This window comes from Dendrobates tinctorius, unplaced genomic scaffold, assembly GCF_039654945.1.
Source record: "Dendrobates tinctorius isolate UK_male_01 unplaced genomic scaffold, ASM3965494v1 ptg000151l, whole genome shotgun sequence".
Classification (NCBI taxonomy): domain Eukaryota; kingdom Metazoa; phylum Chordata; class Amphibia; order Anura; family Dendrobatidae; genus Dendrobates; species Dendrobates tinctorius.
This window is the reverse complement of record NW_027361818.1, coordinates 19,211,762-19,422,500: the sequence shown is the minus strand read 5'-3', so window position 1 is coordinate 19,422,500 and position 210,739 is coordinate 19,211,762. Positions and strand designations below refer to the sequence as shown.

Here is a 210,739-nt window from a genome sequence, read left to right as displayed (position 1 = left end):
CTATGCAGTACCACGCTATGACCTACCCAGTCGCCACTTCTTCTCTCGCAAAGCCATCCCAGCCCTCCACCATCATGTGAAAGACCGCATTGTCCATGCACTCAAGCAGTCAGTGAGTGAAAAGGTGCACCTCACAACTGATGCATGGTCCAGTAGGCATGGCCTGGGCCGTTACGTGTCCATCACTGCGTACTTGGTTAATGTGGTGGATGCAGGGTCCACAGGGGACAGCAGTGGTGGGACAGTGCTGCCTAGCCCACGGTATAGGAAACAGTTGGCTGTAGGCGTTCGACCCTCCTCCTCCAGAAGCGAAAGCTCGTCCACAGAGCGCAGTCGTACGAGCACTCCATCTGCAGCTGCCACTGTTGCACACGAGGTGTCCCCCTATCGAGCAGCTAGTGGAAAGCGTCAGCAGGCTCTGTTGCAGATAATGTATTTGGGCGACAGACACATCTCCGAGGTGCTGGCCGAGTACTTTCAGCGACAAACTGAGTCATGGCTGGGCAATGTACATCTTTAGGCAGGCAAGGTAGTTAGTGATAACGTCCGTAATTTTGTGGCAGCCATAGCCCTTTCAAAACTCAGCCACATACCTTGCTTGGCTCACACCTTGAACCTGGTGGTGCAGTGCTTCCTCAATAATTATCCAGAGTTAACAGCCCTGCTCCAGAAGGTGCGAAGACTGTGCGCGCACATCCGCCGGTCGCCTGTACACTCCATTCGTATGCAGAAGCTGCAGCGATTGCTTCACCTTCCTAACCACCGCCTCATTATCGACATTGCAACAAGGTGGAACTCCACCCTGCACATGGTTGAGCGGCTGTGTGAGCAGAGGCAGGCCATAATGCATTTGTGGAAGGATACACGGCCAGGCACTTTGAGAGCAGACATGGAGTTGACAGGTGTGCAGTGGTCGAAGCTGAAAGACCTCTGTAAAGTCCTTCAGTGTTTTGAGGAATGCACACGGCTGGTAAGCGCAGACGACGCCATCCTAAGCATGAGCATCCCACTTATGCGTCTGCTCATGCAAACTTTGATGCACCTTAAGGAGCAGGCGTCTGCAGCCAATGTTGACGAGGAGGAAGAGGTGGAGGGAATCCTTGATGACATTCAGCCATTGTCTGCTCAGGGACCTCTCCTGGATGAGGTGGAGGAAGAAGAGGAGGAGGAGGATGAAGATGGGGATGATTACTTAGGGGAGGAGGATGCATCTCGTGGGGCAAGTGAAAATGTTGGCGTGGCAAGGTCTGGTACAGGGTTTGTGCGTGACTGGAGGGATGTGGATTTGCCAGAAAGTGCTCCTCCAACCAGCACTCGCAGTGTATCATTGACACCGGGAACATTGGCCCACATGTCAGATTATGCCTTGCAGATCCTAAAAAGGGACCCACGCATTGCCAAAATGATGAACGATGACGACTACTGGTTGGCCAGCATCCTGGATCCACGCTATAAAGGCAAATTCCAAAACATCATGCCACAGGAGAACCTTGACCTAATATTGGCTACTAAACAAGCAACTCTGGTTAACCGGTTGGTTGAGGCATTCCCAGCACACAGCAGCGGTGATGGTTCTCACACAAGCCGTACGGGCCGGGGGCAGCTTGGCAGAGGTGTTCGTGGTGCACACAGCAGAAGTGGCGTTGGAGACAGGGGTTTCATGACAATGTTGTGGACTGATTTTTCACGGACCGCTCACACAACTGGTAATACTGCATCGATGGAAAGTGACTGGAGACAGCAGTTGTCAACTATGGTTAACAACTACTTTTCCTCCCATATCGATGTTCTCCCGCACAGGTCATTCCCCTTTTACTATTGGGCTGCTAAACAGGACACCTGACCAGAGTTGGCACAATATGCCTTACAGGAGCTCGCTTGCCCAGCTGCAAGTGTGCTATCGGAAAGAGTCTTCAGTGCAGCTGGATCAATCCTGACAGAAAAAAGGACCCGTCTGTCAACCCAAAATGTGGATGATCTAACCTTCATTAAAATGAACCATGCATGGGTTTCCAAGGATTTTGTCCCACCTTCCCATGATGACACATAGGTTGCCAGAAAAATGGCTTGCTTTGGTCCTCCTCCTATTCCGCGAACTTGACCTATTTCGCCTTTTGCAGCAGCTGAATGACCCCATTCTACATATGCCACTTTGTAAACCTCCCTAAGTGGGCGGTCCCCCATGGCCGGGGTCACCACCTAGCGCACAAAACCGTGCGAGTGCCCGTTGCCCTGGACAGGTGGGTAGGCCGACTCTTGGGCGCGGGCACTGGCATAGGGTCCCTCATAGTGCAATCAAGTGTCTCTGACAGTGGTGGTGCACACCCGCTGTCAGACACACCTCCGTACTATGAGGGGCCCAGTGACAGTACCGACGCCCACGAGTGTGCCCCCCATGCTTGGGCAGGGCCCCAGCATTTACAATGTTTACCTCTCCCTGCTCCTCCGCTGTGTAGTCTGGGCTGTCAAATCCTTCACTGGGACTGCCACTACAAATTGATTGAACTGAAAGATGAAAGTTAAGATATAGCTATGCCCTGTCCTGCTGGCCGGGCTCTAGCTCCAGATGATCAATGGCTTCCATTTCTTATGGACGTCGACTCACAATGACATGCAGTGGTGGTTTATCATCAGCTTTCACAGTTTTCCTTCTCACAAACGTGTGACATTCCGGCGCACATTTCAAAGTGCCCTCTCATGCCAATCAAATAGAATCGCCTACGGCCTGTGGCTTCTGTCTTTTGCACTCCAAAGTTACATGACAGATCATGATAGCCAGTGAGCACCATGTTTACATCGCTCCCTGTGATAAAAATTGGATTGAGATGAGTAACAGTGATGGAATCAAGGGAAGTGCGATACAGCAAGACTTTATTCACAAAAAAATGTTTGCACTGTCTCCACACACAAATTAATTGAGGGTCAGCATCGCCTATGAGAATTGTGACGGAAGTTTTTCCCGTGAATAATAATTCCTAGATTTCTGCAATCAATAGCCTTTATGTCACTAATTGTATGCATCTCATTTCCTATTGCGGAGAGGCTGGACTGTATTACTGAGACAGAAATATATATGAAGATTTAAAAATAACACCAAAAGTGTATACTGGTGTACGCATCAAATGCATTTCCTTTTTTCCACTTTTTAGATTGCTGTGTAATCCATACTGAGAACAAGGAGATTTTACATGTTTAAACTATGCTATATATACCTGCTATCCAGTGATAAAGTACCCTTTCTCAACTTTGTACAATCTGGTCAAATCCATACTCGGCCTGAGAACATCTGAGTCTGCCTCCTGATCTATAGACATATATTTTTAATGTGTAAACTAGGCTACATATATACGTGTTATCCGGTGAAACTGTACCCTTTATCAACTTTCTACAATGTTGTTGAATCCATACTGGGCCTGAGAACGGCTGCCAAGCTGTTAAGCAAGCTACAGCACCTGTGGTTTGGACACGTAATTTTTTCAGGAATGACGGTTAGGCCTAACTCCGGAATTGCGGTTGACCTGAGCTTACTGGGAAATCATCTTTCGCGGGGAATAATCTGAATCCCAGATCCCCATCACTAACGGAGTTCAGCAGGTTATCTGCACCTGTAAGCGACAAAAGCTGGTCCTTTCAGTGTAGCGTGCATGCAGCCCCGGACATGTACTGGAATGCTAGACCTGTTATTGCTCGATCTCACGTGCCACAGCCTCGCGTATTCCTCTAGTAAGCTTGACGCGTACTGCGGGGCCATGCCGGAGTCTCGGTCGTTAACGGAATAAAGCTGAGAAATCGCTAGCACAACTACAAAAGGACATACCACACCACACACAGAATCGACAAAGCTTGCAATCTGTCCATCTTTTCTGTAGCTTGTATGGTAGTGGTTTCCCGGGTGCAGTCCAAGTAAGCCACAGGCTCCACTCCTGGTGGTGGCCTTTTGGACATTCCTTTAAGGTTCAGCTTTGCAATCATACTGCCCCCGGAAACCAAAAACTTTGCCTTCAGGGACGCTGTTTGGAGGTTCGTGGGAATAACGCCACCCGATCAGCAGTCGGCATATGGGTCGCCCTCCCAGGGCTGTGGGGTACTCGGTACCGGGCCGGTGTCAGTGGGATGTGTCACAGCAGCGGTGACCCGGACGGTGGCCCTGGGCGCCCATGTAAATGGCGTGGTATAATGGTAAAGAGTTTATATAGATAGTTTGACGCCACCTGTGGTGTTCGGCAACATAGATGTTAGGCCGACGCTGCATGCAGATCCTCTGGGACTGATGGTGTTGTGCAGCAAAGATGGTGAAGCTCCCCACAGGTGAAGCTGGAGTCCCAGGGAAGTGTAGATGTAGTGATGGGGGAAAGGCACAGGCGGTGTAGGTGCTGGTACCCAGATGTAGCGGTGCTGGAATAACTGTAGGACACCAGAGAGTGCAGTTCCAAAGCTTTACTCACAGTCTGCAGGTTACACAGATGCCTGCCTCCGCGCTGTGTCCTCCGGGTCAGGACCTCTGCCAACCTCCGGGACCAGAATGGAAAGCTCCCTTCCAACACTCTGCCAACATGTACCTTCCTGAACGTCTCCTTTCTAGTGCTTGTGGGGGAAGCACTCACAGGACCGTGGTTCACTGAAACGCCTCCTGTCTAACAGATGTTCCTCAGACTTTACTTGTATGGCAGACAGCTGTAGCCTTTTCCTTCTGCCTCGCACACGTCGATGCTGGGTCCTCCGAGCCTTAGTTGGGTACAGAGCATTTATAGCTGCTACTTCCCCCGGTTTCGCTGCAGGAACGTCAGTGTCCCTACAAACTCGGAGGCCGGAATCCGGACCATGCGCTCCAGCTAGGAGTGAGCCTTAACTCTGCTCATCCTCCAGCTCCCCTTCTCACGTCCACACACTTCCCCTTCCCTGCACAGAGTGCTCTAAATTACCTCCTCCCGACCACAGAGAGCAGCTCCTCAGCAGTCAGATTCAGAGGTCTCCCTGCTAGCCTGGAGTGGGAAATGTGTTGTGTGTTGGTTTCACTGCTAGAGAGATCCTTTGTTGCTCCCAAGCTTGACAACACACTCCCTAGGAGGAAGGCAATGCCACAGTGGTGACCGTACTCTTGGGGACACCACAAGTGCACTGAGGCCCAGCCACTGCTGGATGATGCTGCTGGTACATTGACCCAGACCACTACATTCCCCTCGCACTCTACACAGCCGGAATCTGACCCAGAGGAAACTCAGGTTCCCCTTCCCGCATACTATACCACCTTACACAGTGACAAAGAGGAAGGTGCAGATGAAAGTGCAGGTTCCTTGAGCAGGTGGGGGGGCATACTCATGGGCGATGGCACTGGCACAGGGCACCACATAGTACGCAAAAGTGTCTCTGCCGGTGGGAGGGCCTAACAGCCAAGTGCAGTAAGATGGAAGATGGGGGTGACAAGGAGTTCAGAGTAGTGCAGGGATTCCCTAGCAAGGAGACTTATGTAATTGTTTTCAATGTTGGGACAGCAATTTTTGGGGAGCACTATACTCTGGTGAATGATATATGGGGCCCACCATACACTGGAGCATTCCAAAGGTGGACATCAGACACTGGAGCAGCATTTACAGGGCCCATTATACACTAGAGCAGTAGAAATGGGGCCCATTATATATGGAGCACTATTTGGGCCCATAAGACAGTGGAGCTTCATCCATTGGGACCAACATATACTGTAGCATTATGTGGAGCTCATCATATACGGAAACATTATATGGGAATAATGATTCCGTATGGAGAAATATATGGGCCTCATTACTCTGTATAGCGCACTAAGCGCTGGCCATAATACTGTATGGAGTAATATACTGTCCGTTTTTGGAGGTATTGGAGAATTTAAAATGGATATCAGTCATGAAATGTAAGAAGTGAAGTATTTTTAATTGTACTATACCGCTATTTCTCTGCCGTATCGAAGCATCATGAGTTGTGGTATGTGTTAAAGGGGCGCTCTTTGGCCCTGGGCCCACGAAAACCTGGAGCCAGCCCTCCCCCCCCACAACTGTAGCCAAATAACCCCCAGTTTTCAGTGCGTAACTAGTATTATGAAGTTAATTAAGGTTGACAAGCTTCAGTAACAAGAATTTATGCTTTTGGCATTCAAATGGGCACTGTAGGTGTGTTTCCTGTCCTCCTCTCACTGCCGACTTTAATTCTCCATTGACTTACATTGGATTTCGTGTTTCGGGACGACCCCGACTTTTCCCTATAGTCGGCAGATTTTGCTCGACCCGACTTTTGGAAAAGTCGGGTTTCATGAAACGAAACTCACCTATTTGATTTCTCCTTCGTTTTAAGCCCCCGTTACACACTGCGATATCGCTAGCAATATTGCTGTAAAGTCAACGATTTTGTGACGTAGCAGCGATATTGCTAGCGATATCGCTACATGTGATACTTGCCTCCTACCAGCTCCCCCGCTGGCTATCGCTGGTCGCGCGAGAAGGTCCTGTATCATTTCTCGTCGTCAGCTTCCTGCGGCGCTTCCTGCTGTGATGACGAGCGACGCGTGGACGCGGGCGGGAGGACGTCAGGATCGCCTCGTCTGACAGGTAAGTAGTGACCCCCGACCCCTGCGATGTCGCTGGTGAGATCTGCCTGTGTGGCAGCTCACTAGTGACCACTTAGCGATGCACCAGTGATCCATATCGTTGTTGGGATCGCTGGTGCATCGCTATGTGTAACGGTACCCTTACTCTCATATGTTTCACTCTGTTGCTTGGTGAGTATATTTTGCATGACTGATATTATCATTTATCCCTGTCAGCCTTCCCTTGTTTGCTTAGTGTTATCCCATACACTTCAGCTTCCCAGCTCCTTGGGTGGGGGAGGGGACAGATTAGAGTGATTAGGAGAATAGCAAGGCACGTGAACCTGGCATCTCCACCTTCAGGAGTAATCCGGGGGTGAGGGACAGATAGGACGTCCATAGTTCTAGTGACTTCATTAGAGTCCCAAGGCACTGCGTGACAGTTATTTTACCTGGGAGGTTCATTTACACATACTTTCTTAAACCATCTGGGGAAAAAAGGAACGTTTGCTTATTTATTGTCTTAAGGGCTAGTACTGTGATGTGAATGATACACTATATATGGGTGTAAATAAATGTCATTTTTTCAGGATCTCCGTGGCTGTGTGGTGAGAATCTGTAAATTCTTAGGACAGGATTTAGATGATGCCCAGATTGACTTGGTTGTCGAACATTCATCCTTCAAAGCCATGAAGGAAAATGCAATGTCAAATTGGACTCAGTCTGAATTGGTAGACCATTCCAAAGGATCGTTCTTGCGTAAAGGTAACTTTTATTCTTCAAACACATTGCAGTCAATGAGGGCCATTATTGTAAGTGTTTTTTCAGAAAACTGGTGTAAAAGACTTGGAAAAGCTGCAATGTAATATGCAATGAAGACTTATGCAAAAATGTTGTAAATTTTGAAATTTTCACAGCAGATTGAAGCTGCTCTGCCCAAATTGGCAGATCCGAGCTGGGATGGGGAGTGGCTATGCCCATCAAATTTTGCAAAAGTGCTTGTGTTTCTTATGCCAGAAATGCTGTTCCAGTTCCTGGCAGAAATAGCATTTTTCCTGAGGCGCACAACACTGAGGTGTGCCGAATTAATAAAGGGATGTACACCTCTTGCTGAATTTGGTGCATTGTTTTCCAGTGCGCCTTTCATTAATACCAGCCTACACTTTACCAGTCTTAAAGAATCAGCCCCAATGACTTTGTAGCTAATAGCAGAGAAAGTTAAGTGGACTGCATTTGTGGTGCCCCCAGGAGTATGGTCGCCACAGTGGCATTATCTCCCTCTTAGGGAGTGTGATGTCATGCTTGGAAGCAATGAAAGGGTCTCTCTATCAGGTAATTCCAGCATACAGCACAGTTCCTACTCCAGGTCAGCAGAGGGATCTCTGAACCTAACTGCTGGGGAACTGCTCTTTGTGGTCGGGAGAAAGGAAGTTAGTTGGTTGGTACAGAGAGAGGCAAAAGTGTGGACGTGTGGAGATGAGCTGGGGATTGAGCTGGAGTAAAGCTCACCCCTAAGCTAAAGCACAATGACCGGAACCCGACGTCCTAGGCTGTGTGGATATTAAAGGTCTCACAGCAGAAACCCGGAGGAACAAGAGGCTGTAAATGCTCTGTTCCCAACTGAGACTCGATGACACAGCAGCAAAGTGTGTGAGCCAGAGACATAGTGCTACAACTACCTGCCAAGCGAGTGGAGTTCTAAGTGAGAGCAAGAAAGAGGAACTTGAGTGTAATCCATAACTACAAGTACTTCAGATTAGCGCTAGAAAGGAGACTACACAACCCATGTGCATAGAGAGATTCCTAAGTTTCTTCCAGGCCGACCAACTCCTGTACCATCTGTGATCTGAATCCTGGACTGTACCTACAAAGCACAGTAAAAGGTAAAAGAAACTGCACTCTGTCAAGTTCTTTGAATCCTTCCTGCAACCCCTTCAGTACCGCTACATCTCTGTGTCTAAACACTACATCCTCTACCTTAACATCTACTACTACTGCCCTGGGACTACAGCTCTGCCTGTGGGGAGCTTTACTAACTCTGCTGCATCATACCATCTGTCCCAGGGGATCTGCACTGCAGCGCTGGTCCCCCTTCTGATCAGATACCACAGGTGGCATCACAAACTATCTACCAATAACTTTATTCAGCTTCATTCCACCTATTTTACATGGACACCCAGGGCCACTAACCGGGTCACTGCCACAGCGACACGTCCCCTTTAAGACACCGGCCCCGTACCAAGTAATCCCACAGCACTGGGGGTGATCCATTTTGGCATCACGAACAGGATTCTGAAGCCCGGTGCCACCAGGTCCTGTGTGCCAGAGACTGTATTGTGTACCATAGACTGATTGTGCAATTGCTGCCATTACCCCCGCCACCCGGCGCGTGCGGGAAGCCGAAGGGGTGTGCCATCGTGGGTGGAGCCTGCAAGAGAGAGCGAAAAGTGAAGTGCTGCGTGCGAAGATATCAGCGGGTGGGAAGTTAGGAGCTGAGGCCTGCAGCCCCGGTGTGCCCTGATCATCCAGCCAGCGGAGCTGCAACCTGGTAAACCAGTGGAACATGGAGCCTGGCCCATGTTAACTAGGGGGGAGGAGAATGTCTGAGGCAAGAGAAGATGTAGCGGTGGATGCCACCGTACCGTACCCCCACTGCGCCACAAGATGCAGGGGCAAGTGCAGCTGCGGCTTCAATAGCACCGCATAATCTAGTGGCCAGCGCCGCCTCCAGAGTGCAACAAGATCAAGCGACCGCCGCCGCAGTCCCCATATTGCCGCTATCCATGCCATATATACCAGGAGCGGCCTGGCTACCGCAGTACTCAGGGGAGTCATATACCCTGAGCGATTTTAAAAAGAGACTGTGCAGTTTATTTGACGTACATCCTCTGTCTGAAAGCCAAAAGGTAAACATCCTTATTGGGCAGCTAACTGGTACAGCACAAAGAGAAGTAAAGTCCTGGCAGGACACTGATAAAGAGACTGTTAAGCAAGTTCTGGCTAAGCTGAGGAGCACCTTTGACACTCGAACTACAGCAGAAATAAAAATGAGATTGTTTGGATGTAAACAAAGGGGGGCAGGACAATATATGGGACTATGCTCTTAACCTTCAGGAGGTGCTGGGGGCCATAAAGCTGATTGACCCAGACAATGTGAAAGATGGAGACAGATTGTTGAAGGAACAATTTATTGAGGGACTTCTATCTAGCACCCACAGGACACAGCTGCATATCATTTCCCTCCAAAACCCTGATCTGGGCTTTGCAGACTTTAAAGACTGGGGTATTTGGATGCTGCATGAACCAAATGTCAGCCACCCAGCGCCCACTAGGTGCCCAGCAATTACATACCACCAAGAGGCAGCATTGTTCCCTCAGATCCCTGTGGAGGCTGATGCACAGACTCTAGATAGTGATCCATCTGCAGAACTATGCCTTCAGGTCCAAGACCTGACCAAAATATGGCTGCACTTGCCAAAACTGTGCAGTCCATGCAAGTGTCTTCAAAGAAAAAGATCCAGCTGGCCTCCAGTCCAAAGGACGTTCCGTGGCTACGGAAGAAAATGATCCCACCGCTCAGAGGGAGACACGATTGCTATGACCAGAATGGACGTCCCATCTGCCGCCATTGCAGCAAAATAGGCCACATTGCAAGATTCTGTTATTTAAATTGGCAACCCCTGGGGCAGAGGGCCAACCCCCAGGAGTAGGACAACAAGGCCCAAAGAACTGGCGAGCCAAGTACGTCGGAGGGCGACCGGTCCTCCCAGTGGTGATTGACGGCATTCTCATGAAAGCTTTGCTGGACACCGGCTCTCAGGTGACAACTATGCCATATATTCTTTACAAACGGTATTGGGCTGACTCTGAACTTACCTGCGGTCCAAGTGATGAGCTGACAATAGTTGCCAGCAATGGTCAGTCTTTGCCACAAGTGGGATGTAAAGAGATTACCATTAAGATGGGGCGAGTAGAGTTAAAAAACCAAGGTCTGATAGTTATAGACATTTATCGATGAGAATGTAACCCAATAATGACCTTAAGTACTAATGTGATTGAAAATTGTCTTGCCGAGGTTATTGTTTTGTTGCAACAGGTAGCTGAGACTGCTGGTTCCAGTGAGCAACGGGTCCTGCAGAAGGAAATCAAGGCCCTGATGCAAAGACAGCAGGTAGAACTATCTGTCGGAGAAATTGGCAGCATCAGAGTGAGTGATTCCTTCCCCATTGCAATACCCCCCAGGGGTAAAGTTTTAATATGGTGTCAGGCAGCCATAGGCCTCAGGGGAAAGGATTACTAAACCTTAGTGAAGCCAGTGTACTCTGATAGCTGGCCCACTGTCCTGACAGCCAGAGGGGTAGTTGATGTCCACAAGGGGAGAGTACCTGTATGCATCTTGAATTGTGGGGATGAGGAGGCCACAATACCTCGGTATGCCACAGTTGCTAAGCTGTTTACTGTCAGTAACAATGCAATACAGGCAGCAGAGCCCTTGGTCTCATCCGACCAGGCGGAGGACAATGGCTCTGCAAAGCAGCTGGAGGAGTGGTGGCAGCAGCTGCATGTGGGAACTGACTCCACCCCTTCATACCAAAAGAATGGCGTTTACCGAGTGGCTCAGGACTATGAGCGGGTAGTCAACAAGCATCCTCTAGACTTTGGAAAGGCAAAAGGGGTTCAACACCATATCCCCACTGGAGATCATCTACCTATTAAAGAGAGGTACCGGCCTATACCCCTATACCCCCAACACAATATCAATGTGCCAAAAGTATGTTGCAGGAAATGAAGGAAGCTGGGGTGATCAGAAATAGTTGCAGCCCCTGGGAAGCTCCAATAGTCTTTGTGAAAAAGAAAGATGGTACCATGAGAATGTGTGTTGATTACAGAAAAATTTTACAGCATTACACATAAGGATGCCTACCCATTACCCAGAATTGAAGAGTCATTAGCTGCACTGAAATCTGGTAACTATTTTTCTACCTTAGATCTCACTAGTGGGTATTGGCAGGTTCCCGTGGCAGAGGCAGACAAGGAGAAATCAGCGTTTACTACACCAGTGGGTGTCTTTGAGTTTAACTAAATGCCGTTCGGGCTCAGCACAGCCCCAGGGACATTTCAATAGCTAATGAAGTGCTGTCTTGGACACAAGAACTTTGAAACAGTTCTGTTGTATCTTGATGACATAATTGTCTTCTCCAAGACTTATGAAGAACATTTGGAACACCTGGCTGAGGTGTTCAAAGCCCTGTCCAACTTTGGCTTGAAAGTGAAGCCATCTAAATGCCACCTCGTGAAGCCCAAGGTGCAGTACCTTGGTCATGTAGTGAGCGCAGAAGGTGTGACACCGGATCCTGACAAAGTCACTGTCATCTGGGATTGGCAGCAGCCCAGCAACCTCCATGAGGTACGTCAATTCCTTGGGTTGGTAGGCTACTACCAAAGGTTCATCAAAGGCTTCACTGAGATAGCCACACCCATTCAAAATCTTCTAGTGGGCCAGCCCAAGAAAGCCAGAAAGAAGAGTCCTACATTTGAATGGAATGACTAACTGGAAAGGTCTTTCACTCGATTGAAGATGGCTCTCACACGAGATGAAGTTCTGGCCTACCCAGATTATGACCAACCATTTGTTCTTTATACTGATGCCAGCAACGTGGAACTGGGAGCGGTACTGTCACAGGTACAGAATGGCAAAGAAAGAGTGATCTCCTACGCCAGCAGGAAGCTTCGTCCCACTGAAAGGAACCCTGACAACTACAGTTCCTTTAAACTGGAGTTCCTCGCCATAGTCTGAGCTGTGACTGAACGATTCAAACACTACCTAGCTGCAGCCAAGTTTACCATCTTCAGGGACAACAACCCACTGACTCACTTGGAAACCACAAAACTAGGTGCGCTGGAGCAGCGATGGATGGCCCGGCTGTCTAACTATGAGTTTACCATCAAGTACCGAGCTGGGCACAAGAACACCAATGATGATGCACTGTCCAGAATGCCCAATCTGCCAGATGGGGGAGAAGATCCCGAAGCACTCGAAAAAATTGGGTTACCTGCCTTTCACCGGCCAATTGCGGCCTAACAAGCCCAAGGAGTGAAAAACAAACGCTATATCATGAAGGAGGTCACCCTAAATCCATTGCCTCATCATAAGTGGGCAGAAACGCAGGATGGCGACCCCACAGTCTGCTTGGTAAAAGAGTTACTGACACAAGCTGACTCACGCCCTGGTCCAGATGCTCCTGAAGAAACCCAGCAGTTGTGGAAGGAAAGAGTCAGGCTGTTCATCTATGAGGGAAAACTGTGTCGGAGGAGTATCAATGCCTGCACTCACGAGCTGGTCTGGCAGGTGGTAGTCCCAAAGAGGGAGGCGTCAATGGTCTTGGAAGTGTACCACAATGGGGCAGGACACTTCAGATGGAAGAAGTTGGAGGCTTTGCGCCGGTAGAGATTTTACTGGGCTGGTGTGAGGAAGGCCATTGAAAATTGGTGCCGGGAGTGTGAACAATGCAACCTGCGCAGGAAGGACCGAAACAGCCAGTGAGCTCCATTACAGCCAATAATAACCAAACAGCTGCTTGAGTTGGTAGCCTTAGACCATGTGAAGCTGGTCTCAAGCCGTTTAGGCTATGTCTACGCTCTCACCATCATTGACCACTACTCAAGGTTCCTGGTAGTCATGCATGTCAAGGATCAAACAGCCAGGACAGCAGCCAGAGCATTCTAAGAGCACTTTTGTCTACCACGCGGTTACCCTGAGCGAGTGCTTACAGATCAAGGCCCAGCCTTTGAGGCAGAAGTATTCCAGGAATTCTGTAACTTGTACGGCTACAAGAAGATCAGAACAACTCCATATCATCCGCAGACCAAAGGCATGTGTGAAAAGATGAATCAAGTGGTGATCGACCTATTGAAGACCTTGCCCTTGAAAGAAAGAAATCTGTGGCCAGAGAAGTTGCTGGATTTGGTAGATCTCTACAATCACATTCCTGTAAATTCCACCAACCGAACTCCAGCCTACTTAATGAGAGTGAGGCCTGGCAAGTTGCCTATTGATTTGGATATGGAAGTCCTGACACCTGAGGTGACATCACCAGATGCTGACTGGGATACAGAGCAGCAGCAGCAGTACCGTAAAGTGCAAGAGAGCGTAGAAAAGAGTCTAGCTCAGGCAAGACAAAAGCAGGAAAAGAACTACAATCAACATGCACCTGCATTTCCCTTGTCACCAGGAGAACAGGTCCTAAAGAGAAAAAGGAGGATGTACAAATTACATGACCAATGGGAGGCTGAACCCTACACTGTCCTACCATCAAACTTTGACAACACCAAGGTGTGCCTTATCTGTAAGGATGGAGGAGAAACCTCATCAGCAGTATCGAGGGATCATCTGAAGCTGTGAACTGACCAACTAAAGGAAAGGATGGAAGAGCAAAACAATCTTCAGCCCATAGAAGAAGAAAAGGTCAGCACTGTACTTGGAGAATTCCCTGCAAATTGGACAAGAATGGACAAAGCCATCATAGTCTCTGTCCTAATTTTTCCCCAGCCTAAAGCCCCTGCAGTAGCAGAGACACAACACAACCCTGAAAATCAGATGAATTACACCCCAGAGTACTGAAGGAGATAGCAGAAGAAATTTTTGAACCCCTCTCCATAATCTTTGAAAATTCTTGGAGAATAGGAGAAGTGCCAGAAGACTGGAGAAGAGCAAATGTTGTTCCTATCTTCAAAAAGGGGAAGAAGGTGGACCCAGGCAACTATAGGCCGGTGAGTCTGACTTCTATACCAGGAAAGATCTTTGAACAAATTATTAAACAACATGTATGTCAATACCTGGATAAGAATGAAGTGATTAAACAGAGTCAGCATGGGTTTGTAACTAATAAGTCATGTCAGACTAACATAATTTCCTTCTATGACGGTATCACTGATTGGGTGGATCAAGGAAATGCTGTAGATATAGTATATCTTGACTTCAGCAAAGCATTTGACAAAGTCTCTCATACAATCCTTATTGAAAAAATGACTAAGTATGGAATGGACAAGGCAACTGTTAGGTGGATTCATAACTGGCTTAGTGATCGGACCCAAAGAGTGGTCGTAAATGGCTGCACATCCAGTTGGAAGAATGTCTCAAGTGGGGTACCACAGGGCTCTGTCCTGGGCCCTGTATTGTTCAACATCTTTATCAACGATTTAGATGAAGGAATTGAGGGTAAACTGATTAAATTTGCTGATGACACAAAGCTAGGAGGGATAGCTAATACTAGAGAAGAGAGAGAGAGGATTCAAAAAGATTTAAATAAACTGGAGAAGTGGGCAGCAACTAACAGAATGGTTTTTAACAGGGAGAAATGCAAAGTACTACATCTGGGCAATAAAAATGTAAAAAGCATATACAGAATGGGAGGAATAGGGCTAAGCAACAGCACATGTGAAAAAGACTTGGGTATACTAATAGATCACAGACTGAATATGAGTCAACAGTGTGATGCAGCAGCAAAAAAGGCAAATGCAATTCTAGGATGTATTAACAGAAGCATACAGTCTAGATCACGTGAAGTCATTATTTCCCTCTACTCCTCTTTGGTCAGACCTCATCTGGAATATTGTGTCCAGTTTTGGGCACCACATTTTAAAAAAGACATCAACAAACTGGAGCAAGTTCAGAAAAGAGCGACCAGAATGGTGACCGGTCTGCAAACCCTGTCTTATGAGGAAAGGTTGCAGGATTTGGGAATGTTTAGTTTGCAAAAGAGAAGACTGAGAGGAGACTTAATAGCTGTCTACAAATATCTAAAGGGCTGTCACATTGTAGAAGGATCAACTTTATTCTCATTTGCACAAGGAAAGACTAGAAGCAATGGGATGAAACTGAATGGGAGGAGACACAGATTAGATATTAGAAAAAACTTTTTGACAGTTAGAGTGATCAATGAGTGGAACAGGCTGCCATGAGAAGTGGTGAGTTCTCCTTCAATGGAAGTCTTCAAACAGAGGCTGGACAGACATCTGACTGGGATGATTTAGTGAATCCTGCTTTGAGCAGGGGGTTGGACCAGATGGCCCAGGAGGTCCCTTCCAACTGTATGATTCTATGATTCTATGATTCTAATCAGCAAGTTCAGGCAGCGGATGCCACACCAGCAGTGGAGCAAGAGAACCCTCGCCTGCCAGTTGTAAATCTGTCGTACCCACAGTGAGTCTAAGGCTGGAGTCACACACAACCATTAAAAAATCGGTCCCATTTTAACGATACAAAATCACACAAAGAATTCTTGGCCAGATATCCGTCTGTCATCCCATTTTCCGGCAAGGAACCAATTTTAATCGCATCTAAGCATCAAATTGACATCCAATGCCAATGCCTGATGCCCTATCCTGTAGACCTGGAGAAGTTGTGCGATTTAATCGCAAGTCACACGTTTGGTGCGTTTTCCATGCGTTTTTTTATCGCATCCATAGACTTGCATTGGGGAATCCGATCCGAAAATCGGTGGCAATCGCAGCATGCTGCGATTGTCTCGGTCCGAGGATCGGATGCGATAAAAAAATCGCATGATGTGAGCTGCCCCATAGAATAACATGGGTTCGAATGCAATGCGATTTTTTTATTGCATTGCATTTGACCGTTTTAATCTCTAGTGTGACCCCGGCCTTAGAGTTCGTAGAGGACTACTACCCAGTTTACCAACAGCAGTAACAGACCCACTAAACCTAAATAGGCCATTAGAAGTACCCATGCTGCGCAGATCTACCCGCAGTACAAAAGGTGAGATCCCAGCTAGGTATAGAGATTAAAGTGAAAATAGGAAATGCAAATATGCAACTTTTCAAGTATATGTGCCTACAGAGACTGCAAGAATCTTATGAAAAATCCTATTTTGTTTTTGATGGACAATTGGGCTCCAGGACTATGTGTGGCCAAAACTATTCTTGCATATAGTTACGAACTGCTCCGGAGTGGACCATGGACTACACAACCCATCTGCATAGAGAGATTCCTAACTTTCTTCCAGGCCGACCAACTCCTGTACCATCTGTGATCTGAATCCTGGACTGTACCTACAAGCACAGTAAAAGCTACAAGAAACTGCACTCTGTCGTGTTCTTTGAATCCTTCCTGCAACCCCTTCAGCACTGCTACATCTCTGTGTCTAAACACTACATCCTCTACCTTAACATCTACTACTACTGCCCTGAGACTACAACTCTGCCTGTGGAGAGCCTTACTAACTCTGCTGCATCATACCATCTTTTCCAGAGGATCTGCACTGCAGCGCTGGTCACCTCCCTTCTGACCAGAAACCACAGGTGGCGTCACGAACTATCTACCTATAAACTTTATTCAGCTTCATTCCACCTATTTTACATGGACACTCAGGGCCACGGACCGGGTCACTGCCACCGCGACACGTCCTCTTTAAGACACCGGCCCGGTATTGAGTAATCCCACAGCCCTGGGAGTGATCCACATTTATCACCTTTGATAACCCTTGTTTATGTAGAAATTAAATTAATATTTATCCCTTCTTGATGTTCTGGTTTTTTTTTTGCTTTTTTTCCCCTTTTGATTTCAACCCAATTTTTGTTCTTCACTTTTTTCACCAACAATATGTAGACAGTGTTTTTGAAGGGCAAGTTGACGTTTTTAATGTTCATTTACAAAATATTGCATTAAAAAAGCAATTGTGTCATTGACATATTAGGTCACACACAAAACAAAAAAACGACATTATAACTTTATCCTGTCACCAGCGTGCGACACATACATTTTTTTTTTATTTCTCCGCCAATGGAGCTGTGTAACGTCTGATTTTTTTTCAAGCCCAAACTTATTATTATTGTTGTTATTATTGGTAGTGTTTTGTGTGCAACTATCTGATCACTTTTTATTCTATTGGGAGGCAATGTGACCAAATACAGCAAATCTAGCAGTTTTTTTTACAGAGTTCACTGTGCTGGATAAATAAAATTACACCATTTTTTTCGTTATTATTTACAGAATGGGAAGGAAAGGCCGATTTTTTTACTGTAGTTTGCTACCTTTTGAGGACTTGAACTTGTGTATTCCTTTGATTTTTAAGCATTAACCGTGGTATCAAAACTTTTAATCTAGGCCATGTTGGGACAGAAATTCAGCCCTGGCATTTGAGAACACACAGATTAATAGACTTCTGGGGTGGTGAAAGTGCAAAATATTTGAGCATTCATGGAGAAGTGGTGAGTTCTCCTTCAATGCAAGTCTTCAAACAGAGGCTGGACAGACATCTGACTGGGATGATTTATTGAATCCTGCTTTGAGCAGGGGGTTGGACCAGATGGCCCAGGAGGTCCCTTCCAACTCTACCATTCTATGATTCTATTGTTGATTGAGGTGTACCGCATATCACATTTACAGAATGCAAACTGTGTAAAGCAAGAGCTACACTCTGTGAATTCAGGTCCCCTCTAGAATATCTATCTTGATGTTATAGGGAATCAAGATACTGTATACTGTAAGTAAAGTGTAATTCCACATTACATATGAGACGCTAGTCACTACTCATGACCAAGCTGTGAGGCTGGGTTAATTAACAGGTCTTGGGTCAGATATCAAGAAGGCTTGTTATAAACAAAGAAGTAAGGCAATGGTCACAGTCTGAGGAATTCCAGGAAGGTAGCGGATCAAGACAAAAGGGCAAATCAAACGGATGGTCAAACGCAAGGTCCATTGTGAGGCAATAAAGATCAAATACAGTGAACACAGAGCAAAGCTACAACTAGGACTAATTGCAGGCAGAGAGTCGGCTAAATAGCCAGGTAGTCACTTGAAAAGCAGACACAACTGTTCCCTGTTCGAAAGACAAAATGATTCAAGGTATAACTCTGAAACAATAATATTTCAAAATCCCCCACTGGAAAAAATACTCACTCTGTGCTCTGTGAAATTAATTATACAATTATCTCTGCCCACTAAAAAAAAAAAAAAATTGGCGGAAGATAATGACCAGACATCTCTGATGTCTAATGGTATGCAGAGACCATCATACAGACATCAAAAGGACACTCTTTTGGCATTAGTCTAACTAATAGACCCCTATAAACACTTTCACTGCGTACATCAGGAACTTTTCTGGTTTACATGCTAGATATAAGGCAAAAACACATTGTGAATGCTGCCCTAAAGTATCATTATTAGTGGATATTGCTGACCGTTGGGGCTTGCTTGCTCCCTTACACTATTTTATATCTTCAGCTTAGTATTGTATTCCTCATATGAAAATAAACAGTCGTTGATGTTATCCAGAGGCTGCTTGAGTCTGCCAAAATTGGGGCTGCTCATACGGGGTGGTCAGTGGTGTAACTACAAAGTTATAGGCCCCCGTGCGAACTTTAAAATGAGGCCCCCCCATGCCAAAATACATGCACATCTCCACTCCGTACACCTCGTACACACGCGGCTCTGCTCCGTACACCTCGTACACACATGGCTCCGCTCCGTACACCTCGTACACACGCGGCTCTGCTCCGTACACCTCGTACCCACTCGAATCCGCTCCGCACACCTCGTACCCACTCGACTCCGCTCCGCTCACCTCGTACCCACGCGGCTCTGCTCCGTACACCTTTTACCCATGCAGCTCCACTCCATACACCTCGTACCCACGCGGCTCTGCTCTATGCACCTCGTACCCACTCGACTCCGCTCCGCACACCTCGTACCCACGCGGCTCTGCTCCGTACACCTTTTACCCATGCAGCTCCACTCCGTACACCTCGTACCCACGCGGCTCTGCTCCATACACCTCGTACCCACTCGACTCCGCTCCGCACACCTCGTACCCACTCGACTCCGCTCCGCTCACCTCGTACCCACGCGGCTCTGCTCCGTACACCTTTTACCCATGCAGCTCCACTCCGTACACCTCGTACCCACGCGGCTCTGCTCTATGCACCTCGTACCCACTCGACTCCGCTCCGCACACCTCGTACCCACGCGGCTCTGCTCCGTACACCTTTTACCCATGCAGCTCCACTCCGTACACCTCGTACCCACGCGGCTCTGCTCCATACACCTCGTACCCACTCGACTCCGCTCCGCACACCTCGTACCCACGCGGCTCTACTCCGTACACCTTTTAGCCATGCAGCTCCGCTCCGTACACCTCGTACCCACGTGGCTCCGCTTCGTACACCTCTTACCCATGCGACTTCGCTCCGTACACCTCGTACCCCGCGGCTCCACTCCATACACCTGGCGCACATGCAGCTCCGCTCCATACACCTGGCGTACACGCGACTCCGCGCCGTACACCTGGCCTACACGCGACTCCGCTCCGTACACTTCGTACACACATGGCTCTGCTCCGCACACCTCGTACACACAGCTCTGCTCTGCACACCCCATACACATACATCTCCGCTCCGTACACCTTGAACACACGCAGCTCCGCTTCATACACCTGGCGTACACGCGACTCCGCTCCGTACACCTGGCGTACACACAGCTCCGCTCTGCACACCCCATACACATACATCTTCGCTCCGCACACCTCGAACACACGCAGCTCCACTCCATACACCTCGTACACTCACATCTTAGCTCTGTACACCTCGTACACAAATGGCTCCGCTCTGTACACCTCATAGACACACATCTCCGCTCCATACACCTTGTACACACACGGCTCCGCTCCGTACACCTCGCACACCCCATACACACACGGCTCCGCTCTGCACACCCCATACATCTTCGCTCCGTACACCTCGTACACACAAAGCTCTGCTACATCCACTCTGTAAACCCCTCCTGACCCCACACAGAAACTTCACCTCATCCAGCACCATGACAACCAGCACAGCAGAGTCCTGCAGACAAGGAGGCTCATGATCATGTGACCCCTGACTCCTCCCCTCCTGTGACCTCATAACATGACTTGTGCGCACAGAAAAGGACTTCATTGCAGGCTGTGGGGTGCTGCGGTGGGTCTATATGGGAGAGTGAGGCTGGGGTGCATGGGGGGGGTGGCGGCTCAGTGCAGGATGCAGGGGGGGGGGGCAAAAACAGGACTATCCCGTGCGAATCAGCACGGTTGGGAGATATCACGGTCTGACCTGCCGGGCCACTGACTCCCCCCGGGCCCAGTCGCAGTTGCGACCGCTGCGACCATGGTATTTACCCCCCTGAGAGTGGCTCATAGAGTGTGTTACTGAGTGGTGGACCTCTCTAGATGTCATAATTCAGCGATTGGTCTAAATGAATGGTCTGCTTAAAGGTTATATAATGTAAAATACATAAAGACTCAGATTAGCCATCCCGAGCACTCCAAGTGTTTTCTATGAGGGAAGAGGAGAAAGCCAAAGCAGGAGTCTTGAGGAGAAGTAGGACCTTGATGTTCTGGTAGACAGCACTGCTGTGAAGAAGGTGTCGCGCCACTTGTGGTAATTCTTCAAGTTGCCTTTATTAACGCATTTCAGGATCGTACCGAACCCTTTCCAAAAACTGGTCTATATAGGAAGATCAGCAAAAGAGAGGGTTAAATGCACAAAAGGGGAGAGAATGTTCAAAGAACTGCAGACCTGGGTGTGAGCAAAAAAAAGCCGGTAATAACATAAAATATAATAACAGATGAGACTGGAGAGTGTGAGGTCATTACTGGCCTGTATAAGACATCACAGAAAAAATACCTTTAAAATGAATGAATAGACAAAGCATAAAATATATGTAACACAGGCGTAATTATTCATTGCTGTCCGGAAGAAAATGAAGAGGTACTGGAACTCTGTGTCTATGGCATAAATGATAAAGACTGCATCAAGCCATACAGCTAATGGGACGACTGCATTTAAAGAGAACCTGACAGGGATTTTTCCGAGTAAACTGCCGGCATTGTTGTGTTGATTCTGTTATACTGATTACAATGATACCTGCAGTGAAAAATCCGTTTTGTGGTTCTTGTGTGATAAGGTTTGAAGTTTTCATTTAAACAGAACTGTCAGGTCCCTCGGGACCCCCGAACCACCAGCAGTTGGGTCTCCATATGTAAATCCCCGGCCTCACAGTCCCAGTATTACATTACACACATAAACAGAACATTACAAAAAGTATTTCTAAGGCCCGCTTATGATATGCAGAGGAGGCCGTTAACTAGTTGATGGGCTGTTAGGCTGTGTGCACACGCTGCGGATTTTGCTGCGGTTCCGCAGCGGTTTTGGCCGCTGCGGACCCGCAGCAGTTTCTGCTGCGGTGTACAGTACCATGATTCCCTATGGGAATCAAAAACCGCAGTGCAGACGGTGCGGAATTTTCTGCGCGGATTATCTGCGGTTTTCAATCCGCAGAAAGAATTGACATGTCAATTCTTTCTGCGGATTCCCCTGCGGTTTGCCATCTCCTCCATTGAGGAGATGAAAAACCGCAGGGCAAAACCGCAGAGCAATCCGCAGGTAAAACCGCAGGTCTTTTGACCTGCGGTTTCACCTGCGGATTTTACAAAATCCGCGCGGATGAATCCGCACCTAATCCGCAGCGTGTGCACACAGCCTAAGTGTTCCCAGACTCGTCGGTCCACTTAGATGTTATCACGCCCCTGTGGACATGATATTACAAGCGCTGGCATCATTGCAAGCAGTATACTTACCTGGGCATGTGCGCAGCTTCTTCACCTCACATCATTGATTATTTGAAGGCGGGTGTACTCGTACTGGCTTCAGAGAGGCTCACTGAGCATGACCAGAAGGGCAGAACACTTACGATCATGCTCAGTGTGCCTCTCTGAAGCTGGTGGTTCTGAGAAATGGGGGACCTGACAGCAGATATGGACTGGGACGGAAATTCAGCCCTGGCATTTGAAATCATACAGGCCCATGCTGTCATGGTCCCCAAGCACCAGATGTGGTATATTACTAATGGGTCGCCCTCCCAGGGCTGTGGGGTACTCGGTACCGGGCTGGTAACTCGGGGGGAAGGTGTCACAGCAGCGGTGACCCGGTCCATGGCCCTGGGCGCCCAAGTAAAAAGGGGAATTGAATGATGGAATAAAGTTGAATGATTCGTGACGCCACCTGTGGTGTTCTGCAAGGGAGATGTTAAGCCGACGCTGCATGCAGATCCACTGGGACTGATGGTGTGGCGCAGCAAAGATGTTATAGCTCCCCACAGGTGTAGCTGTAGTCCCAGGGCAGTGTAGATAAGCATTGCAGGAATGGTGCAGTGTAGGCACAGGGATGTAGCGGAGCCAGGTGTGTGGCGCAGGAATGAGTGGAGGACACCAGGGCATGTAGTTCCAAAGCTTTACTCACAGTCTGTTGTACAAACAGGTGCCCGCATCCGTGCCGTGTCCTCCAGGTCTGGGACTCAGTCAACCTCCAGGCCAGATGGAATGCTCCCTTCCAACACTCCGCCAACTTGTGCCTTTCTGAATGTCTCCTCTTATAGCGCCTTTAAATGAAGTACTCCTAGTACTGAGTTACACTGGAGTTCCTCCTGTCCGATGTTCTTATGAACCCTACTTGTACGGCAGACAGCTGTAGTCTGCTTCGGGGACTCCTTGCTACTAAGTCTCTGATCACTATCCAGTTGCTGTTGTGCCCCCAAGTCTTGTGTGGGAATAAAGCGGTCACTACTTCTATTCCTCCGGTGTCTGCTGCAGGACCATTAGTATCCGTACAACCTCGGGGACCGGGCCCCGGCCTTGCGCTTAGAACTTCTAGGAAGGGTTCTCTTCTAACCCACATCCTCTGTTCTCTTTTACTCCTCACGTTCCGTACCAATCTTTCTTTCTATGGAAGATCAGGCTTTCAGTCTATGTCGCTCTCTCTCTTCCTTTCCTGTGCCAGCAGGCCCAGGTCACTGGGATCTGCTGCAGCACTTCCATCCATCTATCCCTCTCTCTGGGGATCTTCTGTACTTCTCTCACTCCTTACTGACTGACCACTGAACAACTCACTGACCGACTGACTACCCACCTAAAGTCTTCCCACTCTCTTTAATGTAAACAAAGCTCCACCCACCACCCAGCACATTTCGTGTTCCAAGCAGGGAGCCACCAATGGGTGCTTTGCTACACTCCAAGCAGGGAGCCACCAATGGGTGCTTTGCTACACTCCAAGCAGGGAGCCGCCGAAGGTGCTTTGCTACACTACTTTGTGGTGTGGAATGCAGGTTTTGGAGTGTGGTCAGGAGTCTCCACCTTACCTGGATGGTGGGGTACCACAACTCAGGAGGAGGTGCAGTACCTCTGTGGCGACTGAGCCTCAGGGGCGCCACACTAATATTACCATGTATGGAGGAAATCAAGATTTCTAATGACATCGATGACCTGCTGGGGCAAGTGAAGGACTTTGCACTTTGTTACAACTCTTTAACAGTATGGGTGTTTTGAGAACTCCGATATAGCAGACAAGGCAGCCCATGACCAGACAGGCCCTTCTGGCATTTGCCAGAATTTCCAGATGGCCAGTCCAGCCCTGCCTGACAGGTTCCCTTTAATGATATGCTTGTGCTTCGGGTGGGCCTATGAGCAGTTCTTTTCTAGGTGCTCTGGCACCAGCACCAAAAAAAAGCCCTGTCCGAAGGCTCACCCGAAGCACGAGCATATTCCTCATCATAGAAAAAGAGAGAGACAGGCAGAGAAAGACAGATTGACAGAAAGAGTCATACACAGAGACAGAGAGAGAGAGACTGAGAGTGAGAGATAGAGAAAAAGAAAGATAGACAGAAAGAGTCATACACAGACAGAGAGACAAGACAGAGACAGACAGAGAGAGACAGAAAAAGACAGACAGAAATAGTCATACACAGCGACAGACATAGTGACAGAGAGTGAGAAAGAGAGACAGGCAGTGAGAGACAGAGAGAGACAGACTGACAGAGAGAGAGGCAGTATGAGACAGACAGATTGACAGAACCATGCAGAGACAGAGAGACATACAGAGAGAGAGACAGAGTGAGGCAGAGAGATAGGCAGTGAGAGACAGAGATAGATAGACAGACAGAATGTCATACACAGAGACAAAGAGAGAGACAGACAGAGTGTGGCAGAGAGTGACATACAGAGATAGGCAGTGAAAGACAGAGAGAGACACAGGAAGAATAATACAGAGACAGACAGACAAACAGACACAGACAGAGAGACAGGTTGTGAGAGACAGAGACAGACAGTGAGTGAGAGAGAAAGGCAGAGATAGACTGTGCATGACAGAGACAGAAACAGTCATACAGAGACAGACAGATTCTGAGAGACAGCATAATGCAGAGAGGAACAGATATACAGAGACAGACAGTAAGAGAGACAGAGACACAGAGAGACACACAGCGAGACAGACAAATACAGAGTGAGAGAGACAGGCAGAATTACAGAGAGAAACAAAAAAAGAGTGAGAGACAGAGCGTGAGACAGAGAGTCTGGCAGACAGAAAGAGTTATACTCAGAGACAGACAGACAGTGACAGACAGAAAGTGAGAAATAAAGACAGACAGTGAAAGGCAGAGAGACAGACAGAGTGACGGACAGAGAGAGACATAGAAAGAGGCAGTGAGAGACAGAGAGAGACAGACAGAGACAAAAAGAGAGAGAGAGGCAGTGAGAGACAGAGAGAGACAGAGACAAATAGAGAGAGAGGCAGCAAGAGACAAATTGACAGGAAGAGTCATACAGATGTAAGATGATGAGCCGAGACAGAGTCAGCGGTTTCCGGTGCCCTTTAAGGCCGGAACTATCGGGACTTTCATCACTGTTGCCAGGGGAGGTTTTTCCTATGGGGAAGGACATTCACACTGGACAGCAGGGGGCATGGGGAATATAAAAGGGACTGAGCGTGGGAACGGGTCAGACTTGGCACGAAAATGACAAGAGAAGGTTGACTCCCTCTCCACTGCTCTGACTGACAACTTCACGCCATTCATCCCTCAGTGTACTGACTCTAAGGCTGTGTTCACGCACAGTGATTTTTTTCACATTTTTCCCGTGGATTTACCCAAAAATTCGCTCAAAAAACGCTTAAAAGAAGCTTCCCATTCATTTTAATGCATTTTGCACTTTTTGTGCATAATGCTTCGCGGTAAAAAAACGCAGCATGCTCATTAATTTCACTGTAAATTTCGCATTTCTGGCTATTTTCTATGTGTCTGGGGATGCTCTGGAAAAAATCGTGGCAAAAACGCGTGGGAAAAAACGCGCGTTTTCTTTGAAGGAGTCTGGTTTTCATGCAGAATTTTTCTGCATACGTGTGCACATAGCCTAAGATTGACTGTGATGCTACTGAGTTACAGCCTGACCCTGTTTTTCCAGAAGACTGCCCGCTGCCGTGGTCTGTGAGCTTGCCCATGGTTCTTGTTCTGCACCATTCCAGAGGAATCTACACAAAGGACAGTTTCCACATTCAATCGCACTGAAGCCAAGCCAAATCGGATACATCAGCACCGTCGGGAGACAGTGCTTCTCGCTCCTCCGTAACAGAGCCAGAGACATTAACCATGATTTGCGACGTCGTCGGAAGATTTTCCAGCATTTCCCCTGCAAGAACTGCAAGCGATAAGTTACCTTGTTTTTTGGTATATCTTTCTCCTGCATTGGGTTTGTGCTTGATTCCCATCTTTGCTGTTACTAGTCTTGTCTTCCTGGGTGGACAATTCCATGTTCAATTGCCTGTTCAGTAAATCCCATTAACCCGTTCTCTTTCTCCGGCTCTTCACTGCATCCAACAAACATCTCTCCTTTACACAGACAGACAGAGAGACAGAAAGAGAGACAGACATTGAGAGACAGACTGACAGAGAGAGACAGACAGAGACAAAGGGGAACAGATAGACAGAGAGAGACAGAAAGGAACAGATAGACAGAGAGAGACAGACCGTAAGAGAGACAGATACACAGATAGACAGACAGCGAGACAGACAGACAAATACAAAGTGAGAGAGACAGACAGCATGAGACAGCGAGAAACAAATAGAGAGTGAGTCAGAGAGAGACAGAGAGACAGTCAGTGAGGGACAGGGACAGATAGAGATAGGCAGTGAAAGACAGAGAGACAGGCAAGAATAGTAATACTGAGAGAGACAGGCATTGAGAGACAGACTCACAGAAAGAGACAGATATAGAGACAGAGACAGACAGTGAGTGAGAGAGTCAGGCAGAGATAGACAGTATGTGACAATGACAGGAAAAGACAGACAGAAACAGTCATACTGAGAGACAGCCAGACAGAGAGACAGACAGTGAGAGATAGAGAGACAGACAGAGAGAGACAGGCATTGAGAGACAGAGAGAGACAGAGAAAGACAGAGAGAGAGGCAGTGAGGGACAGATACACAGATTGACAGGAAGAGTCACACAGAGACAGACAGAGAGAGACAGAAACAGAGTGAGGCAGAGAGACAGGCAGTGAGAGACAGACAGAGAAAGAGTCATACACAGAGACAGGTAGAGAGACAGACAGAGTGAGGGAGAGAGTGACAGATAGAGATAGGCAGTGAAAGACAGAGAGACAGACAAGAATAGTAATACAGAGACAGAAAGAGAGAGACAGAGAGATACAGAGACAGGCATTGAGAGACAGACATACAGAGACAGATAGAGAGACAGGCAGAGACAGACAGTGCGTGTGAGAGAGACAGGCAGACAGATAAACTGAGAGACAGCATGAGGCAGAGAGGAACACATAGACAGAGACAGACAGTAAGAGAGACAGAGACACACAGACAAATACAGAGTGAGAGAGAAAGAGAATGAGACACACTGAAACAAATAGAGAGCTAGACAGAGACAGACAAAGAGACAGATAACGAGAGAGTCAGACATAGAGAAAGACAGGCAGACAGAGAGAGATAATGACAGCCAGACAGATACAGAGAGTCAGAGACACACAGATACAAACAGAAAGAGACAGACAGACTGAAAGAGAGAAAGATATAGACAAATGTGACACCCACAGGGCAGGGGGGGTGACTCAGTACCGGGCCAGTTGTCTTAAGGGGATGTGTCACGGTGGCAGTGACTCGGTCCATGGCCCTGAGTGTCCATGTAAAATGAGGAGATCGATGTTTAATAAAGTTTATGTATAGATGAGTCATGACGCGACCCGTGGTGTCTGGTCAGAAGGGGACCAGCGCTGCAATGCAGATCTTCTGGGACAAATGGTGAGATGTTGCAGCTGAGATGTAATAGCTCTCCACAGGCAGAGCTGTAGTCCCATTGCTGTTGAGAGAAGTTTGGAGATGGTGATGTAGGGTGGAGTAAAGGATGTAGCAGTGCTGGGTGGAAGGCGCAGAAAGAAGGTAGGTGACACAGTTGCATGCAGTTCTAAGGCTTTACTTACAGTTTTGTCTGCAGTAAAGATGCCCACTTCAGTGCTGTGTTCTCCAGATGAGAGGTCCAGCCAACTTCCAGGTAAAATGAAGTACCCCCTTCCAGCAATCCCTATCAGTATTGTGATAATCGTGGGAATAGTGGATGAGGGCAGGTATATCTCGCCCAGATTCCTTTCCTATGTGGCCTAGTCTGGTCAGTATCGCACCTGGTTACTAATGAATAATGGGAGGTGGATATAAAAGGATGCCAAGTGGTTGTGTGAGTGTCTCAGCCTGGGAACACAGAGAGCCTGTCTGTGTGAGAGACACACGTGAGTGGAAGCAGTGCCCACTGCAACTGTGGTTTGGCTGGACGGGAGAAGCCCGCCAGTTGGTAGTTAGGTTGTACCTTGTTTAGTTAGTGCCGGACAGGCAAGGATTTGTTTTATGTTTTATTTCCTTTATGCATTGCTTTCACCGTTAATAAACCTGACCCAGGGTCAGTTATACCCGAACCCCAGCTCTGCGCCTGAGTTTCATGCTGAACGCACGTGGCCTTTGACCCCAGCAAAGGTGATCCCGGAGTGTTTTATCACAGTATGTACCTTCCCTGGCCGTCTCCACAATGCTGCTTTCCACTTGCCAGCACCTCACAGTTAGCGTCCCAGGCCAGCAGCTGCGAATCCTGTCAGACAACGTGCACAATCCGTTTCTTTGATCCTATATAGCTGCCTTTCTGGTGGGAATAACTGTGGTAAGTTGCTGTGGCCCGTAAAGTGACCACAGCTGTCAGCTTGCTAGTTGAGTTCGGTGTCCTCTCCACTAGGCTGTACTCTCTACCTCTTGCAAAGTGTATTGTGATATCCTCATCACGGCATCTTTCTGCTGGTCTGAGAGAGACCCCTTGGCTAATTTTTGGAAACCTTTGCACATTGTGCAATGGTGAAACTTGTACTCTCTATCTCTACCACTTGTAATAACTGCTAAATGTATTGTGAGCTCCCTTTATGGGGTCTTTCAGCGTGTATTATACAGACCCCTTGGGGTAATTTTTGGAAACTTTTGTACATTATCCAATGGACAAATTTCTACTCTCGATTTCTATATATTCTATTATTATAATTTTTATTACTGTGTTGCCCTTCTCACGGTCTCTTTAAGATTGTATCTGGTAGCCTAATGTGTTTTTTGGGTCTGCACTTGGACATTTTGGAACGTAAATGCATTAATGTGCTCCACACACTTCTTCATGTTTCAGCCTTACACTGAATAATAATATAAGTAATGAAACATGCGCTCTCTCTCTCTCTCTCTATATATATATATATATCTATATATATGCTACTATTTCAAAAATCTTACCCACATCCCTTTATAAATGGAAATTCGACATAATACTTTTGTTAGCATATGCCATACCCTGCACATTTACGCAGCACCCCAGTAGTTGGGCGGAAAGTTTGGGTGCAAAATCTGTATCTGAGGGTGAAACCACTGGCCCGTCCTGTCTTACATCCTTCCCAATCAGCTGTGCGCTGAGGCCTCCAGTCCACAACCTGCAGTTGCACAGACACAACATTCAGCAATCACGTCCAGTTCGTTGTCCCAGCGCAGCGTTCAGTTGTCCCTTGCCAGCATATATGTCTGTTCACAAATTGTTAGTTAGATAGGGCGTACATATTCATTAGCAATTTACATTGTCCGATGCTGGACAAAGACCATTGTTGGCTTTTCCAGGCTCCTAAATGAGACTTGTATCCCTTTAATAAACTGTCGCTTCACTTACATTTTCTAAATTTGGGTCTTTACAAAAAATGGTGGTGGGGTATTGGCCAGTTTCTAGCATGTCTAAGTGTCTTGGTTAATACTCTCCACAGATTTATTCAGGCCATAGCCTTACACAAATTGGAAAATGGTGAATGCCATGCTAAGGCCTTTATCTGAGCTCTGTAGCATTGCCTGCCACCTGAGTAATACATTCCACAGACCTCAACACTCTCTGGGACAGATCCTGTAGTTACTCCATTGTTGCTCAACACCATGCAAAATACACATTCTGCCTGGTTGGGTAGTTTCCAGAAGAAGTGCTTGGTCTTGTGCAGATTGGGTAATGGCGCTCCTGTCTCTTTCCCTTAAGGAGGCTGATTTCAAGTAACATGAGGCTTGTCCATGTTCCTGTAATGTTTTTCAGGCCTGACAGACTGAGCACAATACCGGCCCTCGCTTGTTACACTGGATTCAGAATTTAATTCTAATTCTTTTGGTGTCCTGTAGAATCCGATTTCCTGACATTGATCATACAGCTCCCCCAACTCCTGTATTATATTCACCTTACAGCGGATTCACCCGCTAGGAAAGTGGTTCCTTTGGGATCCGGTGGCAAAAATGATCTGTAGCCCTTATAAAGCACAGGTTTCCCAGCATCTGCTGGCCCTCTCAAAATTCAAAGTGAGGGCCGCATAATGACATTGTGGTGGATGTGGTGATGGTGGCGCGCGGAGCACAAAAAATTCAAATGGGCATGTTTTATCCGGCATTGTAAAGTGATAAAGAATATGTATTCCACTATCTTGCTAACTAATTGGAATGAGGGAGAGACCTCCCAAATGTAGGAGTGAGGGTCCTCACAAATATAAAAGGAAAAACCATAGCCAAAATGCTCTGTGTGAACATATGCTAAAGGGGAGGCATCATTTATTTATTTTTTTATTATTTTTTAATATTGCCTTACATACATGTAATTATGTTAGCTGATACACAAACAATCAATACAGCTACACACATAATTATATCCAATCTCATAGTTGTTCTAAGGAAAATCTCATTTAACAATAGATAAGAAGAAACTCCATATTATGTGATATCAAAAGCCAAAAAAGGAGTGCTGACTTCATAATATGTTCAATTAAAAGATATTTTATTAATAAACATTACAAATGACACGAATGGGCAAGGCAGGATTCCAAAAAATCTCTCTCCTGGGGATAGTTATAGTTGGGACGCTAAACACAAATGGATATGGAATGCAATCGCTCACCTATCGAAACATAGTGAGGAGACTGACTTCAGGTAAAAGACATAAAATGCACAGTGCATCTCAGTATACCCTAAACCATTTAAGAAAGCTTACCCTTAATCAATTGCAGGTGTAAAATCCCCAGGAGAGCCCCTGGACGCGCGTTTCGCATGCTGCTTTATCAACCTGTATAGGCTGAGGGATTGTGGCTTTTTACATTCCATATCCATTTGTGTTTAGTGGATCACCCACAGGGCAGGTGTGGGGTTACTCGGTACCGGGCCGGTGTCTTATAGGGATAGGTCACGCGGTGGCGGTGACCCTGTCCGTGGCCCAGGGTCCATGTAAAATAGGTGGAATTGAAATAGAGTTTATGACGCCACCTGTGGTGCTCGGCAACGAAGGTGTTAAGCCGACACTGCAGTGCCGATCCTCTGGGACAGATGGTATAAGGCAGTAAAGATGTAATAGCTCTCCACAGGTAGAGCTGTAGTCCCAGGGCAGTAGTAGTATAGTTGTTGAGGTAGATGGTGTAGTGTTAGGCACAGAGATGTAGCAGTGCTGAGTAGGTTGGCGTAGGAAGAAGGCAAAGACACAGCTGAGTGCAGTTCCAATTCTTTTACTCACGTTTCTGGCACAGACAGGTGCCCGCTTCAGTGCTGCAGCCTTCAGGTCAGGGGCTCAGCCAACTCCCAGGCAGATGGATTAACCCTTCCAGCACTCCCTTCCTTATGTGCCTTTTCTGAATGTCTCCTTTCTAGGGCTAATCTGAAGTACTTGTAGTTCTGAATTACACTCAAGTTCCTCCTTATTGATGTTACTTCACTCGTATGACCAGCAGCTGTAGCCTGCTTCGGGGACTCCATACAATCATGTCCCAGCTCCCGCACATGTTGCCGCTGAGTCTTAGGTGGGAATAAAGTAGTCACAACTTCTATTCCTCCTCCTTGGATACCAGCACCCGGCCTTGGCGCATTAAACTTAGGGAAGGGCTCTGCACTAGCCCTAATCCCCAGTCTCTCCTCCTCAAGTTCCATTCTTATCTATCTTCCTTCTGAACAACTGATCCTTCTTTCTTCCTCTTTCCTTGCTAACAGCTCCAGCTCACAGGAGGCTGCTGCATCTACGTCCTTTCCCTCCTTCCCCCATAGGGGAGTCTGACCTACCTTCCTGTCAGCTTTCCCATCTAGTGTTTCTAAGCTCCACCCACCACCCAGCACCCTTCATGAACCAAAGCAACTGCCATAAAGGTTGCTCTGCTGTTCTAAGGTGTCTGTTCTGGTTGTAGGTGCTGGAGTCTGGTTAGGTGTTACCATCTTACCTGGGGGAGTGGAATACTACACTTCAGGAGGAGGTGCAGTACCTCTGTTGTGACTGAACCCTCAGGGGCGCCACATTTAGTGTCCCAACTATAACTATCCCCAGGAGAGAGATTTTTTGGAATCCTGCCTTGCCCATTCGTTTTATTACTTTTTGCTTTATTTTGCGTAATTTGTATTAATAAAGTACCTTTTATTGAACATCTTATGAAGTCAGCACTCCTTTTTTGCCTTTTGATATCATACATGTAATTATGAAGCAAATAATGTTTCTTAGCTTTTTTCCTTTGAAAACATTTTTTTGGTTTGTTTGGTCTTTTTAAAAATCTGTAAAAGCGGCACAATAGTCTGTCAACATTATTCACAGGCCACCTCAACACCATCGGAGCTACAGCAGCCCCCGACATACTGTCTCCTTCCCCATCATCCTGTAGAATGTAAGCCCCCAAGGGCAGGGTCCTCTCCCCTCTGTACCAGTCTGACATTGTTAGTTTACTGTAAGTGATATTTGTATTTTGATGTAACCCCTTCTCATGTACAGCACCATGAAGTTAATGGTGCAATGTAAATACATAATAATAATATTAATAAAAATACCATATGTGAGTGAGAGAGGCATGCCCGGCATCTTCTCCATGGTGTTCCCATTTAGTTTTAGCTCTTTCCCATCCATTTCAGCTTTTTTCCCAGGCCCCCAGACCTGTTTGTTCAGTCCAGCAGAAAACTATACGGCTTTCCCTTTGACTTGCATTGGATTCGTTTTCCGGTACAAATATACGGATATTAGAAATATTTGTGCCGATTTTTCTGAAGTTGAATGTTTCACTCTTCGATCAGCACTACAGGTAAAACTTTGGTGATGGAGTGACTGTCACGGTTTGGCTTCCCATAGTGAATCACTAGTAGAATGGAGATATTTATGGTTTTCGGCGCTACTATACACTATTACAGGCGGTAAGGCAGAAAATTTGTGGTGTGGAAGTCATGTTGAACTGGTTCCTGCCCTTGTTCAGCCTTATTTCTCCTGACTGCGCGAAGCATCCCATGTCTAGTGGAGGCGACTATGCAAAAAACATTTCCCCTCAGCATGGTTGGAATAGAGGTTCAGGGAGTGGTAGTGAGTCCTTCCTCTCCCTTTACTAGTCTAGACAGGATTAAACTGGTACCAGGTCACGGGAAGTGTGTGCACTGAGCTGGAAGGTTCCTTCCGGACGCTTCTTTGGCAGCATGCTGTGAGAAAATTGAATAACGAACTTTCATGCGCCAACATTGACCAGTAGAATACATGTCTCAATCCTCTGTGTACGACATTACAACATCTCCTAACTCACAGAGTCCAACGTTATTCTGGCACGATGGAACAGATTTACCGGCACACGACAAGTGTTTCATGCAGGAGTAGTAGAACGGGTTAAAAAAAAAGAAGCCATGAGAGACAAAGTTTTAATCTGCAACTGAGAACAATTACTACTATGATTTCAATTAATGTGATGTTCCCATTATTCTGTTTTGCTACAGGTATAGCCGGTGATTGGAAGAACCATTTTACAGTAGCTCAGAGTGAATATTTCGATAAAATCTACAAAGAGAAGATGAAGGATGTCAATGTGAAATTTTTCTGGGAGGAATCTTCATAAAGTCATCACCTCACTCTGCATATGAAGCAAGAAGTGTTTGCAGGATCGAGCGATGTGCCTTACTCAGGGTTGCCAATGTCCATAAAGTCTAAAGTCACAGTGTATAAAAGTAATGGGCCATTGTAATAGCCAATAAATGTATCTTGGGTTTTTCTTTAGTTGCCTGGAGGTCGTTCGTGGGGTTATCGCGATTTTTATTATTGCCTTACGTGTAGACATTTGCCACTTATAGTCTTTAGGTTTCTAAATCTAACTCTAGGCCATTATGGGGAAAATTGGCCAAAAAATAAATTAAAAGGAAGGGAGATTAATACTTAAAGTGATTTAGAGTTTTATTTTGATTAAATGCAGGATATTTTACAGAACAAAAGAGTTAATGACATAGATGAGAACTAGTGATGAGCAAGCAATAAAATAATTGGAATACTCGGGTACTCAGACAGAACACCGAGCCCAACGTAAGTCTATGGAAGACCCGAGCGTTTTTACAGCGATACCTCTGGGGGTCCTTTTAAGGTCTAAAAACGTCTAAAAATGATGGAAACATTGCTTAAATGACACGGGGACATCATTGGGATCGCCCCTGGAAGCATTCCTGATGCCTAGTTCATAGCTTTAAACAATTTTTTCAGAGTTTCATGCTGTTTACTGGTGCACCAAAAAACATACCAAAACGAAACCAAAACAGATTTTGCTGGAAAACATGTAAGGCCTCTTTCACACATCAGGTTTTCGCCGTCAGGCGCGATCCGGCGCTTTTGACAGAAACCGGATCCGGCGAAATGCAATGCCGGATCCGGTTTCCCCCCCCATTGACTTGCATTTGCGCCGGATCGCGCCGGATGGCCATGCGTTTCATCCGGTTTTCGCTGGATCCGGCAATGTGTCGCGATCCGGCGTCTGGAAAAAACGGCTACTGTAACGTTTTTTGTCTCCGGCGTAAAAGCCGGACACGCCGGATCCGGCGCGTCCGACTTTTTCACACAATGAAAGCCTATGAGCGCCGCAATGCGCCGGATCCGGCGAAAGCCGGATCCGGTGGCCAGATCCGGTTTTTTTGGTCTGAGCATGCTCAGTAGCTCTGCCCACAAGACATATATAAAAGCAAGACAGTGGGACCCACAGCCACACCCAACATGCCACCCAAGAAAGCAACCAAGCGCAGCAGGAGAAGGCAGGAGACCACTGCAGCACCATCAGCACCACCACCACCCCAAATGGAGCAGCAAATGGAACATGCTGAGGAGGGGAGGCCAGCAGCAGATGAGAGACGGTAATTATCAAATCCCCCATTCCTCCAAACTAGGGCTATTGAATATCAAGATATTCATTGGCCCTTTGTTTCTCTTTATTCAACAGCCGCCCAATAGATGCAGCAGCACCAGCAATGGCAGCAGCTGGAACACCACCCACAGGCATGGAGTGTGGCCACCAGGAAGACAGCACATCATCTTCTGGGAGCCCTCCCTCGCATCGTCAGCGTTTGACGGTAAGTTTTTATTTCCAAAATCCATCATCTCTGTAATATATGTCTATTCATTGCCTTTTATTTCAAAACAGGAATCACAAGATGAAGAGGAGCTCCCAGAAGAAGAAGGAAGGGGTGGACAGACACTTGGAGTGGGCTCACAATTGGTAAGTTTTTTGCATCAAACGCAGAAACACAACATCACACTACACACAACACATAGAAAACAATGTTCTGCAGACCACACACAGCAAACAAATGCCTACATCCAAAGACATAACATTTTTTGTTTTCTTCTCTAGTCTTCCCAATCTGGTGCTCGGCCAAGAGGTCCTCGCAGTGCCTCCCAGGGTCGTCGGCGACAGCAACGCGGCGGTCACCAGCGTGTAAGTATAAATATTTTTGCTTTGTTTTTTTGCACTTTTTATTTAATTTCTTTTGTGTAGGCTAATTATGTTATTTTTGTCTTTTTCTTTAACAGCCTTCACAGCGTGCTCCCGACTCTGACGGTGAGGATGGAGGACTCGATGTGGACCACCTCATCGATCTCGTCAGAGAAAGGGAGCCGCTCTGGAATATGGCTGACCGCCGCCACGCTGACCTTATCGTTACCCGACGACTCTGGGAGGAAATCTGTTCGCTCCTTGTGGGCCGCTGGGAGGACCTCGATGTTCGGGCCCAGATTAAAGAGCGTAAGTATATACAGTACCGGTTGCTTGATGTAAACCAGTGTTTCCCGAACTCCAGTCCTCGTGGTCCCCACGGATCATGTGTTCAGGATTTCTATTTACTATGGAAATCCTGAAAACATGACCCCTGGGGACCATGAGGACTGGAGTTTGTGAAACACTGATGTTGTATACTAACCACTCCTTTCTCGTTTCAGGGAACAGAATTGTGAATCGGTGGCGGTCTGTGAGGGATCGTTTCAAGAAGGAGTTCAATAAAGAGATGCGGGCCCCGAGTGGATCTGGAGGACGCAGGAGCAAGTACAAGTACACACAAGCCCTGTCGTTCCTCCGGGAAACAATGGTCACTTGAAGGTAAATATTACACACCACATGTGAAAAAAAATGTTAGATGTAACTTTTTTTTTTTTCAGCCAGGGCCATACCATGTCAGTATTTTAATTGTTTTTTTTTTCTCTTTATTCCACAGCACGGTGAGCAGCACTCAGGAGCCTGCACGATTGGACCCTTCTGAGGCGATCCCTGAGGAGACCGGCACCGAGGGACACTTCGACCGCCCCGGTACATCTGCACCTTCCCAGCCTTCCCACACATTCGACCCATCTGTCCCATCCACCAGCACAGGAGCATCGTGGCCGCCTACATTACATGAAGCTGCTGGTGAGGAGATCGCTTTCCCTTTACCCCACCCTTCTGCCCCTGCCACCTCTAGTACACCTGCGGGTACTGGGCGGCAGCGGCAGAGGGGTCAGGAAAAGAGTTATGCGCCAGAGTTCTTGCATCTGAATGCATCTTTCCAGAACTGTCTAAAAGTCTTGTCAGAGCAAATCTCCGCAGACTTTCAGCAGATCAACTCCAGCATTCTGGAGGTGAAGACACTTCTGCAAACCATGCATTCAGAAGCAAGATCTTCGCCAAACCACACCTTTTTCAGGTCTGTTGTGGAGCGCATGGCAACACTATCTCCTACCCAGCAGATGCATGTAATGCATTCGTGCCACGGTGCTCTACAGCAGGTTACCTCCCAACCTCCACCTCCCACCACTGTAGTTCCTCCACCTGCACCCCCTCCAGCCACTTTCCATCCTCCCCCTCCAGCCACTTTCCATCCTCCCCCTCCTATTACATCTGCACCCCCTCCAGCCACTTTCCATCCTCCCCCTCCTATTACATACCAGCAACCTCACCAGTACCAGCAACCTTCCCAGTACCAGCAACCTCCCCAGTACCAGACATCTCCCCACTTCCAGCAACCTACCCCATACCAAACTCCTTCCCCGTACCAAACTCCTTCCCCGTACCAAACTCCTTCCCCATACAACTTCCCATCAACATCATCTGCTCCTACAGTCCCTGCCCAACCCTCCACTCCACCGCCCACCACCTCTTCTGCCTCCCACATGTCCACCCATTCTGTAGCTTTTTCCACACCATCACCTCTAACTGTTCCTTCCCCACCACGATCCCAATCCTCTCTCCACACTCCCATTGTCGAAGTGTCCCGCAGCCCCTCCAGCAGTATTTCCACCCCACACTACACCGAGTTATAATGTTTTTTTTGTAATAAAAATGCCCATTTGGTTGGTTTCAAACCTTTATTAAAAAAGTTTTTTTAACTTTAAAAACAGTTTACACACAAAAAAAAAATTTTAAATAAAAGTTAAATTATTGTTTACACTGGTTGTCTGTCATTTCTTTCTGCGGCGAAATATGTTTAAAAAAAAGGTTTAAATACAGGGTATTTAAAAGGTAAAAAGGTATTCAAAACCAGGTATATAACTGTGGGTAAATTTTAGCTTTTTGCCACAGTTGTGTTCCTGGTTGTGTTTGAAGCAAAGTATTTCACCTGAAAAGTTGTGTTTATTGTTGGTGATTTCCTAACAATGTACACAACTTTTGTTAAAAGGTGAAATACTTTGCATAAAACACAACCAGGTACACACCTGTGGCCTAAAGGTAAAAATAGTGAGACCATGACAAGATAGCCAACTTTGGTTGGCAAAGGTATATACTGTTGGTACAGAAGGTACACAAGTTTGGTTAGGGCACAAATCTTTCACACTCTGTCATCCTGCCAGTGTACTCTGCCTTGAGGTGACATAAAGTATAGTGCAAAATTGTCCCTCATTACTGAAACCGTCACAGAACTTCTAGTGGTAATATTTCCAATGACAACATCCATCTTCGCCAGTAACTTGCTCTTCTCTCCAACCTGCACTTTCTCCTCTACAACCTGTCAAAGAAGGGCTGTAGGAACATGCTATATATAGTTTTCCAGTAGCCAATCCCGTTCGGAAGGCCACAAGGGTCAATTTTAAAAACCAGATCCGGCGTAATCCGTCGAAAAACGGAGAGAAAAACGGATGAACCGGATGAGACGGATCCGGTTTTGTCTGTCAAGAACAAGACGGATCCGGCAGAAAACCGGATCCGGCACATCAGGTTTTACAAAACATTTGCCGGATCCGGCATTCCGGCACGACGCCGGATCGCGCCTGACGCCGAAAACCTGATGTGTGAAAGTAGCCTTAAGGTGCATCCTTTCCAGGTTACTGACTTGTATATAAGGCAAAATAATTAACCCTAGACCAAAATGTTTCTCCACCACTTGGACTATGTTCAGACGCAGTGCTTTTGAAGCGTTTTTCAACTTTAACATTGTAAAATTGCTTTCAATCAAAACAAATGCATTCACTGGGAAATGTCATTGTAACATTTACCAACACTAGCTGGCCATGTGGTGTGTGACACAGACACATCTTGTTTCATTTAGGAAGGAGGGACTCTTAAGGTACTGTCACACTTAGCGATGTACCAGCGATCCCGACCAGCGATATGACGCGGTCAGGATCGCTGGTGCATCACTAGGTGGTCACTAGTGAGCTGCCACACAGGCAGATCTCACCAGCGACATAGCACAGGTCTGGGGTCGCTGCTTGCGTGTCAGACGAGGCGATCCTGACGTCCTCCCGCCCGTGTCCACGCGTCGCTCATCGGTGCCACTGGAAGCCCCAGCAGGAAGCTGACGACGAGAAACGGCCCAGGACGTTCTCGCACTACCAGCGATAACCAGCGGGGAGCGGTCGGAGGTAAGTATCAGACATAGCAATATCGCTAGCAATATCGCTAGAACGTCACAAAAACCACAAAAACCAGTGACGTTATAGCGATATTGCTAGCGCTATCGCTTAGTGTGACAGGCCCTTTAAAGTCACCGAGCCTATTTTTACAGGGGCATCAGGCGGCATTAATCTGCTGAATGGGCCATTAATAAACAGTGGGTCTCCTAAACTGTTATAGCCTATGCAGTGAGTGGATGGGTTGCCAAGAATTACAGCGTACTCCAATACCCCTTTCACGAGATGTCCAGGAGGGCTTCCATAAAAAGTGTTGCATTGAATGCAAGGTCTGCCCTGCTGCCAAGTCATATACACCCCAATATAAGCCTTATAACCCAAGTACTGGATGGGCCCAGGAAAATTCACTTCACCTTATTCATTTTGTACTCCCAAGCTTTTTTCTTATTCATTGACTGCAAGGACTGTCCTGCTGCCAAGTCATATGTGCTATGAATGGGTCACCGAGGAGGATGGCAGGACAGGCTAAGCCACCAGAAGACCAGACAGGTTGGAAACTAAGTGGATTGCAGACCTCTGATCCTATCCGCACAGCTAACAGTAGCCGTGGAACATTCCTACGATGCTCTAGACGCTTCGTCACAGCTGGAGGACTAACTAAGCCTAAAGACAGAACGATGAAATCTAAACTGCTCCGGAGCAGATCCCCAAAGGAATAGACAGCCCCCAAACATATATTGTCGGTGAGACAAGATGAGACACAAACACAGGCAGAGAACAGACTGAGCAAACGATGGGGCCAAAGCTGTCTAGAAAGGACAGGACAGAAAAGATACTGTCTGCAATCACGCACAAAACCCTGAAAAAGTCCAACACTTCTGATATACCAAAAACCTGAGGTCACACGATCTCACCCCTGCTAGATCTTCACTCTGGTATAAACTGGCAGCAAAGCAAAAAGACACTAACATAACAGGAGACTGAACAAGCTGCAACATATGAAGCAGGGCCCAGCGCTGCCCCCAGCAGGGAGCACGTTGAACCCTAGCAGCAAAACAGAAAGGGAAAAAAAGACACAAGCAGATTAGATGCAAAGGATTAGCGAAAGAATCACTTAGCTGAACCATGCAGATCAGGCAGGGGACAAAAGAGCTCCAAATGCACACTGAGGAAATCACCAGCAACCTCCAAGATCAGCAGGCTCAATTATATGCTCCCAGCCAGTAATCCCAGGTTTCCAATTATCGTCGTCAGGTGGGGAACTTCCATCCACCTGGCCAGCTCCACTACTCTCAGCAACCACCAGAGGGAGCAGAGGGAACTTCGGCTCAGAAATCCGAGCAAGAGAATTCACAAAACATGTGCACCCCAATAACCACAATCCCTCTTGGAAGAAACATGTAGGACGGCCTCTTAACAAAAAATGTTCCATTGAAAAGGAGCAAGTCTCCTTGACTTGTAATGCCCATACACTAATTGCATGGGCTGACAAACATTTCCCCCTGGGGGAGTAAAATTGTTAAAAAATATTTTATGGACATCATAGACACACTTACCAAAATTTTAACTGGCTGTAGCAGCACAGAACACATTAACCCTGGTGATCTAGTGGTGGAGAATGAGGAGACAATGATAAATCATACTGAAATCAAACAAATAGCTAAAAAATGTGAATTCATCTATGAAAGAAAATAACAAAAGGGTGGGGCGAACACAGGTTCATAGATATGAAGCCAGAATGTGTTCAACAAGATATGTTTGTCCCGAGCAACAGCTCAGACAGGGATATAAATAAAAATATAATATAATAGGATTTCACTAATTTTATATTGGAGAGGTATACACTAGGTCATAAGAGGATGTTCCACAGGTTGGAAAAATGGAATATATAAGAATAAATGGGAAGAATATATGTACATCTCATTTTTATGAGATTTCCCCCTGGGAGAGTAACATTTGCTTTGGTTTAAAACTAGTAACGGGCATCATAAAAACACCCTTGTCAAAAATAGGACTGCATGTAGCATCACAGAAAACGCTAACCCTCGTCATCTAGTGGCGGATAAGGAGGAGACATTGATGAAGGCCTCAGTAAAACCTAGGCCCAATGTAAAGGAGCGGGTCTGTAGCAGCCAAGAACACGTTATCCCTGGTGATCTAGTGGTGGAGAGCGAGGACACATAATGAGAAATCAGACTGAAATCAAACAAATAAATAAATAATGTGAATCCACCTATGAAAGAAAATAACAAAAGGGAGGGGAGCACACAGGTTCATAGATATGAAGCCAGAATGTGTTCAGCGAGATATGTTTGTCCCTAGCAACAGCTCAGACAGTGATATAAATAAAATATAGTGCCTTTTGCATCATGGAATACTTTGTCCCGGGTTTCTACTGGTTGTGGATGATGAGGATGAGGATAAGGAGGAGGATAACACCAAACAGACCCCATCAGGAAGCGGATAATTATGTGTGATTGTGAAGTGGTGCATGAGAATACACCTCCGCAACCAAGCAAAAAATTAATTTGAGGTTATGTTTCGATGTTTTCATTCGGTGGTGTACAGAAGTCTTGAGCAATCCATCCCTTTTTCATTTTTATAAGAGTCGGCCTGTCAGTATAGTCAGTTGACAGGCAGATGCGCTTATCTGTTATAATTCCTCAAGCGGCACTAAAAACCCGCTCTGACAGAACACTAGCAGCAGGGCAGGCCAGGACCTCCAAGGCCTAGAGAGCCAGTTCATGCCACCTGTCCAGCTTGGATACCCAATAATTAAAATGCACAGAGGAGTCCTGGAGGACATTTGTACGATCTTGTGACAACACCCCTTGCCTCTGTGGCGGCACGATGTGAGGGTCTGAGAAAACTGTCCCAGAACTTTGCCATTGTTCCTCTGCCTGAGCTGGATTGGACTTCTGTCTTTCTCGCTTGGACTCATTGGCTGTTCAACAAACTCTGACATTTGCTGCCAGCGTGCTCACATGTGAATTTTTTCAGTAATTCCACTACAAGTCCCCTATGGAACAGCAACATTTTTATACACCTCTCTGCCTCTGGAATAAGAGATTGAAAGTTTTCCTTGTAGCATGGGTCTAGAAGTGTCATCAACCAGTAATGAGTGTCCCCGAACATTTTAATAATGCGAGGGTCACAGGAAACGCAGCGCAACATAAAGTCAGCCATGCATGCCAGACTACTAACAGGCAAGACTTCCATGTCCTCACCAACAGGACCACTGACCATGGTGTCCTCCTCATACTCATCCTCCTCTTCCCTGTCCTCAGGCCATCCCCGCTGAACAGACGGTATGACAACTGTGCTTGTAGTACCGTCTATAGCGCATGAAATTAGCTCATGTTCTTCCTCCTCCTCCTCCACATTGTCTACCAATGCACGTTGCAACAACATGAGGCTGGGCTGAGTGTAATCACCCTGTATGGGTTCTTGCTCCATGTCTTCATGCTCTGCCTGCAATGCATCTTCTTTAATTGTGAATCAGAGAGGTTTTCAGAATGTTAAGATGTGCTATGGTCATGATAATGATGGCTTCTCACCATCTTGGTGCAGTCCTCAAAGTTCTGGAGGATGGTACATATGTCTGACATCCATGTCCACTCCTGAGGTCTTATGTGTGGAGTCACAACTGAATATCGGCCTTGTTGCTGCTGGTAGTCAACAACTGCCCTCTTCTGCTCACAAATCCTTTCCAACATATGCAGTGTAGAGTTCCTACGCATGGGGATACAGGTAACAATTGTACTGGCATCTATACAGACGCCAGTACAATTGAAGCTCTGACTGCCGGGTCAGATCGACGTCAGCAGCATGATCAGGTCATGTGATCACGCTGCTGACATCACTCCCTGGCGCCCAGAGCAAATGCTGGTGATAAGTGTGCTCCAATGTGGAGCTGAAGAACCACCGAAGATGGGAGATGGGGGGGTACTAATGAGTGGGGAAGGGGGTTAATGTGGGGAAGGGGGTTAATGAGTGGGAAAGGTGGTTAATGAGCAGGGATGGAGGTTAATGTGTGGGGGGTTAATGAGTGGGGATGAGGGTTAATGTGTGGGGGGGGGATTTGGAGTGGGGGTGCATAATGTGTTGGGGGATTTGGGAGTAGTGACGGGGGGGTTATTGAGTGGGGATGTGGGGTTATGTAACGTGTGCGGGGGAATTGGAGTGGGGATGGGGGTTATTTAATGTGTGAGGGATTTGGAGTGGGAATGGGGGTTATTTAATGTGTGAGGGATCTGGGGTTATTTTATGTGTGGGCGGATTTGGAGTGGGGATGGGGGGCTATTTAATGTTTGAGGGATTTGGAGTGGGGATGGGGGGGTTATTCAATGTGTGAGGGATTTGGAGTGGGGATGGGGGTTATTTAATGTGTGAGGTATTTGAAGTGGGGATGGGGGTTATTTAATGTGTGTGAGGGATTGGTGATGGGGGGATTTAATGTGTGTGGGGAGATTTGAGGACACAAAATGAAGAGTATGTATGAGGAAACAGTATGGGGGATGGGTGCAGACAGTATGGGGAGCAAATGGGTTAATGTATGTGGACACAGTATGGGGAGTGAGGGTGATGGGATGTGAGCAGACACAGTATGGGGAGTTGGGGGTATGTGTGAGCAGACAGTATAGAGAGTGAGGGGGTAAATATATGAAGAGACAGTATGGTGAACAGAGGGATGTTAGAGGAGGGAGGGGAATAGTGCAAATATTTTTATTTAGGAGCATTATAATGACACTTCTATCTTTAAGGGCATCGTGTGGAGATTTGCTGCAGAAGACCGGAGAAGATGGAAGTCCGCAGAGACTGCTGTGGATGAGAAAACTCATCATGGGGTCTGGACAAGAAGAAAAGAAGGAGAACGACTCCAGAGACGACATCATCTATAAGGTACCTGGATGTAAATGTTATTTGTGATACTGACTAATTCTCATGTTTTTATTTGTTAGGAACAATAAAGGGGTTTCCAGGTTTGCGCTGAGTCTGCAGTCATTCTATGTGACTGCAGACTTCTGTATTCTCACAATTCTCACTGAACGCTGTTAGGATTCTCTCGTGCCGGTAATTTACATACATGCGGTCACATGCTGACTAGACATGTGTGGCCTCACTCAATGAAAATGAACAGGGCGAGGCCGGGCACGTCTAGTCGGAATGTGGCCAGAAGTATACAAATCACATACTTGTGCTGACATGACTGTATATCGGCAAGGGAGAATCCTAAATGTGTGCAGTGCACTTGTTGTGAGAATTCAGAAGCTGCAATGTCAGGATTCAGCTCTGCAGGTTCCAGCAGTCATCACATAGACACTTCACTCATATGCGATTTTCATAGTTATAGTCCTGTGACAACGAGCTTCTCTTCCTGCTTTCAGTTTTTCACTGAACATTGAGAGCATTAGGGAGAGCAGATCATGGGTACATGACTAACTGTGCAAGTCACATATGTACTTGGGGGGTGCCGAACCAAATTCTTGCCCCTGGTGCCAGAAAGCCTAGATACGCCTCTGGATATACGGTCCGCAATCCTCGGTGTGGGGAGGATGTGTTCCATCCCAAGGTCCAACAGGGTCCCACCTTCAACTATATTAATACAGTGTGCAGTCAGTGAGATGTACCATCCCTGCCCACAGGCACTTGTCCGTTTGTCTGTGGTTAGGTGGACTTTCCCAGTAACAGCATTGTTGCGGGTTGAGGGCACGGGTAATGTTGTGGGACACATGCTGGTGTAATGCAGGTACGGCACAACGGGAGAAATAGTGACAAATGGGGACCGAGTACCTTGGTACGACTGCCACCATCAGGTTGCGAAAAGCTTCCGTCTCAACGAGCCTAAAAGGCAACATTTCTAGCGCAAGAAGGCGAGAAATGTGTGAATTAAGTACTGTGGCCTGTGGGGCATTGGCTGCGTATTTCCGCTTGTATTCCAATGACTGGGGTATAGACAACTGAAGGCTGGGCTGGGACAAGGACGTGGATGGGATTGATGATGGTGCTGGTTGACTGTGGGCAGCAACAGGTGCAGGGCCCGAGGCATCTTCACAGGCACGGCGAACTGGGGATTGGCTTGAACGTGAAACAGTGGAAGAATCAGTGTTGTCACCTGCAGACAGTGTTCCTGGAACCTGGGGTTCGGCCCTCAAAGTCGGGTGCTTTCCTGCCATGTGCCTAATCATGCTGGTAGTGGTCAGGCTGGCAGTTTTGCTACCCCTGCAGATGCAGGCATGGCTAGTGCTGCAAATGGCCTGTTTGGGGTTATCAGCAGAGTCTTTAAAAAAATAACCTGACTCGGGAAGATCTAACAGAAGGAATGGCCACTTCCGTCCTGTTGGTGTTACGGGGAATGGATGCACACCTTCTGTCTGCGGCCACCACACTGCTTCTTCCTGCCTGTTGGGGTGATATGCCTCCTTCACCATGAGCGCTGATTTCCTCGCTCTGCATGTCCTCCTGCCAGGTTGGGTCAGTCACTATGTCATACACCAATACTGCTTTATTGAAGCAAAACTAACAGTCAGGCACAAAAGAGAAAAAAGCCATAAACTGGCCAAAATTTCACCACGCACAGATATGATGTTAGGAATGGCGGAACGCACTAAATAAAAATAATAAAGTGTGTTCGCCGTTCGGGGTCCACCGTGCAGTAGGTGTTACAGCCGCTGCTGAGTAATGGCAGACGAGCAATATGGTGATATAATGCGCACGTGTTCAACTTCACCCGAAGTGCGCAGAGCAGGTTCTGTTCACACACAGAGGCACTGCAACAAACACATACCAAATTCTGAACCTGTTAGAGTCACAGGCCTCAGGTAAATGCACACACGGTATAAGGTCACAGGAGCAGGAACTAAGACAGAGGGGCTGCGTCCGTCTAGACCTACCGTGTATGCGGCGTCGCTACTGCGAAAGCCAAGAAGGGCTGCAACTGCAGCGTGGCACAGGACACTGCCGCTGGACGACACAGCTACAAAGCAGGCGCTATGATGGACGCTAGCGCAGAGGTGAAGTGTGCACAGTGGCCTAAGGCTTGCCACAGACTGGCGCAGACTACTGAACTAATTCCCTAACCACATGCGTAATAACAGAGGGAAGGGGTTTCATAATAAGTCAGTCACCAGAATCATACATCCGTCACCATTCACACATAGCAGTATAGTCTATACTAGCGCATGGCGGAATGGCCATGCGTGCTTTTTATAGCAGCCGGGACCTTCCGGAAGCTTCCAGATCTCCGAGATGGACCAATGAGATATGGAGCAGGACCTGAGCACATGACTCCCGATCTCCAATGGGAAACCGTCTCATGAGCATGCTCAGTAGGAGGACAGAGGGACTTAGCCCCTGGAGAGATTTGCTGCAAGGCAATCTCCTCTGCGGTAGATAAAGAGCAAGAGACCGCAGAATGTAAGGGTCTGGATTTCTGCAGAGCAGACGCAGGAACCTGACTCCTAACATATGATATGTGCAATGCTCCATATACACACATACAGTGCCTGCAGGCCTTGCACTGATGTTTATACAGCAACGTACACTCCTCTGCCGGCTTAACACCGGAACCTATGTGTAACGTCCATCTGCGGTTCTGGGCTGCAGCCAGGCAACACCCCGAGAAACACTAATACCCTTTACCCCTATACAGGGATCTGGATTTACAACAGAGCCCAGGAGGCGCTGTCTGAATATGAGCAGCGGCCAGAGCAGGACGGTCGTCAGAGGGAAGTACAAAAACGGCAGGCAATAGCAGAGTCAAATTCAGGCCAAGGTCAGAGTCAAAAACCAGGAGGGCGGCAGAGGTACAGAATCGTTAGGAAGTAGCAGAGTCAGAATATCCAGGCAAAGGTCACAAACCAGAAGAGTAGCAGAAGTACAGAATCGTCAGGCAAAAGAGGGGCCAGAAATCCAGGCTGAGGTCAGAGTCAAACAGAAATCAATCACTAAGTAGCACACAGGGGAACCAAGAATATATCTGGCGGCTTGCAAGACCAGTCCCAAGGTATTTGAGGGATCAGGTCATCCATCACAGGTTCCTGTACTGGTGATGTCATTAGGGCCGCCCCCAGGACCAGGCTAGATGGTGATGCAGTAACCCCCTGACGACTGACAGAGGGGCGGAGCCTGCACCCACCAGATGCCTGCGCAGGAGCCACTTCTCTGTCACCACCATAACTCACGGGTGAACCACGGCACCTCCCAGTGGCCGAGGCAGGAACAGCCATCCCCGAGTCTGACGGCGAAGTGGCGGTCCGGCGCCTCCTAGTGGCCGGGACCGGAACAGCAGGCCCCGAATCTGACGGAGACGTGACACTATGTACTTCAGAATTAGTCCTTACAAAGATTGTTGGTTTAGCTGGATGTGCGTATTTAGAATGGTAGACCCCACACTAACTGAGAAATGCCCAATTCTGACCCAATCAAGGCAGCCGCTCTCCCTACACTCTCTCAATCCGGAGCTGAATGCGCCGAGCAGGGCGGCGTCCCTTATACCCCTGATGATGCTGTGTGGCCAGCCAATCACTGCATGACCACAAGAAAGATGGCTGTGGCATTTCATGGCCTGGCACACAATCCCTGCACCATGATTGGGTCTCTAAAGTCCGCCAAAGTTGCTGGGTGGAGACCCCGAGATCCCGCCGAGTAATCCTGGAAATACTCGGTGCTCACTGAGTACCCTGAGTACTGTGATACTCGGGTGAGTACCGAGTAGTGGCGAGCATGTTCGCTCATCACTACTCGTTAGGTCTGCACACAGATTCATATCACTGCCACAACATGACAATGGGAGATATGGCAGGCTGTATCACTTTCAGCAACAGAAAAAATTTGATTTTTCTTTTAATGCGCATTAGGTCTGCAGACAGGTTCATATCACCACTTCAACATGAGAACTTGGGATACGGCAAGCTGTTTCACATTTAGCAACAGAAAAATGTATACTTTTTTAATGTGCCTTAGGTCTGTAGACAGTTTCATATCACCACAGCACTAAGGCTAGTTTCACACTAGCGTTTACTCTACACAGCGCACAGCACCGCTAAGCTCCGCCCCCTGCCGGCTCCCTGCCCGCCCCATCCAGTCATCGCCGCCTACTATCGCATATGGACGCTTGCGATCTGTGCACCCTATCTTTAGCATAGGGTGCGCAGATCATGCACTGGCCGTGAGCTAGTAGGATTTTGGCGTGCGCTGCGCACTTTTGAAGGTGCGCCCGTGTGCGCCGAACGCAACATGTTGCATTTCGGCACACCTTCAAAAGTGCGCAGCGCGTGCCAAAATCCTACTAGCGCACGGCCAGCGCGCGATCTGCGCACCCTATGCTAAAGATAGGGTGCGCAGATCGCAAGCGTCCATGTGCGATAGTAGATGGCGATGACTGGATGGGGCGGGCAGGGAGTTGGCAGGGGGCGGGGCTTAGTGGCACCGTGCGCTGCGTGGAATAAACGCTAGTGTGAAACTAGCCTAAATGACAAGGTGGGATACAGCAGGCTGTTTCACATTTAGCTATTGAAAAAATATTGTTTAGAATGCTGTACCTGTGCATGGAGCAGAATAGAAGCTGCGCACAACACACTTGTTAGACATGTACCCTGCTGGCTTTGTCTGTGGACCTCAGTATACTGTCCCCCCAAAAAAAAAATTCTGGAAGGTAAATTTTACAGCCAAATTGGACACTATCTAGCTACAATATCTGACTGATATACAACCACCTATCTATCTTGGCAAAATCATGCTGCTAACAGTGTCAGCGTCAGGAGCAGCCTCTCTGTGCTGTTACAGTGTCAAAATAGAGCTAAAACAAGATGTCTGCTATTTATATGGAGAGGGTCATGTGATTTCAGCAGCCAATGACAAGTCGTTGTGTCAGGACACAGTGGGTATTTCCTGATTGGCTAGCGGCAATGTGCACACATAAATATAAGCACAACTTGATAAGTATTGTTTCCAATACTCACTGTTATGATTTATTAATATGCAATATATTCGTATTTATTATTATGTATTATTTACTTTTTCACTTTATATTCATTCATATTCACATTTGTAATGTTTAAAATATATTTACTGCGCATGCGTTAGAAATTGTATTGCACCTGATGTGCAGCGCTGTTCATTGGATATCTGCTCCATATATCCTTAATCCGGAGCTTGATTGAGCAACGTCTCCTGAAGAAGCTGCGGCGTAACGCGCGTAGGGGCGGCAGGCTGGGGCAGCACTCTTTCATACTCCATGTAAAGGCCCCTTTACATTTAGCGATGCACCAGCGATCCCGACCATGATACGACCCGGTCAGGATCACTGGTGCATCGCTAAATGGTCGCTAGTGAGCTGCCACACAGACAGATCTCACAGTGACATAGTGACGCAGCAGCGGTCGTTACTTACCTTTCAGACGCGGCGATCCTGACATCCTCCCGCCCCCGTCCACGCGTCGCTCGTCGGCATCAGCAGGAAGCCCAGCAGGAAGTGCCCGACGAGAAAAGGACCTGCACGATCTCGCGCGATCAGCGACAGACAGCGGGGGAGCCGGTCGGAGGTAAGTATCACACATAGCGATATCGGTAGCAAATCGGTGAAGCTTTAGCGATATTGCTCGCGATATTGCTATGTGTAAAGCCCCCTTAAGTGTCATTACAGCACCTTATATTGTTTATACCTTTTTGTGCACTTAATGCTTATGATAATAGGCTAATCCCTACTATTGTGTGCACTCTGTACTTATGCTAATAGGCTAATTTTATATGGAGTATAGCACTAGTGCACTTTTTCTAGCACTGGACACTTTACCCTATGTTTCCCCACTTGAGGAAAAATGGCCTATAGTAGGTTATAAATTCAAACGGGGTTTATTTGTTACTAATTTTCTGTGCTTCAGCTGATTTATTACAGACTGTTTTCATGTGTAAGGTGCAATTGCTGGTATTTATGCCCTTTTATGCCTGCATTAGCAGTAATGCAATGTTTATCAATTTTATGGTAATAAAATTTATTTGGGGTGCAAAAACTCTTTTTATCCCTAAATCTTGCATAATTGTCTTGACAAGGGGATTTTGGTGTATTACACATAAGTTTAGGGAAAAGAAATGACTGCTGTGCTGTGCCTACAAGAACGCCACGCCTCTGGGCTCTGAAAACCCCATCCCATCATCAAACTTGTGCCAAATGCTCATGATACACCACAATTGTCGTTGCTAAAGTGCTGAAAATGTTTTTGCGGCAAAGCAAATATTTTCCCACACTTTTACCGAAAGTTACCGATTTTTACCGTTTTTATAAAATTTTGCTCGGGTTTCCGATCACGAATCCAAATGTGCCATGTTCGTGCAGAATTTATGTTTGGTGATGGTTTTCCAAACAAATTCGCTCAACATTAGTGCTGAACTTCTACTCCAAGTAGGACATTCCTCAGTTGAGCATCGTAGTGAATGCTTTGGGGCAAAATTGTTCTCGGCACGTATTACTCTACCATGCCAACATTACATGCTAATTAGTGATGGGCGAGTAGCATTGTTGTTTGGGTCTCCTCGAGCATCCTCGAGTGACCTCCTAGTATTTTGGCGTGCTTGGAGATTTAGTTTTCGTCTTCTCAGCTGCTTGATTTGTGACTTGTTGACAGGCGGAATACATGTGGGAATTCGCTAACAAACAGGCATTCCACACGTATTTAGCCTGTCTAGCAGTCACAAATCATGCAGATAAGGCAACGAAAACTAAATCTCCGAGCACGCCAAAGTACTCAGAGGACACCCGAGCATGCTAGGAAAAACCCGAGTATCGAGTATATTCACTCATCACTAATTAGCATTAGTGATGAGTGAGTATACTCGTTGCTCGGGTGTCCTCCGAGTATTTTGGCATTCTTTGAGATTTAGTTTTCATATTGTCAGCTGCATGATTTGCAACTTGTAGACAGGTTGAATACATGTGGGTATTCCCTAACAAACAGGCTTTCCACACATGTATTCAAGCTGTCTTGCAGTCGCAAATCATGCAGCTGAGGATATGAAAACTATAGCTCCGAGCACGCCAAAATACTCGATCACCTGATCATGCTTGGGGAGACCAGAGCAATGAGTATACTCGTCCATCACTAATGCTAATGGGTCGCCCTCCCAGGGCTTTGGGGTACTCGGTACCGGGCCGGTCCTTCAGAGGGGAATGTCACAGCAGCGGTGACCCGGTCCGTGGCCCTGGGCGCCCATGTAAAAGGGGCTTTGAGTGGTGGAATAAAGTTTATGAGTGATTCGTGACGCCACCTGTGGTGTTCGTCAATGAAGGTGTTAAGCCGACGCTGCAGACAGATCCTCTGGGACAGATGGTGTGGTGCAGCAGTGATGGTGTAGCCCTCCACAGGCAGGGCTGTTAGTCCCAGGGCAGTGTAGATAGGTGTTGGGGAAGAGGGTGCAGTGTCTGGCACAGAGATGTAGCAGTGCTGAAGAAGTTGTAGGAAGAAGGCAAGGACACAGCGGAATGTAGTTTCTTTACCTTTACTTGTAAGTGCAGTCCAGGGTCCAGATTACAGATGGCACAGGAGATGATTAGCCTGGAAGCAACTTAGGAATCTCTCTGTCAGATGGGTTGTGTAGTCTCATCTCTAGCGCTTACTGGAGGTACATGCAGTACAGTGTTACACTGACGTTCCTCCTTCTTCCCTTTTGGATCTACCTCGTATGGCAGACAGCTGTAGCCTTCTATCTCTCTTGGCTCACCCTTCGCTGTTGTGCCTCTGAGTCTTAGTTGGGAATAGAGCATTTACAGCTTCCTATCCTCTGGTTTCTGTTGCAGGACCTTCAGTATCCATACAACCGTGGTGACCAGCCTCCAGATCATGTGGTATCACTGGAAGGGAGCTCTCTATCCTCAGCTCAACCTCCAGCTTCTCTCCGCACGTCTACCCTCTTTGCCCTCCTCACACTAACTAACTAATTTCCCTTCCTGGCCCTCAGAAAGCACTCCTCCCCCTATTCTGGTTCAGAGCTCCCTCTGCTGGCCTGGAGTGGGATCTGTGTTGCATGACATGGTTAACTGCTAGAGAGACCCTTCATCGCTTCCAAGCCTGACATCACCCTCCCTGAAGGAAGGCAATGCCAGTGTGGCGACCATACTCCTGGGGGCAACACATTCCCCTCTAGTGCAATTCAGCACTCCTGGGCTGATGAAAAACATACACAACATATAAACAAATAACAAATATAATTGTACAAGATTTAGAAAAATGAAAAAATACAAAAACCAAAAGCTTCAAAAATAGTCCTGTGATGATAAGTCCATGCATCAACGTCCATGGTCCATTCCTGGGAAAATGGTGAACTATATACAAAAGTAGGGACCACACCTAGTCCAGTGGCCAAAATGTCCATAACACAAATGGGAAAACACAAAAAGGAAATTTCTTACAGAATATCTGTAGGCACAAAATTTGAACAGTTACATATATACATGTTAACACTTACATTGCTTTAACTTATTCATATGCGGAATCTAATGGGTCGTATACCTTGAGTAGTATGCGTAGATGTACGTAACACTGGCGTGGTTGAGGATCTTACTGGTTGCCTGATGCTAACTACTGGTGTAGTGTGTGATGTACTGGATACACTACTGGTGGTTCTGCGTAGCACAGGGATACTAGATTTCCTAGGACCACTTCTACTCACTGTGGGCATGACAGATTCATCACTGGCAGGGCGAGGGTTCTCTGGCTCCACTGCTGGTGTGGCATCTGCTGCCTGATTTTCCTGATTTTCAGGATTTTCTTGAGTCACTGTTTCTTGTACTACCAGTTGGGGAAATGTCAACACTGGCACCACTATGGCATCATTCACTTTAGTCCAGTTTGCAGGGAATTCTCCCAGTATAGTGCTGACCTTTTCTTCTTCAGTGGGTTGGATGTTACTTTGTTCTTCCATTGTTTCCTTTAACTGGTCAGGGCATAATTTCAAATGATCCCTTGATATTGCTGCTGAGGTTTCTCCTCCATCTTTACTAATAAGGCACACCTTGGTATTGTCAAAGTTTGAGGGTAGAATGGTGTAGGGTTCAGCTTCCCATTGGTCATCCAATTTATGCATCCTTCTTTTCCTCTTCAGGACTTGTTCTCCCGGTGACAATGGAACTGCAGGAGCATGCTGATTGTAGTTTCTCTCTTGTTTTTGTCTTGCCTGAGCTAGACTCTTTTCCACACAGTCTTGTACTCTTCTGTACTGTTGCTGCCTCTCTGTATCCCAGTCAGCATCTGGTGATGTCACTTCAGGTGTCAGGACTCCCATATCCAAATCAATAGGCAACTTACCAGGCCTCGCTCTCATTAGGTAGGCTGGAGTGGAGTTGGTAGAATTCACACGAATGTGGTTGTAGAGGTCTACCAGATCTGGCAACTTTTCTGGCCACAGATTCCTCTCTTCCAAGGGCAAGGTCTTCAGTAGGTCGATCACCGCCTGGTTCATCTTTTCATGCATGCCATTGGTCTGTGGATGGTACGGTGTTGTCCTGATCTTCTTACAACCGTACAAGTTACAGAATTCCTGGAACACTTCCGCCTCAAAGGCTGGACCTTGATCTGTAAGCACTCGCTCGGGGTATCCGTGTTGTCTACAAAGTGCTGTTGGAATGCTCTGGCTGCTGTCCTGGCTGTTTGATCCTTGACAGGCACAGCTACCAAGAATCTTGAGTAGTGGTCATTGATGGTAAGAGCATAAATGTAGCCTGAACGGCTTGGAACCAGCTTCACATGGTACAGGGCTACCAACTCAAGTGGTTGTTTGGTTATTATTGGCTGCAAAGGAGCTCACTGGCTGTTACAGTCCTTTCTGCGCAGGTTGCATTGTCCACACTCCCGGCACCAATTTTCAATGGCTTTCCTCATACCAGCCCAGTAAAATCTCTCCCGGAGCAAGGCTTCCAACTTCTTCCATCCGAAGTGTCCAGCTCGATTGTGGTATGCTTCCAGGACCACTGATGCCTCTCTCCTTGGGACTACCACCTGCCAGACCAACTCATGAGTGCGGGCATTGATACTCCTCCGACACAGCTTTCCTTCATAGGTGAACAGTCAGCCTCTTTCCTTCCACAACTGCTGAGTTTCTTCAGGAGCATCTGAATCCGGGCGTGAGTCAGCTTGTAACAGTAGCTCCTTCACCAGGCGGACTGCAGGGTCGCTATCCTGGGTTTCTGCCCAGTCATGGTGAGGTAATGGATTTAGGGTAGCCTCTTTCAGGATAGACCGTCCGTTTCTCACTCCCTGGGCACGTTGGGCCGCAATTGGCTGGTGGATGGGAGGTAACCAGTGGCGTAGCGTAGGGGGGGTCCGCCCCAGGCAGCACATATGTGGGGGCGGCGCGGCAGCAGCAGCAATTCCACCCTGTGGGAGAAGCGCGGAGGCACAATGCAGTGCAGCGGCGGGCAGGGAGCGATCACAGCAGCTTCGCTGCCTGCAAGAGGGAATAGCAGGAGCGGAGCTGCAAGGACCCGTCCTGCTTCCTGCCCGGAGGCCGCGCTTCCTGTTTGACACAGAGGAGCGCCGCTGAATGACATCATCATTCAGCGGCCGCTGCTGTGTGAGCGAGGAAGCGCGGGCGATGCTGCGGACAGGTGAGAGGAGAGAGCTGGTGTCTGTGTGTATGTATGTCTGTGTGTGTATGTATATGTATGTGTGTATGTCTGTCTGTGTGTGTGTATGTCTGTGTGTGTATGTAGTATGTCTGTCTGTGTGTATGTCTGTCTGTGTGTGTGTGTATGTCTGTGTGTATGTCTGTGTGTGTATGTATGTCTGTGTGTGTGTATGTCTGTCTGTGTGTGTATGTCTGTCTGTGTGTGTATGTATGGATGTGTGTGTGTGTATGTCTGTGTGTATGTCTGTGTGTGAGTCTGTAGGTTAGTCTGGCCCTGGAGGAGATGGGGACATGAGAAGATCGTGATGGTGAGAGAAGGCCATGATGCCTGGGGTGACCGGAGAAGGCCATGAGGGGGTAATGGGAGAAGGCCATGATGGGGGTAATGGGAGAAGGGAATGATGGGGGTAATGGGAGAAGGCCATGATGGGGGTAATGGGATAAGGCCATGATGGGGGTAATGGGAGAAGGCCATGATGGGGGTAATGGGAGAAGGCCTTGAGGGGGTAATGGGAGAAGGTCATGTGAGGGTAATGGGAGAAGGCCATGTGAGGGTAATGGGAGAAGGCTATGTGGGGGTAATGGGAGAAGGCCATGTGGGGGTAATGGGAGAAGGCCATGTGGGGGTAATGGGAGAAGGCCATGTGGGGGTAATGGGAGAAGGTCATGATGGGGGTGATGCAGAGAAGGCAATGATGGGAGTGATGGGGTGATGGAGCAGACAATGATGGGGGTGATGGAGCACACAATGATGGGAGTGATGGGATGATAGAGCAGGCAATGATGGGAGTGATGGGGAGAAGGCAGTGATGGGGTGATGGAGAAGGCAATGATGGGAGTAATGGGGAGAAGACAATGATGGGGTGATGGAGCAGGCAATGATGGGAGTGATGGTCTAGAAGGCAGTGATGGGGTGAAGGAGAAGGTAATGATGGGGGTTATGAAGAGGGCAATGATGGGGTGGTGGGGGAGAATACAATGATGGTGGTGGTGGAAAGGGCAATAAATGGGGGTGGTGGAGGAGGAGGAAATGATGGAGGTGGTGGAATGGGCAATGATGGGAGTGGTGGGGGAGAAAGCAAAGATAGTGGTGGAGGAGAAGAAAATGATGGAGTTGGTGAAGAGGGCAATGATGGGGTGGGGGAGAGGACAATAATGGGATGCGAGGGGAGGAGGACAATGAGGGGTGTGGGGGATTGGGATGGGAGGAAGGGGGACTTATAATGGCCTTAGGAACAGGGGGAGGTGGAGGAAGACATTATCGCTTATTATGTCTAACACAGTCCCTTAGTATATAGTGTACCCACTATGTCTAACACAGTCCCTTAGTATATAGTGTACTCACTAATTCTGTATAACACCATCCTTAGTTGCATAGTTTCCTCTTTTATTATGTATAACACCATCCCTTATTACGTATCATCCTCTCTAGTTATATATGATGCCGTCCCTTATTATATAGCTTCCTCTGCTGTTATGTATAGTGCTGTCTCTTACATAGTGTATTCTTGTTAATTTTGTTATTTACAGTGCCCTCTTTTATCACATAGTCCCTTCTCTTTTTAGATATAAAATGACTGCTGATCGAGGAGCCGGTGACCAAACTACCAGTCCATCAGCTCCTCCATTAGAAAGGAAGCTTTCCCATGCTCCATCAGCCATCATTGCATTATACAGCCAACAAGACAGGACGGTATGTAATAAATAACAGGGCTCTATATAATCCAATATGTAAGGGACGGTACTGTACATAACAAGAGAGGGCACTGTGTAAGGGACAGCAATATACATAATAAAGGAGACTATGTAATATATATACCTGTATGTGTGTGTGTGGCTATATAATATCAATATCTATCTATCTATCTATCTATCTATCTATGTATATGTATATATATATACACACACACACACACGTAGCTTTGACGCCATAAAAGGAGGGGGGGCCTTGACACATTTCTTGCACAGGGGCCCCAAGCTGTCAGTGTCCGCCCCCCGTCCGCCAAAATAATTTGTACTTTCTGTTTTTTTTCTGTCACATTATTAAAAATTATTATTAAAAAAGCCATTAGGTCTTCATCCAGCATCATCAAGCTAATACATACATATATATAGAGAACTGTAAGAAGAAGAAAGTCTAGAAATTTAGAAATAATAGCAGAGTTAGTAGCAGACTAAAAATTAGATCTTTGAGTGTAGTGTGGGCTCTTCGGATGCTTCCAAATTATCAACGACCAAAGGGGCGGCAAATTTTTCGACCGCCCCGGGTGCCACAAACAGTTGCTACGCCACTGGATGTAACTCTACTTATTCAAGTGCTTCAGGGTCTTCTCCTGCGTCTGGCAGATTAGGCATCTTGGACAGCGTATCAGCATTGGCATTCTTTTGCCCTGCTCGGTACTTGATGGTAAATTCATAGTTAGACAGCCGAGCCATCCATCGCTGCTCCAGTGCACCTAGTTTTGCAGTTTCCAAGTGAGTCAACAGGTTGTTATCCGTGAAGATGGTAAACTTGGCTGAAGCTAGGTAATGCTTGAATCGTTCAGTCACAGCCCAGACTATGGCGAGGAACTCCAGCTTGAAGGAACTGTAGTTGTCAGGGTTCTTTTCAGTGGGGCGAAGCTTCCTGCTGGCGTAGGAGATCACTCTTTCTTTGCCATTCTGTACCTGTGACAGTACTGCTCCAAGTCCCATGTTGCTGGCATCAGTATACAACACAAAGGGTTGGTCATAATCTGGATAGGCCAGAACTTCATCACCTGTGAGAGCCATCTTCAGTCGGGTGAAGGACCTCTCCAACTTCTCAGTCCATTCAAATGTGGAACTTTTCTGTTTGCCTTTCTTGGACTGCCCCACCAGAAGATTTTGCATAGGAGTGGATATTTCAGTGAAGCCCTTGATCAACCTTCGGTAGTAGCCTACCAACCCGAGGAATTGGCGTACCTCATGGAGGTTGCTGGGCTTCGGCTAGTCCCGGATGACCGTGACTTTGTCAGGATCTGGTGCCATACCTTCTGCGCTCACTACATGACCGAGGTACTGAACCTTGGGCTTCAGGAGGTGGCATTTGGAAGGCTTCACCTTCAGGCCAAAGTTGGACAAGGCTTCAAACACCTCAGCCAGGTGCTTCAGATGGTCTTCATAAGTCTTGGAGAAAACAATGACATCATACAACAGGACCGTCTCAAAGTTCTTGTGTCCCAGGCAGCACTCCATCAGCCGTTGAAATGTTCCTGGGGCGGTGCAGAGCCCGAATGGCATATAGTTGAACTCACAGAGACCCATTGGGGTGGTAAATGCTGCTTTCTCCTTGTCTGCCTCTGCCACGGGAATCTGCCAATACCCACTAGTGAGATCTAAGGTGGAAAAATAGTTAGCAGTTTTAAGTGCAGCTAATGACTCCTCAATTCTGGGTAATGGGTAGGCATCCTTATGTGTAATGCTGTTAATTTTCCAGTAATCAACACACATTCTCATGGTACCATCCTTTTTCTTTACAAAAACTATTAGAGCTGCCCAGGGGCTACAACTGTCTCTGATCACCCCTGCTTCCTTCATCTCTCTCAAGAAACCTTTGGCACATTGGTATTGTGTTGGGGGTATAGACCGGTAACTTTCCTTTATGGGTGGATGATCTCCAGTGGGGATATGATGTTGAACCTCTTTTGCCTTCCCAAAATCTAGAGGGTGTTTACTGAATACCCGCTCATACTCCTTGGTCACTCTGTAAACCCCACTCTTTTGGTATGAAGGGGTGGAGTCAGTTCCCACCTGCAGTTGCTGACACCACTCCTCCGGCTGCTTTACAGAGCCATTGTCCTCCACCTGGTCGGATGAGTCCAAGGGCTCTGATGCCTGCATTGCATTATTACTGACAGTGAGCAGCTTAGCAACTGTGGCGTACCGAGGTATTGTGGCTTCCTCCTCCCCACAATTCAAAAGGCGTACAGGTACTCTCCCTTTACGTACATCAACTACCCCTCTGACTGTCAGGACAGTGGGCCTGTTATCAGAGTATACTGGCTCTACCAATGCCTGGTAATCTTTTCCTCTGAGGCCCATGGCTGCCTGACACCAAATCAACATTTCACATCTGGGGGGTATTGCAATGGGGAAAGCATCCCTCACTCTGACGCTGCCAATTTCTCCGCCAGAGATTTCTACTTGCTGTCTTTGCATCAGGGCCATGATCTCCTTCTGCAGGACTCGTTGTTCACTGGAACCAGCAGTCTCAGCCACCTGTGGCAACAAGACAATAACCTCAGAAAGACAATTTTCAATTACATTTGTACCAAGAGTCATCATAGGATTACATGCTCGTTGATCAATATCCACAACTATCAGACCTTGAGATTTTAACTCTACTCTTCCCACTTTAACAGTAATTTCTTTACATCCTACTTGCGGTAAAGACTGACCATTACTGGCAACTACTGTCAGTTCATCACTTGGGCCACGGGTAAGTTCAGATTCAGCCCAATACCGCTTGTAGAGGATATAGTGCATAGTGGTCACTTCAGATCCAGTGTCCAGCAAAGCATTCATGGGGATGCCGTCAATCACGACTGGAAGGATCGGTCTCCCTCCAACATACTTGGCTCGCCAGTTCCTTGGGCCTTGTGGTCCTACTCTTGGGGGTTGGCCCCCTGCCCTGGGGTTGCTCGTTTAAATAACAGAATCTTGCAAGGTGACCTGCCTTGCGGCAGTGACGATAGATGGGACGTCCGTCCTGTTCATAGCGATCGTTGTTCCTCCCTTGCAGTGGTGGGGTCCTCCTCTTCCGGAGCCACGGGACATCCTCTGGACTGGAAGCAAGCTGGATCTTCTCCTTGGAGGACACCTGCAGGGACTGCACGGTTTTAGTAAGTGCAGCCATCCCTTTGGTCACCTCCTGGACCTGAAGACGCAGCTCTTCTGTCGGATCTGTATCCAGAGTCTGTGCATCAGCCTCCACAGGGATGGAAGGGAAAGATGTTGCTTCCTGGGGGTAGGTGATCGCTTGTTGCCTAGGGGGTGCTGGACATCTGACAGCTGGTTCCTGCAGCACCCGGATAGCCCTGTCCTTGAAATCAGCAAAGTCTAGATCAGGGTTCTGTAGGGCTATGATGCACAGCTGTGCTCTGTGGGTGCTGGATAAGAGTCCTTCAATAAATTGCCCCTTTAGCAGTCCGTCTCCATCTTTCACACTGTCAGGGTCAATCTGCTTGATGGCTCGCAGCGCCTCCTGCAGGTTAAGAGCATAGTCCCTTATATTGTCCTGTGCTTTCTGTTTACATCCAAAGAACTTCATCTTGATTTCAGCTGCAGGGCAGGTGTCAAAGGTGCTTCTTAGCTTGGCCAAAATCTTTTTAACTGTCTCTTTGTCAGTGTCCTGCCAGGCTTTTACTTCTTTCTGTGCTGCACCTGTTAGCTGCCCAATCAGGATGTTCACCTTCTGGCTTTCAGATAGAGGATACACCTCAAACAAACTGCACAGTCTCTCTTTAAATTCACTCAGGGTATGTGACTCCCCTGAATACTGCGGTAGCCATGCTGCTCCCGGTATGTAAGCAAAAAGCAAAAAACACAAATATCCTGAACTAAAAAGTAAAAAATGTACTGCAAATAATGCATAAAGGTAATAATAATAATAATAATAATATTAATAAGGGCATTTAGTAAACATAATTTTGATCAAAATGATGTACAAGCCATCCCGCCACGTCACGGCAACCCTTGTGGGACAGTCCCTACTCTAGTATTTAAAACCTTTTCACTTGCCAAGTGACGTGAATGTGAATGTTTTACTAAAACCTGCAAAAGACAAAGTGAGCAAAAACCCTGCTGTAACTAAATAAGTAAAAGCAAAAGTGCATCTAAATAATACAGAGTTTTTAGTAATACTGTTTTTGATCAAAAGTAGCGTGAAAGCCATCCCTTATTATTATTATTATTATTATTATTATTACCTTTATGCATTATTTGCAGTACATTTTTTACTTTTTAGTTCAGGATATTTGTGTTTTTTGCTTTTTGTTTTCTCTGGTTAATGGTCATGTGTTAATATGCGCTTACATTGTGCATACACATTAACTTACTTTTCTCAGTTCAGATTTGTTTGTTATTCATTTCATTGTGCATTCAGTGCATATATGGGTGTGACCGCCTTTTTTCTGAGCTGGGAAAGCCATCCAGTCTGGCCTAAGCTGTTACTAGTGGTTCAGTCGCTCGACCCTTATTCACATTCACGCCACTTGGCAAGTGAAAAGGTTTTAAATACTAGAGTAGGGACTGTCCCACAAGGGTTGCCGTGACGTGGCGGGTTGCCTTGTACATTATTTTGATCAAAGTTATGTTTACTAAATACCCTTATTATTATTATTATTATTATTATTATTATTATTATTACTACCTTTATGCATTATTTGCAGTACATTTTTTACTTTTTAGTTCAGGATATTTGTGTTTTTTGCTTTTTGTTTTCTCTGGTTAATGGTCATGTGTTAATATGCACTTACATTGTGCATACACATTAACTTACTTTTCTCAGTTCAGATTTGTTTTTTATTTGTTTTTTATCCCGGTATGTAAGGCATAGACAGCAGCATTATGGGGACCGCTGTGGTGGGTGCTATTGGAGCCGCAGCCGCGTTGGGCACTGCATCTTGCTGCGCTGAGGGGCTGGCGGGGGCGTCCGATGCTGCATCGGCGCGTGCCTCGGACATTCTCCTTCCCCCCTAGTTAACGGTTGCCAGGCCCCGGGGTTGAGCGGCTTACCGGCTGTAGGCCTCAGCTCCTCCCCTTCTCATGCGCTGTCCTCTCTTCCTGCGCGGCACTTCACTTCCTTGCGCTCTTTGGCAGGCTCCGCCCCCGACGGCCCACCTCTCTGGTTTCCCGCACGCGCTAAGCAGCAGGATAATGGCGGCAATGGCGCCAACAGTCCACAGTACACAAAACAGTCTCCGGCACACAGGACCAGGGGATACCGGGCTCCGTAATCCTGTTTGTGATGCCAAAATGGGTCACCCTCCCAGGGCTGTGGGGTACTCGGTACCAGGCCGATCCTTCATAGGGGAATGTCACAGCAGCGGTGACCCGGTCCGTGGCCCTGGGTGCCCATGTAAAAGGGGGTTTGAGCGGTGGAATAAAGTTTATGAGTGATTTGTGACGCCACCTGTGGTGTTCGTCAATGAAGCTGCAGACAGATCCTCTGGGACAGATGGTGTGGTGCAGCAATGATGGTGTTGCCCTCCACAGGCAGGGCTGTTGGTCCCAGGGCAGTGTAGATAGGTGTGGCGGAAGAGAGTGCAGTGTCTGGCACAGAGATGTAGCAGTGCTGAAGAAGTTGTAGGAAGAAGGCAAGGACACAGCGGAATGTAGTTTCTTTACATTTACTTGTAAGAGCAGTCCAGGGTCCAGATTACAGATGGCACAGGAGATGATTAGCCTGGAAGCAACTTAGGAATCTCTCTGTCAGATGGGTTGTGTAGTCTCCTCTCTAGCGCTTACTTTAGGTACATGCAGTTCAGTGTTACACTGACGTTCCTCCTTCTTCTTCCCTTTTGGATCTACAGTTGTGGCCAAAAGTATTGACACCCCTGCAATTCTGTCAGATAATACTCAGTTTCTTCCTGAAAATGATTGCAAACACAAATTCTTTGGTATTATTATCTTCATTTAATTTGTCTTTAATAAAAAAACACAAAAAGAATTGTCCTAAAGCCAAATTGGATATAATTCCACACCAAACATAAAAAAGAGGGTGGACAAAAGTATTGGCACTGTTCGAAAAATCATGTGATGCTTCTCTAATTTGTGTAATTAACAGCACCTGTAACTTACCTGTGGCACCTAACAGGTGTTGGTAATAACTAAATCACACTTGCAGCCAGTTGACATGGATTAAAGTTGGCTCAACCTCTGTCCTGTGTCCTTGTGTGTACCACATTGAGCACGGAGAAAAGCAAGAAGACCAAAGGGCTATCTGAGGACTTGAGAAACCAAATTGTGAGGAAGCATGAGCAATCTCAAGGCTACAAGTCCATCTCCAAAGACCTGAATGTTCCTGTGTCTACCGTGCGCAGTGTCATCAAGAAGTTTAAAGCCCATGGCACTGTGGCTAACCTCCCTAGATGTGGACTGAAAAGAATAATTGACAAGAGATTTCAACGCAAGATTGTGCGGATGTTGGATAAAGAACCTCGACTAACATCCAAACAAGTTCAAGCTGCCCTGTAGTCATAGGGTACAACAGTGTAAACCCGTACTATCCGTCGGCGTCTGAATGAAAAGGGACCGTATGGTAGGAGACCCAGGAAGACCCCACTTCTTACCCCGAGACATAAAAAAGCCAGGCTGGAGTTTGCCAAAACTTACCTGAAAAAGCGTAAAACGTTTTGGAAGAATGTTCTCTGGTCAGATGAGACAAATGTCAAGCTTTTTGGGCAAAGGCATCAACATAGATTTTACAGGAGAAAAAAACACTGTTCCTACAGTCAAACATGGTGGAGGTTCCCTGAAGTTTTGGGGTTGCTTTGCTGCCTGTGGCACTGGACTGCTTGACCGTGTGCATGGCATTATGAAGTCTGAAGACTACCAACAAATTTTGCAGCATAATGTAGGGCCCAGTGTGAGAAAGCTGGGTCTCCCTCAGAGGTCATGGGTGTTCCAGCAAAACAATAACCCAAAACACACTTCAAAAAGCACTAGAAAATGGTTTGAGAGAAAGCACTGGAGACTTCTAAGGTGGCCAGCAATGAGTCCAGACCTGAAACCCATAGAACACCTGTGGAGAGATCTAAAAATGGCAGTTTGGAGAAGGCACCCTTCAAATATCGGGGGCCTGGAGCAGTTTGCCAAAGAAGAATGGTCTAAAATTCCAGCAGAGCATTGTAAGAAACTCATTGATGGTTACCGGAAGCGGTTGGTCGCAGTTATTTTGGCTAAAGGTTGTGCAACCAAGTATTAGGCTAAGGGTGCCAATACTTTTGTCTGGCCCATTTTTGGAGTTTTGTGTGAAATGATCAATGTTTTACTTTTTGCTTCATTCTCTTTTGTGTTATTTAATTTAAGACAAATTAAATGAAGATAATAATACCAAAGAATTTGTGTTTGCAATCATTTTCAGGAAGAAACTGATTATTATCTGACAGAATTTCTAGGGTGTCAATACTTTTGGCCACAACTGTACCTCGTATGGCAGACAGCTGTAGCCTTCTATCTCTCTTGGCTCACCCTTCGCTGTTGTGCCTCCGAGTCTTAGTTGGGAATAGAGCATTTACAGCTTCCTATTCCTCTGGTTTCTGTTGCAGGACCTTCAGTATCCATACAACCGTGGAGACCAAGCTACAGATCATGCGCTATCACAGGGAGGGAGCTCTCTATCCTCAGCTCAACCTCCAGCTTCTCTCCGCACGTCTACCCTCTTTGCCCTCCTCACACTAACTAACTAATTTCCCTTCCTGGCCTTCAGAGAGCACTCCTCCCCCAATTCTGGTTCAGAGCTCCCTCTGCTGGCCTGGAGTGGGAACTGTGTTGCATGACATGGTTAAATGCTAGAGAGACCCTTCGTCGCTTCCAAGCCTGACGTCACCCTCCCTGAAGGAAGGCAATGCCAGTGTGGCGACCATACTCCTGGTGGCGCCACACTAATGTCTTTTTCTATTTATCATTTGTCCTCTTCCCCTTTTTCTCTAGCTTTTTTCCTTTTTTTTTTTTCTTGTCATGCCTGCCCTCCAACTCTTTCAGCTCTTTTCATTTTGCCTCTTTACCGCTCTTTGTATTAACTATGCATTGCTATTTTATGGTTATTGACAACTCCAGAAGTGACCATGATTGATCATGTTATTCTGTGACTACACTTAGAAGCATCTTGGCCACATGTCTCCTTCTCCTTTTACTCTGAAGCATAAGATTATTTTTTTCTCCAGGCATTCCAGCTTGAGAGGGTGGAAAATAAAACCCTCCTTTCTTTCTCAATCTATACTCTGAGCTCCCTCCGAGTTTCCATTTCCTTCTTGCATAAATTAGTGAGATCATATAGGTTGAATTACAACCTTCTTCGAAACTCGCTATTGGCAGGAAAATAAAGCAGGAGGCGCTACAATAGAAACGACACACCTCACAGCCATAAGTATCAAGTTCCTACTGAATGGAAGCCTGAAATAGGAAGCTGTTTCTTAAGAAAAAACTTGAATTAGGTTTGTCCTGGCTCACGTTCTGCAGTCCACAAGTAGGACTTCCGTAAATTTCTTTGATCAAACCACTGATGGTAGCCGTAATATTTCTGTGAGTGTGCATTAACTGAGGATGACCAACTGCAATTATTACCTGGAAACTATTAGGTAGAAGAACAATTAACAGCTCCTCTATATTCCCACTTTCCAGAAGACTCTTTTAGTGCAAAGAGATCATTAAAGGGACCTTCTCAAGCAGTAGGAGAAACACCTTCACAGCTCAATTCAGGTGAGTGGAGGCTCAGAGTTAATAGTATTTTTTATTCTCGTTTACTGAAGATTAATAATTACATATGCTTGTCTACAGGACAGATTTCTGACTCAATCTATTTGGCTGTGTAATAAGTTTACAGGTTATCATGTATTTAGATATTGTGAGTCACTTATAAACACTTCAAAGTTCAGGAGGAACTAAAATAATATTTACACACCAGAGATTTTCCAGTTTGTGGTTGGGAAGGCCCAAAAATGCCATATTCAAAGCAAATGTGTTCAATTAGACTGTCGACTGCAGAAAGGAAAAGAGAGCAACACATACTCTCACAAAGTTTTGTGAATTTGAGACTTTACATAACTTAAAGGGAATCTGTCACCCCATTTTCAGCCTATAAGATGAGGCCACTGCCATCAGGGGCCTATCTACAGCATTCTGTAATGCTGTAGATAAGCCCCAGATGTGTGGCGCCCCAGAGGGTTCAGTCGCCACAGAGGTACTGCACCTCCTCCTGAGGTGTGGTGCCCCACCATCCAGGTAAGGCGGAGACACCTGACCACACTCCAACACTCACATCCCACACCACAAAGTAGTGTAGCAAAGCACCTTCGGCGGCTCCCTGCTTGGAGTGTAGCATAACACCCCTTGGTGGCTCCCTGCTTGGAACACGAAACGTGCTGGGAGGTGGGTGGAGTTTAGGTCACATAAAAGAGCGGGAAGAGTTGAGTCAGTCAGTCAGTCTTTCATTCAGTCAGTGAGTGAGGATGTAGAAGGACAGAGAGTGAGAAAGAGAAGATCCCCGGGAGAGGGATGGATGAAGGAAGTGCTGCAGCAGGCCACAGTGATCTGGGTCTGCTGGCACAGGAAAGAGACAGAGAAAGGAAGCTTGATTCTCCATTGGAAAGAAGGATTAGTACGGAACGTAAGGAGAATAGGAGGACTAAGGAGCAGTGTTGGAAGAGAGAACCCTTACCAAGTTCTAAGCGCAAGGCCGGGGTCTGGTCCCCGAGGTTGTATGGATACTAATGGTCCTGCAGCAGACACTGGAGGAATAGAAGTAGTGACCACTTTATTCCCACACAAGACTTGGGGGCACAATGGCAACGATAGTGAGCCGGGACTAGGTAGCAAGGAGTCCCCGAAGCAGGCTACAGCTGTGTGCCGTACAAGTAGAGTTCATAGGAACATCTGACAGGAGGAACTCTAGTGTAACTCAGTACTAGGAGTACTTCACTCAAAGGCGCTATAAGAGGAGACGCTCAGAAAAGGCACATATATTGGCGGAGCGTTGGAAGGGAGTACTTCATCTTGCCTGGAAGTTGACTGAGCTCCTGACCCAGAGGACACGGCATGGATGTGGGCACCTATACCACAACAGACTGTGAGTAAAGCTTTGGAACTATATGCCCTGGTGTCCTCCACTTATTCCGGCGCCAACCCGTCCGGCACTGCTACATCCCTTGCACCCGACACTACACCATCTAAGTGTCACTTCACCTACTCTGCCCTGGGACTACAGCCCTGCCTGTGGAGCGCTATGACATCACTGCTGCACCACACCATCTATCCCAGAGGATCTGTCTGCAGCGTCGGCTTACATTCACATTGCCGAACACCACAGGTGGCGTCACAAATCACTTACAAACTTTCCCCTTTTTTACAATGGGCGCCCAGGGCCACAGGCCGGGTCCCTGCTACCGTGACATCTCCCATTGAAGCTCATCGGGCCAGGTACCGAGTGCCACACAGCCCTGGGAGGGCGACCCAGATGTAACCTGAAAGATAAGAAAAAAGAGATATATTATACTCACCGGGGGGCGGGGGCTGGTGCAATGGATCTCGTGGTCTGGTCCGGCGCCTCCCATTTTCTAGAGATGATGTTCCCCTTCTTACTTCTGCCGCGGCTCCTGCGAAGGTGTACTATATCTGCCCTTTTGAGTGCAGAGTAAAGTACAGCAGTGCGCAGGCGCCGGGAAAGGTCAGAGAAGCCCGGTGCCTGAGCACTGCAGTACTTTACTCTGCCCTCAACAGGGCAGATATAGTACGCCTGCGCAGGAGCCTCGGCAGAAGTAAGAAGGAGTACGTCATCATATGAAGATCGGAGGCGTCAGACTGGACCGCGACACCCATCGGACCGGACCCCGGGTGAGTTTAATCAAACTCGTTTTTATCTTTCAGGTTACATAGGGGGGCTTATCTACAGCATTACAGAATGCAGTAGATAAGCCCCTGATGGCAGTGGCCGCATTTTATAGGCCAAAAATGGGGTGACAGATCCCCTTTAAAAGTCCTCAGGAGAAAACACTGAAAGCACTGAACAGAACCACAGTAATTGTATCTAATGTCAAATAGCATGAGATCAAAATGAAAAGAAATGGAGCCAGTTCCTGGTAAATGCACCTGGGAAGTCTTGGCGCATATCCCATTTATTAAATAATAGTTATTGAACCCATTCCACACCCGGATGGCAATTGTTTTTATTCATACAATTATACAGTGTCTTCAACAAAATGCCACTGGAGATCGCGGTATGTGCATGATCTAACTCCAGTGCCATTTTATTGAAGTAATGTACTACAACTACAACATAGCAGTGCGCATGTGCCAGCCATAGGGATTATGGCAAAGGCCAGTGTGTGAACACTGATATGTTGATGTTGTAGTAGAATTCTTCAATACAATTGTGCCGGAGTCAATGTGCATACTCCAGCTCCGTTTTGTTGAAGACACTGTGTCTTCAATAAACATTTTCTTCAATAAAATGGTGCCATAGTACGCATGCGCATGTGTGCATGCACTTCTCGTGATATCTGGGACCATTTTGTTGAAGACACACTGTCTGCAAATTTGCATATACAGTGTCTATAACTAAATGGCCCCATAGTGTGGTATGTGCAATAGCTGACTCCAGCGCCACACTGTGCAGGTGCCACCTACACTGGCTCTGGGCAGAAGGACACATGCACCGCTATATATAAGATACTAAGAGATCTGGGCACATAGGCCTAAAGGCATAGCCACTTTCATTCTGGAATACCATGCTCACATAAAATCTACAAGGGACATTTAACACTTTTACCCCAATACAATTGCTCCAGGAATACAATGACGGGAGGTAGGTATCCTTCCGCACTGTATTCCTCCACCACTTTAAAAAAAAAAGTCCCTAGTCTCACTTTATGCCATTGCTGCGTGGGAATTTCTGTTCTCCACGCAAGATGGACGTGGAGCATGTAGTATATATGTAGTATGTATGTTACATGTAGTATTTATAGTATATATGTAGTATGCATGTTGCATGCATGTAGTATATATGTTGTACGTATGTTGCATGCATGTAGTATATATGTATTATGTATGTAGTATGTATGTAGCATGTATGTAGCATGTATGTTGCATGTATGTAGCATGTAGTATATATGTAGTATGTATGTTACATGTAGTATATATAGTATATGTGTAGTATGCATGTAGTATATATGTTGTATGTATGCTGCATGCATGTAGTATATATGTATTATGTATGTAGTATGTAGCATGTATGTAGTATGTAGCATGTATGTAGCATGTAGTATATATGTAGTATGTATGTTACATGTAGTATATATAGTATATATGTAGTATGCATGTTGCATGCATGTAGTATATATGTATTATGTATGTAGCATGCATGTAGTATGTAGCATGTATGTAGTATGCATGTTGCATGTAGTATATATGTAGTATGTATGTTACATGTAGTATATATGTAGTATGCATGTTGTATGTATGTAGCATGTAAATGTTTTTGTTTTTTCTTTACATTCAACACATTAGCCGGATGATGGGACTACTACTGTCCATCATTGGCTAATGTGTCAATCACTGTCATGGTAGCAGGCATCGCCCGATGGGACTTGTAGTCCCATCGGACGATGCCTGCACAGACCCCCGGAGCCTGCACAGCCCACCGGCAGGCTGGCACAGCCCCCCGGCAGGCCGGCACAGACCACCGGAGCCTGCACAGCTCCCCGGCAGGCCGGCACAGCCCCCCGGCAGGCCGGCACAGCCCCCCGGAGCCTGCACAGACCACCGGCAGGCCAGCACAGCCCCCCAGCAGGCCTGCACAGACCCCCGGAGCCTGCACAGACCACCGGCAGGCCGGCACAGACCCCCGGAGCCTGCACAGACCACCAGCAGGCCGGCACAGCCCCCCGGAGCCTGCACAGACCACCGGCAGGCCGGCACAGCCCCCCGGCAGGCCTGCACAGACCACCGGAGCCTGCACAGACCACCGGCAGGCCTGCACAGACCACCGGAGCCTGCACAGACCCCCCGGCAGGCCGGCACAGCCCCCTGAAAGGCCCGTACAGACCCCAGAGAGGCTGTACAAGGCAAAAATAGGGTTTTTCTTATTCCGATACCGGAAGTCCCATATACTTGAATGGGACTTCCGGTATCGGAATCGGCGATACCCGATATTTTTTTTAGATCGGCCGATACCATCCGATACGATACTTTTAAGTATCGGACGGTATCGCTCAACACTACTCATGATGCAATAGATTCCATGAATAACCTAACAGCAGGAGACGATCTGGGCCAAGTTTTTTTAAAACATGGTTTCTCTCTTTTTCACAACGCTTTTCAACCACTCATTTCTGTTAATTCCAAACCAGAAATAATCCCCACTCAGTGATCAAATTACATGGGGACGACAAATTATTTGCAAAGGTTCTGGCAAGTAGATTAGTGCTTAGCGACATTGTCTGTACTTTCTGTATAATTTGTGTGAGTACCTAGGCCACAGAATGCTCACCCTATGTAACATACTGTCAGCATTCTGCATGGAGTCCTAAATATCACACTGGTCATATGAGCAGCGCTCTCCTAATTCTGGAGGACCTGGTGAAAACTGACTAGAGTTTTCCTGCCTGTCAGTTTAGTTGGTGATGTCACAACAGACATTTGTCTGCCAGGCCCTACCCCTCCGTCCTGCCCCAGCCTCCCATGCAGCACACAGTGGAGGCACAGGAGGATCAGACTAACCAGCCCAATCAGCTGTTACCAGACACAGACTGCTGACTGGTGGAGAATGAAAGTTTTCTCCACTGTTCAACCTCAAGAATTCTGGAGGTCCTGCAAGGACCTTTGAGTCATATAACCGTATAAGATCAAGCAGGAACAGGGGAGGCAGTGACAAGCAAGAGTTAAATGGTATTTAATACAGGGAATACTCCACGCAGGGAGAGAATAAGGGAGGAATGGAGATTAAGGCTCAAAAATGAGAATAAGTGTTCAATAAATGGGTAAACTTATCATTCTGATGTTTCCAGAGGGTGGAGGCTTGGAGATCCCGCAGTGGCACCGTAAGTGACGCATGAAGTCTCTGGCTTGGTCCTGGAGGAATGTGAGGCACTGTCTCCTGATAGCCGTGACGTATCCTGGCTCTTCTAGGCATAGCCTTGCAGTCCCAGAGAGAAGGGTCAGTGGATGAGGCATCTGTGGCGCCGGCATAGAAGGAGGTCAGCGACAGAGACCGGGGATATGTTGGCCGACTCTGCGTGTTTCCCCCGGTCAGGCATACAGCGCACACCATCTACAGTCAGCGGGAGGTCTCCTCAGTATTGGAGGTGAGCGGGCCCACACTCATGCGCTGCTCACAGTCTGTCTGCACGTGTGGTGATAGTCGGCAATGCGACCTGGTCTCCTGGCATTGTGCTGTGGAGAGTGAGTCAACCTTCTCCTGCTGCGCACTGTCTTCCTGCCAAAGACACATCTTTGTCGCGCTCCGTCCCTTTTATCTCTGACCCGCCCCCTGCAGTCATGTGCAAATGTCTGTCCTGGTCAGAAAGTGCCCCCCCGGCAACAATGGTGACAGTCCCAATAGTTCTGGCCCTGATACGAGAGAGGTACCACTAGCCCAGTCCATCTCCCTAGAACTGTTTCACGTGACTAGGTGACCCAGTGGTCACCTGAAACCCCAGGAAGGAGAAGGCTTCATCATAGTTGAATATAATGCGCCATGTGTATCTATCTATCCCATAGGGTGGGGTATAGTGGTCCATGGCATATCAGGCTCCTCTTAGTCTATGGCAGTCACTGACATATTGCACTGCTAGGGCCGCTGCACTTTCTTTTTTCCCCATTAGTATTCTTAGTTTCTCTTCCACCTCTATGTAGAAGAAGTCTGGGAGGACATCAGACAGTCTCCTGAAGTGAGTGTTCCTGACTGCAGAGTATTTGGGCACCTCAGCAAGAAGTGTTCATCATCCTCCATGGATAGCCTCATGGAGGCACTGCTGGCAGTGTCTGTGTTCTCGGGGCTTGTATTTCTGTCAGTGCCACTCAGATTAGATGAGTAGGCAGTGGACGCTCTGTCTGCACCGGCTCAAGATCTGTCACTCTCTGAGGTTTGCTAGTTTATCTTGATATGGGGTCAGTTTGTATTCTTTGTAGAAAAATATTCAGGATTGAGAGTCCTCAGTGGTTGATACATTTTAATGGCTAACTGAAAAGATGGTAACACATTGCAAGCTTTCGAGACTACTCAGGTCTCTTCATCAGGCTAGACTAATACAAAATCTCAAGTCACATATTTATACACAATACAGCCTAGAAAAAATGCAATAGATGAGACAAGTGACGTGAAGCAGAACTATCAATATGGGAGAGGGAGAAACATAAATATAAACATTGGACCAGTTCATAGATAAGGAGTCTGGATGTTTTATGGTTCTCTGATTGGGGTCTAGTTCTGTGTTGCCCCGCAAGGTTTTAAAAGGAAATTCCTTAATTGATGTAAAAAGACATAAATCCATGCGACACATTCATTCCAGCACTGAGAGTGTCAAAGTTCATCATAAATTTGTACGGTACAAAGATATACATTATTCCTTTGTAGGTTCTGATATATTGTCAGTTTCTGTGATTATGTCCTTCCTCCAGATGCTGAGATATTCCTATTTGCCTTTGTGTGCCATCTTCCAGGTTTTGCCTTTTGTCATGCCATGCAGGTTAGTTGCTTGGTCAGGCTGGTTTTGGGTGATTTGCATTGGTGGCCTTTGTTTTCCTAGGGCTTCCTGGTCTAGCAAGGCTTTGCGATGGTAGGAGTGGAGGTTACTACTTTGTAGATGAGACAATTTCTTCTGGATCGCAAAGTGTAGTGTGAATCTGCCCAGGTCAGCTTGGCAGGCACTGTTTATTGTGCTCCAATGGACTTGGAGGAAGTGTTTGCAGAACTCTGGGTGGAATATTTCTATTGGCCCAGACTCCCACTTTGAACAATTTGGGTATGAGACTAGACCCCAGACTTCACTAGGGTACATAATGATTGGGACAATTATGCATTAAAGATATTTAGACAGTCAGTTACAGGTGCCTTAAGATGATACAGACGTCTTCTGATGGCATAGAATGCTTTGGACGCTTTGTCTTTTATCAAAGGTATGGCTTGCTTAACACTCCCAGATTAGCTGAGTTCTAGGCCCAGGTGGGTGTACTTCTTGGGTTCCGTAAGTGGACAGATGTCTATTATAAAGTGGGTATGGCCAGCTGTATTCTGCTTTCTTCTCTGGAACACCATGATATTAGTTTTCTTCTGGTTGATTGGCAGTGCCCATGTGGTGCTGAAGGTCTCTAGGATTTTCAGATTATCTTGGAGGCCTTTCTCAGTTGGTGATAAAAGCACAAAGTCATCAGCATACAGCAGAAATTTAACTTCTGTGTCATGGAGGATGGATCCTGGTGCTACGGAGGACTCCAGAGCCACCCCCAGCTCGTTGTTGTAAATGTTGAAGAGCGTTGGACTGAGGCTGCAGCCCTGTCTCACTCCTTGGCTCTAATGGAAATAGGCTGTCCTCCTTCCATTGACCTTCACTCTGCAGCTGTTCTCAGTGTAAGAGCGTCGGATTACATCATATTTTCTGCCTCTTATTCCACTCCCCATGACAAATGGGTATTCGTGACTCATGTGAGCTTCCGTACCTAGTTATTTAAAACTCTTATTGGCCACCCAACACCATTGATTCATATACCAACCCAATAAACACTCCAGAGGTATTTTGGATAAATTGGCCACAGCAGCCTTTTATTAAACATATAACATAACATTTTAAACACAACGTCCCAGAAGGGGTGGTCCTCGAAGCCCCAAACCATAAAACTCAGATTTAATATTCCCAACTTGGTCCCCAGGTCGAGTCTTGCCTCTAGCCACTAAGCACCAGCTCACGGACACATATCAGCCCACCTGACCAGTTTCCATTACCATTAAGCACGGGTCCACTTTAATCCCTTCCGCGGGATAATTCAATTACCCATCCACTTGAATCCACCCAGGGGGGAGTCCAGGACCTCTTGAAATCCCCCCCCCGAACCGCTAATTACCAGCTCCACCAACTTTGAGTACCTCCCCACCACGCCATACTGCTGTGACAAGTAATTACACAAACTTACAAACAGATTATTACCCCAAGCCCCAAACACCGCCCAGATCCCTAAAAGAAAAGTAAACCTATTAAAACAAGATTAACCCCTAATGGATTTCCTATCCAAAAAACTAATTAAGGGAGGGTGGGTGGTAGCTTCTTGTCACTATGTGAGGGAACCTAAAATGGTTTCCCCACTAAGATGGCCACCCCTTTTATGATACCTCGTAACCCTGCCTCTGACCCCTCCTCCCCCTCGTCCAAGCACTAGCCCCCACCTTATTCAAATACATTAACCCCATAATACCATCTAATTCCCGAACTCCAGCTCGCCATATTCCCCCTCAACCCTGTCATGTTGGCCTCCCTTTTAAGGCCTGTGGCCCAGTACGGCCTCACTTCAGTTTAAGGAATAGCCCTGGGTGTCACACTGAGTCAAAGGCCTTCTTGTAGTCCACAAAGCTGGAATAGATTCTCCCATGCTTTTTATTGTGGTCATGGCTCTTGATGAGACTGTACAGGGTGTAGAAATGGTCCGTTGTGCAGTGGTTTGGCATGAAGTCTGCTTGGCTTTTGCTGAGGACATTGTGTTGGCTTATTTTACCTTTTATTCGTGTGTTCCTTCCTGTTTTTATCTGGCAATGTAATTTGTGTGTCCAGAGTGTTTCTGAAATCTTTGAATATTTCCTCCAAATCCTTCGGTTTGTTCACAAGCTCTTTGTGTGCTGGGTTCAGGTCTTCACTTGGGGTGTTTTTGTAAAGTCTTTTGATGTCCTGGAACCAGATGTTGCCGCTCTGGGTCTGGAGGTTGTTGCTTTTTCGGTTGGATCCGAGGTGGTTCTATAGTTCCCAGAAGGGCATCTTGGAGTTGGATGAGTTTGGTGGAAATGTGGTTTTGCTTTTTTCTTTTTGGGGATGGATTTGTAATTTCGTTGTTTTGTGTGGTAGGATTCTCTCAAAGTGGGATTGCTTGGATCGATGTGTTTTTTTATTTGATATGGAACTGAATGGAGGTGTCATTCATTGCGCTGCTGACGACTTAATGTAGATTAAAACTCAATAAAGTTTAATGCACAGGTTTACAATGTCAACGCATTTCGAGGCTAACCACAACCTCTTCAGGATGAAAACCTAACCTGTGCATTAAACTTCCTTGAGTTTTAATCTACATTGAGTCTTCATCAGCAGCGCATTGAATGACACCTCCTTTCAATTCCATATCGCTCTTGGTCTCTTTGCAACTGGTGTCTTGCAGCAGCTCATATTATGTGCCTATTAAAGAGAACCTGTCAGCAGGGTTATGCATAGTAACCTACAAACACTGTCAGGTCCGCTCCATTATACTGAATAAAATGATACCTTGGTTGATGAAATCCATCTTGTGGCTGTCTCTAAATCTTTATTTTCAGTTTTGTGTTAGGCTACTTTCACACATCAGGTTTTCGGCGTCAGTCGCGATCCGGCGTCGTGCCAGAACGCCGGATCCGGCAAATGTTTAGTAAAACCAGATGTGACGGATCCGGTTTTCTGCCGGATCCGTCTTTTTCTTGACAGACAAAACCGGATCCGTCTCATCCGGTTCATCCGTTTTTCTATCCGTTTTTCGACGGATTACGCCGGATCCGGTTTTTAAAATTGACCCTTGTGGCCTTCCGAACGGGATTGGCTACTGGAAAACTATATATAGCATGTTCCTACAGCCCTTCTTTGACAGGTTGTAGAGGAGAAAGTGCAGGTTGGAGAGAAGAGCAAGTTACTGGCGAAGATGGATGTTGTCATTGGAAATATTTTGAAGAATTTGGCGGATTTTATAGCGGAGGCGAATCGTTTGAGGGTGATTGTTCTGGAGAAGGAGAGAGCGAGACAGCAGCGCATCAGGCATCGTAGACGACGTTTGTGGATCCACCCCATCACAGCCAAGAGAATGACGCGTGGGGTCTATTCTACACTCTGCATGGACTTTCGACGAAACCCGGATAAATTTTTTGGATATGTTAGGATGAAAATGGAGAATTTTGATTACTTGGTGGAGCGCATTGCACACCTCATAAGAAAAGCGGACACCTATTGCCGCTTCTCTGTTTCACCCGCAGAGCGTCTGATGGTGACTTTAAGGTAAGCCACATTTATTGGATGTGATCGCATCAGAGCACACTTTCACTGCAATCTTGTTGGTGGTAGTTTGTATCTCCAAGTGTTATAGCTCAGTTTTGGTATGTAATGCCGTGATTTTAAACTAATTGATTGTTTTTTAATTCCCCACAGATTTCTTGCAACTGGAGAATCCCTTTCGTCACTGCATTTCCAGTACAGACTCGGGATTTCCACCATATCTGGAATTGTGAAGTACACATGCCGTGCACTGTGGGACTCCTTAGCTGAAGAGTTTTTACCAGAGCCCACAACAGAGAGGTGGATTGAAATTGCTGACAAGTTTCAACAGATATGTCAGTTTCCAAACTGCTTGGGCGCTGTGGACGGGAAACATATCCGCATTGTAAAGCCAGCTGGATTGGGATCGGAATATTTCAATTACAAGAAATATTTTTCAATTGTCCTCATGGCCATCGCTGACGTGGAATACAAATTTATTGCGGTTGATATTGGGGCCTATGGCCGCTCCAATGACTCTCAAGTTTTCAAACTGTCTGCCATGGGGCGTAAACTGTATGGAAACACCTTCCAGTTCCCACCACCTAGACCGCTGCCGCAAACATCTGGTCCACCTATGCCATTTGTCTGTGTAGGGGATGAAGCCTTCCAGCTGTCAGAACACCTTTTGAAACCGTACTCTAGCAGAGGATTGACAAGACCAAAACGCATTTTTAATTACCGCCTCACAAGAGCAAGAAGAATGGTTGAATGTACCTTTGGTATTCTGACAGTCAAATGGCGGGTCCTATTGACTGCGATCAACCTCAAGACAGAAACTGTGGACGAGGTGATCAAAGCGTGCGTGGTACTCCACAATTTTGTTATCTGCAAGGAACCCATTTCCATTGAGGACACCTCTGAAGAAACCACCTTGCAAGATTACCATGACATTACCACTAGAAGTTCTGTGACGGTTTCAGTAATGAGGGACAATTTTGCACTATACTTTATGTCACCTCAAGGCAGAGTACACTGGCAGGATGACAGAGTGTGAAAGATTTGTGCCCTAACCAAACTTGTGTACCTTCTGGACCAACAGTATATACCTTTGCCAACCATAGTTGGCTATCTTGTCATGGTCTCTATTTTTAGCTTTAGGCCACAGGTGTGTACCTGGTTGTGTTTTATGCAAAGTATTTCACCTTTTAACAAAAGTTGTGTACATTGTTAGGAAATCACCAACAATAAACACAACTTTTTAGGTGAAATACTTTGCTTCAAACACAACCAGGAACACAACTGTGGCAAAAAGCTAAAATTTACCCACAGTTATATACCTAGTTTTGAATACCATTTCACCTTTTAAATACCCTGTATTTAACCTTTTTTGCCGCAGAAAGAAATGACAGACAACTAGTGTAAAATAATTTAACTTTTATTGAAAAATGTTTTTTTTAGTAAACTTTTTTAAAATTTTAATAAACTTGTTTAATAAAGCTTTGAAACCATAAAACTGGTCATTTTTATTTAAATACACACATTATAAATCTGTGTAGTGTGTGGTGGAAATACTGCTGTTGGGGCTGCGGGACACTTCGACACTGGGAGTGTGGAGAGAGGACTGGGATCGTGGTGGGGAAGGAACAGTTAGAGGTGAAGGTGTGGAAAAAACTACAGAATGGGTGGACATGTGGGAAGCAGAAGAGGTGGTGGGTGGTGGAGTGGAGGGTTGGGCAGGGACTGTAGGAGCAGATGATGTTGATGGCAAGTTGTATGGGGAAGGAGTTTGGTACGGGGCAGGTTGCTGGAAGTGGGGAGATGTCTGGTACGGGGCAGGTTGCTGGAAGTGGGGAGATGTCTGGTACGGGGCAGGTTGCTGGAAGTGGGGAGATGTCTGGTACGGGGCAGGTTGCTGGAAGTTGGGAGATGTCTGGTACTGGGGAGGTTGCTGGTACTGGGGAGTTTGCAGGTACTGGGGAGGTTGCTGGTACTGGGGAGGTTGCTGGTACTGGGGAGGTTGCTGGTGCTGGGGAGGTTGCTGGTGCTGGGGAGGTTGCTGGTGCTGGGGAGGTTGCTGGTGCTGGGGAGGTTGCTGGTGCTGGGGAGGTTGCTGGTGCTGGGGAGGTGGATGGTATGTAATAGGAGGGGGAGGATGGAAAGTGGCTGGAGGGGGTGTAGATGTAATAGGAGGGGGAGGATGGAAAGTGGCTGGAGGGGGTGCAGGTGGAGGAACTACTGTGGTGGGAGGAGGAGGTTGGGAGGTAACTTGCTGGAGAGCAGCGTGGCATGAATGCATTACATGCATCTGCTGGGCAGGAGAGAGCGTTTCCATGCGCTCCACAACAGACCTGAAAAAGGTGTGGTTTGGCGAAGATCTTGCTTCTGAATGCATGGTTTGCAGAAGTGTCTTCACCTCCAGAATGCTGGAGTTGATCTGCTGATAGCCTGCGGAGATTTGCTCTGACAAGACTTTTAGACAGTTCTGGAAAGATGCATTCAGATGCAAGAACTCTGGCGCATAACTCTTTTCCTGACCCCTCTGCCGCTGCCGCCCAGTACCCGCAGGTGTACTAGAGGTGGCAGGGGCAGAAGGGTGGGGTAAAGGGAAAGCGATCTCCTCACCAGCAGCTTCATGTAATGTAGGCGGCCACGATGCTCCTGTGCTGGTGGATGGGACAGATGGGTCGAATGTGTGGGAAGGCTGGGAAGGTGCAGATGTACCGGGGCGGTCGAAGTGTCCCTCAGTGCCGGTCTCCTCAGGGATCGCCTCAGAAGGGTCCAATCGTGCAGGCTCCCGAGTGCTGCTCACCGTGCTGTGGAATAAAGAGAAAAAAAAACAATTAAAATAGTGACATGGTATGGCCCTGGCTGAAAAAAAAAGTTACATCTAAACATTTTTTTGTCACATGTGGTGTGTAATATTTACCTTCTGGTGAGCATTGTCTCCCGGAGGAACGACAGGGCTCGTGCGTACTTGTACTTGCTCCTGCGTCCTCCAGATCCACTCGGGGCCCGCATCTCTTTATTGAACTCCTACTTGAAACGATCCCTCACAGACCGCCACCGCTTCACAATTCTCTCCCCTGAAACGAGAAAGGACAAAGTGGTTAGTATACAACATCAGTGTTTCCCTAACTCCAGTCCTCATGGTCCCCAGGGGTCATGTTTTCAGGATTTCCAAAGTAAATAGAAATCCTGAACACATGATCCGTGGGGACCACGAGGACACTCAGGAAACACTGGTTTAAATCAAGCAACCGGTACTGTATATACTTACGCTCTTTAATCTGGGCCCGAGCTTCGAGGTCCTCCCAGCGGTCCACAAGGAGCGAACAGATTTCCTCCCAGAGTCGTCAGGTAACGATCAGGTCAGCGTGGCGGCGGTCAGCCATATTCCAGAGCAGCTCCCTTTCTCTGACGAGATCGATGAGGCGGTCCACATCAATCCCTCCATCCTCACCGTCAGAGCCGGTAGCACGCTGTGAAGGCTGTTAAAGAAAAAGACAAAAATAACATAATTAGCCTCCACAAAAGAAATGAAATAAAAAGTGCAAAAAAAACAAAGCAAAAATATTTATACTTACACGCTGGTGACCGCCGCGTTGCTGTCGCCGACGACCCTGGGAGGCACTGCGATGACCTCTTGGCCGAGCACCAGATTGGGAAGACTAGAGAAGAAAACAAAAAATGTTATGTCTTTGGATGTAGGCATTTGTTTGCTGTGTGTGCTCTGCAGAACATTGTTTTCTATGTGTTGTGTGTAGTGTGATGTTGTGTTTCTGCGTTTGATGCAAAAAACTTACCAATTGTGAGCCCACTCCAAGTGTCTGTCCACCCCTTCCTTCTTCTTCTGGGAGCTCCTCTTCATCTTGTGATTCCTGTTTTGAAATAAAAGGCAATGAATACACATATATTACAGAGATGATGGATTTTGGAAATAAAAACTTACCGTCAAACGCTGACGATGCGAGGGAGGGCTCCCAGAAGAAGATGTGCTGTCTTCCTGGTGGCCAGACTCCATGGCTGTGGGTGGTGTTTCTGCTGCTGCCATTGCTGCTGCTGCTGCTGCTGCTGCATCTACTGGGCGGCTGTTGAATAAAGAGAAACAAAGGGCCAATGAATATCTTGATATTCCATAGCCCTAGTTTGGAGGAATGGGGGATTTGATAATTACCGTCTCTCATCTGCTGCTGGACTCCCCTCCCGTTGTTCAGCATGCTGCTCCATTTGGGGTGGTGCTGATGGTGCTGCTGCTGCAGATGTCTGCTGCCTTCTCCTGCTCCTGGTTCTTGGCTTGGGTGGCATGTTGGGTGTGGCTGAGGGTCCCATTGTCTTGCTTTTATATATGTCCTGTGGGCAGAGCTACTGAGCATGCTCAGACCAAAGAAACCGGATCCGGCCGCCGGATCCGGCTGTCGCCGGATCAGGCGCATTGCGGCGCTCATAGGCTTTCATTGTATGAAAAAGCCGGACACGCCGGATCCGGCGTGTCCGGCTTTTTCGCCGGAGACAAAAAACGTTACAGTAGCCGTTTTTTCCAGACGCCGGATCACGTCACATTGCCGGATCCGGCGAAAATCGGATGAAACGCATGGCCATCCGGCTCGATCCGGCTCTAATGCAAGTCAATGGGGGGGAAACCGGATCCGGCATTGCATTTCGCCGGATCCGGTTTTAGTCAAAAGCGCCGGATCGCGCCTGACGCCGAAAACCTGATGTGTGAAAGAGGCCTTAATGAGATTCTCATGCACCAAAGGCGGGGTCGGGGTATGTGGTATGTGGGGGGGCCAGGGTATGAGGTGTATGTGGTATGTGAGGGGGCCGGGGTATGTGGTGCTCTGATTAGATTCATAATGCAGACAGCTGACAGGTCACTGATCCCTCACTCACCTGCAACCTAGTTTGCATAATGAATACCATCATATACTGAATAAAAAAAAAAAAGCATTTCTGTAGGCAGGTGCAGGCCATGGCACCTGCATTGCAGCATAATTGCATGATTAATGTACCTTTTGCAAACTTACATGAGTGAGGAAAAAAAAAGTCATTTTGAAAATAGCGCCCTACGCTCCTGCGGTTTGTATAGAGATCCGATAGCTGCTGTTGTGCAGGCGCCAACAGCTTCATCTTGCTGGAGAAGAAATAAAATGTCCTTCACCAAGATGACGCCACCTGCGCATGCGCAATAGCAGCTATCGACGATCACCGAGACCTGCTAAAGCGCAGGCGCAGGCGGCACCATCTTGGAAGAGGACTTATTTTTCTTCTCCAGCAACATGGCTTCGCCGGTGCCTGTGCAACAGCAGCTATTGGATGTCAATACAAACCGATAGCTGCTACTGCGCAGGTGCCATTTTCAAACTGAAATTTCTTTCCTCGCTCAAGTAAATCTGCAAAAGGTAATAATTGCACATTAACCATGCCATTATGCTGCAGTGCAGGTACCACGGCCGGCACCTGCCTGCAGAAACCTTTTTTTTATTATTCAGTATGTGATGGTATTCATTATGCAAACTAGGGAGCAAGTCAGTGAGTGACCTATCAGCAGTCTGCATTATGAATACCTAATCAGAGCACCACATACACCAGCCTCGCTCTAGGACAGGGGTCCCCAAGCGCCGGTCCACGGCCCAGCATTGGGCTGTTATAGTGCTCTTGCCGGTCCACGGACACAAGGGGAGCCGGGGGCGGTGCAGCAGCTGATACTCACCCTGCATCCCTGTCGGCACGGCGGCTTCATCCAGCGCTGAGAGGTCAAGTGTACCGCTTATTTAAGGTCACGAATATGGATGCCACTCCTTTCCATAGGGGTGGCGTCCATATTCATGAACCTTAATGAGCAGTAGCACATGACCGCTCTGCACAGAAAGAAGCTGAAGTGCCACGAGATGCAGGGAGAGAAGTTCAGCGATGGGAAGGAAGTTCAGCGATGTGAGGGTAAGTATGATGGGGGAGCCCAGCCATACATACACGGGTGGGAGCGGAGCCATAAATACATGGGAGCGAGAGTGGGAGCGGAGCCATAAATACATGGGAGGGAGAGTGGGAGCGGAGCCATAAATACATGGGAGGGAGAGTGGGAGCGGAGCCATAAATACATGAGAGGGAGAGTGGGAGCGGAGCCATAAATACATGGGAGGGAGAGTGGGAGCGGAGCCATAAATTCAGGAGAGGGAGAGTGGGAGCGGAGCCATAAATACATGGGAGGGAGAGTGGGAGCGGAGCCATAAATACATGGGAGGGAGAGTGGGAGCGGAGCCATAAATACATGGGAGGGAGAGTGGGAGCGGAGCCATAAATACATGAGAGGGAGAGTGGGAGCGGAGCCATAAATACATGGGAGGGAGAGTGGGAGCGGAGCCATAAATTCATGAGAGGGAGAGTGGGAGCGGAGCCATAAATACATGGGAGGGAGAGTGGGAGCGGAGCCATAAATACGTGGGAGGGAGAGTGGGAGCGGAGCCATAAATACAAGGGAGGGAGAGTGGGAGTGGAGCCATATATACAAGGGAGGGAGAGTGGGAGCGGAACCATATATACAAGGGAGGGAGAGTGGGAGGTGGGAGCGGAGCCATATATACAAGGGAGAGAGAGTGGAAGCGGAGCTATAAATACAAGGGAGGGAGAGTGGAAGCAGAGCCATATATACAAGGGAGGGAGAGTGGGAGCGGAGCCATATATACAAGGGAGGGAGAGTGGGAGCGGAGCCATATATACAAGGGAGGGAGGGTGGGATCGGGGCCATGCATACAGGATGAGAGGGTGGGAGCAGAGCCATGCATACAGGATGAGAGGGTGGGAGCAGAGCCATGCATACAGGATGGGAGGGTGGGAGCAGAGCCATGTACACAGGATGGGAGAGTAGGAGCAGAGCCATGTATACAGGATGGGAGAGTGGGAGCGGAGCCATGTATACAGGATGAGAGAGTAGGAGCAGAGCCATGTATACAGGATGGGAGAGTGAGAGCAGAACCATGTATACAGGATGGGAGAGTGAGAGCAGAGCCATGTATACAGGATGGGAGAGTGGGAGCAGAGCCATGTATACAGGATGGGAGGGTGGGTGTGGAGCCATGTATACAAGGATGGGAGGATGGGAGCAGAGCCATGTATACAGGATGGGAGAGTGGGAGCGGAGCCATGTATACAGGATGGGAGAGTGGGAGCAGAGCCATGTATACAGGATGGGAGCAGAGCCATGTATACAAGGATGGGAGGATGGGAGCAGAGCCATGTATACAGGATGGGAGGGTGGGAGCGGAGCCATGTATACAAGGATGGGAGAGTGGGAGCAGAGCCATGTATACAGGATGGGAGAGTGGGAGCGGAGCCATGTATACAGGATGGGAGAGTGGGAGCAGAGCCATGTAGACAGGATGGGAGAGTGAGAGCAGAGCCATGTATACAGGATGGGAGAGTGGGAGCAGAGCCATGTATACAGGATGGGAGAGTGGGAGCAGAACCATGTATACAGGATGGGAGAGTGAGAGCAGAACCATGTATACAGGATGGGAGAGTGAGAGCAGAGCCATGTATACAGGATGGGAGAGTGGGAGCAGAGCCATGTTTACAGGATGGGAGGGTGGGTGTGGAGCCATGTATACAAGGATGGGAGGATGGGAGCAGAGCCATGTATACAGGATGGGAGAGTGGGAGCGGAGCCATGTATACAGGATGGGAGAGTGGGAGCAGAGCCATGTATACAGGATGGGAGCAGAGCCATGTATACAAGGATGGGAGGATGGGAGCAGAGCCATGTATACAGGATGGGAGGGTGGGAGCGGAGCCATGTATACAAGGATGGGAGAGTGGGAGCAGAGCCATGTATACAGGATGGGAGAGTGGGAGCGGAGCCATGTATACAGGATGGGAGAGTGGGAGCAGAGCCATGTATACAGGATGGGAGAGTGAGAGCAGAGCCATGTATACAGGATGGGAGAGTGAGAGCAGAGCCATGTATACAGGATGGGAGAGTGGGAGCAGAACCATGTATACAGGATGGGAGAGTGAGAGCAGAACCATGTATACAGGATGGGAGAGTGAGAGCAGAACCATGTATACAGGATGGGAGAGTGAGAGCAGAGCCATGTATACAGGATGGGAGAGTGGGAGCAGAGCCATGTATACAGGATGGGAGAGTGTGAGCGGAGCCATGTATACAGGATGGGAGAGTGTGAGCAGAGCCATGTATACAGGATGGGAGGGTGGGTGCGGAGCCATGTATACAGGATGGGAGGGTGGGTGAGGAGCCATGTATACAAGGATGGGAGGATGGGAGCAGAGCCATGTATACAGGATGGGAGAGTGGGAGCGGAGCCATGTATACAGGATGGGAGGGTGGGTGCGGAGCCATGTATACAGGATGGGAGGGTGGGTGAGGAGCCATGTATACAAGGATGGGAGGATGGGAGCAGAGCCATGTATACAGGATGGGAGAGTGGGAGCAGAGCCATGTATACAGGATGGGAGAGTGGGCGCAGAGCCATGTATACAGGATGGGAGAGTGGGAGCGGAGCCATGTATACAGGATGGGAGGGTGGGTGCGGAGCCATGTATACAGGATGGGAGGGTGGGTGAGGAGCCATGTATACAAGGATGGGAGGATGGGAGCAGAGCCATGTATACAGGATGGGAGAGTGGGAGCAGAGCCATGTATACAGGATGGGAGAGTGGGCGCAGAGCCATGTATACAGGATGGGAGAGTGGGAGCGGAGCCATGTATACAGGATGGGAGAGTGGGAGCGGAGCCATGTATACAGGATGGGAGAGTGGGAGCACAGCCATGTATACAAGGATGGGACAGGGGAGCCATGCATACAACAGGGGGAGCCACACAGAGCTGGACAGGACGGGGGGAACCACACATACATTTTCTGATGATTAGAAAATAATCAGCATGTACAGTACTCCAGTACAATTTTTCTTAAGTGCTCAATGCTCCATTTCCTTGTAGGTTCCAATCATCATTAGCAGTGATGGTCATCAGTAGAAGTAGCCCAGTGCTCCCACTGAAACAGAGAAACAAGCCAGATGCTCCCACTCATTCAAAACCTATGGTGAGTTGAGTCACATTATAAATGTTATAATTAAATGATAAGTATGCACTGCTAAACTACAACCGTGTCCATAGCCCCGCCCCCTTATGACCAAAGCCCCTCCCCTGTCACACCTCCTACCCCGCCCTGCCGGGCCATGGAAGAATGGTCTTGCTTGAAGCCGGTCCCTGGTGCAAAAAACGTTGGGGACCACTGCTCTAGGTCACGAGCAAATCATTAACACAAAACTGAAAATAAAGAATAAGAAACAACCACAAGACGGATTTCATCAACCAAGGTATTATTTTATTCAGTATAACGGTGCCAACCTGACACTGTGTGTAGGTTACTGTGCACAATCCTGCTGACAGGTTCCCGACAAATGTTGCCTCAATGCAACTTTACCAGGTGAGTAGATTCCTTATTCCTTTATTCTGATATCATCAGATAAGACCCTTTTGTGCTCTGCTGATTCCCTGTCTTTTCATCTGCATTTTTTTTTATTTGAGGCCTTTCTTAGGGCCTTCCTTATTGTTTTACATTCCTTGTCAAACAAGTTGTTGAGATTTTGTTTACTCGGCCTCTTGTTGCTGCACCTTTTCAGGTCAGACATTTCTGCCATGTCATACAGTAGAGTATGTTGTTAAGGCATGACAATGGGTATTCGCGATATCTATAGATTCCTCCCCATCTACTTTAGGACTGCCGAACCCACTAAATGATGACTCGCACACCTTTATTGGATAAATTGGCCACAGCAGCCTTTTATTAACATTTTAACAAAACATTTACAAAACAATGTTCCCAAAGGAGGGGCGGTCCTCGAAGCCCCAAAATTGTAACTGCCACATGTCAATGACCCCATAAACCTTGTCCCCAGTACGAGTCCTGCCTCTAGCCGTGAAGCACCAGCACCAGCTCAGAGACCCTAATAGACTCAACCGGACAATATCCGCCCGAAATACCCGTGTATTTCCGCTTCTGTTCCTCAGTGTGACCATTATGTTCCATTCCACATTAATCCACCCAAGGGGGAGTCCAGGACCTTACAGATCCCCCCTCCAAACCGCCGTTTCCTGGCACCACCAACCTCGAGGACCACTCCCGCCACGCCGAGCTGCCATGGCAAATATATAAATAAATGCAAAACATTTGTTAGGAATTTGGAGTTCTTAACCCATTACACACCCCATATCTATAGATCCTGTAGACAATTCCACCATAACCCCATAAACATGGGCGGGTGGGTGGGAGCTTGTTACTACTGTGATGGGGCACCCAAAATGGTTGCCTTACTAAGATGGCGACACTTTCTTATAGTCCCCCCAACTCCCTCATGTGACCCCTCCTACACGTCCGAAGCCCCGTCCCCTTGTTGTTGTTCAAAACCTTTAACCCTTTCCTTACCAAACCCCTTGCATGTCACCTTCCTCTAGTTCCCCTCAACCCTGTCATGCCGTCCTCCCTTTGATGGCCTGTGGCCCAGTACGGCCTCACTTGACATGGGTATTCGCGATACCTACAGATTCCTCCCCATCTACTTTAGAACTGCCGAACCCACTAAATGATGACTCGCACACCTTTATTGGATAAATTGGCCACAGCAGCCTTTTATTAACATTTTAACAAAACATTTACAAAACAATGTTCCCAAAGGAGGGGCGGTCCTCGAGGCCCCAAAATTGTAACTGCCACATGTCAGTGACCCCATAAACTTTGTCCCCAGTATGAGTCCTGCCTCTAGCCGTGAAGCACCAGCTCAGAGACCCTAATAGACTCAACCGGACAATATCCGCCCAAAATACCCGTGTATTTCCGCTTCTGTTCCTCAGTGTGACCATTATGTTCCGTTCCACATTAATCCACCCAAGGGGGAGTCCAGGACCTTACAGATCCCCCCCTCCAAACCGCCGTTTCCTGGCACCACTAACCTCGAGAACCACTCCTGCCACGCCGAGCTGCCATGGCAAATATATACATAAATGCAAAACATTTGTTAGGAATTTGGAGTTCTTAACCCATTACACACCCCATATCTATAGATCCTGTAGACAATTCCACCATAACCCCATAAACATGGGCAGGTGGGTGGGAGCTTGTTACTACTGTGATTGGGCACCCAAAATGGTTGCCTTACTAAGATGGCGACACTTTCTTATAGTCCCCCCCAACTCCCTCATGTGACCCCTCCTACACCTCCGAAGCCCCGTCCCCTTGTTGTTGTTCAGAACCTTTTACCCTTTCCTTACCAAACCCCTTACATGTCACCTTCCTATAGTTCCCCTCAACCTTGTCATGTCGTCCTCCCTTTGATGGCCTGTGGCCCAGTACGGCCTCACTTGACAATGGGTATTCGCGATACCTATAGATTCCTCCCCATCTACTTTAGAACTGCCGAACCCACTAAATGATGACTCGCACACCTTTATTGGATAAATTGGCCACAGCAGACTTATTAACATTTTAACAAAACATTTACAAAATAATGTTCCCAAAGGAGGGGCGGTCCTCGAGGCCCCAAAATTGTTACTGCCACATGTCAATGACCCCATAAACCTTGTCCCCAGTACGAGTCCTGCCTCTAGCCGTGAAGCACCAGCTCAGAGACCCTAATAGACTCAACTGGACAATATCCACCCAAAATACCTGTGTATTTCCGCTTCTGTTCCTCAGTGTGACCATTATGTTCCGTTCCACATTAATCCGCCCAAGGGGGAGTCCAGGACCTTACAGATCCCCCCCTCCAAACCGCCATTTCCTGGCACCACCAACCTCGAGGACCACTCCCGCCACGCCACCAACACAAATGTTCTGACCCCTCAAACATTTGTGTCCCGCCACACATTCAAGCCTTTCTCTATGCCTTCTTGAATTGCCAAACACCATAAATCCAATATGATCGCATTCAGATGGATCCCATCCTTCCTCCAATAATCCCCATCCCCCGATTCCAAATCCATGTGGCGCACCACTATCGCCCTATTCCTTGCCATAAAATGGGACACTGTGCAATTTACCTTTATCCTAGCTTTATTCACCCCGCGGACTGATCCCGCCCCGCGCCACACCTTCCTAGGGATGATGTCTGACCAGACCCCCAGAAGCTTGGGAAACATGGACCACAGCCTCAACATGTCAAATTCAATATCCCTTATTAAGTCCCTGCATGGACGCTTCCCCAAATCGTTCCCCCCCAAATGGATTAGCAGCACCTCCGGAGTCAGTTCTAGGCGAACGGACCTATGAAACTCGGGTAATAGTTGCTTCCACACCATACCCCGTTTACCGATCCATCTCAAGATTGCTAAAGTCCTTGGCACGCCAAGCTGTCTCCCATCTGGACGAACGTCAGCTCTCATCGCTGCCCAGAATACAAAAGAGTGACCCATTATCCACACGAGCAGCTGTCTCGACTCTGAAACAAATAAGAAAACAAAACACCATAACCACAATAAGAAGACCTTGTGGACAAACACTAGACCAAATTAGGGCGTACATATGAACGAAACCTCACCGATTCCCACCGACCAATCCTTCTTACCATGTCCTCACCCAATCCTCTGCTTGCGGCCTCCATAGCTGCCCCAATCCGAAATGAGTGACTGCTGTACTCCCTTGCTGGCAAGCCCCCTCTTTCCAAACACCGCCTGAATATCGTTACAAACTGAAAACGAGACAGGAATGAGCCATCTCCTTGAACTAACAACGGGTCCGTAAACGATCTCCCTCCTGTTCCGAAATTCCTCATTCAACTCACCGGGCATAACGGAGACCCGCTCACCTCAAAAAGTACCACCTTGCAACCCTTACCATCCCTATCTGTCTTAGAAGACCGCAGAATTATTTCTAACTGATCCCCAAACATGTCCACATACTGTCTAAGCAGCCCCCCTTTTTTAAAACGGGAAGGGCTCACCCATTCCCCCAACCGAAAGGCCCCAAAGAATGCCAAAGAGAATACCAATTTAAACAAAACAACCTCCTCCAACGATGCTCATATGTCCTTCAAATGCTCACCCAAAACTAACAGTACTTCATAGGATACCGGACATCTCCAGTCCGAAACCCTCCAGTTTTTTCTCCATCCCTTAACTGCTTGCAAAACCAAGAATGACTTAGTTAAATACCGCAACCCCCTAAACTTAAAGCCGAAAGCCAATCCTGACAAAAAAATATTAAGCTTCGGAACCGACCAACCTGACTCCCAACTATGACCCAATAACAATAGTAACTTGCTCTCATCCTCCAAGCCCCTGCCTAACTGCAGCTTCCAATCTTCCCAAACACGCCAAGTTTTCAAATAGTGAGCCCATGTTCCCGTTGCCAACGACCTGGAAAAATTCTCTTACTGCCCTGACAGAAGGCTCCATAATTCCTCTGGGCAAGCCAACCCTGTGGATTCCGCTTGTGGCGCCAGTTCTCGAAATCGATCCCACTGCGAACAAAAAAAGAGCTTCAAGAATAGGGTACATTCCTTTAGGCTGGGTCTCAGCAGTAACCCAGAGGTTGCAACTCAAACCTACCCACACCAAGTGCTGCAAAACCCTGACCACGATCTGATCGGGAGATGACAACGAATTTATGGTCTTTACGGCTCCCAGTGACTCTCAATGGAAACAAATTTTTTTGTCACGTACCAACTTTCCCCATAATGATAGAGCCACTACCATCGGAAATATTTCACGCATGACCTGATTGGCCAACAACTCCGATGGCCATCGTTCCACCAACCACATACCGCGAAAAAAACATGCAAAAACCTCGATTGCCGGATGAAATTAGCATACCCAGTGATTCAGCTGACACCACTTGTGCAATCCAAATTGACTTTCCGTTGTAAGATTCCAAGAAAAGCGCCCAAACTCTTAGGTCGCCCTTCAACTCCTTTCTCAGTCGTATAAAATGCGACGGCGATGTAATCCCAACTGTAGCCAAAGAAAGCCTGCTGCAAAAGGCTCTCCCCATTGGCATAATCCAACAAACAAAATTAAACTTGCCAAGCAGCGATTGAACCTCTCTCAACGTTGCCTTCTTCAAACCACATATTCGGTTTACCGTAGCCCTCATATCCAAGACTTTATCCTCTGGGATCCTACATTCCATTGCCACGGAGTCAATCTCGATCCCTAAAAAACTCAGCGACGTGACTGGGTCCACGGTTTTTTCCGCCGGGACTCCAAATTTTTTTGCCACGCTCTCCATGGTGTGAAGCAAAACAGAACACGCATTTGACTGTGCCGAACCCATAAACAAAAAGTCATCCAAGTAATGAATACAGGAGCTAAGACCGGACACTTCCTTAACTGCCCATTCCAAAAATGTGCTAAACGTCTCAAAATACGCACATGACAACGAACACCCCATTGGCAAACAACGATCAATGTAAAACCCCCCGTTCCAAAAATGCCCCAACAAATTCATGCTGTCCGGGTGGACCGGTAGCAAGCGAAAAGCCGCTTCAATGTCCGTCTTTGCCAACTGAGCTCCTTGGCTCCCTGACCCAATTCAACGCCAAATCAAATGATGTGTACGAAACTGAACACATCTGCGGGTCGATCCCATCATTAACTGACAAACTCCTTGGGAATGAGAGGTGATGTATCAACCTGAACTTGTTCGGCTCTTTTTTAGGCACTACCCCCAATGGTGAAACTCTCAAATTATCCACAGGCGGGGATCTAAACGGCCCGGCCATTCTCCCCAATGCCACTTTATTCAATTTTTCCGTGACCACTTCAGGGAATTCTCTGTCCGACTTCAAATTCTTGGTTGACAACTTCACCTCAACATCCACAAAGGGGATCCGAAACCCGTCCCTAAAACCATCCCGTAACAATACCGCTGCATCCTTATCTGGGTACTTATTTAGATACTGCTCCATCTCTGACAGTTGCACTGGAGTCACCCCTTTTTTCAAATCCGTCAGACCCTCTCTGTTTCCCACCCCTAAAGCACTTTGCTGCCCCGTGACTGCCTCCACATGAAGAACATTCATGTTTGAACTTACATTTTGTCCCAAATTTACATGAACCATCGTTAAAGGAGAAGCACAGTCCCTTTTGCAACGCCACCGAGTGCCCTGACTGCCCCGAACCCCCGGTGCCCCCGGAAAAAAGCTGCGTTCCTTGTCCTGATTTTACCGGGGCCGTTACTCTCATCCATAATGCTATATCTTTGTGGTCCCAGCTGATGCTAGGTCTAACTGCCTTCTGCTGGTGGAATTGTTCATCATACCTAAGCCAACCCTGACCCCCATACACTCTATAAGCCTCGCCAAAAGCATCCATATAACAAAAAAGGGGTGAACAACTTTCCGGTGATTTTTCCCCAATCACGCTAGCTAGTATAGCGAATGCCTGTAACCAGTTTGAAAATGTTCAGGGGATGAGCCGAAACCTCCTTTTTTCCTCATCCTCTTTTTTGAGTCATCCCTCCGAACCCTATCTAAATTAAAATCCAATGGGAGCAATGAAAAAATTTCCACGTACTCCCCCTTCCATATCCTTTCCCTAACCTCTTGTTTCAAGTGCGCCCCCTAAGGCCCTTTAAAACAAACGTACACTTCCCCTTTCGCGGCGTCATCTAAGCGCACAGCATCATCTTTTTCCTTCTCTCCTACTTCACCTAAAGCTCCTCGTCCCACTGACTCGTCCCCCACCAGTGCTTCCCGCACTTCTGTGCCTGGTATTGGCCCTAATGAGCCTGGTGGCCCATTACTCCCCGATAACGGACCTGGTGGAATTCTACTCTCCAATGACCCACTATCCCTCGTTGACCCTACCCAAGCTGACAGCGGCGATGGCTCCCCCTGACCTGTCCCCGCATCCCATGACATAACCAAATCTCTCAAACCTTGAAAAAACAACCCCGTGCTGGCACTAGCCCCCCCCTGCCGACAATTCCCCACGTGCATTTACATCAGAGGCTAATGACAGTTGTAAGTAATTTACAGAGTTCCTCTCACCTAGCTGCCTGGGTGCTGTGTCCCCAGCGGCCGCCGATCCAGGGTCCTGATGTCCTTGGTGCGTGCTTGAAGATCTTCTGCTCCTGGCAATAGCTTCCGACGGAGCTCCATGCAGCCGGCCCGTATTGACCGCTGTGTCCATCGTGGGCATCATGCGCTGACGTGACCCGTCCTGTCCCCCTGACAGCGCCAGGTATGTAGTATATTGCTCGTGGGCCATGTAACCCATCACCCCCCTCCCAGCTGCAGCATCCCCCCTTTCAGACAGGAAACCCCTCTGGTACACCGCACCCCCACCCTCTCCCCCATCCCACGCAGGCATATCAGTTTGCCTGTCTCCCTGAATCACTGCAGCAGTAGCAGCAGCAGCCATATGGTGGGCGAGTGTAGCAGTCTGCCACTCACCGGCTGCTCTTCGGCCATGCAGCATCATGCACGCTGGTTTGTCCTACTGGCTCTGTGCTCCCGTCCCCAAGCGCAGCCGTCCTCTCGTTCAGCCGTGCAGCCTGGTGCACGTTGGGTGGTCCTGCTCCCTCTGCTCTCCTGTTCCCGCGCGCAGCTGCTGTGTGGGCGGGTCTTCCTCTCCTGCTCCCAGGTGAAGGCGCCGTGGAAACCGGCCCCCGTGCTCCCTAACGATTCAGCCAAGCTGGACCCGTTCCTGGCTGCGCACCAGCCGCACCTGCTCCCGGCTCCCCAGCAGCCATAGACGCATGTGTGGAGGGGAAGCCGACACTTCCCCCTGCTGCAGGTCCCGCCTCGACACAGGATTCCTCCCAGCCCTCGGTCCCCGTGCCCTAGGCCTGCAGAGTGAGGCGCCAGCTGGAGGGTCCCCGGAGGGGCTCCTAACACGGCGCCGAACCCGGGGGGTTACCTCTGGGCTGAGGAGCTCCGGAGGCCAAGCTCTCCGAGGCCATCGCCCTGGCCTTGTGGATGAGTGGTCCCCCCTTCCTGCAACAGGCCCTGTAGTGCAGGCTGCAGCCATCCTGCGCCCCTGGAGCTCGCAGCCGCTCTCAGCTGCTGAAGGATCGCTTCAACGTCCATGATGTAAGGTAGGATCTGAGCTTGTTCCTACTGTGATGGGGCACCGAAAATGGTTGTCCTACTAAGATGGCGACACCTTCTTATAGTCCCCCCCAACTCCCTCATGTGACCCCTCCTACACCTCCGAAGTCCCATCCCCTTGTTGTTGCTCAAAACCTTTAACCCTTTCCTTACCAAACCCCTTACATGTCACCTTCCTATAGTTCCCCTCAACCCTGTCATGTCGTCCTCCCTTTGATGGCCTGTGGCCTAGTATGGCCTCACTCATTACTGCTATGTGTCAGTGGCGTAGCCACTGTTTGTGGCGCCCGGGGCGGTCGAAAAATTTGCCGCCCCTTTGGTCAATGATAATCCGGATTCCGGAAGCATCCGAAGAGCCCACACTACACTCAAAGATATAATTTTTAGTCTGCTACTAAAGGTACAGTCACACTTAGCAATCTACCAGTGATATGACGCGGTCAGGATCGCTGGTACATCGCTAAGTGGTCGCTAGTGAGCTGCCACACAGGCAGATCTCACCAGCGACATCGCTGGGGACGGGGGTCGCTACTTACCAGTCAGACGTGGCGATCCTACGTCCTCCCGCCCGGCTCCACGCTCGTTGCTCGTCTCGCCGCAGGAAGCTGACGACGAGAAACAGTCCTGGACCTTCTCGCGCGATCAGCGATAACCAGCGGGGGAGCGGGTCGTAGGTAAGTATCACACACAGCGATGTCGCTAGCAATATCGCTATATCGTCACAAGTTATAGCGATATTGCTAGCGATATCACTTAGTGTGACAGTACCTTTACTCTGCTGTTATTATTTCTAAATTTCTAGACTTTCATCTTCTTGCAGTTCTCTATATATACACGGGTATAGGATGTGTATGAAATCCAGCAGACCTGTGTATGCGGTCATACATGATGAGAGAGGAACCCCGGCCCCTGCACTCGGCTGGGGGCCACCGTACGGATGTGTACTTAAGGAGCATCCCCAGAATGACAACCGATGGCGGCGGTGTGACATCACATCACTACGACCATTAGACAGGACGGCTAGATGAGGTCTCCACCATCATCATCTACGACGCAGGACAGAACGTGAACACTGCAGATGATTGGTGGCATTGGACTGGCTGCAGCGGTCACGCGACACCCCTTCCAGACATTGATGACCATAGATTGCCCAAGACTCTGCTGTGAGCGTGATGAGCGGCGCTGATCCAGGGGGCAAGAATAGGATTTGGGGGTCTCGGCTTAATTATTCCACCTTGGACCCAACAATAAGTGACGGAAATCCCCTTAAACTGTGGTGTAGAGATGAGGAGACCACCCAGCACCGGCCTCACTATCAGGGGGCGCAGAGAATTGCCCCATTTATATCACATCAGGACTACAACCCCCAGCAGACACCCCCACAGTAATGTGCCTGCCCCACACCCCAGGACGCAAGTAATGAGGGGCAGAGAACTGGTGACAGTACAGACCCCAAGGAGCCCTTGTGGGGTCCCAGGCGAGGACTGTGGGCTGCCAGTGTGTGCGCCCACCTCCACCTGCCCTGCTGTACTGGGCACAGGAATGGCGCTGGTGTCGGGCACTCACACACCACCGGAGACCTCTCACCTTGTCAGACGGCGGCTCCGCCATGAATGAATGGGGCCTCGGCCCGTCCTCCCGGGAAGGCTGCCAGCGTCCCCACTTCCTCCACAGCCCCCAGCGCCGAAGCCGCCTCAGTACCGAGGAGCAAAGGCTGGAGGGGGCGGGACGCTGCTGAACGACGTCACAGCCCGCCCCTTCTATCGATGGCGAACAGGCCGCTCTGCTCAGCCTCATGTGCCCGCACACAGGCCGGCCCGATGCTGCTGCACTGTGCCTCCGCGCTTCTCCCACAGAGGAGATGAATTGCTGCTGCTGCCGCGCCGCCCCCACACACGTGCCGCCTGGGGCGGACCGCCCCCCCCACCCCCCCCACGCTACGCCACTGCTATGTGTACTCCTTCTGGGTTGAGTTCATAAATGTTATTACTGAAGTGTTGGAGCTTCTCCTTGATCTCTGGTCTGTTGATGACAGCTGTTTATTTTGGGGCTGAAATCTTGGACCATTTGAAGGATGGAGACAAGCTAAAGAGGCTGGTCAGCTGTGGAGCTTATGAGGGTGATTTGTTTGAGAATTTAATGTATTGGAGCAGTTGGTTGTAGTCTGACATACAGTGGGGGAAATAAGTATTTGATCCCTTGCTGGTTTTGAAAGTTTGCCCACTGACGAAGACATGAACAGTCTATAATGTTAAGGGTAGGTTAATTTTATCATTGAGAGATAGAATATCAAAAATTAAATCGAGAAAATCACATTGTATAAATTATATAAATCTATTTGCATTTTGCAGTGAGAAATAAGTATATGATCCCTCTGGCAAATAAAAATTAATAATTGGTGGCAAAACCCTGGTTGGCAAGCACAGCAGTCAGATGCTTTTTGTTAGAGATGAGCGACTTTGCCTTTTTTCGGGTCGAGTCGGGTTTCGTGAAACCCAACTTTCGCAAAAGTCGGGTCGAACGAAATCGGCCGATTATCGTGAAAAGTCGAAGTCTGACTGAAACACGAAACCCAATGCAAGTCAATGGGAAAGCAAAGTCGGCAGGGAGTGGAGGACAGGAAACACACCTACAGTGCCCATTTGAATGCCAAAAACATCAATTCTTATTACTGAATCATTTCAACCTTAATTTACTTCATAATACTAGTTAATGGGGGTTATTTGGCTAAATTTGTGGGGGGTAGGGCTGGCTCCAGGTTTTCATGTGCCCTGGGCCAAAGAGTGCCCCTTTAACACATAGCACAACTCATGATGATCCGATACGGCAGAGAAATAGCGGCATAGTACAATGAAAATTGCTTCACTTTTTACATCTCATGACTGATATCCATTTCAAATTCACCAATAGCTCGAAAAACAGTATATTACTCCATACAGTATTATGGCCACCGCATAGTGCGCTATACAGAGTAATGAGGCCCATATATTTCTCCATACAGAATCATTGGTCCCATATAATGTTTAAAACAGTATATGATGAGCTCCACATAATGATACAGTATATGTTGGTCCCCATGGATGAAGCTCCACTGTCTTATGGGCCCAAATAATGCTCCATATATAATGGGCCCCATTTCTAATGCTCTAGTGTATAATGGGCCCTGTAAATGCTGCTCCAGTGTCTGATGTCCACCTTTGGAATGTTCCAGTGTATGGTGGGCCCCATATATCATTCTCCAGAGTATAGTGTTCCCCAATAATTGCTGTCCCAACATTAAAAACAATTAAATAAGTCTCCTCAAATAAGTCTCCTCGCTAGGGAATCCCTGTACTAGTCTGGGCGTACAGACGTGATGTCATTGCGCTCTCTGATCAGAATATCACTGTCAGGAAACGTGGAAGACGTCATGGCAGGGGAGCAGGGAGAGGTAAGTATTTCAACTTTGCAAGTGCTGTGATCCTGAGCCAGCAGGGGAGGCCCACTCGTTGGCGACGGCACTGGCACAGAGCCCCTCATAGTACGGCGGTGTGTCTGATGGCGGGTGGGCCGAACCTGCCCTTTCATCTGCACCTTCCTCTTTGTCGCCGTGCAAGGTGGTACAGTATATGGGAAGGGTAACCTGAGTTTCCTCAGGGTCAGATTCTGGCTGTGTAGAGTGCGAGGGGAATGTAGTGGTCTGGGTCAATGTACCAGCAGAATCATCTAGCAGTGGCTGGGCATCAGTGCACTTGTGGCGCCCCCAGGAGTACGGTCGCCACAGTGGCATTACCTTCCTCCTAGGGAGTGTGATGTCATGCTTGGGAGCAAAGAAGGATCTCTCTAGCAGTTAAACCAACACACAACACATTTCCCACTCCAGGCCAGCAGGGAGACCTCTGAACCTGACTGCTCAGGAGCTGCTCTCTGTGGTCGGGAGGAGGTAAGTTAGAGGGCAGTCTGTGAAGGGAAGGGGAAGTGTGTGGATGTGAGAAGGGGAGCTGGAGGATGAGCAGAGTTAAGGCTCACTCCTAGCTGGAGCGCATGGTCCGGGTTCCAGTCTCCGAGTTTGTAGGGACACTGACGTTCCTGCAGCCGAAACCTGAGGAAGTAGCAGTTGTAAATGCTCTGTACACAACTAAGGCTCGGAAGCCCCAGCAGCAACATGTGGGAGCCAGAAGGAAAAGGCTACGGCTGCCTGCCATACGAGAAAGTTCCAAAAGAGAGTCAACAGGGGGAACTTCGTTGAACTCAGCACTGCGAGTACCTCAGGTAAGCGCTAGAACGGAGGCCACACTACCTATCTGCAGAGAGAGAATTCCAAATTGGCTTTCAGGCTGACCAGCTCCTTCTCCATCTGTACTCTGGGTCCTGGACGGCACTTACCATGTACAGGTAAAGGAACTGCATGACTGTGTCTGTCATCTTTATCCTGCGCCTGGCACACGGCTCTGCTACATCTTGCACTGCACACCATCTACCAACTCTTTCATCTGCCCTGCGACTACGGCCCTACCTGTGCAGGGCTTCTACATCTTAGCTGCACCACAACATCTGTCCCAGAGAAGCGACATTGCAGTGCTGGTCAATCTAATCAGAAACCACAGGTTGCATCACGTATCATTCACCTATAAATGTAATTCACCCCTTTGCATGGACGCCCAGGGCCACGGAATGGGTCACCACCACCGTGACACATCCCTGTGAGACACCGGCCCGGTACCAATTCACCCCATTGCCCTGGCTGGCCGCCCACACTCCATGTCAGATTCATCTTGGACTGGGGAATTCATGATTTGACTTGATAACCCATGCATGGTATGATAGAAAGAGCTACATGGACTAATGTGAAGTGTGGCCTGCTGCATCATTCACTTTGGGTGGGGGTGCAGGACACAAGGAAAGGGGTTCTTCCTGACCAGGAGCCAGCACTTGACCACTCAGTGCTTGCATTTTTTGAAACTTCAGAAGAGGAGGGCATATTTGCTGGAGTCTGTTTCGGCAATGTAAGCCAAAACCAGTTCCTCATGCTCCAGCTTTAAGCCCTTAATCCCATATGTCTTACTATCCCATCCATGTGCCCTGGGACTTAATTCCCAGAGACGGGATAGTACGTCATAGCGATCAGCGGCGGCCGCTTGTCAGCTGATTATCACAGCTGACACCTGGCACAATGTGTCACAGACCGCCCCTGACACGTTAACCCCTTGCACACCATGATCAAACACGATCGCGGTGTACAGGGGTTTAAAGGGAAGCATCGGCAGGGAGGGGGCTCCCTCTGTGCTTCCCTGAGCCCCCCACGGCAGCGCAATGTGCAGCGCTGCTGCGGGGGGCTCCTTCCCTGCAGGCCCCGGAATCCAAGATGGCGACGGGGACCTTCGGGACCTGCAGGGAGCCGGCTTCCTCAGTGCCTGCAAAGCGCAGGCACGAGGAAGCTTGCTGCACTGCCTGTGACAGATCGCTGATCTGTCACAGTGATCTGTGATGTGACAGATCAGCGATCTGTACAATTAACAAGGTTGGGTGCACTAACTGTGCCAAATAACATATTGTATATGAAGGTCAGGTGCCGCAGCAGTGGAAAGTAAGTAATCAGGACAAGGAGGGAAAAGCACCACTGCAAAAGAGCGCATACTGAACCAATATAGTGATACTAGAAAATATTTATTGATACAAAGAGCTACACATTAAAATCATGACAAAAACATGACAGGCATCCCAAAAGTACATAGCAATTGAATATATAACATGAAAAGCATATATAATATAATATAATTGCCTATACATAGTCTGACCCAGCTATAGCAATATATCAGTAAACCTCCCTATTACTAGGCTCATGAGGACCATAAGGCCCTAACACTGCACAATAACTGAATGGAATCCATTCATTCCATATAGCCATCCATACTGACTGGTTTGAGTATATGGGCCATGATAAGCCACAAGGACAAGATCACCAAAATGAGTGGGGCAATGGTCCTGGGCTGGGCACCCACTTGTCTGCTCCTTACTATAGTTTTCAACCTACTGTTGTGATGTGGACGTGGTCTGGTTTTGGTATACTTTGGTATTGCCCATTATTATAGGGCGTTTTATTCATTTTGGTGATCTGAATTCCAGCCAATTTTGCATTGAAAAAGTCAAACGGCGCTCCTTCCCTTCTGAGCTCAGCCATGCGCCGAAACAGTGGTTCCCCCCACATATCAGGTATCAGTGTACTCAGGGCAAATTGCACAATAAATTTTGCAGTCCAATTTCTTCTGTTATCCTTGGTAAAATAAAAAAAATTGAACCTGAAGTATTTTTTTTTTAAAAAAAGTTAAATGTTCATTTTTTTTAAATATTCAAAAAATTCCTGTGACGCACCTAAAGGGTTAATAAACTTCTTGAATGTGGTTTTGAGCATCTTAAGGGGTGCAGTTTTTAGAATGGTGTCACTTTTGGGTATTTTCTATCATATAGACCACTCAAAGTGGCTTCAAATGTGGTCCGTAAAAATAAAATGGTGTTGCAAAAATGAGAAATCGCTGGTCAATTTTTAACCCTTATAACTTCCTAACAAAAAAAAATGTTTGTTCCAAAATTGTGCTAACATGTGGGAAATGTTACTTATTAAGTTTTTTGTGTGCCGTATCTCTGTGATTTAAGGGCATAAAAATTCAAAGTTGGAAAATTGTGAAATTTTCACCAAATTTCCGTTTTTTTCACAAATAAACGCAAGTTATTTGAATGAAATTTTACCACTAACATGAATTACAATATGTCTCGAGAAAACAATGTCCGAATCACCGGGATCCATAGAAGCGTTTCAGAGTTATTACCTCATAAAGGGACAGTGGTCAGAATTGTAAAAATTGGCCCGGTCATGAACGTGCAAACCACCCTTGGGGCTTAAGGGGTTAAAAATAAAAAGCACAGTTATACTCACCTTATGCCCAATCTATTGATGCCCGTGTCCCCTGTAAAAAAAAAAAATAAACAACCATATCCCTCACCTTTCCCTGACGTGAAGGTAATCCTCTGATGCCCATGTCCAATATAAATAGTCAAAAATAATAAACAACAATATCCCTCAACTGTTGAACATACTGTCCAATGCCATAATCCATCTCAGTGATACCTGGTTTTCAACCTGAATGGTGCCTTGATGAGACCATCCAGGCTGAAAACCAGGATACAATGAGGTGTTGCAAGTGCAGATTCAGTGACAAGCGGTGACATCATAGAGGTTACCACTGGGTATTGAAGCTTTGTTCACACATTTCATTGTGATAGGCTTGATGAACTGCAGTAACCTCATTGAGATTACCGTAAGCACCTTGATGAGGCCTTATGGTGTTGCAGCCCCTGTGGCATTTCAGAAAAGGTGTGTGTATACTGACAAACCATGTCACACTTAGATTGCCCATAGGTGGATCCTCTTTCACTGAGCATATGACTTATGAAGGTAATTAATTGTATCAGAAATTTTTAGGGGCTTCATAGCAAAATGGTTGAATACATTTGTGCATGCCAATTTTTAGTTATTTCCTCCCATAAATTTAATTTATGCCTATATTTTCTCAGTTCAATTCACCAATTTAGACTATTCAGTGCTGATGCATCACACAGATCAGATTGCAAAAACACAGGATGTAATTTAACAAAATTTGTAAAAAGCCAAGGGGGTGAATATTTTCACAAGCCAATGTATGTAGGGGACTGTGTAGGGTCTCATACTGTATATAGGGACTGTGTGTGGGCTCATATACTATATAGGGGACAGTACACAGGCTCATACTGTATATGGGGAGATGTCAGCATTAGTGTTGAGCGATACCTTCTGATATCGGGAAATATCGGATCGGATTGGATCGGACCGGTACCCTAAAAATATCGGGTATTGGCGATTCCGATACCGGAAACCAATGCAAGACAATGGGACACAAATATCGGAATTAAAATAAACCCTTTCTTTCCTTGCACATCCAGTTCAGGAGGGCGGAAGAGTGTGGGCGGTGCATGGGCGGAGACTGTGCTTGTCTGTGTGTGCGGGCGGGGTCTGTGCGGGCCTCTTGCGGGTCTGTGTGGGCCTGCCGGAGGTCTGCGCGGGCCTGCCGGGGGTCTGTGCTGTATGTCTATATGTATGTATTGCATGAATGTATTGTATGTAGTATGTATGTATGTATGTAGTATGTATGTAGTATGTATGTATGTATGTTTGTGTTTTTTTTTTACATTAAACATATTAGCCGGATGATGGGACTACTACTGTCCCATCATTGGCTAATGTGTCAATCACTGTCATTGTAGCAGGCAAAGCCCGATGGGACTTGTAGTCCCATCGGACGATGCCTGCACACACACAAAACCCCCGACAGACCCCCGGCAGCCCACACAGACCCCCGGCAGGCATGCACAGACCCCGGCAGCCCACACAAACCCCCGGCAGCCTGCACAGACCCCCGGCAGCCCGCACAGACCCCCAGCAGCCCGCACAGACCCCCGGCAGCCCGCACAGACCCCCAGCAGCCCGCACAGACCCCCGGCAGCCCGCACAGACCCACAGCAGGCCCGCATAGACCCCCCACGGTCATGCACAGACCCCCCACGGTCACGCACAGTCTCCGCTCACGCACCGCCCACACTCCATTATAACGCATCATGATGACATCATTTCAGCATGCCTAACAGGATGTGCCCACACTTCTTAGGATCCTCAGCTGGCTCATTGCATTATGGGAACTTCTGATTCCGGTATTTGATATTGTAAAAATATCGGAACTCAGAATCGGAACTCCAATACCGCGAATATCGGCCGATACCCGATATTTGCAATATCGGAATGCTCAACGCTAGTCAGCATACTTAATTCTCCTCAATAATAAGTGATTCTATCAATATAAAATAATTATAATTAAGGCTAGGTTCACATTTGCATTTGATTCCGCTGCGTATCATCCGCATTCCCAGAAGCATGTTTACACAGCGTATTTTTATCCGCATCATCTTACGCATGTAGGCAAAAAATGCTGCGTTTACATGCGTGTGTATGCGATTTTACATGCGTTTGCGTTGTTTATGCGCATGCGTTCGATACAACATCAGACAAAAATGGGCATGTCTCAGGGGATTTCTATTTACATTTTGAAGACCGCATGCTTATCGAACGCATGCGTATGCATGTCCTTGCGTACGCATGCATTCCCATAGACAGTAATGCATTTATGTGACCCACTCATCCGCATGCGTACGAATGCGCATATTTGACGGATCTTTGCCGCTTCCAAAAATCCAACATGATGCGTTCGCCGGTCCTAGCTGCACACTGAAAAACAATGCATGCGTACACTGACGCATGCGAACTCATGCAATCGCATGCCCCAGCGTACACAATTTTAAATATAGGGAAACATGACGCATACGGTTTGCAGTGGATGAAACGCTGCGCAAATAGACGCAAAGGTGAAAGCAGCCTAATATATTCATACTACCTATTAGTTTGGCCCTCCATAACAGTCATGGTCTCTAATATGGCCTCTCTGGAAAATGAATTGCCCACCCTGACTTAGACCATATAATATTTTGCCTTGTTCTAGGATAATGTAAGAGATGGATTTGCAATGTGGGAAATCAGCAGCATGGCACTACTCTAGTTTGCAGTGTATCAAGAAAATACAAGAAAGTTTGCAGCAATCAGGAATGATCGCTCCTTCCGTCTGCTTCTGGCCAATGTGCGGACTTTACATCTTGTTGATGCCATTAACCTCCTGATAAGTAAAAGTAGACGTTACAGCAATTAGTTGAATGGTAAATGTTGAAATGTGTGGCTCAGTGAGATTGGATAGGTTTAGTACCCTGTTGTAATTATGTTATTCAGTCCTACTCATTGCCCCAGCGCTTCCTCAGATTCCTGCAATACTTCTTATAAGACCTCCTTCACACATCCTGGTGATTCCTGTAAAAGAAAAAACAGTGCTGGGGAGATCTATGGTCCGTGTTCACGTCTACGTATGTGACATCTGGGTGTCTGTGTTTCGAACGAAACGCGTACAGTGTCTCCTCAACTTTCCCTCCGGTTTTCCGGTCAGGTTCATGCATTTTTGTATTTTGTATACCTATTTTATCGATATCTAAATAAAATGTTTTGGATTTTACCCCTTTGAGCTGGACCGTCCTTTCCATATTTTGTCTACTGCCTGACAGAGCTGTGGCCCGTGCTCGTAAGCAACATGGAAGTACAAAGGGTGATCTGAACACTTTTTTTTCTTTCCTTAGATCAGCACCATTTTTAAAATGCTAAATTATTTTGTTCGCCTTTTAGGAGGTTTACAAATGTAGCAGTAATTTTTCATTTTTTCAAGGAAATTTACAAAATGGATTTTTTTGAGGGACCTCTCCAGGTGTGAAGTGACTTTGGGGTGCTATATATTGGAAAACCCCAAAATGGATACCATTTTAAAAACAGCACCCCCTGACATATTGAAAGCTGCTGTCAGGTAGGTTATTAACCCTTCAGGTGAATTTCAGGAAATAATGCAAAGTGGTATAGAAGGAATGAAAAAGTGTTTGTTTACCACCTAATTTCTGAACTTACCACTATATCCTGGAGACACTAAAGCTGCTATTAGGCCATGAACTGCTATGGCAAACATCAGGACCACACAATCATGATCTCAGGGTGTCAATTAGATTAAAACGGGACCCCCACAATCTATTAACCATTTATTTGATGTAGTCACTTTTGAGAGCAGCAACTAAGGGATTAAAACAGATATGGACGGTGACAACACTGATCATTTGCGATACAGCAAGTTGTCAGCGATAGTGTACAGCCAACAGCTGCTGGATTGTCAGATGTATGGGGATGATAGTCTCTTATATCTCAGGTCAGTAAAAAGACGTATTGGCTGTCATTAAGGGGTTAACTTGACATTCAGAAGCCAAACAATAGAGATTTTGGGGGAAGGGATCAGCAAAAATCTAGCTTACCCTCCACTCACCATAATTGTCCATACCTTGCCGCAGATGTTGGCACCCTAATTTACAACACAAAGTGGCGTCCCCGCTCAACACAAACTCACCCTCACTGACCCTTTGCAGTATCCCTTCTTTAATCTCAAACCATCTATCTGATTACATAATTGCCTTCTAGTGTTTTCAATTCCTGTTCTGTCCAGATGTCACCGTATCCCAGAATTCCAAGTGGAGGAAGTTCACCGACGGCCATATTGGGACACCCATATGATGGGTGTCTCAATATGGAAACTGCTGCTGGTACCAACCTATTGTGTGGTACCACCAGTGGAACACCTTCACACAACATACACTCACACACTCTGTAAGCCGAACACCATACGCACCACACACACACACTATACGCCGTACGTACCACACACACACTCACAAACACACACCCTTACAATCTACATGCTGTACGCCCCACACTCACACATACTATACGCCATACCCACCACACACACTCACATACTCATGCAGCCTCTTGCACGGTACCACCAGTGGAACACCATCGCACTGCGCCTGCGCGAAATCTGCACAAGTACAGTGAATCATTTGGCTGATGCACGGCGTATCTACAGGCAGAGGAAGCCGGTCACATTAAAGGGGTTTTCCCATGAGTGAAAGTTCATTTAAAAAATTGTCTGTGTGTGACCGTGTACAGAACATACCACATCTCCTGGGCAGGGGAGGAAGCAAAAGTCAATACTGACATTACAGCAGGGGATCACAGAGGATTCATTTTGTGAGGTAAAAATATTTCACTGACTGTTTTTAAACAAAATTTACCTCAAAAAATGCATCCTCTGCGATCTCCTGCTGTAATGTCAGTATTGTATTTGCTTCCTCCCCTTCACAGGACCTGTGGTATGTTCTGTACACAGTCAGACAGAGGGGTGAGAGAGACAGAGCACGGGGGGAGACAGCTCAAATGGGACAGCACATGAGGGGAGAACATGGCACAGGAAGGAGAGAGACAGCTGACAAGGAGGATAGCACATGGGGTAGACAGGTCAAAGAAGAGAGCACAGACGGGAGAAGTCAGCACATGGGGAAAGAGAGAGTGGATAGGTGAGTGAGTACATGGGGGGGCGGAGATTCTTAACGCTGCAAAGCCTGCCCCCATCGTGACATTACCAACCTCCTGATGTGATAGCATCGGGCCTCCATCTAGTATTGAAGATAATAGGAGGAAACAAGGGAGTCAAGGTATGTGAGGGGCTCAAAGATATCGTGTTTAGAGACAGACGATAGGCTTAGATCTCACAGCTTGCTTTTCTATTTGTAAACATAAACAGATGCAGCAAATCACAAAACTGGCTAATATTCACATAAAAGCCATCACCCCACTGTACTGTTTATATGAACCCCCCACAAAAAAACAGCATGAGTCCATTCAATGATAGTACACTTTCAAAAATATAAGCCAAGAACAGTTACTTTTCCAATCAAATTTCAAGCACTGTAGGTACCATGAGAAAAAGTCAACCCTATAAAACATTCAAACAGGGTTTCTGAGGTCACCAAACCAAAATTGCACTATTCCACTATATTCATTAAGTCACCAAATAACAAGTGAGATCTTATCTGGGGTCTGAGTTGTCAAAGACTGCCTCAACGTGTTTTCCTTCCATTGTGTAAGTTGATCATGAGCAAATGGTGTAACCCGTGTCCAGAGATGAGTGACATCAGTAAAAATGGACAGTATGACCGTGTGTCTGTGTGTCCATGTGCCTCGTTCGTGCGACAGGTACTGGCGCCTGGGAAGAAGTGATACAGTTTGCGCTGTTCCTAGGCACCAGCAGCTGCTGAAGACTGCTCTCAGCATTGTCTCCTGCTCGCACTGAGATCATTGCGACCAGGAGACAATGATGAAAGTTATATTCAGACACCATTGTGTACCTCTTGTGTATAATAAGTTAAATTGAAAAACAGTGGGGGCTCCCGTACATTTTTATAGCCATCAGAGGGAAAGCCCACGTCTGGGGGCTTAAGTTAACACCCTGGAACAAGGGACAATATACTATAAGGTTCACAGGCTATTAATAACAGCTCACAAGCTGTTTGCTCAGCTGGTACATTTGCTGGTAAATTTATGGGAGGACACCCAAAAACATGACGTAGGGTCACCCTATAAATTCAAACCAGCAAAGGCTAAGCAGACAGCTGTGGCTTGATATGAGCAGCCTGGGAAGAGGTCAGAGATATTGCCCCCAGGCAAGCTACCAGCATCAGCCCTCAGTGACCCCAGAAATGGCATTCATAAATGCACAAATTCTAGTGCTTAGCCTTGCCCTTCCCACTTGCCCTGTGGTGGTAGCAAGTGGCGTAACAGTTTGGAGGGTTGATATCACCTTTGTATTGTTAGGTGACATCAAGCCCAGCAGGTAGTAATGGAGAGGTGTGTATCAGATGCCTGTCCATTACTAACCCCATATTCATATTGTAAATGAAGACCCAGCAAGATTAAAGTCCTTTATTTGAAATCATACAAAAGACCCTGTTGGACACATGTATTTAAAAATAAAAAACACATGTATACTCACCCTATACTCCTTCCATTGAAACCCTCATCTCATTTAAAAAAAAACGAAAAAAAGAAATCAACATATACTCACCTTATGCCCATCCCATTGAAGCCCTTGTCTTCTGTAAAATCAGAAAAATAATAAACCACCATATCCCTCACCTGTCCGACATATTGTCCCACACCATAAATCCTTTTCAGCGATAAGTGCTTACATCCTGGATGGTGCCAAGATGTGACCGTTCAGGCTGAGGAACAGGATACAATGAGATGCTATGAGCGCAGCTTCAGTGATGGGCGGTGATGTCATAGAGTTCCCACACTTCACTGTGAGCGGCCCGATGACCTGAGATTACCTCAAGGAGATCACCACAATCTCCAAATTTGTCATGGATAGGAGACAATGATAAGGGCTGCCTTCAGCAGCCGCCAACACCTGGGATCAGCGTGAACTGTATCTCTTCTCCCAGGCACCAGCTGCTGAATATAACTCCCATCATTGTCTCCTTATTGTGCTGATCTGTCATCCATGTGTCATCAAAGTGCACGTGTGCAGCATGCATTTTGTCCGTGCTGCACCGAAAAAATGTCGTGTCTGCGGGTTTTCCATGTAGACACGTGGTCTGTGTGAAAAATCTGAGATGTGTACACCACCACTGAATACAATGGGTGTGCATATGTCCTATTTGCGGTCCTGAAAAAATGGACTGCATATGGACATACAAAACAGATGTGTGAAGAAGGCCTAAGATATGTTTGCAAAGTGCCTTGGGAACAGATGCCTTTATATAATCTGTAGTCACAATGCCTGCAACTGAAAACTCATTTAAATTGACTGCAAATTTACCTTGCAAAAAGTTTATGATGGTAAAAAACACCCACAACTTGTCAGGTGCGACCTAAGTACCAGCCACTGATATCTTCATGGTGCCTGACAAGATGCCTCTTTGGTAATCCAGCTTCTCATGCTCAGTAAGCAAATTGTACATTCAATAAATGTTGATCATATTTGCTTGTTACACCCAGTAACTGATGTTAGCACATAAGTTGGGGTATGGTAAGTGACAGCTTCTATTCTAAAGTCTAAAGAGATAAAGGAACGTACCGTATATACTCAATTATGAGCTGAGATTTTCAGCCCATTTTTTTTGGGCTGAAAGCCCGCCTCTCGGCTTATACTCGAGTCATACATGGCAAAGGGTCGGTGGGGGTGCCAAGTCATACGTACCTCACCTGACACGTCTCTGCAGCCCCTGCTTGTCCCACGGTCTCCCTTGCTTCCTTCAGTGTTCACGTGGTAACTCTCATTAAACTCATAAATATGCGCATAATGAGTTTAATGAGCGGTACCACGTGACCACTGAAGGCAGGAAGAGAGACCGTGAGAGAATGGGGCTGCAGAGACCACGCCAGGAGTTGGTAAGTATAGGCTATATTCACCTGTCCCCGGTCCATCGCTGCTCGCCGCTGTCTGCTGCACCCTCAGTGACATTCAGACGGCAGAGGGCACGGTGTCGTGGTTAGTGGACGCCGTGCCCTCTGCTGCCTGAACGTCACTGACAGATGACTTGGCAGACAGAGGCAAGCAGCGATGGACCGGGGACAGACGAATATCTCAGGTGCCGGGTCCTGGGCCAGCACTGACACCAGCACCTGGCCCCAGCGATGGAGAGGTGAGTATGTCATTTTTTTTTATTTGCAGCAGGAGCAGCAGCATATGGGGCATAATCTGTGGAGAATCTTATGGGGCAGCATATGGGGGCATAATGTATGGAGCAACTTATGGAGCAGCATATTGGGGCATAATATATGGAGCATCTTATGGGGGAAACATATGGGGGCATAATCTATGGAACATCTTATGGGACGATAACTTTTATGGAGCAGCATATGAGGCATATTATTCTATGGAGCATCTTATGGTGCCATTATTAACCTTTGTGCAGCATTATATGGGTGTATTGCCAAGTTTTTAACACTAAGGTTCGGATACAGCTTTAAAGAAGGCTACTACATGCAATATAATGCAATTTTATTTCAAGGCACAAAATTAAAGGAATAGTATGATTGAATAGTATGATTGCATACACTTTTATATATTTTAAGATACAAAGGTTAAGTACATATAAAGACTGAATACATATAATGATTAAGTATATATAAAGATTAACTATATACAGTATACTCACATCATTAATCACCAAGAGGCTTTTAAACATCATCCATCTGGAATATCAGAGAAGCAACACCAAGACAGAGAACCCCTGGAATATTCACTACATTGCATGGGCATCCCCAATTATGCAGGTATCACAACACTGTACATGTGTACAGGTATCCAGTTTTGCTTCTGTCCTGATCATGTATCTCTGGTTTTATATAGTAAATTACACTTATGTGTAACTAGCTTCACCCAACCCTTCCAGTGGCCAGCCTTCAAGGTCAGATGAAAAAGATAACATGGCATCATCAGACAATGGGTCATAAACCCTTAGAATATAAAAGCCACATGGATTTAGATAAGCCTACCACAGACATCAGTTACGTAAATCTTAATGTTTTACAATGACAAACAACAAACATAGATAAACATAGAACTGTTTGTGAAACAACAGTTCTCAAGATTGTGTCACTGTGACCATTGTCTATCTGTCTGTAACTGCTAGACCAGGAATGCAGGTCTGAATACATTCTGTATGTTTCAATATGGACTCAAAAATAGCCATTTTTATATTTGCACTACAATGGGGTGTATTTTGCATGGAGCATCTTATGGGGCTATCATAAACTGTATGGAGCATTATATGGGTCTCCTGATTCAATATGGATATTCAAAAACATTTACCCTACTGATGTCTCAATTAATTTTACTTTTATTGGTATCTATTTTTATTTTTGAAATTTACCAGTAGCTGCTGCATTTTCCACCCTAGGCTTATGCTCGAGTCAAAAATTTTTCCCAGATTTTTGTGGCAAAATTAGGGTGTCGCCTTATACTCGAGTATATATGGTACTTTGTGAACTTTGTTCTCCTTTTCGATATCTTGAAGTATGCATATTACCTTATTGTGACCTCATTTTTCATTTCTTTTAAAGTTAAACATGTCGGATCCTTACTTTGAATACAAAGGAGTCCTTTTCCCTAACCTAACAATATCTAAGGAAGTTCTGGAGTTTGTGGAAAATGAATTTCAAGTTAGAGATGATGACATCTATAATATAACGTATCCAAAATCAGGTAAAGGATTATTAAAGTCAAAGATTAATTACAAACCATTTCATTTTAGGTAATACGATTCTTCTGCATTGCCAGTGTTTCTTTCACACTTTCTTTTTATGTTTTCTATTTTTCTTATACTATATTTAATATACAAAGTAAAGAATTGTATTTTAATTACAAGCTAAAGTGTGTTTCTGACTTTGACAACAGTTCCACAAATATTTAAAACTAGTGTCAGACTGGATTGACGAAGGCCCACCAATAACATTGACTATTTGGCCCCACTGCTCAGCTATGTGCAAAATTGACCTGACCCTAGCACGCAAACTTACTTTTGCTTCTATATAATGTTAATTTGGCTAGCCTGTTTACTGAATGATTAGATGATGTCTTTTTTCTATAAATAGTGAGTCGAATGCTCATCAGCACTACTTCAGTGCGGATTACCAGAGAATTATCCTGTTTCCCTCCCAGTCAGTTCAAGCCTGTTTAAAACCCTGGGTGTCACGGAGTGACTGACCTGTGTGACACGAACCAGCAGTTGGTTGGTCCCCAAATGGCACAACAACATAATGCCGATGGAATAGGGGAGAGGAAGGCCCGGACAATAGGGAATCAGGGACGGTCACCTCCTGAGCTCCACCCTGAGCCTGTCCCTGTTCTCATCTAACACCCTATGCAGGTGTGGTAGGGAGCCAGGCTAGGGGGGTGGACCACTGCTTACCAGACGAGGCAAAGATGAGACGGAGACAGCTTCCACTTGTTACAGTTCCGGATTTATTTGTCGTCCTCCTGACGACCACCAAACATGCACCGCAGCTTCTTTACACCACTGTATCGCCAAGCCCGGGTACCTATTCTTCAGCTCCAGTCGCAGTAACGCACCTCGCAGATCTTTCACTGGGGGCTGTCCTAGACCAATCTACCCCCCCAGCGCTTCACCTGCCCGAGGTCGTCTTCCAATCGGTACCCCTGGGGCCTCGTCTGTCTTGCGGTACATCGAGTCAGGGTCTCCCCCCCGGCTGCCTCTTCTCCTTAGCTGTCCTGCAGTCCGTCGGGTCAGGGCCACCCCCCTGACTGTCTCTCCTTTGTCCGTCCCCCTGGCCAAGCTCTTCTTACTTTCTCCGTCTTCTTCTGAGCTCCTCCCAGGACTAAACTCTGCTGGAGCCTCGCCTTCTTCTATTTATCCCCTCTCTCACAGGGGAATTTCCCACCCGGGCTCCTATCTCCCTGCCCCCCATGACTAAGCGGATTCCTAAGCCTAAGCTGATGTTAAGTCCTGTACTACTCTCCCCTGCCACCTTGTGGTCATTTCACGGTACTGCACTCCCTTTTCTGTCTTTCCCTGCTGTTACCTTTCTAACCTGTCAATCTCTGTCACTAGTGCATAAACCGTCCCCTCCTTCTACCAGTCACGTCTGTCCGTCAAGTTACCTTCCCCACACGGGTCCTTCCCCCTGCCGACGTCAGGATACCTCGTCCCTATTTGTCACCTAGATCTGTCCTGGCTAGTGCTCTGGCAAGCAAGGAGCTCTAGGCTCACCGCTGCAGATAAAACACAAAGGGGGAAGTGACAGACACCAAAGGGAAAAGGTAGCTATAAAGTACAACACTTAGCTTGTGCACACCACTGCTTAACTCCAAACCACAGATAGCACAGCAACAGGACTCCAAACACCAGACTTGGCTGACACCAGAGAGCTGCTTCTGCAAAGGTTGGTCACCAAAGAGGAACTGTCTAACCAACAGTCAGCTGATGCATCGGGTGACCTTTTAAAGGATGTGGGAGTGGTCATCAACAACATCAGCTGACCCAGCAGCACTCCAGTAACACCAGCTTGCCAGCGGGCAAAAACTGCATTTAACCCCCTTTGGCCTGAAAGCAAAAAAAGTTTTAATGTGAGTGGAACCAGAGCTGCCGCAAATCCAAAAATGGGTCGAGAGAGTTGGCTTGTGGAATAAATCTTGATACCTAACTTTGAGGCATCAAATGAAGAGATTATCAATATTAGACAGCAAAGTGAGAAAAACAGTGCTGATATGTGTGTAAAATTAACTCTATTAATTAAAAAGACAAGGACAACAATTTGGCAAACAACAAATTGATAAAACAAATAGAAACATCTAAGGGATCAATTAAGAAAGGTGTTAGGCCCAAAATATAGAATTATTTTAAATGTGGAACTTTCATGTTTTACAACTGATTAAATCCTATTTTTGTCTTTGTGTTATAACAGTCAATGCAAAGAATCTCTTCAGAGATAAAGACATCGGGAGCTCTACGTTCCAGTCTTCTTCCTCTCTTATTGCTTACATTAATTCCCAAGGGAAAATTGCATGACCTATAAAGCTGCCTATGCTAACTTGGCACTCCCCATAACGGGAAGCCTTACTACTGTGACGCGAGTCACTGTAGTAAATATTGGTCACAGAAGTGGAGAAAAAGACTACAATAACAGATAATAAAAATATATACAACTTATAGAATAAGGAAAGGGAGGTTAAACAATCGAGGTCAGGTCCAGGAAATGGTGTAGTACAACAAAGGGAAGTCAGAGAAGAAACTAATAGGCTGGTAACCTGGATGCTGTGCATCTCCAGTATGTGAACAGCGCCACATACAAGTCCTCATTGTGCAATCATTTACTAAGCAGGCACCCCCTCCATGGATTGGTAGGTAGTCAGTGGCTGTCTCATCAGTATCTTTGCACCTGTGTTACTGCCATCTTAACCATATGGGCCTGCTGCACCCTGAAGTGCATTTGGCTGGAGGCCTAGGCAGGTAAAAACATTGCTGCCTTTTTTTCTGCTGTCTTTTGAATTTTTGGAGGATTTTAGTCCTCTTTTAGTTGCTGTCTATTTACAAGCAATTACCTCAGAAGTCACATGCTCGAAGAAAGGAAGTCCACCTACTTATTCTAAATGCCACATGGTCTGTCATTATATTCACACTTTTTCTGAAAGACCAAAGAGGCAACAATACGATTAAGCAAGAGGCACCACTAACCAAACAACACCCTGAAGACCAAGGAGATCTCTAAACAATTCAGGGACAAAGTTGTTGAGAAGAACAAGTCAGGGTTGGGTTAAAAAAAATATCCTAATCTTTGATGACCCCCAGACGCAAAATAAAATCCATAATCATGAAATGGAAAGAACATGGTATCACAATAAACCCACCAAGAGAGGGCCACTTACCAACACTCTCAGCCCGGGCAAGAAGCACATTATTCACAGATGCAGCACAGAGAACAAAAGGTAACCCTGGAGGAAATGTTGCAGAGTTTGCAAGCAAAGACTGGAGTATCTGTCTATATAACCACAGTAAGCCTTACATTCCACAGAAGTGGCCTTTATGGAAGAGTGTGAAAAAATAAGCCTTTTCTTTCATACAAAAATTGTAAGGCTCGTTTTGAGCTTGCCAAAAGACATATGGGAGACTCTCCAAATGTATGGAGGAAGGGGTTGTGGTCTGATGAGACAAAAATTTAACCTTTTGGCCACCAAGGTAAACGTCATATCTGGTGCCAAATCAACACCGCTCATCACTCCAAGAACACCATCCCCACAGAGAAACATGGTGGTGGCAGCATTATGCTCTGGGAAGTTTTTGGTAGCAGGGACAGGTCAAATGGTCCACGTTGAGAGGAAAGTGGATAGTGCAAAATACAGGGATATTCTTGAGCAAAACCTGTTTCAGTCAGTGTCATGGTATGCCTAGGTTACTTTAGGCAAAACCCCCGGGACCCCTGCGATGTCCCTCAGACTAGGGGAACCCTGTCTGTCCCTCTACCCAGGGTTTACACTGAAGGTGTGCCTGCCTGAGCCTCCACCCTGTCCCTGTCTCCTGTCCAGCCCTAAGCTGAACCCACCACCCTCCACCCAGTGAGGGGACCAGACACCAGACCCCACAAATACGTATGGACAGGGGTAAAAGAAACACCACACAGTTAATACACAAGGGAATACAATAATGTGCAAGGGCAACCAAATATATATATAACAGATTGGAGAAAGAACCACTGAGGGATATACTGCACCAGATATCAGACGCTCCAACACCACCACTGCTGACCGGTATTGCTAGCACTAGGCTAAAGCTATAGTCGGCGACGCCCATAGTCAGGACGAACTATTTAAAGACCAAGGGCGTGGCCCAGCCCTCAGCCAGCATGACAACCTGGTTAACCCTATCCCGACTGGAACAGAATACCCAACAGGGTATTACCGCTGTCTGCCGGACACCCTGGTGTGAACAGTGTCCGACATGACAGTACCCCGCCTTCTACGAGGGACCTCCGGAACCTCACCATGTCGAGGACCTGGCTTGTCCGGATGGCGACGATGGAACATAGTAACCAGTCGATCAGCATGAATGTCAGAGGCCGGCACCCATGTCCTCTCCTCAGGACCATAGCCACGCCAGTGGACCAGGTACTGTAGAGTGCGACGCACAACCCTAGAGTCCACCACTTTGGACACCTCAAATTCCAACGCGCCATCCACCAAGACGGGAGGTGGTGGCCCGGGGGAACCATCCACCAAACCCACGACCTTCTTTAGCAATGCTTTGTGAAATACATTATGAATCTTATACACAGCCGGCAACTCCAAACGAAATGCCACTGGGTTGATCACTGCGGAGATTCTAAATGGGCCAATGAACCTGGGACTCAACTTAAGTGACGGTATCTTGAGCTTAATGTTCCTAGTAGATAACCACACCCAATCACCCACACACAGGTCCGGACCTGGCACACGTCTGCAGTCAGCCACCCGTTTGTACCTGGAACCCACCTTCAACAAGCGCTGCTTGACTCTCCTCCAAACAGACGACAATTGAGCTCCCAACTGGTCCTCTTCAGGGACGCCAACTGAGCACCCCTGACGCAAGGTGCAAAATTGAGGATGTTGACCATACACACAAAAAAAAGGAGATTCCCCAGACGATTCCTGGCAATGGTTGTTTATTGCGAATTCTGCCAGAGGAAGAAACGCTGACCACTCTTCCTGATTGTCGGAAATAAAGCAGCGCAAGTATTGCTCCAGGTTTTGGTTCATCCGCTCAGTCTGTCCATTCGACTGAGGGTGGAAAGCCGATGAATGAGATAATTTGATTCCAAGGCGAGAACAAAAAGCTCTCCAAAACTTTGCCACAAACTGCGTACCTCGATCAGACACAATGTCAGACGGGACACCATGAAGTCTGACCACCTCGCGAATAAATATCTGAGCAAGAGTCTTAGCATTGGGCAAAGACGGTAAAGCAACGAAATGTGACATTTTGGAGAACCTATCAACAATTACCAAAATGACCGAGTTCCCTGCCGAGGCGGGCAAGTCAGTAATAAAATCCATGGAAATCTCAGTCCATGGCTTACTGGCACCCCAAGAGGCTGCAAGCTACCAGCGGGACGGGAACGAGGAGTCTTGGCCCGTGCGCACGTGGTACAGGCAGCCATATATGAGGCCACATCCTGCCGGATTTTAGGCCACCAAAAACGAAGCGATACCAATTCCAGAGTGCTCTTAACCCCTGGATGACCTGCCAGTACCGTGTCGTGATGTTCGCCCAACACTCTAGAGCGTAGATGTAGCGGCACAAAAGATTTATTAGCAGGTAACCCCGGCGGTACCACCTCCTGAGCCTCGGCAATCTCTGCCTCAATCTCTGTCGTGATGGTAGATACCACCACACCCTTTTGGAGAATAGGCACCGGCTCTTCACATAACTCTCCCCCAGGAAAACACCTGGATAAAGCGTCTGCCTTAACATTCTTCGACCCAGGTCGATAGGTAACAATGAAGTTGAACCGGGTGAAGAATAATGCCCAGCGAGCTTGTCTGGAGGACAGGCGCTTAGCAGATTCTAAATAAAGCAAATTCTTATGGTCGGTTATCACAGTAATCTGATGAACAGCCCCCTCCAAGAAGTGTCGCCACTCCTCAAATGCCAATTTGATGGCCAATAGTTCCCTGTTGCCAATATCATAATTACGCTCCGCAGGCGACAGCTTCTTGGAGAAGAAGGCACACGGATGCAACTTGGCCCAAGAAGGGCCCTGAGACAGTACAGCCCCCACTCCAACCTCCGACGCATCCACCTCCACGACAAACGGTAAGGAGACATCGGGCTGCACCAGAATGGGCGCTGAGGCAAAACTATTCTTGAGGAATTCAAACGCCTGTACCGCAGGCTCAGACCAGTCAGAAAAGTCGGTACCCTTCTTAGTCATGTCAGTCAATGGTTTGGCAATCATAGAGAAGTTCTTAATAAATTTCCTATAGTAATTGGAGAAGCCAAGAAATCGCTGAAGCGCCTTAAGATTATCAGGCCGATCCCAATGTAGTACCGCCTGCACCTTTGCGGTGTCCATCTTAAAACCTGAGGCGGAGATTATATAACCCAAGAACGGTAGCTCCTGTACGAAAAACACACATTTTTCAAGCTTGACATAGAGCCTGTTCTCTCTGAGCAACTGCAGAACCTGTCTAACATGCTCTATATGTGTATCATGGTCGCGAGAGAAAATGAGGATGTCGTCAAGATAAATTATAACAAACCTCCCCAACAACTGAGAGAAGACATCATTAATGAAGTGTTGAAAGACCGCCGGTGCCATAGTCAACCCAAACGGCATTACCAAACTCTCAAAGTGACCCTCAGGGGTATTGAACGCTGTCTTCCACTCATCCCCCTGACGGACTCTTATAAGATTGTATGCCCCCCTGAGGTCCAGTTTGGAGAACCACCTGGCACCAACCACTTGGTTGAATAAATCGGGTATAAGTGGCATAGGGTAAGGATCACGGACCGTAATCTGGTTTTGTTCTCTGAAATCCAGACACGGGCGTAAACCGCCATCCTTCTTTTTAACAAAGAAGAAGCCAGCAGCCAGAGGAGAAGAGGAAGGTCTAATATGACCCTTGCTCAGGCTATCCGCAATGTATTCCTTGAGAGCTAGCCTCTCGGGACCTGAGATATTAAACATTCTAGCTTTAGGTAACTTGGCCCCTGGTTTCAACCTAATAGCACAGTCATAGGGGCGATGCGGTGGTAGTTCCGAACAACCCTTCTCAGAAAATACATCCGCATAATCCAGCAACGGCTCCGGGATACTGGGGGTCAAAGCGGAAATACATGTAGCCAGGCACCTCTCCTGACACTCCCTGCTCCACTGAATTATGTCCTGGGTCTTCCAATCAATAACAGGATTATGCATTGACAACCATGGAAAGCCCAGAACCATCTGAGCCGGTAAGTTACTAAGCACCTTACAAGTTACCCGCTCTGAGTGTAATACTCCGATGTGGAGTTGTATATCCAACACACACTCTGTGATCTCCCCTTGAGACAACGGGGAAGCATTGATGGTAACCACCCGGATGGGGTTCGGCAATTTCTCCACCGGAAATCCCGCTGTATGCGCGAACCTCTCATCAATGAGATTGGCAGCTGAGCCACTATCAATAAATACTGTAATAGAGAGCATTTGCCCCCCAAGTACCACCCTAGCAGGGAGCATACACTGGGAAACCATGACGGAGGATACACAAAGGCTCAGACTAGACTCCTCCAAACCCTCTGAGCCTATCAGTCTTCCGCCGGCGCGCCCTTCTTAGGTACCAGGGGGCAAGCGTTAATAAAATGTCCTCCTTTGCCACAAAAAAAACAGAGCCCCTGCCTTCTGTGCCAAGGACGTTTAGGCTTGTTACTCGGTGACTGTGCTATACCAGCGATCTGCATGGGTTCCACGGATTCACCCGCGGCAACCTCACCGACCACTCCCCCACCTCCCGGAGGCAACGAAACCAGCGCCCCCTGACGGAGACGTCGGTCTATGCGTACTACAAGTGCCATCGCAGCCTCCAGAGAGGCGGGAGTCTCGTACATTAGGAGAGTCTGTTTAACCCTTCCAGAAACCCCATGCAAAAATTGACTTCTAAGCGCAGGGTCATTCCACTGCGTGTCCACCGCCCAGCGCCGGAATTCCGTGCAGTAATCCTCAGCTGGTCGATCACCCTGTAGCAGTGAGCGTATCTTAGACTCTGCTAAGTTTAATCTATCCGGATCGTCATAGATCAAACCCAAACGCTCATCAAGTCTTATCCAAACTGACTTGCAGCTGTAATTGTTGCATGAGGAGACTCTAGAAAGTACTAACTTTAAGGAGTGAATAGTTATGCACACTGAAGTTTTCAGGTATTTTGTTCTATTTGTTGTTTGTGTCACAATAAAAAGAAAACCAAATGTTCATAGTTGTAGGCATGTTTTTTACATGAACTGATGCAAACACTAAAAACAATGAAATTCCAGGTTTTGAAGTAGCAAAACATGAAAAAAAGCAAAGCGGAGTGAATACTTTTGGAAGTCACTTTAGGTTAGTGGGAGTCAGAAGGCTTGAAACTATACTAGTCAGATTTGAACAAAGTTGACTGTTAGAACTGTCCTAAAGAATCACTGTGACATTTTGTTAGACCAATCTCAAACAGCCTGCCCTGTCTAAGGGCCCCGTTACACGCTTCAATGTCCCAGCGATCCCACCAGCGATCCGATGTGGATGGGATCACTGGGACATAGTTAGCTGATTGCTGGTGAGCTGTCACATAGGCAGACTCACCAGCGATCAGGACCAGCGAGCACGCTGGTATCCAGGGTAAACAGCGGGTAATTAAGCGCTGCACGACACTTAGTTACCCGCTGTTTACCCTGGATACCTAATCAGGACCAGAGATCACGCTGGTATCAAGAGTAAACAGCAGGTATCTAAGCGCCACGTGTTTACCCTGGATACCAGCTCCTAGCGTCTGCTGAATGGCGCTGGGAGCTCGCTGATCGTTGGTCTCTTGCTGTCACACGCAGCGATGTGTGCTGCCCAGCGGGACACCAACGATAGATTTATGGCCCAGACCATTAGGCAATGATTAACGATCAGCCAACTCATCGTTGATCGTTGCTATGTGTCACACGCAACAATGTCATTCCGACATCGCTGCAACGTCACCAAACTGGTGACGTTGCAACGATATCGTTCTCAATATCGTTGTGTGTAACCGGGCCTCAAGTGTAACTGTACTTGAATTTGACCTTGGTTATTGTACTTCAGAGTCACTACCAGGAAGCAGTCCCTTTTTAATGTGACTGGTCCCTCCCACTATAGGCTAATCCAAACCTTTAACTATATCTGACCTTACAGTATGCAACTGGTGGAGCACCCAAACATTTGCACAAAATAAATTACACCTATAATGCTTACACTATAGTTATTATCCGTCCTATGTACTAACTAATTACAGTTACCGTCTCATATCAGTATGGACTAAGCCTATTGCCCTTATCTTATGTCTTAGATCCTAATTTATATCTCTACCATATGCTGTTCACTACATATCACAGTCAATTCACAATATACACTAAAGTTGGTATCCTTTCACAGCTTTACAAAATCTTTGGAAAGGCATCAGAAGGAACCATCACCAGGAGGGGAACCTTGTGTTGCCGACCAAATACAATGTAGAACGGAGACTCTCCCGAGGCTTCACTAACATGATTGTTGTATGAGAACTCAGCCCAGTGAAGTAATTTCACCCAATCTATATTGTGGGCATTGACGAAGTGTTGCAGGTAGTTGCCCAGGATCTGGTTGACATGCTCCACTTGTCCATTGGACTGAGCGTGATAGGCCGAGGAGAAATCCAAGACAATATCCAGATGCTTACAGAGAGCTCACCAGAATCTGGAAGGTAACAGCGAACCACAGTCGGATACAATGTGACGAGGAAATCCATTCAGGCAGAAAATATGTTTGATGAAGCTGTCAGTCAATTGTGGAGTGGGCGGAAGAGCAGACAATGAAGTAAAATGCACCATTTTGGAGAAGCAATACAAACCTTCCCCAGATGACAGTGCAACCCTCGGACACTGGCAAATCCGTAATGAAGTCCATTGCTATGTGCTGCTATGGACCAGATGGTATGGATAACAACAGGAGAGAATCGGTAGGAAGTCATCTGGGAACTTTACTGCAGGTGTAAGCAGGCTGTGGGATGCAGTGACAAACAGGAGGCAGAGCAAGGGTTAACAAATTTAATTAACAATAAAGGTACTTCTCACAGGGACATACACAGTTAAACTGGGAAAGAATAAAGCTGAATAGAAGAAATAGCAACAGTTTATTCAGTAAATTTATCGTGTCTATGGTTTCCTCAACCGCAAATGTTCCGATGAGGGTAGTAGTCCTGGCAGCTGTCGTCGAATTGTCCTCAAGGGGGTTCCAAGGTTAGTGATCCTTCTTCTGGTGGCAGCAGTCGGTCTCCCGTACTTTCCACTTCCGGGGGTTAAACGAGGGTTGTGATACACTATCTGGCAGTAAGGTCCACAGGGTACTGTCCTGTAACCAGCCCTGGGCTCTCTGTATGTGCACTGACTTTACTGTTACTGGGCGTGCGGTGCCTCCTACACTAGCTGTCTCCCTGGTGGCACCAGTAGCTGTCTGCTGCAGTCCATCACAGCACCAGTGTTTCGGGTGCCTAGCACGATGCCTACCTTGCTGCTCGCACGCTAACAGCAGGAACCCCACTGCTGCTTCACGTGCTTTTCTCCCAGCTTCCGGCAGTTTTTTTGTCTAAACATGTCCAAATGGGTTCTGTCCGATCACCTATTCCTTCCCCCCGGGAAACATTGGATGAAGCCTCGACAATTCCTTTCCCGGTTCAATACAAGTACCCACAGCCTGATCTTGCTCCTTACACTGGCACAAATTGGACAGGCAGCCACATAAGCATAAATCTCCCTCCTCATGGATGGTCACCAGTACTGGCGAGAAATCAATTGTAGTGTCTTCCTTTGTCCCGCAGGACCACCCACCTTGGAGGAGCGGCCCCATGACAAAACCCGCTCCTTCTCAGATTCAGCCACAAGGGTCTTTTCTGCGGCAATTTGTGACAGGCTGACTGGGACAACATCTTGGATGGTTTGATCATAAATTGAGGGTCCTCATCTTGTTCCCCAGACAGAAATGAGTGAGAGAGGGCATCAGCTCTGACATTCTTGTCACCAGACCTGAAATGTGAAAAGAAAGTTAAAGTGGGCAAAAGACAAAGAACACCTAGCTTGGTGAGGATTATGTCTCTGGACATACTGGGATATGCCAGGTCCTTATGGTCCGTGTAGATAACCAATGGATAGACTGTGCCCTCCTGCTGGTATCGCCACTCCTCCAAAACCATATTAATGGTGAGTAACTCCTGGTCCCCAATGGAGTAGGTATGCTCTGGAGCGGAGAATGCCGTAGAGAAGAAACCGCGGGACATGCGGCTACACGAGGAGGACTTCTGAGTAAGCAGCGCTCCGGCTCCTAACAAGGATGCATCCACCTCAAGGAAGAACTGTATGTTCAGATTCGGACGATGCAGAATGGGAGCGGTGGAGAAGGACCGTTTAAGAGAGTGGAAGGCCTTTTCAACCTCAGAGGACCAGTTCTTTGGATCAGCTCCCTTTCGGGTCATAGCAGAGATGGGCGCAGTGAGGGTGGAGAAGTGAGGAATAAATTGCTGATAATAATTAGCAAAGCTAAGAAATCTTTGGATTGCTTTAACTCGACCGGGCAGCGACCATTTAAGGATTGAAGACAAATTCTCAGGATCCATCCTGAGTCCGGTATCTGAGACAATGTAACCCAAGAAGGGAAGGGAGGACTGTTAAAAAACGCATTTCTCATGCATGGCGTAGAGTCGATTCTCCCTAAGACGGTGAAGAACTTGCCGAATTGCTCATCTGTGGTAGGCCAGATCCAAGGAGAATACCAGAATATCGTCCAGATACATTACAAAGCAGGAATAAAGCAGGTCCTGGAAGATATCATTGACGAACTCTTGAAAAATGGACGGTGCATTACTGAGACCGAAAGGCATCTCTCGGTAATCATAATGTCCATCCCTGGTGTCGAAAGCCATCTTCAATTGTCTCCCCAGCAAATGCGAATTAGATTGTAGGCGCCCCTCAAATCTAATTTGGTCAAGATTCTGGCACCTCTTAATCGGTCAAACAACTCAGGAATAAATGGGATAGCGTATCTATTTTTCACTGTGATCTTGTTGAGGCTCCGATAGTCTATACAGGGTCGGAGTGATCCGCCCTTCTTCTTAATGAAGAAAAACAGGCCCAGCAGGAGAGAAGGATGCTTTGAACACTTTTGACCTGGCTTCTGAGTTTGGGCTCCCTCTGGTGGTTGCTGCTGGTAATGGAGCTGGTCTGGCTGACAGAAGTCAATCACCTGAGGCGGATGATTGGAGGTCAGGTGTTACAGACTGAGAGATTTAAGTGAGCAACCTTCCCTCAGTTGTTGCCGGTGATTTGGTTTTCTTCCTGAGCATTTTGGAAGTCTGCTTGCCTCCTGCTTTGTCCTCCATCTTTCAGATAAGTTATTCATCTGCTTGAATCTTTTTGCATTTGATCCATTTGTTGCTTTTCTCTGATTTTTGCTTTGCTGGTGTGAGTTCAGCCTTGTTCCCTGCTGGGACCTGTGCTGCACTCTGCTCCATATGCCACAGCTCATGTCAGTCTTTTCAGTATTTCTAATCCCTTGTTATATCAGTATCTTTTGTTTTGCGTCCAGTTCACACCAGAGTTCTGATCTAGTGGGGGAGAGGTAAAGTGGCCTCAGTATTTTTGCATATCAGACGTGTTTCATTTTTTCTTAGGTTTTTTGCGTGATTGCAGACAGTCTCCTTTCCTGTCCTGTTCTATCTAGACAGTTTGGGCCCCATCATTTGCTTACTCTATTTTCTGCCTGTATTTTGTGCCTCATTTTGTCTCACCAGCAATATATGTTCGGGGGCTATCTATTCCTTTGGGGTTCTACTCCAAGGTAGTTTAGCTTTCCCCTTTCTCTCTTTAGGCTTTGGTAATTCTTTGGCTGTACCGAGGCGTCTAGGGCATCGTAGGTACGTTCCACGGCTAGTTCTAGTTGTGTTGTCAGTTTAGGGATCTGCAATCCGCTAAGTTACCAACCTCTCTTGTTATCTGGTAGCCTAGCATATTTCCCTGCTATCCTCGGTTACCTAATCATAACAAAAGAACTTCTGAATAAACCCCCTGGCCAAATTCTCCCGAATGTAGTCCAATGTAGCTTGAGTCTTGGCTGGGGACATAGGGTAAGTTCGACCTCTAGGGGGTATAGATACAATAATTAAGTGGATAGGACAGTCATACGGCCTGTGGGACAGCAAAGTCTCTGCTTCTTTCTTGTCAAAAACATTACCAAAGGACCAATATGCAGATGGCAAACCGGGAAGCGATGCTGGAGAAGACAGGACCTTAACCGGACGTACTGGAACCAGACACTGCTCATGAAAGGAATTTTTCCAGCGGAGCACCTCTCCAGTTGCAAAGTCCAATACCGGTTTGTGTTGTCGTAGCCATGGCAAACATAAGAGAAAGGCGTAAGACATGTGATGAAGAGCATAGAAGACTATCTTCTCTGTATGAAGCATCCCAATGTTGATCACAAGCAGCTCAGTTAAAAGATGAATCGCTGCCCGAAGAGTTCTTCCATCAACAGAAGTTATGGCCATAGGATTTTGAAGCAGACGGACTTGGATTTGGAAGCGATCCACTACAGTCTGGAGGACTACCCCGGAATGCACATACGCTGTCTCAACAAACTGGGATACACCGGTTGTTAGGGCCACAGTAAGAATCAGGGGTAGAGAGGAGTCAGTAAAAAAGAAGATTGACGGCACTCCAGGAATAAAGAAAAAAAAATATTTTATTGTGGCAAATCAAGCCATATTAAAATCAAATTGCCTGAGGCATTTCGAGTGCCTGGTGTGCACGCTTAGTCATAGGATACATAAAACTGGTACAGCCACAATTATATATACATGAATTAACCAAAGAAAAATCACACAATCATGAAAAACACATGGGCAGAAGACAGGAAGTGACAAAGCACCTGAAAGACAAATTAAAGGGTTAACTCGCAAATAGACTGGAGCCTCTTTTGTAACTAAAAGAGGCTCCAGTCTCAGAGATATGTTTTCTCCTAGTTTATTCCAAGAGCGTTCATGCAAAAAAATCATAGTTATCCGTGGAAGGTTTCCACAAAAGTGCAGAGAGCCGCTGTAATGTCTGCAGCTTTGCCCATGATAAAACTGAAGACATTTTTTCCTTTTCAGTCCCTGGATTTGTTCAAAAGATTTCTTCATTTATTAATTGCAATTCCCAAAGTGTCATCTCTTGTATTTTTTGTAACATGTGTAATGTTCAATATATAGGATGTACTTCTAGAAAACTCAAAAAAAGAATTGCTGAGCACCTTTCTAATATTTCTGGCAAAAATGCTTGTTACTCTGGTGCTGTCAAACATTTTGTGAATTTTCACCATGGTAATTCTGCATCCTTTAGGCCAGTTTCACATTTGCTCTTTTGAGCGCAGCGACGGCCTGCGCACGGCCGCTGGTAAGCCCCGCCCCTGTCGCGCCTCCGCCGGTAGCCCCGCCTACCGGCGCATGATGCTGCATGCGTCCTGCGTCCCCTATCTTTATCACTGGGGGCGCAGGCCGTGCGCAGTATGCGTTTGGCGGCGCATGCATCCTTTTGACGGTGCGCCGAGTGCAACCAAACTGCAGCAGGTTGCGTTTGGCGCTGGTCGGCGCACCGTCAAAAGGACGCATGTGCCGCCAAACGCATGCTGTGCACAGACTGCGCCCCCAGTGATAAAGATAGGGGACACAGGACGCATGCAGCGTCATGCGCCGGTAGGCGGAGCTACCGGCGGAGGCGTGGCAGGGGTCGGGGCTTAGCGGCGGCCGTGCGCAGGCCGTCGCTGCGCAAACCGGCCTTAGATTTTCTGCATTTGAAAAAGTGTTAAATCCTGTACGTGGAGGTGACAAACAAAAAATGCTTTTCATGCGGAAAGTTTTTTGGATTCTGAAACTCAATGCCTAATTCCCCCTGAGTATGAATTCCAAAAATGATTTATTTTATATTTATTGAATTTTTATATATGTGATCTAATTTATTTTGGTTCATGAATGAATTGCTATACATCCATTAGCCTGTTGTATATCTGATTTAACCCATTAATTTGTCTCTCAGGTGCTTTCCCATTTTCTGTCTTTTGCACATGTGTTTTTGATGACTGTGTTTTTTCTTTTTTTTTTTTTTTGCAACAATGCTTGCTACTCGGGGGCTGTCAAATATTTTGTGAATTTTCATCATGGTAATTCTGCATCTTTTAGATTTTCTGCATTTGAAAAAGTGTTAAATCCTGCACGTGGAGGTGACAAACAAAAAATGCTTTTCATGCGGGAAGTTTTTTGGATTCTGAAACTCAATGCCTAATTCCCCCTGAGTATGAATTCCACAAATGTTTTATTTTATATTTATTGAGTTGTTATATATGCAATCTAAATTTATTTTTGTTCATGAATGAACTGCTATAAATCCATTGATCTGTTCTATATGCGAGTTAACCCTTTAATTTGTATTTCAGGTGCTTTGTCACTTTCTGTCTTCTGCCCATGTGTTTTTCATGATTGTGTGTTTTTTCATTGGTTAATTCATGTATATATAATTGTGGCTGTACCAGTTTTATGTATCCTATGACTAAGAGTGCACACCAGTCACTCGAAATGCGTCAAGCAATTTGATTTTAATATGGCTTAATTTGCCACAATAAAATATATTTTTTTCTTTATTCCTGGAGTGCCGTCAATCTTCTTTTTTACTGATTCTGCTATGCTAACTAGCTTGGACGTGAACCCTCCACATGTGAATTGGCTCTTCTAATTTGGATTCATCTCGTGGCAGCTCCAAGACCTCCCTCCATGCACCTCTCAGTTGAGAGGAGTCTTTTCCATCTAGAAAGGCCTCTCCTACCGATCCTAGACACTGGAGTTTTCCAGTCTCACCGGACAAGCACGAATGAAGTGACATATGTCACGACAATACAGGCACTGGTCTTTAGCACGGCGATACCTCTGTTGCTGCCTGGCAAGAGCAAAGTGGTCAACCTGCATGGGTTCTGGTGAGGCCTCGACAAGGGAGGGTGGAGTAACAAGCAGTCTTTGAAAGGACGGGGCCAGACACCATAGTCTTCTTTCACGTGCCACCTCACAGGCACGCTCCTGGACTCCTGGAAATGAAGGTCTATAAGGATGGCAAGGGAGACAAGGTCATTGAATGTAGTTGGTAGGTCGCGACCTGCTAGCTCATTCTTTATGTTTCCAGAGAGCCCCTCCCAGATTGTTGCCACCAATGCTTCACTATTCCAACCGAGATCAGACGCCAGAGTACGGAAGCGTACTGCATATTGTCCCACAGATGAGTTGGACTGGTGTAAGCGAAGAAGAGCGGAAGCTGATGAGGTGGCTCGCCGGGTTCATCAAATACTTTGCGAAAGGCTTCATAGTAACATAGTTAGCAAGTCTGAAAAAAGCCATTTGTCCATCTAGTTCAGCCTATATTCCGTCAGAATAAATGCCCAGATCTACGTCCTTCTAAAGAACCTAATAACTGTAAGATACAATATCGTTACGCTCCACGAAGACATCCAGGCCTCTCTTGAACCCCTCGACTGAATTCATCATCACCACCTCCTCAGGCAGGGAATTCCAGATTCTCACTGCCCTAACTGTAAAGAATCCTCTTCTACGTTAGTGGAAAAACCTTCTCTCCTCCAGATGCAGAGAATGCCCCCTTATGATCGTCACATTCTAGGAGAACAAAGTGAGACATGCTGGACTATGCCACACCTGCATGGGGATTTTTTTATTAATTGGTCGATGAAGGACAGTGCCTTGCTTTTATTTCTCTCTTTTTATGTTTTTCAGGTTTCGATTTGTGGACTATATCTGATTTCATGGGTTTCGATGGACCTGCAAGGGTCTGTTTCTTTGTTTTAAAATAAATTGGTGAATCATGGAAAAAGTTATGGAGAGTTTTTTAAAATAAACAATTTGTGTGAGTGATTTTAACTTTTTGGGACTGGGTTAGCATTGGAGTTAGATAGACACGTTTCAATTACTAACACCATGTGTTTAAGTCAGCTGTGTTTTTGGACAATTCATTGCTGACATCAACCTCAACTACCCCAATTGCCAACGCATCACGGCAGTCAGGGAGAGCGAAAATGAACCGCCAGCGCGCACCTAATTTGGTGTTCCACTTCTGGGGCAGCTGAGTGCTGGTAGAATATGGAGGCCCCCAAGTCACATTTTAAGTTATTTATTTATTAGGATAAGCAAGCATAAAAAGCTGTAGAATAAACTTTACATGAAAAGCACTAAATGGTGCAATTTTTCAGATATGTAGGAGGGCTGTGACATTATACTGTATATCTGCAGGATTAACTGTCTGCAGCAGCTTGCAAAACTATTCATCCCATTGGCTTTTTACCTATTTTGTTACATTACAATTGTTTAAATATTTTTATAATCTGATTTTTGTTTTATGCTTTAGCAATAAATAGTCTAAGTTAGTGAAATGTGGTCAGATGAGACCAAAATTGAACTTTTTGGCCACCAAGGTAAATGCTATGTCTGAAGCCAAACCAACGCAACTCATCACTCCAAGAACACCATCTCCACAATGAAACATGGTGGTGTCAGCATCATGCTGTGGGGATGTTTTTCAGCAGCAGGGACAGGGAACATGGTCTGCATCAAGAAGAAAATGATTGGTGCTAAATATAGGGATATTCTTGAGCAAAACCTGTTTCAGTCTGTCAGTGATTTTAGAATGGGACGGAGGTTCACCTTGCAACAAGACAATGACTCAAAGTTTACTGCTAAAGCAACACTAGAGTGGTTTAATTGGAAATGTGTAAATGTTTTGGAGTGCCCCATTCAAAGCCCAGACCTTAGTCCAATTGAGAATCTCTGGTCAGACTTGAAGATTGCTGTTCATCAAAGGAAATCATCTAACCTGAAGGAGCTGGAACAGTTTTTCCTTGATTGGACAAAAATCTCAGTGGCAAGATGTGGAAGGTTCATGGAGACTTATCCATAAGGACTTGCAGCTGTAATGGCCACAAAAGGAGGCTGTACAAAGTACTGACTTTAGGGGGGTAAATAGTTATTCACACTGAAGTTTTCATTTATTTTGTCCTATTTGTTGTTTGTTTCACAATTAAAAGAAAACCAAATATTCAGAGTTGTAGGCATGCTCTTTACATGACCTGATAAAAACCCTTAAAAAACGGTTGTGAGGTAGCAAAACACAAAAAATACCAAGGGGTGAATACAATTGCAATCCTCCGTATCTATTCTGTTTACTATCTATATATTTTAGATCTTTCTATCATCTTTGTATCTATATTTTTATATTTGACTGCTTTATTTTTGTCAACTAGCTATTAAGTTTACATAGTATATTATAGTACATAAAAGATGACTATAAAAATGCATTGCTAACGGATTGTATATGAATCCGAGAAAAGAAAATAATCGCACACTCACATTGCACTCACATGACAAAAGGTGAACCGTATGGATTTCACTAGTTCAACTTCTCAGGATGAGAATGGGATTTATTTTTCAGACGCTAGTGTGAGCGAACCATAAAAGTCAGGATCGTTGTATAAGGTTTTGAGTTTGTCTCAGCTCCAATCATTCTGTTCCAGAAACCACTGGAGCCATAGGCGGAGGAGGACATGACTCGGGGATGGGTGGACCTTCACTCCTGCAGCTTTTTTGGTGTAGTGGTGTAGATTGTTAAGCACGAGGGATGTTGCTTTCAGAGTAAGAAGCCCAGTATGTCTGTGCCTGGGGGGTCACTGTGAGGAGGGGGGGTTATATAGAGCAGGAGATCTGTGTCTCCATCTTTCTTGCACAGGATGAACAGGAGGAAGCATGTCTGCAGTGTCAGAGAGTATAATACTGGGGTTATCACCTCACATTACAGATGATAGGAGCACATTCACCTCAGACACCATGTACTAGTGTAGTATCAGCTCCTACATTATGTATGGGACCAATATTACCTCAGCAATTCATGCAGCTGCCATGTCCCTCATGTGCACGCTGCATTTTCCTCACAGACTGTGAGACAACTTCCGTGTGACCTCCCTGCAGACATGTTTGATATACTACTCTGCGTTCACCTCAGACATTGTGTAGTGTGTACTAGGGTGGTATCAGCTCCTACATCATATCTGGGATCAAGATTACCTCAGAAATTCATGTAGCTGCCATGTTCCCTCATGTGCCTGCTGCATTTTCCTCACAGACTGTGAGCTTCCGTGTGACCTCCCTGCAGACATGTTTGATATACTCCTCTGCATTCACCTCAGACATGGTGTAGTGTGTACTAGGGTAGTATCAGCGACTACATCATATCTGGGATCAAGATTACCTCAGCAATTCATGCAGCTGCCATGTCCCTCATGTGCATGCTGCATTTTCCTCACAGACTGTGAGCTTCCGTGTGACCTCCCTGCAGACATGTTTGATATACTCCTCTGCATTCACCTCAGACATGGTGTAGTGTGTACTAGGGTAGTATCAGCGACTACATCATATCTGGGATCAAGATTACCTCAGCAATTCATGTAGCGGCCATGTTCCCTCACTTATTGCAGAGGCAGCTTTTGTGTGTCCTCCCTGCAGACATTTCTGATATACCACATTACTGCTGTATTATACAGAGTCTCCATGAGTTCTGGGTTTATGTATGATAGGACAGAGCAGGGACACAGTGTCTGCCATTACGATGGTGGAGCTGGGCAGTCCCATGTATTAGAGACACTGGTGAGAGGAGCAGTCGGGGGATGATATATGTATGATGGGAGGCTGCACTTCATGTCAGTGCACTGTATACTGACCCTGCTGTGTGCGGATTATCCCCCCTTCCCAGTTATGGAGTCTGATGATCTGTATGTGACCTCATCTCTGTTACACACTGTGAGGCTGGGTGTACAGATCCTGTGTAACCAGGTTACTCACTATATATGTGGTGTATGTGTAAAGGCTCTATTCCTGTGCTGTATACTTCACCTGCACCACAGGCCTGTATACATGATATCACTCCTCACTCTGCTATATACGGATCATGCTGGGTACAGACATCCTGTGTCTCCAGGTCATTTTCCTGGCTGTACATATAATCTGGACATGACTTCCAGCTTAGTGCTTGATTTCTGTAGCTATTGCTTCCGTTCATCCTCCCCCTCGTATGTTGCATGATCAGAGTATACCCACCAAGAGCTTATTGTATATTACCTAAGATGGTGGATAGCACAGGCCTGAATGGATTATGTTTTATCATGTGTAAAATAAATAATCGGTGAGTGACTCGGCACATTTGAGTGTGCACTAATAACTCAGCACATGGCGGGCAGTGAGTGGGCACTAATAACTCAGCACATGGCGGGGCGGTGAGTGGGCACTAATAACTCAGCACATGGCGGGGCGGTGATTGGGCACTAATAACTCAGCACATGGCGGGGCGGTGATTGGGCACTAATAACTCAGCACATGGCGGGGCGGTGAGTGGGCACTAATAACTCAGCACATGGCGGGGCGGTGAGTGGGCACTCCTAGTGTGATGCTGCACATTGCTCTGGAGGACACATCATGGGCCCAGTTTTCAGCCTGTCTCTCGTCTATTGTAAGTGTATGTAGTAGAGTGACTGGCTGGGATACAGAACTTGCAGTTTTCTGCTCACACACCTATGGCTGCAGGCAGCTTATATTAGACCTACATATTTCTTACCATTTATGTGCAGCTGGTGATTAGAGTCTGTAACTGCTGTAGAGGAGCAGGCGGCTTCTCATATAACACAGCATTGCCCATCTCTGTCTATTTCTGGACCTTACGATGGGATATTTTCCATTATTAACCTGTTGTATACCTTGGTTGTAAACCTGCGTGGTTTTCACCCTCACTTATCCCACATTTTGTGCGGTTGGAGGGGTCCTTGAAGTTGGTTAAATATGGTCTGGGGGATCCATTGGGATATGGTTTCCTCCTTTTGGAATTCAATATGGTTCTGGATCTGGTGAAAGGTGGAGGGGAGTTTCGGCAAGGGTTTGTCGGATCCCCAGGAAATTGTGGTTATGGTGCTCCCGAGCTGGTGGGGTAACGGCTGGGAGTAATTGTTGGTACATTTTATGTTCACTTTATGTTTGGTAATCACTGGATTTTGGGAGCTTCAAGGACTCCTACCAGCGTGTTAATATTATTTATGTTTTGATGTTTTATGGTATGTTTGCTTTAATAAAGGTGTGAATAATAACTTAAAAAAAAAAAAAAAAAAAAAAAGGGGATCAGTGTATACTCACCAAGTGCTTATTTTATATTACTTAAGATGGCAGATGGCACAGGCCTGAGTGGATTACCTGGAGCCTGGTGGTTAGGGGGGTCCTTGAAGTTGGTTAGAAATTGGTCTGGGGGATTCATTGGGATATGGATTCCTCTTTTTGGAAGTTAATATGGTTCTGGACCTGGTGAAAGGTGGAGGAAATTCAAGTGAACGTTGGAACCCTTGTGGCTATGTGCTCCCGATCTAGTGGGGGTAACAGCTGGGTGTAATTGTTGGTACATTTTATGTTTGGTAATCACCAGATTTGGGAGCTTCAAGGACTCCCCCCAGCGTATTAATGTGATTTATGCTTTAAAGTTTATTTTATGTTTATTTTAATAAGAACATGAATTTAAAAAAAAAAAACAAAAACAAACAAACAAACATTTGTTTTCCTTTTAGTGGGTCCTGGAAGCTATTTATAAATTGGTCAGTAGGGGTAACCATATTAAGTATGGACCTCTGGGTGGGGTTCTTGGAGTTGATGCTGAATCAGCAAAAAGGAATTGGAAGTTAAAATTCTGGATCTGGCTTTTGGTTACGGCTCTGGACAGGTAACTCTGGACGGGGTGTTACCCGGGAGCTTTCGGTGGTTGGACTTCCCGGAATGGGATGTTTGGTGCCCTCGAGCTGGTGGTTTACGGCTGTGGGTAACGTGGATTTTTTAAGTTCTTGTGTGTTTGCCAAAATATTTAGCCAGTATTTTTGGGGCTCCAAGAACCCTCCCCTCATGTCGTATATGATTGTGTATTTAATACTTATTGTAAATGTTAGTTATTTGTTAATAAACTGGCCGCGGACCCCCCCCCTGGGTTTGGAAGGATAACCAATTCAGGTATGGCACCCTGGTTTTGAGGGGTAATCATCTCGTGTATGGCCCCTGGTGTGGAGGGTAACCATCTCGTGTATGGCCCCCTGGTGTGGAGGGGGTAACCATCTCGGGTATGGCCCCCTGGTATGGAGGGGTGACCATCAAGGTATGGCCCCCTGGTCTCCAGAAGCATTTATATTTTATAGGACCCTGTTAGGGTAATGTCCCTGGGGTCAGGACAATCATATTTTGCATGCCTACAGAAGAAATTGGCTCCTCTGTGCCAGGGACGGCGGCTGGAGGGGTGAAGAGAACAAGGTTGTCGTCTGGACAATGCAGTTATCTAGTGCACAAAACTGAAGCGCAATGTACCTAATCTGTGTGCCCTTGAGTCAGTGGGAGTGACTAAGGGTAAAGTAATCAAGTGCATTAACATGAAGGGCGATATGCCTATTCCCGATGCCCTTGAGCTGGTGTGAGCGGCTAAGGGTATCATGAAGTACATTAACACAAAGGGCAGTATGCCTACTCCCGGTGCCCTTGAGCCAGTGGGAGCCGCTAAGGGTAAAGTAATTAAGTGCATTAACAAAAAGGGCAATATGCCTATTCCCAATGCCTTTGACCCAGATGGAGAGGTCAACAGTAAATGTTATCAAGTGCATAAAAAACAATTAACAATGGCGTGGCCGGGTTATTAATAATGCCTTTGTAGACTTTATTTCTGCTTTAGGTTTATTTAAATTGCTGCTTCCAGATATTCTGAATGTTATTTTATGGTCGGTTATAATGTTGATGTTATATTGTGTATAGTTTTAATTACTCCCTATTTATAATATCTTTCTATTGATATGTTCATCACTTTTCGGGTAGTGATAGTAAGTGGGTTTAAGACATTTTACTGCACAGCTACTGTAAATAATGGTGGTTTCTAGAACTAAAATCTGTGATTTGGTGAATTATTAGAGCTGGCTACAATACATGCGGTATAATAGTTTTTTGAGGCATGACAGATGTCATTATGCAGGTATTCAGATTGTGGCTATGACCTTAATTATGGTTTACTTTCCACATTCCCCATTATGGGATCCTCATTGCAGGATGTTTAACAACTGCTATTTTGCTGTAGTTACCGTATTATCGATCATAACTTGGTAGCATGGCATTGATAAAATTAATCTGTCGGAGCTCTGGAATTTTAATTTTATTACTTGTGTGCACAGACTTTCCATAGCATGTAGAAATGGTTGATGGCTTTGTTAGGCATGGTTGGTGGGGGCGAGTCCATTTAAGGTGTCAAATGGCCTCTCTGGTGGCGGTTTAGGAGTCAGGTGGAAGTTGCAGGCAAGTTAAGGTGGACTCATTTTAACTAATAGAGGATGTAAAACCTCATGGTGGTGAACAGGCTTGGCTTTGGTGGCCAGCCTCAAGGACGTTGTAATGGTAACGTCAATCAGGGGCGGGCACAGTGGTTAAGCACAGGAGTGAGGATAATAGGGTCATTGGTGCCCTGAAAGTTTACTGGCTCTGCTTGAATGGCAAGCCAGTGTGTGCCGCCCCTTTATGGCTGTCTGACCTGGTTCTGTATGTCAGACAGCTGGGGATATCACAGTACTTGTGAATCCCAATGTACTAGCACTTCACCTGACTCCTACTGTGATTGTGTTAATCCTGTGATTTAAATAAAGCTGTGGCCGTTTTGACAACCAAAAATAATGTGTTGTGTATTTATTCTAGTGCCTAGGTTTACTGTAGTTATGGTGGTTTTAACATGGAGTGGGGGTCCGTCCCATATCCATAAGTCAAGAAACCACTGGAGCCATAGGTGGAGGAGGACATGACTTGGGGATGGGTGGACCTTTACTCCTGCAGCTTTTTGGTATAGTGTAGATTTTTAAGCTAGAGTGATGTTGCTTTCAGAGTAAGAAGCCCAGTATGTCTGTGCCTGGTGGGTTACTGTGAGGAGGGTGGGGCTTATATAGAGCAGGAAATCTGTGTCTCTTCCCTCTTTCTTGGACAGGATGAACAGGAGGAAGCATTTCCCGCCCACCCGCCCTGTTTACAATCATTGTCCTAAAACGTTTTGATTATTGCTTGTATGATGAATGCTTTATTGTATTTTTGAAATTACCATGTATATCTTGTTCCTGGCTCAATTTTATCATGGCTATAAAGAGTTAACAGCATTAACCTTCTAAGCCCAAGGGAAGGGCCATCCTTCAGCCATGGTTCCCTAGAGGTTTCCACCACAGGGGGTTTTTCCTCTCCTGAGTGCTGTAGGATGACTCTTTGTGAGTCGGAGGTTTTCCAAGCTAGTCCCCTTAATGCTTTTGCAGGGACTTCTAGTTTATAAGTTTACTAAAGTGATTTATTAAAAAAAAAAAGGTGTCAAATGTGAATTTATAACCCGTCACAGCTTTGCGGTTTAGGAGTCAGGTGGAAGTTGCAGGCAAGTTAAGGTGGACTCATTTTAACTAATAGAGGATGTAAAACCTCATGGTGGTGAACAGGCTCAGCTTTGGTGGCCAGCCTCAAGGACGTTGTAATGGTAACGTCAATCAGGGGCGGCCACAGTGGTTAAGCACAGGAGTGAGGATAATAGGGTCATTGGTGCCCTGAAAGTTTACTGGCTCTGCTTGAATGGCAAGCCAGTGTGTGCCGCCCCTTTATGGCTGTCTGGCCTGGTTCTGTATGTCAGACAGCTGGGATATCACAGTACTTGTGAATCCCAATGTACTAGCACTTCACCTGACTCCTACTGTGATTGTGTTAATCCTGTGATTTAAATAAAGCTGTGGCCATTTTGACAACCAAAAATAATGTGTTGTGTATTTATTCTAGTGCCTAGGTTTACTGTAGTTATGGTGGTTTTAACATGGAGTGGGGGTCCGTCCCATATCAATAAGTCATAACAAATCTTTTGATGTCAATAATCCTTGTACATCCTGACTACAAAAATTGTCACTAACAGATGGTTTACAAGTAAGAAGATGCTTTTCTGAGTTCAAATTGGCTTCTTCCACGTATCTTATTTGTAGTTGTATTTTGTTTTATTGTAATTTATTGTGTCAATATATATATTTGCAGCTGCAAATTGAGATTCTGGTTTGGCTTTTATCCTAAGTCATGTAACAAGGCTCATTAAAGGGTCGACATTGACTTTTAGGATTGCTACTTCCAATAGGTGGCACTAGAGTTCTAGTCCTCTTCCTCTCTGAAGAGACAATTTGCAATATATATATTTGCATGTGTCATATAAGAGGTATTCAGATATGGCCCCATCCATTTAAATGTCTTGTACAAATGCTTAGAGATCATCTTAGACCTAGAATTTCTCAAATGTTAAAATTTATATTTTTTTCTTTTTGCTCTTATAACATTATTAGGTACCACATGGATGATTGAGATTTTAAGCCTCATTCAAAAGAATGGAGACCCAACCTGGAGCAATACTGTACCGAACTGGGAAAGAGTACCTTGGATTGAAGAGTCGGATTATGCCAAAAAGCTACAACAAAGTGAGGAACACCCTCGCCTAATTACCAGCCACTTACCCAGACACTTGTTTATGAAATCATTTAATGGTTCCAAGGCAAAGGTAAATTATTACATAAAAAGTCATCAAAAACATTCTGCAATGCTGTAGTGTGATCACGTTCGTATTGTTAATATTATATCTACCAATACAATCATTGAGTCAAAATGAAAAGTGCATAACAACTGTCACGGGGCGACTGGCCCTGCGTGACGTGACCCAACGATTGGTCGATCACAAAACCAACAAAGACAAAAAAGGGGACACCGGGGACACAATTACAATGGTGGGCCCTGCAATAGGAACCGAGGAAAGGGACACCTCCTGCACTCTCCAGAGGCTGTGTCCCTGAACTAGCCTGACGTCCTCATACGGCTTCTTTCAAACCATCGCCGACCAGGATACCTCAGCCCTCACTCACCCTGCACCTATCCCTCAGTAGCACTGCAGCTTGAAGCACTGCAGCACTGCCTCATCAAAGCAGCAACAGGCTGCGCTGAAGATAATATGCTTAGGTGACAAACCGCACAATGATGAAGAGTTGTGGACAGTTTTGAAAGAGCAGGCAGATCTCTGGCTGACACCGCTGAACCCACAATTAGGCATGGTTGTTTGTGACAATGGCTGGGACCTGGTGGCTGCTCTGTGGTGAGGCGAGCTCACACACGTGCCATGCCTGGCTCATGCACTTAACCTCATTGGTCAATGTTTTCTGAAAAGCGACACGAGATCTGCTAGGAAAAGTACAACGCTCTGCGTACCCATTTTACAAAGCCAGCTACAGCTTCATCTGCCCTTGACGTGATTCAGCAACACTTGCAGCTTCTGGCTCACCAACTGGTGTGTGATGCCCCCAGGCCTTGGAACTCTACACTGTAGATGTTGGAAAGGATTTTTGAGCAGAAGAGGGCAGTTGATGACTAACCTACCAGCATCAACAAGGTTGTCATTCAGTTCTGTCTTCACACATAATATCTGAGGTGTGGACATGGATGTCTGACCTGTGTACCATTCTCAAAAACTTTGAGGAATCCATCTAGAGGGAGAGCATAACTGACACCATAACTAATGTCTTCATCCTGCTTATCTGTATTCTAATTTTAATATTGAAAATTATTATAGAGCAAAAACATATTTGCAGTTTAACAGTTTAAAACACAACAGTCCTAAATAACAACAATAACAATAATCCAATAATTTAACCCAAATAGAACTACCCTGCTCATGACAGTTTACAATCTACACTAAGTAACAACAATAACAATAATTTAACCCCAAAAAATCCTGCTCGTGACAATTTACAATCCAAAATGAGGTGAGGGTGCTTAAAAATAGAGGGGTGTATTTACAAGAAGGTATTTACAATGATGTTTGCACTATGATCTTACTGAGATTCATTGTAAGTGTTGTAGGCCTGAGGACAAGGAGGAGGAGGACAGCATGGTCAGCCGTCCTCTATGTGACGACACAAAAGTGTTGCCTGTTAGCAGTCTGGGACGCATTGGGCTGACTTTATGTTGCGCTTTGTTTCCCGTGACCCGCGCATTATAACAATTTTCTATGACATTCATTACTGGTTGTTGACACTTCTAGACCCACGGTACAAGGAGAACTTTCAATCTCTTCTTCCAGAGGCAGAGAGTTGTACAAAAATGTTGCTGTACCAGTGGGCCCTTGTAGCGGAATTATTGAAAAAAGAGAATGCTGGCAGCAGACGTCAGAGTTTGTTGTACAACCAAGGAGTCCAAGCAACAGAGACAGAAGTACAATCCAGCTCAGGCAGGGGAACAATGGCAAATTTCTGGGACCCTTTTCTCAGACCATCCCATCATGCCAGCACAGAGGCAAGGGGTGCTGGCACAAGATGTTCACTATATTGGAGATAATCGGGGTGCTCACTGTTTATTATCTGGTGCTCAGAGCTAAAAATCCAATATTGAAAATAATACAAATAACCTTGGCACACAAAAAGAAAGAATTCAAATGATCCAAGAACAAAGTTTATTGTATATCATAATTCCATATAATGATAGAGCGAAAAGAAGATATGACAAATGATCGACAGAAAAAAAAATTTCTGTGGATCATTTGTCATAATCTTCTTTTTGGTCTATCATTATATGGAATTATGATATACAATAAACTTTGTTCTTGGATCATTTGAATTCTTTCTTTTTGTGTGCCGAGGTTATTTGTATTATTTACAAGATGTTCAATGTTTGGGAAGATGCTGCGGGAGTACCTTGCAGATTGTACAAACGTCCTCCGGGATTCCTCTGTGCCTTTTAATTATTGGGTATCCAAGTTGGACACGTGGCATGAACTGGCTCTCTACACCTTGGAGGTCGTGGCAAGCCCTGCTGCTAGTGTTCTGTCAGAGCGGGTTTTTAGTGCCACTGGTGGAATTATAACAGATAAGCGCATCCGCCTGTCAACTGACAATGCTGACAGGCTGACTTTTATAAAAATGAACAAGGGCTGGATTTGGAAAGACTCCTGTACACCACCGAATGAAAAGAGGAAAACATAACCTCAAATACATTGTCTTTTTTGTGGAGGTGTATTCTCATGCACCTCTTCACAACCACACATGGGTATCTTCTTAATGATTTGGTCTGTTTGGTGTTATCCTCCTCCCTTTTTGGAAGTGCATTGAGCAGCAGGGTGGTGTGCTGGAAAAAGGGAAAAAAAACTCTTTTAAATCTTCTGCCTGAGCGAGTGTGAACGAGCTGAGTGTGACCTGAGCGTAAGTGCGAACTGTGGTAAGTGTGTGACTTGTGATTCAGTGAAGAGGTATTTGGAAGACCCTTAACAAATACCTGTGTGAGTTGCTGAATTGTGGGTTGCTGAGTGCTTTCGACCTGTTCAATTATTGGGAGGCTTGTTTAACCTATTTTTTCTCCTTACAGGGTTAATCTCTTATTTTACTATCTGTGTTTTTAAGGGTTAACTATATTGCATTTAAATCTTGAGGTGTAACTATATTCACAAGGGGTTAATTAAGGGTGGGAGTTCATAATTAAGGGTTTATAAGGGGCAGCTGGTTGGGGCTCAACTCCTTTTGGAAGTGCATTGAGCAGCAGGGTGGTGTGCTGGTAAAAGGGGGAAAAAAAACTCTTTTAAATCTTCTGCCTGAGCGAGTGAGAACGAGCTGAGTGTGACCTGAGCGTAAGTGCGAACTGTGGTAAGTGTGTGACTTGTGATTCAGTGACTTTGGATTCAGGGAGTTTCCAAGGGAGGTGTTACTGAATTGCTGTTATATTTTATTAATACTTTTTATTTATTTTTGCTTATCTTATTGTCTGGTGCAATCCCCATTAGGATGTGCTCCACTATTGCCAATGCCATCCAGTGCACAATTTTGCCGCATGTATGAAATCCTTGAACAGCCGGTGGAGGGTGCATACTGCTGTGCGAGATGTGAGCACATTGTGCATTTGGAAGCCCAGATACTGGATCTAAATGTGCAGCTGGCAACACTGAGATCCATAGACAATATGGAAAGGAGTCTTCTGCTCACAGAGCAGACGCTCAATGGGATAGATGAGGGGAGGGATGCTAGGTTGGAGCTGCAGGACAATGAAGCAGCTAGCTAGGTGACAGTTAGAAGGCAGGGTAGAGAGAAGAGCACCAGGGATGCTAGTCCTGATTAGGACACCCCAATAAGTTTGCTAAGTTGGCAGATGAGGGGAGTGTTAGTGCAGAAGTAGCACTGCTGCAGCAAGGCATGTCCTCTGAAAGCCGGAGGAGTGTCTGCTCCAGTAAGGGGGGAAATAGGAGAGCAGGGCAGGCCAGACAGGTTCTGGTAGTGGGAGACTCAATTATTAGGGGCACAGATAGGGCAATCTGTCACAAAGACAGGGATCGTCGAACGGTGTGCTGCCTACCTGGCGCTCTAGTCCGACACATCGCTGATCGGGTTGACAGATTACTGGGAGGGGCTGGAGAGGATCCAGCGGTCATGGTGCACATTGGCACAAATGACAAAGTTAGAGGTAGGTGGAGGGTCCTTAAAGATGATTTCAGGGAATTAGGCTGTAAGCTTAAAGCAAGGACCTCCAAGGTGGTATTTTCGGAAATACTTCCTTTACAACGTGCCACGCCAGAGAGGCGACAGGAGATTAGGGAGGTTAATAAGTGGCTCAGGAATTGGTGTAGGAAGGAGGGGTTTGGGTTCCTGGAGAACTGGGCCGACTTCTCACTTGGCAACAGGTTCTACGCTTGGGACGGGCTGCACCTCAATGGGGAGGGTGCAGCTGTGCTGGGGGAGAAAATGGCTAGAAGGTTGGAGGAGTGTTTAAACTAGGGATGGGGGAGGGTATTCCTTTTATAGGAGGGGAAGACAGTGCAGCTAGAGACCTGGGCACAAATAATGACATTGTTGGTGGGGGTGACATGGGGGGTGGGGTTAGAACAGTTAATAATTTAAGAAAGAATAGAGGTACAGAGAGATACATAAAGTGCATGTATACTAATGCCAGAAGCCTCGCCAACAAGATGGAGGAATTGGAGTTAATGTTGTTGGAACATAATTATGACATGGTGGGGATATCTGAGACATGGCTGGATGAGAGCCACGACTGGGCAGTTAATTTACAGGGCTATAGTCTGTTCAGAAATGACCGTACAAATAAGCGAGGGGGAGGCGTGTGTTTATATGTAAAATCATCCTTAAAACCCATCCTTCGTGATAATATATATGAATCTAATGAAAATGTAGAGTCCCTGTGGGTAGAGATAAGGGGAGGGGGGAAAAATAATAAATTACTGATAGGGGTTTGTTATAAGTCTCCAAAAATAATGGAAGCAACAGAGAATATCCTCATAAAGCAAATAGATGAAGCAGCGACTCAAGGAGAAGTCATTATTATGGGGGACTTCAACTACCCTGAAATACATTGGGGAACCGAAACCTGCAGTTCCAGCAAAGGTGATAGGTGTCTAACAACTATGAGAGACAATCACCTTTCACAACTGGTTCAGGACCCAACAAGAGGGGGGGCACTGCTAGACCTAATATTAACCAACAGGCCAGACCGCATATCAAATGTAAGGGTTGGGGGTCACTTGGGTAATAGTGATCACAAATTAATAAGTTTTCATGTATCCTTTAATAAGATGTGTAGTAGAGGGGTTACAAGGACACTAAACTTCAGGAAGGCAAATTTCCAACGGATGAGAGATGATCTTGGTGCAATTAACTGGGACGATATCCTGAGACATAAAAATACACAAAGAAAATGGGAGACGTTTATTAGCCTCCTGAATAGGAGCTGTGCACAATATATACCGTATGGGAATAAACATGCGAGAAATAGGAGGACACCACTATGGCTAAATAGAGCTGTAAGGGGAGCAATAAGAGATAAAAATAAAGCATTTAGAGAAATAAAGCAAGTAGGTAGTGATGAGGCATTAACTAAATATAGAAAATTAAATCAAAACAGCAAAGATTGAGACAGAGAGACTCATTGCCAGAGAAAGTAAAAACAATCCTAAAATATTCTCTCACTACATAAATAGTAAGAAACTAAAAAATGATAGTGTTGGTCCCCTTAAAAATAGTCTGGGTGAAATGGTCGATGAGGAAAAAGCCAATATGCTAAATTGACTTTTTTTCAACAGTATTTACACAAGAAAATCCCATGACGGATAACATGATCAGGGATAAAAATTCTCCATTAAATGTCACCTGCTTAACCCAGCAGGAAGTACGGCGGCGTCTAAAAATCACTAAAATTGACAAATCCCCGGGTCCGGATGGGATACACCCCCGAGTACTGCAGGAATTAAGCACAGTCATAGATAGACCATTATTTTTAATCTTTAAAGATTCCATAATAACAGGGTCTGTACCACAGGACTGGCGTATAGCAAATGTGGTGCCAATATTCAAAAAGGGGACAAAAACTGAACTTGGAAATTATAGGCCAGTAAGTTTAACCTCAACTGTTGGTAAAATCCTGGAGGGTTTTCTAAGAGATACTATACTGGAGTATCTGGAGAAGAATAACCTTATGACCCAATATTAACATGGGTTTACAAGGGACCGTTCCTGTCAGACTAATCTGATAAGCTTTTATGAAGAGGTAAGTTCCGGACTGGACCAAGGGAATGCAGTAGACGTGGTGTACATGGACTTGTCAAAAGCTTTTGATACGGTGCTACACAAAAGGTTGATACATAAAATTAGAACAATTGGGATAGGGGAAAATATGTGTAGGTGGGCTAAGACCTGGCTCAGGGATAGGAAACAAAGGGTGGTTATTAATGGAGCACACTCGGACTGGGTCACGGACAGCAGTGGGGTACCACAGGGGTCAGTTTTGGGCCCGCTTCTTTTTAACATATTTATTAATGACCTTGTAGGGGGCATAGAGAGTAGATTTTCAATATTTGCAGATGACACTAAACTCTGCAGGGTAATCAATACAGAGGAGGACAATTTTATATTACAGGAGGATTTATGTAAACTAGAAGCTTGGGCTGATAAATGGCAAATGAGCTTTAATGGGGATAAATGTAAGGTCATGCACTTGGGTAGAACGAACAAGATGTATAATTATGTGCTTAATTGTAAAACACTGGGCAAAACAGTCACTGAAAAAGACCTGGGTGTATGGGTGGACAACAAACTCACATTTAGTGGCCATTGTCAGGCAGCTGCTGCAAAGGCAAATAAAATAATGGGATGCATTAAAAGAGGCATAGATGCTCATGAGGAGAACATAATTTTACCTCTATATAAGTCACTAGTGCGACCATACTTAGAATACTGTGTACAGTTCTGGTCTCCGGTGTATAAGAAAGACATAGCTTAATTGGAGCGGGTGCAGAGAAGAGCGACAAAGGTTATTAGGGAACTAGGGGGTCTGCAATACCAAGACAGGTTATTACACTTGGGGTTATTTAGTTTGGAGAATCGAAGGCTTAGGGGTGATCTTATTACAATGTATAAATATATGTGGGGACAGTACAAAGACCTTTCTAATGATCTTTTTACTCTTAGACCTGTGACGGGGACAAGGGGGCATCCTCTACGTCTGGAGGAAAGAAGGTTTAAGCATACTCACAGACGCGGATTCTTTACTGTAAGAGCAGTGAGACTATGGAACTCTCTGCCATATGATGTTGTAATGAGTGATTCCCTACTAAAATTTAAGAAGGGACTGGATGCCTTTCTTGAAAAGTATAATTTACAGGGTATATACACTAGTTTCCTTAATATTGCGTTGATCCAGGGAGCTAGTCTGATTGCCGTATGTGGAGTCGGGAAGGAATTTTTTTCCCCAATGTGAAGCTTACTGTTGCCACATGAGTTTTTTTTGCCTTCCGCTGGATCAACATGTTAGGACAAGTTAGGATAGGATATGGGTTGAACTAGATGGACTTAAAGTCTCCCTTCAACCTTAATAACTATGTTACTATGTTATCCTCATCCTCATCATCCACAACCAGTTGAACACCAGGGTGAACGTATTCCGTGATGCAAAAGTCACTCAATTTTTGGCAAGGGTGTTTTTATGATGCCCGTTACTAATTTGAAACCAAAACAAATGTTACTCCCCCAGGGGGAACTGTCATAAAAATGAGAGGTACGTATATTCTTCCCATTTATTCTTATATTTTCCAGTTTTACTATCTCTGGACCATCCTCTTAGGACCTAGTGTATACCTCTCCAATTGAAAAATCTTGAAATCCTATTAGATTAGATTTTTATTTATATCCCTGTCTCTGAGCTGTTGCTAGGGACAAACAGATCTCGTTGGACACATTCTTTCTTCATATCTGTGTTCGCCCCTACCTTTTGTTATTTTCTTTCATAGGTGGATTCACATTTTTTATTTGTTTGATTTCAGTATGATTTATCACTATGTCTCCTCATTCTCCACCTCTAAATTACCAGGGTTAATGTGTTCTGTGGTGCTACAAGCCGTCCAAACTTTTTGCAAGGGTGTCTATGATGCCCATAGTATATTTTTAAAAAAATGTACCCCCCATGGGGAAATGTTTCTCAGCCCAGGCACTGTGTGTACATAACGAGAGGGACAGACTGCCCAAAAAAGGGAATTTAGGCCTAAAATGCCTCAATTTTTGGCACACGGATGTATGAGGCTTTTCAGAGAAAGACCCCACTGTAAAATGTGGCTTGTTTTTAAAATAATGCAACATAGTGCTGTATATAAGTACAGTGTCACCCAGGAAAAATAAAAGCGCCGTAAACTGGCATAACTTTGAGCACGCACAGATATGATCTGCCACGGAGATACCACTATGACAAATGTGTGCCCTGTTTTTTTTTTTTTGGGGGGGGGCTAAATACTGCTGTATTTAGCCAAAAGTGACAGACAGGCAAAAAAGAGAAAAAAGTCGTAAACTGGCCAAACTTTTAGCATGCAAAGATGTGAGCTGGCATGGAGATACCACACCAAAAAATGTGTGGCCTGTATTTCAATTACACCTGGGGCTAGCTATATATGGCTAATATATCCCACAGGTAGCAGCAGCACCAGAACAGAGGAAGGGAATGGACCCTCTTGATGTATGCAATGATCTATATACACACATACAGTGCCTGCAGGCCTTGCACTGATGTGTATAGAGGGACGTACACTACCCTGCCTGACTAACACTGGAACCTATATATTCTGGAATTAGTCCTTAGAAGGACTGTTGGTTTAGCTGGATGTGAGTATTTAGGATGGTAGACCCCACACTACCTAATAAATCCCCAATTCTGACCCTATCAAGGCAGCCGCTCACCCTACATTCTCTCAATCAGGAGCTGAATGCGCCGAGCAGGGCGGCGTCCCGTCTCTTATGCCCCTGATGATGCTGTTTGGCCAGCCAATCACTGCACGACCACAACAAAGATGGCTGCGGTGTTTCATAGCCTGGCAGACAATCCCTGCCATGTGATTGGGTCTGTAAAGTCCACCAAAAATGTTGGGTGGAGACCCGAGTTCCCGCTGAGTAATCCCGGAAATGCATGGTGCTCGTCGAGTACAACGAGTACAGTGATACTCGGGCGAGTACCGAGTAGTGGCAAGCACGTTCGCTCATCACTAATTTGGACACTCGAGCAGCATAATGAGGCAACGCCTGGACTTTTAAAGGATCTCCTCTTCCAACTCAGAGGTTACCATGAAAACTACAATACCCTTAGGAAGAATGGAAGACGTAGGTTCTAGAGGAGAAATTGAATCGAGACTGCTAGATAAATGATCAGTTTTCACATTTTTGCACCCCGTCCTTAATGTGAAAGATAAATTAAACCTAGAGAAAAACAACTGCTACCTGGCCTGTCTGGGGGTTAGTCATTTACCGTATTTTCCGCTTTGTAAGACGCACTTTTTTTCCCCAAAATTTGGGGGGAAAACAGGGGTGCGTCTTACAAAGCGGACATGCCTTACCTAGGCTGTGATCGGGGGCGTCCGGCGGTTGCTGGCCGCTGCTGCGGGTGTGTCCGGTGCCGCGTTGTGTGCCCGTCGATGCCCGGGGCTCTGCCAACATTGTGCGACAGGCCAGAGCCCCGGCATTTCCTCAGTTCCCTGTGTGCCGGTAAAAAGATGGCCGCCGGCGCATGCGCAGATGGGATCTCGGTACCCAGTTCTCGAGAGATGAGATTTGAAATCTCATCTCTCGAGAGGTGGGTCCCGAGATCCCATCTGCGCACGCGCCGGCGGCCATTTTCCCTGGGTTCCCTGTGTGCGCGCGGTGGTGCCTGCAAAAAAATGGCCACCGCGCGTGCGCAGATGGGATCTCGGGACCCAGCTCTCGAGAGATGAGATTTCAGATCTCATCTCTCGAGAACTGGTCCCGAGATCCCATCTGCGCACGCGCCGGCGGCCATTTTTTTTTACCGGCACTTCAGCGCACATATACAGGGAACCAAGGAAATGCTGGGGCTCTGGTCTGTCAAACAATGTCGGCAGAGCCCCGGGCATCGATGGACACACAACGCCGCACCGGAGCACCTGCAGCACCGGCCTCCAACCGCCGGACAAGTGGAGAAACCTGACACCAGCACAAGACTCTGCAGCAGCAACAGCACACATCGGAGCCCCCCCTCATCCCTGAATGCGGCCTGCAGCATCACTCCACGCCTGCCTCCTCCAGCAGCGAGCCTGGGACCCCTCTACACCGCAGCCACCAACCCCGGTAAGCAATAAGATGCAAGGATTATAAGAGGCACCACCATTTTATTAAAAAATATTTTTTTCTTATTTTTCTCCTCAAAAATTGTGGTGCGTCTTATAATCCGGAGCGTCTTATAAAGCGAAAAATATGGTAACTGTCTCAATGTAAGCTAGCATTTTGTGATATGTAAGCACAGTAACAAGATGAACTTCAACCGCCCATTTAAAAAATCCTCTATTCCTAAAAGGCCAGTTTAACAGCAAGTAACTCACAATTCCCAACATCATAATTTCTTTCAGCAGAGAAAAAAAGCACATGGACAGATGGACACAGTTTCTTCAGAATTTTGGACCCCTGTGAAAAAATGGCCCCCACCCAACCTCTGAAGCATCTACCTCCATAATGAATTCTTTTAATTTTTTAAAAGCCCTGACAGCATCCGGCGATTAAACTTTGAGATTCACCCCATTACGCGTGACACCTGTAAGAGGTTTAGCAATTTTAGAATATTTCTTGACAAATTCCCTATATTAGTTGTCAAATCCAAGAAAACGTTATAAAGCATCAAGGTCATGAGTTTGAATCCAATCAGTTACTTCCTGCACCTTCCTAGCGTCCACCTTTAACACCTCGGCAGACAAAGTAGATTCCAAGAACAAAATTTCCTGAACAGAAAAAAAACATTCTTTAATTTTACAAATAAAAAGTTCTTCCTCAATCTTTGTACAGTGGGGGAAATAAGTATTTGATCCCTTACTGATTTTGTAAGTTTGCCCACTGACAAAGACATGAACAGTCTATAATTTTAAGGGTAGGTCAATATTACCATTGAGAGATAGAATATCAAAAATAAAATCCAGAAAATAAAATTGTATAAATTGTATAAATTTATTTGTATTTTCCAGGGGGAAATAAGTATTTGATCCCCTACCAACCATTAAGAGATCTGGCTCCTACAGACCAGTTAGAAGCTCCAAATCAACTCGCTACCTGCATTAAAGATAGCTGTCTGTTGTGAGTTCATTTTCCCCTTCGTCACTGAGGTCTGGTGAACTCCCTATTCTGGTGAAGGAAGGTAATGAGCCTGATTATCAGGCACCTGAACCTGATGAGGATGACTGGCTGAGTGGAGTCACGGACTGGATATAAGGCTGCCGACGCCCTTCTGCCCTGCGGGTGATTTCTCTGTGGACTTCTAGGACACCAGTCTGATTCCTGCTCCTCTAAGCTAAGTTTTTCTGCTTTGCCTGTTTGCATTAGTGTTTTGTTTTTGTTTTCCTTGCTTTTCTGGATTCTGCCATTCCCTGCTGGGGTGAGCTGAATCTCCTTTTGCCTGTAGCTCTGTCTTCAGAATATTCCTGAGTACTGACATAGCTTTTTGAAGCCTAGCATCTTCAGGGCCTTTTTCACTGTCAGTCTGTTGGCTCTTATTTTCATAGGGTTTTTCACGGATTGCAGACAGCAGCCTTCCTGTCTTTTTCTATCTAGCTAGATTGGGCCCCGTCTTTGCTCAGTCTATCTTTCTGCCTGTGTTAGTGTTTTCATCTTGCTTCACCGTCATTATATGTTGGGGGCTGCCTTTTGCTTTGGGGTCTGCTCTGGGGCAGTTTAGTTTTCCCCTTTCTTTCTTTAAGCCTAGCTATTTCTCCGACTGTGATCGAGGGGTCTAGGGCATCGTAGGAACCCCCCACGGCCACTGCTAGTTGTGTTGATAGGTTCTGGGGTCTGCAATCCGATAGCTGCCAACTTCTCTGGTTTTCTGGACTTAGCTAGCATTTCTGTTTTGCCTCCTACGGTGACTCAATCATAACAGAATCACCCTCCATACCGCAGATCCTAGGGTACTCAATAGCAGGAAAGAATTGTGTTTAAAAAAAAAAAAAAAGGTGTGCATATATTCTTTCCTCTGTATCTCTGAGGCCGTAGGGGGAATTTTTTTTTTCTCTCAATGGAGATAAAGCAATTGTCTGATCGTGTGGAGCAGCTCGCTGCGGAAGTGCGGGGAATTTCCGCCTACCTTGCTCGTTCGCATGCTATTGAACCAAAGATCCCTACACCTGATGTATTTTTTGGGGATCGATCTAAATTTTTGAGTTTCAAAAGTAATTGTAAATTATTTTTTGCCTTGAAGCCTAACTCGTCAGGGAGCTCCGCGCAGCAGGTTAAAATTGTCATCTCTTTGCTGCGTGGCGATCCCCAGGATTGGGCGTTTTCTTTGAAAACAGATGATCCTATTCTGACTAATGTGAACGCATTCTTTCAAGCTTTGGGGTTGTTGTATGATGAACCTAATGCTATTGATCAGGCTGAAAAGACCCTGTTGGCATTGAACCAGGGTCGAGATTCTGCAGAGTTGTACTGTCAAAAGTTCCGAAAGTGGGCGGTCCTTACTACCTGGAATGATAATGCCTTGGCTGCTCTCTTTCGGAAGGGTTTGTCAGAAGCCGTAAAAAATACTATGGTGGGATTTCCTGTTCCCTCTCGTCTGGACGATTCTATGTCATTAGCCATTCAGGTTGATCGGCGTTTACGTGAACGCAGGATTGCACGAGAGGTGTTGCCACCGGTTGAACAGACGTCTGAACCTATGCAATGTGATAGAGTTTTGCCTAAGGCGCAACATCAGGAGTTCAGAAGGCGTAATAAGCTGTGTTTTTTCTGTGGAGATGCCTCACATATTATTTCTGTTTGTCCTAAACGAGAGAAACGCTTTGCACACACGTTTTCTGTTGGTGGTGTTCAACCTAAGTTTCTTCTGGCAATTACTCTGATCTGCTCCCTGTCCACATTTTCCGCCAAGGCTTTTGTGGATTCGGGAGCAGCGCTAAACCTAATGGACTTGGATTTTGCTAGAAGTTGTGGATTTCCGATGACACCTCTGCGGACGCCTAACCCTTTGAGGGGGATTGAAGCTACTCCTTTGGCTAAAAATAAACCTCAGTTTTGGACCCAGGTGGTCATGCGGGTCGCCCCAGACCATCAAGAAATTGCAGATTTTTGGTGTTGCATGGTCTGCATGATGCCGTTGTTCTGGGGTTTCCCTGGTTGCAAATTCATAATCCAGTTTTGGATTGGAAATCTGTGTCTGTGGTGAGTTGGGGTTGTCGGTGTACCTTTAGTAAGACTCCGGTTTTTTCCACCTCTCCTCAGTCGCATGATGTTCCTGACTATTTGGCGGACTTTTATGATGTATTTAGTGAGAATGAGTCTGCGTCCTTGTCTCCTCATAGGAGTTATGACTGTGCAATTGAACTAAGCCCGGGGTGTAAATTTCCCAAGGGTCGGCTCTTCAATTTATCTGTACCCGAGCACGAGGCTATGCGGTCCTATATTAAGGAGGCGTTGGAGAAGGGTCATATTAGACCATCCTCTTCACCCTTAGGTGCCGGTTTTTTTTTGTGGCCAAAAAGGATGGTTCTTTAAGGTCTTGTATTGATTATCGTGCCCTCAATAAAATATCAGTATCCGTTACCCCTGATTTCGGATCTATTCTCTAGAGTTAGAGGTGCTTGCTGGTTTACCAAGCTTGACCTCAGGGGGCGTATAATCTTATCCGCATTAAGCAGGGGGATGAATGGAAGACAGCGTTTAATACTCCAGAGGGACATTTTGAGTACCTGGTGATGCCTTTTGGGCTCACTAATGCCCCTTCTGTCTTCCAGTGCTTCATGAACGATATTTTCCGAGACTTTGTCGATAAATTTTTGATTATCTATCTGGATGATATTTTGATCTTCTCCAAGGATTGGGATTCTCATGTGGAACATATTCGGACTGTGTTCCGGATCTTGAGGGAGAATTCCCTGTATGTCAAAGGATCAAAATGCCTTTTTGGAGTACAGAGGATTTCATTTTTTGGATTTATTTTGTCTCCGTCAACTATTGAAATGGACCCGGCCAAGGTACAGGCCATTTATGATTGGGTTCAGCCCACTTCTTTGAAGGCCCTCCAGAAGTTTTTGGGTTTTGCTAATTTTTATCGGAAATTTATAGCAAAATTTTCTAGTATTGCCAAGCCATTGACTGATCTGACTAAGAAGGGTGCTGATGTGTTGAATTGGTCTCTGGAGGCTGTTGCTTCCTTTCAGGAGCTGAAGCAAAGATGTACCTCCGCCCCGGTTTTGCGGCAACCTGATGTCTCACTCCCGTTCCAGGTAGAGGTGGATGCTTCTGAGATTGGTGCAGGAGCTGTTTTGTCCCAAAAGGATCCTGTAACAGCTAAAATGAATCCCTGTGCTTTCTTTTCCCGAAAGTTCTCTCCATCTGAACGTAACTATGATGTGGGGAATCGGGAACTGTTGGCCATGAAATGGGCATTTGAGGAGTGGAGACATTGGTTGGAGGGAGCTAAACATCAAGTTGTGGTCCTCACTGACCACAAGAATTTGATTTATCTAGAGTCGGCTAAACGCTTGAACCCTAGACAAGCTAGGTGGGCCTTGTTTTTTACACGTTTTGATTTTGTGGTCTCTTTTCTTCCTGGAAATAAGAATGTCAAGGCAGATGCCCTTTCTAGGAGTTTCTTTGCTGACTCTCCTGTGGTGTCCAAGCCTGCTACCATCTTAGGCGAAGGGGTAGTTCTTTCTGCCATCTCGCCCGATTTGAGACTTGCTCTGCAAGAGTTCCAGGAGGACAAACCTGAGCATTGTCCCAGTGGAAAGTTGTATGTTCCTGACCAGTGGAAGAAGAGAGTGATGTCTGAAGTTCATTGCTCTGCATTGGCTGGTCATCCAGGTATTTTTGGTACTAGAGATCTGGTGAGTCGCTCTTTTTGGTGGCCCACCTTGTCTCATGATGTCAGGAATTTTGTGCAGTCCTGTGGGACTTGCTCCCGGTCTAAATCTTGTTCTCGTTCTAGTGGGTTGTTGATGCCTTTGCCGGTCCCCCGGAGGCCATGGACCCATATTTCAATGGATTTCATCTCTGATATGCCGGTCTCTCAAAGAATGACTGTTATTTGGGTGATTTGTGATAGGTTCTCTAAGATGGTTCATCTTGTACCACTCCCTAAGTTGCCATCTTCCTCTGAGTTGGTGCCCCTGTTTTTGCAACAGGTGGTTCGCTTGCACGGGATTCCTGAGAACATTGTATCTGACAGAGGAGTTCAGTTTGTGTCTAGATTTTGGAGGACTTTCTGTTCCAAGCTGGGAATTCAGCTGTCCTTCTCCTCTGCTTTTCACCCTCAGACCAATGGGCAGACAGAGAGAACAAACCAGACCTTGGAGTCGTATTTGAGATGTTTTATTTCCGCTGATCAGGATGATTGGGTTTCACTTTTGCCCTTGGCCGAATTTGCATTAAATAATAGAGCTAGTTCTGCCACTTTGATGTCACCTTTTTTTTGTAACTTTGGGTTTCATCCTCGATTTTCTTCAGGGCAGGTGGAGCCTTCTGCCTGCCCAGGTGTTGACACTGTGGTGGAGAGAATGCACCAGATCTGGGACCAAGTGGTGGATAAGTTATCTCTCTCCCAGGAAAAGGCCCAGCGGTTTTCCAATTGATATAGGACCATTGGTCCCCAGTTTAAGATTGGTGATATGGTGTGGTTATCATCAAAAAATATTGCTATGAAGGTGGCTTCTCCTAAGTTTAAGCCTAAATTTATTGGACCTTACAAGATTTTGGAGATTATTAATCCGGTCTCTTTCCGTTTGGCTCTTCCTGTCACATTTAAAATCCATAATGTGTTCCATAAGTCCTTGTTGAAGAGGTTTGTTGAACCAGTTGTTCCTGGGGTGGCACCTCCGGACCCTGTATTGGTTGAAGGTAACATGGAATATGAGGTAGAGAAAATACTGGATTCCCGTCTGGCTAGACGGAGACTCCAGTATTTGGTTAAGTGGAAGGGTTATGGTCAGGAGGATAATTCCTGGGTCTCTGCCTCTGATATTCATGCAAAAAGTTGGTGCGTGCCTTTCATTGGGCTCACCCTGATCGCCCTGGTGGCGTGGTTGAGGGTTCGGTGACCCCTCCTCAAGGGGGAGGTACTGTTGTGAGTTCATTTTCCCCTTCGTCACTGAGGTCTGGTGAACTCCCTATTCTGGTGAAGGAAGGTAATGAGCCTGATTATCAGGCACCTGAACCTGATGAGGATGACAGGCTGAGTGGAGTCACGGACTGGATATAAGGCTGCCGACGCCCTTCTGCCCTGCGGGTGATTTCTCTGTGGACTTCTAGGACACCAGTCTGATTCCTGCTCCTCTAAGCTAAGTTTTTCTGCTTTGCCTGTTTGCATTAGTGTTTTGTTTTTGTTTTCCTTGCTTTTCTGGATTCTGCCATTCCCTGCTGGGGTGAGCTGAATCTCCTTTTGCCTGTAGCTCTGTCTTCAGAATATTCCTGAGTACTGACATAGCTTTTTGAGGCCTAGCGTCTTCAGGGCCTTTTTCACTGTCAGTCTGTTGGCTCTTATTTTCATAGGGTTTTTCACGGATTGCAGACAGCAGCCTTACTGTCTTTTTCTATCTAGCTAGATTGGGCCCGTCTTTGCTCAGTCTATCTTTCTGCCTGTGTTAGTGTTTTCATCTTGCTTCACCGTCATTATATGTTGGGGGCTGACTTTTGCTTTGGGGTCTGCTCTGGGGCAGTTTAGTTTTCCCCTTTCTTTCTTTAGGCCTAGCTATTTCTCCGGCTGTGATCGAGGGGTCTGGGCCATCGTAGGAACACCCCACGGCTACTGCTAGTTGTGTTGATAGGTTCTGGGGTCTGCAATCCGATAGCTGCCAACTTCTCTGGTTTTCTGGACTTAGCTAGCATTTCTGTTTTTGCCTCCTACGTTGACTCAATCATAACAGCTGTCTTACATAGTCACCTTTATAAAAGACTCCTGTCCACAGACTCAATTAACCAGTCAGACTCTAACTTTTACAATATGGGCAAGACCAAAGAGCTTTATAGGATATCAGGGACCACATCATAGATCTGCAAAAAAGCTGGAATGAGCTACAAAACCATAAGTAAGACTGGCTGAGAAGGAGACAACTATTGGTGCAATATTAAGAAAATGGAAGAAATACAAAATGACTGTCAATCGACATCAGTCTTGGGCACCATGCAAAATCTCACATCGTGGGGTATCCTTGATTATGAGGAAGGCGAGGGATCAGTCTAAAACTACACGGGGTGAACTTGTTAATGATCTTAAGGCAGCTGGGACCACAGTCACCAAGAAAACCATTGGTAAGGTAACACATTACGCCTGCTCACGAAAGCACATGTACAGGTCCATCTGAAGTTTGCAATGAACACCTGGATAATTCTGTGAGTGATTAGGAGAAGATGTTGTGGTCAGATGAGACAGAAATTGAGGTATTTGGCATTAATTCAACTCGCCGTGTTTGAAGGAAGATAAATGCTGCCTATGACGCAAAGAACACCATCCCCACTGTCAAGCATGGAGGTGGAAACATTATTTTCTGCTAAGGGCACAGGACTACTTTTAACCGCATCAATGAGAGAATGGATGGAGCAATGTACCAGAAAATCCTGAGTGACAACATTTTACCCTCCACCAGGAATTTGAAAATCGGTCATGCCTGGGTCTTCCAGCAAGACAATGACCTTAAACATACAGCCAAGGCAACAAAGGAGTGGTTCAATACGAAGAACAATAAGATCATGGTGTGGCCTAGTCAGTTTCCAGACCTTAATCCCATAGAAAACTTAAGGAGGGAGTTGAAGCTCCGAGTTGCCAAGCGGCAGCCTCAAAATCTTGATGATTTAGAGATGATCTGCAAAGAGGAGTGGAGCAAAATTCCAAGAAGGGTTTTGAACCAATTATTAGGTCTTGTTTGTCAGAGGGATCAAATACTTAATTCTCACTGCAAAATGCAAATAAATTTATATAATTTATACATTGTGATTTTCTGGATTTTATTTTTGACTAGCTGAAGAGCCCGGCGCTGCCCGGGCATAGTAACTAACTGTGGTTAGTTATAACAAATTATAATTATCCTCCATCCCATAGTCCCGTGCCCATATACCCATCATACATATCCACGATCCTATAGGCCCATGCCCATATACCCATCATACATATCCTCCATCCCATAGTCGAGTGCCCATATACCCATCACACATCCTCCATCCCATAGTCCCATGCCCATATACCCATCATACATCCTCCATCCTCCATCCCATAGTCGAGTGCCCATATACCCATCATACATATTCACCATCCCATAGTCGAGTGCCCATATACCCATCACACATCCTTCATCTCATAGTCCCATGCCCATATACCCATCATACATATCGTCCATCCCATAGTCCCGTGCCAATATACCCATAATACACATCCGCCATCCCATAGTCCCATGCCCATATACCCATCACACATCCTCCATCCCATAGTCCCGTGCCCATATACCCATCATACATATCCTCCATCCCATAGTCCAGTGCCCATATACCCATTACACATCCTCCATCCCATAGTCAACCATTATGACATCATAATGGGCGGCGGGGCTTGCAACCTATGATGACATCAGCGTCGCCATGGCAACCATTATGACGTCCTAATGAGGGGCGGGGCTTGACACGCACACACTTTTTCCCCAGTATGTAGGCAGGAGCAAAATTGTTTGGTAAATTGGAACACAGGTGGTTAAAATTTTGCCTCACAACATAGCTTAGGACACTCTCGGGGTCCAGACGTGTGACTGTGCCAAATTTTGTGGCTGTAGCTGCGACGGTGCGGATGCCTATCCCGGACATACACACACACACACATACATACACACACTTTGAGCTTTATATATTAGATATTCTATTTCTCAATTTTAAAATTAATCGATCCTTAAAATTATAGACTGTTCATGTCTTTGTCAGTGGGCAAACTTACAAAATCAGCAAGGTATCAAATACTTATTTCCACCACTGTAATTCTACATGAACATATTCCTGGTGCGAGTCCATATCAAGAGAGAAAATTAGAATATCATCCAGGTAAATCACAACAAATCTTCCAATGCAATCATAAAAAAATTAATTTATAACATTTTTGAAAGCAGCAAATGCATTGGATAAGCCAAATGGCATGATAAGATTTTCAAATAGACCCTCTGATGTTAGGAATGCCACTTTTCACTCATCTTTGTTCCAGATGCGTATTAAATTGTAAGCCCCTCTATGATCAAGTTTAGAAAACCATTTAGCCCCCAGAGGCTAATAATATAGGTCAAGGATGAGTGGAGTGCTTAGTTTTCGGAAATCGAGGCAAGGACTGTCAAGCAGCTATAGGGGAGTAGGATGGACAGATATGACTCTTTCATCAACTTTTGTTAACATATTATTTCATTGCTGTCCGTTCAGGCCCAGACATATTGTAAAGGTGAGCTTAAGGTAATTTGGCAACAGGGACAAGATTAATCGCACAATCAGAAGGACAATGGGCAGGTAGTATCTCCCCATCATTTTCAGAGAATACAACTTTGATGTCCTGCAGGAACCCCTGCACACCCTTAAGAGTAGTGGAGCATATTTGTACTGATTTTAGACATATAATGTAACAATTGGGGCTCCATTTAACAATTTCCTTCTGACAACAATCAATAGCAGCTTTGAGAAGAAGCTGCCATGAATGTCCGAGTCCCAACACAGCAGGTTAATTATCCAAAACAAAATAGTAGATGGATTCAGAGCGAAATGCTCATACTTGTAGACTGAAATCCACCATTACACTCTTCACCAAATTCCAGACTAGCAGTGCCTTGTCAATGGCAAACATTTGAAAGGATCATTCTAATCTAACTGTCACTAATCCTACATTTAGAACAAGTCTCAAATCAATAAAGTTAGCAGCAGACCCACAGTCAATGAATGCCAATGCTGATAGCATCTGGGTCTTGAAGGATAACATCAGTACTCTATCAGATGAAGAAAAGTGTACCTGGGAGTCTGCATGCCTATCTCAGCCAGCACCCAGACTCTGACATTCTCCCAATGATCTGACTGCCTGAGGACGAGTTGGGCACTTCATGAGAAATGTCCTGTGAGACTACAGTACAGACATAATCCAAGATCTTAGCTACATTTCTTCTCCACAGCAGGAAAACTGGCAATTCTAACTTTCAATGGCTTCACCTCTGGTAAAAGGAATTTCTTCATGGAAGTATAAAGGGCAGCCTTCTGTTCACCACGTCTCTCATGGATTCTGCTGTCCATTTGTATATCCTTGATCATAGCTTCCACCAGACCAGAGAAAAAGGGGCATCATGAATAACCAGAGCATTCTTAAAGAGCCTCGGAAAGACAACCAGGGGAAGAGTCTTGAGGAGATCATTTGCATATTCCCAGTGCCTTCTGGGATAAGTGAAGAGTCTCCGCGAGCTCAACGATCACTGGGTTTTGGCCGTTGCAGCTGAAAAGAGGAAATCGGAAAACCAGGGGAAGAGTCTTGAGGACATCATTTGCATATTCCCAGTGCCTACTGGGATAAGTGAAGAGTCTCTGCGAGCTCAACGATCACTGGGTTTTGGCCGTTGCAGCTGAAAAGAGGAAATCGGAAAACCGCGCGCAAATTTTGGCTCATCTTTCATCGTTTTTAAGAAATCTCAATATGGAAGAGGCCAGGAGCCATTTGGTGAGCTGCATTTCTTGCTACATGTTCACAGACTTACCAGTGGAAAAGTCAAACTTCACATGCCACAAATGCAAGCTTGTGTCCCTGTTGGAGGAAAAGTTGCAAAATCTCGAAGAGAGGTTAGCTACGTTGAAGATCATTATCTCTTCATGTTACAGAAAGAGAAGAAATTCGAAGTGCACCTGAAGAAACAGAGGAATGGAAACATGTGACCCAGAGAAGCAGGAGGATCGGGAGGCAGTCAGCACCCATACTGCTCAGAAACCAGTACCAGGCTCTCACGCAGGAAAATGATGAAGAAATACATCAGGATAAGACTTTGCCAACAAACAGCAACCTTGTACGCCTTCAGAGTCCTCCTGGATGGAGAAAGAAAAATGTTGTGAAGAAGAAACGGAGAGTGGTGGTCATGGGGGATTCCCTGTTGAGAGGAACAGAGGCCGCTATCTGCAGACCGGATATAACTTCAAGAGAAATGTGCTGTCTTCCAGGTGCAAAAATTAAAGATGTGTCTGACAGGATATCAGGACTCTTCAGACCTACAGATGACTACCCATTCCTGCTACTACATGTGGGGACAAATGACACCGCAAGAAACGACCTGGAAACCATCTGCAGAGACTTTGAAGACTTAGGCAAGAAAGTGAAAGAACTGGGAGCGCAGGTGGTCTTCTCTTCCATCCTCCCAGTGGATGGCCATGGAACAAGGAGGTGGAATAAGATTCTGCAGGTGAACAACTGGTTACGTCGATGGTGCTGTCAGCAACGATTTGGATTTATGGATCACGGAGTGAATTACTTATTCGATGAACTACTTGCTAGAGATGGGGTGCACCTTACAAAGACTGGAAAGCAGGTATTTGGAAGTCGCCTTGCTACACTTGTAAGGAGAGCTTTAAACTAGAACAACATGGGAAGGGAAGCAAAAGACCAGAAAAAGCCATACACCTGACAAATGCTATTGAGAACTCTGCTAATAGAAGTGGAAAGGAAGAACAAAGACGAAAGAATCTAATTAATAAAAATATTGGAGAAAGAGAAACCAATCACAAACTAAAATGTTTCTATACTAATGCACAAAGCATGGGCAACAAACAAGGAGAATTGGAACTACTAACACAGGAAAAGAAATATGATGTCATTGGAATCACTGAAACTTGGTGGGACGATACACATGATTGGAATACAAGACTAGAAGGATACAACTTATTTGCAAGAAACAGACTTGATAAACGAGGAGGAGGTGTCGCATTGTATGTTAGAAACGCGTATATCTGCACAGAGATTGAAGCTTCAGAGACTGGGAGTTCTGTGGAAACTGTTTGGGTAAGAATACAAGGACAGAACAATGGAAAGGACACCATTGTAGGCATTTACTACAGGCCGCCTGTGCAAGCTGAAGATATGGATGAACTCTTTATACATCAAATGGCCAAGTTCTCCAAAAAATATGACATAGTTGTCATGGGAGATTTCAACTATCCAGACATTTGTTGGGAATCTCTCTCAGGCAAAACTAACAGGTCAAGGAAATTCTTATCCTCTCTTGCTGACAACTTTATCTTCCAAAAGGTAGGGGAGAAAACAAGGGGAACTGCTACCTTGGATCTAATCCTTATAAACAGGGAGGAAATGGTTGAGGAGGTAAAAGTGGCTGGAACCCTAGGAGGTAGCGACCATGCTATTTTAGAATTTTGGATAACTAGAGGCGGAAGACCTGTGAAGACTCAGACGTCAAGGTTAGATTTCAGAAAGGCAGATTTTAAGGGATTCAGAAAGATAATTGGAGGGATCCAATGGCTGGATATCCTTAAAGACAAAAATGTCCAGGAAGGATGGGAAATCTTGAAAAATGAAATTCTCAAAGCACAGTTGTTAACAATTCCGAAAAGAGGGAAGAATAGGAAGCATTTAAGGAAACCAGGATGGGTGAACACAGAACTTAAGCACATGCTAAAAAGGAAGAAAAAAATGTTTATAAAATGGAAAGAGGGAGGCATATCTAAAGAAGAATATAATGCTGTCTGCAGAATCTGCAGGGCACAAATCAGATTATCTAAAGCTGAAAATGAATTGAGGCTTGCAAGAGATGTCAAAAGCAATAATAAAGGATTTTGGGGATATGTCAAAAGTAAAAGAAAAGTCAAAGATGCTATAGGATTTTTACAGGATGAAAATGATGAAATGGTAAGACAGGATGTTGAGAAGGCTGAACTTTTAAATTCCTATTTTGCATCTGTTTTCTCTCAGAAAGGAAATGTAACACCAACTGTTATTCACTGTCCTATTAAGGGAATAGAAGAATCCAGGATATCTATAAACAGAAAGATAGTGAGGAAACACTTAGCTAACCTAAATGAATTTAAGTCTCCAGGTCCAGATGAATTACACCCCAGAGTACTGAAGGAGATAGCAGAAGAAATTTCTGAACCACTCTCCATAATCTTTGAAAATTCTTGGAGAACAGGAGAAGTGCCAGAAGACTGGAGAAGAGCAAATGTTGTTCCTATCTTCAAAAAGGGGAAGAAGGTGGACCCAGGCAACTATAGGCCGGTGAGTCTGACTTCTATACCAGGAAAGATCTTTGAACAAATTATTAAACAACATGTAAGTCAATACCTGGATAAGAATGAAGTGATCAAACAGAGTCAGCATGGGTTTGTAACTAATAAGTCATGTCAGACTAACTTAATTTCCTTCTATGACGGTATCACTGATTGGGTGGATCAAGGAAATGCTGTAGATATAGTATATCTTGACTTCAGCAAAGCATTTGACAAAGTCTCTCATACAATCCTTATTGAAAAAATGACTAAGTATGGAATGGACAAGGCAACTGTTAGGTGGATTCATAACTGGCTTAGTGATCGGACACAAAGAGTGGTCGTAAATGGCTGCACATCCAGTTGGAAGAATGTCTCAAGTGGGGTACCACAGGGCTCTGTCCTGGGCCCTGTATTGTTCAACATCTTTATCAACGATTTAGATGAAGGAATTGAGGGTAAACTGATTAAATTTGCTGATGACACAAAGCTAGGAGGGATAGCTAATACTAGAGAAGAGAGAGAGAGGATTCAAAAAGATTTAAATAAACTGGAGAAGTGGGCAGTAACTAACAGAATGGTTTTTAACAGGGAGAAATGCAAAGTACTACATCTGGGCAATAAAAATGAAAAAAGCATATATAGAATGGGAGGAATAGGGCTAAGTGACAGCACATGTGAAAAAGACTTGGGTATACTAATAGATCACAGACTGAATATGAGTCAACAGTGTGATGCAGCAGCAAAAAAGGCAAATGCAGTTCTAGGATGTATTAACAGAAGCATACAGTCTAGATCACGTGAAGTCATTATTTCCCTCTACTCCTCTTTGGTCAGACCTCATCTGGAATATTGTGTCCAGTTTTGGGCACCACATTTTAAAAAAGACATCAACAAACTGGAGCAAGTTCAGAAAAGAGCGACCAGAATGGTGACCGGTCTGCAAACCCTGTCTTATGAGGAAAGGTTGCAGGATTTGGGAATGTTTAGTTTGCAAAAGAGAAGACTGAGAGGAGACTTAATTGCTGTCTACAAATATCTAAAGGGCTGTCACATTGTAGAAGGATCAACTTTATTCTCATTTGCACAAGGAAAGACTAGAAGCAATGGGATGAAACTGAATGGGAGGAGACACAGATTAGATATTAGAAAAAACTTTTTGACAGTTAGAGTGATCAATGAGTGGAACAGGCTGCCACGAGAAGTGGTGAGTTCTCCTTCAATGGAAGTCTTCAAACAGAGGCTGGACAGACATCTGACTGGGATGATTTAGCGAATCCTGCTTTGAGCAGGGGGTTGGACCAGATGGCCCAGGAGGTCCCTTCCAACTCTACGATTCTATGATTCTATGATTCTATGATTCTATGACATTTGTGAAACTGACAGCTGAGACTTGCATCATTTCACATGACTTTAGTGGACCACTGACAGAACTCAGTGCAGTATTACTCAGCTGTGTGGCCCCCCTATTCATGTTCTTTATCTCAGCAACCTGGATCCTGTTGGGTTTGTCATAGTTCAAAACTAAAACGTCAAAAAAAGGTGTCCATAGAAGACCATTCTGTGACCTGTGAGGACAAGGAAAATGCCCATGTTTGAGGACCCGATCGCAGTAGGGATATGATTATTCCCACTCAATGGAACTCAACCCCTGATGACTGGGGAAGCATGGTAAAAAATAACCTACAGCTCTCCCTGAACACCCTAAACTGGTCTTTCTCTCCTGATAATTTACTTGGAAGGTCCATTACAGCTTTGGAAGAGACCAACCGTACATCAGAGTGCACTGATGTCATAGCCACTGCTGGCATTGGAGGGCTAGAGGAAGTTTTCATAAAACTAATTATCTGACCCTGCAACTGGTAATATGATGGTTCCAGACTCTGGCATTCATTGGAAAGATCCTGCGACAAATTTGCCACCTGGTCATCCAGCGTGTGAAAAGGCTCTACATTGGAGAAAAAAAGAAATGTGTAGTTCAGGCGTAATGTGACATGAGTCACTTCTCATGGATAAACCATGAGTTGAGATAGTCAAGTAGTCCAAGGTCAATAGCCTGGAAAGTACTTCATAAACAGAGGGTAGAGACAAAGACATTGTCAACTAACAGTCCAAGGTCATAACGCAAAGAAGAAAAGCCGGTCAGGGCACAAGGATTAGACAAATGGATGGTCAGAATGAGGTTCAAGGTCAGGCAGTGATGGATCAAGAAGCAAGGCACTTAGAACAGGGAAAACAATGCACACAGATCTGAAGCAATGACTGACAGCTATCTGGCCCTGCCAGCTCAGTTAAATAGCTGAGCAATCAAGAGAATAGTCATCATCTGGTGAGAGCTCTGCACCTCCCAGTCTCAGATTGGACGGCCGAGCTGTATAAGAATACAAACAGCTCATCAAACCCCTGCAACAAACTGAACACCTGAGCCATCAATTGCTGCACCCCCCTGCACGAAACTGGACAACTGAGTTGTCAATCACTGCTCAGACATACTAAGGGGTGGAAGCGTCACAGCATGAAGGTGTGCATCATATCACAACTCAACCAAGTATTTTATTATTAGTATCAGTTCCTGTTTTGTTCTTTCTTAAACTGTTGTCATCCAGTGTTGTGTTTTGGTTCCACAATAGGAAATACATCCTATTAGATTATATAGAAGTCAGTTATTAATATCAAGATATATTATATCACCCAACAACTCTAACCCTCTGGGGTGGATTAATTTAATTTTGACACCATTTTGAAAGAAATTCCATCCCTTCTTTTATAGAGGAAATACATCTTAAAAGTAATTAGTCAAACATAAAATTGTATAAACAATCATATAAAATATACATTTTTCATTTCTTGTTTTTGAAATGTTTGTTTTAGGTCATATATACAATCAGAAATCCTAAGGATGTTGCAGTGTCCCTTTATTATTTTTCAATAATGAGTTCATACTTCAAAGATCCAGAAAATTTGGATTGTTTTCTAAAAGAATTCTTAACTGAGAACAGTAAGTAATTAAAATTAATGTAAACTTACAAAATTGTCAGTTATAAGCATGTTCTCCGCTGTCATATTTTATCCATTGCAGTGCCTTATGGATCTTGGTTTAATCACGTCAAGGGATGGATGGAATTGCTGGGAAAAGATAACTTTATGTTTCAAACCTATGAGGATCTTCAGAAGGTAAATCTTTAATATGAAATTATTGACATGTAGAGGAAACATTCTTATGAATATCCATTTTAAGTATAGAAACAAACCTCATAAAAAAGGTTAAAAATGTAATAGATTTAAATCCCACCTTTGCAAAACCAAAATATCAGGAGAATGGTTTTGTCATCCAAATGTGTGATTGAAGAGAAGCTGTTAGCAGGATTTTGTAATGTAAAGTAAATATATGGCTGTAATGGTGCAGAAATACAAATTACATTAATACCTTTAGTGAGGAAATCCACTTTCTGGTTCTTCTTTAATCACAATTTGAATTTTTCTGCTTATTAGGTTTTGGTGCACAGGGGCCGGGCTGTGCTCTGGGCGTTCTCCTCACTGTCTGGTTCTCTGGCTCCTTTGCCTGCTTCCGCTTTCTGAAGTGGAGGTTTCAAACAGAGAAGGGAGGTCATTGAAAAAGATAAGTGGAGAAGCCAAGGAATCAGAGACGGGAAGGAGAAGACCCAGTGTTCAGTCTGGCCCTGTGCACCGAAACCTATTTGGCAGAAAACTTCAAATGGTGATTAAAGAAGAAAAACTTTCACCAAAAGTAGGGATTCAAGGGGTGTCGTTTCTCCTTGTGGAGAGTGACATGTCAAGCATGCCACGATGAGGAGACATTCAAGTCACAATGCTCCTCTGGGAAATATGTAAAGAGACAGTTTGCTTATTTCCCAGAGGAGCATTACGTCTTGAACGTCTCCTCATCTCAACATGCTTGACATGTCACTCTCCGCAAGGAGAAATTATACCCCTTGGATTCCGGTCAGACGCCTCTTACACTTTGCACTGATGTGAGCCGGTACCTGGAAAACACAGAGTTTGCAAACTGAGATTTTGGTTTTTATCCTAAGTCATGTGACAAGGCTCGTTAAAGGGTTGACATTGACTTTCTAGGATTTATACTTCTTACAGGTGACTCTAGAATTCTAGTTCTTTTCCTCTCTGAAGAGACAAATTCCATATTTACCAAAACTATAAGTTCAATCTGCATTACAGCACCCTTACAGCCATGTCTTTACTTAACATTACAAATCATGCTAACAAAGCAAAAGAGCCAAAGTCTGACGGCCAACTTACCATGGTCAATAATTATTGGCAACTCCTTTCAGTCAGTGTGGTTTGATATAAATGTCTATTATGTAAAAAAAAACATATTAGCCCCTTTATGACATTTGTCGTAATAATACATCCCTGTGCCCTGGGCCTATTTGACCAGGGACGGATTATTACATCATTGCGATCGCTCGCGCGCACGGCCTGTGCGCAGGCAATCACTGCCAGGTGTCAGCTGAATCCCGGCACTTTAACCCTCAAATGCTGCAATTGAATGTGATTGCAGCATTTCGGGAGCCAGTAGAGGGATGATAGCCCCTCTGCCCTTGGATCAGAGACCCCGTAGTGTGACGCAGGCTCCCGATAGTTGCCATGGTGACCCGATGTCCTCATGATGATATCCAGGTCATCAGAACTAGCAAAGTTGCTTGATCATGCACTGTGCAGAGATGACAATTTGTACAGCACAGAGAGACTGCTGCATCCCCATGCTGTGCGAGCAATCATACTGCAAAAAATGATGGTCCCATAGTGGAACAAAGTAAAAAATGTAAAAAAGTAAAAAAAAAAAAAAATTAAAAAAATTGCAAAAATATACATATTTTTTAATTTAAAATAATAATAAAAAAATCAAAAGATATTGTATCCATAAAAATATAGACAATAAAGCATACATATTTGCTATTGCCACGTCTGCAACAGCCCGACCTATAAAAATGTCCCATAAGTTAACCCCTTTGGTGAAAACCATAAAAAAATAAAGTAAAAAGCAAGAAGAAAAACAATGCTTTATTATCATACCACAAAGCATACAGTGGAATAAAATGTGATAAAAAGGGTGGATATAAATAAGCTTGGTATACCTGAAAACATCATCTTGTCCCGCAAAAAACAAGCCAAGGTACAGCTCCATCAGTGGAATAATAAAAAAGTTATAGCTCTCAGAATAAAGCGATGCAAAAATAATTATTCTTTTCTGTTAAATAGTTTTTATTCTGTAATAGCATCAAAACATAAGAAAGATATAAATGAGCTATCGCTGTAATCATACTGGCCTGAATAATAAGATTGCCTTATCAATTTTACCACACACGGAACGGCATAAACCCCCCCCCAAACAAAAAATTATTTCTGAATTGCTGGTAGTTGTTAATTTTGACTCCCAAAAATCAGAATAGAAAGCGATCCAAAAATGTAATTTGTCTAAAAATGGTACAAAGAAAAGCGGCAACTCGTCCTACAAAAAACAAACCCTCACATGACACGTGAGCCAAAATATGAAAAAACTGTAGCTCTCAAAATGTGGTGATGCAAAAGCAATTTTTGCAATAAAAAGCATCTTTTAATGTGTGTCAGCTGCCAAACATAAAAACCAGATATAAATCTGGTATCGTTGTAAACGCACCGTCCACAAACATAAAGTCACCTTGTCACTTATACAGCATGAGGAAAAATAAATAAAACAAATTCATCACCTGCTGTTGATTCTTTCATTCTGCCTCCCAAAGATCGCAGTAAGGCTGGGCGCACATTTATCCTGCACTCTGTTTTGAGGCAGATGGAGGCACTGTGGACACCATCAGACCTGTGATCCGGAAGTGTCTGTCTTTTTAGAATTGCATAAAAGTGCCGTCTGCCACGGTTTTCTGTGCTTCTGAAAAGAAGGACACCACTGAACAAAGGCCATATGGAAGTCCAGAGTAACTCTGCTGCCTCACTATAGTGAGTGAATCCCTCTGGAGATTCATCTGAATCACATCAAATAGCAATTTAGATGGAAACCCCAAAGTAAGTGCTGAATAAATGTGATCTCAAACTTTATATAAAATGTTCCTGTCACGCCGGCGCTGCTATTACCGCCTGTCAGGTCGGGGCCGGCACCACCTACCTCACTGGGTCCCATCCTTCCTGCTGCTGCTCTCAGGGTTCCTCCCTGAATCCCCGTTTACCGCTCTGGCCGCCGCACTACACCTTCAGCCTCCCGTCCTGCAACCCGGGGGATTCAGCATGTGGGTTCCTCTTCCTGTCCTGCTCCTGCTTCAGGTATGCGCCTTAGGCCGCGGGTGGACGCCCCTCTCTCCTCTTAACCCCTTCTGCACCACCTCTGTGGAGCGAGCACCAATCAAGCTCCTGCACAGGGTATATCTAGCGGCTCCTCCCTTATGGAGGCGCCTGATTATCGTATGCCTTTCATATGGTACTCTGGCCCCGTCTGGTCACTCCTGTCTCCAGTCGCTCATGACTCCGGTCACCTCTGACTCCAGTCACTCCTGGCAACTGTTACTCTTGACTCCTGTCACTCCTGACTCCTGTCACTCCTGGCTCCTGTCACTCCTGGCTCCTGTCACTCCTGGCTCCTGTCACTCCTGACCCTCGGCCTTGTCTGTCTCTCTCGTTCCTGAGCCGCCCCTCTTGGTACCAGCTGTCACGGTATTCGACTCCTTCGGGCTTGCTACTAACGGTCCCTGTATAGGGGTCGGCACCACCTGGCCAGCTCGCCCCCGGGAATCCCGGTACCGTGACCCAGAGGGTCCACTCTTGCTACCCATAACAGTTCCCAATAAAAGCTTCAACTCCATCCACAAAAAAATCAAGTCTTCACTCAAGTCTCTCATCTGTTAATGGAAATATAGGGGGCTTCTACGTTATTGAAAGCAAAAAGGCTCTGGAAAAGTGAAATGGCTCCTCATCCGCCAAAAGAAATTCAGCAAATTCTCCTCTTCCAAATCCAAATGCCCCCATCATTCTGAGCACTACATATATAGCATCCATGCTGGGCATTTCTGAAGTGATGAGAGCCCATCTAACTTATGGGTGCATGCATCCAGAAGCACGGGCTGGGCATATGGTACTGATGACTGCAATGTACTGGTCTCTACAACCGAAGTTTGCAATTTTCACTTGGCAACATTAAGTGCTTCTTGTTTCTGTAAAATAACCTTGGAGTCAAAATTGTCAATGCACCTGTAGATAAATTCCCTAAGAGGTATAATATCCAAAATGGGGTCACTTGAGGGAGGGACTCTGCTCTTCTAGCAATTAGAGGCTCTGTATATGGAGTCTAAAAACTGTTCTAGGACATGTGCACTCCAGGAGGCAAATAGCGCTCCGTTCCTCCCAAGTGTCTCCATATGGCTAAATAGTACTGTACAGCCACATATGGTCTATTGCCACATTTAGTAGAATGTGTGGTAAAATTTTGGTGCCATTTTTAATCACTTTTTGTGTGAAAATCTAGAATCTGGGGCTAAAACAAAATTTTGGTGGTAAAAATGTAATTATTTTTTCTTCACTGCCCAATGGAGTAAAATTCTGTGACACACCTGTAGTGTCAATATGATCTCTGCACCCATAGATTAATTCTTTGAGAGGTGTAGTTTGTAAAATGGGGTCAGTTGTGGAAGTTCTGCTGTATTATCTCATCTCATGGGCTCTCCCAGTAGGTCATGGCACCAGCAAACCATAACTGGTGCTCTATGACTTCTCAGCTATGAACTGTGCCTGAAAATTATTTCTTGATTACATTAGACAACCAAATAGGAAAGACATGAAAAATATGAATATATACTAAAAATAATATAGATTAATACCCTAAAATTCAATGCAATAAAAATAAATTATATACAGTATATATATATATATATACACCGTATATACTCGAATATAAGCCGAGATTTTCAGCCCAAAAAATTGGTCTGAAAGTCCCCCTCTCGTCTTATATTCGAGTCATATACAAAGGGGGGCGGAGGGGGAGGGGGGGTGGGGGTGTCAGGTCATACTTACCCATCCTGACGCTGTCTCTTGAGCCCCCAGCTTCTCCGTGCTCTCTCTTCCTGCCTTCAGCGGTCACGTGGTGCTGCTCATTAAAACTCATGAATATGCGCATATTCATGAGTTTTAATGAGCATTACCACATGACCGCTGAAGGCAGGAAGAGAGAGCATGGGGAGAAGTTGGGGGCTCAAGACACAGCGTCAGGAAGGGTAAGTATAGCGATACTCACCTGTCCTGCGTCCATGGCTGCTTGCTGCTGTCTGTCATCGGTCAGTGACTTCAGACAGCAGAGGGCGCGGTGACGTGATTAGTGCGCGCCGCTCCCCCTGCAGTCTGAACGTCACTGACTGATGACGTGCAGATAGCGGTGAGCAGCCATGGACGCAGGACAGGTGAGAATCTGACACCCAGCGACGGAGAGGTGAGTATGTCATTTTTTTATTTTTACATGCAGCAGCAGCGGCAGCATATGGGGGAACAATCTATGGAGCTTCTTAGGGAGCAGCATATAGAATCATAGAATCATAGAATCATAGAATCGTAGAGTTGGAAGGGACCTCCTGGGCCATCTGGTCCAACCCCCTGCTCAAAGCAGGATTCGCTAAATCATCCCAGTCAGATGTCTGTCCAGCCTCTGTTTGAAGACTTCCATTGAAGGAGAACTCACCACTTCTCGTGGCAGCCTGTTCCACTCATTGATCACTCTAACTGTCAAAAAGTTTTTTCTAATATCTAATCTGTGTCTCCTCCCATTCAGTTTCATCCCATTGCTTCTAGTCTTTCCTTGTGCAAATGAGAATAAAGTTGATCCTTCTACAATGTGACAGCCCTTTAGATATTTGTAGACAGCTATTAAGTCTCCTCTCAGTCTTCTCTTTTGCAAACTAAACAATCCCAAATCCTGCAACCTTTCCTCATAAGACAGGGTTTGCAGACCGGTCACCATTCTGGTTGCTCTTTTCTGAACTTGCTCCAGTTTGTTGATGTCTTTTTTAAAATGTGGTGCCCAAAACTGGACACAATATTCCAGATGAGGTCTGACCAAAGAGGAGTAGAGGGAAATAATGACTTCACGTGATCTAGACTGTATGCTTCTGTTAATATATCCTAGAATTGCATTTGCTTTTTTTGCTGCTGCATCACACTGTTGACTCATATTCAGTCTGTGATCTATTAGTATACCCAAGTCTTTTTCACATGTGCTGTTGCTTAGGCCTATTCCTCCCATTCTGTATATGCTTTTTTCATTTTTATTGCCCAGATGTAGTACTTTGCATTTTTCCCTGTTAAAAACCATTCTGTTAGTTGCTGCCCACTTCTCCAGTTTATTTATATCTTTTTGAATCCTCTCTCTCTCTTCTCTAGTATTAGCTATCCCTCCTAACTTTGTGTCATCAGCAAATTTAATCAGTTTACCCTCAATTCCTTCATCTAAATCGTTGATAAAGATGTTGAACAATACAGGGCCCAGGACAGAGCCCTGTGGTACCCCACTTGAGACATTCTTCCAACTGGATGTGCAGCCATTTACGACCACTCTTTGGGTCCGATCACTAAGCCAGTTATGAATCCACCTAACAGTTGCCTTGTCCATTCCATACTTAGTCATTTTTTCAATAAGGATTGTATGAGATACTTTGTCAAATGCTTTGCTGAAGTCAAGATATACTATATCTACAGCATTTCCTTGATCCACCCAATCAGTGATTCCGTCATAGAAGGAAATTAAGTTAGTCTGACATGACTTACTAGTTACAAACCCATGCTGACTCTGTTTAATCACTTCATTCTTATCCAGGTATTGACATACATGTTGTTTAATAATCTTTCCTGGTATAGAAGTCAGACTCACCGGCCTATAGTTGCCTGGGTCCACCTTCTTCCCCTTTTTGAAGATAGGAACAACATTTGCTCTTCTCCAGTCTTCTGGGACTTCTCCTGTTCTCCAAGAATTTTCAAAGATTATGGAGAGGGGTTCAAAAATTTCTTCTGCTATCTCCTTCAGTACTCTGGGGTGTAATTCATCTGGACCTGGAGACTTGAATTCATTTAGGTTAGCTAAGTGTTTCCTCACTATCTTTCTGTTTATAGATATCCTGGATTCTTCTATTCCCTTAATAGGACAGTGAAGAACAGTTGATGTCACATTTCCTTTCTGAGAGAAAACAGATGCAAAATAGGAATTTAAAAGTTCGGCCTTCTCAACATCCTGTCTTACCATTTCATCATTTTCATCCTGTAAAAATCCTATAGCATCTTTGACTTTTCTTTTACTTTTGACATATCCCCAAAATCCTTTATTATTGCTTTTGACATCTCTTGCAAGCCTCAATTCATTGTCAGCTTTAGCTAATCTGATTTGTGCCCTGCAGGTTCTGCAGACAGCATTATATTCTTCTTTAGATATGCCTCCCTCTTTCCATTTTATAAACATTTTTTTCTTCCTTTTTAGCATGTGCTTAAGTTCTGTGTTCATCCATCCTGGCTTCCTTAAATGCTTCCTATTCTTCCCTCTTTTCGGAATTGTTAACAATTGTGCTTTGAGAATTTCATTTTTCAAGATTTCCCATCCTTCCTGGACATTTTTGTCTTTAACCCCTTCCTGACATCCGACGTACTATCCCGTCCACGGTACCCGGGCCCGTATGACCGTGGACGGGATAGTACGTCTACCGCGATCAGCGGCGCCCACGTGGTGAGCGCCGCTGATCGCGGCCAGGTGTCAGCTGATTATCACAGCTGACACCCGGCACTATGTGTCAGGGGCGGTCACGGACCGCCCCCGACACGTTAACCCCTTGCACACCACGATCAAACATGATCGCGGTGTACCGGGAGTTAAAGGGAAGCATCGGGAGGGAGGGGGCTCCCTCCGTGCTTCCCTGAGCCCCCCACGGCAGCGCAATGTGCAGCGCTGCTGCCGGGGGCTCCTATCCTCCAGGCCCCCGGATCCAAGATGGCGACGGGGGCCTTCGGGGACCTGAGGAAGCTGGCTTCCTCAGTGCCTGCAAAGCGCAGGCAAGAGGAAGTCTTCTTCAATGCCTGTGACAGATTGCTGATCTGTCACAGTGATCTGTGATGTGACAGATCAGCGATCTGTCACAGGACAGTGATGTCCCACCTGGGACTATGTAATAAAGTAAAAAAAAAATTAAAAAAAAATTTAAAAATAAATTTAAAAAAATCGCCAAATAAATTAGAAAAAAAAAAAAAAATTCCCTCAATAAATCCATTTTTTGGAAATAATAAAAAAAAAAACAATAAAAGTACACATATTAGGTATCGCCGCGTCCGTAATGACCCGCCCTATAAAACTGTCCCATTAGTTAACCCTTTTAGCGAACCCCTTAAAAAATAAAAATAAAAAACGAAGCAAAAAATAATGATTTATTATCATACCACCAAACAAAAAGTGTAATAACGCGCGATCAAAAAGACGCATATAAATATCCATGGTACCGCTGAAAACGTCATCTTGTCCCGCAAAAAACGAGCTGCCACACAGCATCATCAGTGAAAAAATAAAAAAGTTATAGCTCGCAGAATAAAGCGATGCAAAAATAATTATTTTTTATATAAAATAGTTTTCATTGCATAAACCGACAAAACATAAAAAACGACCTAAATGAGGTATTGCTGTAACCGTACTGACCCGAAGAATAAAACCGCTTTATCAATTTTACCGCACGCGGAACGGTGTAAACGCACCCCCCCAAAAGAAATTCATGAAACGCTGGTTTTTCTTCATTCTGCGTCCCAAAAATAGGAATAAAAAGCGATCAAAAAATTTCACGTGCCCGAAAATGGTACCAATAAAAACGTCAACTCGTCCCGCAAAAAATAAGACCTCACATGACTCCGTGGGTCAAAAGACGGAAAAATTATAGCTCTCAAAATGTGGTGATGCAAAAACTATTTTACAATAAAAAGCGTCTTTTAGCGTGTGACAGTCGCCAAACATAAAAACCGCCATAAATAGTAAGTCAAACCCCTCGTTATCACCCCCTTAGTTAGGGAAAAATAATAAAACTAAAAAAAAAGTATTTATCTCCATTTTCCCGTTAGGGTAAGGCTGTGTGCACACGCTGCGGATTAGGTGCGGATTCATCCGCACGGATTTTGTAAAATCCGCAGGTGAAACCGCAGGTCAAAAGACCTGCGGTTTTACCTGCGGATTGCTCTGCGGTTTTGTCCTGTGGTTTTTCATCTCCTCAATAGAGGAGATGGCAAACCGCAGGAGAATCCGCAGAAAGAATTGACATGTCAATTCTTTCTGCGGATTGAAAACCGCAGATAATCCGCGCGGAAAATTCCGCACCGTCTGCACTGCGGTTTTTGATTCCCATAGGGAATCATGGTACTGTACACCGCAGCAGTTTTGCGGGTCCGCAGCAGCCAAAACCGCTGCGGAACCGCAGCAAAATCCGCAGCGTGTGCACACAGCCTTAGGGTTAGGGCTAGGGTTAGGGCTAGGGTTAGGGCTAGGGTTAGGGCTAGGGCTAGGGTTAGGGCTCAGATTAGGGTTAGGGGTGTGTTGGGGTTAGGGTTGGAGTTATAATTGGGGGTTTCCACTGTTTGGGCACATCAGGGGCTCTCCAAATGCAACATGGCGTCTGATCTCAATTCCAGCCAATTCTGAGTTGAAAAAGTCAAATGGTGCTCCTTCCCTTCCAAGCTCTGCCATGCGCCCAAACAGTGTTTTACCCCCACATGTAGGGTATCAGCCTACTCAGGACAAATTGCAAAACAATTTTTGGGGTCCAATTTCTCCTGTTACCCTTAGGAAAATAAAAAATTGGGGGCAAAAATATCATTTTTGTGGAAAAAAATGATTTTTTTATTTTCACGTCCGAGTGTTATAAACTTCTGTGAAGCACTTGGGGGTTCAAAGTGCTCACCACACATCTAGATAAGTTCCATGGGGGGTCTAGTGTCCAAAATGGGGTCACATGTGGGGAGTTTCAATAGTTTAGGTACATCAGGGGCTCTCCAAACGCACATGACACCCGCAGACCATTCCATCAAAGTCTGCATTCCAAAACGTCACTGCTTCCCTTCCGAGCCCCGACGTGTGTCCATACAGTAGTTTTCTCCCACATATGGGGTGTCAGCGTACTCAGGCCAAATTGGACAGCAACTTTTGGGGGTCCAATTTCTCCTGTTACCCTTGGGAAAATGAAAAAATTGGGGACTAATTGATCATGTTTCTGGAAAAAATACGATTTTTTTATTTTCATGCCCTGGCATTATAAACTTCAGTGAAGCCCTTGGGGGTTCAAAGTGCTCACCTCACATCTAGATAAGTTCCTTAGTGGGTCTAGTTTTCAAAATGGGGTCATTTGTGGGGGGTTTCCACTGTTTAGGTACATTAGGGGCTCTCCAAAGGCAACATGACACCCGCAGACCATTCCATCAAAGTCTGCATTCCAAAACGTCACTACTTCCCTTCCGAGCCCCGACGTGTGCCCATACAGTAGTTTTCTCCCACATATGGGGTATCAGCATACTCAGGACAAATTGGACAACAACTTTTGGGGTCTAATTTCTCCTGGTACCCTTGGGAAAATAAAAAAATGGTGACTAAAAGATCATGTTTGTGGAAAAAATACGAATTTTTTATTTTCACGCCCGGGCGTTATAAACTTCTGTGAAGCACTGGGGGGTTCTGAGTGCTCACCACACATCTAGATAAGTTTCTTGGGGGGTCTAGTTTACAAAATGGTGTCATTTGTGGGGGGTTTCCACTGTTTAGGTACATTATGGGCTCTCAAAAGGCAACATGACACCCGCAGACCATTCCATCAAAGTCTGCATTCCAAAACGTCACTACTTCCCTTCCGAGCCCCGACGTGTGCCCATACAGTAGTTTTCTCCCACATATGGGGTATCAGCATACTCAGGACAAATTGGACAACAACTTTTGGGGTCCAATTTCTCCTGGTACCCTTGGGAAAATAAAAAAATGGTGACTAAAAGATCATGTTTGTGGAAAAAATACGAATTATTTATTTTCACGCCCGGGCATTATAAACTTCTGTGAAGCACTGGGGGGGTCAAAGTGCTCACCACACATCTAGATAAGTTCCTTAGGGGGTCTAATTTCCAAAATGGTGTCATTTGTGGGGGGTTTCCACTGTTTTGGTACATCAGGGGTTTTCCAAACGCGACATGGTGTCCGATCTCAATTCCAGCCAAAAACGTCAAATGGCGCTGCTTCCCTTCCGAGCTCTGCCATGCGCCCAAATAGTGGTTTACCCCCACATGTGGGGTATCAGCGTACTCAGGACAAATTGCACAATAACTTTTAGGGTCCTGTTACCCTTGGAAAAATAAGAATTGAGGGTGAAAAGATCATTTTTGTTGAAAAAATATGATTTTTTAATTGTATGGCTTTATGTTATAAACTTCTGTGAAGCCCATGGGGGTTCAAAGTTCTCAACACACATCTAGATAAGTTCCTTAGGGGGTCTAGTTTCCAAAATGGTGTCATTTGTGGGGGGTTTCCACTGTTTTGGTACATCAGGGGTTTTCCAAACGCGACATGGTGTCCGATCTCAATTCCAGCCAAAAACGTCAAATGGCACTGCTTCCCTTCCGAGCTCTGCCATGCGCCCAAATAGTGGTTTACCCCCACATGTGGGGTATCAGCGTACTCAGGACAAATTGCACAATAACTTTTAGGGTCCTGTTACCCTTGGGAAAATAAAAATTGGGGTGAAAAGATCATTTTTGTGGAAAAAATATGATTTTTTAATTGTACCGCTGTACGTTATAAACTTCTGTAAAGCCCTTGTGGGTTCAAAGTTCTCACCACATATCTAGATAAGTTCCTTGGGGGGTCTAGTTTCCAAAATGGGGTCACTTGTAGGGGGTTTCCACTGTTTAGGTACATCAGGGACTCTCCAAACGTGACATGGCGTCCGATCTGAATTCCAGCCAATTTTGCATTGAAAAAGTCAAACGGCGCTCCTTCCATTCTGAGCTCTGCCATGCGCCGAAACAGTCGCTCCCCCCCACAAATCAGGTATCAGCGTACTCAGGACAAATTGCACAATAACTTTTGCAGTCCAATTTCTCCTGTTACCCTTGGTAAAATAAAAAAAATTGAACCTGAAGTATTTTTTTTGTGAAAAAAAGTTAGATGTTCATTTCTTTTTAAATATTCAAAAAAATTCCTGTGACGCACCTAATGGGTTAATAAACTTCTTGAATGTGGTTTTGAGCACCTTAAGGGGTTCAGTTTTTAGAATGGTGTCACTTTTGGGTATTTTCTATCATATAAACCCCTCAAAGTGGCTTCAAATGTGATGTGGTCCTAAAAATAAAATGGTGTTGTAAAAATGAGAAATCGCTGGTCAACTTTTAACCCTTATAACTTCCTAACAAAAAAAAATTTTGGTTCCAAAATTGTGCTGATGTAAAGTAAACATGTGGAAAATGTTACTTATCAAGTTTTTTGTGTGCCGTATCTCTGTGATTTAAGGTCATAAAAATTCAAAGTTGGAAAATTGCGAAATTTTCAAAATTTTTGCCAAATTTCCATTTTTTTCACAAATAAACGCAAGTTATTTGAATGAAATTTTACCACTAACATGAAGTACAATATGTCACGAGAAAACAATGTCAGAATCACCGGGATCCATGGAAGCGTTCAAGAGTTATGACCTCATAAAGGTACAGTGGTCAGAATTGTAAAAATTGGCCCGGTCATGAACGTGCAAACCACCCTTGGGGGTGAAGGGGTTAAGGATATCCAGCCATTGGATCCCTCCAATTCTCTTTTTGAATCCCTTAAAATCTGCCTTTCTGAAATCTAACCTTGACGTCTGAGTCTTCACAGGTCTTCCGCCTCTAGTTATCCAAAATTCTAAAATAGCATGGTCGCTACCTTCTAGGGTCCCAGCCACTTTTACCTCCTCAACCATTTCCTCCCTGTTTATAAGGATTAGATCCAAGGTAGCAGTTCCCCTTGTTTTCTCCCTTACCTTTTGGAAGATAAAGTTGTCAGCAAGAGAGTATAAGAATTTCCTTGACCTGTTAGTTTTGCCTGAGAGAGATTCCCAACAAATGTCTGGATAGTTGAAATCTCCCATGACAACTATGTCATATTTTTGGGAGAACTTGGCCATTTGATGCATAAAGAGTTCATCCATATCTTCAGCTTGCACAGGCGGCCTGTAGTAAATGCCTACAATGGTGTCCTTTCCATTGTTCTGTCCTTGTATTCTTACCCAAACAGTTTCCACAGAACTCCCAGTCTCTGAAGCTTCAATCTCTGTGCAGATATAAGCGTTTCTAACATACAATGCGACACCTCCTCCTCGTTTATCAAGTCTGTTTCTTGCAAATAAGTTGTATCCTTCTAGTCTTGTATTCCAATCATGTGTATTGTCCCACCAAGTTTCAGTGATTCCAATGACATCATATTTCTTTTCCTGTGTTAGTAGTTCCAATTCTCCTTGTTTGTTGCCCATGCTTTGTGCATTAGTATAGAAACATTTTAGTTTGTGATTGGTTTCTCTTTCTCCAATATTTTTATTAATTAGATTCTTTTGTCTTTGTTCTTCCTTTCCACTTCTAATAGCAGAGTTCTCAATAGCATTTGTCAGGTGTATGGCTTTTTCTGGTCTTTTGCTTCCCTTCCCATGTTGTTCTAGTTTAAAGCTCTCCTTACAAGTGTAGCCAGATGACTTCCAAATACTTGTTTTCCAGTCTTCGTAAGGTGCACCCCATCTCTAGCAAGTAGTCCATCGTAAAGGTAACTCACTCCGTGATCCAGAAATCCAAATCGTTGCTGACGGCACCATCAACGTAGCCAGTTGTTCACCTGCAGAATCTTATTCCACCTCCTTGTTCCATGGCCATCCACTGGGAGGATGGAAGAGAAGACCACCTGCGCTCCCAGTTCTTTCACTTTCTTGCCTAAGTCTTCAAAGTCTCTGCAGATGGTTTCCAGGTCGTTTCTTGCGGTGTCATTTGTCCCCACATGTAGTAGCAGGAATGGGTAGTCATCTATAGGTCTGAAGAGTCCTGATATCCTGTCAGACACATCTTTAATTTTTGCACCTGGAAGACAGCACATTTCTCTTGAAGTTATATCCGGTCTGCAGATAGCGGCCTCTGTTCCTCTCAACAGGGAATCCCCCATGACCACCACTCTCCGTTTCTTCTTCACAACATTTTTCTTTCTCCATCCAGGAGGACTCTGAAGGCGTACAAGGTTGCTGTTTGTGGGCAAAGTCTTATCCTGATGTATTTCTTCATCGTTTTCCTGCGTGAGAGCCTGGTACTGGTTCCTGAGAAGTATGGGTGCTGACTGCCTCCTGATCCTCCTGCTTCTCTGGGTCACATGTTTCCATTCCTCTGTTTCTTCAGGTGCACTTCGAATTTCTTCTCTTTCTGTAACATGAAGAGATAATTCTGCTCTGTCTAAGAACTCTTCGCCTTCCTTAATGATCTTCAACGTAGCTAACCTCTCTTCGAGACTTTGCAACTTTTCCTCCAACAGGGACACAAGCTTGCATTTGTGGCATGTGAAGTTTGGCTTTTCCACTGGTAAGTCTGTGAACATGTAGCAAGAAATGCAGCTCACCAAATGGCTCCTGGCCTCTTCCATATTGAGATTTCTTAAAAACTATGAAAGATGAGTCAAAATTTTCCAATTTCCTCTTTTCAGCTGCAACAGCCAAAACCCAGTGATCGTTGAGCTCGCGGAGACTCTTCACTTATCCCAGAAGGCACTGGGAATATGCAAATAATCTCCTCAAGACTCTTCCCCTGGTTTTCCGATTTCCTCTTTTCAGCTGCAACAGCCAAAACCCAGTGATCGTTGAGCTCGCGGAGACTCTTCACTTATCCCAGAAAGCACTGGGAATATGCAAATAATCTCCTCAAGACTCTTCCCCTGGGGGAACAATCTATGGAGCTTCTTCTGGGGACACCATATGGAGGAATAATCTATGGAGCATTTCCCACCCTAGGCTTATACTCGAGTCAATACGTTTTCCCAGTTTTTTGTGGCAAAATTAGGGGGGTCGGCATATACTCGGGTCGACTTATACTCGAGTATATACGGTATATATATATATTTACAAATAGGGTTGAATACAAAAAGGATAAAATGATTATTTGCCTCCAACCAAAAAGAGAAAGTTTATACCACTCAAAAATCAGTAAACCTAAAAACTAGGAGACGGTTTATGGACACCAGGAAACGATATATATCTATATCTATTTAGAAATCAATTAATGTATAAATATGAAGACAGGGAAAATTTAATTAATATAAAATAATGCCTTTATTAGGAATGTTGGCAACAAAACAAGTGCTATAAAAAGGTGCATAATTATTAAATAAATAAATTACTTGTTTGACCTTAGATAAGAATACTTAAATACCCTTAGATGAAATTACATACTGAATAAAAAAAGTATATTATAAAAATATTACTTTCTAATAGATACCGCATCCACACCTTCCTGGGACTATCACCTTAGGTACCGTATTTTTTGCTTTGTGAGACGCAATTTTTTTCCCACAAATCTCCCGAGATTTCAGTGCCGAGATCTCCATCTGCGCTTGCGTGGCAGCCATTTTCCCGGAAGCAATCCACCGCACAGGGCAAGCAAGAATGGATGGAACGGCAGAGCCCCCACGCAGCACGGGATAGAGCATGGCGGCGGCAGCACCGGGGGACAGAGTGCGGCGGCAGCATCCGACAGCACCAGGTACAGAGTGCGGCAGCAGAACCGGGGACAGAGCAGACGGCAGCACCGGGGGACAGAGAGGGCGGCAGCACCAGGTACAGAGCGCGGTGACAAACAACACCCAGCAGCACTGGGGATATAGCACAGCGGCAGCATTGGACACCCGCACATCAAAACACCCCCTCATTCTAGCAGCAACGTTCCACTTCTGCCTCTTCCAGCAGCAAACCTGGGACCCCACTTCTCACCACCCCTTGTAAGCAATAACATGCCTGGATTATCAGAAGCACCACCATTTTATTAAAAAAAAAAATCCTATTTTTCTCCTCAAAATTTGGTGTGCGTCTTGTAATCTGGAGCGTCTTATAAAGCGAAAAATATGGTAATTTTTACATGATGCACATGTTCTAATTATTTTGATACCTTTACCATTGTGGGCCATTCCTTACTTCGTACTTTAAAGCCATATCCACTTGGTTCTGATTTTGCTATAGAGCATCAGTAATTATTTATTCTTGCGTTTTTTTGGCTTTTACTTTTGTACTTTTTCACATTTTTTCACTAGTTTAGTATATTAATTGTTATATTTTAATCATTATTATCTGTAAGCACTATTTTTAATCAAATGGCTCATCGGTATGTGTTAGAAAGTAATATTGTTATAATATATTTTTTATGTTCGGCATGTAATTTCATCTAAGGGTATTTAAGTATTCTTATCTAAGGTCAAACAAGTAATTTATTTATTTAATAATTATTTAGATAAAAAATATATATGCTTTTACCTTTGATTAATTATTCTAATATTGTCCTGGGTATATTTTATATTTATTTTTTGTGTATATTGTTTCTTTTTTATTTGTGTGGTGCACTTTTTTATAGCGCTTGTTTTGTTGCCAACATTCCTAATAAAGGCATTTTTTTTCTATTAATTTAATTTTCCCTGTCTTGATATTTAGATATTAATTTATTTCTAAATAGATATATATATTTTTTCCTGGTGTCGATAAACCGTTTCCTAATTTTTAGGTTTAATACTTTCTTGATTACATGTAGGGTATTGGGGCACTCAGGAAAAATTGGACCTCGGTTTGTTGTAAAAAAATTTCCTATTAGCCCTAAGGAAAATTAAAAACTTGGGGCTAAAACAACATTTTAGTGGGAAAAATGTATCTTATTCTTTCTTCACTGCTCAATGTTATAAAATTCTATGAGGCACATGCCCTGTTAATATGATCCCTGCACTCCTACATGAATTCATTGGGGAGTGTAGTTTGTAAAATCAGTTCACATATAGGGAGTTTCTGTTCTTCTTGCACCTCAGGGGCTTTCCCAATATGACATGGCACCCACAAAGCATGCCATGGCTCAGCACCATCCTACATCTCCTCCCTTGTCTCAGCCTACTACCCTACACGTGCCCTCTGTTCTGCTAATGACCTGAGGTTAACATCCTCAAAAATCTGAACCTCCCACTCCTGTCTCCAAGACTTTTCATGTGCCGCGCCGATTCTTTGGAATGCACTACCCAGGCTAATACAATTAAGCCCCAATCCCCACAGTTTTAAGCGTGCCTTAAAATGCATTTTTCAGACTGGCCTATCGCCTCAACGCACTTACCTAAATATCCCTGTGTGGCTCATTCAAAATGTTTTACCATAACCAGGTTCCTCGCATCATGCTCTCACATGCTTTATGCATTTAATAGCCCTCTGTGTCTGTACTGTTACACATTTAGACTGTTAACTGGTTCATGCAGTAACAGGAACACCCGATTCTTACACTAGGGAAGGTCCAAACCATAAAAACAATAAAAGCAATTGTTACCACCCACCTTTCGTGTGTCCCCTTTTTCCTTATAGATTGTAAGCTTGCGAGCAGGGCCCTCATTCCTCTTGGTATCTGTTTTGATCTATGTGATTATTGGTATGCTGTAATGTCTATTGTCTGTAGAAGTTCCCTCTATAATGCAAGTGCTGCAGAATACGTTGGCGCTATAGAAATAAAATTATTATTATTATTATTATACAATTCCAGCAAAATCTGAAATCCAATATGGCACCTCTTCCCTTCTGAGTTTTCACTATGCCTCAGAAGTAGTATTCCCCCACCTATTAGGCATTGGCATACTCTGGAAAAATTGCACAGCAAATTGTATGGTGCAATCTATCCTGTTCTCATTGAAAATGCTAAATTTGGGACCAAAATAACATTTTTGTGGGGAAAATGTGCATTTTTACTTTCATGGCTCAACTTTATAAACTTCTGTGAAGCCTCTGGGGGATCAAGGTGCTCAACACACATCTATATACATTCCTTGAGGGGTCCCGTTTACAAAATGGGGTCACTTGTTGGGTGTTTCCTCTTTTTAGGCACATCAGGGGCTCTCCAATGGGACATGACTTCTGCTAATGATTCAAGGAAATTTTGCATTCAAAAAATCTAATGATACTCCTTCCTTTCCAAGCTCTGCCATGCGCCCAAACAGTAATTTTCTCCCTCATATTAGGTATCGGCATATTCATGAGACATTGCACAGCAAATTCTATAATGCAATTTCACCTGTTACTCTTATGAAAATGCAACATATGAGGCTAAAACATATTTGTGGGGAAAATTTAAGTTTCTTTATTTTCACGGCTCAACTTCTGTGAAGCATCTGACCTTAGAGTTAAATGTACTCACCACACCCTGAGGGGTCTAGTTTCCAAAAATAGTGTCACTTATGGGGGATTTTCACTGTTTAGGCACATCCAAGGCTCTCCAAAGGCAACATGGCATCTTCCAATTGTTCCAGTAAATTATGTATTCAGAAAGTGAAATGGTGCTCCTTCCCTTCCGAGCTCTGCTGTGCGCCCAAACAGTGGTTTTCTTCCTAATATGGGGTATCGGCGTGCACAGGAGAAATTACACAACAAATTTATTTTGTGGTCTAATTTTACTTGATACTATTGTAAAAAAAATATTTGGATCTGAAGTAATTTCTTTGTGAAAAAAAGTTAAATGTTCATTTTTTTCTTTCCACGTTCCAAAAATTCCTATGAAGCACCTGAAGGGTTAATAAACTTCTTGAAAGTGATTTTGAGCACATTGAGTGGAGAAGTTTTTAGAATGGTGTCAATTTTGGGTATCTTCTATTATATAGACCCCTCTAAGTGACTTGAAATTTGATGTGGTCCCTAAAACAAATGGTTTTGTACATTTTGTTGGAAAAGTGATCAACTGGTCAACTTTTAATCCTTAAATCAAAAAAATTTTGGTTCCAAAATCGTGCTGATATCAAGTAGATGTTGGAAAATTGTAAAAATGTCAATTTTTTTACAAATAAATGCAAATCATACCAAAGAAATTTTACCACTATCATGAAGTATAATATGTCATGAAAAAACAATCTCAGAATAACTAGGATCCAGTGAATCGTTCCAGAGTAATCTAATATATAAAGCTCAAAGTGTGTATGTATGTATGTGTGTATGTGTGTCCGGGATTGGCATCTGCACCATCGCAGCTACAGCCATAAAATTTGGCACAGTCACACGTCTGGACCCCGAGAGTGTCCTAGGCTATGTTGTGAGGCAATATTTTAATCCCGCGCCTTCCAATTCACCAAACAATTTTGCCCCTATCTACATAATGGGGAAAAAGTGTGTGCGTGTCAAGCCCCGCCCCTCAATATGATGTCATAATGCCCCTATTTGCATACTGGGGAAGCAGTGTGTGCATATCAAGCCCCGCCCCTCATTATGATGTCATAATGGTTGCCATGGCGACGCTGATGTCATCATAGGTTGCAAGCCCCGCCACTCATTATGATATCATAATGGTTGACTATGGGATGGAGGATGTGTGATGAATATATGGGCACCGGACTATGGGATGGCGGATATGTATGATGGGCATATGGGCACGGGACTATGGGATGGTGGATATGTATGACGGGTATATGGGCACGGGACTATGGGATGGTGGATGTGTGATGGGTATATGGGCACTCGACTATGGGATGGAGGATATAAAAACTCGAGCACAGAAACCATGATATGACCAATTTCCTAGTCAATAATCCAGGATGGGAATTTAACCCTATGGAGCTCCTCTACACTGAGAAATACACAAAAATGGAGTCTATAACCCATAACCACAAATCTGCATATTTTCATTAGATATTTTATTAAATACAAAACGGACTACAATTATTTACTTCATGTGAAAACCATAAACAGAGAGCAGATGGTAAAAATCCAGGTGCACCGGTAAAACTACAGCGCACTGTAACATGGTCCAGCAAAAAACACCACCCTATAAAACATACATATCATGGTAAAATGCCATATAAGTAAAACCTCATAGTCATATGCAATGCCAGTGCCATCTTAAACATGATGAAAAAGGTCTATCCACAAAGTAGGGAACATAGGGGGGATAATAAAATCTGTTGGTTAATTACCCATGCTGGATTCCATGCAGCAGTATGCACCCCTTTGCGCGTTTTGCGATAGCTTCTTCGGGGGGAGCTGGTGTTGGACCTGTTGCGATTCATTCTCACCCACAATATTTTCACCTTCAAGGACCGATTTTTCTTACAGAAGTGTGGTACAGCAATGGGGGCGGCTTGTGTGCCCTTCTACGCTAACCTCTTTCTCAGTTTTTGGGAGAGGGGTTTGCTATTGGACGGCGCAGAGGCCGCCCCTCAGATCCTGGCCTGGTATAGATATATCGATGACATCTTGTTTATCTGGCAGGGCTCCAATCCGGATCTGGAGTCCTTTATGGTGGGTCTGAATCGCAATGGGTCCAACATCAAGCTTACATATAATTATAGTCAAAAAATGTTGTCTTTTCTTGATTTGGAGATCAGGGTTGACGATGACGGCCATATTCAAACCGATATGTACCGTAAAAAAACATCTGTTAATTCATTTTTACATGCATCATCGTCAAACCTGGTCTCCACATCAATGCCTTTGAAAATTAGAGGAATAGATCATGTCAACATGGGGATTCAGGGTGGCGATAGTATTCGCCTCCTTACACAAAAAGAATGCTGTTGGATAGTAACTTTGGGTACAATGGCTCCTTCAGGCTTAAATGAACAACTTAGCTTTGCCTCGTATTTATGAGCTCGCATTATCTGCTTTCTAATGGTCACTGTGTTTTATATTTTGTTTTTAATTTATATTGTTTCTCTTTATTTAGTCTGTGATACTATATTCTCGGAATTACTCGATATGCCTGGTTTCTCGAATTCATGAAAGAATGGAGTATGGAACTGCCTGGAATCCTTTAAACATTCTGCTGCATAGTTGGAAATGCTATGAAATGACAAACAACATCTATATTTGAATATGGAAAAAAAAAAATTATATACTTTTTAAATGTATTTTTTTGTGTGAATATTTAATTATAATGTAATTTCTAACAGCCCTTTCGGGTATAGCGGTCCATACTTATATATCGAATTATGGTTCTTGTGCTGCCATTTGATGTATTGATGAAGAGTGGGTAGTAATTGCCCTTTAACAATATGTCGGGGTCTGACATCTCTCGCTAGTGCGCATGTCTCAGGTGCGGGCGTGGGTGCCAGCGTCATTTCCGGTGTCTTTTGATGATGTCGCGGCTCACGCAGGCACAGTGTGGACTGCGCCGCCATCTTGATGTCGGGTGTGTTGCTTGGCACGGCCCCCGACAACCCGTGATATGCGCCACCAATGGCGCGCTCCAGCCAGGTATTTAAAGAGGCATAAGAGGGACTCTCAGTATACCCGGTCTTCTCCTCCCCCCGAAGAAGCTATTGTGAAACGCGCGTAGGGGCGCGTACTGCTGCATGGAATCCAGCATGGGTAATTAACCATCAGATTTTATTATCCCCCCTTTGTTCCCTACTTTGTGGATAGACCTTTTTCATCATGTTTAAGATGGCACTGGCATTGAGGTTTTACTCATATGGCATTTTACCATGATATGTATGTTTTATAGGGTGGTGTTTTTTGCTGGACCATGTCACAGTGCGCTGTAGTTTTACACCTGGATTTTTACCATCTGCTCTCTGTTTATGGTTATCACATGAAGTAAATAATTGTAGTCCTTTTTGTATTTAATAAAATATCTTTATATATAATGAAAATATGCAGATTTGTGGTTATGGGCTATAGGCTCCATTTTTGTTTGTGTATTTCTCGGGATGGAGGATATGTAAGATGGGTATATGGGCACGCGACTATGGGATGGAGGCTATGTATGATGGGTATATGGGCACTCGACTATGGGATGGTGGATATGTATGATGGGTATATGGGCACGGGCCTATGAGATGAAGGATGTGTGATGGGTATATGGACACGGGCCTATGAGATGAAGGATGTGTGATGGGTATATGGACACGGGACTATGGGATGGTGGATATGTATGATGGGTATATGGGCACGGGACTATGAGATGAAGGATGTGTGATGGGTATATGGGCACTCGACTATGGGATGGCGAATATGTATGATGGGTATATGGGCACTGGACTATGGGATGGAGGATGTGTGATGGGTATATGGGCACTCGACTATGGGATGGAGGATATGTATGATGGGTATATGGGCACGGGACTATGGGATGGAGGATATGTATGATGGGTATATGGGCACGGGACTATGGGATGGAGGATAATTATAATTTGCTATAACTAACCACAGTTAGTTACTAAACTGTGTTCCAAATTATTATGCAAAAAGAGTTTAGGAGTGATAAGGTTAGAATTTTGTTTGTCATTTAAACTCATTGATGGTGATGTGTGTCAGGGCTCTTTATATCACTGAAAGCAATTGCAGAGACCTGTGCACATTAGTTTGGCCGGTGTGTCCAAATAAAGGCAGGACTACTTAAGAAGGCTGTTCCACATTATTAAGCAGCCTACATTTTTTGCCAAAATGGGAAAGAAAAAGGATGTGTCGGCTGCTGAGAAGCAACAAATTATGGCGTATTTAGGTCAAAGCATGACTACAATCAACATTGCCAAGACACTTCATCGTGATCATCGCACAATCAAGAAGTATGTAGCCGATTCCCAGCACACACATGTGCGTGCTGAAAAGGAAAAATTGAGGACTCTTTCCAACAGGCAATTGCGTCAGGTTAAAAGAGCAGCTGCAAAAATGCCTTGTCATAGCAGCAGACAAGTTTTTGAAGCTGCTGGTGCCTCCAATGTCCCCCGAACAACAAGATGCAGGGTCCTTCAGAGGTTTGCAGCTGTGCGTAAGCCATCCTGTCGACCACCTCTATCCACTGCACACAAGCAGAAACGGCTCCAGTGGCCAAACGAGACATGAAGACTGACTTCCAAACTGTTCTGTTCACCGATGAGTGCCGTGCAACGCTCGATGGTCCAGATGGTGGAGTGGAGGATGGCTGGTTGATGGACACCCCATGAAAACATGGCTAAGGCGCCAACAAGGAGGAGGTGGAGTAATGTTTTGGGTTGGAATCATGGGGAGAGAGATTGTCTGCCCCTTTAGGATCCCTGAAGGGGTAAAGATGAACTCCATAACCTATGTGGAGTTTCTAAAACAGCACTTCCTGCCATGGTTCAAGAGGAAGAACCGTGCTTTCCGCAGCAAGATCATTTTCATGCATGATAATGCACCGTCTCATGCTGCAAATAACACATCTGCATCTCTGGCTGCTATGGGCATAAAAGAGGAGAAACTTATGGTGTGGCCACCATCTTCCCCTGACCTCAACCCCATTGAGAACCTCTGGAGCATCATCAAAAGTAATGTCTATGATGGCGGGAGGCAGTTCACATCTAAGCAGCAGCTCTGGGAGGGGATTCTGTCCACAGGCAAAACAACTGAAGCACAAACCATCCGAAAACTGACAAATTCAATGGACGAGAGAGTTCAGAAGCTTCTTTCCAACAAGGGGTCCTATGTGCAAATGTAACATCACCTAGAAGAAAGTTTTGACTTGAAAACTGTTTGTTTTCATTTTGTAATAAGCTGATAATGCTTATCATTCCACAACTGACCATTTTTTGTTCAAAATAAAAATAAAAAGGTTGAAAACTCTGCTGTGCATAATAATTTGGAACATGCATTGTGAGTGTTTCTGATTTTTAAAAATATACTGTTTTCATAGGCAGTTTGTTCAAAAACATTGCAATTATACTAGAATATTAGATGACTGGAAAATAACAATGACTGCAATTCATATAGGTAATTTAGAGAAAATAGGAGGAAATATTTTTTGCATAATAATTTGGAACACAGTGTATGCCCGGGCAGTGCCGGGCTCTTCAGCTAGTTACCTCATAAATTGACAGTAGTCAGAATTGTATAAATTGGCCTGGTCATTAACGTGCAAATCACCTTTGGGGTAAAGGGGTTAAAGAGGTTTTCCCATTATCATAATCACTGATCTCTGCCACCATCCTCAAAATAAAAAAGTGTTGATTAGTTGTCAAAAATGAATGCAACACTAGTTATACATTTTTATTTCTGGTAGTTCTGTTTCTTGCTATTTGTACTCGTTCTTTGCCCAATATAACAAAATCTCCACAAATCAAATTCCTAGTAAATTTGCGACCAATCTGAACAATGAGAAACAAAGCATGAACCTATGATGATGATGATGATGAAGATTAGAGATGAGCAAACTCGAACGGTAAAGTTTGGGGTTCTTACTGGACACCTATTGTCCTATGCTGAACTCCGAATACAGACTTCTCCTGGAAGTCTGTTTTACATTTATGGAGTCTGGAGAGAGAGAAAGAGAGAAAAAGAGGGAGAACTTAAGTTCCGTTGGGTACCAGAACCTGAACCTCCATCGATCCACTCATCCCTACTGGAGATGAAAATAGCTTTTAGAGTACATGAGAATTCAGATAGATAATCTGAATAACTGATGTGTAACATCATAGCATGTCATCATGGAGCCGAGCAAGAATACCGCTAGACATGCAGCAATGAAGGTAGTAGCTTGTAAGATGTAAGTGCAGCCTTAAGATGCAGCTACACTCCATGGCTCGTCATGCATTGAGGCTCATTCTGGCCCAGAATGTCTACACTATTTTTAAATAAAACTTTACAGCAATTGGTAAAAATCATGAACGGAGTTTTGTCCTCATGTGTCCACTCGCAGTGTGTGGTCTCAACATGAAAGTAGAAGCATAAATATTTAATTATCTTCTGCATATTTATTATTCTCAATATTGGATTTTCCTAATTGTCAACAGGACCTACGAGGAAGCGTGATTAAGATTTGCAAATTTCTTGGGAAGGAGTTAGATGACGAAGCAGTGGACTCTGTGGTGAAAAATGCTTCCTTTAAGAACATGAAACAGAACGATATGGCTAATTACAGTCTTGTGCCACCTGATTACATGGACCTGAAGAAAGGTCCATTTATGAGAAAAGGTAAAACTGATCACCATATTGAGAAAAAATATGTACCGTTAAAGTCATATCTTGCGTTCATTCTGCACTAGGCAATTTCTGTTATACCTTCTCCTGGCAAGTCAGACTGAAGGTATGAGTACAAAGTGATTTTATCTGCCGGATTCCACCTATAACTTGTCTGAAAAGCTTAAAAAAAAAGAAAAAACTAATTAACTTATGCGCAGCAATGTCAAAATAACTTGCTGTTCATTGGTCCCATCGTCTGTAACTTCTTTTAAATTCAAGCTTCAAAAGCCATAAATTGTCTGAAAGATGTGACCAGGCCAATATTCAGGTTGCACAAGCTTTTTTACCTTTTTCCGTGGGGTATGCTATATAACCTGCCTGAAAGGGTAAACGCTAAAGGTCTGAACATATGCACTGCAATGTGAAAATGGTTTGCTGTTTAGGTTCCATTAATTGTTTTGAGCTTCTAAAGAGGTCAGAGGATCAATAAAGTGACTGGTCCAAAACGGACAAACAAAAGATGTAGAGGAAAAACTGATGAAAAAAAGAGATGCAAAATAAGACTTCAGGAGAAAAGAAACCGGCATGTCATGAAGCGTCTTCAACCTGAAAAGTTTTTGTTGGGTTCGCAGACATTTAAAAGACATAGTGTGCACATACTCTAATGGTGACCATACCCTAAAAGTCACAAATTAACATAAGACTAACGGTGACCAAACCGGTCAATACCAAAAGGTTCAGCTGACAGTGCAACCTTTCCTCATAAGACAGGGTTTGCAGACCGGTCACCATTCTGGTCGCTCTTTTCTGAACTTGCTCCAGTTTGTTGATGTCTTTTTTAAAATGTGGTGCCCAAAATTGGACACAATATTCCAGATGAGGTCTGACCAAAGAGGAGTAGAGGGAAATAATTACTTCACGTGATCTAGACTGTATGCTTCTGTTAATACATCCTAGAATTGCATTTGCCTTTTTTGCTGCTGCATCACACTGTTGACTCATATTCAGTCTGTGATCTATTAGTATACCCAAGTCTTTTTCACATGTGCTGTCACTTAGCCCTATTCCTCCCATTCTATATATGCTTTTTTCATTTTTATTGCCCAGATGTAGTACTTTGCATTTCTCCCTGTTAAAAACCATTCTGTTAGTTGCTGCCCACTTCTCCAGTTTATTTAAATCTTTTTGAATCCTCTCTCTCTCTTCTCTAGTATTAGCTATCCCTCCTAGCTTTGTGTCATCAGCAAATTTAATCAGTTTACCCTCAATTCCTTCATCTAAATCGTTGATAAAGATGTTGAACAATACAGGGCCCAGGACAGAGCCCTGTGGTACCCCACTTGAGACATTCTTCCAACTGGATGTGCAGCCATTTACGACCACTCTTTGGGTCCGATCACTAAGCCAGTTATGAATCCACCTAACAGTTGCCTTGTCCATTCCATACTTAGTCATTTTTTCAATAAGGATTGTATGAGAGACTTTGTCAAATGCTTTGCTGAAGTCAAGATATACTATATCTACAGCATTTCCTTGATCCACCCAATCAGTAATACCATCATAGAAGGAAATTAAATTAGTCTGACATGACTTATTAGTTACAAACCCATGCTGACTCTGTTTAATCACTTCATTCTTATCCAGGTATTGACATACATGTTGTTTAATAATTTGTTCAAAGATCTTTCCTGGTATAGAAGTCAGACTTCCCGGCCTATAGTTGCCTGGGTCCACCTTCTTCGCCTTTTTGAAGATAGGAACAACATTTGCTCTTCTCCAGTCTTCTGGCACTTCTCCTGTTCTCCAAGAATTTTCAAAGATTATGGAGAGGGGTTCAAAAATTTCTTCTGCTATCTCCTTCAGTACTCTGGGGTGTAATTCATCTGGACCTGGAGTCTTCTGGGACTTCTCCTGTTCTCCAAGAATTTTCAAAGATTATGGAGAGGGGTTCAAAAATTTCTTCTGCTATCTCCTTCAGTACTCTGGGGTACAATTCATCTGCACCTGGAGACTTGAATTCATTTAGGTTAGCTAAGTGCTTCCTCACTATATTTCTGTTTATAGATATCCTGGATTCTTCTATTCCCTTAATAGGACAGTGAAGAACAGTTGATGTTACATTTCCTTTCTGAGAGAAAACAGATGCAAAATAGGAATTTAGAAGTTCGGCCTTCTCAACATCCTGTCTTACCATTTCATCATTTTCATCCTGTAAAAATCCTATAGCATTTTTGACTTTTCTTTTACTTTTGACATATCCCCAAAATCCTTTATTATTGCTTATGACATCTCTTGCAAGCCTCAATTCATTGTCAGCTTTAGTTAATCTGATTTGTGCCCTGCAGGTTCTGCAGACAGTATTATATTCCTCTTTAGATATGCCTCCCTCTTTCCATTTTATAAACCTTTTTTTCTTCCTTTTTAGCATGTGCTTAAGTTCTGTGTTCATCCATCCTGGCTTCCTTAAATGCTTCCTATTCTTCCCTCTTTTCAGAATTGTTAACAACTGTGCCTTGAGAATTTCATTTTTCAAGATTTCCCATCCTTCCTGGACATTTTTGTCTTTAAGGATATCCAGCCATTAGATCCCTCCAATTCTCTTTCTGAATCCCTTAAAATGTGCCTTTCTGAAATCTAACCGTGACGTCTGAGTCTTCACAGGTCTTCCTCCTCTAGTTATCCAAAATTCTAAAATAGCATGGTCACTACCTCCTAGAGTCCCAGCCACTTTTACCTCCTCAACCATTTCCTCCGTTTATAAGTATTAGATCCAAGGTAGCAGTTCCTCTTGTTTTCTCCCCTACATTTTGGAAGATAAAGTTGTCAGCAAGAGAGGATAAGAATTTCCTTGACCTGTTAGTTTTGCCTGAGAGATTCCCAACAAATGTCTAGATAGTTGAAATCTCCCATGACAACTATGTCATATTTTTTGGAGAACTTGGCCATTTGATGCATAAAGAGTTCGTCCATATCTTCAGCTTGCACAGGCGGCCTGTAGTAAATTCCTACAATGGTGTCCTTTCCATTGTTCTGTCCTTGTATTCTTACCCAAACAGTTTCCACAGAACTCCCAGTCTCTGAATATTCAATCTCTGTGCAGATATACGCGTTTCTAACATACAATGCGACACCCCCTCCTCGTTTATCAAGTCTGTTTCTTGCAAATAAGTTGTATCCTTCTAGTCTTGTATTCCAATCATGTGTATCGTCCCACCAAGTTTCAGTGATTCCAATGACATCATATTTCTTTTCCTGTGTTAGTAGTTCCAATTCTCCTTGTTTGTTGCCCATGCTTTGTGCATTAGTATAGAAACATTTTAGTTTGTGATTGGTTTCTCTTTCTCCAATATTTTTATTAATTAGATTCTTTTGTCTTTGTTCTTCCTTTCCACTTCTAATAGCAGAGTTCTCAATAGCATTTGTCAGGTGTATGGCTTTTTCTGGTCTTTTGCTTCCCTCCCCATGTTGTTCTAGTTTAAAGCTCTCCTTACAAGTGTAGCAAGGGGACTTCCAAATACATGTTTTCCAGTCTTCGTAAGGTGCACCCCATCTCTAGCAAGTAGTCCATCGTAAAGGTAATTCAATCCGTGATCCATAAATCCAAATCGTTGCTGATGGCACCATCGACGTAGCCAGTTGTTCACCTGCAGAATCTTATTCCACCTCCTTGCTCCATGGCCATCCACTGGGAGGATGGAAGAGAAGACCACCTGCCCTTCCAGTTCTTTCACTTTCTTGCCTAAGTCTTCAAAGTCTCTGCAGATGGTTTCCAGGTCGTTTCTTGCTGTGTCATTTGTCCCCATGTGTAGTAGCAGGAATGGGTAGTCATCTGTAGGTCTGAAGAGTCCTGATATCCTGTCAGACACATCTTTAATTTTTGCACCTGGAAGACAGCACATTTCTCTTGAAGTTATATCCGGTCTGCAGATAGCGGCCTCTGTTCCTCTCAACAGGGAATCCCCCATGACCACCACTCCCTGTTTCTTTTTCACAACGTTTTTCTTTCTCCATCCAGGAGGACTCTGAAGGCGTACAAGGTTGCTGTTTGTGGGCAAAGTCTTATCCTGATGTATATCTTCATCGTTTTCCTGCGTGAGAGCCTGGTACTGGTTCCTGAGAAGTATGGGTGCTGACTGCCTCCTGATCCTCCTGCTTCTCTGGGTCACATGTTTCCATTCCTCTGTTTCTTCAGGTGCACTTCGAATTTCTTCTCTTTCTGTAACATGAAGAGATAATTCTGCTCTGTCTAAGAACTCTTCACCTTCCTTAATGATCTTCAACATAGCTAACCTCTCTTCGAGATTTTGCAACTTTTCCTCCAACAGGGACACAAGCTTGCATTTGTGGCATGTGAAGTTTGGCTTTTCCACTGGTAAGTCTGTGAACATGTAGCAAGAAATGCAGCTCACCAAATGGCTCCTGGCCTCTTCCATATTGAGATTTCTTAAAAACGATGAAAGATGAGCCAAAATTTGCGCGCGGTTTTCCGATTTCCTCTTTTCAGCTGCAACGGCCAAAACCCAGTGATCGTTGAGCTCGCAGAGACTCTTCACTTATCCCAGTAGGCACTGGGAATATGCAAATGATCTCCTCAAGACTCTTCCCCTGGTTTTCCGATTTCCTCTTTTCAGCTGCAACGGCCAAAACCCAGTGATCGTTGAGCTCGCGGAGACTCTTCACTTATCCCAGAAGGCACTGGGAATATGCAAATGATCTCCTCAAGACTCTTCCATCTCTTTAAGCAACTGTAAACACCTCACTTGTTAAAGTTGACAGGTTGCTCCAAAAGCCACATTGTGACTTTGGAAATCAGAGTCTCATGGTGACCAGGTTGCGGGATGCAGTGAAAGGCAGGAGACAGAGCAAGAGTTAACTGGGTTTTAATCAACAGTGGGATACTCCACGCAGGGAGGTAAAGGGTTAAACAGGGAATAAAACAGTTCAGTGTTGAAATGGTGGGTAGGGACAAAGAACATGAAGACAGTAGGGACAGTTCTTGTGAGATTAACTTATCCTATCCGCTGATACTCAGGCCGTGGGTGCTGTGAAGCAGTGATGGTGCCAACAATAGCTAACGCGATGCTTGTCCACGTGGGCCCTGGAAATAATGGTGATCCGTCTTCTGGCAGCAGCGGTTGGTCTCGGGTACCTTCCGCTGAGCCCCTAGTCCATGCACCAGTGTGGCTGGAAGGATGGAAGCCACCACATGGTCTGAGCCCAACGTGGTCCGATAAAAGTATAGTTGGAAAACAGAGCGCTGATAGCAGCTCCACTCTCGGTCTCTCTCAAGCGGCACCCAAGCGGTACTCATGGGCCCAGAGCGCTCATCTTCTTGCTTAGTCACGATCAGTGGGCGCACTGCATGTCTTTTCTCACAAGTTCTGCTGGCAGCAGTGGGTATGCAAATTGGCATGTAACGCTGCAGCACTGCAGGTAAATGCAGAGTAACGCAAACTCCACTAGATGGCAGCAGAGTGGCGGGAGGGCTGGAATACTCCTCAGAGCAGACCAGCAGCACGGCAGCATGGCTACCACTAGGTGGCAGCAGAATAGTCAGACAAGCTGGGGCGATACCAGAGAGTAGCATAGTACCAAGGGGAATCCAGCACATAGTTAGAGGAGCGCAAAAAGGTCAGTAACGTTCCATAGCAGAAGTAGCAGAAGGAAGGGACAGAATAAGGTCAGAGCCAAAGCAGAGTCGAGTACCGGGGAGTCCAAACACACAGGGACACACAGAGTTGGGACGGGTAAGAGATAGGAGAGGGGTTCACAGACACGGGCAAAGTCAGCTAAACGCAGCAGAAAAAATCAGGGTGTCACCAGATCCAGCTACACATGCTGTAGGCAGGACATATAACTGGCACTGCCTGTAGGATGCAGGGCAGAGAAATAGCAGACCCGACACGGGATCAAGACCGAGAAAGTTAACCCCTGAATGACCAGACTGGGAAAGGAGAGACAAGATCTAAAACCCGGTCTGGATCATAACACGTAATCTACAGAGATGTATATAATTATACATGTGCAGTGTAATAAATAGGAGTGAGTCAGGGGAAATCATTATTGAACGCCCCTCGTATATGGCCCCGTTCAGACGGTTGTATTTTCAGTCTTTGCGTTGTCCATGTGTGCAATAGACAATACACTGACCCTATAATCATCCATTGCAAAGTCTAATGAATTAAGGATTACTACATCTATATTAATATACTTTAGGATTACAGCAAAATAAATATGTTGTTTTTGCCAAGCGGAATTGTCACAAAACTTGAAGGGATTCCTGATGCATGCAAAGTCATTGAGAATCCTGAAGTGTCAAGCACAAGTTGCTTATTTCTGACTTGCAGAAACACCAGTTCTAACTAAGACCTAAAAGTCCAGGAAGACTCTTGGACCTCTCCATATTTAAATCTTTAGCTAGTCCAGGTCCAATTTCTTCTGACTGCCGCTGTTTTAGGCTTTATTCTCAGGCACAGGAGAAAGCAGATTCCAATTATATAATAGACTAGCTGAAGAGCCCGGCGCTGCCCGGGCATAGTAACTAACTGTGGTTAATTATAGCAAATTATAATTATCCTCCATCCCATAGTCCCATGCCCATATACCCATCATACATATCCACGATCCCATAGGCCCGTGCCCATATACCCATCATACATATCCTCCATCCCATAGTCGAGTGCCCATATACCCATCACACATCCTCCATCCCATAGTCCCATGCCCATATACCCATCATACATATCCACGATCCCATAGGCCCGTGCCCATATACCCATCATACATATTCACCATCCCATAGTCGAGTGCCCATATACCCATCACACATCCTTCATCACATAGTCCCATTCCCATATACCCATCATACATATCCTCCATCCCATAGTCGAGTGCCCATATACCCATCATACATATCCGCCATCCAATAGTCCCGTGCCCATATACCCATCATACATATCCTCCATGCCATAGTCCAGGGCCCATATACCCATCATACATATGCTCCATCCCATAGTCCAGTGCCCATATACCCATCACACATCCTCCATCCCATAGTCCCATGCCCATATACCCATCATACCTCCATCCCAAAGTCCAGTGCCCACATACCCCTCACACATCCTCCATCCCATAGTCAACCATTATGACATCATAATGAGCGACGGGGCTTGCAACCTATGATGACATCAGCGTCGCCATGGCAACCATTATGACATCATATTGATACACACACTTTTTCCCCATTATGTAGATAGGGGCAAAATTGTTTGGTGAATTGGAACGCGCGGGGTTAAAATTTCACCTCACAACATAGCTTAGGACGCTCTCGGGGTCCAGACGTGTGACTGTGCCAAATTTTGTGGCTGTAGCTGTGACGGTGCGGATGCCAATCCCGGACATACACACATACACACACTTGAGCTTTATATATTAGATGTTCCTCTTGCGCAGGTGGCTGGCATACATGCATTGTTCCTGAATAAAGAATCATCATTTTAATCAGGAAGCCCCATTTATGTATAAAGTTATTGTCTCTCAACACTTTAGCTACATTCTCTGATTCCCTTCTCTTAGCAAGTGTCGATATAGACAAACCTGGAAAAACTGAAATATTGTGAAAAGGGTCTGGCAAGTTAGGTTTTTTCCTCAGATTTAGCAAAATGGCTTCCTTAACTTAGAAAAATGGAATTACACCAATATATTCGTTGGCAAAGCTAGGCTAAGATTCTTTGGCTTAGGAACTCTATGGATTCTGTTAATCATCAAGTCCCAGTGGTCGTGTTCTGGCAGGACCTTCTGCCACAATTTAGAAAAGTGAATAGTAAGTTCTGTGTCTTGAATAGTCTCTGAGAACCCCTCACCTGAACATTATCGTGGTGTGATCTGTCATATAGATCACAAATCTTACATTTAAGATAAAGTTACCTCGGCTTCTAGGGCAGCATTAGCGTCTATTAGATCATTATGTGAACTGTCATATTCCGCCATTTTTGTCTCGATATTTGTCTTGTGGTCCTTCACAGAATCAATGTCCCCTTCCACTTCAATTAGCATACCTCACAGATCTTCTTGCAGAAAAGCTCTGATTGAGCTGAGAAGACGTTACATCGTCTTTTTTGTAAGAGGAATCTCACAGCCATCGTCATCTGCTGTTTCTACTATTACTTTGGGAGAGGAATGCAGAGACACCGAGTGAAGGGGAAACTGGAGCTGTCTGTCAGATGAAAAAATCGTTAAGCTTTGTTGAGGACGTCTGGTTGCGAGACTTGACCCTTGGTATTGTTCCTTGCTCAGCTCACCAGAGATTACTAGAGCGACACACATGGGGAGGAGATTACTTTACTGGAAGGTAGCTGGTTAGGTGTCTTCGGAGTCCATGAACTTTGGAGCTCAGGGTCAAGCACTTGGCACCATCAGCTTGCAAGCTATTCCCCAACTGTTATAAGGAGATATGGTTACTGAAAAACTGCAATTGGTTTTGTTTTTTTTCCTCTTTATGGCATTTACCGGTTCCCTGAAAAATGCCCACAGGAAAATTGCCCACAGGAAAAATGCACACACAGAAAATTGGCCACGCGGAAAATTGGCCACGCGGAAAATTGGCCACATGGAAAATTGGCCACATGGAAAATTGGCCACACGAAAAATTGCCCACACGAAAAATTGCCCACACGGAAAATTGCCCACATGGAAAATTGCCCACACAGAAAATTGCCCACACAGAAAATTGCCAATTGCAGCATCACAAAGTTTAACATCTATGATTTTTGAGGTGCAAGGTGAGGATGTTCACATGATATGTGATAACTTGTGATTTACAGTTGATCTAGTGCAAAACTGCAAAAATGAAGATCTGTATTTGTATCAGTCTGTCATTATCAGCAATAGATGGATCTAGTCTGCTCTTGTCTCTCACTGATTCTGCCTTACTCCTCCCACCAACTTAAAATAGCAGCACAAGCAGAACCAGAAGCTGTGTGATCCAGAGGAGCCATCACTGCCATCAGTACTCACAAAAGTATCACTGTGTTATCTGTGGAGTCACATGGGACTGCAGGTCACATCTAAGACATTATCATCTCAGTGGGAGCCAACCAAAAGCAGGGAGCTGCTGGCAGAGATAGTTGGTCCTGGAAGCCCAGAAGGCACAGCAGAAAGGTAAAATTCTGCCACTTGTACCACCTCGTCTTCTTGCTGAGAGTGTATGTTTTTCCAGTGGTGTAACAGGAGTCCGATGGGCCCCAGTGTGAAATTTGGACCTGCCACCACACACACACATAGACTTTGGTCAGATGTATGGGCACCTGTATTGTTCTAAATTCTATAAAGACTTCTGAATTGGCCCCTCCCTGTTATGAATGGGTCACCGAGGAGAAAAAAACAAAACAAGCTAAATCGCAGAAAACCAGAGAGGTTGGTAACTATGCAGATTGCAGATCCTTGATCTTACCACACAACTAGCAGTAGCCGTGGAGCGTGCCTACGATGTTCCTAGATGCCTCGTCACGGCCGGAGGACTAATTAAGCCTAAAGCAAGAAAAGGGAAAACTAACTGCCCCAGAGCAGATCCCAAAGGAATAGATAGCCCCCACACATGTATTGACGGTGAAACAAGATGAAGGCACAAACACAGGCAGGAATATAGGCTGAGCAAATGATGGGGCCCAAACTAACTAGACAGAAAAGGAAAGGAGAGACAATGTCTGCAACCTGCAAAAAACCCTACAAAAATCATGTCCAACACTTCTGATAGCAAAATTAACCCTGAAGTCACTAGACTTCTCCCACTATATCAGCATTCTGAAATATTCGGAGACAGAGCAAAAAGAGACCGAACTAGTAAGGGACAAAAAGCCAATTGGCAAAATACTGATAAATAAGAGTGGAAATTCAGCACAGCCCCCAGCAGGGGCTGGCTGACCACACCAAAAAACTGAATAGACCAGCAAAATCAAGTGTGAACATTAGCAGAAAAACTTAGCTTTAGATGACTGGAACAGAGCTGAAAACCAAGAGCTGACATGCCAGAAGAAATCACCAGCAACTGAATAGGGAGTCGGCTGTCTTAAATCCAATCTGAGACTCCTGAGATCCAATAGTCATCCTCATTCTCAGGTGGCAGATCTCCACCTATCAAATCAGCCTCTCTACCTCCTGTTACCACCAGAGGGAGTCTGGAAGGAGAACTCACAACTCGTGAGCCAGAGAATGAACTCACAACAGTACCCCCCCTTGAGGAGGGGTCACCAAACCATCATCCACACCACCAGGCCGATCAGGATGGGCCCGGTGAAAAGCACAAACCAATCTATTGGCATGAATATCGGAGGCAGAGACCCAAGAATTATCCTCCTGACCATAACACTTCCATTTGATCAAATACTGGAGTCTCCGAGTAACCAAACGAGAATCGAATATTTTCTCTACCTCATATTCCACATTGTCTTCAACCAACACAGGGTCAGAAGGTGCTGCCATAGGAAACACTGGCTCAACAAACCTCTTCAACAGAGATTTGTGAAATACGTTATGGATCTTGAACTTAACTGGAAGAGCCAATCGAAACGAAACAGGATTAAGAATTTCCAAAATCTTATAAGGACCAATAAATCTTGGCTTAAATTTAGGAGATGCGACCTTCATAGGAATATTCCAATGGTCCTATGCCGGTTGGAAAATTGCTAGGACTTTTCCTGAAAGAGTGACAACTTATACACCACTTGGTCCCATATCTGCTGCATTCTCTTAACCACAGTGTCCACACCTGGGCAGGACAAAGATTCCACTTGCCCTGAAGAGAATCGAGGATGAAACCCAAAATTACAGAAAAAGGGTGACATCAAAGTGGCAGAACTAGCTCTATTGTTCAGTGCGAATTCGGCCAAGGGCAAAAATGAGACCCAATCATCCTAATCAGCAGATATAAAACATCTTAATTAAGACTCCAAGGTCTGGTTTGTTCTCTCAGTCCGTCCATTGATCTGGGGATGAAACACGGAGGAGAAGGATAACTGAATTCCCAGATTGGAACAAAAGGCTTTCCATAATCTGGAAACAAACTGGACTCCTCTGTCGGACACAATATTCTCAGGAATCCCATGTAACTGAACCACCTGTTGTAAAAACAAGGGCACCAAGTCAGCAGAAGATGGCAACTTTGAGAGTGGTACAAGATGGACCATCTTCGAAAATCTATCACAAATCACCCAGATAACAGTCATTCTCTGAGAGACAGGAAGATCAGAAATAAAATCCATTGAGATATGGGTCCATGGCCTCTTGGGCACCGGCAAGGGCATCAGCAACCCACTAGAACGAGAACAGGGTTTAGACCAACAACAAGTCCCACAGGACTGTACAAAATTCTTGACGTCACGAGATAAGGCAGGCCACCAAAAGGACCGACTCACCAAATCTCTGGTACCAAAAATACCTGGATGACCAGCCAATGCAGAGCAATGAACTTCAGACATCACTCTCTTTCTCCACTAGTCAGGAATATACAATTTTCCCATAGGGCAACGCTCAGGTTTGTCCTCCTGAAATTTCTCCAGGGCGCCTCTCAAATCGGGCAAAATGGCAGGAATAACTACCCCCTCACCTAGGATGGTATTAGGCTCGGTCACACTAAGAGATTTGGCAAAGAAACTCCTAGAAAGGGCGTCTGCCTTAACATTCTTAGTGCCCGGAAGAAAAGAGACCACAAAATTAAAACGCGTGAAAAACAAGGCCTATCTAGCCTGTCTAGGATTCAAGCGTTTGGCTGACTCCAGATAAATCAAATTCTTGTGATCGGTGAGGACCACAACTTGATGTCTAGCTCCCTCCAACCAATGTCTCCACTCCTCAAATGCCCACTTCATGGCCAACAATTCCCGATTCCCCACATCATAGTTGCGTTCAGATGGGGAGAACTTTCGAGAAAAGAAGGCACAGGGATTCATCTTAGAAGTCACAGGGTCTTTTGGGGACAAAACAGCTTCTGCACCAATCTCAGAAGCATCTACCTCCACCTGAAATGGAAGTGAGACATCAGGTTGCCGTAAAACTGGAGCTGAAGTAAATCTCTGCTTAAGCTCCTGAAATGCTGAGATAGCCTCAGGAGACCAATTCAGCACATCAGCGCCCTTCTTGGTCAGATCAGTCAGTGGTTTGACAATACCAGAAAAATTACCTATAAATTTACGATAGAAATAAGCAAAACCCAAAAACTTCTGGAGGGCCTTCAAAGAAGTAGGCTGAACCCAATCATAAATGGCCTGTACCTTGGCCGGGTCCATTTCAATAGTCGATGGAGATAAAATAAATTCCAAAAATGAAATCCTCTGTACACCAAAGAGGCATTTCAATCCCTTAACAAACAGGGAATTCTCCCTCAAAATCCGGAACACAGTCTGGACGTGTTCCACATGAGAATCCCAATCACTAGAAAAGATCAAAATATCATCCAGATAGATGATCAAAAACGAATCCACAAGGTCACGGAAAATATAATTCATAAAGGACTGGAAGACCGAGGGGGCATAAGTGAGCCCAAAAGGCATCACTAGGTACTCAAAATGTCCCTCCGGAGTATTAAATGCCATCTTCCATTCAACCCCGTGCTTGATGCGAATAAGATTATACGTCCCCCTGAGGTCAAGCTTAGTAAACCAGCAGGTACTCTTAACTCTGGAGAATAAATCAGACATCAGAGGTAATGGGTACTGATATTTAACCGTCATCTTGTTAAGGGAACGATAATCAATACACGGACTTAAGGAACCATCTTTCTTGGCCACAAAAAAAACAGCACCTAAAGGTGACAAGGATGGTCTAATATGACCCTTCTCCAATGACTCCTTAATATAGGATCGCATAGCATCATGTTCGGGTACTGATAAGTTGAAAAGCCGACACTTGGGAAATTTACACCCAGGCATCAACTCAATTGCACAGTCATAACTTCTATGAGGAGGCAAAGATGCAGACTTGCTCTCAATAAATACATCAGAAAAATCGGCTAGATAATCAGGAATATCTTGAGACTGAGGAGAGGTGGAGAAAACAGGAGCGTCCCTAAGAACACATTGACAACCCCAACTCACCACAGACACAGATTTCCAATCCAAAACTGGACTATGAGTTTGCAACCAAGGAAAACCCAGAAGAATAGTATCGTGCAAATTATGCAGCACCAAAAATTTACAATTTTCTTGGTGGACTGGGGCAACTCGCATTGTCACCTGGGTCCAAAATTGAGGTTTATTCTCTGCCAAAGGAGTAGCATCAATACCCCTCATAGGAATAGGCATCCGCAGCGGCGTCATGGAAAAACCACAACGTTTAGCAAAGTCCAAATCCATCAGATTCAACGCTGCTCCTGAATCCACAAAAGCCTTCGTGGAAAACGTGGATAAGGAGCAGATCAGAGTAATTGCCAAAAGAAACTTAGGTTGTATACTGCCCACAGCAAATGTGTGTGCAAAACGTTTCTCTCGTTTTGGGCAGACAGAAATAATATGAGAGGCGTCTCCACAGAAAAAACACAGCTTATTACGCCTTCTAAACTCCTGATGTTGCGCCCTAGACAGAACCTCATCACACATTACAGGTATGAGGAGCTATTTATAAAAGTCGATATTTCAGCATTACTAGGGGTCAGAAAAAGAAGAGCCACCTTCACAGAATGCAGACTTAGTGCTGCTGAAGGTGGCTCTTTAACTGAAAAACGCCCTGGGGAGGTGACAGGCTCCCTTTAACAGATCAGGAATAAATCATTTGTGTGTTTCTATCTGTGCAGCATCTGCAGCAGGTTGCTTCTCTCATACACATACACAGGAAAAATAGGAAATACAGTCACATGTTATCCCTGTGTGAGCCTCTGGGAGTTTTTTTGTTCTCTCTTTATAAACAGCATACAAATCTAGCAACTATACATTCATAGACAGGAACAGAGTTGTTGCACCAAACATATTCCAACAAATTCTTTTTGCCCTTATCCAGTTTTGTCTGGACTATACCACAGTCTCCACATTATTCATTTCTTTATATTTCTTCAGTATTGTGTTTTGGGGATTATACTATTTTAGGGGTTACTATGTGCATATAACAGATCTCTTAAACAAAAATTTAAATATTTTGTCACCACTTGTGATTTACAGGAATAGTCGGAGATTGGAAAAATAATTTTACTGTGGCTCAAAATGAATATTTTGACAAGATCTACAAGGCAGAAATGGAAGACTTCAGTGTGAAGTTTCCTTGGGATACAAACACACCGGAATATCGGGGCTTTTCCAGCTGACCAAATGTTCTCAGTGCAGAAAATTCACCAGTCGGTGATGATTATTGGTTACAAATTAACACTTTTTATGTAACATCACATAAAGAGTCACACGTTCTTTGATTTTATGAGTAAGATTAATGATCTAGTAGAGGATATTGATGTTTTCTGAATGTTCTGCCTGTGCTGAGTTCATTTCAATATTTTAAATAAATTTATTGCATTTGAGTGGAGTCCATGTTTCTATATTTGTATATAACTGTAAGAAGGGGCCAGGACGATAGTCGTAGCCAAGGACACCGGGGATCTGGTGTCCTGACATCCTCCCACAGAAAAACCATCAGCTTCTACTGGCATACCTGTTCGAGATGCTGGTCCACCATCAGGGATAACAATAATAATAATAATAATAATAATAATCTTTATTTATATAGTGCCAACATATTCCGCAGCACTTTACAATTTAACAGTTTCAACACAACAGTCAAAAGTAACAACTTTAGCAATTTGAAAAGTATAATATTACAGGGTATATACACTAGTTTCCTTAATATTGCGTTGATCCAGGGAGCTAGTCTGATTGCCGTATTTGGAGTCGAGAAGGAATTTTTTTCCCCAATGTGAAGCTTACTGTTTGCCACATGGGTTTTTTTGCCTTCCTCTGGATCAACATGTTAGGGCAGGTTAGGATAGGATGTGGCTTGAACTAGATGAACTTAAGTCTTCCTTCAACCTTAATAACTATGTTACTATGTTACTATATCACGAAAAAATCACTGACCTCAGGGAGACCAGTCAAAGAAAACACTGCGGCAGCCAGCAAAGGCGCTCATTCAGTGAAATCCTAGGTGCACTGCTCCCTGGGAAATACAAATATGCAAATAAAGTCTGTGGAGCCTCATTTAAGAGTCTTAAACACGGGACTAGCCAGATCTTCCTCCAGGGAAGGACCCAGCCAAGGAGTGAAACCACCATTACCACCATATTAAGTGACCCTTTAAGTCAATATCCAGCTCTTTATGAGTTTACAGATATGACAAGGGAAATACCAAGGCCAGGTATCCATCCACAGACAGCTGTTTCGGGGTGTTGCCCCTCATCAGTGTGGAGTAGGATTCTGGCTAGGTGGGAGCAAAGCCTAGTAGACCAACATCACGAAACAATCACTGACCTCAGGGAGACTAGTCAAAGAAAACACTGTGGCAGCCTTGGTATTTCCATTGTCATATCTGTAAACTCGTAAAGAGCTGGATATTGACTTAAAGGGCCACTTAATATGGTGGTAATGGTGGTTTCCAAAAGGAGCCACTCCTTGGCTGGGTCCTTCCCTGGAGGAAGATCTGGCTAGTCCCATGTTTGAGACTCTTAAATAAGGCTCCACAGACTTTATTTGCATATTTGTATTTCCCAGCGGGCAATGCACCTAGGATTTCACTGATTGAGCGACTTTGCAGGCTGCCGCAGTGTTTTCTTTGACTGGTCTCCCTGAGGTCAGTGATTGTTTCGTGATGTTGGCTGGCGGATGAAGCCTCCAGGAGATATTCGATCCAATCGGATAAACACGTAGCTGGACTGAACTGCTGGAGTGAAACAATTCTTCAGAAATGATGATGAGAATAAGGTTTTTTATTTACAAAGTGTTTCAATGCTGCACTGGTGTCTTTATCAAGTTGAAAAACAAATGTGCAAAACATGACAACAGATGTATTCTTAAAGGCCCAAAATGGATGGAAATTACATATGGAACACCCACAGGAACACTTACACCAATAGAGAAATGGGAAGTGGAGGGAAGCTCAACTGGTAATTACAAATTGATTAAAGTTACAGAGAATAAAAAAGAGAAGCCAAACTTATTGATGATACAATGTAAAGAGAGGACAAGGAGTTTTGGAGAAATGATTGGAATGTAGTAGAAGATAAGAACCCAGGATGGGCCAGTGAATAGGAGCAAGAAAGGGAAAACTTAATTCAGGAGCCACCAAAAGTGATGAGGAAAAGATGATACAGAAAAGGAAACTAAATATATAAATGATAAAATATAAATAGATGAATAATGGACAAAGTGTTGAAAAGACGAGAGCAGGAGAAATGGGATTAGAACCCAGGATGAACCCATGAATAAAAACCAGAAGGAGGCCTTTAAACAGAGGAGCCACCGAAAAAGATGATCTAAACACCAATAAACAAAGCAAAAAAAAATCCACAAATACATGTAAAAATAAAAAATATGAAAAGATGAAAAAGGACAGAAAGTGTTGAAAAGAAAGGAGTGAAATGATTAAGTATAGAGTGCAGGAGAAACAGGATATGAACTCCGGATGAGCCAGTGAATAGGAACCAGAAAGAGAGAATATGTCAGAAGAGCAATCCAGGGAGATGGTGGTAAGTTATAAAAGAGAAAAAGAGGATCAAAATTATGATACAGTGAAAAAGTGGAGAATTACAAGTGAAATAGTGTGAGAGACTCAGGAGAAGATCTTCAGGTGAAGGTGAGGTGAGATGAGCTGGCATAGGAAATGAGCGCGAAAAACATTAGCAGATGGAATTTTGTGCAGTGAATGGGGCTATAAGAAATAAGGAAAAATGAAGAGATTTTTCATATAGAGATGAAGTTATTCTAATGAACAGAAATTATGAGAGTAGAAAGATGGAAGGGTGAAAAAATGAAGTAAGTGGTTAGGTTGGTGTGGTGTTGTGGCTCAGGGTTGGGAGGATTAAATAAGAAAAATTTAAAGTGAGCCTGTCAGCAGGATTGTGCTCAGTAAACTACAGACAGTGTCAGGTCGGCGCCGTTATACTGATTATAATGATACCTTGGTAGATGAAATCTGTCTTGTGGTTGTTGGTTATTCTTTATTTGCAGTGTTCAGTTAATGATATGCTCATGCTCCTGGCCTGTGGGTGGGGCAGTGGGCGGGGCTTTATGTGGTTCTCTGCTTACATATTCATCTTTATGGCTAATGACAGGTTACTGACCCCTCAGTGACCGGCCTCTTATTTTACATACTGTATATGTTATTGTTTAAAAATATTTTAAAAAATTACATTCATCGTATAGGCGGCGGAACCTGGTGCCATTTTAATGAAACATTTTTTTTCTCTAGCAAATGGGATAGATATGTTCGTGTTCTGCTACGTGGGAATACTGAGGGTGCGCATGTCGATTCACAATAGCGGCTATTGCTGTGATGCGGGACAAACTTGTGAACAAATATCTGAGACAAGCTGATAGCATGGGAGCTAGTCAAGAATGTCTACTGAATGAGTGGATAGAAGTGGAGAAAGAGAAGAGGTGTATATTTCTCTTAGAAAGAAACAAACATTGTAACACTCAAGGAAACGTTGGCTATGTCTCAGGACGCAGAACTAGTGCTCTGGACAGAAGAACAACAAAACAAAATCTAGGTGGACAGATAAAACACAAATTGGTGAGAGATGTGGAAGAGCAAAAAAATATTATATATATATAAATCAAGAAAAAAGGGCAGCACTACCAAAATAATATAGTAGGTGCAAAACCTATTCAGCGGTGTCCAAACAGCCAAATTAACAAAAGGAAAAAAAATAGGCAGGTTGCCTCAGGTGGCAACGCTTCAACGGTGACCCGTCTTTGTCAAAGACGGGTCACCGTTGAAACGTTGCCACCTGAGGATCAGTAAAGTATCCACTGTTTTCACATTTAATTTGAGTGCTGCCTATTTTTTTTCCTTTTTTTCCATATATATATATATATATATATATATATATATATATATATATATACATATACTGTCATGTTCACGTCCAATTCTGTTTTTTTCTATGTCTGAATCTCCTCCATTCTTTGCAGTGCATTAAGGTACTTCACCTCCATTTTCCTTCCATTCTCTTTCATCTTGTACCTAGGAAGGATTACATCTATTGCTCTCCTCTTGCGATTGCATTGCTGGTATGTACTTATGGTCTTTATCGTTAGCTCCTGTGCTAATATTAGCCTTGCTTAGTCAGTCTTACTCCTGGGTCAGTTACTAGCTTTGTAGATGCCTATGCACAATGTATGACATGTATAATATGTATTTCTGCTGTACCCTGTACTGACTGTATGTATTATGATTGTATAAAGTTTCACGGTGCCAATATACAATCAAGTTCAATAAAAGCACAGACTCAACCACAGTCTCCTTATTGGACCAGTGTAGCCGTTTAGCTGTCTGTATAGCTGCAATGAGTCTGCCTCATTTAGTGAGGACAGAACAGTGAAACGGCAGCCATCCAACTAGTGGGGTTCAAGTCACCGGCAACACAGAGACTTAATACAGCTACAGCAATCTCTGCACAGCCAAGAATTCCCCCAAGACACCATGTCTCACAAATCACACAGGAAAAGATTTGTTACCGCTGTCTCCTCAAAGACTACATCAGCAGCACGGTCACCATTGCCCGCGCAAGTGCTAAGGCCGCCAAAATGCGAGCAAGCTTTGCTGACCAAGTGATTCAACTTAAATTAGAGAAAGCACGCCTAGATGACCAAGAGAGAAGGTCACGCTTAGAGAGAGCTGACCAAGAAAGAAGGACGCTGTTAGAGAAGGAACACATGGATGCTGCATTAGAGAGCCTAGCAGCAAAAAGAAAAGCTGCCGCAGCCCTTGCCGAAGCAGTATCGCTAGAAGCAGCACAAAACACTTAGCTGCATAGCCGAAGCAGTATGTCAAGCCTGGAGTTTCCACTTGCATCATTCACCACAATGCACATCTCAGTACATTAATGAACTTCTTCATCCAAACTATAACCCTGAAACGGTACCAAAAAAAGAACATGACATCTCCAGTGAAGCGAGCGAGAGTCATCACGAGGCTCAGCTCCAGGAAAACGTGGAGCAAAACAACTCTGCTAATGACTACCTTGCCCCTCACCAGGTAACCAATGTAAATCACCATGGTGACACATGTCACATCAGACTGAAGCAATACTACACCAGCTGGTACCACCCTGGGGATACTAACAGGTGCAAACGCACCTCAAATCATTATCAGGGCGACCCATCACCAATATACTCTGCTGACAACCGGTTCACAACAGAATTTGCTAAGTTCTTCACACAATATCAACTGGTTGCCAATGGACTCATGAAATTCACTGACCAAGCTGAAGGTTACAGAGCTTAGAAAGCTTCCTTCCAAAATGTCACTAGAGACTTGGGGCTACAACACAGGGAAGAGATAGACCTCTTAATCAAATACCTAGGAGAAGAGTCAGTTAAACACGCAGTAAGGATCAGAGACATTAATATAAAAAGCTCTGAGACTGGCCTCAAAGAGATCTGGAAGAGGCTGGATGAGTGTTATGGCTCAGCAGAGGTAATAGAAAAAGCCTTGTTCAAAAGAATTGATGACTTTCCTAAAACATCTAACAAAGGTCTCCAGAAACTTAGAGAACTAAGTGACCTTCTAAAGGAAGTCAAAGTTGCCAAATGCGAAGATGACCTACAGGGACTTGCATTCCTTGACACAGACAGAGGTGATAACCCTATAGTTCAAAAGTTGCCCCACAATCTACAGGAGAGGTGGCTCACACGTGGTTCACGTACAAATACAAGCACAGGGTTTCATTCCCTCCCTTCTCCGTTTTTGTAGACTTTATACACAAACAGGCGACAATTAGAAACGATCCCAGCTTTGACTTTGCAGTGTCATATGCCGCACCGTCACCAGCTGCAAATCCACGCAGAACGTCTATGGCAGTGCACAAGAGTTATGTTTCTTCTCCAGGTTCTAATGACAGGTCTGCTGGCTGCTCCCAATCAGAGACAAAGGAGCAGGAACCTGACAAGCATTGTCTGCTCCATCAGAAGCCTCATCCTCTCCTGAAATGCAGAGCCTTCAGAGGAAAATCTATGCCAGATTGCAGAAGCTTCCTGAAAGAGAATGGTGTCTGCTACAAGTGCTGTTCAACCACTCATCCACAACTCATCTCGCCAATGATTGCAAGGTCAGTGTAAAATGCACAGAATGTGGCACCACAGATCATAATACTGCTCTCCACCTTGGCCCAGCTCCATGAAGTACACAAAACATACCAGCTGACAGTGAGCATGGCGGGGAGGAAAGGAACACTGATTCAGCTATGCCAGAGATCAATCACTTCACAATGTACTGAAGTCTGTAAAGGGACAATAGACAGTAGGTCTTGTTCAAAAATACGCCTCGTCAGAGTGTACCTATATGGCCATAAAGACAAAGCTGTAAGACTGTATGCTATTTTGGATGATCAAAGTAATCAATCCTTGGCTAGATCAACCTATTCAACATCAAAGGGCCAAGCTCTCCCTACTCATTAAAGACATGTGCAGGTACTGTGACAACAGTAGGCCGGAAAGCTACTGACTACCGAATCGAGTCCTTGGACAATTCTGCCTACCACTACCTACGATCATCAAGTGTAGCCAGATCCCAGACAACAGATATGAAATCCCTACACCAGATGTAGCAGTCCATCACGCTCACTTAAAACGCATAGCACACCTTATACCGAAACTCGACCATCAGGCCCAGATAATCCTGCTGTTGGGGAGAGATATCCTGCAGGTTCATAAAGTGAGACATCACATCAATAGACTCCACAATGCTCCATTTGCCCAAAAGCTAGACCTAGGATGGGTCATAATAGGAAACGTATGCTTGGGACGCATGCACGCTCCATCTTCTATGACAAGCATGCTGTCAAATACATTAGAGAAAGGACGCCCATCTCTGTTTCAACCTTGTAACAACGAGTTCCATGTCAGAGAAATACCACTCAGCATCGAACTGCCCAATCATTTAATAGACTTTACTCATGACAGTGGTATGGTGTCAGGAAGCTAGGATCAGTTAGGGTGCACAGTTTTCCAGAGAACTAAGCAAGACAACCAAGTGGAAATTATCGGTAGAGGACAATTTGTTCTTAGCGGTAATGGACAAGGGACTCGTTAAAGAAGAGACCAACAGCTGGGTCGTACCTCTTCCCTTCAGATCCCACAGACCACGTCTACCAAACAACAGAGATCAGGCATTAAAACGTTTCTCCTCTCTCAAACATAATCTGCAAAAGAAACCAGAGATGAGAGATCACTTTTTCTCCTTCATGTCAAAGATTTTCGAAAACTGCCATGCAGAACTAGCTCCCACTCTCAAAGACTCTGAAGAATGCTGGTTCCTACCCATATTTGGAGTATACCACCCTAAGAAACCAGGCCAGATTAGAGTGGCGTTCGACTCCAGTGCTAAGTTTGATGATATCTCCCTGAATGATGTTCTACTGACATGACTAGACCCCAATAACAAACTGCTGGGAGTACTTATGCGTTTCCGTAAGGATTCCATTGCCTTCATCGCTGGCATCCAGCAAATGTTCCATTGTTTCCTTGGAGAGAGGGAGACAGGAAATTCCTAAGATTCTTCTGGTACAGAGACAATGATCCTGCTAAAGAAGTCACAGAGTATCGCATGAGAGTGCACATCTTTGGCAACAGTCTTTCACCTGCAGTCGCCATTTACGGTCTCAAAAGGTCAGCTCTAGAAGGAGAAACAGAATATTGATCAGATGTCAGACAATTCATAGAAAAAAGCAAAAGGTAGGGACGGTCACAAAGGAGCGCCAGACATTCTTGGTGTAGGGCAATGCGATGCAGCTCCAGCCGGGTGCCTCAGAAGAGGATGGGTAATATAGAGCTGGATAAGTCCGGTCAAAAGGAGTGCAAGGACAAGAGATGATATTGGAGAATCTTCTTTTATTTCAAGCAACCACAACGCATTTCAACAGATGATTCTGTCTTCCTCAGGTGGCAGTAACAAGATTACAAAAGGGGCAGATATTTAAAGGGGCAGTGACCAATGGGGAATGGTGGGTAATTAATTTAATCATAAACAATTAAAGCATCGCATAATAAATAAAGTTATATAAAAAACAATTATTTGACAGGTAAAACAACAATCACAGTATATTTAAATAATACGGAATAAAAAATATTTAAAAACAAACAAAAAAAATGCTGCATTAAAAGCACAAAGACCAGCCGACCTCAGTGAGTTTTTTCAATTGTAAGATTTAACCCCTCTGGCGCCAGGGTGCCAAGTTTAAAAATCGAAAAACTCTCTCTCCTAATTAAATTCTCATAGCGATTTGTCACATCATCTCGGATATGTTCTATGATAATGAGTTTCAATGTGCTTGGATTCTTGTTATGTGCAAATAAAAAATATTTAGATAAACTATGCAATAGGAACCCGTTCTTGATGTTTTGGCGGTGTTTATTTATCAAGAACGGGTTCCTATTGCATAGTTTATCTAAATATTTTTTATTTGCACATAACAAGAATCCAAGCACATTGAAACTCATTATCATAGAACATATCCGAGATAATGTGACAAATCGCTATGAGAATTTAATTAGGATAGAGAGTTTTTGGATTTTTAAACTTGGCATCCTGGCGCCAGAGGGGTTAAATCTTACAATTGAAAAAGCTTATTGAGGTTGGCAGGTCTTTTTGCTTTTAATGCAGCATTTTTTTGTTTGTTTGTTTTTAAATATTTTTTATTCCGTATTATTTAAATATACTGTGATTGTTGGTTTACCTGTCAAATAATTGTTTTTTATATAACTTTATTTATTATACCATGTTTTAATTGTTTATGATTCAATTAATTACCCACCAATCCCCATTGGTCACTGCCCCTTTAAATACCTGCCCCTTTTGTAATCTTGTTACTGCCACCTGAGGAAGACAGAATCATCTGTCGAATTGCGTTGTGGTTACTTGAAATAAATGAAGATTCTCCAATATCATTTCTTGTCCTTGCGCTCCTTTTGACCGGACTTATCCAGCTCTATAATTCATAGAAAAAGACTTTTATGTTGACGACTGTCTGAAAGCCATGCCTTCAAATGAGACTGCCATCAGTCTTCTCAGGAGAGCCCAGGAGATGCTTGCCTGCTCTAACCTCAGGCTTCACAAAATAGCCTCATACAGCCAAGAACTCATGGGAGCATTCACTTCACAAGACTTATGTAACAGTCTCAGAGACCTGGACTTGAGGTCAGACCCCACACCAATGCAATGCAGCCTCGGGCTTCTCTGGAATCTACAGTCAGACACTTTTACCTTTCAGGTCAGCCAGGAAGAAAAGCCTTTCACATGTAGAGTTGTCCTGTCTACCATCAACAGTTTGTATGATCCCTTGTGTTTCGCAGCTCATGTTACTATACAAGGCACATCCTTACTAAGAGACTTAACTAAGGAACATCTGACTGGGATGCACCTCTGCCACCTGATAAGGGAATCCAGTGGGAAGTATGGAAGAACTCTTTAGCAGCCCTCTCCAACCTGAACTTGCCAAGACCATACACCCCTGTGCTGTCTACATAAATACAAAGCCAAAAACTGTACGTATTTGCAGATGCTTCTGTCAAAGCAATTGCTGCTGTTGCCTATCTCAAAACTGTAGACTCCAAATGTCAGAGCCACATTGGGTTCGTTATGGGAAGGCAAAACTTGCTCCACAACCAGAGCACACTATACCCAGGTTAGAGCTTTGTGCTGCAGTCTTAGCCATTGAATTAGCATAGTCCATCGCATCCGAGATGGATATTGACCTGACACAGGCCAAGTTCTACTCAGACACCAAAGTAGACCTGAGATACATCCACAATGAAACTAGACGATTCTACATTTATGTCAATAACAGAGTGCTGTGAATTAGGAGATCAATTCATCCAAAACAGTGGCATTACATACCCACTGACCAGAATCCCACGGATCATGCAACTAAAGCAGTTGATACAAGTCGACTAGGAAGCACAACATGGCTCTCAGGACCAAAATTATTGTACACTGAGGAACGTTTCCTGGATACCTTTGAACTAGTACGGAGAATTCTTGACTCCACTCTTCTTCAAGCAGGAGCAGCGTGGCTTACCCACACAATCCTAATCATCTTCATGACAGAAGCCGCAGCTATAATCAACACAAGATCCTTGGTTCCAGTCCCTAACAACCCTGAGGAGCCCTTGTTATTGACCACAGCTACTCTCCTTACCCAGAAC

General features: G+C 45.2%; 2 protein-coding genes across 7 annotated transcripts in view; both read left to right on the top strand.

The window, feature by feature from the left end:
* LOC141050268 (sulfotransferase 2B1-like) overlaps nucleotides 1–33,957 on the top strand; it is a 294,093-nt gene extending 260,136 nt beyond the window's left edge. For all 3 annotated transcript variants that reach the window (XM_073547154.1, XM_073547156.1, XM_073547155.1), the window contains 2 exons: nucleotides 7,144–7,318; nucleotides 33,681–33,957. In XM_073547154.1, the coding sequence (XP_073403255.1) occupies nucleotides 7,144–7,318; nucleotides 33,681–33,799 (294 nt within the window). In that variant the 3' untranslated portion in view covers nucleotides 33,800–33,957. The remainder of the gene's footprint in view (nucleotides 1–7,143; nucleotides 7,319–33,680) is intronic.
* A 30,755-nt stretch (nucleotides 33,958–64,712) lies between these two features.
* Nucleotides 64,713–200,904, top strand: LOC141050266 (sulfotransferase 2B1-like). 4 transcript variants are annotated; one of them, XM_073547150.1, is made up of 9 exons: nucleotides 64,729–64,917; nucleotides 65,017–65,094; nucleotides 84,535–84,637; nucleotides 109,249–109,390; nucleotides 134,872–135,083; nucleotides 161,158–161,284; nucleotides 161,366–161,460; nucleotides 186,242–186,422; nucleotides 200,555–200,904. In XM_073547150.1, the coding sequence occupies exons 3-9, from the start codon at nucleotides 84,557–84,559 to the stop codon at nucleotides 200,695–200,697; spliced, it is 981 nt and encodes a 326-aa protein (XP_073403251.1). In that variant the 5' UTR covers nucleotides 64,729–64,917; nucleotides 65,017–65,094; nucleotides 84,535–84,556; the 3' UTR covers nucleotides 200,698–200,904. The 4 variants fall into 4 exon arrangements, with proteins under 4 accessions (XP_073403254.1, XP_073403251.1, XP_073403253.1 ...); XM_073547152.1 differs by lacking the exon at nucleotides 84,535–84,637 and having other exon boundaries at nucleotides 64,731–64,917; XM_073547153.1 differs by lacking the exons at nucleotides 186,242–186,422; nucleotides 200,555–200,904 and adding an exon at nucleotides 182,218–183,598 and having other exon boundaries at nucleotides 64,713–65,094.
* The last annotated feature ends 9,835 nt before the right edge of the window (nucleotides 200,905–210,739 follow it).

Excerpts from the sequence above, each read along its gene's own strand:
- LOC141050266 (XM_073547150.1), top strand. The coding sequence starts at position 84,557 with ATGGTCATCAGTAGAAGTAGCCCAGTGCTCCCACTGAAACAGAGAAAC. Across the intron at positions 161,285-161,365 it reads AGAATTCTTAACTGAGAACA|TGCCTTATGGATCTTGGTTT; the intron begins GTAAGTAATTAA and ends TATCCATTGCAG. Across the intron at positions 186,423-200,554 it reads AGGTCCATTTATGAGAAAAG|GAATAGTCGGAGATTGGAAA; the intron begins GTAAAACTGATC and ends TGTGATTTACAG.